General features: G+C 36.9%; 11 protein-coding genes and 1 long non-coding RNA gene across 26 annotated transcripts; 6 read left to right on the top strand and 6 right to left on the bottom strand.

Annotated features, from left to right (window-relative positions):
- Window positions 1-5,009: 5,009 nt before the first annotated feature.
- On the bottom strand, window positions 5,010-17,273 carry LOC123868380. 2 transcript variants are annotated; one of them, XM_045910874.1, is made up of 8 exons: window positions 17,064-17,273; window positions 15,250-15,352; window positions 11,333-11,464; window positions 10,513-10,747; window positions 8,443-8,598; window positions 7,468-7,625; window positions 6,910-6,961; window positions 5,010-6,236 (listed from the first exon to the last, which is right to left on the bottom strand). In XM_045910874.1, the coding sequence occupies exons 1-8, from the start codon at window positions 17,136-17,138 to the stop codon at window positions 6,008-6,010; spliced, it is 1,140 nt and encodes a 379-aa protein (XP_045766830.1). In that variant the 5' UTR covers window positions 17,139-17,273; the 3' UTR covers window positions 5,010-6,007. The 2 variants fall into 2 exon arrangements, with proteins under 2 accessions (XP_045766830.1, XP_045766831.1); XM_045910875.1 differs by lacking the exon at window positions 8,443-8,598.
- Window positions 17,274-21,843: 4,570 nt separating this feature from the next.
- On the top strand, window positions 21,844-41,632 carry LOC123868232 (dipeptidase 1-like). The gene is made up of 2 exons (XM_045910662.1): window positions 21,844-22,258; window positions 39,938-41,632. The coding sequence occupies exons 1-2, from the start codon at window positions 22,103-22,105 to the stop codon at window positions 41,279-41,281; spliced, it is 1,500 nt and encodes a 499-aa protein (XP_045766618.1). The 5' UTR covers window positions 21,844-22,102; the 3' UTR covers window positions 41,282-41,632.
- Window positions 41,633-43,250: 1,618 nt separating this feature from the next.
- LOC123868107 (sodium/potassium-transporting ATPase subunit alpha-B-like) lies at window positions 43,251-58,168 on the bottom strand. 3 transcript variants are annotated; one of them, XR_006796587.1, is made up of 19 exons: window positions 57,894-58,168; window positions 57,577-57,726; window positions 57,337-57,509; window positions 56,623-56,793; window positions 56,293-56,422; window positions 55,443-55,679; window positions 55,077-55,292; window positions 54,977-54,997; window positions 54,494-54,684; window positions 54,199-54,370; window positions 53,959-54,107; window positions 53,674-53,875; window positions 53,133-53,287; window positions 52,826-53,012; window positions 52,476-52,715; window positions 51,859-52,047; window positions 51,530-51,647; window positions 50,848-51,438; window positions 43,251-43,262 (listed from the first exon to the last, which is right to left on the bottom strand). XR_006796587.1 is itself a non-coding variant. In XM_045910469.1 (18 exons), exons 1-18 carry the CDS (start codon window positions 58,039-58,041, stop codon window positions 51,324-51,326), a joined length of 2,964 nt encoding a protein of 987 aa, XP_045766425.1. In that variant the 5' UTR covers window positions 58,042-58,168; the 3' UTR covers window positions 49,938-51,323. The 3 variants fall into 3 exon arrangements, 2 of the variants coding, with proteins under 2 accessions (XP_045766425.1, XP_045766426.1); XM_045910469.1 differs by lacking the exon at window positions 43,251-43,262 and having other exon boundaries at window positions 49,938-51,438; XM_045910470.1 differs by lacking the exons at window positions 43,251-43,262; window positions 55,443-55,679 and having other exon boundaries at window positions 49,938-51,438.
- Window positions 43,366-48,350, top strand: LOC123868108. Of its 4 annotated transcripts, XM_045910472.1 has the most exons (7): window positions 43,366-43,589; window positions 43,691-43,723; window positions 44,097-44,596; window positions 44,960-45,115; window positions 46,036-46,129; window positions 46,983-47,067; window positions 48,003-48,177. In XM_045910472.1, exons 2-7 carry the CDS (start codon window positions 43,708-43,710, stop codon window positions 48,037-48,039), a joined length of 888 nt encoding a protein of 295 aa, XP_045766428.1. In that variant the 5' UTR covers window positions 43,366-43,589; window positions 43,691-43,707; the 3' UTR covers window positions 48,040-48,177. The 4 variants fall into 4 exon arrangements, with proteins under 4 accessions (XP_045766428.1, XP_045766427.1, XP_045766430.1 ...); XM_045910471.1 differs by lacking the exon at window positions 46,983-47,067 and having other exon boundaries at window positions 43,368-43,589; window positions 48,003-48,350; XM_045910474.1 differs by lacking the exons at window positions 43,691-43,723; window positions 46,983-47,067 and having other exon boundaries at window positions 43,369-43,589; window positions 44,130-44,596; window positions 48,003-48,350.
- Window positions 58,169-58,967: 799 nt separating the features above from the next.
- LOC123868451 (enoyl-CoA delta isomerase 3, peroxisomal) lies at window positions 58,968-62,094 on the bottom strand. Of its 4 annotated transcripts, none has more exons than XM_045910988.1 (4): window positions 61,981-62,094; window positions 60,525-60,896; window positions 59,655-59,744; window positions 58,968-59,396 (listed from the first exon to the last, which is right to left on the bottom strand). In XM_045910988.1, the coding sequence occupies exons 2-4, from the start codon at window positions 60,882-60,884 to the stop codon at window positions 59,136-59,138; spliced, it is 711 nt and encodes a 236-aa protein (XP_045766944.1). In that variant the 5' UTR covers window positions 60,885-60,896; window positions 61,981-62,094; the 3' UTR covers window positions 58,968-59,135. The 4 variants fall into 4 exon arrangements, with proteins under 4 accessions (XP_045766944.1, XP_045766945.1, XP_045766946.1 ...); XM_045910989.1 differs by having other exon boundaries at window positions 62,048-62,068; XM_045910990.1 differs by lacking the exon at window positions 61,981-62,094 and adding an exon at window positions 61,474-61,557.
- Window positions 62,095-68,030: 5,936 nt separating this feature from the next.
- LOC123868450 (glycerol-3-phosphate phosphatase) lies at window positions 68,031-73,668 on the top strand. Of its 3 annotated transcripts, none has more exons than XM_045910987.1 (6): window positions 68,031-68,100; window positions 68,238-68,386; window positions 68,911-69,071; window positions 69,610-69,747; window positions 70,172-70,515; window positions 70,933-73,668. In XM_045910987.1, exons 2-6 carry the CDS (start codon window positions 68,290-68,292, stop codon window positions 71,102-71,104), a joined length of 912 nt encoding a protein of 303 aa, XP_045766943.1. In that variant the 5' UTR covers window positions 68,031-68,100; window positions 68,238-68,289; the 3' UTR covers window positions 71,105-73,668. The 3 variants fall into 3 exon arrangements, with proteins under 3 accessions (XP_045766943.1, XP_045766942.1, XP_045766940.1); XM_045910986.1 differs by having other exon boundaries at window positions 68,235-68,386; XM_045910984.1 differs by lacking the exon at window positions 68,031-68,100 and having other exon boundaries at window positions 68,107-68,386.
- An 833-nt stretch (window positions 73,669-74,501) lies between these two features.
- LOC123868454 (tubulin polymerization-promoting protein homolog) lies at window positions 74,502-96,087 on the top strand. The gene is made up of 4 exons (XM_045910993.1): window positions 74,502-74,688; window positions 93,330-93,471; window positions 94,559-94,840; window positions 95,859-96,087. Exons 2-4 carry the CDS (start codon window positions 93,337-93,339, stop codon window positions 96,045-96,047), a joined length of 606 nt encoding a protein of 201 aa, XP_045766949.1. The 5' UTR covers window positions 74,502-74,688; window positions 93,330-93,336; the 3' UTR covers window positions 96,048-96,087.
- A 6,928-nt stretch (window positions 96,088-103,015) lies between these two features.
- LOC123868453 (type 1 phosphatidylinositol 4,5-bisphosphate 4-phosphatase) lies at window positions 103,016-107,461 on the bottom strand. Its single transcript, XM_045910992.1, has 4 exons — window positions 107,282-107,461; window positions 106,910-107,079; window positions 105,960-106,169; window positions 103,016-103,982 (listed from the first exon to the last, which is right to left on the bottom strand). The coding sequence occupies exons 1-4, from the start codon at window positions 107,322-107,324 to the stop codon at window positions 103,698-103,700; spliced, it is 708 nt and encodes a 235-aa protein (XP_045766948.1). The 5' UTR covers window positions 107,325-107,461; the 3' UTR covers window positions 103,016-103,697.
- A 2,637-nt stretch (window positions 107,462-110,098) lies between these two features.
- LOC123868141 (U3 small nucleolar RNA-associated protein 4 homolog) lies at window positions 110,099-118,312 on the top strand. Its single transcript, XM_045910520.1, has 11 exons — window positions 110,099-110,298; window positions 110,532-110,911; window positions 111,431-111,612; window positions 111,962-112,152; window positions 113,056-113,211; window positions 113,652-113,991; window positions 114,542-114,725; window positions 115,524-115,747; window positions 116,881-117,048; window positions 117,748-117,843; window positions 118,155-118,312. The coding sequence occupies exons 1-11, from the start codon at window positions 110,198-110,200 to the stop codon at window positions 118,272-118,274; spliced, it is 2,142 nt and encodes a 713-aa protein (XP_045766476.1). The 5' UTR covers window positions 110,099-110,197; the 3' UTR covers window positions 118,275-118,312.
- LOC123868143 lies at window positions 115,288-128,377 on the bottom strand. Of its 2 annotated transcripts, none has more exons than XR_006796599.1 (3): window positions 128,293-128,377; window positions 125,509-125,514; window positions 115,288-115,298 (listed from the first exon to the last, which is right to left on the bottom strand). It is a non-coding gene; the product is annotated as an uncharacterized LOC123868143 (long non-coding RNA). The 2 variants fall into 2 exon arrangements; XR_006796598.1 differs by lacking the exons at window positions 115,288-115,298; window positions 125,509-125,514 and adding exons at window positions 118,989-118,999; window positions 127,531-127,535.
- On the bottom strand, window positions 118,632-127,711 carry LOC123868142. 3 transcript variants are annotated; one of them, XM_045910521.1, is made up of 6 exons: window positions 127,619-127,711; window positions 121,643-121,883; window positions 121,019-121,125; window positions 120,795-120,908; window positions 120,176-120,314; window positions 118,632-119,221 (listed from the first exon to the last, which is right to left on the bottom strand). In XM_045910521.1, exons 2-6 carry the CDS (start codon window positions 121,726-121,728, stop codon window positions 119,065-119,067), a joined length of 603 nt encoding a protein of 200 aa, XP_045766477.1. In that variant the 5' UTR covers window positions 121,729-121,883; window positions 127,619-127,711; the 3' UTR covers window positions 118,632-119,064. The 3 variants fall into 3 exon arrangements, with proteins under 3 accessions (XP_045766477.1, XP_045766480.1, XP_045766478.1); XM_045910524.1 differs by lacking the exon at window positions 120,795-120,908; XM_045910522.1 differs by lacking the exons at window positions 121,643-121,883; window positions 127,619-127,711 and adding an exon at window positions 122,327-122,649.
- A 5,423-nt stretch (window positions 128,378-133,800) lies between the features above and the next one.
- LOC123868063 lies at window positions 133,801-135,974 on the top strand. The gene is made up of 4 exons (XM_045910407.1): window positions 133,801-133,932; window positions 134,131-134,544; window positions 134,809-135,207; window positions 135,299-135,974. Exons 1-4 carry the CDS (start codon window positions 133,806-133,808, stop codon window positions 135,664-135,666), a joined length of 1,308 nt encoding a protein of 435 aa, XP_045766363.1. The 5' UTR covers window positions 133,801-133,805; the 3' UTR covers window positions 135,667-135,974.
- The last annotated feature ends 78,529 nt before the right edge of the window (window positions 135,975-214,503 follow it).

The following is a 214,503-nucleotide window of genomic DNA, read 5'->3' as shown; positions in this document are numbered from 1 at the left end:
TCAAATTCAAATTCAAATTCAAATTATTTTTATTCAATTAAACTTTTACAAGTGCTTTTGAATCGTCAAAATAATCTACCACTGGTTCGGAATGCTGTTCCTACCGAGAAGAACCAGCAAGAAACTCGGCGGTTGCTCTTTTCAAATGTACAATTTACAATAATATGCCATACTGTATACAAGCAATTGCAGCGCCGTATATTGCTGGAGCGAATCAAATCCAAGCTTTTTTGTCATTTACATAATCTTCGATTGTATAATAAGCTTTTTCCAGGAGCATACTTTTAACAGGGCTGTCTCCGTCACTTACTCCATACAATCGTAGTTCCCATTTCATTTGAATATTAAGCAACCAAAGTCCATGAAATTTTGCAGACATAGTCTAGAAACTAATATCTGTGTCTGTGGTGTTTTAGATTTTTCTAAAAATATGTAGTTTTAAAATTACAGGGGCTCAAAGATTTGTATTTTTCTTTAAAAAAAGGCCCAACTTTGTGCTCGTTTTTCTAGACAACGAAGCAATTTAATGAAATTTGGAAAAACCACAGACCTAGAAAATTTAATGAATATTATGTAGTAAAAAAATTATCGTTATATATTTTATATTGTTATAATTATGTGGGAACTACGAAAACCAGAAATTACACCCAGAAATCTTGAAAATTTCGTGCTGTCTCGATTTGTGCAAGCGGGGTGGTGAAGTGCGGGGGACGACACGTGAAACTGACAGAAACTGACAGTCTAAACACACGGGCCACATTTAGACTGCACCCAACTCCAAACTTGTCAATAGGTCTAACTAAATACACTGGTACATTTCAACTTGCGTTAGACGTATGCGTTACCTACTCAGACGTTGCCTGTAGATAAAAATATGTCTCATGTTTGCTGGCAATAGCGCATGCATCAAACCCTGCAAGTTGCAACTCTCTTGCAACCTATTCCTCACGCAATACGCACAGCTTTAATATTATAATTTTTGACAATGTATACTATATGTAATGCCATATCACAGGTCACTCTCTGATTTATTGCTAACAATTTACTTCCAAATGCAAAGAAATCTAAGTGTGTTGAATTCACACTGCCCAATACCAGGACCTTAAATGACATAAATTCATTGATAAATAATCATATGTTGAAAATAAAGGAGAACCCCGTGTTTCTCGGTATAATGTTAGATGCAAAGCTTCTATGGAACACCCACATATCAACACTTGATGGTAAACTCAGCTCTGCTGCTTACACTGTTAGAAAAATTCGACAGGTACTGACGTGGAAACTGCAAAAATTGTATATTTTGCCTATTTTCACTGTATTATGTCTTACGGACTCTTGCTATGAGATAAAGCGGTAGATATTGAGAAAAAAATGTATTACAGAAAAGGACAGGACGTGCAATTTATAATTTAAAACCGCGCGCAGCCATACAATAAAAATATAAGGAAATAAGTACCTTATCTATTATCTTATAGTAGCTTCTAAATATATTTACAACTAGCTAATGCCCGCAGCTTCGCTCGCGTGGATTTAGGTTTTTAAAAATCCCGATCCTTTCATTTCCCAGAACAAAAGTTGCCTCTCCGTAATAGCCCGTCCCCGGGATGCAACTTGTTTCAGTATCACGTAAGAATATTTAAACGGATGATCCTTTTCAAATCCCGAGGGATCACCAGGATTTAGGAATGCAATTTCTTACAGCATCAGGGTTGAGGTCAACGACAAAGTGTTTACTTGGTATAGATACCTTCAATATCAATTAATAATCGACACTTTTTAAATCCCATTAGCTTTAGTAGTCAGGTCCCCTGCAACATCAGGGTTGAGGAGTTGGAATCCAAATTTTTTATTGAACAATGTCGCAAACTTTCTTTATCGATTAAAAAAACTACCCAAAATTACGCAGTTAGGTTACCTGCCAAATTTCATGGTTTTGAGTCAACGGGAAGTACCCTAGAGGTTTTCTTGACACACACGACAGACAGAGAGATAGACAACAAAGTGATCCTATAAGAGTTCCGTTTTTCATTTTGAGGTACGAAACCCTAGAAAACGTAGGAACGGCATTCCGAACCAGTGGTAAATTTTTCTGACCATCCAAAAACACTTTGAAGTTTACCTAAAAGTTTACAGGAATAAAAATTTATCATTGTATTCCATTCCATTTCATTCTATTCCATTCTGTTCAAAGATAAATAGATAATAAAAATATTTGTCACCGAAACAATAATTTACGATACATCGACCAATATCAATTTTACTGATGACAATCTGACTATTACCAAAGTGAACGACTACTATAATATCTATTATATACGACTAACATAATATGTATTATAAATTGTGTGCCGTTTGCATTCTCACTAGGTTCTCATTAAGTTTGTTTTATTTGGTTAAACTTTCTGGCATTTATATTGTTATGACGTTTAATTGGCAAACAGTCTGTTTATTGGCTGAAACTCAAAAATTCAGCCAATCACAACAAAGAAAATATTGTAATAATGATTGATGCAGCTTTCTGTAATTGAAAACAAAATATTTGACATTAACTTGAATGTGACAGTGTTTTCCGAATAGGGTTGCCAGAGGCCCCGTATTTTACTGGTTACCCCGTATTTCAGGATACAGAAACCTGTAATTATGAAAATAAAATACGGGGCAAATAAAACTAAATATTTTTAGGGTTCCGTAACTCAAAAGCAAAAAAGAACTCTTATAGGATCACTTCGTTGTCTGTCAGTCTGTCAGTCTTTCCGTCTGTCCGTCTGTCCATTTGTCCTTCTATCCGTCTGTCATGTGTTCATGAACAAATATTAGTATTTTCAATTTTCAAAGTAAGATAACTACATATATCAAGTGGGTTATCATATGAAAGGGCTTTACCTGTTCATTCTAAAACAGATTTTTATTTATTTTTATGCATATTTTTTTAATGCATAACAGTTTTTGATTTCTCGAGTAAAATGTCGGAAAAAATACCCGAATACGGAACCCTCGGTGCGTGGGTCTGACTCGCACTTGGCCGGTTTTTTACAAATTCAGCAGGAGCTGGCTGGCGAAATCAAACACTGACGTTATTTCCAGTAGAAAGAATATTTTCCTTTTGCGGCAATGCGTAGCCGAAACCCACTCGATATTGATCATGGTCGTAGCCAAGGCGGCGGGGCTTGGTTTGAGGATGTAAGCCTTTTTTTATACAAGCTAGCCCGTGACTTTAATCTTTTCTAGTGGTAAGTGATGATGCAGTCTAATTTCTTGGCCGTTAGGGCCATACTAACCATATAACTAGCCATGACCGAAGCCTCCCACCAGACCAGAAATTTTGAAATGGCGACTGCGCCTGGGAAGCCGTCAAAAACCTAAGCCTAAAATAATACTTACACTATTTCTTGCATTTGCTTACCAATTTTTTTTTTGGAAATATATCAAACATTTCGCGGTCACTTCACTCGCGCTTTGAATTTCTATTACTTGGTGTAAACCCCGCAATTTCGTTTGCATGAATTTAGATTTTAAAAAATTCCGTGGGGGATTTTCCGGGCTAAAAAGCCGCCTAAAAAAAATGTCTGGGATGCAAGTTACCTCTGAATAGTAAGTACCAAAATTTTGGTAAAGAAGATGGGCCGTGAAAGGGTAACAAATAGATAGGCAAATAGATATACTGTCGTATTCGTAATATTAGTATGGATAGGAAGCTTTAAAAATAAAATCTTGCTATGGCTAAACTCGTTTCCCTTTCACTTTAATTTTTTCTGTATTGAACCAAAAACACTTACGCTCACTGCGCTCGCGCTTTTTTATTGTTGTATTTTATCTCACTGTCAAATTGAAAGGCGAAATTCCACTAACCAGGTAATTAGCCCATAAAGTTGAGCGAATGTTTTTTTCCTCATGACAGGATTCAGTTCCGGCCCTAATAAAACCTCTCCCGCAATCGATTCCTGGCTACGGCCATAGTATTGATACTGTGAAGGTGGAATTACGAATTAAATGTAATTTTAAGTTGAAATGAGAAGATTGTATGCATGAAATGTATAACATTTTGCTTTACAACACTAAGAGTTTTTAAAAGCTATTTAAAAAAATAAATCTTTTATTTAAAACCACATTGCAAACACAGTTCACCAATCAAGACACGGCAACATACAGAGAAAAAATACAAAACTTACAAATAAACTGAAATATCTAAATAGGCTTTCCATGCATTTCAGAGAGAACCAACGCCTATTTCTTCAAATACTTCAAATTTTCAAATTTCTTCAAATCTTAACCCCGTATTTTTGATCGTGTAGCCTGTAAATCAAAAAGAGCCAGGTGGCAACCCTACTTCGACCTAGACAGAATGAAAAATTGTTTTCATTACTCGGTATGCCTACTGCCATAGTGTGACAGAAAGTGTGACGGTAGTTGTGACCTCTGATTGGCCGACTCTCTTTCACTATTTGCTAAAATTGATGATTGCAACAACAATTTTTTCTTTTTTGTAATCGAAAACAGAACACGGACGTCAAACAGGTTGACTAATTGCAATCATTTCTGACCGGCTAACATTGTTCCGCTAGTGGCTCAAACTCACTGTCGCAGCAAGAACATGGTAAATTCAGCCAATCACAGCAATTTGAAATTTGGTTATCACAAATGTACCGATCTAGGAACCGAGAATGCACGAACCAGGGCAGATAGAGATAAGAACAATAATATCATACGTAGGAAATCGACGGGGGATCGTTGACAACGATAGCCTAGATTTTTTAAACTTGTGTAAATTGTCTACTTGTGTATATTATCTATCAATCTGTGTATTCTTCTTTACATATTTTATAGGTACTTACATGCTAAATATGATTTTAGAAATTAGGTAGGTAATAACAAAAATGTCATTAATGTAATTTGAATTCAAAAAATATATCACGTTATCTGAACTTGACATTTTAATAATATCTAAGGAGACGTATTATATTATGTAATTGGGGATTTTAACCTAGAATGATTATTCTAATAGTAATTAAATGTACATATTTAAATTAGAAAGTAACTTAGGTGTTATAATTTTATTTGCCTCTTCAGCTTTGAGTTATGGACTCCACGGAATGCTCAAGTTATGCATTATACAAGTAGGTACATACATACCTATAAATATTTTGTAGTCCATATTGTATTCTGTAATTAGAATTACTTATTATACATATCTATGCAAAATTTACAAGGTACATACTAAAAAACAGTGATGCAATAATTAATATTCCTTAAGTATGTACCTAATCTGGTTGTTATATAACAATCCCCTTAGTTTTGTTATCTTGTTACGAATCTGATTATTTAGAATGTACCTACCTATAGAATAATACATTCTAGGTTCTTTAAATCAATTATACATAATATAATGATTAAATTTTAATGGACAAGGTACGATATAGATCATTATAACATAGATCTACATATAGACGTTTAGTAAACATAACGGTGTTTAATGAATGACTGCGTATTCTTACATCATTAATTTATCGTTATAACGAAAGTATCTACATCTAATTCACATTCCATAAGTAGTTGTTATAGTCTTTATTGATTTTTTAATTTTATCGTAGAAATATGTGGTTTAAATCTTTATACAAAATTCGCTTTTATCAGTCTTTATTCTTTAAGGGGTTGTAAAGTTTTTAGAGAAAAATGTTACTTAAGTAATTATGAAGAGTTTTTTAAACATCATACACCTACCTATCCTGAACCGCAGAGTTAGAAAAAATGTTCGAACCCGGACGAACCTCGTAATATAAACATATATAAAGACTTTTAACTAATATGATTCTATAAACACACCAATGTCTCACGAATACCTATATTTATAGTAAACGATAGCAATTTTAGTAACAATAAACAATACGAATTCGTTATAAAATATGCACAAATACAATTTATAAAGTAGAACTGTAAATTTGTAAATTGTTTACAAAGGGTTCTCCAAACATCAATATTTTTAGTCTCAGTGTTTTGAGACAGACTTTATTCATTCGTCTGGCGGAGCAGGCCCAACGACGATGTCGTTTTCCGATGGCTCGATTTGTATGCTAGTCATTTGTAACCTAGAAGGTGAGTGGGGGGGTGATATCACAAGTTGTGGGGACGTGGGGATTGAGCAGACCGTGGTTGGAGGAGCACTTCGCGCACGCGCTTCCTGCTCCACAGTCAAATGAGCCGTTTCAACAGTTTCTTTGCTTGGTTCTTCTTCGTTGTTTCTGAAAATAGATATTTCTCAAATTCAAATTCCTGCTGTTTCCAAATACTGAGCGTGTTTGGAAAAAACAGAAAGTTATTTAATATGATACAAGTACGACATGGTGAAAATTACAGTCTAGGTGTAAGCGAGGATCACACTAATTACACTCATATTATAAAGGCGAAAGTTTATATATGCATGACGTGTCTCTTTGTTAGCCCCCGTCCACACACTGCTCTACTCGCGCAATTAATCCGCGCCGCCGCACTAGGTCACTTGCCTTTGCAACGCGATGGACGTCGAAACTGTGGCAGCGTGCGCGCTATTGCATACCTACTTACCGACAAAACAGCGAGCGATGGGCATGAACTAGGAACATGAGAGTAACGCGGTCAGACTACGTCTCTGCCTCCGTTCCTTGCTCCTTCTCATGCCACACGGGCCGTGTGTGGACGGGGGGTAACTCTTTCACGCAAAAACTACTGGACGGATTTGGCTGAAATTTGGAATAGAGATAGGTTATACCCTGGATTAACCCATAGGGTACTTTTTGTCCTGAAAAACATAAGAGTTCCCACGGGATTTTAAAAACCTATATCCTCGTGAACGAGGTCGCGGGCATCAGCTAGTATTAAATAAAGCGCTGAGACGCTTATTTTTAATACAATGTATGGTAAATGTTATTTAATTACCTTGGCGTTGATTCTTCCATATTATTTACATTGCAGATACTTTCACCTGTTGCTGTTGAAGAATTGAATGGGTATTTTAATACAAAAGATATGTTACTAAACTTAATTATTAGGACTTTTTAAAAATCAATATTCTGTTGTCTGTAGAAAATCCAAATTTCTTTCACGAAAATGTGTAACTTGCATTGGCATTGGTGGGTCACTGGTATGCATAATTTGCGGATCTAGTGTACCTACGTAAAATCATTCCATAGACCCCCTTACTATTTGTGTGTTCTGCTTGTTTTTCTGCCTATCTGCTAGCTTTTCACGGTCTATGCGTTTGGACGTGGATGAATTGAATTGACGTCATAATATCCACGTGGATGAAGTCATGGGCATTATGTACCTATTTTATAAAGATAATAATAGGCAGATATAGGCTACTTATTATCCCAGAAAATCGAAAAGTTCTCATGGGATTTTTATCACCTAAGACCTTTTTTACCTGGATTTTATTACTTTCAGCGAAAGAAGTTGCGAATCTAGTATTTGAATACAGAACTGAATTGAACTTACGATGCATTACATCCTCAACAAGCCTCTGTTGTCGCGCTAGTGGCCGGCGTCGCGTGTTGTCGCGCACTCGAAGAGTCACGCCTGCGCAAGCGCCACTCGCGTGCAGATCCAAAGCCAGGGATGACTGGGATCCACACTCTGACTCTGCTGCACTTGCACTGTGGAATCATTTCATTAATAGATACGTTCTCCTAGCCTCTAGGCTTGAGACAACGTATGACGGCAGCAATGCGTGACTGAAACATAACCAAGAAATGTAAGAAGTCATTGATACTGCGGAGCAGCGTAGAAGCCGCTGTCATCGCGCACCATTGCCGTTCCACAATGTAACGTCCTTCTTAGATTTCCTTGTATGTACCTAGACGCGTTGAATGTGTACCAGCAGCCGCGCATTGCTAGCGTTTTTGTAGCTTCGAGAGCAGCAATGGTTTGTCGAAATAGTTTTTTAAGCGTGAATGAAGCGAAGCTAAGCACTAACTATGGTATTTTTCCTCAGCTTGCTTTCAAGGTAAACAAATTGTTAGTAGCTTTATTGAGAAACACGTAGGTAAGCAATGCGACATAACATTCCCGGTGCTGACGTCTTAAAATTTGATTTCTATATCTATATATATTGTTATTATATTTATGTTGATATCTTTCAAGTGGCGTGTATCGTTGCTTACGTGTTTTTGAGGGTGGTGACTATCTATCCTGCGAGATGCGCGCTCATGAGCTTTGGACGTGTTTGATTAAGTTGAGTGGCAAATCCTGCGCAACCCAAACCAAACCACGCTCTTTCCGCGCTCCTCAGTGGGGACTGAACTATCTTATGTTGGCTCGAATGCTAATCTAAACTTGCGAGTTCGACAATATATTATAGTGCTACTTTGAGCGACTCAGGGTGAACGGCTCAAGAGGCGCTCAGCTCGCAGTTGTGGAAGCTCCTTTAAAGAAAGCTGAGAAAAATAGGTTACAAATATTAGATGGATATACCTGACTGCGGAATGGGGCGGCTCGTCTACGGAGAGGGCGTAGCGGCGGAGTGGACGGCGAAGCGCAGAGATAGGCAACGGAGCGCGCGCGCTACCGCTCCGTAAGTCCGGAGCGGAGCCGAACCGCGCACGGTCCTTTGCTTTCTCTGCCCCAATTCTAAACATATGCTTATTAGGCTCACATTACTTTAGGTTTATCTTCTAAAGTAGCGACCACATGTTTTGCATTATAAAGGAAACCTCATGGCAAGCTTTCTAGGGCTGGGCGTTTTAATGAGTCATTTGTTGAGTTAAGACTTTCCTTTATATTTAGATTAAGTATGTTTTCCAACGAATTACGTCTTTCGATTAAACCATACTTCGGTCTGGTAAACTGACTAAATACAAAAAAATTAAACCTAATTGCAGATGTAAAAAAAAAAAACCGGCAAAAGTAAAAGGCTTTGCATTCAGCTAACCTTTTTAGTTATGAATATTTTTGCTTGCTCGTTTGGTCGCTATTTTACTCGTATTATGCATTTAAATTCGTTTAATCGGTACTTAAATATTTTTAGAAATCGAGTCTATACTGTTCATCTCCCAGACCTCAGATGGTTTAGATACTCGTAGTACAAAAATTGTAAATGGCAAATGATGAGTCTGATTTCCTACTGGATTTTTCATAAAAGGATCTTTATCAAACTATACGTCAATAGATTCTAAAGTCATGGTATGGTTGGCGTTAGGGTTCTTTAAATTACGTATGGTTATGAATTAAAACAAAGCAATGTTCAATTTCAACCTAATTAAATCTGTACACTACTATTTATGAAACGAAACGTGCACTATGTGGACGACTCTATCTCAGTCAACTCTCTTTTACATTTTATTTATGTATGAACCCGCTGACCAAAGCCACAGAGTCAATAATATTATTATTAACCTACAATGTTAGTTTCTATACAAAAGACATCAACGCGCTTCCCAAGTCTACGTAAAAAGGTAGACTGACGGAGGCGCGATTTGAGCCGTCAAATTTTTGTGATAAGAGAAGTAAACCTAAAGTGTTCACCAACGCCTCCCATACAAACGTAGTTTGGTGTTCCTTTGCATATTAACTAATCAAATGCAATGCGATTTTCTAGATACAAAGATTTGTATAGAAATGTGTTGTTCAAAAGTTACATCGGCTCAAAGATTTATAACGGTAATCTTTGAATCCGTGTAACTTTAAAACTACATATTTTATAGTTACGTATTATTTGTTTCAACAACATGTTCAATACATTTAATTTGTTAGAACTTTCAAATGATAAAGAAACTTCGTTTGTATGGAAAGCGCGCTAGTATTACTGTTCTTAAATCACGTTTTGGTTTTGATGTCAGCGAGAATAAATAAAACGTTGCTTTGTAGAAAGGAGATGCTCGTATTAACGGACGACGTACATTACAGTAGGTATCTGTAGCAAGCGGGGGAGCAATATAGACTTTTAGCAATAATTTAATAAGTAAGTTAGTGTTGCAAACGCATCGAGTTTGGACGCGCATTTCCGTTTTGCACACGATTTCCTGATTTTTTAAAGTAATTAACCTATCAATAATAGTTTAAAATAGGTAAAGGTGATCAAATTAAATAATCAAGAACATGCTTTTTTACGAATTCCGTACCAGTGTCGTACTGATTTTATTTATTGAATTGATGACTTGTGCGCTAGCCAATGTGACATATTTCATTTGTGATCAAACGCATGGCCTTCGTAACCTTCAAATTAGATGTGTTTGCGCGAACTATTATTGAGTCACTAGTTGATACCCGCGAATAGTCGGTGAGGGCTTAGGTTTTCAAAAATCCCGTGGGAACTCTTTGATTTTCCGGGATAAAAAATAGCTTATGTCCTTCCCCGGGATGTATCCCAAGTCTGCACCAACTTTCATTAAAATCGGTTCAGCTGTTGGACCGTGAAAATATAACAAACGTAGAAGTCTTTAGCTATATCCATGCCACGTCCTGTTGCAGCGTGAGCCAACAAACCCACTTTCGCATCTACATGAGTAGGGATGTTAGTAGGTACGCTACGCATCCAGTATATACCTGAGACATGTGTGTGGTGGTCTTATCCGATGTGTCGGGGCGAGCGGTAGTGCATGCGGTAGTGGTAAAACGTGCGGCAGCCGATATACTCCAAGCTGGTCGAGCCGGGCGGGCGCCGCACATGGACCTCGTCGGGGCAGCGGACGGGGTAGCGATTGCGGTCTCGCTGGCGTCACCTTTGCTGCGCTGTCACGAGCTTCGAAAGTCATCACGCATGCTGCTACCACGATGAAACCTGCATAAAGAAATTTTTTTTCGTGATTCGAAAACTACGGCAAAATAAGACGGCCCCATAGAACTCTAGTGTCAAGTTCAGTAAAACAAGTGTAAATTAAAAATTTATAACACCCCCGACAAGTGAAGGTTACAGTAACTAGAAAAGCGCTGATAACTTTCAAACGGCTAAACCGATTTTCTTGGATTATAGCAAAGAACACTTTCGATCAAGCCACCTTTCAAGCAAAAAAACTAAATTGAGATCGGTTCATTAGTTTAGGAGCTACGATGCCACAGATAAATACACAGATACACATGTCAAACTTATAACACCCCTCTTTTCGGGTCGGGGGTTAAAAATGTTTTTTTTTCGTGATTCGAAAACTTCGGCAAAATAAGACAGCCCCAAAGAACTTTAGTGTTCTTTGCGGCTGTCGGTAAGCTACGCGTCACACGGTAGTTGCAGTCGTACATCGAAATCGGAGTACTAATGCCGTTAACTTCCTAATATACACGAATCAATGTTTTCGCTATGTACCATTAAAAACTTAAGTCCCATGGTCCTCATGCCCAGAAGAAAAGCAGGAAACCTAAATATGTGTACCTCCAAAGCCCATCACAATGGGGCCAGCATAGGACAGGTTGTTGAGATGAAAGCCACGCGCTTCATCTTTGACCGATATTGTGGAGTTGCCACGCACCTCCTCTGCAACTGACAATGTATCTGCGTAGTAACCTGAAAGGATCAATTAGTTTTATGTATAAAATATATCTACTAATTGTTTAGTTGATTAGGTACAAGTTCTACACAGTCGCAAAAATGGCCATCGACAGGAGAAAATGGAAACGGCTCATCTACTAGAGCCTGGGATCTTACCCCCAAAGAAGGAATTTTCTGGAAATGAAAAGAGCCCCGATTTCATACGACCTACGTATATCTTCCAAGGACACTGTTTATTGCTGAAAACGCTAACAAAATCCGGTCAGCAATTTTGAAAAGCAATTTCGATTATATGATACCTAAGTATTATAATAATAGTAATAATTAAAAAAAATACTTCTTTATTACTCTAAATGCGAATACAGAAAAGTTTATTGTTTTAAAATATGTGCAATTGGATTTTTTATTTTAATTTAACAAAATTATTAAAGTTTATTTTTGTTTTGAAAATATACATGTGTGGATACCTACACTATACTTACGCTATAAATTAACAAAACCGTATGTTTAATAAAATATTTTGACTAAATAATGCTACTTTAAATATTTTTTAACCCCCGACCCAAAAAGAGGGGTGTTATAAGTTTGACGTGTGTATCTGTGTATCTGTCTGTGGCATCGTAGCGCCTAAACGAATGAACCGATTTTAATTTAGTTTTTTTTGTTTGAAAGGTGGCTTGATCGAGAGTGTTCTTAGCTATAATCTAAAAAAAATGGTTCAGCCGTTTAAGAGTTATCAGCTCTTTTCTAGTTTTCTTGTAGAAAAGAAGGTTACATAACCGTTAGGTTCATAATATTATGTCAATAGACAAATGTCAAGCTGTCAAGATGGACGTTGCCTAAATACATAATTATTTATTTCAAAATGATGTTTTGGAAAACTCAGATACTTTGGATCGTCGGGGGTGTTATAAATTTTTAATTTACACTTGTTGATTGATTTAATTTGTATACGTATGGAAGTAACTAAATGTTTTATGGTACTTAGTTAAAATTAATCGCGTAGAAACAGCGTCCATTATTCGAAAAGTGTTAGGATATACCCATAGCTATTAATTTAAAATTTTCGCACTGAATCAGATAATATTCCAACTGAAAACGGCACAAAGATTTAACTTCGGAAGAGACATATTCACATCGCTTTTCAGACTCGACAATCTCCGCCGTGGCTTCCGCTCTTAAACTCGTTCTCCGATATGGGATGACGTACAGTAAAATTGTACTCAGTTATGCTTATGTAGGTATTGTTTTCAAGGGAATGAGCCTTTTTTATCGTTTGGATAAGTTATGGATAATATTAAAGATTAGATGGAGATAGAGCGTGCAGATTTTTAGGGTTCCGTTGTTTTACTTCGTCCAGTCCGTCTGTCCATCTGTCTGTCACCACCATTTTAAATTTTAAAATAAACTGGTCATTACGCCTGTAAATTTTTACAGAATGTGTATTTCTATTTCATAAAAATCTTAAAATGGCTGCCACAAAAATAAAAATAAAATAAAAAGCGTTATTTCCATATTTCTTGTACGATGGTACGGAACCCTTATGCGCGAGTCCGACTCGCACTGGCCAATTTTCATATTTTGTAGAATACGAATTACGAATGAAAATCGACCGAGATTTAACTCGGTATAGATATATAGGTACATTATATTTTGCCTTAGCTGACCCAAGAGGGGAAAGGTTCATTGGTGCAAAGGGTCTCGTTTAAACGTTTCCGGAGAAGATTTCTTCCCACGTTTACCTTTTAAGTCAGCTAAGGAGTAAAGCTAAGTTAGCCTACGTTTTTAGCTAAAAGTCGTTATTTGGAACGGAACGAAAAACGGAATGAAAAATGCCTCTTTTATAGAGCGCAAAGTCTTTCTGTCGTTTCTATTCGAGACTATAGGACAATAGGTACAAGATTCTTAAGCTAGATAAGATCTCAGAGCACGTCGCTTGTTTGCCTCCTCAGGTGACAAAAGGGCTGGCTCGTTTATTGTCGATTGCGTAGTAAAAAGCGATTCAGCACAGTAATATTACACGAATTCTTGGTGCTATGCCATTATTATAAATCGCTTGTTAATAGAAATAAGGTGGTGGGTGATGTGGCCTAGTTAAGTACTATAATGTACGTCGATTGTGATATTTACCCAAGCAACAATGATTCCAGTCGGTAGCTAGATGCTATTTTCTTCTGAGTACCTACTAATTTTCGTCAAAGAAGCAATATTGAGATTTGATTTCGAATATGTAAAATAAAGTAATAGATTAACCTATTACCTATAATTTAACGGTCACCGTTGTTACTAGGTATAAGACACCCGACGGTTTTTTGAACGCCTATAGTTTCCAAATCAAGCAAATCTGAGGCTTCGAACTCTTATAGAAAGAGAGTCAGCACGTGCCAGACCTTCGTAATTTTATAAAAGCTGAAAGTTTTTCTTCAAAGTATAAAGTCTAATATTTTTATATTTTTTTACTTAGACAGACACTTAGTAAGTATAGTGGCAACTCTCTGCCAGACGCCATTAATGTTTAATGATCATTAACCTGTTATTTCCCAAAGCGATACCATCTTCCAGCCATCTACCAGAAAACTTCCAGCTTTTATAAAACAACGAAGGTCTGGCACGCGCTGGCTCTTAGTCCATTAGTAGCTGGAGCCAAAAATCTCTGCAACTATGTAACTATTCATGTCGGAAAATCCTCTGTTGGAAAGGGCAATTGCGTTCACAGCAACGACGATTTTCGGTTTGATCGCCTCAACGGCGCTGGGTTAAAAAAATTGGTTCAATGGATTTGGCCATAGATATAAAATACTAGGATTTCTGTGGATTTGGCTACTTAATTAGTATTGGAGATGATAATATTATATGAAGTAGAATATTCGTTACACTACATGGGATGCTTATTTTAATCACTAACATAGATGATGATGATGATGATGAGTATTATTATAAGGATACCAATAATAATAAAAGTAATATAAATAATTAGTATTCTATTTTATTCTTCCAATAGAAAATATGTATTTAACTGGCACAGTGAAAAATTCAAATCCATAGCAATATTATAAACGCGAAAGTGTGTCTGTCTGTCTGTCTGCTAGGTTTTCACGGCCCAACAGTTTAACCGATTTTGATGAAATTTGGCACAGACTTCGCTTACGTCCGGGAGGGACATAGGCTTCTTTTATTCCGGAAAATTAAAGAGTTCCTAGGCGATTATTGAAATCCTAAATCCATGCAGACCAAGTCGCGGGCATCATTTAGTAATAAAATAAAAGCAAAATAAAAAGTGCACCTGCGGGTACAGCGACAATTTTAGTGAACAGATTAATACCTCTACAATATTTGTGTACTTCTAGAACATGAAATTATTATGAGGTTTTCGTTCAAACACGTCGTTAGTTCTATCAAGCACGACGGATGTGCTAACGGATATGTCGTGCAGCTCTCGTACACAGGAAATATCTTTACGTCCGCGTTATGTATGCTCACGAAGTTTCATTTGCTTTCACACTTGACGAAATATTTTTCGAAAAATCTGGTACATAACTAGAATAATTATGTAAAGAGAAAATATTGTTGTACCTGTACACATTATCAGGAATCATATACTTTAAAATAAATTAAAATAACGAAAGAAAGAAAGAAAGTACTTATTGTATTCAATTTTCGACCGTTAGCGTTCCGGTACAATACCACATGCAACCAAATGGGCTTTCGTTTGAAGTTAGCCCACGTCCATAATAGCCTGGATTGTATTTTAGCACCAGGTGTTCCAAATCTATCAAAACTATTTATCAAAAAAAAAATACCTATAACTGCCATAGCTGCACCCAGAAGCATCAAAAGGAGGCCAGCCGAAAGCGCGCGGCACGCGTGCCACAGGCACTGCGAGCTCATTTTTCCCCGAACCACCTGCAAACATTAATTTTGTACAAATGAAGAATCGGTCAAGTGCGAGTTGGATTCACACACGAAGGGTTCCATGCCATCGTATAAGAAATAACACTTTTTTTTTGGCTGTTTGGAATCCAAAAAATTGGATTCTAACTCTTCAATCCTGATGCTGCAGGGGAACTGACCACCAAAGCTGATGGGATTTAAAAACTGTCGGCTATAAATTGATATTGATGGTATACCAAGTAAAGACTGTCGTTGACCTCGAGGACCCAACTCCTCAACCCTGATGGTGTAAGGAATTGGTGATCGCTCGGGATTTTTAAAGAATCACCCGTTTAAATGTTTTTACACGGTTATTACGGATAGGCTACTTTTGTCCTGGGAAATCAAAAGTTCCTACGGGATTTTTAAAAACTTAATAAATCCACGTGGGCATCAGCTTGTTGGGAAATAATTCTTAAATTATTGTAAGGCCGGTATTCAGTGTACAGCGCCAGAGAAATAAAATAGTTCAAATCACACGCAGACAGTCCCGCGACATAACTGTAAAGAATTCAGAATGCATCCACTTGTCGCCTCAAAGCGTTCTATTGTCCGCGAGTTTGTGCACATAAAACGTTTTGTACGAAACTGCACTCGTGTTTAGTGCTTGCTTCCTGCGTAATGCAAACTGCCTTAGGACTACTCTTCACTAAAAGCATTTCTCGTTTAACTGAAAGGACGAAACTCAGGACTTTGTTTAATATTTTATTAGTATGCTTTTCCTCTAATTGTGAGTCGATGAATTTAATAGCAGGTATTACACGACTGCCCAAATATGCAATGCATTGACAGATACTTAGTGTCGTAGCAAACCCTTGCCAGTCTGGCAGGGGGCTGGCACGATATCTAGCAAAGCATGGCGTGGTTTTTAATTATTATACCAAAGAAAATATTAAAAAATTAGACTTTATAATTTGACGTAAGATTTTTTTACACCTTAATCACCTGTTATCTCCCAAAGCCACCATGATCTAAACTTCATAGCCGCTGATCGTTCCTCCCAGTGTTAGGGACAATACGCAGAGGAACTTTCAGCTTTTATAAAATAACGAAGGTCTGGTACGCGCTGGCTCCTAGTCCAATACTACCACGTACATTTATTTTTGTCTGGTTTATTTTTACGTAGGTATTTAAATCATAAATACGTGCTCCCTCAAAAACACTAAGTACATAATATTATAATATTAAAACAGAGTTCATGGATAACTTAGGTATTTCTCGAAATTACAGCAAGCTCAAGCAGATACTTATAGCATAAATTAGATTTTTCTTAATCTGAATTTCTTACACCAATTACCTACATTTACATTTGTTTTTTTTAAATAGGTTTCAAATATAACTTCCCGCAAAGCATATGCATTAATAACGTTTTAAATATATGCTCATGGGTATGGATAAAGATAATGCCGGTTCTTCAGATCCTTTTCATGAGTCACTTAGGAGGATGATAATAGTTTTAATGTATTCATGAAAATAGTTGCGTGCGCAACAAGTCTTCAGCCAACTGTTGAGTCCTCTGTGTCCACTGATCACATTCACATCATAATTTGTGTTTAAACAAAAACATTGTGCGGTTGTGGATTTAAAAGTAAGTAAAGAATAGTATTAGCGTGAAGGTTGTATGTGAGGTATGTAGTTGCAGGTTCATAACCTGAAGTGGTATGTGGGTGAAATAGTGATGTACCTGGACATTCCAGGTGGCCCCCGAGGCAGGGTGGGCGCGCCGCAAAGGCCCCGTGACACTCCGCGCGCGCCTCATGTCGACTGCCGCGCTCGCTGTCAAACCGCTCGAGATCGTAGTGCGCACGCATCCAGCCTCCTTGCTCCAGCCGGCCCAATTCAACAAACAAAATCGAACTCGATCGTATAATTGTTGAACCTCAGCCAGGATACCATATAATATACGAGCCTTGTAAATGTAAGCAACAGATCGTGAATCGTGTGATTGCTTTTAGCTTTCAATAATTGAGAATTTTCTTACTATGGAAATTTCTTGAAACCAAAATAAATGGAAATTATATTTTAAACAAATGATGCTCGCGATTTCGTCCTTGTGGATTTAGGTTCCTAAGAATCCTTTGGGAACTCTGATAATGTCTGGGATAAAAAGTAGCTTGTGTCTTAAGGTTTCTAATACGTATATTAACCACTCAAAAAAATCTCGTCGATTCGTGTCTTCGTTGCGGCGCGATTGAAGGACAAACCACCAAACTGATAAACCAACAAACAAATACACTTTCGCATTTACAATATGAGTTTCGAAGAATATTTTAAGTTCAACAAAAATAATGCGATGCACAGGTACTTTTTAGAAAGATAAAAAAATCTTAAATCTATGAAGCAAATAATATACAAGTATAAATTAAAAATTTATAGCACCCCCGACAAGTGAAGGTTACAGTAACTAGAAAAAAGCTGATAACTTTCAAACGGCTGAACCGATTTTCTTGGATTATAGCTAAGAACACCACCTTTCCACCTTTCAAACAAAAAACTAAATAAAAATCGGTTCATTAGTTTACGAGCTACGATGCAAATACACAGATACACACGTCAAACTTATTACACCCCTCTTTTTGGGTCGGAAGTTAAAAAAAGCGACGTGAAATTATTATTAGGCAATATATAGGTATATATTCGATTGCATGTTAAAAGTATTATAGTTATAATATTTATATTTCATCAAAATTATATTAAAAATATGAGTACTACTAGTAGTACCAGAGACCTAGTGAGTATTAGGTCTCTACTCTGATAAAAACTATGAAAAAAAAACATCAACACATAGGATACCCACGAGTAAAGTTACTGGGTAAAGTATAATAAAGAGAAAGCGTTTAATTGGAGCCATTCCTTTGATGCGTCTTTAGGAAGGTAAAATTACAAAGCTCAATCTGCTTTATGGTAAAATATTCATTTCGGGATTTTTATGTCTACTTTCGCCAAGCGAAGCTGAGGGCGTGCTTGGCGAAAATATAAAGTCCTTTTTATACCCTGTCTCGTAGGAATTTGGAAAAATTCAGCCTTTCTTTTTTTTTGACGCAGTTAATTAGAGTATATTAGTGTACAATAGATAGACATACATTTACATAAATTGATACAAAATTTTTAATAATGTAATCATTTTTTACAAAAAACTTAAAGCTAGCCTTATCTAATTACTATATATAAATCATGCCCGCGTGGAATGGTGGCAAGAATACTGGCTGCATTTCCGCGTTGGCTTTCTTAAAATTGTTCTTTTTTAATTACTTACCTTTAAAATTTCAAGAGCAAATACAGGGAAGGTTTAATGTGTTAAATGAGCAATCGAATTTTTTAACTGATTAAAAGGAGGAGATTCTAAATTCGGCGGCTATGGTTAAAAAGTTATTAAAGTTAGTTTGGTTTTGAAAATATGAATAAATGAAGGCACATACTATACTTAAAAAAATAACGAAGGTCTGGCCCTCCCGGGCTCTTTTTCTATGTGCTTGAATTGTGTTTATTGCATAAACAAGGATAAAGGTTCTAATTTGTATGAGTTTTGGCCCTTGGGAAACATGATAAGCAGCGCAATTCTCGAATTGCCTGAGGTTATTCGTGTCAAACATATTAGAAAGTTTGTTAAATTTTAAATACAATTTGCATTACAATTTTAAATTTTAAATACATTAAGCCTAATGTAAGATTTTACATCTCACAATATTGATACAATTCCGGCGACGAAATACAACAAATCAGAAAAAAAGGACTTATTTCGTGAGGAAAATCAGTCAAACTTGAAACTTGGTCTAGAGTAAAAAATTCAATACTAAGGATTTTAAATTAGGAAATTTCCACTTGGAGTGCTGGATGTAGATATATCTTGACAAAATTGGGCTTTAAAGCAAGACAAGTGCATATTATTTTTAACTTTAAAGTGTTTCAATGCTCGAATTCTATCAACGTTGGTGAGACGTAAAAGCTTATACTAGCCTACTGGAAACCTTGTTAAGTCTTCCACCGCATGTTAGCCACAGTCGCTTCATGTCGTGTTTCGTAAACAAACAAAGATTGCAACAACAAAGAGACTAGCAACACACATTATTATAATTGAAACCGTATCGGTATGTGACTTACTAGGTTTGTGAGATGCAAGCTATCTCTGTACCCGTTAAAATCAGTTAAACGGATGGGTTGAAAAAAGTTAGCAGATAGACAGACAGACTTACACACTGTTACTCAAGTATGTTTTTTATAAGATATGTTTATGTCGTGACATCCGTCTTCTGCCGAATCCGAACTTGTAATCTAATAATAAAAAATGGCTACATCTTATTAATATTAAGATAATGATATATTATTGGCTACATATGGATAGCATTTTCAACGAATTTTGGCGCATTCTCTGTTAACAGGGCTCTCTCCGTCACTCGCTTCATACAATCGTAGTTCCAATTTCATTTGAATATTAAGCGACCAAAGTCCATGAAATTTTGCAGACATATTCTAGAAACTAATATCTGTGTCTGTGGTGTTTTTGATTTTTCTAAAAATAGGTAGTTTTAAAATTACAGGGGCTCAAAGATTTGTATATAAATTTTTAAGACCGCATAACTTTGAAACCGAATATTTTAACAGAAATCTGGAAAACCACGGACATAGGTATTAGTTTCTAGAATAAGTCTGCAAAATTTCATGGACTTTGGTTGCTTAATATTCAAATGAAATTGGAACTACGTTTGTATGAAGCGAGTGACGGAGACATAGCGCTCGCGTAGCACATGCTACGCATATGCTACGAGTACAGTGGTAAATTGACACGCAAAATTCAAATGATATGCAATTGTAATATTCTTTTTTCTTTGTTTGATTATTTTTGCTCTTTTTGAGAATTTCATTATGGAGCGTAGAAATCATGGAGGTCAAGATAAATAAAACTCAAAAAGATAAGAACGCTTTGAATTTAAAAAAATAATTAAATTTAACTAAATTTTGGACTGTATCGTCACTTATCACCAAATGAGATCGTAATCAAGACCTAACATGTAATCGAATTCAAAAGATAACTACATTTTATGCTAACTATAACATGTTGATTGAGTTTTTAACGGATTTTGACGTATTTTCAGTCTACGTAGCGCTAGCGTAGCACATGCTACGCGTATGCTACGAGTACGGTGATTGATTGACACTGCAGAAGCAAAATGCCAAATATGGAATTTCAATATTCTTTTTTCTTTGATTGATTATATTATTATTTAAATTCAATTTAAGTATTTCAATTTAATTCTATTATTGAATTATTTTATTATAACTTTTGTGCAACTTCGTGCGCATGGATTTAGATTTTTTTAAATTCCAGGGTCCCTTTGTTTTCCCGGATTAAAAGATACCTACTTGGGCCCAAATGAAGGCTTCCAAAGTTGGCCCATTGGTTTCAATGTTAAACTCGGCTAGTACAATTAGATGATATGCACACACATACAGAAAACCTACATCGTCGTATTCCTCATTGCTAACGGTACGACCCTTTCCATTACTTACATAATAGTATGATTGTGGTGGTACCTATCACACCTATTCATTATTGGCGAGTAAGCTCCAACTCGAGCAAATTTAATGTTGAAGTCTATTTTGAATTCCTTTTGCCTTAATTATCGTTTTATTTTAGCTTTGTCCTGGTAACCAGAGAACGCCAATTAACCTACATTTCACAGGCTACTAAGTTTAAGAGACAAGGATTTCTTTCCAATTTTTATTTTGTAGTGTTATCAAAGTCTACGAGAAATTTTCATTACTAGATAAGTTTTGACTATTTGATTCTGTATCTGCAAGTATATTTACATTATAATATTAATAACAAAAATATTTTTCCCCATAAAGCACGCATAGAAGTTATAGAGACGCGGCGCAAGGTTTCTTGGATTATGTATGTAGTAATTAGGCGTAAAAATCTATGGTGTATCACTTAGACCAATAAGATTAAATACATTTAATACGTTTTGTTTATTATGTTGTATATTTTTTGTAAATATAAATTTTTCGAAGAAGTTTATTTTATTGTATTTTTTTTTTAGATTTTCTTAAAATAGTCTATGGAGATTTTTTGGTTGAAATAATATTGGGTGTATAGGTTGCATTTTAGTAAAGTTAAAGTCTTGATGAATATATATTCTTAATGCTTTATTTGACAAAGCACCAAAATTATTATATGGCACGGTATCTTATATATATTCAACAATATTTCAAATGAGTCCTATACTTTTTTGTTTTGGCTATCTACCTGCGAGACGTAAATTGAAGTTGAGGATTGTGCGTCTGAAAGATTTGGCCGGTGGTCGGCGTTGCAGGGTGTGCAGGGTGTGCAGGGAGCGGAGGCGACTCGGCGCGGCGCGCGGTGGGCGGCAGCAGGCTGTCACGTGGAGCTCGGGGCGCCGGCGCGGCCGGGCCGCCCGGGCGCTCGGCCGGGCTCGCGGCCGCGGCATTACCCTGCCGGCAGCCGGCCAGCTCGCTATGCGCGTCGCCGTGCGGTCAGCTGCGCCCGCCGCGGCCGGAGCGACCCGGGCCCGCCGAGAGCTCCGCGCCGCCGCCGGCGCCCCGCTGCGTTGAGTGGGAGCTGCATGGTGAGGCGAGCCGCGCGGGGGGCGGGGCGGCAGGTGGCTCCGCGCAGGTGCGGCCCGCGCACGGGCCCCGGTCGCAGTAGCAGCGCGCGGAGGCGCGGGCACGCCGCGGCGCGCGCCCGCCCGCCTGCTCGCGCTCATGGAGCCGCCCTGGGAGATCGAACTCGAGCTCCGGAGGCACATCGAGAACTGCGCGTGCACCTGCGACCACATGGGCTACGGGAACTACATGGACTACCAGGTGGCGCCGGCTCACGCCTGCCTGTGCCGGGCTATCACGTCTCCGCATGCCCACGTACGTGTCGAATATTCGCGCCCTCTCTCATACCCGCATGCTATCGTGGCCCGATAGGGGTCTCCTCCACGCTGATCTGTTTGTAGTGCTCACATGTCATCCATAGTGTATACCTTGTGTTGTTGTATCATGAATATCAGTTAATTGTATGTGATATTAAAAAGTTTTTACATACTACTACAGCCATTTGTATATTTTTATTCCTAGTTATTTGTTAATTGTAGTTTGTTAATTGCTGTTAATTTGTAATTAATTACCAGCTCCGTTAAAAAATTTAATCCATATTTTTTTAATTTTGTAAAATATTGTTCGTAAAAAGATTAAAACATAAAACTGTAATGTAGGTAACTCTAATTCAAGGCGACTAATGGTTTTTCTCTTATCGTAACAGTAACTTTTTAATTAAAACGAGAATTACATTTCGAATGCAATAAAGTTCTGCATTTACAGAGATGTTCAAATTCCTCACTAGGTTAAGGACTTTGATGAATGAGTCATATTTCTCAGCATCCCTGACATATTCATCCGCTTGCGTAATGATAGAATCATTTGTTTCTTTTGCAATAAATATTAGTTTTAATATATTAAAAAGATCATAATATTTTTGTTACAGTATTGTAAAAATTAATTCATTATTGCTGACTCACGAGGCAGTCGATGAGTGTCTTTTCACAGAAATCTTTAACTTTAAGTATTTTTCCATCCCCATAGTAATGTTTGTCACACACATGGTGATAAACGCGCACACATATTAACCCAAATCTTACCTATTACAACATAATAATAATTATACTTCGGCTATGCATGTTACTCGTTGACCTATAATGTTGAAATATTTCACAAAGGTAGATCGTCGTATTTTAGAAAATAGGTCGAAGAACAGTAACAGTAAAATTAGGAACACGACGAGAGTGAAAATATATCGAAGCCTCTCTGCAGCTCAAGCGTGTTTGTTTGTATAGTGATAACCGGGTTTTATAGTCAGCGAAGATTGAGGGGTCTATGTAAAGGTATCAAAACAAGTGTAAATTAAAAATTTATAACACCCCCGACGATCCAAAGTATTTGAGTTTTCCAAAACATCATTTTCAAATAAATAATTATGTATTTAGGCAACGTCCATCTTGACAGCTTGACATTTGTCTATTGACATAATATTATGAACCTAACGGTTATCTAACCTTCTTTTCTACAAGAAAACTAGAAAAGAGCTGATAACTCTTAAACGGCTGAACCAATTTTTTTAGATTATAGCTAAGAACACTCTCGATCAAGCCACCTTTCAAACAAAAAAAAACTAAATTAAAATCGGTTCATTCGTTTAGGCGCTACGATGCCACAGACAGATACACAGATACACAGATACACAGATACACAGACACACAGATACACACGTCAAACTTATAACACCCCTCTTTTTGGGTCGGGGGTTAATAAACATAAACACATTGATACGCGTATATGGGTCTTCCCGCGAATATCAAATTTAATTTGGTTTTTGGCAATTTGTAAACTAATACGGCAACGTAGGCTTATGGCATTTTAATTGCGCCAATGGCAGTATCATCCTCACAGGTTTATATTAAAACTTTACTTGAAATTATCCAGTTTAAGAAATTAGTCCAGTTTAATAAAACGTGGTGAAAACGTTTTGGTTAAGACATCGGCCTCCCATTCGGGGAGTCCGGGGTTCAAGCCGAGCACGCAACTCTAACTTTACGGACTCTAACTCATGCAACTTTTCGGAGATATGTGTGTTTTGAGCAATAAAATATCACTTGCTTTAACGGTGAAAGAAAACATCGTGAGGAAACCAGGCTACCTAAGAGTTCTTGATAATGTACTCAAAGATGCGTGAAATCTGCAGCCTATCCGTACTTGGCCAGCGTGGTAGACTATGGATAAATCTTTCTCATTCAGAGAGCGGACCCATGCTCAGTAGTTAAAGGGTGATAGATTGATCATGATCACATGATGATGTACCTAAGACAGTATTTAAATAATGTAGTTTTTAAAAACAAAAAAGTTTAGGTACCTATATCTATACATATAATAAAATTGTAGAAAAGTGGTGTCTGTACAATGGAAATATATATAAAAAAAAGTAGCAGGGGTTGTTATTATATCGATGCCGAACCCGAAATTGTAATTAATTTTTTTTTGTCTGTTTGTCTGTTTGTCTGTTTGTCTGTTTGTCTGTGTGTTTGTGCACGCTAATCTCAGAAACGGCTTATTCGATTTAGATACGGTTTTCACTAATATATTGTAGTAAGCTTCAGTTAGGATTTAGTGTTTATTTCATGTCAATCGGTTCATAAATAAAAAAGTTATGTCAATTTAAAGAATCACGGCGCCTCGCGCCTGAGCGTCCGTGGCTATATAAAGCGCGAAAAGTCACTATTCCACGCGAACGAAGTCGCGGGCACAGCTAGTTCAACAATAAAATTCGTAGCATTCATGGCACGATATTTTATTCTCGGTAAAGTCGCGGTCCGTTATAACATTTTTTTCTTGTAGGGAAGACGTATTATAATAATAATGAGAGCTTTCAAGAAAGCCTCAACAGAAAACGCTGCGTTCTTAAGTACCGGTACAATTTAGAATTTTCTTTGAAGATCGAAATATTTTCCACTCGGGATTTTGTAAAGGTAAAAATTACTTTGCACGGTATGTTCGACGAACTCTCAAAATTTTACGTTATGTAACAACAAATAACAGATGTAAAAAGCTAATCACATCACACTAATATTATAAAGGTGAAAGTTTGTATGTGTGTGTGTGTGTGTGTGTGTTTGTTACTCCTTCACGCAAAAACTACTGGACGGATTTGGTTGAAATTTGGAATGGAGATAGATAATATCCAGGATTAGCACATAGGCTACTTTTTATCCCGGAAAATCAAAGAGTTCCCACGGGATTTCAAAAAACTTAAATCCACGCGGACGAAGTCGCGGGCATCATCTAGTTTCTACATAAACCTTAATTATTTTTCTTCCAGGTGAACAAATTTACTCATAGTCAATGTCAATGTATTAGTTGCACTGTAGAGACTAAACATTCTGCAGATTCTTTAATTATTGTTTAAAATGTTTAGTCTATACAGAGAAAGCAAAAACATGATGTATGAGAATTTTTTGAAAAAAAGTTGTTATTTTGCTCCGAGACAATTCTGAAAATGAGCAAAGCGAGTGGTTCAAAGATATAATCCTCAGCATAGCGAGCAATACAAAGGCACGAGCGCAAATAAATTTGCAGCCGTGCAAAACACACAACTTTTCATCTTACTACAGCAAGGAAAACGCTAGATGATTGATACAAGAAGCGCCAGTACCTCCAGTATTGGCACCATTGCTTACTTTCCACGCTAACGGTTAAAATTACCACTTTCCACACAGACATCGACAAAGAAATCCTTTCCGCGCGAGTGAGATGAAAAAACTTTTATTAACTCAATTCCATCATTTCAAACCACAACATTTTCTCCAAAAGCAAGTTTTGAGCATTATAAACAAAACCTCGTCAACACATCAGGACCTACCTACAATAGTAATAACGTTTTCAGTCAAAAGTTTGCAAAGTCACAACCATCAATCGTGGTTTTTGTCAGCCAATGTCGTAGACAAAGGAATGTAAATGATACATTTAATAACATGACACAATTTGTAGGTAGTATGTATCAGGTAACTGTAAAATATTATACACATAGATATATTTTGTACTACTCACTTTCGGTTTCAGTAACAAAATAACAAATGAAAATATTGCAGATTCAAACCATATTTAATGCCGTGGAAATAATAAATTCATTTCCAGTTTGTCTATATAGGCATTTGGGTGAACAAAAATTTCTCATTTCTTTTCATATATCTGCTATAGGATCCGATTGTCGGAAACTGCTTTTTTCCATTTGGTGATTGAAGCGCTCATAATATCTAAAGAAACAATCTTTAAGGTAACCGTATATAGCAATGATCATAAATAAAACGGAAAACGGCAAACTTGGTCAGAGAATAAAAGTAGGCAAAAAATTACAATTTGCAAGAAATAAACTTGAGAGCCTCAGAGCAGACCTCGTGGCCACAACTCGCAACTCTTTATCATACTTATATTTTGCCTGCTATTTAGGTTGAAAAGAATATTAAGTACTTACTTTTAAGCATTATTATTCATATGGTTATTTGAACTGTACCTTATGTGAATCACACGTTTTAAAAATTTTTGTCTGTTTGTTTGAACGGTCTAATCTTCGGAATGGCTGAAGAGAGGATTAACAAAGGAGTAACATAGGCTACTTTTTAACCGACTTTCAAAAAAAGGAAGAGTTGCGTTTTTCTACGTTGGTACATACCTGCACAGAGATTTCTGGACCGATTTGAGTTATATTTTTTTAATCGATAGAGACACTTTGCGGCACTATCCCATAAAAAATTTGCATGCCAACTCTTCAACCTGATGCTGCAAAGGATCTGGCCACCAAAACTGATGGGATCTGGATGGGATTTAGAAACTGTCGGTTATAAATTGATACTGTAGATACCTACCAAATAAAGACATTATTTGGACCCATTCCTTTATCGTGGTGACCCCTCTGGATTTTTAAAAACCTGAATCCACGCGGGTGAAGCCGCGGGCTTTATCTAGTTGGTTTGAAATATAATTAAGTAAAGGCAGATATCGTACTTAATTCTTTAACCCAAATGAATACTAAATATCTATTTCATAAAGGAATATGAGAGGCACGATATGTTACTTCCATCGGCACTATTTTTCCTTTAGAGGTTTTTTACAAAGGAAGAGGGGCGAAGGTAGATATAGATACATCATTGTCTCCAAGCAAGATAAAAACTTTTACGGATAACAGTTAAACGAATCGAGTTTCTTCTTTGCAATTGAATGAACAAAGTTATGCTGATAAAAGTTTTACTGATTCTAAGATCAACAATATACTAAGTAGGTATATGATAATGTATTGTTCTAATTAAGAAGAAATCTGAGTTTGTTTTGTGTATAAGAAAATCTTGAAATTAATATACCTAATCATTAGAAGGTTTTCATTCGTTTTATATAATTGGCCGTGTTTGGCTTAATAATATTTCTGGTGAAAGAAATGAGCTGTTATCAACCTATCACCAGCTCACTATTGAGCACTGGTCTCCTTTCAGAATGAGAAGGGCTTGGTGACAGTCTACTACATTGTCTTAATGTGGATTAGTAGACTTCTCACACCTATGATAATATTATGGAGAACTCTCAGGCATGCAGGTTTCCTTGTGAAAATTTTCCTTCTTTGTTATGTAAGTGATATTTAATTGCTTAACAAGTGTCAATTAAAAATTTATTACACCCCCAACAAGTGGAGGTTACAGTAACTAGAAAAGAGCTGATAACTTTCAAACGGCTGAACCGATTTTCTTGGATTATAGCTAAGAACACTCTCGATCAAGCCACCTTTCAAACAAAAATAAACTAAATTGAAATCGGTTCATTAGTTTAGGAGCTACGATGCTACAGACAGATACACAGATACACACGTTACACTTATAAAACCCCCTCTGTTTGGATGGGGGGGTTAAATAGTATGTAACTTCGAAAAGTTAGAGGCCGGGATCGAATCCGCGACACCCGAATAGGAGGCCAACGTCTTACCACTTGGCTATCACAGCTCTGTGAAATGTATAATATCTATGTAAAATTCATACTTTCGGAGATTCTATCACACTATTACAAATCTCATATTGAATTGTCATTCAAGTTTTACTAACTTGAATGGAGCGCTTAGCTTCCTCTTTTCTAATTGGTACGGCTGAAGACTTAGGGAGTGCAACGCCCTACCGGCGTCTTTATTTCCTGATTCTAACTAAGCAGTGAAGCTTAACACCATTGAATTATTTAATAAAATCACATTTCCTTTGCATTCATTACTTACTAGCCGTATATCCGATGTGATTTCTTCCCATCTATTTAATCCCCTTGGGAAGATTTTTTTCTAGGTTTTAATTTGAACGTGATAAATTAAAGGTCATTATGCCAGGTAAAATTTTGAATTTCGATTCATTCTCAGAAAATGTGAATTAACCCTTAAGGATGAATTTTCAAACAGTATTTCTTCGTAAACTGTGCCTATGTTATGAGGAACTGCTGTAAAAAGTTTTATGCTTTTAGACCAACCGGTGCGTTGTCTATTAGTTATTCTAAGTTAGAGCTATTATGTAGACTCCATTCTATATCGATGACTAGTTTTATTAATAAACCAGGAATTTATATTTAAGGTTTTTGTAAGTATGTAGCTATAACTTCCATTTTTACATATTTCAAAATAAACCTCGTTAAAAAAGAATCGTTGATAAAATTTACATTAACATGTATAATTTACTAAATTGACTCCTTAAAGACGCCACATAGGTGTTTAGCGAAAGATATAATCGCACAAAAGGGATGTTAAGATACCGTTAAGTTCCAGAATATACGCAGAATAAAGACTGGATAAACTTTTAACGGCCGTACGGAGTATTTCTTTGAACCTTAAAATTTTACAAGAATAACAGTTTTTTGTGGTTCTTTTGAAACCAAAAAAGTAAAATCGTAAGTTTTTAGTTTCTCTTACTTCGAGAAGATCTACACGTCGTATGTAAGTATATAATATGCAAATGTAGGAAAAGAATAATTTGAAACACACACTTCAAACAGTAGGTAATAAAATAATAATAATTAATACAGCCTACTTATTTATTTAGTATTTAGTAGAAAAAGTTCCAAAAAATATTCATAAATATTCAACAGTTGTTGTTTGAATATAAGAGCCTTTTATTCTTGTTTAAATGATAACGCTATTATGCTAAACTACCTATTTTCTTAAGATGAGATTCTTAAGGGCTATATCCAACATAATAGCTAACGATCGTTTGAATTACTGGATTATAAAATGCAATTATCACTCAAAAAAGTTGAGCCCACATCTATACATATAATAAAATTGTAGAAAAGTGGTGTCTGTACAATGGAAATATATAAAAAAAAGTAGCAGGGGTTGTTATTATATCGATGCCGAACCCGAAATCGTAATTAATATTTTTTTTGTCTGTTTGTCTGTTTGTCTGTCTGTTTGTCTGTGTGTTTGTGCACGCTAATCTCAGAAACGGCTTATTCGATTTAGATACGGTTTTCACTAATATATTGTAGTAAGCTTCACTTAGGATTTAGTGTTTATTTCATGTCAATCGGTTCATAAATAAAAAAGTTATGTCAATTTAAAGAATCACGGCGCCTCGCGCCTGAGCGTCCGTGGCTATATAAAGCGCGAAAAGTCACTATTCCACGCGAACGAAGTCGCGGGCACAGCTAGTTATATTATAATAATATATCTACGTGGAAATCCTACAAAGGAATGTAATAAAAAGTACTAAACCTATGCTAAAGTAAAAATACTGGATAGGGATATCATGTGAGTTAACGTAGTACTGTTATATTGTATTCCGTGCTCGTAATATCTACTACTACTACTACTACTATAACGCCGGCTACATACGATCAAGTTAACCGGACAAGTTTGCAGTCCAGTAAGCTTGACGGTGAATGGCTATCAGTTGACTGGACACTGCTTCATGTCCGCTGCAAACTCGATGAAACGAAATTATAGACCGTAAAAGTAACTCTGCGGAGAGGCCCTCATTGTAAAAGGAGCAGGGGAAACCACTGGCAAGATGGGTAGATGAGATCAAAAGAACAGCTGGGCCGAAAAGGTACCGAATACCACAGGACCGAGATTAATAGACATCTTTGGAGGAGGCCTTTACCCAACCTGGGGTTCTTGCATAAATAATAACAATAATTTACCTAACAATACTACCAACTAAATTATCAGCTTAACTAACCAAATAACAAAAACAAGTGTAAATTAAACATTTATAACACCCCCGACAAGTGAAGGTTACAGTAACTAGAAAAGAGCTGATAACTTTCAAACGTCTGAACCGATTTTCTTGGATGATAGCTAAGAACACTCTTGATCAAGTCACCTTTCAAACAAAAAAACTAAATTAAAATCGGTTCAATTAGTTTAGGAGCTACGATGCCACAGACAGATACACAGATACACAGATACACACGTCAAACTTATAACACCCCTCTTTTTGGGTCGGGGGTTAAAAACATTTAAACTATTGTGAAATGTAAGAAAATTTATTTATTTATATTACATACCTACTATATATTATATAATAACTACATGCATGTTCTTTCTACATACATACTTCATAGCGCGAAGAGATGACACAATAAAGAGAAACAAAGCTGAACTGAATAAAAGCAGTAGGTATAAATTTCTATTCATGTTGTGTGTCTTTGAATATGAAACATTATTATGATTTTTAATCTCGAGTTCAATAAATATAGGCCAAGAAGTTTTTCGTATTGTATTTTACGCTATAATTGTTGGGACTCGTGAATCGGAATATCGCAATGTCTTCTTTTGTTAAAAGAATGTGGTAGGTACTTACTCGTAGATAGACGTAGCGTTTTTGCCAGAACAAGTATCTTCTTTCATTCTACTGTTCTTATTATCATACACTAGCTGATGCCTGCGACTTCGTTCGCGTAGATTTAACTTTTTCAAAATCCCGCGGGCACTCTTTGATTTGCAGGATAAAAAGTAGCCTATGTGTTAATCCAGGGAATCTATCTCCATTCCAAACCTCAGCCAAATCCGTACAGTAGTTTTTGGGTGATTGAGTAACAAACATCCATACATCCACACTTTCACATATTTAACCTAATATTAGTAGGATTAGGATAACGGAAACACTTTTTCAAGTTAACTATATATGTACTTTAGATTTAGGACTAGAATTATTTATTAACCGACTTCAAAAAAGGAGGAGGTTCTCAATTCGTCGGAATCTTTTTTTTTATTTTCCATGTATGTTGGAGATTAGGTACTCGAAGACGCCTGGACCGATTTAGGGTTTTTTTTTTGTCAAAAATGTCTCATCAGTCATCACTAAAAATCAGTTCTGACTTGCGTTCACATGACGCTCCTGCTGTTATCAACGCCAAAATAGCGAAAATCAAGTTGCTTATCGTCGGCAATCGTAAGTCCAGCGTACGAAGTAGTAGTAGAGGTCGATGTACATAATGCAGACTCTCAAATGTTATTTTGTCAATTTTGTTCTATTATGTACTTGTTGTATTGTTACAAAAAAAATAAAAATATTTTTGTGATGCTCATGATTATAGAAGCGCTCCCGTATGCTTCATTAAGGTAGCCCGTCTAATTTTAAAGATGACCTACTTTTGAAAAATTCGTTCATCTAAAAAAGCTTTGTAACTTTAAAAATATCTCTCTATCATTATGAAAGGAGGTAATTTATACTTATGTATCCTAATTTGTACATAGAATAATTTTACCATTGTTTGTTTTGCACGAATATTGGTAAAAGTACCTACCTTAAGTATTAAAACTTTAGAAAAAAAAATTATGAATAAGTATATTATTCTCGGTTTATAATAAAACTACTAAACTAATTCTGTGCTTACATTAAATTATTTTAGAAAAATTAATCGGGGAAAGCTTTATTATGGATTTCGACAGCGTGGATTAGCTTTTGCTGTCCATCCGTCGCGTCCGTATCTCGTGAACCGTAATACTTAAAGTTGAAATTACACAACGTGTAACCCTCTGTCAGACGACTTTAAAATTAAAAAATTTAAAAGTGTCTGGCAGAGGTTTGCCACTATTCAGTATCTACCAATGCATGACGTGATTTCTAATACTATTCCGAAGAAAATATATAAAAAAATAGAATTTATACTTTGACGTAAGATTTTTTACACCTTTATTATCTCCCAAAGCCATCATGATCGAAACTTCATAGTCGCTGATCGTTCCTCCCTGTGTTAGGGACAATACGCAGATAAACTTTTCAGCTTTTATAAAATAACGAAGATCTGGCACGCGCTGGCTCTTATTCCATCTGTATTAGACCATTTTTATGACGCGGGCTATCTCAAAAACTAAACTTGTTAGGAATACGAAATTTCGGTATATTACGAGTATGTATTTAAACAACAAATGCTGGAAAACCAAAACAAACGAACAATGTTTATCTTTTTCTTTCAGGGTAATTGCGATGTTCTTGCTCGGAGAACATATATTTCATACATCCAAAATTATGTACGGAACCCTAAAAGAACGAGGCCCAATTAGCACTTGACCGAATTTTTTATATTCTAAGCCTATTGTTATTCTAAGCCTTCACTTCCGTCTGTACTCTGTACGTCTGTCAGTGGGGTGTTTCTCATGAACCGTAAGAGGTAAAGAGTTGAAATTTTCAGAGTGTATTTCTATTGTCGCTATAACAACAAACAATAACAACATTAAAATTGCTAACATGCTAATTAAAAAAATTAAAAAAGTTTTATTTCTTGTACGAAGATACGGAACCCTTCATGTGCGGCTCCGACTCGTAATTGATTGTTTTTTTTTGTGTTCGATGTTTGTGCTGAAGTGGCATCATGCCGTGATTATGAACAGTATGTTACTGGTCCGTGCCAAAAACCCCGTCCGTAGAACTCGGAGAGCTCAATATATACGTAAAAGCTTGTTCCTTTGGGTGAATCTGAAATAAATTACGAGCGAGTGGTCGAAAGGAAACTCTGAGCATAAATTTGTAATTCAATTCAATCTTTTCAAGAATCCGAGAAAAAAACACGTTCTCAATAAGTAGATTCCATTTGTTTTACTTTTATTGTTGTAGGATTACCTAACCCTTTTCCTTTCCTCTTAACACAGAGGTTTGTAAAATGCTTAACCTAATACTTATCAAATAGGTTAGTAATACCTATTACACAATTTAAAAATATCAAACATTTATAAAAATCTGGGTTCTGATTCCGTTAACGGGGCTTGACAGACGACAAACAGCCAACGAAGCCAGATAGGCAACGAAGTGATCCCATGAGGTTTCCGTTTTTGTTTTGGAGATACGGAACCCTAAAAATACCTACACATGCCTATTGCATGCTGCTATAGTACCTAATTCATATAATATTATATAGAGAACGATCTTTATGTATGGTATGTAGACATGCAGCGCTATGTACCTATGTATGATATGATTTTCCAGTCTTTAGACTTCAGAAACAGAATTCAAGATATTCCATCAATAGAATGAATAATATTTCGAGAAATCTCATTAAAAGTTAATAATTTTTCTTACAATTAATAAATTAAAATAATATAAATCAAATTAATATAATATTTTAAATTGTTTACCCTACTATTTATTTACATAAATAAATCCCAAGTACAACCTCTCTAATCTGCATGCCTAAGTCAGCTAAATTGTGCTAATGTTTCTCCATAACTTGAGCTCTCAACGCATAAAATATTTACAAATAGTTTAGCAGTTAACACCTAGTCTCTTGAGAGTGCTAACTTGGGACATCTTCATTACGTAACAGCTACCGAAATGACAAGGCTTACATGAACATGACCTATTACTACAAACGAAGCATTGCACAAAGCTGCATCCACATAAATGATCACTGCTATCTCTGTACTAAATATAACAGACTAGGCATATAATATGACTTCATCTTCATCTACACGCACAAAACGTTTTGCGTCTTCATTCCTCATACGCATGGCTAAGGTTTGGAATACTCTTCCGCGATCTGTGTTTCCTACCAATTACAATCCGGGTATCTTTAAAACAAGAGTGAATAGGCACCTTCTAGGTAAACGCGTCCCATCTTAGACCACATCATCACTTTCCATCAGGTGTGATTGTGGTCAAGCGCTTACCTATAGTGAATAAAAAAAAAAAAAAAGATTTAGATTTTAAAAAGTTCCGTGGGATCTCTTATTTTCCGGAATGAACCTGGGCGCGTTTGGAACCCTCGCAGCTTTAATTTTAAGTTTACGTAATTAATTATCATCATTACATCTTACAAACTCAGCAACTGACCATCAAAAATCCAGACCATCTGTAAAAAAAGTGTACAATTGGGTACCAATTTGAAAAAATGATTTGATTTTGAAATTTTGAAATCCTATGTTTGACGCTACAATTTGCGCATAATTTCGTCAAAATCGAAGAGGTGACAGACAGACTTTTTGCATTTCAATAATATTAGTATCATGTTAGTATGGTCTGGTGGATTATCATAGATATTTTTTATGTTTATCTACTACTCTTTGAGATTTCCTATCATCCCCTAATCGGTTGAGTAAAAAAAAGTGTAAAGGAATAAAAAGTCGTCTACGTAATAGGTCCATCTCCAGAAGCAATCTACATATTGTTGAAATCGGTTAAATCCGAATGGGCTGTGAGAAGGTGAATGGTGAAGGTTTTATGAAGAAGATCGACATACAGTTTTGCATTTTTGGTATAAGATATTGATAATGCTATCTTTTTACTCATTTCATAAAGTAGGATATTTCAATAAACATTCATGTATCGTTCTTATCGTTTTACAAAAAGTTCCCAGCTAAGGAATTTTTAAAACGCTCTTAGAGCTCTGTAAAGTTATGTTTTTACACTTGCTAGTAGGTCCTTACTTACACTCGATTTTTTATTTATATATCGACATCGGAGGCAGATATGGAAATTGCTGTAAATATTATGGGGTGCCGGAAGCGCTTTTGTTTCGTTAAGAGCATTTTCCGCAGTAGGTAAGCTTCTTGTAAACGTGTATTGTATAGTCAGGCTTTTGATATAGTAGATAAATCGTTTTCAATTAAGCATAGCATTCATTAAGGCCCGTTCGGTTCATGGAGCATCCAGGTCTGTTGTATAAGGAGCGGTGCGGAAGGATGGCTAGCTGTAAGGTAACAATGGGGGCGCAGATTTCACGCAACATTATGCCGGCCGCGGGGGCAGGCAGTCGTGGGCCCGTGTCTAGCCTGCAGGGAATCGATGCAGGCCCGCCCGCCCCTCGCTTGCCTTGTCGTGTTTTCGAAACTTTCCCGTTGGTCTGCTTCTCCCGCAACGAGCCTCCAAGTTTTGCGCGTAAATATTACTTATCTTAATTCTCCAAGGTGACATACATTCTGCTACCCACTTTGCATTAGTTCAGTTTGAAAAAAGCTCTTTCGCAGCTGCCAAAGTAAATGTTCAGTTGTTAGAACTAAGTGAAAAGTTTACGTAGTACACCCGAGCGACGATCCTTATTGTTTGCATCGCATCGGAGCTTTTTTATATATTTCGTACACGACTATCCCTGTTAAGCATTGAGATCGTGAGTTTTCCGGTTCATATTTTTAAATCTGGCTATTTTATGCGTTGAAATGATAACAAGGAGGACAAAGTTAAAAAAAACCGGCCAAGTGAAAGTCGGACACTCACATAAAGGGTTCCCTGTGATCGTACAAGATAGACCCTAACACTTTTATGAAGAACACTGCAAGTTTTTGATGTACAAAAATCACGGTTTTCGCGTTTTTCCCTTTACTTGTGTTTATAAGACCTACCTACCTGCCTTTCATGATTCTAGATTAACGGGGGAACAGACAGACAGGCAGACAGACAGACAACAAAGTGATCCTATAAGGGTTTCTTTTTTCTTCTTGAGGTACGATAAAATAACTACTACTACTAAATGACTACTAAAGTAAACTAGACACATTACAGTACGCATTGAAGTGAAACAATCTAAAATTATTATAAACAACGTTGTGAACTAGCTTCCTTTCCGGAACAGTACTTGCGCGCTAGAATCTATACGTATAACGTACCTACTACTTAATATTATAAAGAAAGAGTGCGAACTTTGTGAGTTTGTGGAGGGTAATCTCCGAAACGACTGTACCTATTTGAAAAATTCTTTCGCCATTTGAAAAGTAGACTGTGGGTGATTATAGGCTATATATTATTAATGTATATAGTTATATATAAGATAATTGTTAAGCCCCGGTGAAGTCGGGGCAAATCGCTATTAGAAGATAAAATATATTTTCTTTCAGAAACGATAGTTGGTACCTACGTCAGAAACAGAATCCGTTAAGTCCGAGCAAATTATTGTTAGCAATTAGAACGAAACGAACGCGGGCCTAGTGATCGAGGGAAAACCACCCTCCGAAACGTCTTTCTGTTTTATATAGATACAGCTACATTTAAGAGAGGCATTGGCGGTATTCAAGCGAATAGTTTCCGACGTTTACGGGAAAACGTGAAATAACTTAGGTAATGAACTAAGTAAATGTTATATTGGTTTCTTCGGCTTTGAATCCTGGGAAATATTTAATTTACGTCAATAATCACGAATATCAAAAGATTTAGAATTATTCAAAATGAGATCAAGTCAAAAATATTTTTACTTTTAACCCCCGACCTAAAAAGATGGGTGTTATAAGTTTGACGTGTGTATCTGTGTATCTGTCTGTGGCATCGTAGCTCCTAAACGAATGAACCGATTTTAATTTAGTTTTTTTTTGTTTGAAAGGTGGCTTGATCGAGAGTCTTCTTAGCTATAATCGAAGAAAATCGGTTCAGCCGTTTGAAAGTTATCAACTCTTTTCTATTACTTACCTATTGTAAATTGTACTTAGACAAGTGTAAATTAAAAATTTGTAACACCCCCGACAAGTGAAGGTTACAGTAACTACAAAAGAGCTGATAACTTTCAAACAGCTGAACCGATTTTCCTAAATTATGGCTAAGAACACTCTCGATCAAGCCACCTTTGAAATAAAAAAACTAAATTAAAATCGGTTCATTAGTTTAGGAGCTACGATGCCACAGACAGATACAGAGATACACACGTCAAACTTATAACACCCCTCTTTTTTGGTCGGGGGTTAATAAGACGAGTAAGTGAATAGTAGATACCTATCTAGTGATGAGGTAATTGTGAAGTTCAAGCAACAATAGAAAAAAATAGAAATTAGGTAGGTTACTTTTGGATTTTCATTTTATTAAAGAAGACAGATAACAGAAAATTATTGTATGAAAAGCAAATTGTGATTGGCGTTATTTACGCTGGATATAAAATATTGAATTTTTGGCAGACTTATTTGCATCGTAATTGAGAGTTTCGATTATTCATGTTTTATTCGTAAAAATCAATCCGTTTCCAGGTTTACGTTATTGAGCTCAAGGTTTGATTGAACTTTAATAAAAAACAAATTGAACTTTAAAGATGTAATTTTATTCAGATTTTAAGAAAACATTCTTCATAAGTTTTCCTTCTATATTAAGTATATATTTTTAGGGTTCCGTACATCGGGTTTTTTTCGTACTTCTTCACACTCGTAGCATGCGCGTAGAATATGCTACGTAGCGCTACGTTAACTGAAAATGCGTCCAAAATTTGTTGTATCCAATGATATATACATATATCATATATGTATATAATTATTATCTAAAAAGTCCGTAAAAATAGAAACGTCATCATCACCATCATCAACCTATATCGGCTCACTACTGAGCATTGGTCTCCTGTCAGAACGAGAAGGGTATAAGCACAGTCCACCACGCTGGCCAAATGTGGATTGGCAGACTTCACATGATCACATCACCTTTGAGAACATTATGGAGAACTCTCAGCCATGCAGGTGTCTCCACGATGTTTTCCTTCACCGTTAAAATAAATAATAATATGTAAAATTTACATATTTAAAACCCACATTACTTGGTAAAGTTTGAGGTGCGTGCCAATCGAACTCTGGACTCACCAAATAGGAGGCAGATGTCTTAATCAATGTAGTTAGGAATCAGTTTAGCTTAGTGTTACCACTAGGTGACTAGGCTATCATTACTTAAAAAAAAAAGATGAAAAACTATAACCCGACTACGGAAAACTCCGTAAAAATACAAACGTCATCATCACCATCATCAACCTATGGCCGGCTCAATTTATGGAAAAATGAGACAACTTGAACCCGACTTGGTACAAGTAAAATAAACTAAAAAAGAAAGAAACAAGATAGGTGCTTAGTGCTATCATCATCTTGAGTAAGATTCAATTCAAATGCCGTTGTCGTGCGTATTTCTTATCCTTGATTGACGGCATCCCCAATGATTTTATTTGTCTACCAAAGAATGTTTTCTTTTTGCCGTCGACAACGCACGACATACATACATACATAGATTGCTAAAACCATAACCCTTCCTTTCGGCTTTACCGTAGTCGGGTAAAAAAAATACAGACATAGAGTACAAAAATACAGACCGCTACCGTATTTTATGGTAAAAGTAAAATCACCGTTATTGTTCCAAAAACAATAAACGTGATGAAATTTGCTTAGTGAGCACTCGGCTAAAGTGAAATCCCGGGCAGCGCTGTTTGCGCCAGTCCCTCTGTAAATGGGTCACAGGCTGCTTGGGTTCAGTTGCGAGCCCTGCCTGTGCAGCGCGTGTGTGTCTTCTGCATTATTGAACACGAGGCGAATTATTGTCATGCTACTGACCTATCGGTTATAAATACAGCTGTTGGACCTACCTATCTGTCATATTCATTCAAACGCGTTGAATTTCTGAAAATTCTTTCTTAGTACCATTATAAGTTACTAGCTGATTCTGAATCTTTAAAATTTTCTTCTCTCTTTGATTTTGCGGGATAAAAGTGGCCTATGTCACTCTCTAGGTTTTAAATTATAACCATGCAAAAAATCACGTCGATCCGTTGCTCCGTTGCGGCGTGATTGAAGGACAAAGCAACAAACACTTTCTTATTTACAAATATGGGTAATGATTCGTTACGCATTTTATTTTACGTTAACCCGCTTCCATCTTTAGACTGCATCATCACTTACCACCAGGTGAAATATCAGTCAAGGTCTAACTTGTATATGTATAAAAACAAAAACAGTAACATCTAAGATATTATAAAATTCAAGATCCAAAGCAATGCTCTTTTGTGCGATAATTATTGTGTGTACGTAGTAGACGCGCTCGCACAAATATCTCGCTCGTTTTGACACCTACGAACGCGCTTCGAAAAATAGCGGCCCGTTTCAAAGGTCCTACCTAAAAGCACATGAGTAGATATTAAAAGATGTGATAAAAGTCTTAACCAAAAATGATTTTTTTCTGTACCTATCGTCATAAAAACATATCATCCATATAAAGAAGTATATAGGATTTATGTACCATCCAAATATGTAGAAGTAAATCAGAACTTAACCATGAATTCCATTAAATAATAATTACAACAGCAGATGCACAATTTTGTTATTGCGCATTCTGTTGATGTGAAATCTCGGCGAGACGGGGCGCGGGCCGCACGCCAGTTCCCTCTGTAAATGGGTCACAGACTATTTAGGTTCCAGCCCGAGACCCCTGCCTGATATCATGCGATGCGATGAACAATTGAACACTAGGTAATAATTATTATCCAACGTGTTTCTACATTAATTCTTATACCTACCTAGGACATGGTTTTGAATACATTTATGTGTTCGAGCAGCACATATTATAATAATAGGTACCTACTGTTTACTGTGGTGTCTGCTTATTTTCTTCGAATTAAAATATTTATTCATGAAATAATGAGACTAGACACCGAATCGATCCATCCTTTGATATTAGTATGGTCTTCAAACGAGCACATTGGATAGAATTACCTATAACGCATATTATATACTTAGTCAGAATGTCGTAGTATCATCTGGACGTTTTCATAGAAGCTACCTATCGGATTTGCCTCCAATCAAATGTTTAGTTTCTGTTTTTATTGTTGCAGGCGGCAGTACCGGAGGGCATGACTTTTCCTGGTTCACTGCCAGATGTTGCCGAGAGATGTGGACGATGGGCGCCGGATTCGTTATCAGCATCCGCATCAGGGAGCTCTGACGAAAAGCCCACGCCGCGGCGACCGCGCTGGCGCATTGCCCTGGCAGCGCTGGTGGTGCTGGCCGCGCTCGGGGCCGCTCTGGCACTGCCACTCGCGCTCGGCGGCGGGGGACGCGCAACGCCCGAACAGAGGTTGACAACTATTCGGCGCATGTTACGTGATTCGCCGCTCGTCGATGGCCACAACGACTTAGCATGGAATGTTCGGAAATTTCTACATAATAAAATTGGAGATTTTAATTTAAGTGCCGGTTTGGAAGGTTTGGAGCCGTGGGCCCGCTCGCGCTGGTCTCACACGGATATCCCGCGGCTGAGGGACGGGCAGGTCGGCGCGCAGTTCTGGTCGGCGTACGTACCGTGCGGCGCCCGAGACAAGGACGCCGTGCAGTTGGCACTCGAACAGATGGATGTCATAAAGAGAATAGTGGATATGAACGCTGCACATCTCGCTTTAGTCACTGATGCTACAGAGTTGCTAGATGCGCATCGTGAAGGAAGAATTGCTTCTTTGATAGGAGTGGAAGGTGGCCATGCCCTGGGCGATTCTTTAGCGGTTCTCCGTGCTTTTTATAATCTCGGTGCTCGATATCTTACGGTGACTCATACATGTGATACGCGATGGGCGCGCGCCGCTGGCACCTCAGGTGGACTCACAGAGTTCGGACGCGCCGTGGTTCGTGAAATGAATCGTCTGGGTATGATCGTGGACCTTTCGCATGCCGGCGAAGAGACAGCGCGCGACGCTCTGGAAATGTCACAGGCACCTGTAGTATTTTCTCATTCGGGAGCCGCCGCAATTTGTAATTCTTCTAGAAATGTACCAGACGAGCTGTTGCGTATGATCGCTGCGAACGGAGGCGTGGTGATGATTAATTTCTACGCAAAACTCGTCACGTGCGGCGAGCGCGCGACCGTAGAGGACGTCGTAGCGCACATCAACCACGTCCGGAGCGTAGCCGGCGTGGAGCACGTGGGGCTGGGCGCGGGGTACGACGGCATCGACGCGCCGCCCGAGGGGCTCGAGGACGTGTCGCGCTACCCGCACCTGCTGGCCGAGCTGCTGCGCGACCCCGCGTGGAGCGAGGACGACGTGCGCAAGCTGGCCGGCATGAACGTGGTGCGCGTGCTGCGGCACGTGGAGCGCGTGCGCGACCAGTGGCGGCGCGCCGCCGTGCTGCCGGGCGAGGAGACGCCGGGCGCGCGGCGCGGTGAGTGCGCGTACGGGCCCGCGTGACGCAGGCTGCGAGCCGCGCGCTTCCGCGGCCCCCCTCGTACTGCTCAATATTGACATTTGTTGACCGTAGTTATACATGTATATTAGTGTCCAAATGTGATTTAGAGATTAAAGTAATCTTTACCTGACCTCGATGCACAAATTGTTTAGCTAAGGAGCCGCGCGTGCTGGGTAGTTCGTCGACGTCGGCCCGCGGCCCGGCCGCTGAACTCTTCTCCATCCACGCACACGACTTCGTTGACGAAAGCCCAACGCGATCCGCGATTTATATGATGTGAGTCAAGATTTAATAAAAAGGATTATAAAAATTAAAAAGGAATAATGTGTTTATAGAAAAATAAATATTCTTTATTTATAATGTGTATTTTAATTTACCCAACTCCTCTATGTTATAAAATTACCTACAAATACAATATCTGAATTTGATATCAGTACCTAGATGGGAAGGAACTATGTAGTAACCGATTTTTCGAATCTCCTTACATCTTTTAATAAATAATAATCGGGGCCGATATCATCAGGGTTGAGGAGTTGTAACTTGGAGTCCAAGGCTTTGCTTGGTACCTACAATATTACTAATTCACTCTGAACACTTCCTAAATCTTGATAACTTAGGCGGGTAGTAACTCTGCAGGATCAGAATTAAGGAGTTGGATCCAGAAATTTTTATGAGACCACCACGGAAACTTCTACAGTCGATTAAAAAAAAAATTGCAAATTGGTCTAGAAACCTCGAAAAAATCGGTGTACACATTAATGTATGTAACATTAAAAAAACAGGCTGAATTGAGAACCACCCCCTTTTTGAAAGTCAGTTTTTATTACCAAATTTTTATATATGACGCTATTTTTATAGCGTCATATATAAAAATTTGGTTTTCTAATTAAAAATATAGACGAGATTCGATCCTGGGCACGCACCTCTATTTAAATGTTATTTGCATTAATGGTGAAGGAAATCACCTCGAGGAAACCTGCATGTTTGAGAGTTCTTCATAATGTTATCAAAAGTGTGTGAAATTTATCAATCCGCACTTGGCCAACTTGGTGGCATTCTCTTTCTGTAGGAGTAGGTAGTGTTGGAAGGCTATGATGATGATGATTCCTCTATTCACAAAACACTATGGCAACTTTTTCATGTCATAAAAGTGCGATTTAAAAAATCTAGGACTATTTTATGTAGACGTATTTTTTGTATTATACATTGTTCAGTATCCTCCGGGGAATAATATAGTTCCTCAAAATGTATCGTATTTACGCAAAACTATTTTAATAGCATCCTAAAAACCCCCGCTATTGTACCAATGTTACCCATTGACACTGTACTTATTCAAGAATGATGACACTACGAGGACATTAATCAACAAGCTATATGGTTATGGCAGGGTTATGGATCTTGGGGCCGGTAACCTCCCCGGGTGCCTGAGTGTTGCGGTGTTGAATGAGGTTTCATCACCCATCCAGTCATTGGCTGCCCCACCGGTCTCTCGCTTGTCCAGTTTGGTGACGGGCGAGGGAGATGTTCAGGATGGGGAACGTGGAGAGGGAATTGCCCTCCCCGCGAATCGTAGCCTTCAAGAGGACCTGTGATGGACACGGTTGGGTCCGTCGTTCACAGTGACCGTGTGACAGTATGATCCTCAGGTTGGTTGGCGTGCTGTGGTTTTGACATAAACGGTGTTTGGGGTCATGTAGTGTCCCAGTGGTAGGTCTGTTGAGGTGGACATTCGCTGACGGAGTAACGAGGTGTTGTCGGTCCCTTTTGCTCCGCCATCAATGGTGGGATGAAATTTCATAAGGTTTTTAGTCGGTAGGAGTCCGACATAACCATTGTGACCGGTGGTATCCATTACGGATTTTCCTTACGATAAAAAGGATCTTTGCAAAAGTCTATGAGATAACAATTTACTATGTCAGTGGTAAAAGTGGATACCTACCTATTAACTATGATTCTACCACATATATTCATCAAAATAAACATCTGTGCTGTGAGATGAAATCTTGTCTATGCATGAAATGAAATGGTACAAAAAAAGTCAATGTGCCAAAGTCATGGGAATGTCAACGTCAACTCTGACCTCTGTCGAGTTCGAGATTTGTCATTGTCAATGTTGATCTTTAAAGAAAAAATCGAGTTCAATCGAGTTGTTTCTCATATAAGAGTACGATAGTTTTTGTTTCTTCTATGGTTTCTGCGTTTTGTTTGACTTTATTTAGTTATTAAATTGGTGATAGCAATAATCCACGTCTCTGGTGTAGTGAAATACCTAACTAAAATTTTCTTAGAGCTTCGCTTTAGGAATACTTGGTAAGCTAAATCAAATAGTTTGTTTTTTGTGTACCTATTCGTTTAAAAACCCCAAATAACTTATCTGCACGTCCGCTTTACATCTCATTTCTTGCATGCAGCCTTTTTTGAAAAGGAGATGGAGTCTCAACCAGGTTTGTAATAGAGTAAACTAGTCTATTGTATTTGTACATACCTACTCCATGATACTCCTTTACTAATTTTTACACACACGTTTGCACTGATAAGTACATACATTTCGCGCCTAGACTCTAAGTAGATAAACAACAACATAGTTGTCTGAACTGAAATGTTTCCATTATTAAATTGTGATGTGGAACAATCTAAGAAGTGCCTCCTAGTAAAAACTTATTTCTATTTACTATAAGTGAATTAAATGGTTATGAAATTGTTTTTCTAATTTATTAATGGATTCCAAAAAGTAACACTAACTCTAAATAAAACACTCCTGTCATAAATATGTTTATTGTTTGGCATATTTTAACATTAAAATGGTTGTTCAAACAGATACATTTAATGAGTCTGTGTCAACGATCTTAGAGCGCAAAGTTCGTGGCTGGCTGAGTGGAGTAATTGATGACATGCGACGCAGCAGCCCAGTGCAACAATGGCTAGACTCTCTACCGGCCGAATCTGAAATAGAAAACCAAAATGGAGTGGAATCATTGAACAATGATAACCAAGATGAACAGAATACTATATCCAAGGACTCTGATACAAAGTCTAATGAGAATAAAGCTGAAGAATCAATTACGGAGAATACTGTGATTGAAACTAACCATGAGAACATAAAAGACACTAATGATGAAGTTTTCCATGGTGAGAAGTGTTTAGATATTCCAGAATGCAGAGAGGTAGGAAAAAGAAAGTCTTTAGAAAACCCTGCTCTGATAAGTACCCTAAAAAATAGGAATGTGAAGAAGAAGCTTCAAAGAGACCAGTCTATTCAATCAGAGGGCTATGCACCAAAATTTAAGAATCCATTATTTAGAGATCATTCACTACAGGTAAATGTTCTTTTTAAAATAAGTTTATAACTTGTTTTAGAGTACAAAATGTAATGGCTATACTCAAGTATTTAGTTGATATAGTCGACTCCTACTGGAGTATCTCCTAGTGGAGTAGAAACCAAATACAACTTTGAAAAAAAATTATTTTTAAGTGATAATTCCAGTAAAGTTAAATTGATTTTATCCATTTGTTTTTAAATAAAGAGTAAATCATATTTATATTGCCAAATTGTCGGTATTAACAGTTATTACTGCTAAGGTTAGACCCATTCACAATCTACTGACACAGATAGTGTGCAAAAATACAGGTACATAGTTTATTTAGATATTGCATATGTAAAACTATGATATTATTTTCAGTCTGATGGCAGTGGATCAAGTGGAAGCTCAGTTTTAAATGTATTAGGAGCTAGAAAAGTTGATGCTGAATCTGTCCTTCTTGGTCTAGGATTTGGGCCAAGTGAAAAACAACAGAAATTACAAAGGATCCCAGATAGATTCCTCATACCATCAAAAGTAAGTAATCCATACTTCCATACTAATATTATAAATGCGAAAGTGTGTCTGTCTGTCTGCTACCTTTTCAGGGCCCAGCAGTTTAACGGATTCTGACAAAATTTGGTACAGGGACAGCTTATATCCTGGGGACGGACATAAACTATCTTTTAGCATTTACTTCAAAAAGCAGGAGGTTCTCAATTCCTCTGAATCTTTTTTTTAATGAAACAGCAGAATATACTTACTTTAATACTTAAATTAAAGTGACATGCACAAATTATAATAATGTTAGATAAATACCTAGAAGTAGTTGTCCTCAACCAATTGTGGAAAATCACCTCATTAAAAGTGTGATTTTAATTGCCCTCCTAATTAACTACAACAGATGAAATGATATGTTAGATTAAACAAATTATATAAAACTGTGATAAGGATTTGCGTTGGGACTTGTTGCCAGTGTATTTATAATAAACTACATAATATTATTTTAAACAAACTATGTAGATGATGCTGTGATTTATATTTTTTTAATTCTGAAGTCTTCAAGGTAGGGACTCTTTGAGTTCTTGAGATCAAAAGTAGCCTAAGTTCTTTAATTACATGCCTAGGTCTTTAATTAAATCTTCGAAACTTCACATCAAACAGAGGGATCTGTTGCGACGTGATTGAAGGGCAAACCAACAAACACACTTTTTCATTTATAATGTCAGTAGGATTATAAAATCAGCACTAATATTGCCATTGTTAAAGGCTGACTGCTGAACCAACAGCACGCTATAAATTTTAGAGCCATCTTTTACAAGTTAACTTTTAAAAATGCCTGAAGCATAAAAAGTTGAAATATAAGTTGTTTCATACTGATAAGTTGTGACAAACGATTTTTACATTAAAACTAGGATAAGTATTTGTATTTAAATGTATAAATATATTCATTACAGCTTAAAGGAATAAGCACAGAACAATTCATTAAAAATGAGCAGCATTCAATGCGCATGCACGATTGTGGAATCTCTGGATATAGAGGCCTTACAGGTAAGCGAATTGTTTTATTTATATATAAATAAATACAGACAAATCAAATTATTAAGAAAAAAAATATAGGTATAATATTAAATAACCAACTAATATTTATTTTGTACACCATCTTTTAACTAAATTAAAAAGACAAGTCTAAATGTATTGCTACCACTTTAAAAATGCTTCCTGCAGAAAATGACAGATACATATTTAAACACTATGGCTGGCACCTAAATTCAAGAGTCTTTGTCTGTCGTTTTCTTATTACATTGGTAGGAAAAAGATGCGAGCACTCTAAAATTTAGTTGCTATCAGAACCAGGACCAATGTCAAAGAAGTAGGTACTTGACAATGTAGGAAAATATTGTTTGAAATTAAATTTCCTTGTACACGCAGAATTTTGATAAGGACTAACTTTTCCAAGGTTATTAAAATGTTCAACTTAATGCTTTAGAGCTACACACTACGAATTTTTACAACGATGCAAAAACGGGCGACGGCATCGCGCTTGCCAGTCTTCGCCATTGCATCGATGGAAACTCACTTTTGCATTTTGTATTTTATTGTTTGCATTGTAACGTTATACACGCAGAAATTTTTATAGTTATTTTCCCGAAGCGAAATAATTTCCTCATGGTATTACAATCGATTTATAAGTATAAAATACGATACATGTAAACTACAAAATAATGTCATTTTTCTTACACAAAAACTAAAATACCTCTCTGATTTATCTGAATAATACCTATCATTTTACATATTATAATATCATAATCAAAATTTATCGAAATGGGATCATGGGCGAAGGGATTTCCTAACAGCTTGTGCTTAATACTAATAAAATTGTTTCTACTAAATCTACTAACAGAACACTGTACGCCTGTCTGCCGTTTCATGAAGCCTTTAGCGACAAGCTATCATAAACCATATCAAGTTCCAGAAATAGCTGTTCAGTAAGTATCATAACTAACTAAGCCATATTTTTTTAATTTACTAACAAAAGCGCCTGCTTGATTGACTAATGATGGAAGAATATTGGAAACATTTTCTTGTCTGTTGTTTATTTTGGTAAGATTTTGTTTTCATCACATTATTTCTGTAAAAGAAAGGATCAAAATTTGTAATTGAAATGTAGTGTTTCATGTAAATACGAGTTTAGTATACTGGTTTACCTTAAAAAAACCCCGACACAAACCTCTATAAGAAAACTAGAAAAGAGCTTATAACTTTCAAACGGGTGAACCGATTTTCTTCGATTATAGCTAAGAACACTCTCGATCAAATCCTTTCAAACAAAAACAACTAAATTAAAATCGGTTACACAGATACACACTTCAAACTTATAACACCCCTCTTTTTGGGTCGGGGGTTAAAAAGAGGCTTAGGCATAAAAGCTATAAGCTAAAAGTGTCTTCAATCCCTGTGCACGTCAATGCTTTAAACATTTTTTTTCACTTTTCTTACAGAGCTTTTACTGTTCTTATTCTGTGCTTTGACGGTGAAGGAAAACTTAGTTCTCACATGAAATCTGCCAATTGTCTAAACTGTTCTTATTCTGAGGAGAGATCCGGACTCGGGCTGTGTCAACACTAAGGCTGGCCTTGCACAGGCAGCTCGAGTAGTTAGCCAGTGATCAAAATACACCTACTGCTCGAGCAGTCATTGATCGACAGCTTGAAGCTGCCATTGATAACTTGCTAACCGCCCGGAGCAGTCGTAACTGCTTGAGCGGTTCCGAGTAGTATGCAAATAAAAGACTGTAGTTTACTAGGCAATCGCAGCTTGGAGCAATCCCTCATGACTGCTTCAAGTTGCCCATGTATGGCCGGCCTTAGTGGGCTGGTGATGGGTTACTGATGAAATTATTTCAATAATAATTGAATTGCAGGGAATCCTCATGTTCCACCGTCGACAATTGTAGCTAAGATAATGGAGTGTATCCTTCAAGACGACGTGTGTCGTGAAGAGGCGTTGATGAAGGCGCGCCATTCCATCGCCGACATGCGCAGCTCAGCCGCCATTCACGCGCACCTGGCTGCACGGTTACGAAGTACTTAATTTTTTCAATAATACCCTCCAAAATTCTGACCAATGTTTATATTTAATTTACAGTTTTAGATACCGACACATTTATATTTATATGTACACACTTTTAATTAATGCTGTATTTTAGAATTAGATTTTAAGGTTAAAGATCTTCCTATTGTTTTTTTAATAATACCCTCCAAAATTCTGACCAATGTTTAATGTTTATATTTAATTTTACAGTTGTAGATACCGACACATTTATATTTATACATACTTTTAATTAATAATATACTTTAGAATTAGATTTTAAGATCTTCCTATTACTTGAAAGAACTGCTTCGAAACTCAAGTTTTTAAGTCTGTTCAGTTTTGTCTTTGCCAAATAAAATTAAGTAACTTGTATTGTAAATTGTAATGTAAATATGCCAATATTGATGTTGATAAAAGACAAAAGATTTGCAATTACAATAACGGCTAATAATCCATAAATAATTAATTATTATAATGCTCTATCATGAATCTGTGGTGTCTTATGTTACAGAAGGGCAATATTTCAAATTAATATTGATAGTTTAACTATTCATGAGTTTGAAAATACGGCAACAATTAATTATGAATTGAATTTGATTTTATGTATTTATTTTTGATATTTTTTTATTATTTTGTTTTACTTTTCATCTAAAGTTCATGTTTGTAAAGGTTAACAAGAAAATTATATAGTTGGATATCATATTCTAGATTATTTAACAGATTTTCCTTATTAGAGTAAACCCACGTATGTAATTTAAAATAATGGTCTTTTATTAGTATTAAGATTTTCGTTTGTTATAAGAAGAATGAGGAATAATTAAATACAATTAGCTATATCTAACTTTTCACTCTTGATAAAATGAATTTAAACAAGTAATTATTTTGTTTAACATACTATGGATTTTAAAAATATCCCATAATTTGTACTTGACCAAGCTACTTAATGTCAGACTGATGATGAAATCTCAATTACTTAAACAATTTATTTTAAAGAAAATAAGGAAAATAGCTTAACATAAATACATAGTATATAGAAATATACACACTGAGTATGTGACAATTTAATATACAAATGAGAGTAGAATTTTAGTTTAAAAGGTTTAAAAAAAATTATTAGTAGAAATACTAGTTAAAAATAAAAGTACTTAGTCGAACGAAAATTTTAATTTTTACGTAATAGATTTTGCTCACAATCTTATCTTTTTTTTTGCATTCAAAAGCATGTTATTGACATTTGACAGTGAACCAGCGTGATACATGCGATATATGCATGCACGTGATTATATTGTATTATGAGAGACAATGTTTTTTGTGACCACTAAGAAAATATAACAAACAAATTATAAACATATCAGAAACTGTCTACAATATCGACACCAGAGTGTGTTCTTCTCTGCATAGTATAAATAAATTCTTTCCGCCATCCGTACGCTTAGATCTTTTAAACTTGTAAATCAATGGATAGAGTGATTCAAGAGTAAGGTTTAAACATATAGTTTACTGTTTTGTGTTAATTTGTTGAAATATGACGATAATAATATTGTTCAAGATGTCGAAAGAAATCAAGCCGACTGAGAGTTTTTATCGAAAATGCTGTCATTTTCTTTTGAAATATAACACAAGTGTAAATTAAAAATTTATAACACCCCCGACAAGTGAAGGTTACAATAACTAGAAAAGAGCTGATAACATTCAAACAGCTGAACCGATTTTCTTGGATTATAGCTAAGAACACTCTCGATCAAGCCACCTTTCAAAGAAAAAATAAACTCAATTAAAATCGTTCATTAGTTTAGGAGCTACGATGCCACAGACAGATGCACAGATACACGCGTCAAACTTATAACACCCCTCTTTTTGGGTAGGGGTTAAAAAGTACCGTTTGTGGGCGCACTATAATATACACTGCCGTACAATGATGTATAGAGGCGGCTATTTGACGGCACATGCGCGCCTAGCCTGATACTTAGTTGTGATCAAAGAATCTTTGTTCATATTTTATTGTAAATAGGATAGTTCAATTGTTAGTGTATTTCTTAGTTTATGTAATGTTTTAGATTTGGCTGTGTTAAGTAATGTCATAATAATTATGTTGATTGTGTGTAACATTTATCATTCTGCAGAGATTTTTATAGCGTACCTAAATAAAAAAATGTTAAATAATATATTACTAGCTAATAGCTATGTATTTAATTAGGTTTAATAATTATTGCAATATAATACACATTTCTTATCTTTAATATTTCTAAAAAACATCTACTTTCGAATAATTTGAATTTTTAACTTACCTCTGTTTTTCTTAATGTCTTTATTAAAACAAAGCTTTGAATTAAAATATTTATTTGATATTTCATATATAAGGCCTTATTATGATTTAGGTACAACAAAACATTTTAATATCTACACACTATATTCATATTCCATGACTTTAGTCTGACGAAAAGTAATAATATGTTTAGTAATTTAAAAGACAAGAAATATATTATGTGTATAAGTACCTAACCTGTGCCTTATTCAAAATATATAATTATATACTTCCCTAAAAATAATAAAATCAAATTATTAGTATTAATTTTTATATTATAACTATTACAATACAATATTTAAATGTACATAAAAGTATCCATTGTTTGCTCATTTTGTGTTACTATAAATATAATAAAAATAATAATGACATCTACATACAATATTATTTTATGCCTTGTTTAATTATTGTGTGAAATGATTTATGATACAGAATATATTCTTATTTCATGAATAATGTATTTTATTAGAATTTAGTTTTAGAAGACCCAATAGATGCCTGATTAAATAAGTATAGGTACTAATTTAAATTACAAAAACAAAAGTACATGATTAATTTATTAATTTCATTCTTCAATAGGCCGATTTTTCAATCGCAAAATAAGTCTTATCGCTACATAATGTATGATGGGTGTAACTGATAAATGACAATTTTTGTTCTGCAAATCTGCTAAACTGGTAAAATTCGTAAGTTTTTTGGCGATTGCAAAATCAGCCCTTACCTATGAATGCATAGGACATTTATTATGCATACTTATATATTATTATTCATATTATTGTCTCCAGAGTAAGTTGTTTAATGTAATATCCCCGAATCATAATATTATAGTCTCGAAATACATTTACACTAGTAATATATCAGTTTGTTAAACCAACGACCAAAGTTCTGCCTTCTGATACAATATTTCCTGAATTCGTCAAATACAAACATAAATGCCGCAAAAGGTAGCGCCAAAAACCACCTGCAAAATTATTGTTTTATCAATGTTCAAATACATAAATAAAGAAATATCTAATAGTACCTACTCCTATACACAGTTTAAAAATTCTTACCATCTTAATCGGAGAGGATATGTGCGAAAAAATGTATTAACACCAGGCACATAGCACACCGCACAAGCAAGCATTAATTCTACCAACAATCCCATTTTCAAAACGTTGTTTTTCATACCTAAAAGTTTTCAAAAAAAATCACGTCCATCACTCTATATTCGGGAAATGAAGTAATTTTTGTAAAATATGCATTAAAAAAATATACTGCATTGATCCAAGAAAGCTATCATGCTGGTTATTTACTTGTACCTACTGATCTAGAAAGTTGTCTAAATTATAAAATGATTCTTGCTTTTGACTTATCAATGAAGTTTTTAAAAACTACTAACCGACATGGAACAGGGAGTTGTATCTGGTTTTACAGATAACGCCATTCATCATTTGCGTAATGACAACAGCCACGAAGTAAGCCGCCTGACATGCCCTCTCTAATTCTTTCCGCTCCGCATACGTCCATTCTTGACCTAGAGAGTCCTCGACGTCACTTACTGCCTCGTTGTCCCATCGTTCTCGTATACCTTCAAAATGTTATTGGCTTTACAGAACTTGATAAGCTAAATTGATAAATATAAGAAGACTAGAGGATGCCCGCAACTTCGTCCCCGTGGATTTAGTTTTTTATAGATCCCGTGGGAACTGTTTGATTTTCAGGGATAAAAAGTTGCTATTCCGATTACAGGGACGCAAGCTACTTCGGTACCAAATTTCATACAAATCGGTTACTAAACCGATTTGTATGAAATTTGGATGGGTCTTTAGGGATCCCGCGGGAACTCTTTGATTTTCCGGGATAAAAAGTATCATATGTCCGTCCCCGGGATATAAGCTAACCCTGTATCAAGTTTCGTCAGAATCGGTTACACTGTTGGGCCGTGAAAAGGTAGCAGACAGATAGACAGACAGACACACTTTCGCATTTATAATATTAAGTATGGATAATTATTACCAAACAGACTAGAAGGATAAAAGCCATGTTCAGCCATAACGATGAAGTAGGCGAACATGCCGGCGGCGAATTCAACGAGGCCAAGATGTCCATATGCTAGGCGCAACATGCTAGCTGACACAAGGGGATCAGAGGTTCGAGGCGGTCGGGCCATTACATCTTGTTCTGCTTGCTCGTAGGATAATGATACTGCTGGCCACATGTCAGTCCCGAGGTCCACACATAATATTGTCATCACCCCTTATAAAAAAGATATACTAAATATTAAAAGTTCAGAAGTGGGATTCTTTATCCATGTTTCTATGAAGTGGTCTTATCATCAAAAACTAAAATCATTTACAAAATCATACCCAGCGGTAGTGGAATGGAGAAGAGGATAAACATTAACACAGGAATAATTTCAGGAACGTTCGATATAAGGATGTAGCAAACAGATTTTTTTAAATTATCGAATATCTTTCGTCCTTCTTCTATCCCAGTTACTATTGTCGCAAAGTTGTCATCCATCAAAATTATATCTGCAGTTTGTTTGGATACCTGTATTTCAATAAATATTTCTAAATCTTCATGATGCGATGTAATTATCAAATAATACCTACTCATATAACGTACCTAATAGTTGAGTTTCTTTATGTTGCATTAAAGTTTTCAACTTACTTGCGAGCCAGTTATTCCCATGGAAATTCCTATGTCTGCGCGTCTTAAGGCCGGTGCATCATTTACACCATCGCCTGTTACAGCTACTACCCCGCCTTGTCTTTGACATGCTTCAACAATTGTTAGTTTTTGGGTTGGAGAAGTGCGCGCAAATACTACAGAATAAAATAAATTCAAAATTTAAAAACACCCGACACAAAACTCTAAAAAGAAAATAACTTTCAAACGGCTGAACCAATTATCTTGGATTATAGCTAAGAACACTCTCGATCAAGCTACCTTTCAAACAAAAAAAAAACTAAATTGAAATCGGTCATTCGTTTAGGAGCTATGATGCCACAGACAGATACACAAACACACAGATACACAGATACACACGTCAAACTTATAACACCCCTCCTTTTGGGTCGGGGGTTAAAAACAAATTACTTTCTACAAACATTTCATAAGAAAATACAAAAGTTGTTTGGTCGTTAATTGTATGATAACTACGTGAAAGTTAGTAATTGTAATTAAGTACCTAGATTCATATCCACTTTACCTATTTCGTAGTGTTTTTCCAAAGTTAAATATAGTAAATCAGGCGTCATATTTCTCAGATCAGTACCAGTGACAACATGACAATCGGGTGTAGTGGCAATACCCACTTCAGAAGCTACGGCTCGAGCAGTGGCTGGGTGGTCTCCAGTCACCATCATCACTCGTACTCCTGCTTCGCGTACACGTTGTATTGCAAAGCGGACCTTTTATGGTTTTGTATAGTTAGAATTATTTCAGTTTTCATTTAACTAATATTTACCAAACTTAAATTGCTCGTCCTAATTACCTCCTCTCTAGGTGGATCTTTTAAACCAATGAGTCCCAGAAACCGCAGGTTATCAAGTGGAAAATTTACGTTTTCTGTATCAAACTTATAATCTAATGGGAATTCTTCCGGATCTAAAACGCAATCTGCGAATGCCAAGATCCGTTCACCTGTAAACACGATGCAATGAAATCTTAAATTAGCTTAGCTTTTTTTTTAGTAATCTTAGTATCATATTTTTATAATGGTTTATAGAATTACCAGTATTTGCCAAGTTCTCAATTGCTACGTTGGCAGCTTCTTTGATTTCGGTACTCATATCTGTTATCTCGTTGTTAACAATAATTGACAAACATCTAGAAACTATGCACTCGGGGGCCCCTTTTATTACTACAAGAAATTTCGAGGTAGATGTATCCAAATGAACGCTAACCTATAAAGCAGATTTCAAAAAACAAGTAAATTCATACTTAATCTTAGGTATTTTAAGACTTATCAACAGGCAATGAATTATACAAACTACTTTGAATAAGATATAATCAACTTTCTAACTTACTTGATACTTATTCACTGAATTAAAAGGAATTTCGGCGACTTTAGGGTACATTTTCCTAATAGCGATAGGATCATCAAAATTTATTAAGAAGTTCAATATAGCTTTTTCCGAAGCATCACCGCGCATAACTCCACTCGAAGAAACAGATGCGTTGCTGCACAAAGCTCCACATACTTTTAGGGAAATGAATGCTATCAAACAAATACCTTTTTCTTTATCGTGTCACTAAATTAAACTCTATATTAAAAAAAAATATTGGTTGTCTGTAAAGTCGGTTTACTGACGATAGTTGAACGTGACAACAAAGGCCGATTGTGCTTCTTTGTCGCTCGTTCCGCGCTCTCGCTTGCACTTCAAGCCTTACATGGAACGCCTCAGAGCGAGGTAACGCCGCATGAGTCATGTTTTTTCGTGTTATAATAAATAAATAATTATAAGACGTTGTCACTTCAAAAATGTATTCATAAAATAAGGTATAGGCACCTTGATTGTTTTGTAATGAAGCTGAAAATATTGAATTTGTTAATAAATTTATTGCTAAATCATATGTACGTCATCTAATTTACATGCAAAAATATCCTACAATCGAAATCGTCGTCCAATACTGAGTACGTTTTATCCGGCATCCAAATATGACGAACGCACATTTTATTCTCCGTTAAAGTGCCAGTTTTGTCAGAACAGATTGTTGTACAGGCGCCGAGTGCTTCAATTGCTTCTAGATTCTTTATAAGACATTGTTTTGCAACCATGCGTTTTGCTGTTAGCGTCAAAGAAGCCGTTACAGTTGGTTGTAATCCTGACGAAAATCGAGAAGAAGTTAAAGTAAATTAAATATTGCACATACTGTGCATCTTATAAGAATAGTGATGACACCAGGAGTAGATTAGTCATTACTCATTAGTGTAGGTATGCAAGATTACAGCAACGTAAGATAAACTATTCTAACCTTCAGGAATATTAGCAACAATAATTCCAATGACAAATACAGTTGTTTGCATAAAAGGATATCCAAGTGCAAGGCTGGCACCGGCGATGAAAACGCCTAAACCAATTGCCCAGGCAGACATACAACGCATGAAACGGCGAATCTCTCGAGACAATGGTGACGGAGCGGGTTTTAAACGTGCAGCTAGCCCAGCTACGCGACCTAAAGCGGTTAGATCTCCACAGCATATAACAACTCCTTAGGGGGAAAGAAAGAAAAGAATAAAAATTTATTTATCCACAATAAATAAAGGTAAAGTGTAAAATTTGGATGACCTTGCGTAAATTAAAGACTTAAATAATAACGACACCCAAAAAACCGGCCAAGTGCGAGTCAGACTCGCGCACTGAGGGTTCCGTACTCGGGTATTTTTTCCAACATTTTCGCGATAAATCAAAAACTATTATACATAAAAAAACAGAATTTACAGGTAAAGCCCTTTCATATGATACCCCACATGGCATAATTACCTTACTTTGAAAATTGAAACACATTTCAACTTCTTTTTAATGATGTAACCACACTTTCGCGGTTTTCAGATTTATTCCTGTACTTATGCTATAAGACCTACCTACCTGCCAAATTTCATGATTCTAGGTCAACGGGAAGTACCCTATAGGTTTTCTTGACAGACACGACGGACGCACGGATAGACAGACAGACAACAAAGTGATCTTATAAAAGTTCCGTTTTTCCTTTTGAGGTACGGAACCCTAAAACATTACTTGTATTCACAAACGATGCTTAGTATAAATAAATAGGTACTTGAACAATAAGAAGGCGAAAAAATGAAATGAAAACTAAGAAAGACCTTTCGCCCATCCTTCTACGCAAAGAGCAGAAGAGAATGCGACGTTGGGCGATTCCAATATGTTTGGCGTGCCATCTGTATTACTTCGCGATACTGCTATGCATTCGCCAGTCAATGAGGAGTTATCGACCTGGAATTTTCATATTCAAAATATAAATCAGTAGATACCGGTAAAGTCAGGTTAAATAAGCAGACCCTGGTTAAAATGCCTAGAAAAAGTATTGAAATAAACGAAGTAACTTACTATCATGGAGTTGTAGAAACCCCCTAACTTTATGGTTTAATGGGTCGACCACAAAAGAATTTAAATTAAAATATAAAACTAAATACTTTAAATCCTTTGCTTTCAATGATTCGTATATCCGCTGGTATAACATCACCGATTTCCACATAAACTATGTCTCCTTTGACTAAATTATGCACTTCGGTATCCGTAGTTAATACACCGTCCCGCGTACATTTCGCGTACATCGGTATCATACTGTTGAACGTTTTCAAGATCTGTAGAACATATTTTGATTTGCCTAAAAAAGTACGTACCTACCTTCTTCCTTAACTAGTTAGGTAGGTATATACCGACTTTACTCCTAAAAATTAGCAACCAAAACCAAGCCAGAACCTTCAAAATTACCTCTAAAGTCCATTTTTAACCCCGACCCAAAAATAGGGGTGTTATAAGTTTGACGTGTGTATCTGTCTGTGGCATCGTAGCTCCTAAAGTAATGAACCTATTTTAATTTAGTTTTTTTGTTTGAAATGTGGCTTGACCGAGAGTGTTCTTAGCTATAATCCAAGAAAATCGGTTCAGCCGTTTAAAAGTTATCAGCTCTTTTCTAGTTACTGTAACCTTCACTTGTCGGGGGTGTTAAATTTTTAATTTACACTTGCGAATTCGGTAATTAATTTAACAATCAACTTATTTTAATAATTGGATGAAAATAATTATGATAGATAATTATCAAAAGACCATTGCGAATCACTAAACTTTAAAATTTCAAAAACTTGTAAGAATAAATTTAATAACTAAGTAAATTTTTTACAAACCTGAGAACTTTTGTAGTTCTGAAAAAAACTGAAAAGTCCGCATATGAGGTCTACTGCTATAAGTACGCATCCTAGATAAAGGTTATCAGGGCGAGGATCTGGCTTCGTAGATAGTTCTATTAGATATGCGGTTAGACATAGTATAGCACCAAGCCATATTACAATTGAAAATCCTGAAAACGTATGTATAAGTATCTTTAAACATTCCTTAAAAAACAGTTTTGATCAATTTGGACTTACCAGTACATAAAGATTTGAATAGTAAACGTGGCCATAAAAACTGTGTAGTTGGTGTGAGCGTGTTTGGGCCATAATACTCCAATAACTCTTTTGCTCTGTTATTAGTTAAACCATTTATTGGATCTGTACCCAATAAGGTGTAAAGATTTTCTAAAAAGTTCAAAAGGTATAGATGTATTTGTCGTCAAAGTAGAATAATTAGTTTAATTTTTACTGTTTTGCAAGTCTATGGGTTTAATTTTCGGCGTTAAGAACATAGGATACCCTAATGGTTAAAATAATAAAATTAGTAATTAATAGTATATTGTTATGCTTACTAAGTGGTATCAAATGAGTATCGGTCTGTATCTCTTGCTTTAGAACACTTAATCGAGTAGAACTTAGATCCCTAGATCTTAAACCTCTGGGATTTGTAGGGCGGAAAAGATCTGATATCGAAGATAAACTAGAACTTTTAGAATTCATGATTTTTTCTAGTTTTAAATTCCTAAGATATTTTATTTATAGGTAAAATATGAACCTAATCAAGATGGTCGAATCGCGAACTAGACTACCGCGACTTTATAAAGTATAAAAATATTTCGCATTTTATTTGTTTTTAAGTTTCCGTACCTCAAACGGAAAAACGGAACTCTTATAGGATCACTTTGTTTGTCTGTCTGTCTGTCCGTCGTCTGTCAAGAAAACCTATAGGGTACTTCCCGTTGACCTAGAATCAGCAGGTAGGTAGGTCTTATAACGCAAGTAAAGGAATAAATCCGAAAGCCGTGAATTCGTGGTTAGGTACATCATTTAAAAAAAAATGTGTTTCAGTTTTCAAAGTAGGATAATTATACCCAGGGGGGTATCATATGACAGGGCTTTACCTGTATATCCTAAAACAGATTTTCATTTATTTTTATGCATAATAGTTTTTGACTTATCGTGCAAAATGTCGGAAAAATTACCCGAGTACGGAACCCTCGGTGTGCGAGTCTGACTCGCACTTGGCCGGTTTTTTTTTAATACGAACAGCAAAATTCGTAATACAATCTCATTGCGAATAAACACTGTACCTTTACAGTACACCAACCAACCACTGTATCTTTATAGTAACCAACTCAGTTATGCGTTATGCCTTCATAACGCATAACTGAGATGGTTCCTGCGGTAGTGGAGCGGTGCGGGAGGGGTGTGATAATGCGATGCAGGAGGAGGAGGAGGAGGAGGAGGAGGCGGAGGATTCGTCAACTTGTGACAGTTGTCACCCACCCACACCACTAACGCAGGAGCCTACTCGGTACACGCTATGCCTGTAATTGGCAATCCATTTCATACCTCCTAAATCTTTTCGATTTCTTGTTTAAGTAGGTACTATGTCGACAGCAAAGATGATTTTTAAATGCATAAAGTTTTACTTTACTCAATATATATTTCATTTAACAATATACTATACACAATATGTTTGCCATAATATTTATAATTCCATAACTACCCAAAGCGTTTTTTTGTAAAAAGTCTTAAGAGGGAATATCCAATCCAACCTTCAAGATATATTTGTCAATTTCTTTGACTATATTTTATAACTTGCTCGCATTGTTGGAAATCTTCCTTAGCTCTTCTATCTCAATCGCATTAGTCTTTAATAAATCTTCTATATAGGTTCTTCTCATCAAACTTTTCGTAGTTATCACAGAATGTTCGGGCAAATTAGAAATTTCTGTTATCTTCTCCCATGCTTTCTGCTGTAACTCTTCTGTTTTGTAAAGATTACTGATTAAGCCGCATTCTAAAGCTTCTTTGGCTGGCATTTTATAGTTTAATAGTAATAACTCCATAGCCTGAAAAATAAGAAGGTACTAGTTATTATTACTCCGTTGCGCCTAATTTTGCGTTTAAAGATTTGTATGGCTATTATTTCACTCCTATTTCTGACGATAATATTTGAATATTAAAGTTTTCTATATTAATTTTTCGTCTATTTCTTCGACCATGTACATTGCAAAACTGCCATCTTATGATTCTACTAGGTATTTATTGGGTATATTGTTTTTGATTTCCAAAAAGTAAATGGCACATCTGAAACAAACGACTCTTACCTTTCTTGCGCCAATCAATCTTGGGAATGTAAAAGACGAGCATCCTTCAGCAACGATATTTAATTTTGTGAATGGTGTATAAAAGTAAGCCTGAAAAATCCAATTGTTTGTTATAATTTGATTTTTCTAGAGATTGATGGTAATGGTATTTGTGTCATTTATGAGGACAGTAAATGTGATATTTGTGTCATGTGTGAAATCAGTAGGTAACGGTGATAATAACAAGAATTACCTACCCAGCTGAGTATGTTGTGGGTTTCTTGTAAGACCTATCACCCCGCGGGGGCGCATTTGGAGCCCTCGTAGTTTTAAGTTTACGTAATTATTACACAACTGACAATCAAAAAGTGTACCTATCTACCCATTATGATTAACAAGTGTAAATTAAAAATTTATAACACCCCCGACGATCCAAAGTATCTGAGTTTTCAAAACATCATTTTCAAATAAATAATTATGTATTTAGGCAACGTCCATCTTGACAGCTTGACATTTGTCTATTGACATAATATTATGAACCTAACGTTTATCTAACCTTCTTTTCTACAAGAAAACTAGAAAAGAGCTGATAACTCTTAAACGGCTGAACCAATTTTTTTAGATTATAGCTAAGAACACTCTCGATCAAGCCACCTTTCAAACAAAAAAAACTAAATTAAAATCGGTTCATTCGTTTAGGCGCTACGATGCCACAGACAGATACACAGATACACAGAAACACAGATACACAGATACACAGATACACAGATACACAGACACACAGATACACAGATACACACGTCAAACTTATAACACCCCTCTTTTTGGGTCGGGGGTTAAAAATAGTACCCATTTTGATTAAAAGGCTTTGACTTTAACAGTTAAACTCACGTTTTCAGAAGCAAATACGAAATCAAACAACGGTAGTGTGGTAACTGCTATTCCTACAGCTGGTCCATTAACAACTGCTATCAGCAGCTTTGGGAATGTTATGAAAGCTTTTATGAATTCTTCTAAAACTTGCAAAAAGTCCGCTTCTCTAGATGCTACCAGATCGTTTCCACTGCTGTAGAAATCGCCTGTACCGGTTAACACAATTATTGAAATACTATTATCAGTGGCTGCATCGTTAAGTATTTTTGTTAATTGGACATACATAGGATAATCTATAGCATTTTTTCTACGTGGTTTGTTCAATCTCACAACTTTGATGTTATCTTTGATCGATTCGATAATGGTTTCATTATCCATTTTCCTTGCATTCTGAAACAAAAAATCAAATTAACTTGTGTCTACCTTCTTTTAGTATAGATATTTGTAGCTATCTCATATTAACATATTAAGTATAACACTTTTTTGTGATAATGTAATAAAAAAATCACGGTTTTCTGATTTTTCCCTTTAGAGCTCGTTCACACAGGCTGCGTAAGCGTTGCGTAGGTAAGCGTAGACGTAGCGCGTACCGTTGCATTGTTATGTATGAAACATGGCATACCGCTTGCGTGGCGTGAACGTTCACGTAGACGTAATGCGTGCAGTTACGTCTATTGGTTCACGCGCGTCACTACGCACGTGTCACGTGTACGTGCTGCATACGCAATTGGTGTGAATCGGCCATTAGTTGTGTTATAAAACATGGCCAACTGCCAAATTTTATGTTAACGTAAAGTACCCATATCGATTGTGATTTCCTTGACGAGATTTGACAGACATACAAACAGACTGGCAACGAAGCGATCCTATATGAATCCTAACAATTGTCTAGAAACCTCAGTGATTTTAAAATACCTATTTAGTTAGCAAGATTACTCGAGGGGTAAACCAATTTTTTTTGACTCACGGTTTTTATGTTCAGAGGGTAGACCGTATCTACCCTGAATTTTTTTCTAAATCAAGGCCGGCAACGACGCATCGTTGGCAACGCATCTGGTGCTGCAAATGTTCATGGGCAGCAGTCTCTGGTATATAGTGTTATTATCTATGGGCGGGCAGTAATACTCTATGGCGGTAATCACTAAACATCAGGTGACCCGCCTGCTAGTTTGCTCGCCATTTTTTTTATTAAAAAAAATTATACGTGCCTCTGTATAATGGTATTAAATGGATGGAAATTACAAGGGTTCTTGGTTTTACTGCAGAACTCTATAAGTTGGTAGGTAGGTAATGCAAATCACAAATGGCTATAGATTCTATGTACACCGTATCTACCTAGTTACCTCTAATAATAAACAATAAAATTGGTACCTAGTTAGTAACTAGGTATTTATAAATCTAAGTCACAAAGTAATAAATACTATTGGTACGTTCATTGGAATCATTTATTCGTAGTAGGTACATAAAACCTTACCGTATTAAAACCTTGCACAATATTAATTATTTTGTCCAGATTATATACACAACATTATTGATTGTACCTTGTATGAAGTGGGATAAATTTGTACAATCAAAGTGCTTATATACTGTACAGGTATATTTGTACAGATATTTGATGTATATATATATGATGTTGCTGGATATATAGTAGCGCCGTGTTCTCTACCAGGGTAGTAATAAAAACAAAAGAAATGAACACTAAAAAAATATATATTATAATTCACTATTTAAAGTTACAATTTCTTTGGAAAGTACTACACGCTACAACGGGCTAGATGCAACTAACGAATTACGCTACGTCGTCGCACGCGTAGCCTCTAAAATGATTACTCGCTAGTGCCTCTACATCACACCACCCCAAATTTTTATCTTAATAAAAATTAACTAAATACAAATTTCCGCAACCTTAATTTTATTTCACAATATTCGTTCTTTATTTTTCGACAACCCTAGCAATGTTTCCGATCCGCTTACCCAACGAATCATAATTTAAACACGTCACCCAGTTAAAGTGTTCCTTTGATTCGATACATGGTACATCTCTTAACACATCATACTTGAGATGAGTCACTACAACTTGAGCGGGTGGCGACGGGGTCGCTGTGGCAAGTCCACTTACAATTGTTGCTATTCCCACGCCATCCAGCCTTCGTTGCACTCAACGCTTCGAATGTTTGTTACATTACATTTTACATTTACACACTATCCAATAAACTATAACAATCGTCAACCACTCTAACACTCCCAATAATAAGGTTTAGTTATGTCTTCTAATGAAAAATAATATATGCGGATCGGGGCCATTTTACAATACTTATTTCGTAATGCTTATTGCTTAATTGCTAGTTGATACTCAAATTATTCTACTGATACCTAACGGGCGTTTTGCTGACTCTCCCACTCCGAGTAGTACGGATTGTATGAGTCGGCAAAACGTCATCGTCACTAAATCTACATTTTTTCTTACATGACGTTTCACCCGGCGTTTGTCGTGGATTTTCGATATCCAGGACAAAAGCCGGTTTCAACCTGTCAATAGAAATATGGGCTTGTCTATTGGGTAACTGTACTAAGTATGCTTTTTCCAACCGCTTTATGACGTCATAGGGACCGTCATACGGTGGTTGTAGACACTTACGCATTACATCGTTTCTAACAAAAACTTTTTTACAGTCTTTTAAAGCAGGGTGTACAAAAATAGTCCGAGAGTCTCTGTGTGTCTCGGGTTTCGGTCTTAAATTACTAATTACCTGTTTCAACTGCTTTAGGTACTCCTCACCGTCCGTTATCTTACTATCCGATGGTTCGAAAAATTCTCCAGGGAGCCTCAGAGTTCGCCCGAAGGTTAATTCCGCGGCACTTACCCCTGTGTCACTGCGTGGTGCTGCACGTAGTCCCATCATAATGGTGTGCATTTTTTCAACCCACGATCTATTGTCCTTTAATCTCGCCATTAAGGCGGTCTTAAAACTACGATGCCATCGTTCGATCATGCCATTACTTTGTGGATGGTACGGTGTCGTCCTAAACTTATGAACTCCTAAATAATTCATTAAATGCCTAAAGAGACTGCTCTCAAACTGCTTTCCTTGATCTGATCTCAAATTAATAAAACACCCATGTCTAGTAATCCATCCTTCATACACGAGTTTGGCTACTGTCTTCGCACAAATATCTTTAATTGGAAATGCTTCTGGCCAACCTGTTTCTCTATCGATCATTGTAAGACAATACCTGTAGCCTTCCTCTGAAATAGTGAATGGACCTGTAATGTCAATGTGTAAATGACACATTCTATCTACTTTTGCAAATTGCCCTAAAGGTGACATAGTGTGTCTGTGAACCTTTGCTTTTTGACACTCTATGCACGACCTAGCCCAAATACCTATATCTTTATTCATCCCAGGCCAAAAATAATTATTAGTTACCATTTTCCTTGTTGTTCTAATGCCAGGATGGCTTAGGTTATGTATTGTTTCGTATGCGATACGCCTAAACTTTTTTGGTAAGTAAGGCCTAGCCTTATCGCCTCGCAAGTTACAAACAATCGGCTTATTTACACTCGGCAAGTCTATTTTTATTAGTTTCGTATTACCGTTTCTTGTTCCTAGCAATTCTGTGAGCTCTTTGTCGTTGGCTTGCGCAATAGCCACTTCTGTGAAGTCAAGTACAGACGGGCACGAAATTGTTTCAACGCGCGATAACGCGTCCGCAGGCGCGTTCTCTTCGCCTTTTGTATAGCGTATATCCGTCGTGAACTCACTAATAAATAATAACTGACGGGTCCTTCGCGGCGTTTCTTTACTACTACTTAGCTTTTTAAACGCAAACGTTAACGGCTTATGATCTGTATACAAAACGAGATCTCTACCTTCGAACATGTTCCTAAAATATTGCACTGACAAATAAAGCGAAAGTAACTCCCTGTCGTAGGTACTGTACTTTTGTTGCGTGTCAGTCAATTTTTTCGAAAAATAACCTAACGGAACCCATTCGTTATTTACTCTTTGTTGCAATGTGCCTCCAACGCAAGTATTTGACGCGTCTGCCATTATAGCAAGCACTTGACCTGAAATCGGATACGCTAACAAAGCAGCGTTCTGTAAATTCAACTTGCATTGTTCGAAAGCTTGAATAGCACTTTCTGTCCACACTATACTACTTTTGTCACGTTTCTTTGCTCCGTGAAGATACTTATTTAATTCAGCTTGATATTCGGCTGCCTGACGCAAATGACTTCTATAGAAATTTACCATGCCTAGAAATCTACGAAGTTCCTCTACCGTTTTCGGTCTGGGAAAGTCTACAATGGCTTGGACCTTGCTTGGCAACGGCCTTAAGCCACTGGCTGACACCTCATGACCCAAAAACTCAACTTTATCTTGTGAAAACGCACACTTTGCTAAATTAATAGTTAACCCAACTTGTTGTAGTCTTTCAAAAACGGCCTCTAAATGTTTTTCGTGGAGCGAACTATTTTCGCTAGCTATTATTAAATCATCTAAGTATGAAAAAACAAATTCTGCTTTATAATTCGCACAATCCGGGTTATTTTGTTGAAAATTTGCCTCTAAATTCTGTAAAACATAATTATTCATGAAACGTTGAAACGTTTGTGCTGCGTTTCTTAAACCGAAAGACATACATGGCCATTCAAACAAACCAAAAGGTGTAATGATAGCTGTTTTCTCCACGTCCTCCTCTGCTATCGGAATAAAATGATACGCTCGGTTAATATCAATCCTGCTAAATACTTTCTTATCGGCTAAAATAAACGTAAAATCCTTTATGTGAGGAATTGGGTATCTATCAGGCTTCGTAATTGCATTCAGCGCTCTATAGTCTCCACACGGCCTTATATTACCATCTTTTTTAGGTACGACGTGTAGAGGACTCGCCCACGCACTCTTTGACGGGCGGCAAATACCCATTTCCTGCATAAGGCGAAATTCTTCTCTTACCTTTTTAAATTGGTCCGGCGGCAGCGGCCTTGGGCGCGCATGCACCGGAGGACCTGAAGTCTCGATGTGGTGTCTTACGCTGTGACGTGGTGGTTCTTTGAACGTCGCTGGCATTGTCAATTCTGGGAACCTACTTAGGAGAGAATAACATGGATGCGACTCGGCTATAGTAAAAATAGATGAATGCTCCGAGTTTACTATAGTGGAAATTACATACATGTTAGTCTCCTGATCTAACAATCGTCTGTTTCTTAAGTCTACTAACAAATTATACTTAGCTAAAAAATCCGCACCTAAAATGGGTTGTTTAACGTCGGCTATTACAAAAGTCCACTTAAACGCACGACGCAATCTTAAATTTAACACTAGAGTCTTTGTTCCGAAAGTTTGTATTTCACTACCATTCGCGGCATAAAGTTTGTATTTATTATTCATTGCACTGTCACACACTGATTTATAACTTTTAGGCAACACTGAAATGTTCGCACCTGTGTCTATTAAATAACGTATGCCATTTTCCTTATCCGTAATACATAAACGGTGGTTCCCTAATTCGACGCAGGTACCCACCGGTTCCACCTGCATCTCCACTAGTTTTCCTGCTTCGTATTCCAGGTGCACGGCTGTTCACAGCGATTAGCTCTCTGCCTGTATCTAAAATGATGCACGCAGAGCCAGTCCGGGCTATCCGGGGTACGTCTGGATCTGTTTTCCTCTCGTCCTCGGGAACGCGAACGACCACGGAAACCTCCGCGACCTCGCCTGCCTCGCCAACTGTGTCTGGACCTGTCCAGCTGGTCCAACCTTGCATGTATCCTGGCTATTTCAGCTGCCATCGACGAAGTTCCGGGTACCGCCTCCTTAACTGCCACTTCTGCTATCAGTTGGGACTTCATAGTTTCCATTACTTTGTCAGCAATCACGGCTAGTCTATCTAGATCTTTAGCTTCTGTCGCAGCCAGAACGCCTCGTGCTGCTGCTGGTAGCAGGTTCTGCCATAAAACGCTTAGGGTCTCATTATTAATTTTACCCCTGGCCAGATCCTGCATCTTTCGGAGGAGGTGGCTGGGTTTCTGATCACCCAGTTCCATCTTCCCGATGAGCTTCTGTATCTGGCGGTTCTCCGACTCTTCATACATGTTCAGCAACCTTTCTTTAAGTACCTCGTACTTACGCTCTTCCGGAGGATTGATGAGGATGTCCGTCACTTGTTGTATGACATCCTTACCCAGCTTGGATACCACTATATTATACCTGGATGCGTCTCCTTGTTTTTGTGGTGCCAGTATTGCTTCCAGCTGGATAAACCAGACCCTAGGTTGGTCGGTCCAAAACTCCGGGATCTTCGACGTGATAGATATCGACGCTAAATACGTGTCTTCATCCTTCACTACTGTCGTAGGTTGCGCCATTTTTAAAGTTTTTTAGTTTTTCACTTCCTACGTGTTAATTTGAGTTGCCCTAGCTTACGTTACTTTACTTTATTTTAATTAAGAAAATTAACACGCGCTACCCTGGTAGTTCAAAGTCCGAGTCACCAATGTACAGGTATATTTGTACAGATATTTGATGTATATATATATGATGTTGCTGGATATATAGTAGCGCCGTGTTCTCTACCAGGGTAGTAATAAAAACAAAAGAAATGAACACTAAAAAAATATATATTATAATTCACTATTTAAAGTTACAATTTCTTTGGAAAGTACTACACGCTACAACGGGCTAGATGCAACTAACGAATTACGCTACGTCGTCGCACGCGTAGCCTCTAAAATGATTACTCGCTAGTGCCTCTACATATACTATCTCTATGTGCAAACCAAACAAAATTTTTTTTTTAATTTATTTTAGGGCCCTGAATGTCACTCTTTTAAGGCCAACAAAAAATTAATATTGTGTACCTATGGATCCACGGAATAGAATTCTACCCTCTTTTATCTAATCAAAGACTACCCTTATCTACCTAAAAAATACGTACTCTGTGGTAGCAACAATTTTTTTTGTAGATCTATGGAGTGTAGAGCCAAAGATATTATATCTTATGGAGCCATATAATACCTATCACTATCTCGGGGGAAAAGTTGAAAAAGTGTCCAATAGAAACAGTAAATAGTATTTAGTTCAAAAACCCATCAATTTGTTGCTAGCGTAGGAGTTGGTGTGGTCATGGTGTGGTATGCTTAGCTGTCGATTCACAATATTTAACATGTTTACAATGTTACCCGTGACGGCTGTGTGACTAGTCTCAAAAGAGCTAGTACCCAGAGCCGTAAAGCCAGTTGTAAAAAAACCTGCCAAGTGCGAGTCAGACTCGCGCACTGAGGGTTCCGTACTTTAATTTTTTTTGAATGATGCAACTACAAATTCATAGTTTTCGGATTTTTCCTTTACTTGTGCTATAAGACCTCCCTACTTGCCAAATTTCATGATTCTAGGTCAACGGGTAGTACCCTATATAGATTTTCTTGACGGACACGACTGACGGACAGACAGACAAAACAAAGTGATTCTATAAGCGTTCGTTTTCCTTTTGTGGTACGGAACCCTAAAAGTGTGACATTGACATTTGATATAAAGATGGTTGACATTTGTTTGACCTTTCGGGTTTCAGGTTTTCAAATTTTGTAAAGGTAGGTTACATTGAAATGGTTCTGCTTTTTATTTTAAAATATTAAGAGACAATTGCTTTTTTAAGTTTGATAAACAGTACCACAATGTTACGACGATTTAATAAAGTTTTAAACTATAACTTCTGTTATATTAGTAGGATACATAGTAGCAGCAAAGCCTGTAAGCCAGCATTAAAAATCACCAAGAAAATGTTTAAATCAGCTGTTTTCAATCTTCAAGAAGCAACTGCAGATCAAGTACAAGAGTTTTTAAATTCTTTTGATACAGTTTTAAGTGATTGTGATGGTAAGTACTCAAAAAAAATTACATTTACAGGACCAATATTGTAATTTCCACTAGCTCACCATTTCTGCATCACTATTTTAGTCATATGCGTAAATATCACTGGAAAAATATAAGCTTGTTATTACATTGAATTTAATAACATTCTAGCAGAGGATTTTCATTTCTAGAACTTAGTGTTTTTACTACAAAATTCACATAACCTGACCTGAGTAAAAGAGATGGATGTTTACTGAAAGAGTTTAGTTTGTAGATTACAAATATTATATAAGCTTTTCCAAGCTTTTGTATTTGTAATTATCAAGTAGTTTTTAGCAATTTTTGGACACTTAATTTATGTGGTCTGCTGCTCCATACACAAACTCCAACACAATGACATTCTACTAATTATTTAAAAACTTATTCTGCATCTTGGATGAATATTTCTGCATCTGGTTATTATTAATTTAGATGTGTCAAGTGTCAACACATATTATTATGCAGATATTTTAAAGGTCAGCAAGTGTAACTATAGCTTTATTTTTAAGGTGTGTTATGGATAAATAATAACGCAATTGCTGGTTCACCAGAAGCTATGAATTACTTCCGCAAGATGGGCAAAAGAATATTTTATGTCACCAATAACTCCACTAAAATCCGTAGTGATTTTGCAGTGAAAGCTCAAGAGTTAGGATACATTGCTGAGCCGGTAAGAACACGACTTTTAGGTGCCATTTCCACGGACGAGAGAATCGCGGCGATAATCCCGTCATACCACCAAATTCGATACAACTCTTATAGACTAATCCCTAATATTATCTCTGACAATAATTGGTCGGACTCCTTGTGATTCCCTCGCTTGTGAAGGTGGTGCCTTAAGAATAATTTTAATAATATTTCTCTTTAACATCCAAATCTTGTAAATAACCTGGCAAATAAACTGGAGGTAGAAGGCAGCTTTTGATTCTGCAGAAACTGTTACATTCCTGTAAACACTGTACCTATCTATACAACACTTGATTTTAAATTAATTAAAGTGCATATGAAGAGCTATGCAATGAGTAAAAGATATTTTATTTAGGATAGTAGAAATAAAAAACCTTCTGTAAAACTTGTGGAGTCAGCTCCTCACCAGCCCTATTTTACATGCTATGTATAGGCGCCATCTTTATCAACTTTCACATATTACTATCAAATTAATACCTTTTAATATTTAAATTAATATTGTGTTTGTGTAATTTTCACAGGAGGAGATTCTATCAACTGCCTATCTAGTAGCACATTACCTCAAAGGCATAGGCTTCACGAAAAAAGTATACTTAATCGGCTCAAATGGAATTGGTGATGAATTGAAAGCAGTTGGAATAAGACATATAGGTGTTGGAGTAAGTTTTATTATACGCTACAATTAAGAATGTAAGAATGTAATAATAAACTGGGATTATTGAGTTTCAATTTTTTATACATTTTCACAGTTGTTTGTTCACCTATACACCATACCCATAAACAGACAGACAGACAACAAAGTGATCCTATAAGGGTTCCGTTTTTCCTTTTGAGGTACGGAACCTGAAAAAAGTACCTACAATTACAAACGCAAACTAAAAAAATATTTGTAATAATTAACTACTATGGATCACTGCAACCGTTTTCGCAATCTTTTTTATTCACGTGTGTTTTGTATCTTCTGTCCTATTCGTCGGCGAGAACACATTTTATACACCACAATTTTAATATGAATATAATATTATATCTATGGTATAATGTAATTGGTTTTCTGTATTTATTGAACAATATAACTTGTTTCAGCCAGATCAAGTGAAAACAGACTTTAAGTCAATGAACCCATCCGATTTGGACCCTGAAGTGGGAGCTGTGGTTGTTGGCTTTGATGAGCATATAAGTTACCCCAAGTTCATGAAGGCTGCATCGTATCTCTCAAATGAAGAGTGTCTGTTCATAGCGACCAACACAGACGAGCGGTTTCCAAAGTCCAGCTCGATCATTATACCTGGTACAGGCACTCTTGTGAGAGCCGTTGAAACATGTTCAGAGAGGAAGGCTTTGGTACTTGGGAAACCTAATGATTATGTTAAAAAGTTCCTAGAGTCATTTGGGCTTAATCCAGGAAGGACTTTGATGATTGGTGACAGGTAATTTTACTTTGTATCATATTATATTTTTTAGAGTTTCATACCTCAAAAGGAAAAACGGAACCCTTATAGGATCACTTTTTTGTATGTCTGTCTGTTTTATGATTGCTAGTGCTAGTGAATGCAAAACAAGTCCAATCTGAAGTTGAAACATGACAATTGTGCAGGTCATAGAGTAAGGATGAAATACAGAAGCCCTGAAGTCTGCTTTTATAGAATGTATGTATACTCATATCCCTTAGATTGAACTACTTGTTTCGCACACACTTTACGCAATATTTATAAAAGTGAAGCAATCAGCCTAAAATTGTGCTAAAATTGAGCCAAAGACCGTACAGTTACACTGAAGTCTCAACAGCTTTCATATAGTTTTACAATGTTTTGTTCGCCAGCTCCTCATTATTTATTTCTTTTCAGGTGTAATACGGACATAGAATTCGGAGTACGCTGCGGTTTTCAGACTCTGCTTGTTATGACCGGAGTCACTTCTGCCAAGGAGGTGGAAAAAATACGAAATGAGAAAACAGCGCCGCTTCCAGATGTTGTTCTACCAAAATTAGGAGATATACTAAACTTGACGTCGTCATAGTACAATTAAAATCAATGTTAATACAAATTGTAGATCAATTAATACTGTCAACGAAAATGTGATACATTTCATAATTATTAATGTTATTTTTTATATTTATTTATTGTTGCAAGGTTGTTAACTTACTACTTAATGTATTTTTTTGCTTCACATCTCTAATGATCTAGATTATTTTATTTTTTGTTGTCTATAGTCGAATAATTTTATTACATAATAATGACCCATCCTTCCAAAGTATGGAAGGAAGCCTTGGTGCGCGAGTAGAAAACCATTGTAAATGCGAAAATTGAAAAGTTAGTTTGAAGAAAAGAAATAATTTCATATGAAAATAATTCATAGTAGCGTCATCTCTGCGCCAATGTCACTACAGTGAATCTCGAACGCAGTCCGTTGCCGCCCAAACTTAAGCAACAAAAGCCTGCTTTTCGAGCTATTACGTTGGAAATCTCATTTTTGTATATGCCATGCAGCGAAATGGCATAAACCGGGAGTTAGCCATATCCCTTAGGCTCAGCATTCTATGATACCACTAGATTTGTTTAGTGAAATAATCTAATTGATTTATCGTTTCAACATCTCCCTCGCTCGCGATTTTGTCTATTTTTTTTTAAATTATTCTTTGATAAATTATTCACAGTATATATAGTATTCTACATAAAAAATAAAAATTTAACTTAGCTTATATAATAAGTGTGGGCTTTAATAACATAGCATTAAGATTGAAGCTCTCTTAAGCTTGATTTTAAATCGCTTTTATCGATAGAAGTTTTCTTTATTAATATATACCAGTTCCTAAATGAATTATGACGCAAAATATAATGCGCAAGTTATAAATATATATGAAAAGTAGTCCTGTCTAATGCTAAGGAATATTGGAAGATTATTTTCATATTTTCCAGTATTAACAAAGAGATTAGAAATAATTAATAGTTCAATCACTAAAGTCAAAGTGAAATAAAATTTGACTTTGACTTTAGTGAGAAATAAAATGTCTTAAAACTTGTAGGTATTGTTTGTTTTGTTGTAATATCGATGGTTATAATATTAGGAGCATTGTATGCAAGTGTGTTATCTATGTAAGACAATGGTGCTAATTTGATTTTACACAAATCTTAATTCACAGGTCAGAAAAAAGTGATGACTTTTTCCTCAGGGAACATTCTAAAAATAATAATCAATTTTTCCTCAGTTCACACACCTCAAGCTATACATAGCGTTTGAAAGCATTTTGAAAGACATTTGCTAGAACGAACTAACAATGAATTAAAATTCCACCTTCAGAACATCTATTAGCTTAGAAAAAATAAATTATGTATAGGCCAAACTTGAATTCTCTGGCATTCTTGTTTGCGCCGATACAATAAACCAAGTTGCTTGCAGGGTAACACGGGTGTAGGCTTTGCTCCCGTTCCCCGCCGCTTCCTAGAAATGCGACGCTACTTGTCATCACCTCAGAGAATTCAACAAAAATTGTGTGTCAGGTCTAAAAGTATAACTTGTATTAGACAAATTCAAATTCAAAATATTTTTATTCAATTAGACGTTTACAAGTTCTTTCGAATCGTCAAAAGCATCTATCACTGGTTCGGAATGCCTTTCCTACCGAGAAGAACCAGCAAGAAACTCGGCGGTTGCTCTTTTCAAAGATTTTGTATAAGGCAAGTTGTACTTTTACACCTGACAGTTAAGATGAATGTATATCTTCAGCTAAAATATACAAGTAGGATCGAATTAGCACCGCTATGATACTAATCCTCAATTATTTATTAATACTAATTATGGTAAAATTAATAATTTTACCATAAAATTTTACCATAATTAGTAATTACACTATTTTCAAAGGTGCTAATTAATTATTTTGTATAAAATACAGATTACAGTAATTACTTGTTGCCACATGAGTTGCATTTTTGTAGGAGGGTTGTCATATTTTACGACGAGGATATTTTATTTGGTTTATATAAATAACGCCCAGATGTCTCTATTTACTAAGCATTGCGAACTATTGCGGGCTGTAACTCGTTTTTGCTTATAACCGATTGCCTTTTGAAATGTCATACAAATTTTTACAGCTTCATATTTTTTTTTAAATCGATCTCGATTTTGTTTGGTATGACCTACCTAGATGACTACCTAGATGGTCATGACTTGATTCTAGTCACGTAGATCATGACGCTGCTTATATCTGAAAAACTTTGTTTAAATATAATAACACCTGCCAAGTGCGAGTCGTGCATCACTCTTTTAAGGTTCCGTACGTAATGAACGGATTTTATGTATTATATTATAAACGTATGGCAACCCTTCATAAACGTTTTTTGCACAGCATTCCTTAAATATTTATTCATATCTACAAAAACAGTAAAAAAAGTGTGATTATGTCCGGGAGTGTCAATATTGTTTTATATACCTAATATTTAGTTAAGCAAATAATGTATTTAGATTGTACATTATATCCTGCACTAAAAATATCTATAAGATATGAATGTAGTTGTGTATATTGTGTAGGTATATCTCATAAATGTATGTAATAAAATAAATATATGCATACAGTATTCAGAAGACATAGTTTTTGTTGGTCATTTTATACTACCTACCTAGTTATTCTAAAGGCGTAATCTTGTGATTCAAAATAGACACCGAACTAGTCTTAAAAATGGAGCAATGCAACAGCTACGCTACGTGATGTTTGAAACAGACATGCGAAGTGGGTCAGTGGTTCAAATGTGTTCAGTAAGTAGGTACTTCTGTTCCTCTACTACTCGTCACTAAAGTCTGGATGCAGCATCTTCTTAGCTTTGTCTTCAAGTATCTTCAACTCTTCACATTTATGCATGTAGGTACTTAGATAGGTACACTTGTAGGTATACATAGGTAGTAGGTACCTTAGTTATCGAATATAATGTTTATTATCAATGATTAGCTGATGCGTCCGTCTTCGTTATGGTGAAATTTTATATATTTATACATAATATATAGCCTATATTATATGGGTATTACTTCTGGATAAATAAGCTTTCTAGTAGTGAAAGAATTATTAACATCGGTTCAGTAGTTTAAGAGATTACAAAGTTTGAGTTCAAAAAATCTATCTGCTTTTTAATATTAGGTACCAGATAGATCGTAAGAAAATAACCGATTTCCCTACATGGGATGATATGATGATGATAAAAAGCCTCAAGAGATTAAAGTGTGCTTAGAGTGTAGCCGCCTCACATAGACCGATCTTTATACAACCTACTTAAAAATTCTTTGAGCTCTCTCTACATGGGTAATATTACCCTAACAAAGACACAGGCGAAATAGAGCGTTCCCCATTGTGTACTAGGGAAGCAGGAACATGGGGAGAGAGTACGCGTGCGCGGTAAAGCGAGCTGAGGAACTGAGCGCTCAATCTGGCAGTTTGGCAATACTCTACAGTGGAAACAGAGTCGTCACACGTACTCGAAACTCGCGCTCGGCGGTCACCGAATTGGCATAGGCAGTAGGCACCTCGGCAGTTTCAGTCACGCCGCGAGAGACGCGTATCGCCACAGTCCACTGTGCTGTGATATCATCCATTATCACTATTAAACCATAATCATGTGAGTCATGTTTATTTTTATACAACATAGGATAAAATATATATTTTTTAAATTAAAGCTTCCTTCATCTCCACTTGCACGAGATCGCCTCGTGGAAATTCAATGCGCTACGTCTGAAATGATATCGGAAAAATAGGAAAAATTTACTATAAAAATTGTATATTTAAATTAACCGTTTAGAAAATGCCAGATAGTTTAATGAAATTAGTTAATCAAGGCTAGTAATAATTGCAAACCCAAAAATAAGTATGTTCCTAGGTAGGTACAAACTATTATTTATTATAATAAAAATTTAATCTTAAATTATAAAGTTATATTTCCTTAGATAGGGTTATCGCGTAAAAGTACCTAATTGGTGTCGTAATAATAAGTGATACAAATTATCTCTCTCAAATTCGATGTGCGTTATATGCGTAGGTATTATTTTAGCGTTAGGTACCAGTCGCACGGTCTGTCCCTATTGCACCTGTACGGAACGTATATTCCTTTCCTTCAGGAACTTGTTTATTTGATTAGTTAATTGCTAATATTTGCTAGATTTTACTATCCAATACCTACAGCCTAATCTATCTTGTAGATAAACGTAACTGAGCGATTATTAAATACATAGATAACAAAAGTTTCCTGATAGATGATATCAAAAGTACCTAGGGTCAATTTCATGCATTTTCCTGATAAAACTGTCACAGCTGCTTACCTGCACTGACCTTCGTTGAAAACAAAACAAGAATAACCTAACAATGCTATCTGTTATCAACAGCACTACGTGTTTTCTTTCATAGTTATTATCATTAATGCTTTTCACGGTGGCAGTTACCTATACAGTAAAACCACAGTGAAAATGAAAATTTATTTATTAGGTAAATATAGGTACATGCGTTTCGTGGAGTCCTGGCCCCTAAACTAGGACAGCTCGTATTATAGGGGCCCGTATTAAGGGGTGAAACTAAGCTTGCTGAAAGTGTTTTATTTAGATGTATGTAATGTACCTATTTTTAAATATTTTCCCAAATCTAGAAGCAGATGAAAGGTGCAATTTCAAAGCTTATTTAATACTTTCAATTTATTATTTTCAAAGCTAAATTCAGTGGTGCACATTAATTTTATATTAACGGCGTCTGCTTAGGTAGGTACGAGTAGGTTGACATTAGGTACGACAATGAAATGAGTGCCTAGGTACTTTACTTTTTGATTCAAAATTATTTTCTACGCACCTACCTACTTATGTACCTATTAATTTATATACTCCACTTATAGTTAGGTAATCTTTGAAAAAATCAACGTTTCGTTCCGGAAAATGCAGAACGGTTGGCAACCCTATGTGGAAAATAAACAATGCTTACCTACTTACTACATTATGTACCTAGTTTGTATTTACCTTCATAAATGGAGTCGGAAAAAGATACCTACATAATATGCATAAGCGGTGAGGTATTATTTGTATTAAGTAGGTACCTATTGTTATTTGTTATATAGGTACCTTTGAAGTAGCTATTTTCTTCACTGTACATACCTTGAACACTTGAACAGCTATTTTTTTTAAATAGGCCAGGCGGACTGTTTATCATGTTACCTACGTAGAACCTATGTACTTACCTAAATTTACCATAATTCGATGACCATAATATTTTATGCGAGATTTTTTTTTGGAAATTATCCATTTTTGAATAATATCACCAATTCCACCGTTTACCTACCTACTGTACCATTTTACGCGTCCCTTCGCTCCTCGTTTCCCGATGGTTGGGTAGAGAAAGGATGTTATAATAATACGCGTTATTGAATATCAAAACGACGGATGTGTAGTAAAACATCTATGAATTTCAGGATGTATATAGAATGGCTAACTTGGTTGCGTAGGCAATATTAACTAATTGCCCACTTAGGGAAGGCCTATGTCCAACAGTGGACATCCACAGGCTGATGATAATGATGAGGATGACTTAGTTAAGTACCTACCTACAAAAAATTGGCAGTCATTATGGACTGCTGTCATAAGTGAAGATTTAAAACTGAAATACTTAGGTACTTCGCAGTGATTTTTTTTTTGATTGTAGTACAGACTCAGAAGTGAAAATGTCGTAATTTGTAAATTAAAAATACCATTGGTTTAGTTTTTACATCTATAGACACTCCGAGAACTATTAATATTAGCATGTCGGTGACGCGACCCCAATAAAAATATATTTAGGTACATTGATGTCATCTAGCTATGATGAAATGTGCTACATTTTTTTTACAACATATTATTATGTTCATACTGCATACAGTGTACGTACATTATAATCTCAACTATTGTCGTACTGAGGCACATACTTAGGCTCTTCTCTAGCACCGGAAAGTTTACACAAAGTCGACTGGCTCTGATAGTGATAAAGCAGTCAGAGAGGTCGTTAACATCGGCTGTTTTTGCATGTGTTTTCACTTTCCATTTTCCCATCTATACAACATCTTTTTATATAGGCAAATGTCACTGTTTGTTATTACTATATTAGATAACACGAGAGTACATAAATAATTACTTATTTAGGGTTTCGTACCTCACAAGGAATAAGGGCACTTCGATGTGTGTCTGTCGGTTTGTCGGTCTATCTGTCTTTCTATCTGGCTGGTTCTAGGGTATTTAGGGGAAGTTGTGGTTACATAAAAAAATTAAAAAAATAGTGTTTCCGACCAAATTATTATTATTAGTTTACTATCATCACATCAAGATGGCGCCGTCCTTCTTAAACTTGCAAATTTTTAACCCCCGACCCAAAAAGAGGGGTGTTATAAGTTTGTCGTGTGTATCTGTGTATCTGTCTGTGACGTAGCACCTAAACGAGTGAACTGATTTTAATTTAGTTTTTTTTGTTTGAAAAGTGGCTTGATCGAGAGTGTTCTTAGCTATAATCCAAGAAAATCGGTTCAGCCGTTTGAAAGTCATCAGCTCTTTTCTAGTTACTGTATAAGAATACCAGAAGTGAACCGCAATAAAATTATAAGAAATAATAAATATAACCCTTATTTACATGATTAAGGCTTGATACTCAACAAAACTAAGTTAGCGCAATAATAACAGATGGATAAAACACGTCTGCACACTAAGATCGACCGAACCAAAGTGAATCGAACTCTCACAGGCCACTTTCAAGATAGTTTTCCGAGGTGGCGCCACGGTTGCGTTCCTAAAAACATTACCAACAGATGCCACGTGACTTCCGTTCAAAAGCGCGGCAAACATGTGCGATAACACGGCCGTCCTGTGCACGCCTCCGTCCCTGGATGGCGTTTATGTCTGGTGCAGTTGCTGAGAACAAAAACAGCAATAACAAAATTTGATTTGGCTATTTTCCGAATACCAAGACGTGGCCTCCAATCTACTATCCTATCAACGGCCAGCAACCGGAGGTCCACATGTCCCAAATTCCAATACGTGGCCTCCAATCTACTATCCCATCAACGGCCAGCAACTGGAGGTCCACATGCCCCAAATTCCAATACGTGGTCTCCAATCTACTATCCCATCAACGGCCAGCAACTGGAGATCCACATGTCCTGTATTCCAATACGTGGCCTCCAATCTACTATCCCATCAACGGCCAGCAACTGGAGGTCCACATGTCCCAAATTCCAATACGTGGCCTCCAATCTACTATCCCATCAACGGCCAGCAACTGGAGGTCCACATGCCCCAAATTCCAATACGTGGTCTCCAATCTACTATCCCATCAACGGCCAGCAACTGGAGATCCACATGTCCTGTATTCCAATACGTGGCCTCCAATCTACTATCCCATCAACGGCCAGCAACTGGAGGTCCACATGTCCCAAATTCCAATACGTGGCCTCCAATCTACTATCCCATCAACGGCCAGCAACTGGAGGTCCACATGCCCCGAATTCCAATACGTGGCCTCCAATCTACTATCCCATCAACGGCCAGCAATCGGAGGTCCATCCAACAAGAACTTCGAGAAATTTAACCAATTAAACAAAGGGATGTACGAGCTACTTGTATATTTGATACGTAGACTTATTCTGAACTGTTCCATCGGCGGCCAGTTCATCTTACTATAAATCTTAACTTCTATTGTAATTGATTAATTCTACACGATTAAATACCGTCACAACTTTTAGCTTCGTACCAATATACAAGTTTGAAGCATAATGACATAAAAGACATTTAAGATAAGGTAAAAATAAGTCTCATACTAGGTACTTTAAAATAATATCAATCAATCCAAGAGCCATAAGATGCATTAAAATGGTATTATTACCTGACAACATCTTAGGCCATCTCTAAACGCTTGACACACAAGTCATCCAGTTTTAACCAGGGGTTCATATTGAATAAACAAAGTAAATAAAAGCAATCCTTTATATATTTAGATACAACCTTTTTCATTTTAGGGAACCAATATAATAACTAGATTCTTTCCAATGATTTATCCACAGCAAATGACCTATCTCGTCATGATTCACTCTAATCACTTGCCAAATACAAGTCATAGGAACGACCCATCTCCTATCATATTCAGTCCGTCGGTGGGTATATTTTATTTTCTAACAACTCAGTCATTAATTTATTTTATATTTTTTTAGCTCGGCTTGTCCTGATCTTAACAATGAAGAGCAATAGAACATTCGTATTTAATACGATTCTAATAAAAGTACTAACGGAAATCTAAAATTAAAAATGAGACTGACTCGATTGAAATCTTTTTGGCTAAAGTAATTCACACAATATAAGCAATTCCCTTTTATGAAGTAACAGAAGCATTATTAAAAACATAAGTATATCTCACTGGTAACTGGCATTATTGCCTTTCTCAAAGCGTTGAATGTGCCTACGTACCAACACACTGGCTTGCATATCTCACGAGATCAAGTCTAAGTCGGTATGTGAGTAAGAGTGTGCTCGCAACTATTCAAAGAAAGTGCCTCATACTACAACACATACCGACATCATGAACACAAGTAAAAACAAACTGGAATGGTCTTACCAAACAGCATAAACAAACGCTTAGCAGCACTTATCATATTGCTTCATGAGACAGGCAGCAGATCTCACTGATACGCCACGATGAGGTACCACGTTTTGCAGCAACGTGCGTGGCGTAGCACCACAGCACTATCAAGATGTCACGGCAAGTGACAAGCCTCGCATCCACGTGGAATGCGCAGTATTGCACCGGAAATTTCAAAGAAAAGAAAGGTAAATGTGAGCACAGAGTTCAAATGAAGGAACTCTCGTTCGGTTAAGTACGTATGTCTCTATTATGACAGGTGTACCTATATACATCGATGACCTATTCACATAACGATTTAAGACCATATTAAAATTAATTTCAAATGTTATATCGAAAAACTCAATAGGCAACGTCTTAAATATTAGGTTTTTGCATTGGACTGAAAGTAACCATTCGCGTTCTGTTATTGCCAACACATGTAACGTATACCGTTACCTTCAACGACAGCATAACGCCGGTACTGAATTCTGAGACGCTATGTCTAATTATTATTATTATTATTATTCAAAAATTTACATTATTGGTACTTCCCAAAAAGTTACATTAGTCATTAATGGATCAAGGTTGACTGATTCTGAACGTTTATCAAAACAGTCAACATAACGTGGCCATATTTTATTTTACCAAACGTAGGTAGGTTTTCACGGAAGGTGACAGTAATCGAAATGACACATTAATTTACCGGCTTCTTTCTTATTTTCTTAATAGATATCGGACAGCGGAAGAACCAAAACTAGTTCACAAAAACCGTAGGATATCACGGTTTGAACGGAAATAATTTTACAGTTTTACCTACATCGACAAAAAATCTACTGTCACTGTAAATTATTATTTATGGCAGTAGCCTAAACGTGAGGGTATGTGATACCCCTTAGTACTATGACAACAATCAACAAATTTAAACATTCGTTAAGCCACACACTCGTTACCGTGTAATATTTTCCACACCAAACGTTGATATTGAAAATATGCGCGTCAAAGTTACAAATGAAAAAATGATTAGACCTTACTTTAATCAACGAAGATGCAGGTAGATGTGCGACTAGCAGTCGATTCGTCGCCACGCACAATGTTGGTACCTGTACCACTCGTTAGCGCGGGTACCGGGCAGCAGCGATTGTCAAGTGTCCACGCAACCTGTAAACGTGGCTCGGACGAACGGTGGAAGGATAACACTTTCTTACTTGAATCACGTTTTCGTTTACCACAATGCTATTGAAACAACACTTACACAGAATATACAAAAAGCAAAACTACTACAAAACTTTAAAAATCAAGTTTAAGTACTTTATTTTGATTAATTGATTCTAATGTCGGTCAGATGAACCAAAAGCGGGTGGGCAATTAGGTTACTATCCCACTTCTGATATAAGAATACCAGAAGTGAACCGCAATAAAATTATAAGAAATAATAAATATAACCCTTATTTACATGATTAAGGCTTGATACTCAACAAAACTAAGTTAGCGCAATAATAACAGATGGATAAAACACGTCTGCACACTAAGATCGACCGAACCAAAGTGAATCGAACTCTCACAGGCCACTTTCAAGATAGTTTTCCGAGGTGGCGCCACGGTTGCGTTCCTAAAAACATTACCAACAGATGCCACGTGACTTCCGTTCAAAAGCGCGGCAAACATGTGCGATAACAACTGTAACCTTCACTTGTCGAGGGTGTTACAAATTTTTAATTTACACTGTTATTATAACTACTGGTTTGAGATTTCTTGTACGACGGTGCGGAACTCAGTGTGCGAGTCCGACTTGCACTAAACTCGTTTTTTCCACGGGTTTGTTAATTGAATAATATGTAGGTATCAAGGTAGGTATCTAAATACTTAGGTAGGTAAACACTACACAGTGCCGGCTCGAGACTAGTTTTGGAATAGAGCGAGACCTAAAGATGGCGCCTGTTCTTGAAGACCGCGTTTTGTTTTGGTGGGTAGGTACTAGTGATGTAACGGATATTCGCATTCGCATTCGCATTCGCGAATATCCGCATATTTTTCAATATTCGCATTCGCATTCGCATTCGCAAAAATTATGCGAATATTTAGCGAATGTTTTCAGCCTTGTTACAACTATGTTTAACTCATGTTTTTATGCCACTTTGTCCCTTAAATATCAGTTAAATTTGATAAATAACATAATAGGCCAGTCATTAAAGCCAAAACCCGAAAGTAATTAGTAACTTGATAAAATTTTAGGGGGTTTTTAAAGAAGGTAAAATAACTTACCGTGTGATTTTGCAGCGTTGTGGGGTGTACGGAAAGGGTTGAAAAGGGGTGAAAAGGGTTTTTGTTAATAACTTTGCCAAAAAAATTAGTAACACGCTGCAAATTTATAATAAGGTTGTTCTTACCATTTTGTAACGTTTATTAAATTTGCAGCGTTTTGCAACATACGGAACATTGTTTATTATTAAAAAACAATGAAAGTTAATAACAGGGGTAAAAAAAATTAGCAACTCGGTGTAAATTTATAATGACGTTGTTCTCACCGTTTTCAAACGTTTATTAAATTTGCAGCGTTTTGCAACATACGGAACATTGTTAACAATAACAACAAATTTAATATACGTTATAAAACGGTAAAAACAACTTAATTATAAATTTGCAGCGTGTTACTACTTTTTTTACCCCTGTTATTAACAAATTTCATTGTTTTTAATAATAAACAATGTTCCGTACGTTGCAAAACGCTGCAAATTTAATAAACGTTTGGAAACGGTAAGAACAACGTCATTATTATAAATTTGCAGCGTCTTACAATTTTTTTTGGCAATGTTATTAACTAAAAACCCTTTTCACCCCTTTTCAACCCTTTCCGTACACCCCACAACGCTGCTAAATCACATGGTAAGTTATTTTACCTTCTTTAAAAATCCCCTAAAACGTTAGCAAGTTACTAATTACTTTCGGATTTTGGCTTTAATGACTGGCCTATAAAACTAACCTCAAAACAAAACAAAACTTTAAGAATGAACTTTCTGTGACTAAATTCATTCATAAAGTATCGACTAATTTGTGAGAATAGTGGGTAATTTAATTTATTTCTTAAACTGGACCTTTTCAAGTGAAGATTTTTATATAAAACTGTGAGGATGATATTGCCATTGTCGCAAATAAAATAACCATAAGCCTACGTTGTCGTATTAGTTTACAAATTGCGAAAAACCACATTAAATTTAAATTTTACGCGCGCTTTTTTTGAAATTTTAAAATATTCGTATTCGCATTCGCATTCGCGAATGTTGAAGATAAATATTCGCATTCGCATTCGCATTCGCGAATGTGAAAAATCCAACATTCGTTACATCACTAGTAGGTACCTATAGCCAGTGACGGATTAAGACTACTTGGTACCCTAAGCAATCCACGCCTGTGGGCCCCCCTATCCGTATGTCAACTAGAATCGGTCTTTAAACCTTTACCGCCTAAAAACATTAGTTTTTTGTAAAATAAGATGATGAGATGTAATGTACTTTAGAAGTGGAGTAGTTAGGTGCGACAACAATAAAACCGGCCAAGTGCGAGTCGAACTCGCGCACCGAGGGTTCCGTACTCTTTTTTTGACATTTTGCTCGATAAATCAAAAACTATTGTGCATAAAAATAAATAAAAATCTGTTTTAGAATATACAAATAAAGCCCTTTCATATGATACCCCACTTGGTATAGTTATCTCACTTTGAAAATTTAAACATAATTTAAGTTTATATGACGTATTAAAAAAAATTTACTGACTAGATCTCGTTCAAACCAATTTTCGGTGGAAGTTTGCATGGTAATGTACATCATATATTTTTTTTAGTTTTATCATTCTCTTATTTTAGAAGTTACAGGGGGGGGGGGGGGGGGACACACATTTTACCACTTTGGAAGAGTCTCTCGCGCAAACTATTCAGTTTAGAAAAAAATGATATTAGAAACCTCAATGTCATTTTTGAAGACCTATTCATAGATACCCCACACGTATGAGTTTGATGAAAAAAAAATATTTTGAGTTTCAGTTCTAAGTATAGGGACCCCCAAAATTTATTGTTTTTTTTTTTCTAATTTTGTGTGAAAGTCTTAATGCGGTTCACAGAATACATCTACTTACTAAGTTTCAACAGTATAGGTCTTATAGTTTCGGAAAAAAGTAGCTGTGACACGGACGGACAGACAGACAGACATGACGAATCTATAAGGGTTCCGTTTTTTGCCATTTGGCTACGGAACCCTAAAAACCAAAGTATAATTTATTTAAGTATTTATTGAAATGCGCCTTGCGGCTTTCAGGGGCATACAAATAGTCGAATGCACAAGCGGGCAGCGAGTGGGCAAGCGGGAGTGGGGTTATGACTCTAGGTCGGACTCTATGTCAACTTAAAACGCGCGAATTTTCAAATTAGTCCTAGAAACTTTTTTTGGTGTGGTTTTTGGTGACGTGAGAGTGAGACGTGATGCCCTAAGGACGGATTTTTTTTTTGTGCTTCTTCTGGTGCCCCCTCAGACGTGATGCCCTAGGCAATTGCTTAATTTGATTAAGGGTTAATCCGTCACTGCCTATAGCACAGTTTTACGATGTTAAACTGTGGTATATAAGTACTATGATGGACTGGGGAAATAATATCTAATACAAGAATATACTTAGATAACTTTTATAGAGATCGTCTTAAAGAACATAGAACATATAATATTTTAAAGGCCAAAGTTTGTGTGTATATGTGTATGTTTGATACTCTTTCACGAAAAAACTACAGAATGGATTTGGCTGAAATTCGGAATGAAAATAGATTATACTTTGGATTAACACCTAGGCTACTTTTTATCCCGGAAAATCAAAGAGTTTCTACGGGATTTTGAAAAACCTAAATCCACACGGATGAAGTCGCGGGCATCAGCTAGTAGAACATAATAATTAATTATAACATAGGTAACGACTACAATATTGTGCATGACCATGACGTAATGGCATTCAGCCGTTTTGGATCACAAACGTGCCAGGTCTGCTAATGCTGTCTGCGTTTTAATGGAATAGCAGCTGCAAAATGCCATACGGAGGTACCTACTCGTAGCTCCAGGTGTTTAGAAAAGATTTATGTACTTACTTACCTATTTCATTTATCTATATATTAATTTGCGTACATGTACAATATACCTACCTAGATGCTTAAGATGCTAGGACCTAAAAATAATAATAATAAAAATTAAATTAACAAAATTTTATCATTCAACTTTTGATTATTTTCATACACTTCGAATTTTGAGGAGTTGTCCTTACAAAGAAATTAAAATATTAGTAAATAAGTACGGTTTTTTAAAGAAAAATACATATACATACATATATGATATAGGTAGATATTTACATTAAAACTTATCAGTAAAAATTCATGTTCACAAAAAATATGAGTACGCCATCCAAATGGTCATTAATGACAGTAGGTTTATTAGGTACCAGTTAGCTATCTATCAGTGAAATAATTATTTTACGATATAGACTACAGGCCCATGTTTAAAAATGGGTGGGTCATATGAACCACCAGGTGACGTATACAGGACGATATAAGAGCATAAAATAATAAGTTTCAGCACTATGCCGTCACTTGTAAGCTGTCCAACAGAGTGCTGGTGAGAATTGAAAAGTGCAGGTAGAGTGAGTACATTTTGGTCATATATTTTTGTACGGCATTTTTACCATCGATAGATCCATGAAAAATAATAAGAAAGCGCGCAGTGCCGTAAAAAAATGGTGCGCCACAAAGTCAGTAAATGTTTTGATTTTCTGACAATTTCCGGGGTAAATTTGGTCATTTGATTCTGTACGGCACTAGTTTCATACTGTTTCAATACAGCCTCTAATCCATTATTCCGCAACGCCGTACAAAAATCATGCGACAAGGGGAAAAAATTGAGGGTAGCAACCCCCTCTCTTTCCGTGGTCCGGGGGGTGATTTGAAACAACATAAAATTAATTTATTTTGAAAGTGTTTTATGCATAGATAATATTTTTTTACATGCCGTACATTTTCGTTGGTCCAAAGGTTTGTAGGGGATGTGGATATTATATACACACCCGTTCACTTCAGTTAGACGGCATAGTGATTTTATCATATTATCAGTTGTTCTCTTCAAAAATATGTTAATGCCGTACAGTATCAGATGGCCATAAAGTACTACCCTTAAAATGGTAGCGTCATTTTCATCAGCCTAAAAGATATGGTCTGCATTAAAATGTACGGCATAATTTTTTCCTAATTTATTTATCTTAATACTATTTAAAACAAGGGAAAAGCGTAGAAAATTGCTATATTTTATTAATCTATGAATATTTAAACTTTTGCAATAATTTGAAAAATTTCAGTTTTTGTATTTATCTATAATTTTTTTTAGAACAGTTTCTTTTGAACGGCAATACTATATAACAATAGTATTTTACACTATCATGTTAAAAAAAAAGTTGCCGTACAGAGTCAAATGATTTTACAGCTTTAAAAATTAAGTATACCATGAAATTAAGATAATTATTGATACACATTCAAATGAACACTAATTTTTTTACGGCATTATTTTTAATAGTACTTTTGAGTGCTAGATAATGTTTTGGAACCAAAGCCGTACTTTCTCAAATCACCCCCCGGACCACGGAAAGAGAGGGGGTTGCTACCCTCAATTTTTTCCCCTTGTCGCATGATTTTTGTACGGCGTTGCGGAATAATGGATTAGAGGCTGTATTGAAACAGTATGAAACTAGTGCCGTACAGAATCAAATGACCAAATTTACCCCGGAAATTGTCAGAAAATCAAAACATTTACTGACTTTGTGGCGCACCATTTTTTTACGGCACTGCGCGCTTTCTTATTATTTTTCATGGATCTATCGATGGTAAAAATGCCGTACAAAAATATATGACCAAAATGTACTCACTCTACCTGCACTTTTCAATTCTCACCAGCACTCTGTTGGACAGCTTACAAGTGACGGCATAGTGCTGAATCTTATTATTTTATGCTCTTATATCGTCCTGTATACGTCACCTGGTGGTTCATATGACCCACCCATTTTTAAACATGGGCCTGTAGTCTAATAGGTAGGATCATTAGTTCTGGAGATTACCTACCCCCTACGTCAAACAAACTAACAAATATTACCTCAAGACAAGTAAAAAAATATTAATTGTATGTGTTCTCATGTACCTACCTACCTATTACTCTATACCTATACCTACCCCACCTATGTATAATTTTTACATGTGACTCATGGTTTCAAATGATTGTAGGTATTTGTACTTTGTAAGTAGGTACTAGTACTAGGTAGGTATGAGAACCTACTACTTACCTAGTGTTTATTACAGACTACAAACTGTAAGGTTATTTTTAAAAATTGATTTGAGTTGTCAAAAATAATATAAAATTATTAATTTATCTAATGCAGGTAGTTTGATAAAATCGATATTTCGCTCATTCGATGTCATACAATCTGTTGCTAGGAGGCCAACAAGATTGAACTTGCATAAATACGGGTGTTTTGAAGGTTTTAGTTCAGTCTCCTTCTGAGATTCGGAGCGATATCGCATATTTTCGGTATTTGGATTGTGAACTGAATAATTAGATGTTGTGATAGCAATCACGCTCTAATTAAATTATTTATTTTGGCATTAGTTTGTTTAGATTAAAACTCTCGGATAACCTTACACATTAAACTTGTGTTTTTTTTGTGTTGGTTTTGGAGAGGACATTCCAATAATTCGATAAAAATATTTAAATAATACCTGTTTTTCTGAGTGACGCCAATAATTCAGAAGTGGGATGTGTCTCACGTTGTCTTAATTTCGCTTTGGTATCTTTTTGTAAAAAACCCACATTCGATTAAAATTTTTATTGAGTTTGATTTGGTGATTAAAATTTTTAGTTTTTTTTTAATAATTTAGTATTTTGTGAATTGGAAAGTAATTTGCAATAAGTGGTTCAGATTTTGTATACATCGAATGGGAAGTTAGTCGTTTGGATTTATTGTTGACTTGATATTAAAACTGAGAGTTCGGCAGTTCAAGGGTAGGTTTTAATGATTTGACGGAGGGCAGGATAGCCCATGATTTGGATTTGACTTAGGGCAAGGAAGCCCGCGACTGACATGACAAGATTGATTAGAAACACGAGGACGTGTTAAATTCAGGACGGCCGAACTGTAAGGTTATTTTTAAAAATTGATTTGAGTTGTCAAAAATAATATAAAATTATTAATTTATCTAATGCAGGTAGTTTGATAAAATCGATATTTCGCTCATTCGATGTCATACAATCTGTTGCTAGGAGGCCAACAAGATTGAACTTGCATAAATACGGGTGTTTTGAAGGTTTTAGTTCAGTCTCCTTCTGAGATTCGGAGCGATATCGCATATTTTCGGTATTTGGATTGTGAACTGAATAATTAGATGTTGTGATAGCAATCACGCTCTAATTAAATTATTTATTTTGGCATTAGTTTGTTTAGATTAAAACTCTCGGATAACCTTACACATTAAACTTGTGTTTTTTTTGTGTTGGTTTTGGAGAGGACATTCCAATAATTCGATAAAAATATTTAAATAATACCTGTTTTTCTGAGTGACGCCAATAATACTTATGAATGCATCTAACGTGAGAGATGACGTCATCTACGGAATGGATCACGCGCATCCGTTTCTATTCGAATGCTATTTCCAAAATACACCGTTTTTATCGTTCGCTCGTATAGGTGACTGCCAACCTACTTGGTCGTTAATTTTCTAAAGAGATAATGTAGATAGAGGTAGGTCCCTACCTAATTTGTGGTTTGACATTATGTCTCTAGACGACCTTTGAAGTCCTATAGTTAGTCATGAGTTTTGTACTATTCAGTACTCAAAATAACTAAAACGGTGACAGCGTAGTGGTTAAGACGTTGGCCTCCTATTCGGGACGTCCGGGCTTCCATCCCGGGCACGCACCTCTAAGTCTACCATGATAAATTAAAAAATATTTTTATATAAAAATTATAAAAAATATAGGTGTATCGTGAAAATACTTTTTATATATCGTCAAAAACGTGGGATTTTTCAAAAACAATACGTTTATAAAAAATATTACGTAGGACCAATCACCAAACTAAAAACCTTCGTACGTAGCACTCATTTTCAAAAACATTAGTTTTTGACCATATTTTTTGGCGAAAACTGAAAAAAAAAAATTTTGCGAGGCAGAGTACAAGGCTGGTATACCTATATTATTTTTTTACATGTTTTTTTGACGGCTTCCACTTATCAGAAAAACCAATATACAGTCGAATTAAGACCCTCCTGCTTTTTTAAAGTTGGTAAAAAAGGGGTAGGCAACTGCAGTTAGCTACCCGTAAAGACGAGTAAATAGGCTAGTAAGTTATAAGTAGATACATCAATCATGAATCACATATTAAATCAGACTAGCTGATGCCTATTTATATCACACCATAAATCATAATCGTAATTGATGAAATTCACCTTACGACCTGCAGAAATACATAACCTAGGTATAGTTCCATAATATAACAATATTATGGAACTATACCTAGTTAAATTAGTTTTATAATTATTATAGATAAATAGATAAGTTTTATATTTAGCAAACTGTCGCGGTCGCGTCGTTTTGTGCGTTTGATACCTCTTTTCTCGATGGGAATAAGTCTAGGTAACGTAACAAAATATGATAGAGCTTGCTTCTACCTTTAAGTCTATCTACCAGTCTTGGTTGGAAATTGGAATGCATATCATTTATGAAATACTTATCTGCACATAATATTATATTATAATATAGGTACCTATAAATATCATGAATCATGATGGTATTGGTTAGGAGTTATAGGGCAATATCAAAAAGTACGTGTTTATTGTAAAAATACCTTGTATTATAGGTAATACCCATGTTACCATCATCCTGCAACCATTTAACACTAAGTGAGATCTTGAGATCTTAGTCAAAGCTACCTACCGGTATAAATATGCGCTGTCAGTTTACAATTTACGAATGGGACCGCCTCTTCTTCAAAATTCACACAAGTACAAAGTAGTGATACTGGTGATGTATAAACACTTCCTATAGGGAAGTAGGTCAAGAGGTGACGATGACGTAGCGTTCACACCCTTGACGGTTGACGCGCAGTTTTGCGGTTAATATTACCTACCCCATGTACATAATCTATCCAATTAGCCATAAAACGGTGTAATTGCCCGAAATAAAATTTTACAGGAAGAGCAAAAAACTCGATTGTTGGAAAAAAATCGGTAAAACTTTACTGTAATTATACAGCTTTGATCGAAATCACGAACTTTGGACTCAAATGTTTGCACAATTTTATCTAGGCTGTTTTGCTTGGAAATGAGTTCAAGTTTGTATTTTCTTTTGTCGCGCTTTGTCTTATCTAGGACCTAGGAGAGCGTCCTGATTCCAGCGGGTCGGCCAGCGGGCCCGATGTTGAGCCGATACCATACTCTCCGACCTGCTCTCGATTCGCGCGTCTTTCTACCAATTTCCTCTACATATTAAGTTAGTTTTACACACTGGCCATCCCACAAGACGCACCCGCTCCCGCTCCCACTTAGGGTCGAGACTTAAGGGTCGACAATATCCATACCAATGTTATATCCATATACACCCCAATATTATAATGCGAAAGTGTAACCTGTCTATCTGACTGTTATCTTTTCAAGACCCATCCGCTTAGTTATGGCTTGCGTCCCAAAGACGGCTACTTTGTACCCAGGAAATGATGAGTTCTCACCGGATTTTTAATTTTTATTAAAAACCCTAATTTCCATGCGGATAAACTGGATATTTCATCCAGTTTATCCGCGTGGAAATTAGGTTTGAGTTTTGACATCTATGTAGTAGGTACCTACCTAACTACGTCCTCATAAATATACTAACATTAATATTTTTAGTCTGTTATAACAAAGGTAAGAAAGGGGTATTCCGCTCTTGACAATGACAAGGATTCTCATAGGTCAAAGGAATTACGCAATGCGACTTTCATTCTGCTTAACTTACAAAAGAAAGGTTAGATTGAGTTACTTGTATTATTTATGTAGGTAGTAGGTACAGTGGGGCCACTAAAAATTGTGAAATAAAAAATTTTCAAAAGAAAAATAAAAACCGACTTCAAAAACCACAAACAATAAAAAGTAAAAATTAATTTTGGTTTCTACACGTATGTCATGAAGTCGGGCGAGCTTTACATTAAGTAGATTTCTAGTTTCTTTTACTATGCTCGCTCAACTTTATACATACATTTACACGTGTAGAAACCAAAATTATTTTTTACTTTTTAGTGTTTGTGGTTTTTGAAGTCGGTTTTATTTTTATTTATACGCGTCTCTACCAACCTTAAATTAATTATTTTTGAATTTGTTGGCGTGGATTTATGTTTTATTTAATCTTGTGGGAACTATTTGAAGTACTTATTTATGCTAAGTATATAACCACTTAGGTAAATATAATTAACCCTACGTAATCTGGCTTGCAGGCTACATACACACCTATTTTTTTGAGGACAGATCATTTAAGTCTTGATAAAAATGTCCGAGCTCTGAGCACCCACCGGAGTATTTCGCGGAGGTGTACCTAATAACCTAATACCTATCTAGTAATAGCAAATCCCTATTAGACTTGGCGAATGAATTTAGCTGTTTTGAATTTTATTCGTTTTAAATTAGGCCTCAAGGTTGAAGCGCCAAAACTGGATTTGATATCATTTCCTTTATTCGCTTCAACGGTTTTGATGATATCACTGAAATTAGGAACTTTTTACGGGCTAATTTGACTTTACAGCGGCGTATGAGTGGGTGTGGGTGGGCGGCTATGTTATAATAAATCTACCAATTATTTACGTTGTAGATATTTATCTAAGGTATAGAAACACATCACTAATAATAATAAAATGAGTTTGAATAAGAAATAAGTATGTAAGTATATGAAAATAATACTAACAGAATAGAAGATAGGTAATGCACCAAAGATCATTATCATCATCATCTCACTCAACCCATCACCGTAGGTACCGTCCTACTGAGCACAGATGCCCTCTGAAAATGATTAGGAATTTGGATTAGGCCAAAGTTCATGATGCTGGCCAAGTGCGGATCGTCACACTTCATACACTTTTGAGAACATTGGATAACTTTGGCAACATTGGAGCACGCAGGTTTCCTCACGATATTTTACTATTTAAAATGCAATAATTCCGGAGCCCGGATCCCCGAATATAATATTAGGCCGACGCGACGTCTTAACCACTTGGCTATCACCGCTTAAATAGCATTTGTAAAACTTGCGAATGTGTCGGCCTCGATTGAAGGCAATGTAGGTACCTATTCTAAATCATGTTTTGAGATATGAATAGAATCGATAGGTAATATTGTAAGGAAGGATAAATCTCAGCTGATATTTACGAACACACATAAAGTGCTTATAACACAAGGTCGGTGATGTAATTGCCGCTTTTAGCGCGAAAACAAGACGCGGAGAATCTAAGTAAAATCGTCGAAAGGTCTGGACGAACAAAGCGCGATGGCAGTAGTTCGTTAGAACTTCACGCTGAACGCGTGTACTATTTTTAAGGCGCAACGTACATTGGCGAGTGGAGTAGAGCCGAGGCGCTGTGTCTTTCTTGATAACAATTCTTCCCTCATTTACTTTGGTATACGATACTTTGCATACTGTGAGTTTCCTTCGTATTGTTTTTTCAGCTGTATTTAAGCACAGAATACTTACTTAATACTTAGTACGTACCTTACCTTTGAGGCACACAAGGATCAACTCCGCAAAGGTTCTTGTTGTGCAATTCAGCTCGTATATAGTATTGCTGCCTATATTTATTAAACCTCTCTCTATCGCATAAACTCTTATCTCTTAACTCTCTCTCTGTCTCTCATAGCATAAGAAATAAGAGTTACGCGGTTGCCGTCAAAGGGGCGCGCCACCGTCGTGCGTTGTCTCTCGCCAAGCCTTTATGCCTTAGAATAAGAATAGAAGATTCAAATGTTTGGTTATTTTTGCATGACATCACATTGTAGAACCTCGGAATTGTGAACATAATGACATTGATAAAGATGTAAAACAATTCTTTATCATTTAAAATGCACGTAACTATCTAAATATTCATACTATAATATCATAAATGCGAATGTGACTCTGTTTGTCTGTCTGTTACCAGATGGTTTGCAATGGACATAAAATACCTACTTTTTATTTCGGAAAATCAAAAGGATTTTTAGAAACCTAAATCCCACCGGACGAAGTCGCAGGCATCAGCGAATTTTCCAATAAAATTAGTAGGACCTACTTTTTATTTTTTTAATACATAGGTATAACTAAGTAGGTACTTAGATATCTGATGGATACATATAACTACTTAGACATCTGATGGTTTTACAGTTTACACAGTCATTTTTGCCGGTAGGGTATAAGTAGCTTGTTAGCTAGTCGCGGTCGAAGCCTAAGTTCCCAGACCCAGATCTGACCTTATTTAAAAATTATTAATTGGCAAATTGACCGAGCCGTGATTTGAATCAGATACCTACTGCATATAATGCCACTGAGTACACCACTGGGCCAAAGAGGTTGTTCAAAATGTTCGTTTATACTTTTCCAGAGGCGACATGTCGGAGGAGCACGCGCAGGCCGTAGAGGAGGTGACCCGGGAAGTGAAGGACGTCAAGTTGGAAAACGGGACGGCTGCGGGCGCGGCCAACGGCACACCGAGCAAGAATGAAGACAATGCTATACCGTTTAAGGTAGGTAATGGTACTGGAAGTTTTTAGGGTTCCGTAACTCAAAAGGAAAAACGGAACTCTTAGATCTTGCTGGCTAGACTAGATCTTGTCTCTACCCGCGTAGCACTTTACCTAAGCGCTTTTCCACCTTTCATAGAGCAAAATAGGTAGAATCATAGGGTTAGTAGAGCATGGCCATGGAATTCGTGTGATAAGCATTTAGCTTTTCGTAATGCAAAAATGTAATTTTGCATGTTATGCCCTACGTATATGAGTAGGTGTCTAGCAGTACTAGGCACAACAGCTAGAGCGGAGGCATTGCATACCTATTACCTACCTACTACGCCATTGGCTCTATTTTTACTTGACACGCAATGGAGGAAAAGTTTTCACACGAAGTTAATTATTTTGCATAATATTAGGGTTCAGTTCAGATCGCCTTGAGTTAAAATAAATAAAATTAAAGTTATACTTACTTACCCATTTTTAGGGTTCCGTACCTACCCCAAAAGGAACCCTTATAGGATCACTTTTTTGTCTGCCTGTCTGTCAAGAAACCTAGATAGATACCTACTTTCCGTTGACCTGGAATCATATTTGGCAAGTAGGTAGGTCTTATAGCACAGGCACAGAATAATATAATAGTATCTACCTACTAGCACAGGAAGGTAGTTACCTAAATGAAAATCTGAAAACCGTGAATTTGTGTTTACATCACTAAAAGATATTAGTTTTTTGTTAGAGATTAGCTGATAACTACCTCAGCACGTGCCTATCCAAGTTTTATAATAGGGATCTACCTATCTGTAATCTGATGGCACATCTATTAGGTAACTATACCTAATATTATTATTATATTGTTGCGGTAACTGAGGTATCTAGGCACGCTGCAGCCAAACCGCACAGTATAATATTAGTACTAGCCTTAGTACTCTGTGCAAACATTATCTGGTACCTACTTATAACGTTCTGCAGGTATCACATTCACAATTCAGTTTATTCTTCGTTCATACTCGTATCTTCTACCTATGAAATATACCCAAATGTAAGGATATATGTACCTACATAGTAGGTACCATATGTTGATGGTTCTTTTGTCTCTTTTCAGGATGCCTTTAAAATGTTCTCAAAATTTGGTGATCCGAAGTCAGACGGCAAGCAGATCACACTGTCCCAAAGCGACAAATGGATGAAGCAAGCTAAAGTGATCGACGGAAAGAAAATCACCACCACAGACACCGCTATCCACTTCAAAAAGTTAAAACTCGTCAAGCTCGGTATTGACGATTATCAGAAATTCCTAGAAGACTTGGCAAAGAGTAAGAAAGTGGAACTGGAAGATATTAAGAAGAAGCTTACAACGTGCGGTCAGCCAGGTGTATCAACACATGTAAGTTATTAATTAAAACAAAATATTATAGGTAAGAGTTATCGCTGTAACAAAATTCTAATTAAGATAACGGAAATGACTATTTTTAGGGAGCGTTTCCATTGAAGTGGAGACGCGTTTCAGACACCCCTAGATGAGTTTTCATAGAAAATCGAATTTATAGCACTTCACTGCCACGTGTTCAATAGATTATTTTACAAAGAGGAAAGATTTGTTTGTTTTTGTAACTCACAAATTCTGCCGTTTGGAAGTTATCAGCTCTTTTCTAGTTACTGATAATCTTCACTTGTTAGGGGTGTTATAAATTTTTAATTTACACTTGTTGCCGGTTGTTCTCAGTAGAATCGGTAGTAGCCTTGACATATCATGGAGTGGCACAAGCTTTTCTACATGAAATAAATTCCGTTTATTTCTAACTTTATTGAGGTTTAGGTAAATATAATAATATGTACCTACGACGAGCGGGCTCTCTCAATAAATCGGGGCCTCTTAAATCGGGATAGGAACCTGGCAACACAAAATAAGTGTACCGTATATATTTATCACTCTATTGTTACGCTTATGAGCACTTAACGTGAATGTTGTCATATGAATAGGTACCTAGATAGGAGTATGTCGCTGTCCCATTGTTGTAGCTATCTTGGCTCTGGCCTCTCATTACATTCCTTGTTTGTTAGAAGTAACGACTTTTAACGGCATTTGTTGGCTGTAATTAGTAGCCCGTTCCTACTTATTTCGCTATCTCGTCGGCGCCAGACTCCTTTTAAGTATTACCTTACGGTTTTTTCTAAAGTTTGTAAGCCTTTACTAATAGCGACTACTTAGGTAACCTATGCCGTATCTAGGTATGTGAGAGATATTAGTGCAATTTACCTAGTTAACTTATACATCGTTACTATAATTACGTAGCGTATTCCAAATTGGCTTCATTTTTTAAAGTACCAATGTGGGTACAAGCTTTGCCTATCTCGAGTTATGTAATATCTTTGGATAATTATTATGGTTTAACTATTCACAGATGACAAAATCAGCCGCAGCGGCTGCTGCAGTCGATCGGCTGACCGACACGAGTAAATACACCGGCTCCCACAAACAACGGTTCGACGAGACCGGCAAAGGGAAAGGAATAGCGGGAAGGAAGGACCTCGTCGACGGCTCGGGCTACGTCTCAGGCTATCAACACAAAGACACGTACAAGTCTCATTAGCTATAGATTTCTCCATTAAATTTACATGTCTTATCGTGGATATCCCGTTTTTTTTAGATCTAAAGGTGTTACCAGACTATAGCTTCATGGTGCGTCGCAACGCATTCTGTGTGCTTAGTATGAGATCTCACATCTTGCAGTTTATAGGATTCGAGCGACGTAACACAATACAGAGAATTAATATATAACATAAATTCAAAATTTTAAAACCCCCGACACAAAACTCTCAAAAAAGTAAATAACTTTCAAACGGCTGAACCGATTTTCTTGGATTATAGCTAAGAACACTCTCGATCAAGCTACCTTTCAAACAAAAAAGAAACTAAATTAAAATCGGTTCAGTTTAGGAGCTACGATCCCACAGACAGATACACAGATACGCACGTCAAACTTATAACACCCCTCTTTTTGGGTCGGGGGTTAAAAATGAAACTAAAAGTCTTTGACACAAGAAGGGCACAGCCTAATTTTCTTGATTCAGTTATCTTGCAGATTGGACTGTAGACTTGAACGTGTGAAGGGTTCCTTGCGCAATAAGCGCACAGCCCGTGCGCTTATTTTTATTTAGATATTTTTGTTGAGTTTTTAATTGATTTCTATGTATTTCTGCGATAACATTCCGTTTAAGGTAATTAATATCTAATTAAATTATGTTATGTATTTAGATTTTAAGACAGTAGCGTGAAAGTTTTTACTTCGTCTTTTAATATCTAGTCGTGAATAGCTTAGATTCGTTTACAAAATTAAGTCAAAACTATATTTTCTCAATTTTCTATTTGAATTAACGGTATTACACTATACCTACTAAGATTTTCTAAATAGCTTAGTAGGTACATATTGGCCCAACGTACTCGGCGATTTGTATACGAAACCACTTGGCGTAGATGTGCGTGCGATCCGCATCAGCAGGTTTGCCAAATTTTGTGGTATTTCATACAAACATCAAATATTATTGACTTCCATTGCCGAATCCAGTCGGGGCCAATGTGTACTGATCATTCACGAGTTGATCACTAAAATATACTTAATGCTCGAACAATATCGGCGCAAGTATCTATCTCATCAAAGTGTAAGAAAGTGTATAGAGTAAATATTAAAATTTAGTTGTAAGGCTCAATGAAAGTTTTGCATACGAAACGTAAACAAAACGAGAACTGTCAATTCAGTTCCATATCTTCAGGCAGTTAGAGTAAGATCATTAATAATGTTAATATTGATGATGAAATAAAGCAACGTGTCGTCATCCTTCATCTAAAAAGCTGTTAACCACACAAAATAGTTTTTGATTTATCGTGAAAAACGTGAGAATTTTCAAAACCTAATGTTTCTAAAAAGAATGTTACGTAAGACCAACCAAGGTTTTTAGGCTACGTAGCAAACTTTTTAGAAATATAATCATAGAAACATAAAAAGAGAATTTAGTTTTTCTAAAGTTCTATATTTTTTGGCGAGAACTCGTAAACTACTTTTTTGCAGTTTAAGTTAGCGGCTTTTTAGATATAGAAATACATCTCTTTTTTGGGCCCGGGCCTACTTCGCATTATACTTCGAATACGTTCTCTAATTTTTATGCACCTATTGTAGTATTATAGTATCAGCCTTACTCTAATGGGCTGATATTGCAGCTGATCCTATATTATGTACCTATTAAAATCTTGACTTTACATTTGAAATTCATAAATCTTCATCACATGTGCAAAACTTTCAAAGTGGTCAATACAACGTAAAGAAACAACAAACAATGTGATAACTGATAAGTACTGAAACAGTAAACATAGTACATAATAATCAGTAATTTATAATGTTGCGAATATAATTATAATAGCTACACATTTTTGTCAAGTAAACCAAACAATCAAATATAATCGAAAAGTAATAAGTACTTTACAAAAATATTTTAATTTTATAAGAAATAATGTAACTTTTAAACTATTTAATTAATAAAATCCTTTAAAATAACTTAATATTTTATTGGACTAGCCCACATATCATCCACAATGTTGTGGGTGACCTGTGTACTGGTATTCAACCTCAGTGATACCAAAATTGTATTATGATCGCTGGTCAAATGCGAATCAATCATTGCTACAATCTCAATTGTTATGATTGGCTGCATTTATAGTATTCTTTTTGCAACAATGCATTTCAGCCAACCATGAACGCCAGTTAGCCAATCAGAGTTGATTGTGATCATCACTGTCAAACTACGGCGGTACTACGGGCGGTAGGTAGGTACGGTGTGTGTATGTTTGTTACTCCTTCACGCAAAAACTACTGGACGGATTGGGCTGAAATTTAGAATGGAGATAGATTATATACTCTGGATTAGCACATAGGCTACTTTTTATACCGGAAAATCAAAGAGTTCCCACGGGATTTTTAAAAAACTACATCCACGCGAACGAAGTCGCGGGTATCAGCTAGTCTATAATAAATGGTCAAATAAAATAAGATTTTTAAATTAGATAGGTACCTTTATTTGACTTAAACCTAATTATATGCGAAAAGTTATAACAAATTTTGAAAACACGAATGTTAAGAATTCATAATTATATGTTACAAATCAATACAAATAACTATACTAACTGATATAACAGGTATTAAACGAGTAATGTTAAACGGTCAGGTCTGTACAGCGTCTAAATGAAATGAAAAATACAGTCAAGAACCTTTACGAGCGCTTGTGCATAAGTTCGAGCAGAGTCTGAGATAATACGGAGCAAGCAAAGGACTGAAATTCAGCACAGAATCTATACTAATAAATAAAATTGGAGTGTCTGTCTGTAATTTCGAAATAACTACCACATATTAAGGTCATATGGTTATTTGAACGATACCATAACTGAACGTTATTAAAATTTTAATAACGTTAACGTTTTTAAAATTTTTGTCTGTCTGTCTGTCTGTCTGTTTGAAAAGGCTAATCTTAGGAACGGCTGAACCGATTTTAACGGGATTTTCACATACAAGTAGAGGATTGACCAGGGTGTAACATAGGCTACTTTTTTAACCGACTTTCAAGAAAGGAGTTGTTTTTCTACCTATGTACACCGAAATCTCCGAGATTTCTGAACCGATTTGCGTCATTTCTTTTTTAATCGATAGAGGAACTTTGCGACATTGTTTCATACAAAATTTGGATTCCAACTCCTCAATCCTGATGCTGCAGGGGATCTGACCAATTCACGCGGGCGAAGCTGCGGGCATCAGCTAGTTGTAAATAAGATAACAGAGATGGCATCCACTTCTTTAATACTGGGACAGCCAATCGCCGACTTTTAGTACTTACCTTCTTCATCTACCTATACGACTACATACAACGTCAGTTTCAGTATAAGCCAAACCTGAACGTTAAGGCCTAATGTTGTTCAGTGCTAAGGCACTAAGGTGAGAAATTTGAAATTTTGATAGTAGCAAAATTACATAGGTACTCTCTCTCGTTTTCACTAAGAAAGGATTTTTGGAAATTCCACCCCTAAAAAAATTAAAAAATAGGATGAAAGTTGTTTGAAAGTTTCTTATTTTTCAAATAATATCCATAAAAATTGTTATTTGGAGTTTCGGTCTATAATGAAGTTGTAAGCATGTGTTTCAGGGATTTTTGAAATTCCACCCCTCGCCAGTTCTCGAAAATCGAGTGAAGCTACAGCTATTACTGAGAAGGATCGGGCTAGTACCGAAATAATTCCGTCCAAAGCAACGAAAATTAAACTGTGCTAAGCGATTACGTCTGTTTGTATATTAAGGCGCACGGAGGCTTCACTGAAAACCTGCACGGCAAAACCCTCGCGCTCCTTTAACACCGCTTTATCTACTTGTACTGAATTCTGTGGAATTGAGTCATTAGACAGCATCTAATCCGAGAAATAATACTTGTACTATAGTAAGTATCTACGGCTATTTCAGATTTCATTATTTTTAGACCGGACCGGTTTTTAGTTTTCATTGTTTCGGACCGGACTGATGCACAAGAGCTCTTACAAAGGACACAGATATAAGAGAGCACATGTGCTTAAAAAGAGTAATTTAAATCTAAAATGAACTAAACATCTTCAATGTAGTCCAGTATGATTGTGAGAAAGCTGCACCAATCATTGTTAAATTCCTAATTGCCTTGATTGGCTTTTATGGTGGTTTTGCTGCAACACTGCATTTTAGGCGATAGTAAGAGTGTGGGCCAATCGGTGATTGTGCCCTTCACACAGTGCTTTCACCACAATCGACCCTCAAGAGGTTTTTTTACGTGGTTTTATCACTTCAGTGGTGGTGGATTTTTTGCAGAAGAGCTGACACTTGACAGGTTCACTGTATTGACGGAATTATTTCATCTCGATAATGACTGACGATTACTTTATTTACTTTGACGATTCTTTTACTATCACCAAAATGACTGTGCAAAAAGTTATTTATTTGCTGACAATACAGCTGTTATCTTCCGATACTTAAAAAATATTTGTAGACTAGACAATAGATATTGATATAAAAATTAGTTTTTTTTGTCGTTTGTGTTTATAAGCAACGATGTAATTTTGTGACACGTCTAATATTATGCTGTGGTTAAATGTTAACTTAATTACAATGTCTAGGATTGATTTCGAATTAAAATCCTAAACTTGAACTTAAAAAATAGACATCGAATTTCTTTTTTACCCTGTTTAAAACTAAATACATTAGGTAATCTCATTTCCAAGGTAGATATCCCTAAGTCATTCTTTGAAGCTGTTAAAAAGAATCAATTTATAGTTATATCATATAATGAATGCATGAATGAATAAACTTTTATTATAAAATGTTAATGTACTAAAAAATAACCCTTTTATAATTATTGATGTCAAAAGCCCCAAAATAGTTTAAACTCTAATAATAAAAACACTTATTTTTCGATACAATATTATGTATTCATGAATAATTAATTTATTATATCGAAACTCTGGACTAAATATAAAATATCTAAGCATACAATGTGGCTTATTCTCTTATACACAATCTCTAAACTTAAGCTATATTGACAGTCTAACACCTGTATTAACAATCTCACACACTCAATTAATTAAGGTCTCACAGTGCCCTAGAATGCACTGTGTAGATTCCACCAATCAGATAACTGAATATTAACGTGATGCAGTAATCTGATTGGTCGAACCTACACTTGTGCATTCGAGCGTACTGTGAGACCACATAGTAATGATTGTGAAATAGGGGTGTAAATCTAGTGCTATCTTTTTCCACAGAGAGCATTATGAAAGGAATAGCAATACATTTAGATCTGTCATTAAAGTTTAGTTTCGACATTGTGTACAACAGAATTAGCCACAATATATCTGGAAATAGATTACGCTTTAAGAAATAACTCATCATACTTTAAAAGATTTAACACACTTCTGCAAATATTTATCTAACACAACAAGTGGAGTTAATAACTTATAATGACTAATTTTGTACACAAAACTTACTTTAAACTAAATTGATAGGGCTAAAACTAGTTCTATCCTTTTACTAATTTTTGCTTGGAACTTGGACTTGATGTTTAGTTGTAGTTAGTCCACTCAATTTAGTTACAAGTTTTGTGTTGGTACAATAAGATTGGTACAAATATATTAAGCATTAATAGCCTTTGAAATTGACAGCGATGAAAAGAATACTCAAATAAAATATGGCTCTATCTATTTATTATCACGAGAGGTGACTGCCATCGTAAGTGACACTACGTGTGACTGTGACCTAGTTAGTGAATGTGGAGATAGATTGTTAGTAAAATAAATCATTCACATTGAAGTATTGCTAACAAGCTTATTTGTTTGTTTACTTCTATATTAAAATTATTATATAATAGTAAAACTCAGGACACGATGGCATATCTAACTCGCACGTTCAGTATTAATAGCTCAGAGAACGAAAACGCTCATTGAGCAAAAAAACTGACCACCTCGCGTTATGGTTTCTTTAAAAAGTCTACATCACGCTGCTTTGGCACTTAACACAAAACGACTACATATTCACGATTACAAACATTGTAATCTACAGATAGGACAGACAAGACCTGCTTAGATTCGGAGTCCTCAGATTTTATCTAGACCACGTTCAAACTAGTCTGATGCATTATTTAGGAGCTTAAGATAATTTATTCCAGCAAAGAACCTTAAAGAAAGGAGAGAGAACTCATGCCCACCATTATGCAGAGAAAGCTCGCTTTCATTGAACATTTACAGAACTCTTATTCCCAAGATTACTGTTAGAAGTAAGAATTGCAGGCAAAAGAGCTTCAGGTCACCAAAGATGCAAATGGTTGGACGATATAAGAGGGTGGACGGGGCTTAGTTACCCGAAGTTACAAGGAGCGGAAAAGATGAAAGGTTATATACAGAAGCTTCGTTTCTAAAAGGGCTTGTTATAGTAATGATGATGAAGAATCTAACTCAGGGAATCGACAACGAATCTTAAAATCATACGGTGACAGTTAACGTTCCGAAGACGTCATAGATTTTATTCATTGTCATTGTGGTCGAAAACCACAAACGCCACGACACGAACGACGTTCTGTTTGCTGTATCGCAACATAAGTGCTTTTATGCTGGTAAGAGCCATCATAATTTGAATTTCACGACGTTGATATTTTAAAGAAATACGCGTAGTGGGCTGTTTTTTCGCTCATTGAGCGTTTTCATTCCTTGAGTCTAGATTATATACCCTTTATAATAACAAGATGATGCCCGCGACTTCATCCGCGTCCGAAAATTCACGTCGATCCGTTACTTCATTGCGACTTGCGGCGTGATTGAAGGACAAACCAAGAAATAAACACACTTTTGCATTTATAATAATAGATTAGTAGGCAAGCACAAGTTCACCATCTTAGTCGTACAATGTAGTCGAACGAAAGAGTTAGTCAATTTCTTTAACTGTATTAGTTATTAAAGTGATAATAATGATCTTATTATTATTTTTAAAAGATAAATACAAACAGCGTAAACAATCTAAAATAATTATATTTAATGGTACCATTTTTGTTTTTTTTTTTTTCATTATTTGTCTTTTTACCCAATGAATCAAGCAAATTTTTTATTTAATTCGAATCTGTATTAAGTTTACAATATAATCTTTTTTTACTATTACTAGTTTTTTAATAATCTTATGTAGTCATCAGGTAATATATTTTCGGAATGCATACTAATGTTAAGAATATTAAATCGGTTCACAATTCAATTTTTTGTTACAGTCAATGCATTAAAAATATGTTTATAAAAGTACATGCAAACTATTTCTAGACGGGTCCAACATTCTCCCGCGAATCACGGTGGGCTAGTTCATGGACTACCACATTTTCTATTTCCCAAACTTTTCTCTTATGGCAATGAGTTTTCGCGCTCCAGCATTGCCTCCGCTAAGGAAAGGGTTCGCATCCAAAATTAGTTTAACAGACCTTGTAAGTGCTTGCACATGAATCCACAGACATTCACGCTGAGAATGTGATGCCCGCCTACCAATCACAGACTTATGTCACGAAACAAAACGTATATAACACAGTCTACTTTCACAATATAAAGGTTATTACGCAATTTATCTAATAGATCCTATAATATATGAACATAATGCAATATGGAATCGACATATTTCCTAGTCATACTATCACAAAACTCCGCCATCGAATACTTACATAGGTCCCTCGATCGTACTTACTTTCATCGCAAAATAATATATGGCCCGGCTGGCTAGCACGAAGGCTACCAAAAATGCTCCAACATATGCGACATAGATACCTCCCCCGTGGGTCTTTGCTGCAGAAAGCGTGCCGAGGGTGACTCCCAGGGCAATAGCGAAGACTATGAGTGCAAGAACCGCGAAAATAATGCCTCTCACCCGAGCCATGCGCTGTCCAACTGAGGACACTTTCCGGCAATGAGGGCACCGCACTGGTGCATTTTTCAACAGCTGGTACTGAAATGAAATATTTTGTTATAAGAATTACATTTCTTGTTTTTTTAAAGAATATTAGCCATGGTAATCGTGACTAATACGGAGAGTATTCCCCTCCAATTAAGCGTAAAGCTTGTGCCAGGAGTGGGTTACGATAATAGTGCAACGGGTGGGGTTTGAACCGCCGACTTTTGGGAATTCAGTCCGCTCCTTTAGCTTTTTAACTCCTTAGCTATCGAGGCTCTAATGTCGAGGCTGTTAATACCATATTCTAATTTCTAAGGGATCAATTCCCAGAATCCAGTTACCAAGCTGGTCTAAATCGGCATTGCGTTTAGATTAGAAACCTGCAAGTTAATGTGATTTAGTAAATTAATTTTTTCATGAACACATTTTAATATATTTTTTTTCAATGTAACCACAAATTCGAAGACGGACAATCGAACAGACAACAAAGTGATCTATGAGGGTTCCTTTTTCCTTTTGAGGTAGGGAACCCTAAAAACTTTGCTTGAGAAAGTATTGTTCAAATAATATTCCCTATTAACATTTATGATACTTATAAGAGTATATTATGCTGTCAACTTTGTGTCAAGGGTGCTACAAAGGTCATGAGTTACTACTTAGTAGTGACACAATTCTTCAAAATCCAATAAGTAGATCTGATAATAACACCATTTTAAGCATTCTTGACCTATTAAGTTTACCTACTAAGTCTACTTAGCAATAAAGTTTATGCTCTTATACATAAAGTATAATAGGGCTATTATTTTCTATACTCATAATAAAACCGCAACTGAGTCATTTTATCCATACTAATATTATGAAGATGAAAATTGCATAGTTTGTAATCAATAAACTCTAAAACTACTAACCGATTTTAATGTAATTCGAAACATTGTTAGAAAATGGGAATTTTGATTTTAGCGAGAAGAGAATTTTGTATTTTACGTTACATATAAGACATATGCCTCACCCAAGAGAGGCAAAGAAGAAGAGTATTTTAAATTTTTAATCAGAGGCATAAGCATTAAAATTCATATATAAAGCATTCATTCATATAAAAACATTATTTTTCATAATTTTTGTCAATCTGTATGTCTGTTCACTGGTTCAAAAGTTATGCTGACACTATTAAACAGGTTTGAATGGATTTGTTTAGCCTTTGTCTTGCCTTGTTTAGCCTTTCTCCAAGCTGGGAATTATTAACGAAAAGGTGACTAAAATCTGTTTACTAGTTTTTGAGTTTAGTGATTTCAAACAGATGTATGTAGCAGGATCATATTATGCAGTGATTAATATTTAAACAATCTTCAGATCCATGAACCAAACAAATTCATATTTCATACTTGAAGATTTAAAAAAAACAATCAAATAATACATATTATATTTGTTTAAGGAATGCTTATAAATTGGTAGGTATAGTTTAGATAACTTACGTGTTAATGACCGATTTTCGGCGCGCGAGTTTATAGCCTGGTCTACCTATTCTTATTATAATAGCTATTATCATCATCATCATCATCATCAACCCATTACCAGCTCACTACTGAGCATAGGTCTTACACATAGGAAATAAAACAAGGTGATTATATTTTTACATTGGGTTCCAGGACATGCAGCAATCAAATTAGGAGGAATCGAGCCATATTGTAGCATGCAGGTCAAGTGTGGAACCACAACTTTTTGATAACATTATGGAGAAATCTTAGGCATGCAGGTTTTCTCACAATGTTTTCCTTTACTATTAAAGCAAGTGACATATTTTAATTGCTTTAGACAAACATAATTCTGAAAAGCTAGAGAAAGAAGAAGAAAACTTTTTTTATTAGCATAGTGCATACCCAGGATAGAACTCTGGACTCTCCAAATAATAAGAGTAGTCTACCACTGCTTGCCCATCTGTACCTTAGGCTGCATCATTGAATACTAACTGTAAGTCTTTAAGTTCCAATAATAGTGTAGTAAATAGTTCATTATAGTGAAAAAATAGCTCACCAAGAAAGTGTCCTGGCAATGTGCACAAACAACCCTGCACATGCCAGGCAGGGTTGGCACAGGTGGAGTTACAGGCGATGGGGCTAGGTTGATGATCCTCTTGCAATCTGCACGAGGGCATGCTATACGCTGGGATGACGACTTGCAAATCAGCAAGCAGTTGCATGGACAACGCACATATTTTTTTCCTGGTGGAGCATTTCGTATTGGCTGTAGAATAGAAAAAGGAACCATATATTATTCTGATCAAAAACAGCAATATAACATTTCAAAGTATAGTGCTTTAATAATTCAGAGTCAAAGTTTATGACTTAGAGGATTGAATCCGGCACAATAAATTACTGAAAGTAAAATTTGAGAAAAAGCGACTACTATTTAAAAATATTTTTGGTAATGAAGTGCAATTTAGTGAACATTTTTTTCTGTTGTTGTAGCTGCAATCAGTCGACAGACTATAACCAGGTTTGTGTTGTCTGTGACTTTGCCAGACTGGAGGATTTAGTGAAAATGATGAACCATTTTTAAATTCTTATTTTGGACATTACACTTGTTTTTAAAAAGTGTGTATTACATACATCAACATATTTTACATGGTTTGTAACTTTGTACTGGTAAGAAACGTACAGTGAAATATAATACCTTGCTGAGTATTATAAAAATAGACAGCTGTAGTATGTTGAGTAACAACTATTCTGCATGGTTGAGATTTATTGAACTGTAACTTTGTGAGTAGGTACAACATATAAGCTCATTGAGCAATTTTTATTGCATTATTTAGTGAACCACTTAGATAAACAATTTTTGCAGGAAAGAAATTGAATATTTTCAAATATAGACTTAGATAAGTTTTATAATTAGTAGACTAGCCAACTACCGTTACTAAAACGTTACATAAAACTCTAAATCAACATTAATATATCCAGTTTGGCAAGTTGAGGTAGGTAACTTACTGTTGCTTCGTTACACTCGGAACATTTGACAACATGTTGTTCTCGTTTGCCGGATATATCTATCATGGCCTGGCAAACGCGACATGTTACCATCGGCATGCCTGCTTGCTGGTACGGCGGAGGCAGCTCATCAGGCCCGATCGGCGAGATAGTGCTCACATTTTCCTCCTCTGAAAAGCAATAAGGCAGCAGTTATCGCGTGAAATAAATACGTAATCATTCGTAATGTAACCAATAAAATAGCTGCATTACACAATAACAAGTCGCTAGACAAGTAATCGAATAATCCAAAGTACTTTGTTTAGCAACAAAAAAATACAAATAAATTCTAGTTGAATCATTAGCTGTCAAAACAACAAATCGTTCACTTACCATCCCTTAGAAGTGGCTGATTTTCACTTTGGCCGTCTCCCATCGTCTTAAACTAAGGATATAACACCTCGAATAATTGTAATTAACTTTGCTCAAATTACGAATCCTACGAGAAAAATTAACATACCAACTCCACTACAATTGCAGAAAACGCAGAAAAATCACCAGAGAAAAAATTAAATTGTAATATGACATGTTTCACAGATAAAAATGAAAATGCTATGGCAACGGCTAACTTTAGAAATCCTTCAGAAATCTGTCAAACATTTTTCCAATTTTAGCAATACATCCAAAAAAACTTGTTCAATAATAATCCCCCCTAGCGTGACGATGACTTGGATATGATAGGAGATCCCAGGTTCAATTCCCAAAAGCCTGGAAAACAACAATGAGTCAAAGTCAATCCATTACTGGAATGGTTTGTTCATTAATAATGGATAAACTGGCACCATAGAGATATTATATAAACAATAGAGGTAGTCATAGGTTGTTGCCGCTCTTGTACATCCATGTGTCATCTAGGTATTGTTATCTCGGTCTATTTCAGGGAACCTCCGTTCGGGTGAAAGCGATAGCTCATATAAGTCTGGCAACAACGCACTGTATGTGTAACTGGTGACAGTAGTTGTCAGCATTTGGAGACAAAACATTGGGATTTGATGCAGCGTTTTTATAAAATTTTAAAAATCACAAAAGTCTGGATTAAAATTAAGATAAAAACTAAAAACCAAATGTGTGACGCTGTGTTTTGTGCCTCCAGATATGAGAAAGAAGGCGTCCAAGTTCCTGAATTGCCTTTTCATAGGTAAGTCTTTAATAACTATTTCATCGATACCAACCGCGACTTTTATTCCGAAAATCGCTAAAAATCAAAGATTTACATGTTATAAGTGTAATTATCTCGTGTAATACTGACAAAAATCACGTTTTACAGCGCAATTTAATTTTAATTTATGAATTATTTTAGGCATCATTTGTAGTGATGTGTACACACTTTATCGATAAAATCAAATTTGTCTTTTATCGTATAAATAACATTTGCTTACTTTTGTAGATTTCCAAAATGTCCTGAATTTAGAACTGCGTGGATCAGGGCCATAAAACGAAAAAACTGGGAGCCAAAGGAATATTCTCGTCTATGCTCCAAACATTTCGAAGAGTCTTGTTATACATATTTCTGGTTTAAAAATAAATAAATTGAAATCAGATGCAATACCAACTATATTTGAAGGATATCTTATATACCATCAACCAGTAAGCACTAAGCACTTTCAAATTGTATGTAGGTACCTATCCACTAATAAATATATAGTAATATTACACTTTTCTTTATTTGACAATAGTTAAACAAAAAGGGAAAGAGGGAAATTATTTTTCAGGATTGAGGTACAAGTGAGTTTAAATAATTTCTCATGTTTTACTGATGTTTTCTTAAATTTTATTATCATCGTAAGGAATTTTGCATTTTTAACTAGTAACAGCAAGACATAAATAAATTCATTTAATTTCAGGTTATACAAAAACGAAAACCACTTCGAGAGCTGGCTAATAATAAAACAAAAGGAAGGGTTTGGACATTTTCCTCAGTCAGTTTTCAATGTCTAGCTCTCTATAATTTTGTTGACCTAGAATTCTTGACGTTTAAAGAGCTTTCTATTTTATAATACAGCAAGATCCCAGAAGCACCAGAACGTATTTACTTATTTTCTGAGAAATGGCCAATTTACAGGTATCAGCTGCTAAAGATACATAATTAAAACATATGAGTGTAGATTTTATGTATGTATATTTTACAGAAGATTGTAAATAATTAATATTCAATGCTGCCAGAAACTTTCCGTCTCAAAAAATAACATTGCAAGTACATAAAATATGTCTACGTTAATAGTAATACCTAATACGTAATAAATTGATTTAAATTATTTGAAAAGTGTTTCATTTTACTTTTGTTTTTACTGAATATAATCGTCCGCGTGGATTTAGGTTTTTAAAAATCCCGTGAGTAATCTTTAATTTTCTGAAGTAAAAAGTTGTCAATTTCCAGAACGTAAGCTATCTCTGTACATACAAATCGGTACAACGGATGGGCTTTTAAGAATCCCATGGGAACTCTTTGATTTTTTCGGGATAAAAGTAGCCTATGCCCACTCTTAGAGTGTAAACTAACTCTGTACCAAATTTCATCAAAATCGGTTAAACTACTGGGCCGTGAAAAGCTAACAGACAGACTGAGATACACTTTCGTATTTATAATATTAGTATGGATAAGTATATATTGCACGTAGTCCGTCGTAGTAACATAGAAAATTAATTTTGATGTGGTATCGATATACCCAAATTCGCCATCCCAGCCCTAGATGGTGCACACAGTGACAAAATGACTTACGCACACAAAAATAATTGACACGCATTTTCAGTTTATTATCGGTCCATAGTTATAATACATATATATAGTCCATGACTGGCACTGTCCAAGACGTCGAGTCAAATCTTGAGGGTCTGTGAGCTTCAGTCAAAGTCAAAATCACAAAGTGATCACAAGGACTTCGTCTGCGATGGCGTTTGCTGGCGCGCGTGCTGTGCTTGTTTGGAGTGTTTTTTTTTGTTAAGAGTGGTTGGTTTTTGTGTTAGTTGGTGTTTTTTGGTGGTGGAACTGACTGGGAAGCGCTCTAAAGGGGCGCCGCGCGTATGTCGGCGGGCGCCGGCGCAGACGGAGTCCATACTTGTATAAATTCAATAACTTGAAAATATCACAAACTTGACATTGGCTAATCAGAGTAAAGCCAGATTTAAAGAAAGAACAAAAAAAAAAAAGTGATCACAAAAAAAAAAGTCAAAATATTACCATGCTTCCATGCTGAATTTGAATTTTTGTGTTTTAAATATTTAAATTAATTTGTTAATTGTTTTGTTGAAATGGCTTGTAAACTTCATAGAGTGCGATATTACAATCCGAAGCCAGTACCAGTGAACTGCGCTGCATTCAGCAAAAGCAATAAGGTTCTCGCATTGGCAAGGTAAGTTTGAATTTTAAATTTAAATAAAAAATACAATGCTCATGATCTAATTTAGCCAGCTAGTCACGAGTAGCTGCATCTATCGGTGCCTCTGATGCTTTCACTTTTTCAGTCACTCATCATTAACACTGCCACTAGTTTGTTGTGGGCCATCCCAGCAAGATCGCTCAAATTGTAACTAGATAAAGCTTATTTTTCCGAGTAAATAAGAAATTTTGCAATTTTCCTTACAGGCAAGATGCATCAATTGAGATATGGGATCTAAATTTCGCTCCATTCCTCATCAAATTTATACCAGGTGTTGCGAACACTTCAGTCGAAGCCCTGGGTTGGATCCATCAGAGATTGATATCAACAGGACTTGGTGGTGCACTGATTGAATGGGACATCGAAAAACTCTGTGTTAAGAAGACAGCAATTCTAACGGGTTATGCTGCATGGTGTCTTGATGTGAATTCTACTAATTCTATGGTGGCAGTTGGAACTGAACAGGGCTATGTTAACTTGTACTCTGTTGAAGATGATGACATTGTTTACAAAAAATTGTTTGATAAACAAGAAGGGAGGATAATGTGTTGTAAATTTGACCATACTGGAAATATATTAGTTACAGGTAATATGTACTATATAATATGTATAACTTTCCTACAAGTCATATACAAAGGATGCCAATAGGACCGTATTACTAAGCCTCCACTGTCCATCTGTCTGTCTGTCTGTCAGTGTCAAATTTTTCACAGAATATGTCAGCTATAACAACATATAATAATTATTTAAAAATAGTCACCATTAAAAAAGTTTCATTTCTTGTATGATGGTATGGAACCCTTTGTGTGCTGATCAGACTTGCACTTGACAGATTTTCTTATTTATCATATAGGTTTAAGCTTGAGAATCCTCGAAGAACAGGTAGAATGCTGCTATTAGATATTGTCCTAAGTCATATAGCTATTAACTGAAGCATAAATTGTAAAAAATTGTTAATGTGTGGGAAAAATAAAGCTATAATAAAAATAAAATTTAGTCTAGCTTTCTTGTAAGTGAAGCAGTTTTCATGTACAAGACGCTTAGTATTTACAAAATATTCTGTCTTCCTTATCAAATGTTCTTAAATAAAACTTTGAAATTTCAGGTTCCATAGATTGTATAAGGGTGTGGAATGTAGAGACAGGGCATGCAACCTGTAAGATGTCAGTAACCTGGCGAGGTAGGGAGACCATAGTGTGGTGTCTTGCTGTCTTGTCTGATGGTACAGTGGTCTCTGGAGACAGTTTTGGAAGACTTGCTTTCTGGGATAGCAATATGGGTGACCAGGTAATCATTTCCATAGCTAAATTGATTGTTTTTATCACCATTTAAATGAATGTTATATACCATAATACAACATACAGTATGCGATATGTATCGCGCTCCCCCCCCCCCCCCCCCACTACTAAATAAACAGGAAAATCAAGCATTACGCACTACCAACACCACACAACTCTTCCGGAACACACTATGCAATTGTACATTGTGGAGTCTACATCTCCAGAGTATGCTTCAGTGCCGGAGTGAAACATTGTGTTCTGGAAGATTTGTGTAGTGTTGGTGTTTGGTGCTTTTCCTGCTTCTGCTAGTGTAATGCCTGTTTCTATCCAACAATAAAATTTTAATCAATTTGCAGATAGAATCCTACTCAATACACAAGCGTGATATATTATCGCTAGTGGTGGCAGATGATGAGAAACATATCTACTGTAGTGGAGTGGACCCTGTCATTACTCGCTTTGTCAAAGTGGACAGTGGCACAGGCAAAGAGACCAGTGCAAGTTGGGTTAGGGATGTACAGAGGCATATACATGAACATGATGTCAGGTATCATTTAAAACTAAAGCATTTTTGCAATTTCTCTGATATTTCCTTCCATCATGAAAATACAAGAATATGTACATATATACTACTATGCTATGTCAATTTTAATCGCTGGTATGCTTGGTGGAGTGTTTCGAATCTGCACTAAAATAACTGTCATTTTCTATAGCACACCTTATCTAGCTTACTTGTATATATACATATATTATGTACTAGCTGTGCCCGCGACTTCGTTCGCGTGGAATAGTGACTTTTCGGGCAGCATATTTTGAATTACATATACCGTCGTTTGGGTAGTACGTTAAAAATGTTCGCAGTGATTCTTTAAATTGACATAACTTTTTTATTTATGAACCGATTGACATGAAATAAACACTAAATGTTAAGTGAAGCTTACTACAATATATTAGTGAAAACTGTATCTAAATCGAATAAGCCGTTTCTGATATTAGCGTGCACAAACACACAGACAAACAGACAAAAAAAAAATTAATTACAATTTCGGGTTCGGCATCGATATAATAACAACCCCTGCTACTTTTTTTTATATATATTTCCATTGTACAGACACCATTTTTCTACAATTTTATTATATGTCGCACAAAATAGCATGAACAGGGAGTTGGCCATATCCCTTGGGGATGGCAACTCCAGCGAGATATTAAAACAACAACTCAATAAGACCATTTCACTAAACAAATCATTCCTGAGGGATATGGCCAACTCCCGGTTAATGCCGTTTTGCTGCGACATAATATATACAATAAGTGTGTGAGCATTAATTTTTCACTGTCTGACAAGTGCTATATCTTGTACTTTAATGATCCAAACATTACCCCTGATATTACATTTTGTTTCTGCTCTTACTATCAACTCTTACCTTCTTTAACTTGAATTTATTTTCAGAGCTCTATTGTTACATGAGAATACGTTAATATCTGTTGGGACCGATGGCTACTTAACCCTTTCAAGACATCCGCCAAAATGGGTGATGAGAATACCCCCAATGATTCCATACCCTAGATCATCTGTTAGTGCAAAGGAGAAATTATTGCTGTTAAGGTATGCCACCACTATTTATTATTTTGTATACTATGACGGGTTCTCAATCAAATCACTACCCATAAATGTGAAAGTTTTTTTAATTCACTGTAGAAACACTGATGGAAAGTGATTATGTCACTTATGATGGAACATGTTTGCCTAAAAGATGTCTATTTAGTTTTCTTTGGTGGTTTATCCTTCAATCTCGCCGCAATTGATTGACGTGATCTTTTGCATGGAATTAGAAAAATATGGAGAGTGATAAAGGCTACTTTATATTTGAAAATCAAAGAGTTCCGACAGGAATCATCTATAGGTATCATCTACTTGGTATATAAATAGCTTGTAAGCCAATTTTTTATCCTGGAAAATAAAAAAATCTTAATCGGCGCGGACGAAGTCGTGGGTTGAAATAGGTAAATCTAAAAGCTCTGACAGATTGTGTTCATGTCTTTTAGGTACATCAACTATCTAGAAGTTTGGAAGTTAGGTTCATACGAAGTAAACCAAAGTGGAAATGTAACATTAAATAACAGTACAAGTGAACTTAAGAAAGACATAAAACAGGACAACAGTGGCAATCAATTGGAAGCAGATTCTGAAATTATTGTTGGAAATGGATTTAACCAGCAAAACGAAAATGACAAACAGACTCTCAAATTGACAGAGCAGCCGATAAAACTCGTGTCCATACAAACCAAGGGCAAGAAACAAATAAAATGTTGTGAATTGTCTCCCAGTGGGGAGTTAGTAGTTTATTCTACTGATAGTAGTATGAGAATGCTAAAGTTGGAATCTGTAAGTATGCTTTTCTTAGTAGTTAACTAGTCACTTAACATTCATCATTTGTCTGGGCATAACACAGATCTTATGGGTGTACTACAACAGAAAGATTTTTTATTTCAAAGAGATTTTGAATCGTAAAGTTATCTACTACTGGTTTTGAATATACTTCATACAGAGAAGAACCAGTAAGATACTTGGAGGTTGCTCTTTTCTAATATTCAATTTACAATATTCATTTCAGTTATCATCAATTGTATTCAATTTGATTGAACTTTTGTTGCTTGGATTGGATGGTTGTGAAGTGGTTATTGCAATTTTCATGGATATAAATTGAAAAATGACAAACTTCCAATCTTTCATCCCCTTTAACTATGTTAACCAGTATTTTAGTCTGTGGATTGATAGATTAGTCAGTCAGTCATGTCAAGTTGTTTTATATCTATAGATAAATCTTTTTATATACATAAACGGTACAGTTAATTCACGGTTTTGGACCATGTTTTCTCAAATTCAAATCGGATTAGTGCACAAGAGCCCTATACGATACTTTATTTACTTGCAGGACGAAGATCAGAGCAACGTATCACTAACTAAAGTCCTCATCAGCGGCGTAACGCGCTGCGACCGAGTGGCCTTCACTGCTGACTCAAGGACAATGATCGTTTGGTGCAGCGGGGAGCTCAAAATATTGCAAGTAGACCCCGAGGCGGGCGCGACTGTGGTGCAGTCTATAACGTGTGAGAAATGTGAGTGGTTGTCGCAGTTTTATAACAAACTAGTTTTTATAATTTTAATGATAGTGTTTTACCTACACTTTCAAGGCTAAATAATTTTTAAATACATATAAAAAATTGCACAATCGGCAGAAATCGAACCTGCGTCTACTGGGTTCGCGCCCGACGCTCGCTCCAACCACTAAGCCACGGCATCGCTTACTGCCAGTAACGAAATGTGTTTTATGTATGTTCAGTGTTCACTCAGTACTAAATGTACGGTATGTATTTAAATACCTATTATTTAGATAGGCACTTGTTCTTGCCCGCAACTTCGTCCAGGTGATATAATTTATTCAAAATTCAAAAACCGGTCAAGTGCGAGTTGGACTCATTATCGTACAAGAAATCTTAAACCAGTATGATAAAAGTTTACAAGTTAATGCCTTCGGCATCTTGATGTGATTTAGTAAACTAATTATTTTGGAAACACAAATCTTTAATTTTTTTTGAGATGGAACCACAAATTCACTGTTTTCATTTTTCCCTTTACTTGTGCTATAAGATCAGGCTACCTGCCGAATTTAACAGGCTACTTTAAGTTACCTAGCAAGTGTTATAATATAATATCAGACAAGCTTTTCACATGTTTTTTCATATGCTAAAGCTTTTCAGAAAATGGGTCCAATTTGCGCATTACAACTTTTTGATCTAAAATTAAGAAAGTTAACTGTGTATGGTTAGATCAGGAAATGATGGGGCTGGTATTCTTTATTTTAAAAAACTTACGAGATGAGGTTGCACTTAGTTAACTTAAAAATTTCTTTTCAGATCTAAAATCAAAGTCGATTTTACACCTCGTGGTATCCAAAGAAACACCTTCAGGAGCGATTTACGTGGTAGTCGCCGACACACAGGGAGATATTGCGATTTGGATAAAAAAGACGAAGAAATTTGAATTTTATGCTTCACTGCCTCGGTTCCGATGCTTGCCGTCTGCTATGACTTTTAAAAATAACCAAGAAAATCTAGTAGTGGTTTACGTGGATCAAAAGGTAAGGTACTAATTTTTCATCATATTTTTTATTGACTTTTCGTCGAAACCGGTAATCGGTAATCTATCTAGTATAACTAAATATATGTAAACTTAAAAAAAAACCAATTGGATTGAGATTGAAATAAAGCTTTTGAATTCGAACTAATTATCATTATACCTATGTTACTAGAGGATGCCCGCGGCTTTGCCCCCGTGGATTTCGTTTTTGTTAATCCTGTAGGAACTCTTCGATTTTCCTGGATAAAAAGTAGCCTATGTCCTTCCCCGGGATGTACCCCAAGTCTGTACCAAATTTCATTCAAATCGGTTCAGCGGTTGGGCTGTGAAAACGTAGCAGACAGACAGACAGACAGACAGACAGACTTTTGATTCATAATATTAATATGGAAGTATGGATAGCACGGATTTGCTTAACCGATTTAGAAGGTACAGAGATAGTTTATATTTCAGAGAAATATATAGGTTATAGCTATTTGACACTGGCATAGTGTGTTGTGCTTCAAAAGCCACCAAACAAGAAAAGAAAGAAAGGTATATATTGCTTTTATCTACGTGTTATTTAAATCCCCGTGGACGCAGGTGAAGTCGTGTACGCTACATACATCCTACTTTATGTTTGTGGGCACCATCTAGTACTAAATCTACTTCTTTGTCGTAACACTCTTGGCAGAGCGGTCGTGGTCATCACGAGGTGACGTTTTTGGGGTCAGATGTTATACGTCTCACGAGCATTTGCCACTTCAGCAGCAGCAGTACCAAATAGACTTATCAGTCGCAGCATTACCAAATAGACTTATCGGAATCTAAGGGCACTAACGAGAGAATCAATAAACAAACAAGAAATCACACGGCTGCTGCGGTGATGGAGAGGTGCGGGAGGGGTGACAGTTGATGAATCACTGAGCTCTCGCATCATGTTATCACACTCCTACACTTCTCCACACCTAGAACTACAGTAAGAACCTATTTAGTTGGCATTCCGAACCAGTGGTAAATTATTTTGACGATTCAAAAGCACTTGTACAAGTCTACTTGAATAAAAATTTTTTCTATTCTAGTTATGCGTTATGCCTGTAATTTTTTTTAAAACTATCCTCCTATAGCCGAGTAATAAATACAAATTAATTATAGATTTTAGAATATCAACTGGTAGAGAAGAAAGTATTCGAGGGAACGGTACATCGGGCCGAGTGGCACGCGCGCACCTCGCCCGTTATGTCGCTCAGCGCACATCCCGCGCGCGACGCGCTTGTGATGCAGGACGATGTCTCGCTGTGGGTGCTGGATAAGAACGACCAGGTATGTTCTGCATAATACGTCGTTTACTCTAGTAGCAGAAAGTGTTCGAGACTATGATGCATCGGGCGGAGTGTTTTAAGGGGGTGGGCGGTGCGCCGGCATTATATTGATTTTACACAAGATTGTACACACGCAGAATCAGCCCCCCGACTGTGTAAGAAAAACGTATTCATCGTTATCGAAATCGACAGCAAATTCAGCCCTCTGATTGGTTGATTCGCTATTTACATTTTTTTACAGCCAATCACGGGGCAGAATTTGCTACCGATTACGATAACGATGAATACGTTTTTCTTACACAATTGGGGGGGGGGGGGGGGGGGGCTAAGCTAAGGTAAGCTTTTAGCTATCCATGCATTGAGCAATTAGTTTGCTATATACTAAAAACTTACCCGAGTACCTTTATTTCAGTTATTGGTACTAGAGCGAAATGGTTCTATGGCTTTCGGTAAGCGGTACCCTATAATATACTCGAAGTATTGATTTGGGCAGCTTTTCACTTATTTGTTGCAAGGCCACTTTGTAATTTAATGACTGGCGCTATCTACTATACTTTGATGTTACTATGTCTGAAACCTTCACGCAAGTTAAAAAAAAACAAAAAGGTGTCAATTCATTTGGATGAACGATGCGCGAACGCATAGGTAAAGGACACACAAAGATAAAATATTATTGTCATCAATCATTATTTTATTTCAGATTGACAATGAAGACCATCAGCCATTGCCCAAAAGGATGCCCAACATGCCTTATAGACCCAACATAAACGCTGGATTACGCATTATTCCGATAAAGGTGCGTATTGATTGACTACTGGATACTGTTTACACCAAGTACTTAATAAGACATATATTCTAATTTCTAAATAAATCTATATGTATGTTCCGTTTTTCGCTTACACCAGGAACAAAATGTACAAATGCGTGTGAAGAAAGTGAAGTTTATTATTTTGTGGATAGTTGAATCTAGTACCTATAAAAGTAAATCACCAATAAATTATTTGTATAGAACAAACTTCCCACAATGTGCCTTGGTCTTTAGCACGAACGGCTAAAAGCCTGTCTTTTTATTGAAACCTTTGGTAACTTTGGTACCTTCTATTGCAGTATTTGGCTGGATTCCATTGGCTGGGGGACGATGAAGCGGTGACGTTGGAAGTTTTGCCAGAAAATATAGTTTCACAGTTACCACCCCCTATAATGAATACTAAGAAACATGTGTTATAAATATGATAGTTTTTTAATATAATTGTTTATATACTTAATTGTTTTTTATTTCCATATAGCTTACCAATTATCATGGATGTAAATAATATAACAGTGAGTTTGCATTGACGAAACATTCACAAAAATGTGTTTTGCACTGTCATATCACTTGAAGAACTTTTTGTCATTTTATAGCTCTTCTCTTGACATACAAATCTTACAATCTGTCAAAGAATTTACATGATTTTCTCCAGTGCGCACGCGCCAGGAAATCAAACAAGATAAGGTCATAGATTAGTCACATTTTATTTATTTTTTACTTATATTTATTAAACTTATAGAATATACAGGGCATTTTTGTTACATTAAGTGCGCTGATTGTCACAAAAACCACAGTTGATTTTACCGGGCACTACGTTAACTTATTATACATACAATACAACAATGTCAAAGATAAATGTTTAATGTTTTTGGTTCAAATTCACAGTTATCGCGTGAAACAGGAGCCGACTCATAAAACCAATCACGTGCTCTCGCGCGATAGAAATCCCCACTGGTTCCCTTTTGTTTATTGTCCGTGGTCGCAAAGTTCTACTGGTCGATCCAAAGGCAATTTTTTTGCCTGTGTTTCTGTCAATCGAACCATGATCATAAATAACAATATTAAATTTATTGGTACTGGATCTATTGATTGAGTAGAAACAAGATAAATATTTTTGCCCATGGTATTACTACATCTAAGAGACCTAAAAATCGAGTAGGTATTAACGCATTTTTGAAAAGTTTGCCGGTCACTACCAACCGCGCAGTTTCAACTTTCTTGACGAGAACTGTACATACGAGTATCATTTATTCTATCGAGTTGAAACGAGGTTATAGAGAGTTGTTGCGGCCGTGCCCACATGTCGTCGGTGACTTCGCAGCGCGCAGCGGGTAGCGTGTACGATATTGGGTCTCCTTCCACGCTTCTGTAACATATTGATTCTTTTAAGCGCATGGGGATAAATAAATCAATGATTAGGCTTCATGAATGCTCTATAGTATAGAGCATTCATATAAGTGTCTATACCATATACAGGCCTTTATGGTAAACAAAATTATATAACTTAGCATCTTTGGAGCACGTTTGAACTTTGGATAGCCATTGACTGCTGGACATAGGTCACTTAAGCTTGTATCAAAGTCCGTCGTTTTTAAAGTTACCTATTTACTACGATGAAAATTAGCATTTAGCTTTTCATTTAAAAATAAAAAAATACGTTTACGTAATTTTTGAAAATTCTACTCCCAAGGGAGTTAAATTGGAGATGAAGGGTAGGTAAGTCCGTCATTTTTAACCCCCGACCCAAAAAGAGGGGTGTTATAAGTTTGACGTGTGTATCTGTGTATCTGTGTATCTGTCTGTGGCATCGTAGCGCCTAAACGAATGAACCGATTTTAATTTAGTTTTTTTTGTTTGAAAGGTGGCTTGATCGAGAGTGTTCTTAGCTATAATCTAAAAAAATTGGTTCAGCCGTTTAAGAGTTATCAGCTCTTTTCTAGTTTTCTTGTAGAAAAGAAGGTTAGATAACCGTTAGGTTCATAGTATTATGTCAATAGACAAATGTCAAGCTGTCAAGATGGACGTTGCCTAAATACATAATTATTTATTTGAAAATGATGTTTTGGAAATCTCAAATACTTTGGATCGTCGGGGGTGTTATAAATTTTTAATTTACACTTGTTCAAGTTATTTCCATTAAAAATGGTATTTGGGTTTTCGTTTAGAAATGAAGCGATACGTATTTCAGGATTTTTGGAAATTTCACCTCCACGCCGATTTTCTAAATTCCACCCGAGTAAATCCGGGGTGAGTCAGCTAGTAATAATATAAAATAACGCTCAACGCGGCTAAAGAAGTTTTCACTTCGAAAAATACTTGCCCCAAAAATATCATGGTCTGCTTATACGGGTCGTATATTTGTCCGGGCGGTAGTGGAGGACGTATCGGGTAGTCGCGAACTGTTTTAACTTGAGGTCCAAACCGCTCCAAACTACACTGGGCTCGACGACCTATTACACCTGAAATTAATTTTTACAAGTTAACAAGTGTACTTAAATTAAAAATTTATAACACCCCCGACAAGTGAAGGTTACAGTAACTAGAAAAAAGCTGATAACTTTCAAACGTCTGAACCGATTTTCTTGGATGATAGCTAAGAACACTCTCGATCAAGCCACCTTTCAAACAAAAAAAACTAAATTAAAATCGGTTCATTAGTTTAGGAGCTACGATGCCACAGACAGATACACAGATACACACGTCAAACTTATAACACCCCTCTTTTTGGGTCGGGGGTTAAAAAATATTAGAATCGCGCTGGAACACTTTGTTTTGCTGACAAAAAATTCTTTCACCAGTAGAGTAGCTACATTATTCCGGTGTGACACAGGCTATATTTTATTTTCGAAAATTAGAGATCCCACAAAAATTGCAATAGGCTACACGTGCGAAGCCAGGGCGGGACGCTAGTCTTCTCAAGTATTTTCGGGTAATATTACCGGCACTGGTGGGCGGAAGTGGTGCAGGCGAAGGATCAATGTTGACGGAAATCTCCTTTTCGGGTTTGCAGCTCACAGAACGAACTCCTGCTCGATACTCATCCAGAGACATACCTAAGGCAGATTATTTTATTAGTTAATTTAATTATTGGTACAATATTATATTATAGATATAGACTAGCGACCCGCCCCGGCTTCGCACGGGTGCAATGCTGATTACGTACCTAATTTCTGCGCTTCTTCTTCCTGCACTTCGCGTACTCGACTGAGGAAACCCCAGCGTTGCTGCCAAAGACGGGCTGCATGCTTTTCTTTTTTGCTCACCGATTTCCTAAAAAAAATGTTCTTTTAAGTGTCAAACTACTAGAAAAGGTCATTATCCTTGGCGCACTGTAAGCTAAAGGTCTGCATAAATTGCATCCCAAACAAGCGACCTGCCTATCTAATTCTGTATGTTGATCTAAACTTAATAAATAAAATTGAAGTGTTTGTCTGTTTGAACGGGCCAATCTTCGGAATGGCTGAACCTATTTTGACGGGACTTTCACAGACAAATAGAGGAGTAACCACTTTTACACACAATGGAGGAGTTATGTTTTTCTACCTATGTACACTGATATCTCTGAGATTTCTGAACCGATTTGCGTAATTTTTTTTAAATCGATAGAGGAACTTTGCGACATTATTCCATAAAAAATTTGGATTCTAACTCCTCAATCCTGATGCTGGAGGGGATCTGACCAATCCACACGGGCGAAGCTGCGTGCATCATCTAGTACTAATACTAAATATAATCTTACAGTTGTCATTCAATTAAAAAATATATAGTTACGGAAAGAGCTTCATACAAAATTCCTTGAGCTTTGACTGGATCACTGGAAGGCTCTCTGCGGACGCCTATGCCGGCTGCGGGGGCCTGATTTGCATTTTCCATTGCAAGTGGTCACAACTTCATCTAATTACTAATACAAAATTGGTAACGTAATGTATGTGTGAGATGGTGTTAGATTTATTTGTCATGGCAACCACTGCTAGGCCAGAATTGATAAAACGCTTTGCAAAACATCTTTCCGGGTTTCACACCTAACTCTGATAAACAGATCTTGTTCAAAAGAAAATTAGGTAGGTGTTCTGTTAGGTAGTCTTTATTTCAAAACAGCGAATCACCTGATAACTTTGTTCCAGACCTTATTATTGAGAGTAATTAATTACCTATCCATTTTTTATAGTATTGACCCTAGACACAGAATATATTTCTGTAAATCAACTAAAGACCAGTAAATAATAATTTTATTTACCTAACGCGAGCTACTTTTATCTCTAGCTAAATAAACACTTTAGTTTCACTGGCCGTATAATTCAGAAAGAGCCGCATACAAAGAATGTTTCCGTGCTTTTTGCAATTGGAAAATCTTCATAGATTCTTCACAAATTAATGATATCATATTTTTGTGAACTAACTTTCTAGTTTTGAAAATGCTGTAATGTGGCTAAGCACACAAAACTAGTGCGGTCGGCATAAAAGTAGCTACATTTTCTCTTTGAAAAACTCGTAGGACGTTCTACGCGGTGACGCACCAATCGCTACGGCAAACTGTATTGAAACTGCGCAAGTTCTGTGAAGCCTATAGGTACAATTTTAACGTTATGTAGACCGTAGAATGCTCTTTAGACTTCACTAGGACGTCCTCTGTTGAGTCTTTGAAACTTTGGCGTTGTAATTGTTTAACCTCTGCTATTCACGAAAGTCTACGACGAATCATATTATATTATTCTTTTGTTATTTTTCTCTTTAATAATTAAATTACGCCTCGCTACAGCACATTGTATGTTGTAAAAATATTATTAATTTTCACTTGGGTTATTCCGTTGACATTGCAAAGGTCAAGTTACATTTTGAATCGTTTGGGGACTTGGCCTTCTTGTTTTTAAGTCAAACCAAACGGTTTAGTTATGGGTTTAGATTTGATGAGATTTTAAAATGAACTACTTATTTAACAACTCTAAAATAAAGTTATACAATGTAGCTGAATATACCTAGGTAATATTTAGGTTTTTTGGTAATAACTAATACCTACTATAATCATTTTCATATCGTCCCTCATTTCTGGCATCCACAAGTCCCTCTTCTATCAAAAATTTATAAAATACTGCCTGCCCCAGCTTCTACAACGTCTACAAAAAATTTCATGTCCTATCTAGAAGGACTCGATATTGTTTATCGGAATAAAAATATCGTCAATGTTAACTTAGATAGATCCTAAGAGGGACATAAATAAAATGTAATAATAGTCATTCAAAAACAAATAAAATCAATTTCCCTTCCATTATATTATTATTATATTATTATTCCGTTCAAGAACGTGTTGCTACAGCAAACTGGGTATCCATAGCCTGCCTTATATAATATTGGAACATGTTACTACGTATGGAAATTGGAATTAATAAAGAAATAAAGAAAATTTTCAATTTAATATATTTAATGTAGGTACAGAAATCGTTCAGTTTTATTATAAGTACCTATGAGGCTGTGACCCAATTTAGCAGGAGCCTCTGAAGTGGAAAGGTCGTAAATCTCTCGGTGCGAGCTCCCATAAAGTGTCGTAAACCTATCTGGCTACCCACCCCCACGTCTAGACTATAGACCGCATTCTATACCTACCTATACTACCATTATGTATCACAGCTCCAGTTTCGTATCTTTTGGTCTTCTGTTTAAAATGAAATGGCACATCACGGGCAGCTACGTCTAACGTGCGTACTTTTTCAAGCATTTAATTCACATCATCTTCAGTAAGCTACTTTTTCTACTACAGTACAGCTACAGTAGTAAAAAATCTATAATATTATAATTTTGAGGGTCAAAAGGAAAATGGAACCCTTATAGGATCACTTTGTTGTCTGTCTGTCCGTCCGTCGTGTCTGTCAAGAAACCCTATAGGGTACTTCCCGTTGACCTAGAATCATGAAATTTGGCAGGTAGGTAGGTTATAGCACAAGTAAAGGAATAAACCATGAATTTGTGGTTACATCATAAAATTAAGGGTTTAAAGTGTTTGATTTATCGTGCAAAAAGACAAAAAAAAACCCGAGTACGCAACCCTCGGTGTGTGAGTCCGACTCGCACTTGGCCGGTTTTTTCTTATTAGCTTTACTTAGCGGTGGTTAAGACGTCGGCTTTCTATTCGGGCGATACGGGGTTCAACCTCGGGGACGCACATCTACGAGTAACTTTTCGGAGCATGTGCGTTTTAAACGATTAAACAGCTAGCATCTAGCATTAGCACTAGATTTAACGGTGAAGAAACCCATCGTGAGGAAGTCAGCATGACTGAGGATTACTCCATAATGTTCTCAAAAAGGTTTGTAAAGTCTGTCAATCCAGAATTGGCCAGCGTGGTAGACTCAGTAGTGGACCGGTGATGGGTTAATAATGATTTTTATTTACCAAGAAAAAATTCAAATAATTATTTAATCTAAATCTGAATTGAGAACCAAAACAAATTTTCACAGTTTACTAGGTTATATTTTACTGAAAATAGAACATGAAGGACGCACGCGCTTGGGCGCGAAGCTGGCCTTTCTGCGCGCCACCAGCTTATGCCAAAATAAAATATAAATCTTTGAGTTGTTATCAAACAAGACACCGCACATTGGCTCTGCCTTTGTGCGTAAAGTCCCTTGTGTGAAACATTGCTTAATAGGTATATGTAGGTAAGGTAGACATACGGTATATAGACTAGACAGATACCCAATGTGACCTACTTGTTTAAAAGCTGCTGAAGCATTAAGGGCGTATAACTTTCCCGATACGATCGCACAAAGTGCGTTAGCTCTCCCGCCCGCCCACGCGTCTAGACCGACGCACCTAGCTACTATATCCAAATACAATACCCATTATTATAAATACAAAAGTGTGTTTGTGTGTCTTTCATTTACGCTATAATAAGCAAAGGATCGACGAGAATTTTCGCTTTGATATAAATAATAAAGACCTGAGTGGCGTAGGCTATACTTTCTATTCCGAAAATTAGAATTCTCACGGCATTTTCAAAAACCTAAATCACGTGGGTTAAGTGTGTGTGTACATCACAAAGTGGGGGTTTTTTAGTTGTCAATTATAAATTTAGCGGGGTTTGTTTGATTATAAGAGAGAGTATTTGTGTAGATGGTGGTTAATCTAAAATCATGTCAATAAAATGACAAAACCGTAGTGCAAACCTATATTTTATAGTCAATGTTTATAGTAATGTGATAACTTCCGTCAATGAAGAACTATAATATTTTCCGCCCGCCCCCGCGTCTAGACTGCCCTAAATCTAGAGGAAGTAAGCCCAACCTGAATCGGCGTCGCCAATTATATATTTCCAATAGTTGATAGGCCTATAAAAGTAATGGTAAAATTTAAAATAGGTACCTACCAATCAATGTACCTACCTCTTTGAAATAAATGGAAGTGCTACCTAGGTATACAGGTACTAGATACATGGAGGCAATTTGTTAGAGTTCTAACAATAGATTAGTTAAACTTATGAAAATTTACCCTCGGTTAACATCAATTTAGTAAGCCAAACCACACAAAGAAACATACAAACTGCCTTATAAGGCACGATAATGTGAGTATAATACGAGTATGTAAACAAGTGTGAATTAAAAATTTTCAACACCCCCGACAAATCATTTTCAAATAAATAATTATGTATATCTAGGCAACGTCCATCTTGACAGCTTGACATTTGTCAAATTGACACTTGAATATTATGAACCTAAGGGTTATCTAACTTCTTCTTCTTCTAATTCTTTTCTACAAGAAAACTAGAAAATAGCTGATAACTTTTAAACGGCTGAACCAATTTTTTTGGATTATAGCTAAGAACACTCTCGATCAAGCCACCTTTCAAACAAAAAAAAGTAAATTAAAATCGGTTCATTCGTTTAGGCGCTACGATGCCACAGACAGATACACAGATACACAGACACACAGATACACAGATACACACGTCAAACTTATAACACCCCTCTTTTTGGGTCGGGGGTTAAAAAACGATTAAACGAGGTAAAAAATATATTAAAAATTAAATAAAGATGCACTTGCAAGGCACTGTAAAAGAGACAACTTATGGAATAGTCACAAGGACTGTAAAAAGAAAAAGAGGTGGCCCATCCCAGAAATGGGAGGACGACATCAAAGGCACAGCTGGAGTATTATTGTAGAGCCTCGATAGCTCAACGGTTGAGGAGCGGACTGAATTCCGAAAGGTCGGCGGTTCAAACCCCACCCGTTGCACTATTGTCGTACCTACTCCTGGCACAAGCTTTACGCTTAATTGGAGGGGAAAGAGGAGTATTAGTTATGATTAGCATGGCTAATATTCTTAAAAAAGAAACTACTAAGGGTGGGCATCTATGGAGAACTTATGGAGGAGGCCAATGCCCATGGCCAATCTGAATAAATAAACAAGCAGTGAATTCACTATAGTGTCTTTTATAATATAGGTAATAGGTATAAAACGAAAAATAATAATTTATTACTTATTAACAGTAAAAATGTAACTCTGTAATTTCAATAAAAGTAAAGATAAATAATAATTAAATTAATTTAATCTAGCTGTCGTTAAGTACAGACTACAGACTTCATTGCGTAACAAAGCCAGCAATGAAGCCTTCATCTCACCTCCAGACGCGCCTCGTGCATGCCTCACTTGTTGTCCTCCAGCGTGGAGTCTAGACTAAGCAAATAACCAACGCGCCTACTTCAATATTAAGTTGTTTCAACTCGTTCAACATAATATTGTTATTGTACAACTCGTAGATACCACAACAAACGTATGTTACGTATACCTACAACAGGTATAAACAACTTCATTACCCTTTTATGCATAACACTGTTTAAAAGCACTGAATCTTCGACTGCTTAGTGATAACCATAGAATTATTAAGTTCAGATAGCACTCATTACGTAGTTAGCACCGAATTCCTACTTCCATGGTGATACGTACAAAGTACGTGTGAACAGATACTTGGGAATGCATTTGTTCTATTTGAACGTTTTTTTAACGGACGTCAAAAAAGCTCTCGTGCGAATGAGGCCTTAAAGTACTAGAACAAGCTTTAGGTACCGTCTCTTGAGGTGGGCATAGAAAACAACGTCGCAAGCATTATTATGTCCTAGATGATGCCCGCAGCTTCGACCGCGTGGATTGGTCATATCCCCTGCAGCATCAGGATTGAGGAGTTGGAATCCAAATTTTTTTATGAAACAATGTCGCAAAGTTCCCTTAACGATAAAAAAAAATACGCAACTCTGTTCAAAAATCTAGGAGTTATCAGTGAACATAGGTAGATAAACACATCGCCATTCTTTAATGTCGGTTAAAAAAGTAGCCTATGTTACTCCTTGGTTAATCCTCTACTTGTCTGTGAAAGTCCCGTCAAAAGAGGTTTAGCCATTCCAAAGATTAGCCCGTTCAAACAGACATGACACTTCAATTTTATTTATTAGTATATAGATTTAAAAAGAGGTTTTTTTTAACCCCGACCCAAAAAGAGGGGTGTTATAAGTTTAACGTGTGTATCTGTGTATGTATCTGTCTGTGGCATCGTAGCTCCTAAACCGATTTTAATTTAGTTTTTTTTTTTTGTTTGAAAGGTGGCTTGATCGAGAGTGTTCTTAGCTATCTTAGCAAGAAAATCGGTTCAGCCGTTTGAAAGTTATCAGCTCTTTTCTAGTTAAAACCTTCACTAGTCGGGGGTGTTATAAATTTTTAATTTACACTTGTTATTTCTAAGATAGGTAAAGGCTCGCCAATTAATGCTTTACTTACCAGTTGGAGCTGAATAGATACAAAGCGGGCGGCGCGACGCCGAAGGAGCGTCGTCGGTGCGGGCGTAAGTGCAGCGCACTGCAACTATTATTCGCTTCACCTCCAGACGGTGTTCTAGCCTAGCACTTTGTTCGGTCTAGACGAATTGCATTATGGAAATTTATATCTAGACTGCTATTTATACGGGTTCAACTAATGTACAGATAAATGACTTGAACTATTTTAATACTTTTTACGGTGGTTTGTTTGTTCTTTAATGCATCGCTTTTATTCGTCCAACCAAAAAATTACATTTTAACATAGCCTGCGCGATTTTTTTAAAGCGAACTTGTCGAAAATTACGATCGCGCTATAATAATACTTATTAAATAAACGTTCGCCATCTCATTAAGTAGGCACCTACTTAGCTGTATAAACAAGGCTTATGGAAAATTTTACAGTGGCCCGTGGACCATCTACTTTTACTAAATTACTTAGTAATTTTTACATTAATTTAATTCAGGAAATATTGTTTTAAACACGGAACTATTTATCAGCTTAACTTATTTATAAGAATATAATTTTTCTATATTTTAAAGCGCCTTCGTTCAATGAAGAGCAGAAGCAATTTCAAAAGATTTTAGTATGTACACACTACGTGTGCGATGTTACAGCATCTTCTAATTTAGACTGACATTTTTAGGGTTCTGTAGTCAACAAGGACCCCTTATAGTTTCGCCATGTCCGTCTGTTCGTCCGTCCGCGGTCTAGCACTGAAACTCTTAGTTAAGTCGGTACTAGAAAGCAGTAATTTGATATAGGTACCTACGTCTACATGACAAAGTGGTAAAATTAAAATCTTTAAAAAAAATTAGGGTACTTCCCCTACAGTCCCTATTCTATTTTTAAATGGATATGTCTGCCTTTGAATACCGGGGACTGCAAACTGCAGAGCTTATCTACATTATAAAGTTTTCAATATGTAAATATGTAAATGCAGATTACGTAATACTTTCCGAAACTCCCCTGAAAAGCAGTCTGAGCTAGAGAACCTAGATACGTATTTATTTGGACACTAGCGGCCAACCCCGGCTTCGCACGGGTAGTTTATTACAATTTTCGTAGGGATGTCTATTTTTTGAAAATAAAATATAGTCTATGTTATTCAGGAATGATGTAGCTATCTATCTACTGGTGAAAGAAATTTCAAAATCAGTTCAGTAGTTCCAGAGACTATCCCCTATTAACAAACTCACAAACTTGACCTCTTTATAATATTAGTACAGATGAGTAGGTTTTACAGTGTCGATTATTTCATTACAGATTTATATGAGCGTGTGACAAAAGTTGGTACCTAAAAGTTTCCGAGTAGGTACTACCACTGTACTATTATGTATTCTGAGCTATATACCTATTGCTTTTATGTGTGTTCATTGCTGACGAATGGAGACGAATACGAGAAATATAAAAATGTAATATTACTTGCTACATTCGCAAGGACGTGTTGGGTGTAGGTAGACACAATAGAAAATGAAATAACAAATTTCCTTTTTTACATAATCCTCAGAAAAAATATTGTACAGCTATTCTCCTGCGGAGGAGCGGTATTAGAAATTTGAAATATCTAAGAATTTGCTAGAAATCGGATGTTTTATAGTTTACTGTACAAGATAGGCAACTCTTTAATATCAGTAATTGTCGGGCGTATTTGTACATAATTACACATGATCTAACTTGATGTGAAAATCTAAGATGGATTCTAACACAAAATTGTCTAAACAACCTTTAGTTTCTACCTAGATTTTAGGGGTTCTCATAAAATTTTACCGCTGATAGCACAGCTACAAGTTGATGGTAAATACTATTTTTAACCCCCGACCCAAAAAGAGGGGTGTTATAAGTTTGACGTGTGTATCTGTGTATCTGTGTGTCTGTGTATCTGTGTATCTGTGTATCTGTGTATCTGTCTGTGGCATCGTAGCGCCTAAACGAATGAACCGATTTTAATTTAGTTTTTTTTGTTTGAAAGGTGGCTTGATCGAGAGTGTTCTTAGCTATAATCTAAAAAAATTGGTTCAGCCGTTTAAGAGTTATCAGCTCTTTTCTAGTTTTCTTGTAGAAAAGAAGGTTAGATAACCGTTAGGTTCATAATATTATGTCAATAGACAAATGTCGAGCTGTCAAGATGGACGTTGCCTAAATACATAATTATTTATTTGAAAATGATGATTTGGAAAACTCAAATACTTTGGATCGTCGGGGGTGTTATAAATTTTTAATTTACACTTGTTATATTAATTAATTAATACTAATTTCTTAAACTGAACACTTTAAAGTGAAGATTTTTATGTAATCCTGTGAAGATGATACTGCCATTGTCGGAATTAAAATGCCATAAGCCTACTTTGTCGTATTAATTTACGAATTGCGAAAAACCAAATTAAATTTGAATTTCGCGGGCAGACCCGTGTCTTGCACCTTATCCCCCGTCCACACACTGCTCTACTCGCGCAATTAATCGCGATGCCGCCGCACTAGGTCACTTGCCTTTGCAACGAGATGGACGTCGAAACTGTGGCAGCGTGCGCGCTATTGCATACTTACCGACAAAATAGGGAGCGATGGGCGTGAACGAGGAACACGCGAGTAACGCGGCCACACTACGTCTCTGCCTCCGTTCCTCGCTCCTTCCCATGCCACACGGGCATAGTGTGGACGGGGGGTTAAGATATGTAGTAATGAAGAGTCAAGTGAAAAATGTGCGACCGGTTATTTGGGCTAAATTCCTTAATAGGTCGAGTGCGGACGAGCGCGTCGGCTGCCGGGCGCGGATGGGGAGCACGACCCCACGCGTCGCTTGGCGTCCTATTTTTTGCCGAGGCGCAGATTGTCGTAATCGCGGACAGACGACGCGCCAACCGTTAGTTACGGCCGCTCCACTTTAAACCTCATCCATTTTAATTTAACAAAAGTGCCGGCCGATAGCGCGGAGGAAGGACTCATTTCCGTCGGCTGCAGCTCGTCTGACTCACGTCGCCCATTGCGATGGAAAAAAACTTGAGCCGGCATTCCCCATGACGCGGACGGCTGCCACTGATGCTCCTGTAGGAAGCATTGAAGCGCTTCAAGTGCCACACGCCTTATCCGTTACCGCGGGAACTACGACGAAATACGACAATTGAATTTTTTTTAAAGATTTCATCCGCGTGGATTTAGAAAATCCCATGGGAATTCTTTGATTTTCCGGGATAAAAAGTAGTCTATGTCCGTCTCCAGGATGCAAACTTTACTATCTCTGTACCAAATAAATGATGCCCGCAATTACTTATTCAGTGAATTTAGATTGTTAGGGTACCGTACCTCAAAAGGAAAAACGATCCTTAGAGGATCACTTCGTTGTCTGTCTGTCTGTCTGTCAAGAAACCTATAGGGTACTTTCCGTTGACCTAGAATCATGAAATTTGGCAGGTAGGTAGGTCTTATAGCACAACTACAGGAATAAATCTGAAAACCACGAATTTGTGGTTATATCATTTAAAAAAAAATTAAAATGTGTTTCAATTTTCAAAGTAAGATAACTATACCAAATGGGGTATCATATGAAAGGGCTTTACCTGTACATTCTAAAACAGATTTTATTTATTTATATGTATAATAGTTTTTGATTTATCGTACAAAATGTTGGGAAAATACCCGAGTACGGAACCCTCACTGCGCGAGTCTGACTCGCACTTGGCCGCTTTTTTTTAGTATTGTAGCGTCAATTCAAAGCCCAAAGGTTACCTGCCAGTGTATCTAGGACAACAAACGAACAATTGTAAGACATTAGGCGAATTCGTCTAATTGTTAATTAATGCGCGCTTACATAATGGACTAGCCGTTCCATTACCGACCGTCGCGTCCCCTTTACAATGTCGCCTGTGAAGTCAAAGAATCTCGTCTGCGACGGACGTCGAATAGTCTGCTCACTGCTTGCTCCGCACTTTGCGGTACCATTCTTGTACATATGCACCATGAACGCCATACAAAATATTTCAAACGTGACGTCTTTATGAATACAGACGTAACTTCATGAATACATACATGATTGCTAATCTAATTTTAAAACGCTATTTTACATACCACTTGGGTTACATTTATTGCACATTTTCAAAATATTTAAAGACTGATGTAAATGTGGTTATAGCTTTGTGGTTAAGACATCGAAATCCTAGTCGGGGAATCCGGCGTTCGATCCCAGGCATGCATCTCTAACTTTTCGGAGTCAGGTAATTAATCATTTGCTTTAATAGTGAAGGAAAACATCGTGATGAAACCTGCATTCCCTCAAGTTCTCCTTAATATTCTCAAAGTCTGCCAATCCGCACTTGTTCAGCGTGGTAGACTATGGCCGAACCCTCCTCATTCTGAGAGGAGACCCGTGTAAATAGGTAACAATGTGACTTACAAAACAACAGTCAACAGCGTAAGGACTTTGGTTGAGGGCTGTAGGAAAGGGGACGTCCCAGAAAATTCGCAGCGCTTGGCAACACTACTCAGACGAGAACGAAATATTGTATTAAAGCGAATATTTTTATGTAATAACTTTCAGGATTTGCAGTTTTAGGACAATAGTCGTCCCGTTACGTAAAGACTTATGTAGAACGCACCAATGTTTTCGTAGAAATATGAAGTCTCGGAAAATCCATAGCGCTTGGCAACGCTACGCAGACGTAATTTCTCGGTTAGGTAAGCGTGTGCCTGTCTGTCGCCCTTCACGCTCCGCGTTCGCCTCATCTGTTCTTTGAATGACCGTCACGAGTATTTGGCTAGCTTGAATGGATTGTGGAATATGATTTCAAACTTTACAGTGCATATATAAGTACTCCTTTAAATCTGTGAGTACTCCTATTTTGAGGCTAGTGAAAGTTTTCAAATTAACCAAATCGACCCGCGGATTTGAACCTGAGTTACATTTATACGTTGTGATTTAACATGTATGTACTTAGATTATAATATGTTAAATCGCAACGTATGAGGCCATCCATAGATTTACGATGAAATCTGATGCTCTGGGCTCGTATCACCTCAATCTTTCCCTTAGATTATATCTTATTTTAAATGCATCTTCCACATTTCTATCCTATTAGTTGCTACCATTGACTTATATCAATGGTTACTACAAATTAGTTTCGTCTTAGAGGTTAGAATTACCGCATCAGATAGGTGCCTGCCATTTGCTGTTTTTAACCGACTCTAAAAAAGAAGGAAGTTCTCAATTCGTCGGGATCTTTTTTATCTTCAGGTGTAATTTCGTAAGGTACTTATGCTTTGGTGTACAGTATATTACCTTCTATTGGAAAATTAAGTTAATTTATCAGTTACTGTCTTTGTTCCATTAAACTTTTACCATTCCCAAAAGTTCTCTTAGTAGGTTTTCAAATAGCGATTTAGTCTATATGCTATTGCAAAAGCCTGAACTACGGTAAATCTAAGTTTTACCGGAAAATTCTATCATTAAGAGGAACCTTGGACCCTTGGTAGGCAGCACGCGAACCTGATATAATATCTGCGTTTGACGGGAGCAAAGCCGATTTGAGTATTGAGTATGAAGCAGGAGAGGCAACGTTGCGTATATTTAATGTGCTACGTGATTACGTGGTTCATTTATGGAGAGGGTACCTGGGCGGGGGTTGCAAGAGGGTGTCGGCAGGAGACAGGGTGGCAGGACGCCCGGGTCAGACGGCGGCTTTCAAGGTGAAGGCCGTTTTGCCCAAGCTACGCATACCTACCCACTTAAATATATTATAGTGCATCTTGTGTAGCTTTCTCGGCTCTTATTTACAGAATTTATATTTTATACTGAAAAATATTTGGAGAAAGTTTTCAAAAGTATTTGGAAAAAGAAATCCAAAAAAGCATTGATAGCCTAGTGGTTAAGACCTCGGCTTCCTAATCGGAGGTCGGGGTGTTATCTAACAAAAGTTATTTTAACGATAAGGCTAGCTTTAAGTTTTATTGTAATATTTTCAATAATCATACCTACTTATAATTATAGAAAAAAGAAATTTAACGATCAAAATTATTGTCTGATAATATTATCAAACAAATATTCAAATTCTTCCAACAATGGCACGTAAAGAAATTAATAAATAACTTTGTAAATACTTAGATTCCAATAAAATGTATAAAAGTTTGTAAGAAGAGGATTTGTTTAGAATATAGCAAAATGCTGTCAATCAGAAAAGTGCTTTGCGTTTCGTTGCTTCATTACTTTGTTTGTGGGAATATTATAAAAAATCAACCACCAAACTATCATCGCATTTTGGGCACTAAACCAGCACAAAAAATACCATGTAGGTGTTTTATATTTTCCTAGTCAAAAGTCTTTTCATCAAAGGGAACTCGTGTATCAAGTTAAAGGCTGTTGGTTTTTTTTAATAGAAATCTTATCTATTGTGAAATCGTTTAGTAACAATAAGTCCACAAAGTTAGCAGGGTTAAAGCTTAGGTATTTTTTAATTATAAAATATCAAATAAAACTAATTTTTCAGCCTCAACTCCTCCAAGCAAGGAATGTGAGCCAGGCAAGAGTTTAAACAGCAGAAATGATATCAAAGTCATGATAGACTTTATTTATAACGAAACATCTGCAGATAAATTAGTCAAACAAAATTACCAATCAAACGCAGAAGCGATACGGAATAAGCATTTACAGGATCTTAATGGTTTTACTGCATGGTTTGAGAATCAGCCAGAACATTTGAAAGATCTTCTCCAAACTCTCGAAACGATAAGAAAAATGCAAGTAGAACCAGCGGTCAAAATGGTCACCGATGAGCTCAGTGAATATCCGAAATTGGAAATGTCATATAACAAACAAAATGATCAAGCTAATAAATTGTTTGATAAATTTAACAGGTACAGCAATATTTGCAAGTTGAAATGTGAAGATAAGCAAGTCAAAGGTAGCTAAAACTTTTATTTTGTAATTTAATTGATTTTTTATAGACAGGATATATGAATACAGGTAGATAATAGATATCCTTTTTTATTAATTTTATGGATTGTCAAGGATGGTATAACTATATTCTCCTCACTGGGCAGAACTACATACCGACTTTAATATAAAATATGGTTTAAAAAGACTGAATTTAATAGATTCTTCATCTTAACGTACGTTCTTCACAGCTACATATTCTATTACTTTAATATTTTAGTTTTCTTTTCAGAACATAATATAGCCAAACGACAAGTTCCAGATGGTTATTATTGCAGTTCTTTAGAAGATTTACATAAAGAAATTACAGAAAAACTCAATAAATCTGTTGAAAAATTAAATAGTTGGACGCTCAATAGTCTTTCTTTAGGTGATAAGAAATATGAAGAAAAAATCGATGAAATAAAATCCAAATTGAAAGACAGCGCACTAAAGGAGTTCGGTCGAACTATGTATGATATCCTTAGCTTGGAATATGAGTATCATAGCTTTATGGATAGTATAACTTCTATAGATTTACATGAAGCTATTTATGATATTAAAAGCCTAAAGTTGGAAGTAGATGAAAAATTATTGGTATTGGAAGAAGCTATTGAGGAATATGGAGAACACTGTAATAGTTGCGATTCTAGTGAGTATTATTAGTGTTTGAGTTTCGTGTCTACTGAAGTCATATCGTATGTTATTTTAACTATTTTTATTTATGTTTCATTTAATTTTAGAAATTTTGATAAGGAACCCAAGAAAAGCAAACTTAGGATCCGAAGCAAAAATGGCACCGAATCTGGTGGATGAGTTAATAGAAATTAAGTATAATGAAATCACAACTGAAACACTGAATGATTTTAAAAACATATTCAACGATTTAGATGTATTGATACAGAAAATTGATGAAGAGAATATTAGTATAGATAAACTGAAACCAATTCAAGAAGAAATTAATAAAATGACTAACAATGAAAAAGACGCCTTGAGTAAATTAAAAAAGGATGAATCAAAGTTGGTTATACTAATATTGCAACTGATCAAGAAATTAAAGGAGTTGGTGAAATTGATTATAAAGATTATCCATTGCATATTTCCTAAATAGACAAGAGCATAATACGATTGCCAAAAAGAGACAGCATTAAAAAAATTAATAGGTATATCAGTTTAAGTGTCCTTGTGAAGTGGGGCTATTATCAAAGAATTAATAAGTTTTATAAGACGTGTGCTTTGAATAAAAAGAAATAATAAAAATTCAAGTTATTCGGTTGCCTTGCACATACACATACCAAATTGTACTTATTAATTATTATATTTTTAGTTCTCAGCGTTTGCAATGCTTGTCTCATAAATTACTTGAAACACTTTAGTATAATATTATACTGCACGATAATAACAATAAAATTTTGAAATTATTTTGTCCTCTTTGATGTATCCTTATAATGCATTTGTAATTTAGGGTGAGCGACCGGGCGTATAGCCGATTACCGATTCAGCGATCCTCAATTTTGAATAGGTATTGTGCGCGGGCGCATACAAAAGTGTTGCTGCTTATTGTCAGTTAAGTTTGTGAAGCAGAGGTTCAAGAAGCCGTTGACTTCAATTTGAGGACGTGTGTTTGACCACATGAGCGTTTCAAGTATAATTGAAGCCATAATTTCTCTAATGTTCAAAAGAGCTGTCAGTTCAGTAACATTGTATTTTTATTTAACTTAAGTAATATTTTTTAAGTCTCATTAAGTAAGGTATAGTATTATGATACAATATAATGTTAAATAACTTCATATTCTAAACTCCCTCGCCGCGCTGAGTTCATGTTTGTTCGGGCTAATCTCAGAAACTACTGTACTACCTGCTACTATTTTATTTTTATCCCTAGTTAACAAGTGACATAGTTAACTAAATAACCTTAATCCAACTTGGTTAAAAACTTACTGAAGCAAAGATATTAACAGAAAAAAATTATTATGTAGAACCAAGGTACCAAGTTCATACATTTATCGCTCAATATGTAAAGCACCGGAAAATTTAAATGACAAAAAATATACCACTCAGGTGGATACTAATCTATCCTTATCATTAGAAGTAGGTACCTATGTTGAACAGCTCTTTTAAAAATAAAAATTATTTAAAACCCTCGAAATCGGTACTTTAATTAACTTTTTGTTGCTACTGAAAAATGTTAAGAACCTTTGAGGAATTATTATACTAATAATTCAATGTTAAGAACATGGAATTGTGTATGTTAATTGTACGTATCTGACATAACGATCAAAGCACAGGGTTCTCGACTTTGCCTGGCTTTTGAATAACACATGACGAATCGCACTCGACCGAAAATGCACAAAACGATAAATTTATCCGGTCGCCCAGACTTGAATTGGAAATTGAAGTTTTATGACGGCCTTAAAGGAAGGGCATTAGTTACAGACAATCGTTGCATAAAAAGCAGTGCACCCAGAAACCATTAATATTAGAGGCAGGATGCGAAATGTCGTTTTGTGACAACATGCAAACTTTACATACCTGTTTAAAGTAAGTATAGGTAGGTTGACGACAATTTTTTGTTCAGTACCTATGCAGTTATAGGTAGTATACATAGAAGTCATTGGTTACAGTTAAAGTTTTGAAATCCAAGTGATGGATATTAGGTATTAGGTAAGTACTTACTGTGGTGACTGATAGGCCGTGATAGCCTAGTAGCTGTTCGGGTAGTCCGACATTCGATCCCGGGCACGCACTTCTAACTTTTCAGAGTTAAGTTGGTATATATGTTACTTTGAAACAATTGAGTATCACTTGCTTTATTTCATGTTGAAGGAAAAAATAGTGACTGATAAAGTGAAACTGTGCTCGAAAGTGCTCTTTAAGTCAATCCCTACAGGCTTACCAGTTCTGTCACATAAGTTTTTAGTATTACTATCCACGCCGATTGATGCCTACTTCTACGTGAATTTGTTTACACTCTAAGGCTCAGTTTTGTATAGATTTTTAAGAAAGTGAAGAGGCAAGAAGAACGTAATTACGGCATGCATTTCGTTCAATATAGCCTAGTAGCTACTTAATCTGACTACGTAACGGTTACCAGTTCTTATAAACTTTTCGCTATAGACTATAAGTGTAGAATTGTAGATAGATATAAAATGTAAATGTTAAAACTCGACATCGAATAACGTTTTTGAAAACGGTATGTAGGCGTAGTGTCTGTCGGTGCAGGGTGCATGCACTGTCTGTCTGGCTGGCAAGGGCAGGGGGGCATGCAGCGCCCTTGCGCCGCCCGCTGAGCGCGGCCTGGTCGACCTTTGCGACCGCCGCGCCGCCCGAGGACGCCGTGACATCTGAAGTGGACAGACTGAAATTGATTTGCAGGTGCTTAAGTAAGCGCTTGGAATCTATGGACGAGCAAATCTTATTCATCAGGCCTCAAAAAAGGTTCACAATCTACACGCTTTCCTCGTATTACAGACATTATACCATTTCTATTAGTTACTTTATTCTGGGTTAGGGTTCGTGTCCTAATTCGTTCTGAACTAACTGGTAGGACGTGCGTTGTCATTCCATGCCATGTAACCACACCATGCCATTTCTCTAAGTATATTAATTGATAATCCATACTTCCATACTATCCATACTTACTATCCATACTAATATTATAATGCGAAAGTGTGTCTGTCTGTCTGCTACGTTTTCACGGCCCAACCGCTGAACCGATTTTAATGAAATTTGCTACAGACTTGGGATACATGCCGGGGAAGGATATAGGTTACTTTTATCCCGGAAAATCAAAGAGTTCCTTCGGGATTCAAAAAAACCGAAATCCACGCGGGCGAAGCCGTGGGCACCCTCTAGTAAATAATAATTAATTTTATACTGAGGTATATATGTATATGACGTGTTACTCAGTTTCTTTATTATTTGTTTTGTTTGGTTGTTGTGTGTGTGCGTGTGTGTGTATGTGTGTAGTATACTCTTACCTTACAATAAAGATTTAGATAAAAACAAAGCTATCAGACAAATTGCATTCACATTGCAGTAACTACGTACGTATAGCCTACAAGTATATACATATAGGCAGCTATTGTGCAAGCGTCTCGTGCCGGTACCTGCAGTGTCACCGCAAGGACGGTAGGTCACCGTCGTCCCAGTCAAGCTTGCCATGAAACCCAATTTTTCAGGACATTTTGTACCATAGTCTATTTTTTAATCCCAGAGACAAAAATGACTAGCTAGAAATATCAAATTTAAAAATAATGCTTGGCAAAAATAGTGTTGTCCTCATGATTCCGGTTTAGATTAAAAACGTAAATAAAATAATATTTCGTGCATTACGAGTAAAATAAACAATAGATGTGTAATCACGAGATTAAAAAGTAGCACTAATCACATTTTATTTGAAACATTTGTACAATTATTTCTGTATACCTCATTAACTAGTATGATAATATTATAAGAATGTACATTAGAATATGCAGAAGATACTTGCCTCTACCTATGTTTATTAAACAATAAAGAATCAAACATACTGACATAGGTATGTTGGAAAAATAGTTATATTTATAGATGTACTTCGGCTGTGACCTGAAGAAAATTAGGACAAAAAAATAGAACAGTATTCACTCTTCTTGGCGAGTGGAGAGAATGAGCGAAATTTATAGTAGGCAGGCAGACATTATCACTTATTATCAGGTGTTTTTGCGATCAATCCTACAAATCCCAAATATCTCAGTGATGTGGTCATCTTAGTTCCAGCCGTCATATCAGCGTCCGCTCACTTATATTCCAACCTTGTCCTTTTTTGTCACACTTAATGACCCGCCGAACGGTTGCAATATTGGGACCCCGGCCCCTATGGCATTGCTCACACTACGTGCAAGTCGCATAATGTGTCCGTTTACTGGGATGTTCAATGTTCACTCTACTACACTGCACAAGTACCTACACAGTTATCTAAATATAACAAGTGTAAATTAAAAATTTATAACACCCCCGACGATCCAAAGTATTTGAGTTTTCCAAAACATCATTTTCAAATAAATAATTATGTATTTAGGCAACGTCCATCTTGACAGCTTGATATTTGTCTATTGACATAATATTATGAACCTAACGGTTATCTAACCTTCTTTTCTACAAGAAAACTAGAAAAGAGCTGATAACTCTTAAACGGCTGAACCAATTTTTTTAGATTATAGCTAAGAACACTCTCGATCAAGCCACCTTCCAAACAAAAAAAGCTAAATTAAAATCGGTTCATTCGTTTAGGCGCTACGATGCCACAGACAGATACACAGATACACAGATACACAGATACACAGATACACAGATACACAGATACACAGATACACAGACACACAGATACACAGATACACACGTCAAACTTATAACACCCCTCTTTTTGGGTCGGGGGTTAATAAAAGGAAAAGGTGACTGACTGATTTATCGACGCCCAGCTCAAACTACTGGATGAATCGGGCTGAAGCATAGCTAGGTATTAGTTATGACGTAGACATCCGCTAAAAAAGGATTTTAGAAAATTCAATCCCGGGTAAAAATTTAGATTTGTGTAGTTCACGCAGACAGACGGACAGACGAACAGACAGACAGACAACAAAGTGATCCTTTAATGGTCCCGTTTTTCCTTTTGAGGTAAAGAACCCTAAAAATGCACACGGACCAACCAAGTAAATTCAATATGGACTTCTAAAAGAAGAGCAAGGGAACACATAGCCCCCGCGCTAACCCGGAGCAGGCTAGCGCGGGGGCTACCCCGATTGCCATCTCGACCTGTCGCGTACTATACCCACCTACAAATGGAAAGTTAGGTACATCACGTCGCCGTGACTGTGTCTACAAGCACTGCAGTGTGTACGTACATTAGTAAGACTGTAAAATATATGTTATACCTACCTACTACTACCTACTTTACATCAACAATGAGTATAAGTATGTTTTTAAAGTATTATTTAAGTATATTACGATTTTCTGGCGCTGGAGCTGAAAAAATGCTTATATTTATATAACCATTTATATATAACCAAAACATCGCCTCATGTACCTACCATTCCACTCAACCTAGTGACCAAAAAACTTATGTAAGGCTTTAAAATTTGCTACAGACTGTAGAATTACGTAAAATCAGCCAATAAAATGTCGTGAGATCGTAAATATTTGAGCAGAAATCCGCAAGGTTGGCGACTATCCAACACTCTCTTGTCTGGGCGTAATGCAGTAAATTTTCGCTACCTGTGTTACACAGGGGAAACGGAGAGCTTGGAGCCAGTATCAATGAAATACGATGAAGTTCTACTCCCAGTCAGACTACGATCGGCGCCGATGCCAACTCTTTGTAAGCCTCCTTACAAATTTTACTATACACTTACTACTTTATTTATATTGGATATCTAATTGGATAAATGATAACGCTCGCGACTTCGTTCGCGTATTTTTTGGTTTTTTATAAGTCCCGTGGAAACTCTTTAATTTTCCGAAATACATATACTATACCTACGTCGTACTAAAAGGACGACGCCCGCATTTTCTTTTGCGGGGATTTAGGTTTTTTAAGCATCCCATGGGAACTCTTTGATTTTCCGCGGTAAAAAGTAGCTTATGTCACTCTCCAAGCCTTTTACTAACCCATGCAAAAAATCACGCCGATTCGTTGCTTTGTTGTGACGTGATTGAAGAACAAACCAACAAAGAAACACACTCGCATTTATAATATGGGTAGTGATGCGATATGTTACAGTCAAAATTCTAATGCAATCAAAACAACTTTTAACAGTCAAAACAACTTTTAACAAACTTTTGACTGGTCAAGAGTTTTGATACAAGTGCTACAACATACTTATATAATTTTTCAAATTGATCCTGGAGCCTCCTACTAATTAAACTTATATAATCTCTCTTTGTGCTATGAAGAACCACAAACGAACCTTATTCTGTAGCATAGTAACTAGCGGCCTATCAACAACTTTTCATTGTTATCCAAACCTCACAAATGAGCTGAATCACTCGAGGGCGAATAAAGGTGTCAGTTAAACGACTCACGGTGCGGGCAAACGCCGCGGGCATGCGCTATACATAAAAGCAAACTTACCATAACAGTATCGATTCGTGCGGGAATAAAGATCTATACACACTTTTCACGTCTATCCATATTTCATACCTACTTAGTACTTATGTTACACTAATGCGAAAGTTTGTCTGTCTGTCTGCTAGCATTTCACGACCCATCCGTTCATCAAAATCATTTCAATTAATATCGGTTGTCCCGGCATCTTTTTGTCCCAGAAAACCAAAGAATTCCCCGTTGAAACAAAAAGCTAAAATAGTAAATCCACGTAGACGAAGTCGTGGGCTTCGTCTTTTGATACAGAGATAACTTGTATCCCGGATACAGCGACTTTAGTTAATAAATCAATGCCCGGATACGAATTTAGGTTACTTTTATCCCAGAAAATCTGTCTTCACGGCATTTAAAAAAAACCCAAATCCACGCAGATGAAGTCGCGGCCATCATCATAGTTATCTGTAAAAACAATAGTGTCTGTCTGGCATTTAGAAATATGAAACTGCCAAAAGTTCAGATGTTATGGGACGCCTATTAGTAAGCTCATAATAATTATATTATTTTGCACGTTCGATTTATCAAAGCCCAAGCACCTAATTCTTAAAATATGTTGGTCATCTGTTTGTCCACGCTTAGTTTCATAAATACTTAATTGTAAAAACTAAAGAAGCATTATGTATTGCCCCTTTCACATTTGTTTTTAAAGGGACGATAATTGCATGAAATTGCTTTTATGAACAAAGAAAATCCTATACGCTGCACAGGCTTGTTTGAAAATGAAAAAGAAATTTCAGGTACCTATTTCCAGCGCTGTTTGATTAAACTTGCAGGTTATCTCGTTTGAACTTCTTTTTACAAGGTTTATCTCTCGTGTCCATGTTTTATTTATTTTTTGTTTTATCAGAAGGAATATCGTGTATGAATTTTGGTGAATTAAAGCTTTTCTCACTAACTTTGACTAGAATATATAATCTGATTCGTACATAAGTACGAATCAGACAGTAATCAGATATTGTTAACTGGCTGATGACCGGGACTTCGTCCGCGTGGATTTAGGTTTTAAAAATCCCGTGAAAAAAGAGTCCTTCTTTGATTTTCAGGAATAAAAAGTGGCCTACGTCACTCTCCAAGTCTTCAACTATACCCATGCAAAAAATCACATCGAACCAAATATTTTGTTTTGCCTTAGTTCAAATTTAAGTTTTCCGTCCTCAACTTTAAAAATAATCGAAATGTTATCGAGAGGCAAAGAAAATAAATGAAAATATTTTGCATCGAACAATGAAAACCAGACATGCATGAATTTCAAGTAATGGGCGAAAGGCTCAAGCTCCCTATGAACGAAGCGTGGGTACATTTTAGGATTCCGTTTTTCAAAAACCAAATATTTTTACTCCAAACCGCTTTTGGTACATTTGTTTTTAGGTAAGAGCATTATTTTGAGAATGGTCGGTGAGACAAACCTTGAATAGAGATAGAGCAATTTGCTTAAGTAATTAGAATCATGGTGTTGATATTAAAGAAAACAAAAATTGTATTTATTTCAATTGATTTAAAAAAGATCATAATAAGATATGCTCAGGAATCGAATCCGCATTTTTGTAAAAAATATTTAGTGATTTTACTGAAGACTAGCGATCGTCTATGACTTTATATAAATCCTCTTTATGCCCTACCCCGTGGGAATTTTGGAAATTCGGCCTTATTCATTATCTACATTATAAATGGAATTTTTGTGTAAAATTTCAGCTTTCTAGTAATTTTGTAAGAAATTACCGTAATCACGCATTTTTTGTCTTTTTGCTTAACCTTCACCTTCAGTTAATATAACATTAATATAAAAGTATTGTCTTGCGCGATTAAAATAAGAGAAAAGTAGAACATTGGATGAAATCAAGACGGAACCCTTAGCGAAAGTTCCCGACCCTCTTATTTTTTGTTGTGGCTTTGATTTCGTATGTATAACCAGGGCTGCCCGATTTTACTGGAATAAAAACAAAATAGCAAATATAGACAAAGGGAGGACGATGATTTATGTAGCGGGTGGATAAAATATGTAAGCAGAGAATAGTTTCAGTTCCTTGCATGATACAGTACACCTGATACTCAAGTTACATTAGATACCTATCGAACTACAACTTTTATTGTTGAACGCGCTAAAATAAATCATAGAAGACATAGTATGCCTGTCGGTAGCTATAGGTTTCACGTCACATGAAAATGTTGGAAAAAAGGGACTAAGTCAGGCCAGACCTCCAAAAAAGATTGTGGGTACAGCCACCCGAAAATCAGCCAAGTTCGAGTCGGAGTATGAACTCGTCCATGATAGGCATAGAGCATTCCTATAAAGGAGATGTTTACAAAATATATGGCGCCCTGACCAAAATTTTGTACAGTGTATCACGTGGGCCAAGCCGTGGAACGAACACTAGTAAAGTACCTAAGTTATTAAATTTAAGATGTATCACTTTTTTGAAAATAAATAAATTTGAATTTGAAATTTGAAATTAATAAACCTGTAGTTTTTTCATTCACAAAAATTACAGAAGAAATGTGTCTTTGTTTGCACATCGCGTGTCACATTTAGACTTAACTAGTATACCGATTCTGATAAATTTTTTCAACTTTAAAGCCGACCGTGAACGTATGACGTCACAAGTCTATTAGGGTTGTGGGCATGCCCATCGCGCCCACAACAGTAGATCCGCGCTTGGACTAAGCTCGACTGACCTTTGTCCAATTTTTTTTAAACGAAAAAAGTAGGGATCTTGGAAGGGTGAGATATAGGTTACATAAAGCTTAATCCCCTACCGTATCTAGCTTTTCAACTTTTTCCTTGTCATAGTACCTACTTCTGTACTCTGTTGTCCAATTGTTTGCAGTACTGATAGAATATTTCCAGCAACTGTCTACACTCTACAAATTCAAAATTCAAATTCAAAATGTTTTTATTCAATTAAACTTTTACAATTGCTTTCGAATCGTCAAAATAATCTACCACTGGTTCGGAATGCCGTTCCTACCGAGAAGAACCAGCAAGAAACTCGGCGGTTGCTCTTTTCAAGTACATATTCAATTTGCAATAATATGCCATACTGTATATAAGCAATTGCAGCGCCAAGTATTGCTGGAGCGAGTCAAATCCAAGCTTTTTGTCATTTAGATAATCTTCGATTGTATAATTAGCTTTTTTTCAGGAGCATACTTTTAATAGATTTTTTAAACTTGTGCCCCACAGAATCAAAATGGAGACACCTGACAACCCTGTTGTTCATATTGCATACGTGGTGCAGACTGCAGGTACACAGTGGTTAACACGAGTCGTGTTTTAGCCGCCATCCGGCCTCTCGCCACATTTTCACGCCACACTGCCCAAACAGGACTTCGATCTTACCGCTCCACCAACGGATTTCCTTCATATTTTTTCATCTACGAAATAAAATAAGTGTACGAAACCTTACCGTATATTTTGTGTACTCTACATATTTTTATTAAACATTCACTGAAATTTTTAAACTCGCCACTGTAACTGAATAAGGGTACATCCAAAAAATAAATAACTCAGTATATTATGCAACTTCGTCCGCGTAGATTAAGTTTTTCAAAAGTTCCGTGAAACTGTTTGATTTTCCGCAACAATTTTATGTATGACTTAATTTAATGTAATTTAGATAATCAAAATTGCAGGATGATTGGGACACAAGCTATCTCTGTACCTACCAGATTTCAAAATCGGTTCAACAGATCGGCCGTGTAAACATACCAAACAAACTGACAGACACACTTTCGCACTTTTAATATTAGAATGGATTTAACACAGTTTGTAGTAAAATATAATAATAATATATGATTACTTATAGTATATGATTATGGTATATGTATGGACGTATGTTATACGTATTACTGTTAAAAACATTGTGAGCGAAAGATATATTGTTATAACATGTATTCTAAACTCTTTTTACCTAAATAAAAAACCACCGGTCAAGTGCGAGTCAGACAAGAATTAATAACGCTTTTCTGGCTTTTCTTTTGTGATGTAACCACAAATTCACAGTTTTCGGGTTTTCCCCTTTACTTGTGTTTCGGGGTTTTTCCTTTACTTGTCTTCACTGACACGACAGGCCGCAGACAAACAACGAAGTGATTCTATAAGGGTTTCTTTTTCCATTGAGGTACGGAACCTCAAAAAAACCATTTCCTGAAATAGCTCTGAAGAATAACTTGTCAAATCTGTTATTTTCTTGATATGGGTAGTGGGTATCTTACATCAGCACTATCAGCAGCAATCAAAACATAGTAGTTTTCATTTCATTCGAAATAGTAGATATTAAACTGCCTGCAAAACTACTTATGCATTTAAATATGCCAACATTTAATACAAAAATATGCATTTACACCCTTTTGGATCGTTTATACATAATATTCACAAGTATTCTTTACGAGAATAGAGAAGCTAAAGCGATAGATATTCTTGATATTCATCCAAAACAAAAGAGCTGATTCTCATAACATTACGCGACGACATACCGAGAAATGTAGTAAAATGCAAAAGAATAAATAACTGCAATGGTATTGCAGTACATTCACTTTGTTATGCAGAGCGGGTATGTGGATGAAATTTTGTAAATGTTAACGAAATCGGTGGCAATGGCCAGCAGGGGGGGCCGGTGCATTGCACACGGTTGCAACCGATGCACCTCCCCCTTGGCGCCACCCTCTCACCCCTTCATCCACATACATTGACGTTTTACCTTATGGTTATTGAGGAGCTTGACAGTAAAACTTAATTATATAAAAACTAGCTAAACACACGAACGAAGTCACGGGGACTCGTTCGCGTGGATTTAGGTTTTGAAAAATCGCATAGGAACTCTTTGATTTTCCCAGATAAAAATTACCTTGTGTCATTCTCCAGATCTTTAACTATACCTACATACTTAGTACTTAACCATGTAGAAATCACGTCGATCCGTTGCTCAGTGTAGATTTTCCATACAGAAACAGTAGCTGCACCAAATTGGGTTAGTTTTCATAAAACTTCATCCTGTCAAAATATATTTATCGAAAGGCAAATATACCGATACATCAATTTACTGTTCTCGAATAATCCGTGCATTGACGTTGCGATTGCAGCCATTGAGTTGTACACCATCGAGGTGCAGTCTTCATATAATATCTGCGCGTCTAAAAAATGCGCTGACTTATTTAGACAAAGATGTTATGAACTAACGTGTTAGATATTCATAAATAAACGCAAGTATTATAAAATAATGTATACAATTTGTAGTGTTAGAAACGTGGCAACCCTTCGCGATGGTAACATTAAGCTGTCAACAGCGATGACGGTTAGGATAGTCGAGTGAATCATTAGAAAAGCGATTGGGGAAAAGCTATATTGTGTAAAATGCATATAGAATGATATCATTGTGAATCTTAGAATAAGTACGCAGTTGTGAATATCTAAGTAATGATGATGAGCTTAATGTCTTGAATATACAATATATATAAACCGAAGTACTGTGTTTGATTAGCAACAGTGTCAAGATGTTCCGAGGGACGTAGAAGGGAAGGCTCTGTTATTATCAGAAGCCGGGATGTTATTCCACGCCAAGAGCAACGGATTTATCCTGAAAAACGTGTATACACTAAGATGTTGAAAGCACCTATATAGAGTTGGGTCACCAACTCAACTTCTCAAGAAACGATGATTATATCAGAGTGAACAGCAAGATTGATATTGGATTGGTACCTACCTCTAGAATGGAATAAGTAGAAGTCATAATTAATAGTAACTGGATAATTATTATGAGTTAATTGAAAGTCCAAAATAAGGAATTATGTTCTGATTGCCACAATGGACTGTAGTATGTAGTGACATATCTAGCCCTGAGACTGAGTCTAGAAGGTTATATCTAGTTATGTAGTAGGTATTAATTCTAAGACTGGATTGCATGCACAATAATCAGGTACCTACATCAGCAAATAACAATAAAAGAAGAAAATGAACATATCACATGAATGAAATCTAGTTGAAAGGGTAGTGCCTTTAAAGTATTAAGTAGGTACCTATATAAAGTAGAATCAAGAAAACAAGTAGGAAGTTATGTACCTAAATACTTAATTGTTACACCACAAATCCACAGGAGGCACGTATCCTTGAAGTTTCCAATCAATCAATCAATCTTTTTTTAGTGTGAATTTGTGTAACATATCAACTTACATATAAAGAGGCCTGGCATAACCATAATCAGTTATTCTGCCATAATAGTATGGTAAAGGTAGATTCTGGTACTTTGCTGTTGAGTAGGTTTGTTGATGGGTTAAATAAGCCTAATACTGACAGACTGTTGAAAGAGGAGGTGGTAAAAGATTATTTTAATTTATGTAGAGGGTTCTATAATTATTCATTAAGTATGTAAATGTGGTTATTAACGGGTGTTACTTAAACACAATAAGTCTGAGTGTATTTTATGTTTACTATTTTTCATGTCGGACAACTTCCATGTATTTGATGTGATGGTACAACCTGATGACGGAGCGGTCTGCTATCATGAGATGAACAAATGTTTCCGGGTTGCATCTGTGGTGGAGAATTCAGTACACATGGTCCTCAAAATAGTACGATGTTTGGTAAAAGTCATATACACTGGTAGGTAAAGATAAACACTTGGATTATGTGGGTAAGTTGATAGAGTAAGTGATGAATAATACTAATTATACTAAGTGTGCTTTATGGTTGATTAGAACAGCACTCTGGTGAGGTCAAGGGACAGCTGGTATATAATGTTATAAGTTAGTTTAATATGGCCGAGAAATAGTTATTTTGGGTGGTTGTATTGTGCTTAGGTAGGTATCTAGAGTAACACCAAATGAATGGCAGAAGTTACCTAGGTCAACTTATTGACTAGCCACTAGCTTTGCCTGTGAATATGACTAGGTACATAAAAGTTATAGTTTGTAATTGATAGCACTGGGATAATGTAGTTTTAAATATACCTCCTTATCAGTGAAGGAAGTTACAGAATAGAGATTAATTTCTAACTTCCTACAGGCAGTGACAAATTTTGCCATGGACCCACCTAATTATTATCGATATTATAATCAGTATTACTCAGATTCCTGCAAGTAGGCACCTACCTGCTAAGAGGGGCAAGTGCCTACCTACTCAAATGTTGCATTTCAAATAGGAGGAATGTTGGCAAAACAAGTTGTAATTTGTATGTGTGATGAAGTGTAGACATATTTTCAGTTATTTTAGTAAGTTTTACTAATTTCTCTACTCTTATTTTGAGGAGAACAGTGCAGAAATAGAAATAGAAAGATATAAAGTCTAAGATTTGGGTATCTGCAAGTGTGCATTGACTACAAGTGGTAACTGATTGAAACAGATAGTTCAAGTAGAGATTAGGTTGTTGGTAATACCGATTGTTTAAGCTGTACCAAGCTCTCAAATTTTATGAAACTCTAAGGATGTGTTGACTACAGTCACATTATAACATACAGTTAAGATGGGAATACTGGTGACATATAGATGGCTGACAGGTTGCTAAGGTGTAGTCGGTCCTGCACGGACACTGCAAGAGTATCTATAAAGTATAAGGATATACAGTCTTGCTAGGGTTGTTTTATATAATAACTAGCTGATGCCCGCAGCTTCGCCCGCGTGGATTTAGGGTCTGAAATCCCGTGGGAAAGTTGTCACAAAGTTCCTCTATCGATTAAAAAAAAAAAATTACGCAAATCGGTTCAGAAATCTCGGAGATTTCGGTGTGCATAGGAAGAAAAACACAACTCCCTTTTTGAAAGTCGGTTAAAAAAGTAGCCTATGTTACTCCCTGATCAATCCTCTACTTGTCTGTGAAAACCCCGTCGAAATCGGTCCAGCCGTTCCGAAGATTAGCCTTTTCAAACAGACAGACACTCCAATTTTATTTATTAGTAAGTATAGATATGCCTGTAAACGAAAGGGAAAATACAGAATGTATGAGTTTGGCTTGCCTGGAGCGTGATGTATCTTTGGGAAATTCAATCAGCCTCATCAACCTATCAAGGGCTCAGGTCTAAGCACAGGTTCCATCTCAGAGTAGGAAAAATTGGATATGGTCCTCTATGTTAGCTATAAAATACAGTAGATATACATAATCATACAATATTACATTTGAAGGTGACCACTTCTTTTTAAGTTTTCAGCTCTCAATATAAAGAAAGGATTGCAGAAACTTTATGTGATGAGATATGTGTTGGGTGTGGGTGTGTGGGTGTTTCATTACCCCCCACCTTACATCAAATTTTGAGTTCGACTCTGTGGTGAACATGGGCTTACAGATTCTCTACTGGACTAATACTGAACACAAAGGAGAGGGGAAGAGATTTCACCTTGGGTGGATCGCCAGATGATACCACACTACTAATAAATAGGTCCACTTTGCAAATCAAGAGTATGTTGGGGCAACAGTGAACCCATTCTGAATCTGGAAGTACCTACCAAATTAGTTTACTTAGAGAATTATTAGTTTACTTCGAATACCTAGGGGATGAAAACATTTCAGGTTTCATATCTGACTAAGTATGTACATACCAGAAACAAAAAGACATAAAACACACATGTTCGCAGAAGTACATAGGTATGAGAATTATTGTATCTTATCTTGTAAGTAATCTTTGTGTATATTATAAATTAAATTTGCTACGACCAACTTTGAAGTGCATTATGAAAGTCAAAATAACCAAATAGAATTGAATTAGTTATTTACTTATCAGCGTAGACATAACGGTGGCACTCACACATGTTCTACCCTATTTAGGCAGTGAGAATGTTGGCTGCCATAATATAATAAATAATTTGTATTAAGAGATTTCCTGTTTAAGTGAGTAGGTATGGAATATCATATCTTGTGATCTATACCCATAACCATCTACCGTCACACAGTTATGCAATGAACTTTTCACCTTTTAGATGTTATTTATTTAAATTATTAGTAAACAAAAGTTATTATGATGTTGATTGGATGTGTTTGAAAATATTCGTTTAAACTCTGAATTATCTCTAGCAAATCACAGTAAAAATCAAGGAATTGAAACCCTCTTACACTAATAAATTATGTGCATTTGTGATTATCAGAATTAAAAAAAAAAAAAAAAAAAAAAGGGAAATAAAATTGATATAAGTACAAAAAGAGAAATTTATTATATCACAGTCTTTAGGTATTTACGACTTAGTAAAATATGCTCACTGAACTACCAGGGGTGTACGTCATAGTTGCTATAACTATTATTGGTATAACAACTTAATAGGTGATACTGCTTACTATAAGTAGAGGTTATCAGAGCTGAATGAAACTTACACAGAACTTTATCTATACAAGTACCTAATAGAGGCCACCACATCTATGTGATCTATTGAATGAATGAGAAAATAACCATACTAAGTATATATTTACCCAATACATACTTATAACTTGCAATGAAAATAATAATATTCAAACATTCGGTACCTATGTTGATCTTGGAGCATCACATGGAACACAATCTCGAGTAATCAAAGTGATTCTGAAAAGATGAGACCGGCTCGATAAAAGAGTCCATTTATTTGTAAGTAATAGTAGTAATTTATTCAGACCATGATTTAAGTGATTAAATTTGATTTCAGTATTAACTACGATTACGATACTATATTTGATGTTTAGATATTTCTGTGTGATGATAGTGGACGTTATATGACTAAACGATTACTTTGATTTTGATATTTTGATACTATATTATGAATGAAATGTTTTGATATTTTGTGCCTTTTTTTTGATGAATAACGATTACTTTGATTTCAGTACTAGGATTGTGATACTATATTATGATGCTTAGATATTTGTAAGAAAGATGATTTAATATTTCATAAAATGATAACACTATTACTTTGATTTCAGTACTACGATTGTGATGGTATATTAGGGTGCTTAGATGTTTCTAGACGATTTGATATTTGATGAAATGATTAACGATTACCTACTATGGTTTCAGTAATACAATTATGATACTATATCATGATATTTTGATAAAGCGTAGGGTATTGGATGTATACTTATGATAAATGTGTGATGCTATTTTTTTTTTTATGTGATGTTCACAGTGAAATTATCTTGGAGTCTATTGTGTCTGTGGGCGCATGGCCATACGAGTGTACAATAAGCTACCGGAACGCTTTAAAAAAACTCAATTTATGCCATTTTAAATCTAAACTTTTCAAAACCTTGTTGAGTAGGTGCTATTACTCGGTAAATGAGTTTTTTTAAGGATGATATCAATAGCATAGTATAATATTTTGTCACTTTGTTTTGTCTCTTTCTATTGTAATATCAATTTCCTGATTTTTATGGAATTTGAAGTAATGCAATTGATTCCCAATTTTGTTGACATTAATTTAATTTAATTTATTTTGTTATCTTAAATATTTGCACACTAATAATTTAGTAGAAAGTTAAGGCCTCTAATCATAAATTTCAATCTTACTGTACCAACTTTCTTGCAAATAAATTATCTTATCTTATCTTGTGGGCTCTTGACTTGGCGGTGAGGGGTGCGGTGCAGATGTGTAGTGGAGTCGTTAGGTACGTCTGGAAGTCGTAGACGGCCGTGAAGTCTTGTGGCAGATGAGCTCTTGACTTGGCGGTGAGGGGTGCGGTGCAGATGTGTAGTGGAGTCGTTAGGTACGTCTGGAAGTCGTAGACGGCCGTGAAGTCTTGTGGCAATTGGGCTCTTGACTTGGCGGTGAGGGGTGCGGTGCAGATGTGTAGTGGAGTCGTTAGGTACGTCTGGAAGTCGTAGACGGCCGTGAAGTCTTGTGGCAGATGAGCTCTTGACTTGGCGGTGAGGGGTGCGGTGCAGATGTGTAGTGGAGTCGTTAGGTACGTCTGGAAGTCGTAGACGGCCGTGAAGTCTTGTGGCAATTGGGCTCTTGACTTGGCGGTGAGGGGTGCGGTGCAGATGTGTAGTGGAGTCGTTAGGTACGTCTGGAAGTCGTAGACGGCCGTGAAGTCTTGTGGCAATTGGGCTCTTGACTTGGCGGTGAGGGGTGCGGTGCAGATGTGTAGTGGAGTCGTTAGGTACGTCTGGAAGTCGTAGACGGCCGTGAAGTCTTGTGGCAGATGAGCTCTTGACTTGGCGGTGAGGGGTGCGGTGCAGATGTGTAGTGGAGTCGTTAGGTACGTCTGGAAGTCGTAGACGGCCGTGAAGTCTTGTGGCAATTGGGCTCTTGACTTGGCGGTGAGGGGTGCGGTGCAGATGTGTAGTGGAGTCGTTAGGTACGTCTGGAAGTCGTAGACGGCCGTGAAGTCTTGTGGCAGTTGGGCTCTTGACTTGGCGGTGAGGGGTGCGGTGCAGATGTGTAGTGGAGTCGTTAGGTACGTCTGGAAGTCGTAGACGGCCGTGAAGTCTTGTGGCAGATGAGCTCTTGACTTGGCGGTGAGGGGTGCGGTGCAGATGTGTAGTGGAGTCGTTAGGTACGTCTGGAAGTCGTAGACGGCCGTGAAGTCTTGTGGCAATTGGGCTCTTGACTTGGCGGTGAGGGGTGCGGTGCAGATGTGTAGTGGAGTCGTTAGGTACGTCTGGAAGTCGTAGACGGCCGTGAAGTCTTGTGGCAATTGGGCTCTTGACTTGGCGGTGAGGGGTGCGGTGCAGATGTGTAGTGGAGTCGTTAGGTACGTCTGGAAGTCGTAGACGGCCGTGAAGTCTTGTGGCAGATGAGCTCTTGACTTGGCGGTGAGGGGTGCGGTGCAGATGTGTAGTGGAGTCGTTAGGTACGTCTGGAAGTCGTAGACGGCCGTGAAGTCTTGTGGCAGATGAGCTCTTGACTTGGCGGTGAGGGGTGCGGTGCAGATGTGTAGTGGAGTCGTTAGGTACGTCTGGAAGTCGTAGACGGCCGTGAAGTCTTGTGGCAATTGGGCTCTTGACTTGGCGGTGAGGGGTGCGGTGCAGATGTGTAGTGGAGTCGTTAGGTACGTCTGGAAGTCGTAGACGGCCGTGAAGTCTTGTGGCAGATGAGCTCTTGACTTGGCGGTGAGGGGTGCGGTGCAGATGTGTAGTGGAGTCGTTAGGTACGTCTGGAAGTCGTAGACGGCCGTGAAGTCTTGTGGCAGATGAGCTCTTGACTTGGCGGTGAGGGGTGCGGTGCAGATGTGTAGTGGAGTCGTTAGGTACGTCTGGAAGTCGTAGACGGCCGTGAAGTCTTGTGGCAGATGAGCTCTTGACTTGGCGGTGAGGGGTGCGGTGCAGATGTGTAGTGGAGTCGTTAGGTACGTCTGGAAGTCGTAGACGGCCGTGAAGTCTTGTGGCAATTGGGCTCTTGACTTGGCGGTGAGGGGTGCGGTGCAGATGTGTAGTGGAGTCGTTAGGTACGTCTGGAAGTCGTAGACGGCCGTGAAGTCTTGTGGCAGATGAGCTCTTGACTTGGCGGTGAGGGGTGCGGTGCAGATGTGTAGTGGAGTCGTTAGGTACGTCTGGAAGTCGTAGACGGCCGTGAAGTCTTGTGGCAATTGGGCTCTTGACTTGGCGGTGAGGGGTGCGGTGCAGATGTGTAGTGGAGTCGTTAGGTACGTCTGGAAGTCGTAGACGGCCGTGAAGTCTTGTGGCAGATGAGCTCTTGACTTGGCGGTGAGGGGTGCGGTGCAGATGTGTAGTGGAGTCGTTAGGTACGTCTGGAAGTCGTAGACGGCCGTGAAGTCTTGTGGCAGATGAGCTCTTGACTTGGCGGTGAGGGGTGCGGTGCAGATGTGTAGTGGAGTCGTTAGGTACGTCTGGAAGTCGTAGACGGCCGTGAAGTCTTGTGGCAGATGAGCTCTTGACTTGGCGGTGAGGGGTGCGGTGCAGATGTGTAGTGGAGTCGTTAGGTACGTCTGGAAGTCGTAGACGGCCGTGAAGTCTTGTGGCAATTGGGCTCTTGACTTGGCGGTGAGGGGTGCGGTGCAGATGTGTAGTGGAGTCGTTAGGTACGTCTGGAAGTCGTAGACGGCCGTGAAGTCTTGTGGCAGATGAGCTCTTGACTTGGCGGTGAGGGGTGCGGTGCAGATGTGTAGTGGAGTCGTTAGGTACGTCTGGAAGTCGTAGACGGCCGTGAAGTCTTGTGGCAGGTGGGCTCTTGACTTGGCGGTGAGGGGTGCGGTGCAGATGTGTAGTGGAGTCGTTAGGTACGTCTGGAAGTCGTAGACGGCCGTGAAGTCTTGTGGCAGATGAGCTCTTGACTTGGCGGTGAGGGGTGCGGTGCAGATGTGTAGTGGAGTCGTTAGGTACGTCTGGAAGTCGTAGACGGCCGTGAAGTCTTGTGGCAGATGAGCTCTTGACTTGGCGGTGAGGGGTGCGGTGCAGATGTGTAGTGGAGTCGTTAGGTACGTCTGGAAGTCGTAGACGGCCGTGAAGTCTTGTGGCAGATGAGCTCTTGACTTGGCGGTGAGGGGTGCGGTGCAGATGTACAGTGAAGTCTTGTGGCAAATGAGCTCTTGATTTGGCGGCAAGGAAAGCGGCTGGTTATTGATTTGAAGCAGAAAAGATTGGAATTTATGAATATGTTTTCAAGTAGTTAGTAGTTTAGAGTTAAAGTTAAAGTTTATCATGCATTGTATAGCTGAGGAATAAAGTCAGTTCTTATGAGTTGAGGATAGTTCTATTAATATGAATTACTCGAAAATTATAATCTATTGCTGAAAATCTTGATGTTTAGGTATTATAATGACAATAGGTAGAAACTGTTGCGTATAAAATATAAAAATTTAATAAGTTTGAGGACAAACTTAATGTAGTGAGGACGGCCGACTGTTAGATATTCATAAATAAACGCAAGTATTATAAAATAATGTATACAATTTGTAGTGTTAGAAACGTGGCAACCCTTCGCGATGGTAACATTAAGCTGTCAACAGCGATGACGGTTAGGATAGTCGAGTGAATCATTAGAAAAGCGATTGGGGAAAAGCTATATTGTGTAAAATGCATATAGAATGATATCATTGTGAATCTTAGAATAAGTACGCAGTTGTGAATATCTAAGTAATGATGATGAGCTTAATGTCTTGAATATACAATATATATAAACCGAAGTACTGTGTTTGATTAGCAACAGTGTCAAGATGTTCCGAGGGACGTAGAAGGGAAGGCTCTGTTATTAAACGCAAGAATAATTCATCCGGTAATCAAGGTTTAATTAGTGAGGCAGTTTTTTTTTATAATTTTTTCTTTTACTCTTGTTACAAACAGTAGATAACAAAAGTGTGAAAACAGACTTTGAGCTACGGGGCCGCGACACACGACGGCAACACGCGATACTTGCGAGGTGTCATTTGCACTGTTTTGTATAGAAATATATGGAGAGAATCTGAAGTGAGCGACCGCGACGCGCGATTCGCAAGGTTCTTTGTACAGTGTCCACGACCGGTTTTTACCCAACACAGTGGTGGCCCGGGTGACAGTCAGGAAATGTATACATACACTATATTATAGAGGTTTGGTCATAAAGCCGGCACTATCGGTTCATCTTTGTGGCGTGCCCGGCGCGTCCATTAGTAGTCCAATCCAGTCCAGTTTGTCCACGGTCAACTACCATACTTGACTGTCTACCATGCACGTGCCGTGTAGAAACCGATCGTGTACAAGCCTTTAGCTATAGATATCGGTTGATCACGCGACACTAGCGTCCTGTGTCGCCGTCGCGCGTCGCGGTCGCCCTCCAGCGTTGTATAAAAATTACTAAATGACAAAAAGTACGACAGGACCCTTTGGCCACCCTTCACGTTTAAGGTCGTTTTGCAGGACTTTACTGCCTATACGGCACCTCTGTTGTTGACAGATGACACTGACCGGACCGGACCGATCGCTACAGCGCGGAACCAACTTTTATTCCTTTTATTTTATGCACTCTCTTTATTACATTCACTCATTATTAAACAGTACGGAATATAAAACTGAAATAAACTTAAAAATACAAACTGTGCCTACCTCATACATTTTAATTTTTTAAGTTTAAGAGTTTGTACTAATTCCGTTGTACAAAATCTCAGTTTTGAGATTATTCAATATCATTTATCAATATCATTTATTCATTTCATATTGTACAATTACAAGCGAATTTATCAACCCATCAACACATTGAGTAGATAATATACTGCAGTTCCTCTCTTAAAATGAAAAGGCTACCACAAAAGGACGCCACAGTCCACCACGCTGGCCAAGCACGGTGTTCTGTGCCAAGCACGGATTGGCAGTCATCGCTCATCCTTGAGAACATTACGTAAAACTTTCGGGCATGTAGGTTTCCTCGCGGTGTTTTCCTTCACCGATAATTTATTTCTGACTTTTATTCGAGAAATTGCATCAACATCAAAATTGAACGAACTGAAAATGTGCGAGAGCGCAATAGTACGAGTAGAGAGTAGAGACCACAGAACTCCAAATATACATATGTATATACTAAAAATCTGTGGTAGAGACCAATGGCGGTGGACGGGGCTGAGGTCAAACTGCGTTGCATAATAGATAGGTTAATTACATTATTACTAAGTGTTATTAGACAAGTTCAATAAGACAGCAGCAACAACAAGCAGTCAACATACACTTTTAAAATACCTTTGTTTTATTTGCTTTTAGTCACTCTTGAACTAAACCTCCGGCATCCACGGCATCCGCTTGGGCCCGAAGATTGTGGTGATAGTCAATAAAACGGTTTCAGCTTCGGCTTCGGCCAGAAATCGACCTTCAGTCAGATACTTTATTCAATTGCTTAACGCACATTAAACTCCGAAAAGTTTTAAAGGAGCGTGCTCGGATCGAACCCCGGAAGCTCCGAATGGGAGGCCGACTGCTTAACCATTAGACCCTTAGTTTCTAAATTTTCGACCCACTAGTTATGAACCGATTTTAGTATCGATGAAAATGGAGAACGGCCTGTTAAATACGTACACTTCGCCACCTTTACCTACTGCCTACTCTCTATCGTCTGAAAATTCATAACGTCTAGACTAGATCAAATGCACAATGCCGACAAGAAATGTAGCAATTCCAAACCCATTACAATTACATTGCAATTGGACACAAACAAGGCTGACTTAAAAGCGACAATTAGGGCCCATTATACAACGCAGACGTACAAGAAAAAATTTCTTGACGAATTCTAGACTTGGTTTCATAGTATATTATTACTTACGTTAGTTTTTATCCAAGTTTAATTTATAACGGTTGTTTTTTATTACCATTTAGTACCATTTACAACCAATTGGAGGTAATGAAGTAGCTCAGTTAACTATATGCTCACCTATACAAGATTTTCCAATTCATCGCTCAACAGCTGCCGGCACACATGCGGTTAATTTAAATGCATCCTCATCCTCTATCATCCATAGAGATTTATTGACATGGTGATGATGATAAATAAAGGGGTAAAGTAAGGAAAGTGAAAACTCTATCTAAGGTAGAATTAGTTAGGTGCCTATATTATCTCACTCGTACTTTAAGAACTAAGGTAAATAAGTACCCATACAGTAAAATTAAATGAATAGGCTTAAGTAGTACATTCACACTAATATGTAGGTATTATAAATGCGAAAGTGTCTCTCTATCTGTCTATCCTGTATCTATTACCTTTCAAGTCGCATCCGTTTAACCGATTTTGACGAAAGATACAGAAATAGCTAGATTCCGAGGACGAATAACTACTGGCTAGTTTTTGACCCGAAAAATCAAAATAATCCCACGGCAATTTTAAAAACCTAAGTACACATGGAAGAAGTTGCGAGCTTCCTTTTTTGGTACAGTGACAGTCTACTTTTTAATTATTTTGATCATTATAAAGATTTCTCAAATCACACCGACGAAGTCGCGGGTATAATTTAGTAACTAACTAATTACCTAAATAAAACTTGAATCGTTTGCCAATTCATACTTACAAGAATTTGCACTCAACAATTAGTGCTTGATCCATTAAAAATACTATTTTTTTGGTGCAAGTAATCGTATTGCGTAATCGACTCACTTTAATAGTAGGCGAGAGCGGGCCGCGGCCGAGAAATGAGGACTAGTGGAGGGGGCGGAATTTGGGCCTTCCTGAAGAGCCTTCAGGCCGACGCGACCGACCGTCTAGACGTCTGGTAGCTAGTACTATGTGTCGTAATACCCATTATAAAATTCATGTCATTTGAACGACTTTGTCCCGAGTCGGTTTTGTGTTTACCTTCAATTCGTATTATTTTACATATTACAATCTGTACCTAATATGTAAATACTACGTTTACATTATGCAAATCGCGGGTTCATTGTTCTAAGATTACACGTTTCGTTTAAAGTTACTACACAATAAAGCTAAAATTGTTGTAAACGACGTGTGGAACGTATCAAAATCTATTTTAAACGGTTAACAACCGGATGTTAACGTTAAAAAATTTAAATAAATAAATAAAGCTATTAGCATGTGTATAAATGCTCTAATCAGCGAACAATCGGGCGTAATTACGGGTCATATTTCAAATTAGTTCTAGTCGATATGATCTGTGCGCACTCGCACTCGCGCCTGACTCCAAGCACCTCCAAGCACGGAACTTAGTAGCTCTCCCCGTTGAGTGAGCGAGCGAATGCGCGATGCGCAGACTACGGTCCGTGGTGACGCACGAATAAATCCGTGTCGAGACCGACTCGAGACAAGGTCGGTGCGAGGGCGCGGGCCTAGTTCGCGTAGCATAGTCGAAAGGACGTTTCGCATTGACGGGAGAGCTACAATAAAAGATGGGTGATTAATTTAATAATCTCTATTTAGTGCTAGTGTAGAGTGTTGCATGTTGACGTATCTTGAAAACTAACAGAAAACAAAATACTATGTATTTCTCGACCAAAAACCGAAAATCGGGGAATACTGATGTATGAAAAGAAAAAATGTGAATCATATAAACTTCAATTAGTTAAGGTTGTACCAACGTCAAATCTTTTAAACAACAAGTGTAAATTAAATATTTTCAACACCCCCGACAAATCATTTTCAAATAAATAATTATGTATATCTAGGCAACGTCCATCTTGACAGCTTGACTTGTCAATTGACACTTGAATATTATGAACCTAAGGGTTATCTAACCTTCTTTTCTACAAGAAAAGTAGAAAATAGCTGATAACTTTTAAACGGCTGAACCATTTTTTTTAGATTATAGCTAAGAACACTCTCGATCAAGCCACCTTTCAAACAAAAAAAAAGTAAATTAAAATCGGTTCATTCGTTTAGGCGCTACGGTACCACAGACAGATACACAGATACACAGATTCACAGATACACAGACACACAGATACACACGTCAAACTTATAACACCCCTCTTTTTGGGTCGGGGGTTAAAAATGAATCCCTATTTACCTAGGTCACGCCATAACCTGAGAACGACTGGGTTTGTCACAGGAGGGTTCTATTTTATCGTTTTATATGATTAAATCTACATGTTTTTGTACTAAAAATCCCATGACCGAAAAAAGGGCTTCACAACACATAGTGAACCGTGAATCAGTAAGCGGGCGGTCGATTTTATTCATTGCACTGTTTGTCTCGTTCACCTGCCTGCGGTAAGCGCGCCTCTCGTGCAGACTCAAACTCAAAATCATTCATTCAAAGTACACCGACTGTACACCTTTTGATGGTCAGAATTGTTAGATTTCTAAGATAATATATTGCTGATAATTAATTTCGTAAACTTAAAACAAAAGCTACGAGGGTTCCAAATGCGCCCAGGTATGAGAAGAGCCCACAACAAACTCAGCCGGGTATTCTTACTTACTACTGGGAAACTAAAGGATTGTCCAATATTGTTTGACATGTATCACGCATTGGTATCGCGAAACAATGGCAGACAGTCCTGAGTCAGCGAACGGGCGGTTGTATCATTGCACCGTTCGTTTCATTCACCTGCATGTGAAGTGTGAACACATGCGTAGACCAGGAAATAATATTGTACAGGAAACAGTATTGCCCAATAATATGTGAAATGTCCTCACATATTGGGCCGCAGCGCTGGTGTCGCCAGACAATGCCGTGAGTCAGCGAGCGAGTGGTCGTATCACTGCACCGCTCGTCTCGTCCACCTGCGACTCGCGAGCGTGTCTGGCGCAGACCAGGAAACGGGCGATAGGTTAAAGGTCTAGGACTCAACTAACTAGTAACTACGAGTATCGCATGTTATAGGTTGGTGTAGTCCAGCATATCTATTGTGTTGGTTCAACTACGTTAACGCAAGTCCGTAACTAGATAGATAGATAGATAAAAAAACTTTATTGGACACAAAACATGAAATAACCAAGACAAAACAAAGAAACTAGAAACTAAAAAAACTAGATGGATGATCGACATAAAAAACAAAGGTAGATACCCAAAAAAACCAAAGAAAGAAAGAAAGAAAGTAATGAAGGTAGAAAGGTAGGTAGGTACGTGGGCTTTTATGCCCAATGCGTGTTTTCAAGTTAAGAATCGTAACTCATATTGAATTACTAACCTGCCAGACTTATTATATGGAGAGGAAAAATCACGAGTTTTGACCTTTCTCAAACTAAATGATAGAGTTATCCTAATGAGTAACGCAGTACACACACCTAACTATTACTTTTTTCTGTAAGTTTTAATTTTTTTATAAAGAAGTTTTCCCCGCTAACTATAATATTGGGTACCTTTAAGAAGAGTGAATAGGTATCTTCTAAGCAGGCGCGCTCCACCTTAGGCTGCATCATCACCTACAAAGTTACTACTTGGTGTGATTGTAGTCAAGCGCAAGCCAATCATTATAGCTAAAAGTAAATTCCTTTTTAGAACAAAGATCAGAAGCTGGAGCCGGAGAAGTAAAATAGCCTTCGGGAAAACTTTATCAGAATAAAATGATGAATAATTTGACGGTAAAGCCTATAGCATTTTCGTACGATATTACCTCGACATAGACTATAATTACCGGAACTGTGGTACACTACAGTGGTGGATAATATTATGTGTGAGAATGTGTGGGTGTTTAGTACTTACGTAATGCAACTTCTGGCGACAGACTTTCGGCTAAAGATAAATATTTTTTAAGTCAGTATGAGGTAAGTAGCAAGTGCCTACTTCTTCACATGACATTATGTATCTACATGTATTTAAAGCCAAGTTTAATATTTGCACAATGATTTACGATTCAGAAAGCCTGACGTAATCATGTAGATAGGTAGAGGTAATTAAGGTTATTTAATATTAGCATTTCTATTTTAGTAGATATATTCATGAATTTACATAAGAATGTATTCCTTGTAAATTTACTATGAACGAAATATCAAACAGTTAATTATTACCTAATAAATGACAGATTAGCAAATTAGCTAGGATAAAATATGAGTTCCATTTTTATTGCTTCTAGAACCAAGACAACCTCCAAACACATTTTTCAATATTGATAATAATACAACTACAAAAGATTACACATTAAACTTTAATAATCAACAAGTGTAAATTAAAAATTTATAACACCTCCGACCAGTGAAGGTTACAGTAACTAGAAAAGAGCTGATAACTTTCAAACGGCTGAACCGATTTTCTTGGATTATAGCTAAGAACACTCGATCAAGCCACCTTTCAAACAAAAAAAACTAAATTAAAATCGGTTCATTCGTTTAGGCGCTACGATGCCACAGACAGATACACAGATACACAGATACACAGATACACACGTCAAACTTATAACACCCCTCTTTTTGGGTCGGGGGTTAAAAAGAGATAATCGGCAGTTTCAGCTTCATAGCGCGTTGTCTGGCTGCATATTTTGTTGCTGACTTGTCAAAGACAACGATCTACGAACCGATCATCTCTTTCTAAAGTTTGATGTGTAATTTATCCTGCCGCGTACTGTACTTACCAGATTTGCAATACCGAAATAGTAATGAGTTACTTTCATACTTAGCATTACTACCTGATTGATACTATTATGTACTCTGTGGCACTACAATATTCGCTTGCACTTCAATATGTACCCTTAGAGCCTCGATAGCTCAACGGTTAAGGAACGGACTGAATTCCGGAAGGTCGGCGGTTCAAACCCCACCCGTTGCACTATTGTCATACCCACTCCTGGCACAAGCTTTGCGCTTAACAGGGCTCTGTCCGTCACTCGTTTCCACTCGTTTCATACAATCGTAGTTCCAATTTCATTTGAATATTAAGCAACCAAAGTCCATGAAATTTTGCAGACATATTCTAGAAACTAATATCTGTGTCTGTGGTATTTTAGATTTTTCTAAAAATATGTAGTTTTAAAATTACAGGGGCTCCAAGATTTGTATGTAAATTTTAAAGACCGCGTAACTTTGAAACCGAATATTTTAACAGAAATCTGGAAAACCACAGACATAGATCTTAGTTTCTAGAATATGTCTGCAAAATTTCATGGACTTTGGTTGCTTAGTATTCAAATGAAATTGGAACTACGATTGTATGAAACGAGTGGAAACGAGTGACGGAGAGAGCCCTCTTAATTGGAGGGGAAAGGTGAGTATTAGTCATGATTAGCATGGCTAATATTTTTTTTAAAGAAAAAAATGTAGGTTTTTCGATACTAAAAAATACGCCGCTTGTTTTGGGGGCCCTTGCAACTCTTGCGATTTATCTACGCGATCACCTTTATTTAGATTTTAGATCATAATGTCAGATTTCGTAAATTTTAAGTAATAGTTTATTGCATTATTATATTGGTCACGTTTTTTAACCCCCGATCCAAAAAGAGGGGTGTTATAAGTTTGACGTGTGTATCTGTGTATCTGTGTGTCTGTGTATCTGTGTATCTGTGTATCTGTGTGTCTGTGTATCTGTGTATCTGTGTGTCTGTGTATCTGTGTATCTGTGTATCTGTCTGTGGCATCGTAGCGCCTAAACGAATGAACCGATTTTAATTTACTTTTTTTGTTTGAAAGGTGGCTTGATCGAGAGTGTTCTTAGCTATAATCCAAAAAAATTGGTTTAGCCGTTTAAAAGTTATCAGCTATTTTCTAGTTTTCTTGTAGAAAAGAAGGTTAGATAACCCTTAGGTTCATAATATTCAAGTGTCAATTGACAAATGTCAAGCTGTCAAGATGGACGTTGCCTAGATATATACATAATTATTTATTTGAAAATGATTTGTCGGGGGTGTTGAAAATTTTTAATTTACACTTGTTTAGTTTTACATTGATGTGTCATGGAGTGGGCATGTAAGTACGTCTCGATAGCTGTTATCTGGAGCGTCAATATCGCGTTATCAGAAATGATAACACTCGACACAGCTCGTTTGCAGACAACTCCAGCGTGTCTGGGCAAATATTTGGATAGCCAATGTCTGACTCTAATAAGGTCGGCCTCGTCTGCTCTGTAGCTATCATTTATGCCTTAAAATGTGCTACCTTTTGTTAAGTAAGCCTACCTATTGCGTTATTCAGGTTATTTATCTGCATAGAACATAGTAGGCACCTACTTGAGAATAATCGAGTACCTAATGCTCGATTATTCTCAAGCATCGACTCTTATAGGTAGATATGTACCTCAAGACCGCAGCAGCTCAATAGTAACATTTTTAGGGTTCCGTACCTCAAAAGGAAAAACGGAACCCTTATAGGATCACTTTGTTGTCTGTCTGTATCTCTGTCTGTCTGTCCGTCCGTCCGTCCGTCCGTCCGTCCGTCGTCGTGTCTGTCAAGAAAACCTATAGGATACTTCCCGTTGACCTAGAACCATGAAATTTGGCAGGTAGGTAGTTCTTATAGCACAAGTACAGGAATAAATCTGAAAACTGCGAATTTGTGGTTACATCATTAAAAAAAAATGTGTTTCAATTTACAAAGTAAGATAACTATACCAAGTGGGGTATCATTATGAAAGGGTTTTTTTGTACATTCTAAAATAGATTTTTATTTATTTTTATATATAATTTAGTTTTTGATTTATCGCGCAAAATGTTGGAAAAAGTACCTGAGTACGGAACCCTCAGTGCGCGAGTCTGACTCGCACTGGGCCGGTTTTTTTAAATTTATTCCATTACAAGCCCTTGATTTGGTGGTAAGTGATGATGTAGTCTAAAATGGAATTGGGCTGGAAAGGTATGGCAGTTTCATTAAACCCATAGGTACCTGACCGGTTTCCACTTTCTACACGGCATCGTACCGGAACTCTAAATCGCTTGGCGGCACGACTTTGCCGGAAGGGTGGTAACTAGTCACGGCCGAAACCTCCCACCAGACCAGACCAGAGCCAATTCAGAAAATATAAAACTATAATTGAAACATATTTTAATTTTTTTTTAATGATGTAACCACAAATTCGCGGTTTTCAGATTCACTTGTGCCATAAGACCTACCTACCTACCTTTCATGATTCTGGTCAACGGGCAGTACCCTATAGGTTTTCTTGAGGGGCACGAAAGACAGACAGACAGACAGACAACAAATTGATCCCACAAGGGTTCCATTATTCTTTTTGAGGCACGGAACCCTAAAACATACAGTCGAATATAGAACCTCCTCCTTTTTTTGAAGTCGGTTAACAAAGAGTGGATAACAATAAAACATATGAATCTATGTTTATGATATGCATATTTATTAACATGCAGATTTGAATACGTCCCCGAGAATAAAGAACCGACAGTGCACAGCGGGGTCTCTTTCAATTACGCTTTACAATTCCCTCTGATCCGACTTCATGACGCTCGCATGACATGCTGCTTGCTCCTAATTAAGTAAATAATTATTTTACTCCCCAGTTATTTTCTTTTGCGACGGAGAAACAATGGCTCATCCCCGAGGTGAGGCTGTCGACATCGGCGGAAACAAATTATTGAACGAATATATTTCCTTTGCGAAATACACTTTATTTTTTACGATACCATGTGGGGATCTTTTACTCGCGACTTGGTTTTGCTTTATAAGTCATAATTTAATATATGTACTTATATATTATTAACAGATGCCCGCGACTTCGTTGCCGTGGATATAGGTTTCTAAAAATCCCGTGGGAACTCATTGATTTTCCGGAATAAAAAGTAGCCTGTCTGTTAATCCAGGGTATTGTACTCTACCTCCATTTCCAGCCAAATCCGTCCAGCAGTTTATGCGTGAAAGAGTAACGTACGTCCATCCATACATACAATCTTTCGAGTTTATAATATTAGTAGGATTTTTCGAGAGTTTCTTCATTCGGACATGACAAGTCCAATCGCTCATCAGCGTACCAAATAGATAGATAGACAAATATTAATAATACTAATTACATAGGTATATTATAAAAGATAATAATCAGTGTTATAAACAAATAGGTATAACTTGTAGCATCTTTTTGTTTTTAATCTCTAAATAACATCTATTAAAATGTACAAATTGTATAGTTTAATCAAGTAATTCCTTAGTTAATTATTCAAACTTAATTGACTTATATACGCAATGGATATAAACAAGACGAAGAAAATGGTAATTAGGGTTTAATCTCTTAATTAAGTCAGTTAAATTGTAACAGTAGCCAAGCAATAATTATTACTTTGTATTCGGGCACTGAACTATTTTAGCACTTTATCATCTAAGTTAGCGAAGGCTTCGCACGGGTAGCCCAATGTCACTACCTATCCACAGACTTTCGGTTGCATTTTTTTTACAGTTAATATATCACCAGGAAAGCTTTCAGCAAAATATCAAAATTTATTATTATTAAGTAAGTATAGTCATAATTTCAATGTCTTCATATTTCTAGTTATGTTTTATAGTGGATATTTTTAAGTATCTTGTCAAGTGTATGATTGGAACGTCCATTTTTGGGTATAGGCCTCCTCCATCCGTTTCCATTCGTTCTTGTCCCTCGTTAGACCAGAATGTGTGACACAAAATAATATAACCTTACCTATTGCGGATTGCGAGTGCCCCTACCGAACGTTGAAAACGGCCGCTGTGGCCAAATTGTCCCAGACTAAGAGAAATCGTAACGTGTTCATTTGAAAATTATTATAACACTTAGAAAGTGCGGCTGGTAATTAGGGCTGCCATGCGTCCGGATTTCGTCTCCGGGTCCGAGGGCTTCGCGGAACGACCAATCTTCAACGAATTCTCATAGTTTGTCTGTCGCTTCACGCTTTGTGTATTTTAACATTGTAAGTACTATATTTATATACTTTGTGAACTCAGAATTTTTTCCTTTTTCAGTTGATATCCACTCACTTTTTTGGCTGTTATATCCGTCAGGTCGATTTTTTTCGTATAAAATGTATGTCACCCGTACCATAATAACGAATCGATTGGCATCTGATTCATCAAAATCGGCTCAGTAGTTTAGGTGCTACGGTGGAACACACAAATACAAACCTACATACAGAGTTTGCTAACATCACAACCTTCCTTTTGGCTTTGCAGATGGCAGCCCTAGGCTGGGTAATCGTCGCGACTCCGTGGCGGGCCGTGGCGGGGTGCTGAAGAGCCTTCAGGTGACGACTCGGAGCCGACCGTCTACCGTCTAGACGGCTGGCGCCTACCGTATGTCGTACTCGCGCCCGGCACCGCTCTCCAGAGCCATTCATTCTGCCTCGCTTACAATGCTCGTACTTACGTAGTTTCGTTCATCCTCTTTGTTTATCTTAATAAATCTCTATCTCTAATAACTTAACGGAATAAAAGTCGCCATCCGGATTATACTTTAACTCCAGATTAATTTTCGCTTAGGTATTGCTGATCCTTTACGAATTGGCTAAGGTTACAGGGAAAAGCTATGCAAATTCTCAAGTTCATTGACCAGTTTCTTGTTTTTAGCCCCCGACCCAAAAAGAGGGGTGTTATAAGTTTGACGTATCTGTCTGTGCCATCGTAGCTCCTAAACTAATGAACTGATTTAAATTTAGTTTTTTTGTTTGAAAGGTGGCTTGATCGAGAGTGTTCTTAGCTATAATCCAAGAAAATCAGTTCAGCCGTTTGAAAGTTATCAGCTCTTTTCTAGTTGCTGTAACCTTCACTTGTCGGGGGTGTTATAAATTTTTAATTTACACTTGTCTGACGATAGTAATTGTCAATTAGTCAGTTGACCCTTATTAGGTAGACTATTCGTTTTACCATTAATGTTCTACATTTCACAAGGCACGAGGAACCAAATAAAATAAATCTTTTTCAGAGTCCTTGAAATCACTATCACTATATACTATAACGAATCAATGGTGATATGCGTAATGCGCGTGATTATCGCATTGACGAGGTGTCACAATAGGTACCTTAAGTAAGTAACCTACTGAGAGATACTACTACTACAGGTATCTACAGGTAGGTAACTATAGTACCTAACACGTAAAGGAAAGTTGTTGTACCTACTGTCCAAGGACTTAAATCTTTGAAGATTCCTCCTACATCAATGAGTTTTGTCATGTCGGTCGTCGGCATATGATCGCTGAAATGATGTAAGATGTAAGACTATTTGGGTCGGGGAGTGGTTGGGAAAATAATTATTAAAAATTTACTTGACACGACGTAGTAAGAGCAATTTTGTTCTTTTTTTCTAGATACAAGGTTTAAGTAGCGCTTCTAAATCAGAATGTAATACATGAACATATACTAGACGATGCTTGCGTCTTCGTCCACGTGAGTTCAGATATTTACAAAATCCCGTGGGTAGGTACTCTTTGGTTTTCCGTGATAAAAAGTAGCCTAGTATTTCCATATAAGTGGTGTAAGTTATCTCTGTACTATAACCAAATAAATGATGCACTGTGCGTAGGTCTTATATAACTTATAGTTATAAGCTTTTTCTGTACCGAATTCCGTCAAAATCAGTAAAATGGATGGACCAAGAAAAGGTAGCAGACAGAAACACTTTCGGATTTATAATATTCTGTGCTTTTCGTTGCGAGCTCGCTATTCCAGCGCTTGTCAAGGCCCAACGTCCATCCCAGCTATATTATGTGATGAATATTTGCCACTTTATCTTAGAGGCGATTTGGATCTGACTCGTCAATCTCTATGAAACAGCTTATCCATATCGCTGCTTTGCATGAATAATCACACAATCCAAAATTTTCGATTTTGAGTTAAGGACACAGCGGAATCCAAAATAGTTTATATTTTCTTGTGTATAAAACGCATATTTTTAATGTTCATAATAATATATTCATGTCATCTCCTGCCGTGTTCCGTAGCGAGACGACATGCTCCGGTGCCTGGGAAAAACGCGTCTAGCAAGGAACTGAATCAATAGAAATAATAGACGCACTGCGCTAACGACCCTATTTCGTATGTCAAGAGGTCGTTCACTGGTATTGTTTCGTTGAGATCTAAGTAGAAATAAATTAAATTACAGTATTACGAACTCTCGTTAGTTCAGTCAAGACAATTGTACAAAAACCTAACAGCGTGACAGCATGACTCACTTTTTAGGGTTCCGTACGTTCGAATAAAAAAACCAAACACTAGATCACTTGTGTGTCTGTCTGTTTAATTTGTTCAAAATCTACTGGGCTGTTTAACATGAAATTAGGTTCTTACACGTATGATTTTCTGTGACTTACATGGTTTTGAAAATAATTGAGAAAATAGTTCTTTACATATAGATCATAGAAAAGTCATTGTAAATCTTTCAATATTGCGCGTATATTATATAAAGTTATATAATTATTCATAGTACGGAACCCTCTCCACGCGGGTTCAACTAGAACTTGTCCGGTTTTTTTGGGTTAGAATGGGCTCTATTATGTAGAAAAATACGCTTGTTTTGACTTTTGATCAGTTTCAAATTCAAGGCATGTTCGAATATACTGCAACCACGAGAAGAGGGATTTAAGTCTGTGCGTTATTATAATATTTCGTACGTATACTTACTTAATATTCAAAATACTCGTAGATTGTAGGCGTCATGTGCACTCAGTAGAGATTACAGTAGTAATAAAATACTGCACAGATTACTCTAAATACTAAATAACAAAATCATCTATTTAGCTGCAATAAAGAGTGGGTCCCTATTTCGCAATATTCTGATAAGAAGGTTCATGAACATACGTAAGTGTAAATTAAAAAAGTGAAGATTACAGTAATTAGAAAAGAGCTGATAACTTTCAAACGGCTGAACCGATTTTCTTGGATTATAGCTAAGAACACTCTCAATCAAGCCACCTTTCAAACAAAAAAAAAACTATATCAAAATCGGTTCATTAGTTTAGGAGCTACGATGGCACAGACAGATACATAGATACACACGTCAAACTTATAACACCCCTCTTTTTGGGTCGGGGGTTAGAAAGTAACTAAAAATTCCTAGTTAAAATAACTTTTCAGAACTGTTATTGCCCGAAACTACATTCGTAGTAACATTATAAATACGAAAGTTTGTCTGTCTGCCTGTCTGCTAGCTTTCCACAGCGGTCCATCAATTTAACCGATTTCGGTGAAATTGAAAATGTGTATTTTATTAGGTAGCACCTTCAAGATTGGTTGCCTCAAGTTACATTGTTCAAATACCTATTTTTCCGTGAATTCCAAAGTCTGGTGCGACTCTCCCGGGATTTCATAATGGGAAGTATTCTACGATGAAGATGCAACTGGCGAACTACTTGCACTGTGCTAGAATATTTCGTAAAAATCGTTCGTGAAAAGGTAACAGACGGACACACTTTCATATCCATATGATTAATATCATAAACGCGAAAGTGTGCCTGTCTGCTAACTTTCCACGACCCATCCGTTTAACCGATTTTAACTAAAGACAAGAGAAAGGTTGTAGCCCGGCGAAAGATGTAGACTACCTTTTGTCCCGGATAGAGGACCTCAAAGATTTTTAAAGAAACTTAATCCATAGCTAAGAATCCGAGGGCATCATATATTTGAAATACAGATAACTTGCATCCTGGAGATGAACATAAGGTACTTTTATCCCGGAAAAATCAAAGAACTCCCACGGGATTTTAAAATAAAACCGGTGTCAAGTGCAAGTTAGACTCGCACATGCAGGGTTCCTAACTAAATCTAAATCGTACCATCGTAAAAGATGTTATAATTATTATCACACTATTGACTATGTACTTTAAAAAAAACCGGCCAAGTGCAAGTCAGACTCGCGCACTGAGGGTTCCGTATTCGGGTATTTTTTCCAACATTTTGCACGATAAAACAAAAACTATTAGGCATAAAAATAAATAAAAATCTGTTTTAGGATATACATAAAGCCCTTTCATATGATACTCCACTTGGTATAGTTATCTTTCTTTGAAAATTGAAAGACATTTTAATTTTTTTTTAATGATGTAACCACAAATTCGCGGTTTTCAGATTTATTCCTGTACTTGTGCTATAAGACCTACCTACCTGCCAAACATGATTCTAGGTCAACGGGGAGTAACCTATAGGTTTTCTTGACAGACACGATGGACGGACGGACCGACGGACTGACGGACAGACGGACAGACAGACAACAAAGTGATCCTATAAGGGTTCCGTTTTTCCTTTTGAGGTACGGAACTCTAAAAAATGCTTAAAACTTTAGGAATCGAAATACACACGCTATGTCTGTGTATTCGACTGTGTATCTATTACATTAGATGGGACACCGCCTGCTGACAGACAGACAAACACACAGTGGAGGCTTTATTGTCCCGTAGTAGGCACCTTTCGAGTACAGAACCGAAAAACCGACAGTTACGCGGACGAAGTCACAGGCATCGTTTAATTTAAATTATGGTAGGGGTAATAAGAATACGTTTAGTAATATAGTTTAGTAGAATATGAATGTTAAATTGACTGCGAGATAGTAATGCGATGCGCAGCTCGTTAGTTCCCTGCACACGTTATTTGTTGGACTGCAGAGTAAATAAGCGTGACGAGCGCTGCAAATTGCTTGCAAAAAAATTGAAGGACTCCTAATCATCTTGTGTTTTGACTATTTTATTTGTGATAAAGTCGAAATTTCTACATCTTCATAACAATACACTAACTTATGCCTGCGACTTCGTCCGCGTGGATTACTCCTATTGTAACCCCTTAAGGGTTCAATTTTTAAAAATCCATTAATAATATTACTATTACTATTAATAATAATTTATTATTATTATCTGTTTATCACGGACATGCGATTTTAGTTTATATGCATTCAGCAAAAAATACTCGTAAAAAGGACCCGGCGAACACGAATTAGTTACAAAAGAAGTGAATTTAATGACCAGTTTTTTTCTAATTTGCACATAACAATATATTTTGTGTTATCTTTATATTCGTATTAGACATTGGTTATTTATTACGTTTAAAACTGGTTACGTAAACGGTGTCTGACTTTATTAAGAGTGGCATGCCAAAATAATATCTGCAATATTTAAATTGCATTGATAGCTGTTCCATATAGATATTGATATCACATATTAGATTTGTTTATACGGTAACGGTACACGAGTATGGCTCTTGCTTTAACGATGAAGGAAAACATCGTGAGGAAACCTACATTCCTGAGTGTTCTCCATAATGTTCTCAAAGGTGTGGAAGCCAATCCGCACTTGATCATGGTAGAGTATGGACAAAACTCTTCTCATTCTGAGAGGAGATCCGTGCTGTGTAGTTGCCGGCGATGGGTTAGTCATGATGATGAAGATGAAGCAGTTACATCTATTATCTTCTTTTTAACCCCCGACCCAAAAAGAGGGGTGTTATAAGTTTGACGTGTGTATCTGTGTATCTGTGTATCTGTGTATGTCTGTGGCATCGTAGCGCCTAAACGAATGAACCGATTTTAATTTAGTTTTTTTTTTTGTTTGAAAGGTGGCTTGATCGAGAGTGTTCTTAGCTATCATCCAAGAAAATCGGTTCAGCCGTTTGAAAGTTATCAGCTTTTTTCTAGTTAATGTAACCTTCACTTGTCGGGGGTGTTATAAATTTTTAATTTACACTTGTAAATAGATTTATATTGTACTGTATTCTACCGAGATAATAATTTATGGATCGTATTTGACGCGGTGGCAATTAAATAGTAATTCGGTTGTTTCAAATAATTAACTACGGCTTCCAAAATATTAGGTTGGTGACTTAAATGAATTTACCTAATTAAGTATAATTCTTTATAGGTACAACTTACAAGTACCTGCTCCATGAATAAGGATTTGATATCAAAAAATCTTTATCTGCTTCACATATTTTCGATATCTGTAACATTGACAAACAGGTGAAAAGTGGATTATTCTTTTGAGATAAAGATTTAGGTATATGTCCATCATGAACTCAGATAATGAATCATTAGTTATAATTTTATGATTTTAATAAGTGTAGTTTTATGATTTTAATAAGCAAATAGTGGAATTATTATAATGTAACCTTTACCGATATCCATAGTTCAGAGCATTTTCATAATACCTACCTACTTACCAATCAAGATTGGTACCAGTAGAAGGTTATCCGTCAGGGAGAAAACTATCATTAGGTACCTATATAGTAAGTGGCTACTATAAGTTTACTACTACCAATTTGGTCTAGTGCATGACTATGAATAAATCAGGGGTTGTCTGTTTTGGCGAACTATACCTAGCAAATTAAGCTTGTGTTTCCTTATACATTGCAAAACCGTTTAAACTCCTTTTAAGTGGAGATTTTTTTTATTGCGCTTGACGACAAACGATGCGTAATAAACAGCAATGATGAGATCTAGGTTAGAGCGCTCTTACCTAGAAGACGTCTATTGCCTTGAAGGCAATAGACGTCTTCTAGGTAGGTTAAAAAAACATTTCGTGTGAGTGGACAGGATGTCGACTACATAAGGATAACAATGTTTACGGTTTCTCGCTGTTCTGTGGTAGAATGGTGAGGAGTAACAAGATCGTGAAGTTCCTGAGCACACTCTCCAAAGTTTACCCGATAGACTAATAAGCGATAGCTGGGAAATAAATGAAATTAAATTTCAGGGTATGTTGAGAAATGTATCCGGGGCTATACTTTGTTACCCTTTAATGTTTAAATTGTGATCGATTCATTGATTTCAAGTGATCGGTCGTACGCGGATCCCGATCTACTGCGTTAGATGATCGTATTCACTGAACCTCGTTCATTCAGAGAAATCACATACAATTCACTTGTAAAATCCTTTGATGTTTAATCCCGAGTGTACAGACTACATTTTGCGCCATATACGCTTTTGCTCTCAAATAATGCCTAGTCAACGAGTATGCCTAGTAGGTACGCGTGCTTTGAAATTTACATTCCTTTTAATTCTATGTTTAGGCTGAAAACTACACTAGGTACAGCCTATTTCACAGCTGAGTGCGCATTTTAGATGGGAAATACAATGTAAGAGTAACTAAGAACTACAACTTGTAGATAACATAGTTTATCTCCTTAAAAGCAACTTATTTTATCAATAAACTGAAAAAAAAATACTTAGTAAAAATTAAAGTAACAAACCGTTTATGAAATTGGATATAACTTCTAAACTTCTTGATGGACTTCGACGCAATTTTCATCATTACATATTTGAACATTTCTCAAAGTCAAAGCTAGTCAGCTAGTGTCTAGATATTAGGAATTTCCGAGGCCGAAGATCCAAGGCCCGAGGCCACTTCTGGAGACACCCAACTGACATTACTAAGAACGGGATAGTAATTACTCAAAACAAATCAAATGAAAACGACAAAAAAAAATGTTTTTTTTTTTTTTAAATTTAATTTTAAATTGACTTCTCATCTATTAGGTACCTACTATTTATACTCTAAGCTTTTTCACTTTACTTACTTTGTATTGGGCTACAAATTCAACATAGTTACAACTTAGTACTTACTTAGCTAGTCTTTCATTCTGATTTATGATTTGACCAAAGAGGATATTTCAAAATTAGAAACCCGCTTAAATCGCAGGCCCGAGGCTAGGCATGATCATCCGTGTGGAATAAGGTGTTTTAAAACTCCTAAGGGAACTTGGAATTTCCGAGATAAAAAGCCTATAGATATCCATATACTTATGCAAGTTATCTGTGTATCCAATAGATGATGGCCGCGATTTTGTCCACGTGGAAGTTTTATTTTCCGGGACAAAAAGTAGCCCTTGTCCAACCCTGGGATGTAAACTATCCCTGTACCATATTTCGTCAAAATTGTTTATACGGATGGGTCGTGAAAGCTAACTGACAGACAGACAGACAGACACTATTTCGCAAGTTTATGACATACCCTCGTATGGATAAAACTGTCGCGGTTAGATAACTCATTTCCATTTTATTATCGTTTTGGCAATATCGTCATTTGCGGTTGGACCAGACTGGGTATTGATTTGCGGTAATGTTTGGCCAATACTTATGTGGCTTTTGTAGCTAACAGTGACGTTTCAATTATAGGTACAATACCTTATATTATATATTTATATGAACGCATTATGTTTATGATCACGCCTTGTTTTACATACACGTACATATGTTTCCGTGCACATTGGAATGTCTAGAGATTTTGAGAATAGCTGACATACCTTACGATTGATATTTTCTTAAATTCATTTGTCTAAATACCCTACCTTTAAATGATAAAGTCTATACTAACTGCAAATCACATCCTAATAAGTAATACGATAAACTTACTGACTGGCATAACAACCTATAGGTACAGAGCTTAAACCTTTGGGTCTGGAAACTCAATGTAGGTAGTTACACCTAGTATGAAATTTTGCATCTCGGTTTATTGGGTTCCGTACCCGAAGGGTGCAATGGGACCTATTACTTGTAAGACGCTGCTGTCCGTCCGTCCGTCTATCTGTCAGCGGGCTGTATCTCGTGAACCGTAATAGGTAGAGAATTGAAATATGTGTATTTTCTATTGCATAATAATTCAAAAATGGCCGGCACGAAAGTTAAAAAAAATTAAAAAGTGTTACTTCTTGTGCAATGGTACGGAACCTTTGAAAGTTACGCAAGTCTCCAAACCTAGCGCGTATTTTACGTGCGCGGAAAATCTCATTCACGATTCAACATCAAAGCCATTCAAGCGTGATCGAGTAACGAATTTAAACGCGGACAGATTTAGCTTTACGCTTATTAAGAATTCTTTTACACTTCCACCTAACTTACACTATTACTTATAAAATGATCAAAAAGTCTTCGTTTATCTTATCATCATCAACAAGGCTTTGCGGGCATAGTGGGCATGTACGATATAGTACCTATAGCACAAATAATAGCTAGCCATGAGAAGCCAAAGTTGGTCAACTCTAAACTTGTGTCAGTGTTGGATTATGTGTTCCGGAGGCTTGAGCAACGACCTGATCTCATCGTTATCATCATTGCTGCACATACCTTTAATAACATTTCCTATGGAAAATTCTCAGGCAACCGTTAAAACAAATGATCGTACATAACTCCGAAAAGTTAGAGGCGGGTGCCCAGGTTCAAACCCCAGACTCTCCGAACTGAAGGTTTTTTATTTATTTATTCAGATCAAGTTAGCCATTGACCGCAATGCCCCCTGGTGGTAAGTGATGATGCAGTCTAGGATGGAAGCGGGCTAATCTGGAAGGAGGTAGGTATGGCAGTTTTTATTAAACCCATAGGTACCTCACGGATTTTACCCCACAGAGTTTATTATTACTAATTCTGTGCCATACCGCTTTGGTGTCTAAACGGCATCGTACCAGAACGCTTAATCGCTCGGCGGCACGGCTTTGTCGGTAGGGTGGTAACTAGCCACGGCCGAAGCCTTTCACCAGGGTTTTCTTCTTTAATATTTTTTAAAATTTTAATATGCCTTTTTGTAGCCGCTACGGTAATAAGACAAAGACTACTTACCTTACATTACAACATTACAGCATCTATATTTACCCTAATTTATTAGGTATAATATCCACGGATTCATCCGTGTGGATTATGGTTTTAAAAATTCCTTGACAACTTTTTAATTTTAGATTTTAGCTTGGGACTAGGTACGTCACTTCAGGCCTTTGACTAAGTAGTGAAACTAGGTAGGTCCATGCCAAAATTAACATCGATTCATTGTTCCGTTGCAGCGTGATTGAAGGACAAACTAGCAAACACACACCTTTTGCATTGGCTGTGACACAGACAGACAGACAGACAGACAGACAGACAGACAGACTGGACGAAACTCTAAGAGTTTCTAGTTTGCCTACGGAATTTAATAAAAAGTGCATGGTGTCTGGACTGTAACAGGTTAAGGGTGCGATGCAGGCTGCAGCCAGGTAGACGGGGCAGCTAGTGGCGAGCGGGGTGACCGCTGGTCGGCGGATGCCGGGTGCCATATTCGGTCAGTGCACACTGTTGTTTACCGCGGTATCGCGAGGCCGCGTGACGTAGCGTCTAGACGCCCGCCCGCCCCCGCCGCCCGCGCACCCCCCTCGCCGTGCACTCGAGCACCGGTTTATCTTTCCAAACGGTAATGCTGCAATGTAAAGCCTCGGATGCATCGGCCTAGACACAAATTAGGTAAAGCGCGAAAGGTCGCTCCACATTCGACAACTCAATAAGTAGGTACAATGCGAACACAATTTTTTTTAAACCCATTACTTACTAGATGATGCCCGCGACTTCATCCGCGTAACTTTCAGGTTTTTTCAAACCCCTTGGGAAATCTTTGATTTTCCGGAAGAAGTAGCCTTTGTCCCGTCTATGGGATGCAACTTGCAAGTTCTGTACCAAATCGGTTACTTGAATGGGCGTTGAAAAGTTGCAGACACATAGACAGACACGCTTTTGCATTCTTAACAATATTAGAATGGCGTATGGATAAGTTAGCCCTTGCCTGGTAGTACCTAAGTGATGATGCAGTCTGTGATGGAAGCGAGGCAGGCTAACTTGGAAGGAGTTGGAAATTTATTAAACCCATATCTACCCCTGATATTTAGGTAAGTATGTTACATATATTTTTACACGGCATCGCACCTGAACAATGATCGTTTGGCGGCACGCCCGTGTCGGTAGGATGGTTGAGCCATGGCCGAAGCCTCTCACCAGACAAACCAGAAAACTTAAAAATTATAAATTTCTGCTGGGAATGGTACCTGAAACCTGCCACTTATAAGACTGCAGCGCTGTCCACTGCGCTGAGGAGGTCCCCAGAAGTCTACGTTAGGTAGATCAAGTAAAATATTATGATGCACTCTGCATCAAACATGAAACATAACTTGAGTAATAACTAATAAGATGAGCAGTGATAGCTTAGTGGTTAAGACTACAGCCTCCTATTCGGGTGGTCCAGGTTCTCGCACACATCTCTCGCTCATCGATCGCTCACAACTTTTGGTTAAGTTTTGTAATAAACATTAATTATTATCATTGGGTTTCCGGAACGAAAGCTTTGTGAAGAAACCCCGTTGTCCCGTTGGCACCTTCGAATACGGAACCCTAAAAACCGAAGTTATTGGAAGTTAGTGTGTAGGTACAAGGTAAAAATAACATAACATAGTCGCTAACCGCAAATAAACAGATCGCGCGTCGTGCTTGGTATGTTATTGTTTACCTTGAAGCAGACATCAGCTGCCCCTAATCGGTTCTCTGATTTTACAGCTAACAAAACAACATTCATAAGTCATAAGATCATATTAATGAATAAAATTGTTTATAATTTTATGATAATATTATAAATGCGAAAGTGTCCGTCTGTCTGTCTGCTTACATCCCGGGGAAGTACATAAGGCTACTTTTTATTCCGCAAAATCAAAGAATCCCCACGGGATTTTTAAAAACCCAAATCCACGCGAACGAAGTTGCGGGTGTTATCTAGTAATGAATAAACGTAACTTACATTATTTCAGAACGTAAAATATCTGGCAAGAGTAAGAGGCACTCGGATACTTCTACCAGATACTTACTACTATTGTTGTTATTGTTAGTAAACTAGAAAAGGACAGGTAGAGCAGAGCCTACCTGGGTTTTGCACTTGTCCGTCTGTCTGGCTGTCAATTGTCATCTATCCGTCCGTTTATCTATCTGGCTGTTTAGCTCTTGAAATAATCCACACAGATATTTCAAATTTACAGATAATGATATTAATTCTAATTCACGAATATGAAAGCCAAAAATTACATTAAAAAATTAAGAAAAAAGTTCAATTTTTTTTTATAATTCTAAACTTATAAGTACAGGGTTTTATTATTTAGGTATAGCTTATAATCTAAATGCTGATTTGAATACCTCTAACTTCAAAAACATACGACTTTCTTAGTTAGGACCAACTTAGAAGGGTTATATGCCTTCTAACCCCCATTTCACCCCCATTAGGGTTCGGCTTCGGTTTCGACTTCAACTTCAACCCGAAATCGACCTTCGGTCGGAGCTAAGGGCCATAATGTTAGGAGAGAAGAAATTTTATTTTAATCAATTAAATAAAAATTCAATTAAACTAAAATTTCTAATGTGAGTTTATGATTTTCATGACTGCCAAGTGCCAACTGTACATGAACTACTTCAACAAGCAATCTCAAAAGGTCGATAAAAACTTCTGATAGTACACAGTGCTCTATTCGTGATATCAGTTAGCCATACACACGTCCATTAATCAAAACACGCCTACATACCGAAGACATCCTTTATCTATATTATGCAATATATCATAAAAGCGAATAGTTGAACTGATTGATTGGACACAGCAATTATATAATGTTCCAAATGTTTTTCAAACTTCATGTTAATACTAACTTTGATTTCCCCATGACTTTGCCTACGTGACTAAACTTAGAAGTTATCACACTTGAAATATCTATTAATGAAAGAATTATCTGAATCGAATCATAGTTCCGGAGATTACCCCTACATCCAAACTTACGACTCTATCTCTTCACGATTTCTTTATATACTTATTGAACAAATTAGTTGATTAGTCTTAGAGAAATTGTTATTCTACATACTTCCATATCACATTAGCGCAGCGCAAACACATACAGTGAGTCGACGCCCTTGATATTTGCTGATGAGCCGGCTTTACGGTCGTAGGCCGTAGCACCACATATCCGAATTTCTGATCCACTACAAACTACTTACCAAGAGAAAAATAACAAAAAAAAATCTGCCAATTTTGGTGGTTGGTACAATCCTTTCCCCCTCTACCCTGTCATCCAGCAGGACTGTTTTGTCTTGACATCTCTATTGATCGATTGTATAAATACGAACTATCTTATTAAGTCTAACCAAAATTAGAGTGATTTTAACTTGCGTTCTCTAACTTGATTTCTGTGTTCCCAGACTTATTGCCTGTGCGCATGCCTCATGTTCGCTGGCAGTAGCGCAATGCATCAAAGTCTTATGGTACACGCATCCTCGACAACACATAAAAATAACTATTGCATGTACCTCTACCCAAGGTTAAAGTGTAGTTAGACCATAGAGTAAGGATGGTATGTTGCCCACCAGAGGTTGGCAATCGCGCGGTAACCGGCAACGGGCGGCCCGGGATCTCCATAGTAATACCGGGACACTTGCCTCGAGATTAAAGGCGTCCGACTACTGTGGCTCCTTATACTGGGGTTAGACCATTTAGTCTGTGCTAATAGTATCAGGGTTACGAAGGTTGACTGGTAGAAAATGCCCGCTTAAATGCTTTTTTATGGTCCTGCGAAAAGTTTCAAACTTAGGAAAAATAGTAGAAAGATTTAAAAATAGGCATGATACAAACCTTCCATAAAAAGATGACACCGCATTTAAAAGTATTAACTCCTCTAGAGTGCACCATAAACTGTTTCGGTTCCAGTCAGTTGCCTCGCCCACTTTTTTCACGCCGCGTGACCGAGACAAAATATCACGACCTCCAAAATTAGTTGTTATCATCTATTATGACGATTGGTTATAAGTATGCAGAGCTATGAATTAAAGCAAAAAAAAACCGGCCAAGTGCGAGTCAGACTCGCGCACTGAGGGTTCCGTACTCAGGTATTTTTTCCGACGTTTTGCACGATAAATCAAAAACTATTATGCTTATAAATGAATAAAAATCAGTTTTAGAATGTACAAGTGAAGCCCTTTCATATGATACCCCACTTGGTATAGTTATCTTTTTTTGATAATTAAAACACATTTTATTTTATTTTTTTCTGTGATGTAACCACAAATTCACGGTTTTCAGATTTACTTACTCGTGCTATAAGACCTACCCACCTGCCAAATTTCATAATTCTAGGTCAACGGGAAGTACCCTATAGGTTTCTTGACAGACACGACGCGAGACAGACAGACAACAAAGTGATCCTATAAGGGTTCCATTTTTCCTTTTGAGGTACGGAACCCTAATAAAAGCTACATTAATATTGTATGTTATAAGATACCTCTGGTAGAAGTCTTTTGATTTGAGTAATAAACATGTAACTGAGATCTCGTATATTGTGCGAAATCGCGAGCCTCTGAAAGTTGTTAATAGCCTTCGTCTAGACAGCATAAGTACCTGCCAGGGTATAAGGAAATCTAGCGGGCAATGCGTAGTTAGACATGTCGATTAATTACGATGCTGTAATCTTGTCGTACCTAATTACACCATAGATAACTGGATGCTTCATCAAACCCGTACTACACACCATTTCATAATTAGGAGAATCGGTTCATTAGAAAGGGCGATAATTTATTTAATTAAAGTTGACACTAAATAACTATACCCATTTCTCACATTGCTAATGCCTTTGCCTTGGTGGCAAATGGCATATTAGTAATGTACGTATCGTCAGCATTTATATTCTACAATCTTCTACATAATATAATAGCCTAACCTAAAGTACTAAAAAAAATCGGTCAAGTGCAATTTGGACTCGAGAATGGTTCCGTAATCCGTACCATCGTACAAGAAATAACACTTTTTATTTTTTTTAATTATCATGGCGGCCATTTTTGAATTTTTATTATTTGTTGTTATAACGGCAATAGAAATACTCTCTGTCTATTACGGTTCACGGGATACAACCCGCTGACAAACAGATGGACGGACGGACAGCGAAGGTTTAGTAATAGGGTCTCGTTGGCACACTTCGGGTACGGAAACCTAAAAAAACACTTCTCATTCTGAGAGGAAACCTGTCCTCAGTAGCGGGCCAATGATGGATTGAGATGATGATGATAATGATGATGATGACGATCCAAAATGGTCTTCGTAGGTATCGCCTGTTGTAACTCTACTGGTTTTTTAAACAAGTGTAAATTAAAAATTTATATCACCCCCGACGATCCAAAGTATCTGAGTTTTCCAAAACATCATTTTCAAATAAATAATTATGTATTTAGGCAACGTCCATCTTGACAACTTTGACATTTGTCGATTGACATAATATTATGAACCTAACGGTTATCTAACCTTCTTTTCTACAAGAAAACTAGAAAAGAGCTGATAACTCTTAAACGGCTGAACCAATTTTTTTAGATTATAGCTAAGAACACTCTCGATCAGGCCACCTTTCAAACAAAAAAAAACTAAATTAAAATCGGTTCATTCGTTTAGGCGCTACGATGCCACAGACAGATACACAGGTACACAGATACACAGATACACAGACACACAGATACACAGATACACACGTCAAACTTATAACACCCCTCTTTTTGGGTCGGGGGTTAATAAATAGATAAGTATTTGACACCGATCACACCTGATATCGAAGATACCTACATCATGTTGTCTAGATCGAGAGGTCTATTTAAGAAATTTAATGATTTATGTGATTTTTAGTATTCGAAACTGTCATTGAAGGTCCATTTAGGGCCGTTACAAATAAGGCGATTAATTTTACATAACGGTTACCGTTAAACCTTGAACGTAAAACAAAAGGTCAAATCAGCACAAGCACAAGTCACGATTTATTAACTTTAACTCAAAATCTCACCTTTAACTTAATCCTGGAAGCTTGTATGAATATTGCCTCGTGTCAGTTACTTTGCTATTTTTGGTGGTCAAAGTTTAGCAGTCTGTAACGTAACTTAAAATAATATACTTAAATGTCTATGAACTTTAACCGCCTGATATGCCACTGACATGTAACGACTAAGATTCAGTTTAGTGAAACCTGATGGTGAGAAATAAATGAAAATTAAAAAATTTAGGTTGTGTCGTGCTATCCCTGTGTATAAATAACTTCACGTCACTACATCAGTAAAAAAAACATGTAAAAACATATTTTAAATAAATAAAAAAAGATTTAATCACATTATATTTAAAAAAAATTACATACGTTTTACTGAATAACTTTATTAATGACACGCAATTTTTATTCGGCTATTCGCTATATTATTACAATTAGATTCCACATTAAAAACTATTATAATTTGTATTGATAGACCCAGGTTATCTCTATCTAATCTCTAATATTTCAGATACAACTGGTAACTAGCCACGGCCGAAGCCTCCCACCAGACCAGACCGGAGATCTAGAAATAGATGAAAACATTCCAAACCCCTGACGGGAATCGAACTCGGAGCCTCCCATTATAAGACCATAACTAATAACAAATAATCCATCCTGAGCAGATAGGTATGTTTTGGCACCAATTGTATAGTGAGTGAAACATGTAAATTTTTATTTAGAAACCTGTATATAAAGACATCTTAGCCGTTCACGTGTACAGGTGCATTTATAACATATACATTTTCAATATACATAATAATATGAATTTACCAAATACCACACCAAGGTAAGGTACAACAAGGTAAGGTAGGACAATATTCGCACATTATGTACTATGTACCTATACGCAAAGTAATAAAAGTTCTCTATGAGGAAACATCAACATAAATTCTCACTCAGGACACGAGGCAGAAACAAATGACCTAGACAGATAGTTATCACGTCTGTCTGGGTCATAATTGTATACCAGACAATTAAACTATCCACACACAACGCTACTAAACACAATTTTTACCAGTTATAGAAGTTCAAAAGAGTTCACAAACACTATTCGCTATACAGAGTGTGACCAGAACGCTAGCAAAAACTTTGCGATATTATTATACTACCATAACACAATTCAATGCCAATAAACATTTGCCTTATATTGTAGTTGTAGTGATTTAGTATTTTTCAAACCCGCATTGTATAGCGTGCAAAACTCGGGTCAGTGCCCCACCTACAACGCGGCATTGACTTCGAGTGGCATATTTACGGAACGTTCGTTGACCTCTAACGTTTATCACAATATGTTTTATTAACCCCCGACCCAAAAAGAGGGGTGTTATAAGTTTGACGTGTGTATCTGTGTATCTGTGTGTCTGTGTATCTGTGTATCTGTGTATCTGTGTATCTGTCTGTGGCATCGTAGCGCCTAAATGAATGAACCGATTTTAATTTACTTTTTTTTGTTTGAAAGGTGGCTTGATCGAGAGTGTTTTTAGCTATAATCCAAAAAAATTGGTTCAGCCATTTAAGAGTTATCAGCTCTTTTCTAGTTTTCTTGTAGAAAAGAAGGTTAGATAACCGTTAGGTTCATAATATTATGTCAATAGACAAATGTCAAGCTGTCAAGATGGACGTTGCCTAAGTACATAATTATTTATTTGAAAATGATGTTTTCGAAAACTCAGATACTTTAGATAGTAGGCGCGGAATAGTCCAAGAAAATCAGTTCAGCCGTTTGAAAGTTATCAGGTCTTTTCGGTCTTTTCTAGTTACTGTAACCTTCACTTGTCGGGGGTGTTATAAATTTTTAATTTACACTTGTTTGCAATATATTGTAAATTTTTAAAATTACAGGATTTTTTGCAAATTTTTAATGGTATCTTATCAGTAATCATCAGTACTATCGCCTGTGTTCGTTTTTGCTAGCGCTCTGGTTACAGTCTGTATTAGGGGGAAGTGCAGAAAAATTAAAAATGTCATTTCACTTCTTAAATATCATTTAATATTAGACTACTGGCCCATGCCCAAAAAATTTATGGGTCATATGAACCACCAGGTAACGTATACAGGACGATATAAGAGCATAAAATAATAAGATTCAGCACTATGCCGTCACTTGTAAGCTGTCCAACTGAGTGCTGGTGAGAATTCAAAAGTGCAGGTAGAGTGAGTACATTTTGGTCATATATTTTTGTACGGCATTTTTACCATCGATAGATCCATGAAAAATAATAAGAAAGCGCGCAGTGCCGTAAAAAAATGGTGCTGTAGTCTATATATCTTTAGTTTTGTTCTACGAATAGCAAATTTTATAAATATTACAATTTTGAGGTAACGGTCTGTATATTGCCACTGTAGTGTAGTACCTATCTGTCGTACCTACCTTTAAAGTAGCCAACGCTCTAAGTAGCCCAAATGTTCTAGGTTTCCAGTATTTTGAACGAAGCCGGGAAGGTCAGCTAAGGTCTAATCAGCTAAGCAGGTCAGAAGTAACACTATAATTTTGAATATATATCGCATGCAAACTCAATCAGTATACTGAACATCCTAAAAATCAAAAAGCTTCGCTTTGAAGAAGAAGCAGATTAAATTAACTTTTTGCCAGTATTCAGACGTTGCGTGTAGAACCTAGTCGGATCGATTATTGTTCAATGCAGCCGTAACTGTTTTAGTAATAACCGAATAAATCAGATTAAAAATATTACTAACATATCCATATCAGTCGATTAGTTACACCTAGGAACATGTAGAGGTGTAGTGTGACCAATGGCGGTTTTAGAACAATCGCAAGGGTCTACAGTCGACTAAGCCTGACGTGAAGTTCTTTACCTAATTACGAAAACGGATGGATGGACTAACAGACAAAAAGATAGATTTGTCTGTTCGTCTGTATCATTACCAGATCACTTTTGAAGGTGGAAAATGGAGATGATGGCGCACACGCGTTACCTATAAATCGTCATCTATGACATACATAGTAGGCCATGTCTTTCATATACCTAAAAGAAAAAAATGATAAACTGACTATCAACAAACTTACGGTCACATCTTTTTGTATCATCGTCACCATCATCGTCAACCGATAGGTATCTACTGCTGGAGTCTTCTAGGGACTTCTTGATGCCACTATTTTGCGCCTCCTGATTCCAGCGGCTCCCGGTGACTCGTTTGATATCGTCGATCCAGAAACTATTATCATACTACGGAACATGGGTAATGTTTTTAGAAATTCCATCGGAGCATACCTAAGGCGGATCAGCTAGTTCGATATAAAACTCTTAAAACAAAGTTCTTGTTTTTATTAACGTCTGTCTAGTGCCTAGAGTCATTAACAAGACTGAAGGCAATTTAAAATCAGTAAAGAAATAGAATGATGTATCATATTGCATAAGCTTCATATGTATTTAGGCTAATAAAATTACTAAAACAAATGGCAAATGTGCACAGTTCCCCGAATGGTTTTTGCCAACACGTCTCTGAACTCATTTTTTTGTGTTAATTAATTTATGTAGACGAACAACCAAGTCTGTCTCTTCGCGTCAAAGGATATTTAATCTAAAAGATAATAAAAAGGTTAAATTTTAGGGTACCGTTAAGCAATTATAGAGGAATTTATTTTTCACCGTTAATAAACTTTAATTTAATTTTAAACAACTTTATTGTTAACAAAATTACAAAAAGTAAGAATACAGGATACACCTAAAGTGATCTAAACTTATAACTAACTTAGTTATCGAGGGCCTATAATATTTATTTACGTAACCAGAAGTTACTTTTAGTAAGGAAGTTATTATATTAGTGATCCGTTCCAATTGTAAAGGTCCTTGATTAATCCTTCTACCTATTTCTTTTTTTGTCATGGTGGTCAAGTGCGAGTTGGACTCGCATTTGTACGAGATATGACGCTTTTAATTATTTTTAACCCCCGACCCAAAAAGAGTGGTGTTATAAGTTTGACGTGTGTATCTGTGTGTTTGTGTATCTGTCTGTGGCATCGTAGCGCCTAAACGAATGAACCGATTTTAATTTAGTTTTTTTTGTTTGAAAGGTGGCTTGATCGAGAGTGTTCTTAGCTATAATCTAAAAAAATTGGTTCAGCCGTTTAAGAGTTATCAGCTCTTTTCTAGTTTTCTTGTAGAAAAGAAGGTTAGATAACCGTTAGGTTCATAATATTATGTCAATAGACAAATGTCAAGCTGTCAAGATGGACGTTGCCTAAATACATAATTATGAAAATGATGTTTTGGAAAACTCAAATACTTTGGATCGTCGGGGGTGTTATAAATTTTTAATTTACACTTGTTGTCATGTAACTCTTTCCTTGTGCTATAAGAAATTGCTACCTGCCAAATTCTAGCTCAACGGAAAGTACTACGACAGACCGACAGACAGCAAACAGACAACGAACCAAGACAACGAAGTGATCTTATAAGGGTTCCTTTTTTCTCTGGGGATACGGAACTCTAAAAAGTAATATTTGAAATAGATAACTATACAACAGCAACTTAAAATATTGTCAAACCTAAAATATTTATATTAGTATTTTATTTATTTTATTGAAGCGAGTGGAATAATATTATAATTACAGTCAACCAAAGCTACGAGATGTCTACGAGACCATTTTAAATTTTATCTAATTCAGTAATACCTGCCACAGTTTGAAATACGATACAAAACTATTATGCAAGCTGATATTAACCGTATTATCTTGTGTGTCTGTCGTTGAATTAAATACTTGATCCTACAGCCATACATACGTGTATTATTTTCTCCAGATATTTCAGAATCACTAAATTAAAATAACAGGTCTAAAATTATTGATATCCCATTCATATCCTTTTCATATTCCCTGCAGAATAGGATAGCTGCACTAGATTCAAGAGTGTGGACTAACAATCTACTTAAACAAGTATAAATTAAATATTTATAACACCCCCGACAAGTGAAAGTTACAGTAACTAGAAAAGAGCTGATAACTTTCAAACGGCTGAACCGATTTTCCTGTGCTAAGAACACTCTCGATCAAGCCACCTTTCAACCAAAAAAACTAAATTAAAATCGGTTCATTAGTTTAGGAGCTACAAGGAGTAACATTAACGGCCGATTCACACCAATTACGTATGCAGCACGTAGACGTGACACGTGCGTAGTGACGCACGTGAACCCACAGACGTAACTGCACGCATAACGTTTAAGTGAACGTTCACGCCACGCAAGCGGTATGCCATGTTTCATACAGATCATTACATTACAACGCAATGGTACGCGCTACGTCTACGCTTACGCAACGCCTACGCAGCCTGTGTGAACGAGCTCTGTTATTCACATTATTATCCACAATTTAATTTTGTTTGATCCCTTTTTGTTTTATCTTACATAACAGCGAATTTGTCGCTCTTGACATGACTTTGTCACCATTATGATTTAAGTGATTGTCTGTATGTATAATATAATACCGGGGATGTATAAATACTCTATATTACACAGAATATTATAACGAGCACTGACGTAAAACAGGAAAGTTATGACTATTTGTTTGGTATCGATTAACTCTGGAACTATTGAACCGATTAATCATTCATTATTTCACTATTAGAAGGTTAGATTACCCGGAAGTAGCATAGGCTATAACTATTTAACTCTTTCAACGTAAGCATATACTTAATACGGAAAAACTTTGATTTATGTTTTATACTAAAGAAGAGATATCGGCTCTACAAAACAGTGCCATTTAGAGAAAGCTTTACCCAATTTTACCTTTTGCTACCAGTAATATTAGTATGGATTACATTAAAAGATGAACATATTTATTACAAACGTGGATCACCTGATTGAAGGCAAAGACGAAGGCCACTACGCGCGGACATCTAGGCTGACGCGCCCGTCTAGCGTCTCAAGTCTAGACTCTAGACTTTTAGAGCAGAGGGATTGAACATTTTTATAGTCGTGTTGAAAAATTACATAAAAATGTTTATTTGTATTTTACAGAGCTTTTTTATATACATTTTTATAATGATCATTTACTCACGACAGTTTAAACGCTCAGGTAGAGGTAAAATTATGTACCTAGGACCGAAATTACCATCATTAATGTATTATGCTTTTCTACAGGTAGGTAACTCATTTATTCATATCGTGTGGCTGTCTCATGATAATGCAATGATATTTAAAGGCCCTGAAGTATAGTTTGATTGCATAAAATCTTTTAAAAAATACACTTTTCTGTAATAATTTTTGTGTGCCAATAGTTTGCCAGCACTGAACTAGTCTAGCCGACCCGCCCGCTTACACAATGGACAATGCTAAATTATACCTCACTTTATAGGTTCAAAAGCAACCTCGTCGGTTCAATACAGGTTCAAGGTTGAAGATGATATTCGCTTCATACATTTTATTCAGCCGCCGTGTATGTAAAATGTGTAGGTATAGGTATGTATTTTGTGGCGTAACATTAAAATATAACACCATCATCACCAACCCTTCCACCCCACTCCTCCAGGATCCCCATGATCCCCAGGATCTCCTCCATGGGTCTCCTCTCAGAATGAGAAGGGTTCGACCAAAGTCCATTACGATGGCCAAGTGAGGATTGGTGGATTTCACACACCTTTGAGAACATAATGAAATTTTCAGTCATGCAGATTTACTCACGATGTTTTCTTTCACCGTTAAAGCAAGTGACATAGGCAGCCATACAGTGAGACAAACACTAATAATAATAATTATAATAAATAAGATAACTAGCTATTGAAATATTATTCAGCAGATATGCCTCAGCTTCCTTTAATTTTATTGTAATTTGAACAACACTACCACCTATTGAACGTTGAGGTATCTATATTACGTCAGTAACTTTCACGCAAGCCAACAACAACTGTACAAGGTTTCAATCATAGATAAGGATAATGTGTTTTTTTCAATTTCAACTCAATCCGATGAACGATGCGCGAGCGCATAGGAGACTCAGACGAGACACACAAACATTAATGTACGAGTATATTGTAATTTGTAGTCGATAAAATTTAAATATCGCTAATATAAAACATGTCAAGGATTGGGTTGCAAATGCGTTATAATAAATTCAGCATTTGCTAATACCTGCCTTTAATCTAGTCTGTGAATATTTGACTAAAGTAAATTGATAATTTACTAATGATATAAGACCGTAACACATACACGGCACATCCACGGTCCCACCATTAGTTCGTTTCCCTACCCAAATTAGGTAGGGATAGGCAAAGAATACCTTTTAAGTAAATAAGGGTAAAAAAGTAAATTGTTGGTAAGTAACGGTCACTAATCTCTGGCAAAAATATTACTTGCTTTTCTTCCTTGGCCTAAATTAGCTGGTTGATTGCATAACTCTTTGCTACAATCAATTTATTTGCATCCTCCACGTGATTGTGAGCCACTTTCCTCTGAGTAAGAGGTTAGACAATGCATGTTGATACTTGAAATTCAATATTAAATAGTTGAAATGTAACAGATCTATCAATATGTCACAGCGAAATGGCATAGGCCACGAGTTAGCCAATTCCCTTAGGGATATGGTTAACGCCTGGGAGATGTTAAAATGACCACTCAATTAGACTATTTCAATAAACTAATTTATTTATTTATTTATTAGGACACCAGAAAATTATGATATCGATACATTCTTAAATCTAAATACACACACACACACATTATTAGATACATAACTTATTAATTAGGTGTCACAACTTATGCCAAAAGAAATTAAAAATAATAATTATTAAATAATAAAAAAAAACTAATCTAGTGATATCATAGAATACTGAGCATCTGATAATATTAAGATAATATTACTCAATATAACCACATGAATATTTATGTTCTGACCTAATCTAACCAAACTTTAGATATTAGCGCCCTTCTTCTTCCTCTGAGATTTTACGATTACATCGAATGTGATTCAAAACGCAATCTGAGTACCAAAGTCTAAAGTTAGATTAAACTAGATAAGAATATAAATATTTATGTACCGCAGTCGTTTTGACATCTCCCGGGCGTTAGCCATATCCCTAAGGGAGTTGGCTAACTCCCGGTATATGACATTTGGCTGATATACATCTCTATGGTATGCCGTATACGGTATACTTAATAAGTACTCTATGATTAAGAAAGGGTTCCTTAAATTAAATAAAATCGCTTTTAAAAATCAATGGGGTTTGAATAATCAACTGATCGATTACATATAGCTCGAGGAAGAATAAAATGCGGACGGTCCATCGCGCTCGCTTCATTAGCGGTGTCGAATGTGCACGCGCGTGCCGATTACGTACAGGCGACTGCGTTCGCGACCTGGGACGGGAAAAATCGCCAGACAGCTACCGAAATTTAGGTTAGCCGCTTTTTTGCTGCGCGGGCGCCGGTAGAAGCTCGGGCCGAGGTCGTTGAGCTTGAGCACACCTCGTCCCCGCACCCCTCCCAACCCTCGCGACCAGTTCCACCACAAGGTGCAGCGCCCGCAGCCGCGAACCCTACATACCTACCACCTGCCAGACACTTTGTGAGTATAACACATGAAACAACCGACTCAACAGGAAACGGACTGAATAAAGAATAACTCAATTTTAACAACTTTAACAATCGATTCACGTGACTGCTTGATTTATTAGGTTGTAGGTACGAGTATAGATGTAAACAGGCATTATGATTCGACATAGTAACGTTTAGGGTAGATATCATTGATTTTAGAAGCGCCCCCCTTGTTTATTCTGAGGTAGATATAGCTAGGGTAATATATTGATTTATTATTATATAGTCATTTAGATTTTCAACTGTGATATAACAAATACAGCGATTTAGCAAATGAATAAAAATGTAGAAAAAAGTTTGACTGCGATTGCCTTTACATAGACACATAGTACGATACGAGTCATACCAAAAATTGGAAATATTTTACAACATTTTGTAAAATATATAGTCACGATTCACAGCCATCTGGTAGAAATTAGAGAAAAACACGACTAATTTTGGCATCAAATTATTCAAAACCAAATAAGAACTTGTTTCAAAACGTCGTGTATCTAGACATAGATTTTTATTAAAAAAAAGTATTGGTTCTGTAGACCAACTCATAAACAAGTGTAAATTAAAAATATATAACACCCCCGACAAGTGAAGGTTACAGTAACTAAAAAAGACCTGATAATTTTCAAACAGCTAGACCGATTTTCTTGGATTACAGCTTAGAACACTCTCGATCAAGCTACCTTTCAAACAAAAAAAACTAAATTAAAATCGGTTCATTAGTTTAGGAACTACGATGCCACAGACAGATACACAGATACACACGTCAATCTTATAACACCCCTCTTTTTGGGTCGGGGGTTAAAAATAAAATAGAAAGAAAGAGGCCAGTTTCTACGCTACAATGGGTAATTTTATTATGAGTCGATATGGTCATCCTAAGTCATTTTATCACTCAAGCTCGAAATCCTTAAATTTTGAATTGGGTCTCTATAATTCTAAAGGTGCGATAGGATGTTGGTATAACTTGTTAATATAATATCTGGACCTTGAACAAATATTATTTGTTTAAGTTTTTACTGTGCATATCCATCTTTCGTTTTATTTCGTTGATTTCTTAGTTTTCGCAATGATCACCTGCTATTTCATTGAAGCCTTCATTCATTAAAAGCATTTAGTGCCCAAAAAACACCTTTACAGAACAAGTCTTCTCTAATAATATAAAGGCTTGGAAGCGTTTGCCAAAGTTCAGAAAAGTCACGAGCATCGACCAAAGTTTCGGAACATGTCTGCCTCAATTATTGAAATCTTCAACTATTTAGAAGTGTAAAATGCACCGTCTGTCGGCTCGGGTACAACGACTCAAGCTATAATAACATGTCTATACAATCCACATCTCCTAATTGCCAGTTTTGTTTTTACTGCAGCTGCTTTGTAAAAGCATTGCTTTTATTGCTCTGTCTCTGCCTCTGCATAGAGTATAGATTACATCTTAAATTTTTGAATCTGAACTTTCGTGACTCTTTATATGCTGTTATAAGTGGTGTAGCTATAGTATATCAGTACGTCTGGTATAGAATAACTATGGCACAACATTGGTGCCTACTGTTGTTTTAAAGGTTTATGATTTTCTGGGCAGCGGAATAGTACCAAATTAATTCTTGTAGGTATGAACGTTATAAACTAGTGGTTAAGACGTCGGTCTTCTATTCGGAAGATCAGTGGTTCGATCCTGAGCACGCACCTCTAACATCTTTGAGTTATGTGCGTTCTAAGCGTTCTAAGTATTCTACTGTTTCTTTGATTTGAGTCTATGTGCGTTTGATTTTAATATTAAAATATATAACCTGTTTTAACGGTGAATGAAATCGTCGTGAGGAAACCTGCATACCTTAGAGTTTTCCATAATGTTCTCAAAGGTATGTAAAGTCTGGCCATTCGCACTGGGCCACAGCGTGGCAGGCTATGGCCTCAATGTTTTTCATTCCATTCTCATCCTTTCCATTCTCAGAGCAGATCCGTGCCAGATCACTATCTAACCACGGGTCTGCTCTGGTGGTGGGTGGCTGGTGATGGGTTGATCATGATGATGAATTCTTTCACTAAAGTATTATGCAGACAGACATAAGCCAAAAAATGGAGATGTGTGCCGAGTGTGTGTGTGATGTGTGTGTGTTGTCATGGCTAAGCGCATATTGTCCATGTTTGTTTACGAATATGCGAGCCACACCGAATGTGCTGCGAATAATGAATTACCTACATGGCACACATTTTTATCGTCGTCGCCGTCTGTCCCCGCCATGAATATCTATCGAATGATCTAAATTGTCCTTAAATACGCTGCAAGAATGACGTCACCTGGTATTTACAATAATGTTTCGAATGAAGACAAGGATACGATGTTTCCTTGTATTTTTTGGGGTTTTATTAGTCTACATACCTAAGGCGCGACGCGATATTCTGTGAATCGGTAGTTTTATTTGGCCAGTTCTGGTGAGTAACAAATTATGTCTGATGGTATGGTTAGAGACAACCTATCCCGCAACGATAAATACGCAATATGCAATAATATCATTTGAAACAGATGATTAGGTTATTAATTACGCTTCAAAATAGGTGGCCGGTAGATAACCTAATAAAGTAGGTATAAAAAATCCAATTCACGTAGATTCTTGTTTTATCCGCGCAGATCAGGCTGCAAGTAGGCATCTATCTAACATTTTAATATGTCATAGGCGTGGAATTTAGTCAACGTAAAAGTGAGATAAATATGTCCCTAGCCTAATTACAAAAGATGCTTAGTAAAAATTAAAATTCTTGTAAATTTTGGTGTAAATATTTATTGAAAGCTCTGAATCACTGACGCGAAGGACATCGAACCCGTTTTAGATAAGAAAGGTGAAAACACTCTGCACTCGGCTTTGAGAATAAAATGTGGGTACACAAAGCACGATATTCAATATTTTTAAATTTTGTTAATATATAAAAGGAAAAGGTTACTGACTGACTGACTGATCTACCAACGCACAGCTCAAACTACTGGAAGGGTCAGGATGTTTGGCGTACAAATGATTATGAGGAACACTTCCGCAAAGAAAGAATTTTTGAAAATTCAATCCCTAAGGGGGAAAAATAGGGGTTTGTTGTGTAGTCGCTAATAAAATCCAATAAAGTCACAAAATATTTATTAACTCTGAGTAGGTAATATTTGCCAACGTTTCAAATACTCATAATTTTTGGCGGGTTTTACTTATTATTATGATGATAGGTCCCTACTTACCTACAAGTTAGCCCTTAACTGCGATCTTACCTGGTGGTAAAATATGATGAATAATGGATGATGCAGGCTTACTTGGGAAGGGTGTGTTCAGTCCTATCAATTTTGTTATAATATAAAAAACTAGCTATATAAATAGTTAAGCTCCCATTAAATTTATAGATATTTGCAATGAACAATATGACGAATTGTGAGATCACAGACTAGGTGTAAATAATTTTATTTGGTATTAGATCTAACTTTATACAATAGTGATTGGCGTAGGAGGGGCAGGAAATTCGCAGAATTTAATTTTGGTCTCTTCCAACATGGCAACCAGTCTGCGAATACATATTATTATTTTACTAAACACAGTCATGTGTTCATATCAAAAATATAGCAATTATGTTTGTATATTTTGTACTAATAATAAAATATTAGTTTTGCATGGAAGGTGGTCGTTTTCTCGTAACTGGGCAATGGGCAAAGGCATTGAACTGCGTGATTATTTACATGATGAAATATACCTATGTGAAAGTACCTAGGAAAGCGAAGAGGTGTTAGTCTACCTAGTAGGCCTGGAGACCGCGAACTAGGTCTAGGTACCTGACAATAGACTTACTTACTTAAATAATATTATAAATGCGAAAGTGTATCTGTCTGTCTGTCTGCTAGCTTTTCACGGCACAACAGTACGACTGATTTTGATGAAATTTGCCTTACATTCCAGGGATGGATATTGCCTACTTTTTAACCCGGAAAATCAAAGAGTTCCCACGAGACTAAATTCTCGTGGACGAAGTCGGTACAGAGATAGGTTGCATCCTGAAGATGGGCATAGGCTAGTTTTTATCAGAGAAACTGCGCAAGGACTCCCAAAAAAAACTAAATACACGCGGCCGAAGTTTTTAAATCGCAGGCATCATCCAGTCAAAAATATATCATTGAATTCCGTCATCAACACAAACGGATTCACAGGTAAACAACTAGTTGAATATTACAAAGTATTTGGTGTCACGTCACAATGTAAGCGGACCGCGTCTAGACAGACGGCAGACGAATTTTTAAACCGACGCGACTGCGGCTAGGCACCGCGCTGCGTGATACATAGTTACATGTTAATGTAGCTAGTCACTCGATATAAAAGGATGACTTTTTGCGCCGCAAATTTTAATATCGTTGAAAATAATTGCACTCCAACAACATGATTTCAAATCGTCGGTTTGCAAGCAATACCGCACAAGTACTTAATGTTTTACCATGTACTTTTCAGGAGAGACGAAAAACTGTTTTTATTTTGGCAAACTTTTAATTTGGCAGCTTCTAAACTGGGAAGAACAGTATAGATAGTAGGGTGGCGACTTGTGCGGTATTGTTGACGAATTATGAGGTTATGTGATTCACATACAATTAAATGTGTTACAATTTTTTGCATAACAAATGCTTGTTTGTCGAAATGTTTGAATCTGATCGGGATCAGTCATTTGAGGTATATCGAAGCGCGAATAAAACCGAAGAAAAACTGCATCCGATAACATTTTAATGTCAGAACTTCCATATGACTTCCATATGACTTGAGCGGTATTGTGACTAGCTAACCGACGAAATGTGAAACATTTTATTCCTATTTCAAAGATAAAGTTATGAAAAGTAGCTACGAATTTCGATTAGATATTCGTCGGCAGATACCTATTTGCCAAAATGTTGTGCAATTATAGATAATGCAGTAATCTTCCTCGGTACAGTGACGTGTAATCAATAAAGCAGGAATTTATCTGGGGTAGGTAGAGTCTTGGTAGAGATACAGAATTCTCAAGATGTAGAATAAAAAATAAGTTAACACTATAACCATTTAGATAAACAGACATTAGAGAACAATAAACTATAACAAAAGCATAAACAAACAGTGAGAATTACAAACGACAGATGAAAACTACAGAGAAGTTCCCAGACGACTGTACGATCTAAAAAATCCACATTTTTTTAATGTCGTAGTAAAATAAGGACCCTTATAGTTTCGTCCATTACATTTGTATTTCTATCCGTCTGTCCGCCCATATTTTACAGCCATTATGAAAATAAACTATAGGTACGTACTGTAGTAAATACCTACCTATATGTAAGGTTAAAAAGCACAATTAGGTATATGTAGAAACCTCTTACCGCTACACAGAGGCATATTCAAATTTTGGAAAAATATTTACCTTTACCTTTTGAACATGAAAGGTGTGAGTTGAAAAAAGATTTTGGGTAACGATTTTAAAAAAATCACGAAGAGGTCCCAAATCTTAATTAGGTTTCTTAGCCACTTAATGGAAAAAGTAGCAACACTCACTTTTAGTTTTTTTATTCTTTTATTTAGGAAAAATATTAACACAGTTTACAATAACTATGATGTAATCGCACACTCATAAAATGACTTAACCAGTCTTTTTCAGTCCTGAAAAGCGAGTGATGTGCCCATGACTGTAAAAACTCGTAAACAAATATTAACGCCTGTTTATCTAATGTCTTCAGCAATTCTACAATGCGTCTGAACTCTGATACTAGCAATACTTGCTGACGACTTAATGTTGCGTAGGTGATTTCAGTTCCAGTATTCTTCAGTATTTCAAAAATGCGTTGTGTTGCGGCTCTTACGCCTCTGCCATTAAGGCAATAAAGTTTCAATCGCAAAATTCGTATTATATGACAAGAAGGTAGATCGTGTTCGTGACACTACCTGAGTATTGTAAAGTAATAAATGGATACCTGCGAGTAAATGGTTGCGGCCAAACTGAAATCGTTTTGACAAATTGTGCAAAGGCTACACCCAGCAGTAAAGGAACCCAAACCGATCATTCGTAAAAAACAACCACCACAACTGGTTTATCCTTACAAGTCGCAGAGGTCAGATGGCAATAAACACTTATAAAAACAGGTAGCCTGTGAAATCTGGTTTAGGATAATACATACCCAACAAAATTTCTCGTGCCATACAAAATATATTTTTTTAGGGGTCCGTAGTCAAACAAGGAAACATTTAAGTCCAGGCCGTTCATCTGTCAGTTTATACAGCTATTTTATTCAGAAACTATTAACATATGTATTCAAAGGACTTTGAATGGCCTACCTAGTAGTCTGCCATTTTACTTTTCTTCCAAAATGTCGGCCACGTAATATTTAAAACCTGTATTAGGTAATCAATAACTATCATAGTTGTACAAACTGTTATACTGATGAGGATGACGCTACCAGTTTTAAATTTATACGGGAAAACATCAATCCTGGGCGCAGACTTCTTGCGTCATTACAAACTACTGGTGGACCAATATACGGGAGCTGTGTGTCTGTGTGCTCGACCGTACCAATAGGGAAATTTCCCAACCGAGCGGTGTTGTGCTCGGTGGCGCCAGCTGGGCCAATGGTTGTGCGTCGAAACTCCTATATATAGTGCAATCTGGTAAACGCTCTGTCATTGCGATTGAAAGTTGCGTGTTCTATTTTGAGTTTTCAATTAGGCTACCCGTGCTGCCATCTATTGTTACGAGCGTTGTTGATTGATTGAGTTTAGAAGCGACATCTTCTTGCGAATGTGGCAACCGCTACAAATTTATTATGACACATAAAAGAAGATTTTTAAAAAATCGATAAGTAAACCGATTTTTTTAATCTTCTTTTTACGAAATAATAAGCCCGAAAGTGGCAGTTTAACGAGATGAGCGATTCAGTCTCTAACTCCACTACGTCACAATCAGTATATGTACCTACTTATGAAGATTTACATACAAAATCTTTGTGCCAGTGTAACTTTGAATCTACACAATTTTACAGAAAGGCAAAATATAGACACAGATATTTGTTTCTAGAACGTAGCCTACAAAATTTCATTGAGTTTGATTGGTTGATAAGTATTCAAATGACTAACCAATACAAAGTTTGTATGGAAAACGTTGGGCAGCATGTTAGGTTATTGTTAACCGACATTAAATAGGGGGAGGTTATGTATTCGAAATATTTTTAACTTGCCTGAATAACCTAATAGACGCTGCCTGGATAGGCAATTTATTGAAGATACGGTTTCAAAATTATGTAATTTTACGCAATTTTGTAACCGTACGTACATAAATAAATGTTAGATTATCTGCTATAAAGCAATGATGAGTAATGTAACACGGCTATAAAACATGACGATAAATTCACTATAAAGTATAATCTGTATGAATCAGTGGGCCACACAAAAGCACGCGCAATTGACGTGCTGTACAATGAACTTCAACCACTCCACGTGCACTTTCATTAGCGTATCTACTATCTCTGTCCTTGATGTCTGTTGACTAACATCCCTAGGTACTTACTTAATTCTAATTTAAAGGCACACAGAAAGCGCGAAGGAGAGGTCTCCTGTGGCTCCTAGATAGAAGTAGTAATAATGAGGCCTTACCGTTTCTCACAAGTACGGGTTATTTTTACAAAATAGTTTATTAAAAGGAAAGCACATTGTGGACTGTGGAGCACGCGTAGTACAACGCTACAACAGTCGGGCACCGTCGTCGTCGGGTGCCCTCGAGTACCGTGATGATTTTAGTAGCTCCCTGACTATACAAATCATACAATTGTACGCGCGCGTTTGTTGTGACGTTTTTCTGTGCTGCTGCGCTGTCTTCAGAAATTTAATAAACTGATCTATTTCTGAAATGTATAGTATAATCATCATCAACATCATTGTTAACCGATAGATGCCCACCGCTGGACAAAGGTCTCTTGTAGGGACTTCCACACGCCACGGTCTTGCACCACCTGAATCCAGCGGTTCCCTGCGACTCGTCTGTCCAACTACTGGGCGATCGTCCAACGCTGCGCTATCCGGTGCGAGGTCATCTTGGGACCCCAACATCTATCGGTTTCTCGAACTATGTGCCCTGTCCATTGCCACTTCAGCTTCGTAACCCGTTGGGTTATAAAGGTATATTATTTATAGTATACCTAGTGGCTATAACTTTTCGAAAACTAAAAATAAATGATACTAACTTGTTGATATAGCTGTTTATTATGGTAATAGATGTCTTTTTATTAACGCGGTCTCGATTTAGCAACGATATTAATTATTATATTATCTTTTATTGCTTTTTGCATTTTATTTTGGTCCAACTCTGCTCTTGGGCAAGAAAAAAGAGATTGTATTTTTAAATTTGCATTTGAAAATAAAAAGGTTTTTTAAATAGCAGATATGGTACTGATGCTTTACATTTTAGCGTTAAAAATGTCTGTTGCTCCTAAAGAAAAGTTTTTATATGGTAGGTTACATGTTATTAACAGGGCTCTCTCCGTCACTCGTTTCCACTCGTTTCATACAATCGTAGTTCCAATTTCATTTGAATATTAAGCAACCAAAGTCCATGAAATTTTGCAGACATATTCTAGAAACTAATATCTGTGTCTGTGGTGTTTTAGATTTTTCTAAAAATATGTAGTTTTAAAATTACAGGGGCTCAAAGATTTGTATGAAAATTTTTAAGACCGCATAACTTTGAAACCGAATATTTTAACAAAAATCTGGAAAACCATAGACATAGATTGTAACGCACTGAGCACTAAGTAACCTTATAACTGGCGGGTAGGTAGGTACGTCAAGGTACGTGCGACAACTACAGTGAAACACTTATTAAGGTAAATCACGTTTATTCAACACACAACAATATTTCTAATTACACTTAATACTTTACTAATTCACTACACTTAATTTCACTTAAGAGTCCACTGTTCAGTTCTCAGCACTTTTCACTGTTAAGAGTATACACACACACACACTGTCCCGTCGCCGAAAACGTCCGCTTATATAGTATTCCGAGGCTCCGTCTGTCCTTTGCTTTCGTATAAGCCTATCTCTTTCTCCGACTTTTCTGGACACCTCGAGTGGGTCATAAAAACCCGCAGACAATAGATGTTTACGTTTCTGGAGTGTTTTCGACGCTGACCTATTGTTCTTTTCGGCGTAAACAGACCGTCCTTTTGTTTTGATGCACTTATTTTGAACTTGTATTTTCTCGAACTAAATTAATAGAGAATCATCGCGAACAATCTCCCCGCGGTGCCAAAGCACCTTCTCACGTTTAAAGCGATGATTCTATAGGAACCACCACGATGACTCGACGGACGTCTTAGCATTCCTCCGGTAGTTTGCCGGTCCGTAATTCGCGTTCTTCCTTATTATTGTTCGTTCTTTTTCCTCTGGGCTTTTCTGTTTGGTTACCATTTCTCTTCCTTCTGCTTGGCGGCGTTGACGGTATTATTTTTCCTTTGTCTTGTCGCCTTCTTTCTTTCTTTTCCAGATTTTCATTCGCCTTTTCAAATCTTCTCACAGGCCATTCATCCTCGTTTTTGCGCAAGAAAGAAGGGCCTTGGAACCATCTTGCTGCTTGGTCAAAGTCATTTGGCGTCCCTCTCGTCGCATCGTCGGCTGGATTCTCTTTAGTAGGCACCCACCTCCATTCTCCAACGTTTGTCGATTCTTCGATTTCAGCCAGCCGGTGAGCTACGAAGGTTTTAAATTTTCGAGGATCAGATTTAATCCATTGCAACACTGTACTTGAGTCGGTCCAATATGCTTTCTTTAGCACACGTAGATCCATTTCGCGTTCTATTGTCGCTGCTAACCTTGTCCCTAGTAAAGCAGCCTGCAGTTCTAGCCTTGGAATTGAAATGGGTTTCGTCGGTGCGACCCTTGCTTTCCCTGCAATTAGGGTAACGTGTATCTTCCCATCAGTTCCTATAGTCCGCCAATACACGGCTGCGGCATAAGCTTCTTCGCTTGCGTCTGTAAAGGTATGTAATTCTCCTTCTTGTGAGTACGGTGAGATACATCTTGCGATTTTTAATTCTTTTAGAGTGGATACTTCTTCCAAATACTTCAACCATGACTTCATTTGATCTTCGTGAATTTCCTCATCCCAGTCAATTTTCGTTCTCCAAATATCTTGAATTAATTTCTTCCCCTGAATCAATACAGGTGTCGCAAATCCCAATGGGTCAAATGTTGACATGACCGCGCTCATTACTTCTCGTTTGGTGGGAATTTTCTTCCCATTCATGAGTTCTTCCGAGGTATTTCGTAAACCAACATTAAAAGCCAATGCCTCTTCTTTTACCAACCATCTTAAACCAAGAGTTTTTTCTTCTTTCGTGAGTTCTAAAGAATCATTCTGTATCTTTTCCCTGAATTCCTCAATTACTCTCGCATCGTTGCTAGCCCAGCCTTTCAAGTGAAAACTTGCCTTTTCATGAATTTCTTTCACTTTAGCTGCCGTTTGCTTTGCTTCTTCAGTAGTCCTGAAACTTTGCAGGTAATCGTCCATATAATGGTTCCTTTCAATTGCTTTTACTGCTTCAGGGAAAGATTTTCCGTATTCCTTAGCGTTTTTATTCATGACGTATATGGCGGTCGCTGGAGATGATGCAGCTCCAAAGATTACCGAAGTCATCCGATATTCTTCAGGTTTCTTCTTTCTATCTTCTCCACGCTGTCCTGTTTCGTATTGATCACTTGGTAGTTTCTTCATGGTACTCTCTAGAACTTCTAAGGCTCTTCGGTCACTGTCATTACTCGGAAAATTAGGTTGTATTCCCAAAGACTCCAGTTTATAGTGTTCTCTGGTGATTTCTTCTATTTCATCTTCCTTAGTTCGGCAGTGGTTAACGAAGTTAACTACGGCGTTAGCACTTGTATCAAATCCATGCAGAACCCATCCTAGTCTTGTAAGTGATGCCACTGGTTTGGTGGCCTTTCCTTTTAATAGTTTCCTTGTGACAATCAATCCCCAATTGTCCTGTCCTATAAGAAGCTTAGGCTTTTCACCGGTGTAAACGAGTTCTTTTCTGATTTTTACTAAATGAGGACAATTGTTTATTACGTTTGTATCAACTTTTTGTTCTGACAACTTCAAATCGTCCATTGTCCTGGCTTCCATTGTCATTATTTCTCTACTGTTGACGCCTTTTATTTTCAATTTGACTTTCAAGGAGTTATTCTTCTTCAATTCTTTTCCACCAACCGTTTCTATTGTCAATGGTTCTCTCTTTCCTTCAACTCCAATCTTCTCTGCAATCGAGGAATCTACCAGTGTAATTGTAGATCCTTCATCTAACAATGCTAACACTCGGACTTCTCCTTTTGGGCCATATAGGTTCACTGGCACCATCTTCAGATACACCTTTCCTTTAGTCACTGTGGTATTGATGGATACAATTCTCTCTTCTGGTTCATCATCACAATAATAATCATCTTCATCGTGATATGTTTCATCTTCGTAGTCGACATTGTTGCACGACTCGTTCTTCTGCTGGACTGCAGCTGGTGTGGGTCTTTCAGAGTGAAGAGCTACATGGTGATATCTCCTGCATCTTCTACAGGGTGGAGCCTTGCAGTCCAGCCTCTGGTGTCTGTAACGAAGGCACTTGAAACATATCTTAGCTTTCTTCGCAATTTCCCATCGTTCATCTACGCTTGCTTCTCTGAATTTCTTGCATTCTAATAGGCCATGATTCTCATCACATAAGTTACATGAACTCTTAACTGTGCGAATGGCTATTTCTCGACTCGTCGACGGTGATTCTTGTTTTCTCTCTTCTGGCTCTAACATAGCGTGAACTGTCCTTCTCATGTTTGCATATTGCGGCTTTATGGTGTCATCGATTTCAGGTGGAGCGAAAACTCCATAATTCTGTATTTCTTCGGTAAGGAATAAATCGATTATTTCTAAGTCAGCTATTTCAGTGTCTCTATACCGGCTATAAAAAGCAACGTATCTATCAAACATGTTCACTGACATTTTTTCCTTTATGCAATTGGAAGTTTCTGGTGAGTGAAGATACTGTGGTTTCTTCAAGGTTTTGATGACAGAAATAGAGGCTTTTACCTGGCTGGCAAATCTGCAAATGTCTCTTGGATCATTTTTCACTGGTTTTATCCGTTTCATTTTTTCTAACTCTGCTAGTGCTAAAGATCCAGGTCTACCAAATCTATCTTCAAGGTGCCGCATTACGATCAGCGGATCATCAATGCTATTCATCAAGCTTTCCACTGCGTCCTTGGCAGTTCCTCGTAGAGCCTTGCGAAGGCGCGCTCGGTTCATTGCGTGGGAAAAGTTCTCAGCTGATTCAAAATAAGCTTTCTTGAAATTTAGCCACTCTGCACTTGCACCACTAAATGAAGGCAACTCTATGATATCTCTATCTTTTTCGTTTAAATTCTTGATTTCCTGTACAAGTAATTGTACTGTCGATATTTCATTTTGCCTTGACGCCTGGTGCTGACTTTTATTTTGAAATTCTTCTGAAGCCTGGATTACCCATTCTTCGACATGTTGTTCTTGTTCGTAAATTTCATCTTCGGTTTCCTCTTGTTCCTGCAATGCCAATAATTTCGCTCGAGCCAACTTTTCACGGGCTTTGGCGGTTTCATATTCCCTTTGCGCTAACTCTTTTTCGATTTCTGACCTCTCTTTCCTCGGCAACGGGTGCGCGTTTTCCGCACGCGTAGACTTATAAGGGTTCAAAGAATTCCTTCGTACGTCCAGCGCTTGTTGACGTGATCCCTTAATTCTGTCTTTCATCTTGAATGATCCAGAAGGCTCAACATTCGGTGAAACGTCGATAGTACCAGAAGTGAATACCGGAATGCCCCCCTCTGTGGGGGCAGGGTCTGTATTCCCCCTGATTACGTCCCCGACCTGTTGCACCGGGGACCCCACTGCTCTGACGTTCACACAGGGCGGAGGCGTCCTTAGCGTAGATTGACTGGCAGTGGACGTGTCTGTAGACTCGACTGGTATACTTACAGTCACATCTCTCGCCATGGTTTCCGCCGTAATCCTTGAGCGTGATTCTGATCTTGTTGTCGGCATCCTCACCTGGTTTACCTACTACAATAACCCGATCCGGCTCTTCGAAGGACCAATTGTAACGCACTGAGCACTAAGTAACCTTATAACTGGCGGGTAGGTAGGTACGTCAAGGTACGTGCGACAACTACAGTGAAACACTTATTAAGGTAAATCACGTTTATTCAACACACAACAATATTTCTAATTACACTTAATACTTTACTAATTCACTACACTTAATTTCACTTAAGAGTCCACTGTTCAGTTCTCAGCACTTTTCACTGTTAAGAGTATACACACACACACACTGTCCCGTCGCCGAAAACGTCCGCTTATATAGTATTCCGAGGCTCCGTCTGTCCTTTGCTTTCGTATAAGCCTATCTCTTTCTCCGACTTTTCTGGACACCTCGAGTGGGTCATAAAAACCCGCAGACAATAGATGTTTACGTTTCTGGAGTGTTTTCGACGCTGACCTATTGTTCTTTTCGGCGTAAACAGACCGTCCTTTTGTTTTGATGCACTTATTTTGAACTTGTATTTTCTCGAACTAAATTAATAGAGAATCATCGCGAACATAGATATTAGTTTCTAGAATATGTCTGCAAAATTTCATGGACTTTGGTTGCTTAATATTCAAATGAAATTGGAACTACGATTGTATGAAACGAGTGACGGAGAGAGCCCTCTTAATAACTTAAATTTTTTGATGGTATAAAAACAATACTTTTGATTCAACTTTATCCTACCTCCCTCATTTTAATTTTAAGATAATATTTTCTGTTAAAAACTGAACCGCCTTTAATTCCGGTAAACTGTATAAGTCCTTACAAAAGTAGTCCATATTGCGAAAGTGTGTCTATCTGCCTGCTACCTTTTTACTCCGATATCGGGAAACCAAAGAATTCCCACAAGATAAAAAAACTGAGTAGGTACCTAATTCACGCGGACGAAGACGCAGGCATCGGCTGGTATTTTATAATAAAAACTCTGCGAGACATGAGAACATAAAAGTGCCCATTATATTAACATTACCGTTATCAAATTACAGGTGAATAAAAAGAATGCAGTAATATTCACAGCCTGCCTAAAAAATAGGCGTCTCGTGCATCGACATGTAAACAGGGCTACCAAGGGCTACCATAATATTATTATGAAAAAATGAAATATTCTGCCTAATGATAAGCCTGATATATATTTTAATTTAACATTTAAAAATTCTTGATAAATAGGTAGGTACTCTTGCTTTGTTTCAAATATTGTTTTGTCTGAGATGTGTCGTTTTAAGGATTCCGTACCCAAAAGGTGCTAACGGGGGTATTACTAAGATTCCGCTGTCCGTCCGCCCGTCTGTCCATCCGTCCGTCCATCCGTCCGTCCGTCCGTCCGTCCGTTTGTCTGACAGTGGGCCGTAATAGGTAGAGGGTTGAAATTTTTACAGAATGTGTATTTTTATTGCTATAAGTAATTAAAAAGTTTTATTTCATTTACTGTCTGACTCGCACTTGACAGATTATCTTTTAATTTAATTTTATAACTTTTTAAAACGACTTAATAACACTACAATTACTACATACGACATCCAGCAGATTTTATAAAATAAAAAATATAAGTATACTGCTTGTAGTAAGTAATTTCAGGTAAGTTATTATATTATACAACAGCTCCTTCAAACAGAAGAAATTATGAAGTTACAACAATTATGGAAGAAAGAATTTTCCATAATTGGTTTTACAAGTAAGTTAAAATACAATAATAATTAATTAATTACTGGCAGATCCTCACGTCGGTAACCCTACATCACCTACATGCAAATTGCAAACAGCGGGCCCCAACAGCATTATTGATTGACAATCGCACAGCGCGCACAGCACAGCAACATTCGGTTACTTGCCAGTAGTTGAAATTACTGTGACTGTACGTTACATACCAGTGACCTCTATTAATACAAGTACGCTGGATTTGCCATCTTAATTTTCGCCATTTGGCGCTGATAGCAGCGGTGAGCGTCATGTCAGCGTACTCGAAACTTAATGTTTGTGATTGGACGTCTGTCACCACGAGGACATTTGACACAAAGTGTAAATTTTAGTTCCCCCTGTACGCACCGTCGTAGCTTCGATTCGGCACAAAAAATAACTGTCATTTAGTATACTTACTTTTATAGTTCTAATAAGTTTTAAGTGGTATTGTGAAATGGTGATAGTAAAAAGAACCTACTTGAGTTTGTGTGGGCTTCTTCGCAAACCAGGGCGCGCTTGGAACCCTCGTAGCTTTTAGTTTTAAGTTTACATAATCATCTTACAAATATTCAACAATTGACAATCAAAAAGTGTACAATGGTAGGTACCTATTTTGAATGAATTAGACTTTGACATACCTTTTCCAGCGTACTTGTTCAAGTCAATTTCAATGGTTTAATACGAACGCCAGGTTTTTATGGGCGGGGGAAAGCCCGCCTATTTGCCAGCCACGTTTCTAGACTATGACTATGTGTCTAGACGTCTGTTCCTGGAGGTCATGAGCCAGCTTTCACGTATATTCGGATAATACAAATTACGCCCTAAATCGAAATGACGCAATTGCATAACGCGATGTGTCCGTGCCTATTGTCTGGCGATTTCGATTGAAAACAAAATTATTCATTCGTTACATTGTTTATTCGACTCGAACTTGTGTGCTAGCATACGTTCACTATTTAAATTTGTATGTATCTTATGCATGTTTCTCCGTAAATAGGAGTTGAACACACTACAGGTTCATAGATAGGTATCGACTATCAATAGGTCCGACATTATTTCTTGCACAACTATCCTAAAACTGGTGTTGCATTGATATCACTAAACAATAACTAAATAGTAATTATTTTTGCTGGATATGATAACACAGTTTTATGATTTTCCAGCTGATTCACTAGGTGAAATTTGATATAGATAGGTACCTGTTACTTCTTACAAGTAAAGGTTTTGCGATTAGGGCTCCGAAACTCTACCAGTTTTATTATTAACCCTGATATTTTCAAAAATTCGTTTTCTCTTTCTAGGATGGTTTTTTTTTTAAATATACTTATAGACTAGCACTTGGCACTCAGACCTGATAGCAAGCAGCTTAAGGTGGAACGCGCTTGCCTAGAAGATTTTTTAAGGAAAATTGGTACTTAGTTGGTGTCGTAATTTTCCGGTCGCCATATTGTTTTTTTTATGAGGTCACCTAGCCGGGTACACTGGCCAATGTCACTTCCAAATTCATTGTTCAAGCAGGTACTATCAAAAATACAGGCTATGCGGGGAACACCATGGAGCACAGACCACCATGCCATGGAGCTTTAGTCGGTAAGAGTCCGACATAACTTCCATGCCTCCCCGAGCACGGTGGTATCCATAACGATTTTCCCACGAAAAAAGTTACTGAACTAATGAAAGATGGACTTGACCTAGGCAAGTATTTAATCTCAGAGGTACATACATAGAGTATGGCTTGTAAAATGCGTTCCTTGTTTATCCCATGCATATAAAATACAGGAAATTTCACCACTGCCAGGTATTAATCACGGATGCCTGGTTGCAGCCGCTGAGTGCCTTCGGCAGGTGGCTGGTTCAACTCTGGTACGAATGTGGCATTTATTTATAACCACACTACTACTGTTTCCAAGTATCCCGTATCACGAGGGACGTTCCGATTTCTTTAGCGCGCTCTTTGACTTTGGTCAAACTTCAGACATTGTTAAAACGAGGCATGAATCTGTCTCGTTTCACCTGAAACTTAACTCTAAGTAAAGTCAAAGTGCTTTCTATAGATTTCAACCTAAGAGTCCTGAGAAATTTGTGTATACCTAACATTGTAGTAGCTTCAAATTCAGATTTTCCGTATACATAGTATAAATAGTAGTTGAGGAATATGGCGTTTGGATACTAAAACTGCCAATTTGAGACTCTTTATTTATAGATTTTATTCAAAAAATTGTTCAAGATAAGCTTTCCGAGAACTTTTAGATCGAAATTAATATATTGGGCGTAATAAGTGCTTAGGTTAGGAACATTTAAAGAAGTTAACTCTGCGTGGACTTAAACTCCCAATCTCTCAATCGATATAGGTAAAGGTTTTGAGTGGCTTCAGTCTGGATATACACGAGTATAAAATAATTATATTGAAGTAGGTAACTTAACCATGTCCCGGAAGCAGTATCCGAATTGGCAACACTACTAACCACATACAATATTGTGGTGCAGGCTTGGTTTATTTATTGCGCAACTTGGCCCGGCGCGGTGTGGTCGTACAACTCGCAAAGCCGTCCCGTAACTTACGAGTACGATTCCTGAATTCTACATCCTTTTTGTACGTCGGCGCCGCGCCGCTCTCAACTAGCTATACGACTTGGCTCTTACCTAGATGCATCTACCGTTTGTTTAAATTACGTTAATACTTGCTAGAATTCCTTGGCTTTGCCCAGTTGTTTTATTTATTCATTTCCCAATAATTTCGAACTAAATAGATAAATACAATTCAAAGACATGCTCAAAGGACAGCGTATCTCTAGTGGGGAAATATCTTTTGATAATGCTGAGTAGGCAGGTACTGAAACTTCACATAATATGCTATATTATCATCATTAATTAATACAAAATAAAGTATATTAAATACACTAAGTAGCTATAAACTGTACTTACGTATAAAGACATTATTTGTAGTCTTTACGCTGATCATGGTAATTTTTTAGGGTTCCGTACCTTAAAAGGAAAAGCGGAACCCTAATAGGATCACTTTGTTGTCTGTCTATCTGTCCGTCTGTCGTGTCTGTCAAGAAAACCTATAGGGTACTTCCCTTGACCTAGAATCATGAAAGGCAGATAGGTAGCTCTTATACCACAAATAAAGGAAAAAATCCGAGAACCGTGAATTTGTGGTTACATCATAGGAAAAAAAAATTGTGTTACAATTTTCAAAGCAAGATAGTATACCAAGTGGGGTATCATATGAAAGGGCTTTACTTGTACATTCTTAAACAGATTTTTATTAATTTTTAAGCATAACAGTTTTTGATTTATCGTGCAAAATGTCGTGCAAAACACCCGAGTACGGAACCCTCGGTGCGCGAGACTGACTCGTACTTGGTCGTTTTTTTAACTATAGGAAATCTATCTAGTGAAAATTGAATAGGTAATGAACCTTTCACTACTTTCGTGCACTTTTGTTTCAACTATCAAGTAGCTGTAAACTGTACCTACCTACTAATGTATATTGGCGAAACCTAATAGTAAGTAGAATCCGTTCAGCAATTGATGAGTGATGGACCGTGAAGAGGTTCAACAAACCAATTAGTCATGATTAGCATGGCTAATATTTAAAAAAAAACCCCTGCAACAGCTTCGTGTCGGCACATTGGTGATTGGTCACATTTCCCGACGCCTAGTATCTATCTTGGCTAAACTTAAACAGAGTACAAAGATACTGTTACTGTCGCGAAAGCACTTGATTGTCCTTCAGGCTCAAATTGTATGCTATGACACGAACTTCAGTTATGAAGTATTCGATCAAGAAGAGTCCAAACACTGACCTTTAATTTAAAATTATAAAATGATCCGTTTTTAATAAATACAGAATATTGCAACTTACTTTCAAGCTTAGGTAGGTATGCAAATGAATTCCTATTAGAATAAGAAAAAAAAACAGTAGAAATCGGTTCGTGCAACAAACTGGTAGTCAAGAATAATAAGCAGCGGGACAAATACCTAGAAACTAGTAAAATGAAGAAGTGGTACCTACCTACACATGCAATAGGTGATATAAAGTAAGGATCTATTTACCTACTCGTATCTCACCAAGTTTATCTAAGCTTAAAATAAATTAAGTGCCTGTATTTAAATATAAAAATTGTTTTAATAAGTAGGTATAGAAAGTAGTATGTGTTGACAGTAGGCACATAATATGAATATCGTTTGCAAAGATTTAATTACCTATATCTACATAACACAAAGGATATAGAAGAGGCTGTTGATAAGAACATAATCTGTATTCTGTATTACAAAACATTTTTCCATAGAGTAAAGTGAAAAAGGCTGTATAGGCTTGAACTGGACAAAGCATGACGAATGCTTGGAGACTGGACATAATTCTTAACGCGCGCGTAATCGTGCACAATTTCTATGAAGCACGTCAAAGTCAAAAATCAATGCCTTTATTTTAGCATTCTATGTATTATAACTATTCTAGATGCCGTCGCATTATGATCTCGAGGACAACGTGAAAAATATCAAAATCAAAACTAAATTTTATTTAAGTGTTTCATGTAGGACAATAGCTAGTGTCTCTTGTGTTACGTCTGGGACTCTACCACCGGTTTCGAATGCAAGTTCTACTGAGAAGTGCCGGCAAGAAACACAGCAGTTGTTCTTTTCAAACCAACACCTTCGCATACTTGTGGTTCACGCAGTATATACACCTACGTATATATACTATATAATTTAAAATTTTATGTACAAACCATTATGTATTTACGCACAAATTAAGGGTATCTGAGTATTTTCGGGTAACATTGTTTCAGACACTTTTGTACGGTTCCAATAACTATGATCGGATGCTAGACATTTGCATATGCTACTCAGCAATTGGAGGTGGCAGCAGAAACAGCAGGTGGCCGGTGCAGAGAAAGGAGAGACCGCTGGAAGTGCAGTGGGGAGGGGAGTCGGGGAGAGAGGGAGTTAGGCATGGCTCTTATGTACGCGACCAGAGCTAAAGCGAAACTATTTGCCTATATTATCTTAACCAAATTAGTATGGGATCATTCTTATGGCGTATACTATCAAAAGAATCATTCAAATTGAATCACCCAGTAAAAAGATGCGCGGGTGTTTACTGATTTAACAGACCTAGTCAGGTTTATGTATCTACAGACGAACATACAGATCGAATTAAAAACCACCCCATTTTTTAAGTCGGTTAAAATTTTAGGTAAATTTCTTTTTAAATTTCAAAAGTATAATTTTTTTATTAAATGCAATTTGAGTCTTTATAACAATAATAATTATAGCTGCAGAAGCAGATCTGTGTGGATCTTGGCTTTATTTTTATTTATCATCCTCCGAGAAGCAGTAAAGTGATGGGAAGTGATGATGAGGCCTAAGATGGGACGCGTTTACCTAGAAGGTATTCACCCTTGTTTTAAAGATACCTGGATAATAAATTGGTAGAAACTAGAAAACAGTGATCTCGGAAGAATATTCCGAACCCTAGCCATGCGTGGAGTGATGATGCAAAACGTTTCGTGCAAGTAGAAGTGATGTCGACGACATAACGATGGAAACTCGCCCGGCGCGGCGCGGTGTCTTACCATATGGGCGTGTTGATCGGAAAGCTCCTGAGCAAACTTTCCTAAATAAATCTTGTAAAATAGCGACAAGCCGGCAACCCTCACGACACTAAAGTTTCACAAAAAAAAAAGGTGAATCTTCGTCTAAAATACTTCTTGTAAAGTAATAGACCAAGAGTTTTGCGCCATAGCTTCGCTGCAGCTCAGTTCACGCAGGTATAGCAAGTGCCTATGCGGGGAGTGGTACGTGTGCGGTGGCGGGGTGAAGGGGGGTCGTCTAGACAGGCCGCAGACGCACGGAGGCTGCGCCGCGCCCGGCTCACGCACACACGAGCACAATGCATCGCCCGCCTGCATGCACACACTGCACACAGACACGTTGCACTGACCTCTAATGCCCAAGGTACGATGCATCTAGAATCGATTAAAATACGGAATTCACTAAAGGTTTTTCTGCTGAACAATGGCCATAAAATAGTCAGTCATTTTGCGAACAAAAAATATCTTTAAATAATACTATGCACCTATCTACCGAATAAAAATATTCATAGGCACTAGGATATTGTGCAAAATATACCTACAAGAAATAAATAACAAATATTTTACACTATCGGCCGCCGCGGCTTCGTCCCCGTACCTTATTCGAGGATTCGACGATCTGAGGATTTTTATTATTCCATTACAAGTTAGCTCTTGTCGGCAATCTCATCTGGTGGTAAGTGTTGTGCAGTCTAATATAGAAGCGGGCTAACTTAGAAGGGGTATGGTGGTTTTATTAAACCCACTAATCAGTCTCTACAAGGCAGCGCTAAATGAACTATAAAATATAAATGCATTACCCCTTTTAAATTAGCCCGCTTCTATCTTAGACTGCATTTTCACTAACAACAATCATAATACAAGTGTAAATTAAAAATTTATAACACCCCCGACAAGTGAAGGTTACAGTAACTAGAAAAGAGCTGATAACTTTCAAACGGCTGAACCGATTTTCTTGGATTATAGCTAAGAACACTCTCGATCAAACCACCTTTCAAACAAAAAAAATTAAATTAAAATCGGTTCATTAGTTTAGGAGCTACGATGCCACAGACAGATACACAGATACACAGATACACACGTCAAACTTATAATACCCCTCTTTTTGGGTCGGGGGTTAAAAAGGGCTTTTGTCAGCGATTTTACACACGACATTAATTTGACCGCACTAATTTAGCTTGGGCTGCAAGTTCAGCTATCTTACACAAGTTTTAAAACGTAACCTGTACCTATACAAACTTTTACAAAATAAGCAAAGCACAAATGAGAAAAATGCACTGGCGGCGCCGGCTGTGAGCCAGGTCGTCGCTCGCTGCTTGATAACAACGATTGATTGTACTTACCCAGCCATCAAAGCAATTCGTATTACTTGCCTCTTATTCAACATCCTTCGCAGATATTACTTCAAGCTGAAAACATTCCCTGTAAAGCTGTTTGCAAAGCCCTTTTGCTCCTGGCGCGATGGAAAGCACTGTTGTCTTATGTGTGGGAGGTCTTAGGTTCGATTACCGACAGGGGCAATGGTCTGGTCTAGAGGAAGGTTACTCCCTTAATTAGTTACCATCTTACCGGCAAAGCTGTGCCACCAAGCAATTTAGGATTAAAGAATATACGATTTATAAAAAAACGATAAGGGATATAATATGAGTTTAATAAAATATTCCTTCCGAGTCAGTCAGTCCGCTGCCATCTTAGACTGCATCATCGCTTATATCCCTTGGTGAGACCGCAGTCAAAGCTAACTTGTAACCGAATAACAAAAGCAATCAAATTTAGGTCGGTACAAAGTTGCACAGGCAACTTATTTACCGTTCTGGTAGGTACTGCTGCCAACCTTCCGACTGCCAACTGGAACTTGGAAGATTCTTTCTACTAAAACTTGCCTGCCAAAAACCTTACAGAAAATTTAATTTTCATAGATCTATTCATTACCTATGTAGGTAATATTTTGTCATAATGCACAAGTCATTGAGAGCCTGAAAATTGTAGTCTATACCTACTTCTATACTAATATAATAAAGAGGAAAGTTTTGTTTGTTTCTTTGTAACCGATAAATTATGACTGCTGTAAAAAATTATTAACCAATAGAAAGCAATTTTAACCAGACGTAACATCTATGGCTATAAATAATTACATGAGTACTGCGGATGAAATCGAAGTCAAATGTTAATACTAATATTATTGGTATGATTAGTAGTGGAATCCCATTCGATTCTTATCTTGTTATGTCTATAGTCCAAGTCCTTTTGTAGTATCTTTCTTCTGGTTTCGAGTCGTGTGGCGTGTTACGTGTACAGCTACGTAATATAACACGTAGGTACGTGTTTCGAGCATACTAATAAGCGGAAATGTTATTTCAAAAAGCTAAGCATAAAGCGTAAATTGCTTGATAGCTGATAACACTAGCCGTCAGCTGTGCCCCGACGCGCAGTCGGCAGTACGGGTCACCGCACGCTTTATAGATAACACCGATTAAAATAATTAATTTACATTATTATAAACACCACAGTGCTGCCAACCACTGGGCTACTAGTGGTGGTCACTAAATGCGACCACTAGTGGTTAAGTCACTAGACGCAGCCACCAGTTGTGGCCCTTGATGGTGTCTAGATGCGGTCACCAGTGACTGTATACAGCCACTAGTGAACGATACATTCTAGCCACATTTCCGACAGTATTTGATAGGAGTCGGACGTGTTCATTTATGTAAAATGGCAACAACCTTGATTTTATTGATTCCATCCATCGTGTATACGTAAGTACATTCGGTTGCGGTGCTTGCAGCAAGACTGGACGAGCCGGCGTGGCGAGGAGAAACCGGAGAAGTGGTCAAATGTGCACGTCGCGCGATAAAACGCAGCCACAAAATATAGCGAGCGCTGTCCAGCCCCGCATCTTGTGGCTCGGGAATAGGAGGACTCAAACGCTCAGTTTGCACCAGTGCCATACAAAATGAGTGAAACATCTCATCCACAACTTGTGGCGGCCACTGTAGTCGTCACCACTGGCGGTTCAGTGTGCAACAGCACTTAGGGCACGCCTACCCTGCCAACTTTCGCCGCACGATTTTTTCCGCAAAATTTGAGATCCAAGAAAATTGCTTTAAGCTAACCTTTTTAACTTTTTAAGGTTGAGCAGATTGGTCCTGAAGTCACAC

The sequence above is a fragment of the Maniola jurtina genome, chromosome 9, assembly GCF_905333055.1.
Source record: "Maniola jurtina chromosome 9, ilManJurt1.1, whole genome shotgun sequence".
Taxonomy (NCBI): domain Eukaryota; kingdom Metazoa; phylum Arthropoda; class Insecta; order Lepidoptera; family Nymphalidae; genus Maniola; species Maniola jurtina.
Note: the sequence above shows the minus strand (reverse complement) of the source record. Positions and strands in the feature narration are given on the sequence as shown.

Coding starts and splice junctions, on each gene's coding strand:
- LOC123868380 (XM_045910874.1), bottom strand. CDS start 17,138: ATGAGGCGCGCGCGGAGTGTCACGGGGCCTTTGCGGCGCGCCCACCCT. Junction 11,465..15,249: donor TGCAGCTATGGCAGTTATAG/GTATTTTTTTTT, acceptor TGATCCTTTCAG/GTTACTACGCAGATACATTG. Junction 10,748..11,332: donor CATTGTGATGGGCTTTGGAG/GTACACATATTT, acceptor TTCTTTATGCAG/GTTTCATCGTGGTAGCAGCA.
- LOC123868232 (XM_045910662.1), top strand. CDS start 22,103: ATGGAGCCGCCCTGGGAGATCGAACTCGAGCTCCGGAGGCACATCGAG. Junction 22,259..39,937: donor TCACGTCTCCGCATGCCCAC/GTACGTGTCGAA, acceptor TTATTGTTGCAG/GCGGCAGTACCGGAGGGCAT.
- LOC123868108 (XM_045910471.1), top strand. Junction 44,597..44,959: donor TTAGAGATCATTCACTACAG/GTAAATGTTCTT, acceptor TATTATTTTCAG/TCTGATGGCAGTGGATCAAG. Junction 45,116..46,035: donor GATTCCTCATACCATCAAAA/GTAAGTAATCCA, acceptor TATTCATTACAG/CTTAAAGGAATAAGCACAGA.
- LOC123868107 (XM_045910469.1), bottom strand. CDS start 58,041: ATGAATTCTAAAAGTTCTAGTTTATCTTCGATATCAGATCTTTTCCGC. Junction 53,876..53,958: donor AAGATCCACCTAGAGAGGAG/GTAATTAGGACG, acceptor AAACCATAAAAG/GTCCGCTTTGCAATACAACG. Junction 51,439..51,529: donor TATCCTCTCCGATTAAGATG/GTAAGAATTTTT, acceptor ATAATTTTGCAG/GTGGTTTTTGGCGCTACCTT.
- LOC123868451 (XM_045910988.1), bottom strand. CDS start 60,884: ATGGATAATGAAACCATTATCGAATCGATCAAAGATAACATCAAAGTT. Junction 59,745..60,524: donor TCGTATTTGCTTCTGAAAAC/GTGAGTTTAACT, acceptor TGGATTTTTCAG/GCTTACTTTTATACACCATT. Junction 59,397..59,654: donor GATTGATTGGCGCAAGAAAG/GTAAGAGTCGTT, acceptor CTTATTTTTCAG/GCTATGGAGTTATTACTATT.
- LOC123868450 (XM_045910984.1), top strand. CDS start 68,185: ATGTTACGACGATTTAATAAAGTTTTAAACTATAACTTCTGTTATATT. Junction 69,072..69,609: donor TAGGATACATTGCTGAGCCG/GTAAGAACACGA, acceptor TAATTTTCACAG/GAGGAGATTCTATCAACTGC. Junction 70,516..70,932: donor ACTTTGATGATTGGTGACAG/GTAATTTTACTT, acceptor ATTTCTTTTCAG/GTGTAATACGGACATAGAAT.
- LOC123868454 (XM_045910993.1), top strand. CDS start 93,337: ATGTCGGAGGAGCACGCGCAGGCCGTAGAGGAGGTGACCCGGGAAGTG. Junction 93,472..94,558: donor ACAATGCTATACCGTTTAAG/GTAGGTAATGGT, acceptor GTCTCTTTTCAG/GATGCCTTTAAAATGTTCTC. Junction 94,841..95,858: donor AGCCAGGTGTATCAACACAT/GTAAGTTATTAA, acceptor AACTATTCACAG/ATGACAAAATCAGCCGCAGC.
- LOC123868453 (XM_045910992.1), bottom strand. CDS start 107,324: ATGGGAGACGGCCAAAGTGAAAATCAGCCACTTCTAAGGGATG. Junction 107,080..107,281: donor TCAGCCACTTCTAAGGGATG/GTAAGTGAACGA, acceptor ATTGCTTTTCAG/AGGAGGAAAATGTGAGCACT. Junction 106,170..106,909: donor CCGAGTGTAACGAAGCAACA/GTAAGTTACCTA, acceptor TCTATTCTACAG/CCAATACGAAATGCTCCACC.
- LOC123868141 (XM_045910520.1), top strand. CDS start 110,198: ATGGCTTGTAAACTTCATAGAGTGCGATATTACAATCCGAAGCCAGTA. Junction 110,299..110,531: donor AAGGTTCTCGCATTGGCAAG/GTAAGTTTGAAT, acceptor TTTTCCTTACAG/GCAAGATGCATCAATTGAGA. Junction 117,844..118,154: donor TACGCATTATTCCGATAAAG/GTGCGTATTGAT, acceptor CTTCTATTGCAG/TATTTGGCTGGATTCCATTG.
- LOC123868142 (XM_045910521.1), bottom strand. CDS start 121,728: ATGGAAAATGCAAATCAGGCCCCCGCAGCCGGCATAGGCGTCCGCAGA. Junction 121,126..121,642: donor GTCAAAGCTCAAGGAATTTT/GTATGAAGCTCT, acceptor CATTTTTTTTAG/GAAATCGGTGAGCAAAAAAG. Junction 119,222..120,175: donor CAGACCATGATATTTTTGGG/GCAAGTATTTTT, acceptor AATATGTTACAG/AAGCGTGGAAGGAGACCCAA.
- LOC123868063 (XM_045910407.1), top strand. CDS start 133,806: ATGCTGTCAATCAGAAAAGTGCTTTGCGTTTCGTTGCTTCATTACTTT. Junction 133,933..134,130: donor ACCAGCACAAAAAATACCAT/GTAGGTGTTTTA, acceptor CTAATTTTTCAG/CCTCAACTCCTCCAAGCAAG. Junction 135,208..135,298: donor CTGTAATAGTTGCGATTCTA/GTGAGTATTATT, acceptor ATTTAATTTTAG/AAATTTTGATAAGGAACCCA.